At 38.2% G+C, this 263,411-nt stretch overlaps 3 protein-coding genes across 4 annotated transcripts in view; 1 reads left to right on the top strand and 2 right to left on the bottom strand.

Moving 5' to 3' along the window:
* Positions 1–95,736: 95,736 nt before the first annotated feature.
* On the bottom strand, positions 95,737–211,822 carry dntt (deoxynucleotidyltransferase, terminal). Its single transcript, XM_033979790.2, has 11 exons — positions 211,608–211,822; positions 206,024–206,198; positions 198,308–198,412; positions 185,979–186,149; positions 179,417–179,488; positions 177,546–177,669; positions 174,325–174,457; positions 167,239–167,341; positions 154,720–154,956; positions 152,881–152,964; positions 95,737–96,047 (listed from the first exon to the last, which is right to left on the bottom strand). Exons 1-11 carry the CDS (start codon positions 211,820–211,822, stop codon positions 95,961–95,963), a joined length of 1,506 nt encoding a protein of 501 aa, XP_033835681.2. The 3' UTR covers positions 95,737–95,960.
* A 5,176-nt stretch (positions 211,823–216,998) lies between these two features.
* On the top strand, positions 216,999–253,116 carry blnk (B cell linker). Of its 2 annotated transcripts, XM_055227307.1 has the most exons (24): positions 216,999–217,153; positions 217,401–217,463; positions 233,266–233,312; positions 236,527–236,592; positions 239,899–239,945; positions 241,811–241,851; positions 242,431–242,545; positions 243,488–243,597; positions 244,505–244,577; positions 244,673–244,729; positions 245,571–245,596; positions 245,677–245,708; positions 245,820–245,909; positions 245,984–246,008; positions 247,340–247,385; positions 247,921–247,990; positions 248,080–248,107; positions 248,725–248,761; positions 248,842–248,920; positions 249,236–249,264; positions 249,399–249,466; positions 249,778–249,861; positions 250,387–250,542; positions 251,160–253,116. In XM_055227307.1, exons 1-24 carry the CDS (start codon positions 217,085–217,087, stop codon positions 251,274–251,276), a joined length of 1,575 nt encoding a protein of 524 aa, XP_055083282.1. In that variant the 5' UTR covers positions 216,999–217,084; the 3' UTR covers positions 251,277–253,116. The 2 variants fall into 2 exon arrangements, with proteins under 2 accessions (XP_055083282.1, XP_033835687.2); XM_033979796.2 differs by lacking the exons at positions 216,999–217,153; positions 217,401–217,463; positions 233,266–233,312 and adding an exon at positions 235,662–235,777 and having other exon boundaries at positions 251,160–253,115.
* Positions 253,117–254,661: 1,545 nt separating this feature from the next.
* The window catches only part of LOC117382811 (uncharacterized), a 10,077-nt gene continuing 1,327 nt past the window's right edge, over positions 254,662–263,411 (bottom strand). The window contains exons 2-3 of the mRNA XM_033980046.2: positions 260,663–262,554; positions 254,662–258,266 (exon numbers count right to left, since the gene is read on the bottom strand). Of these exons, the coding sequence (XP_033835937.2) occupies positions 257,662–258,266; positions 260,663–262,554 (2,497 nt within the window). The 3' untranslated portion in view covers positions 254,662–257,661. The remainder of the gene's footprint in view (positions 258,267–260,662; positions 262,555–263,411) is intronic.

Below are 263,411 nucleotides of genomic sequence, written 5' to 3'. Positions count from 1 at the left end.
AACTATTAAAAAGATACATCTCTACATAGAAGAAATATCAAATCTGACATAGTAACCACTCTAATAGAGCTGCTAAGTTTGGCCTTAAATCAATCAAGACACATCTGCAGCACCATAAATAATGTTTTTTGGGGTTTTTTTCATTATATATTTCAAAATGTCTTGTTAGATTCCTGTGCTTTACCCAAGGACAGCGCAATGTGAAAGGGGAGGAGTCAGATTTGAACTCACCTTGACCTCAGCTCAATGGCAAACTGTGAACCACCACTGCAGTATTTGGTCAAAATGAGAACTATAATAACCCTAATATGTTTTTACCCTTCATATTTCCAGCCACAAAAAGGGAAATTCACAATATAAACTGACTGCTGGGTCTTAATCCAATAGAGTATAAAGGGTCCAATTTTGCGTTACAGTGTCAGTCATGCCCACAGTCTAGTCCTGCGTCCCCTTTGCTACATCTACTCCCTCTAGGGACTCTTCGCTCTTCTTTCCTCTCCATCTTCACCCATGGCCTTTCCGAACCATCAAGAAAGCCTCATCACTGTGCCTGTTTCACCAGCAAAGGCCCTCCCAGTTATTCCCCCTTGTCTTTCACCCAAACTCCCCCCTGCTTGCCCTCCCCTTTCCTTCCCTCAGAGCTGTTATCCCCAAGAGCTAGGATGGAGCTATATCTGCAGTTACACCACATAGACTGGTTAACAGAAGGACAGTTCTGTTAGGACTGTCCAATCAGAGAAATTGAGTTCACATTCCCTGTAAGAAGATAACGTCCAGTCCTAATGAAACTAATCTGAAACTTGCTGTGCTCAATGTCAGCTCTTTATGTAACAAATAGTTTTATTAATAGATTTTATTTCTTGACTTTATGTTTTTAACCGAAACATGGCTCGACAAAAACACCAGTAATGCAGTTCTAGTGGAATCAGCTCCACCCAACTTCAAATTTGAATCTGAAACACGACAAAAAGGGTGGAGGCGTGTGTACATTTTTAGAGATAATTTGGTCATTCACAGGTTGTCATTTGGGGTGTCTTCATTTTTTGAGTATGTTTCCTTTAAAATGGAGCTAAAACAATCCCCCTCCATACTCTAGTTAGTCATACACAAACCTCCCCAGCACTGTCTGAGTTTTATTGATGATTTTACTGAGAGGTTTTCAGTCGTGTGCACAGACTTTGATGGTTTAGTCATTAAAGGTGATTTTAATGTACATGTGGATAATGTGTTTTTGATAGAAACACTAAAGAGCTCAGTTCTGTCCTTGAAACCTTTGGTCTGACTCAGCATGTCAGCGAGCCCACCCACAACAGAGGACACACTCTGGACATGATCATCACAAAAGAGTAAATATTTCAAATGTCAGTGTGGTGGATGTTGCTCTGTCTGATAGTTTCTGTGTTTTCTTTGACTTGTCTGTTATTCCCAAACCAGCGGCTGGTCCTGCAGTTGTTCGAAGGCGACACAGGTACACTGTTCATGGAAATGATACACTTTTAAAGTGCCTCATGTTCTAATGTTGATGATTTGTTAAACTCTGACTTCGAGTGTTTTGAATGTTCTGGACACCGTTGACCTGATGAAGGTTAAAATGGCTAAAGTAGAAAGCCCGTGGAGGAATGATGACTCGGTCAGAGCACAGAAAAGGGAGTGTGGGAGGGCTGAACAAAAATGGCACAAGTCAAAGCTCCAGGTTCATTATGAGATTTACAGAGAAGAGATGTACAGCTCCACTGCTGTTAGAACTAATTTCCACATCGAAGTGCAATGAATTTGCAGTATTCTTTAATGACAAGGCTCAGGGCATTAAAATGCCATAAATTCCACAACACAGATAACAACCCTGCAGCCACCTAAACAGAGCTGAGTCACTTTGCATCTGTAACTGACAACACCGTCACAGAGATCGTCACCAGTTCATCTACATGCTGCCTTGATGTGTTACCCACAAGATTTATGGTTCAAGTCCTATCTAGAAGACAGGAGGTACTTGAAATTGGAGACTGTGTCTCATGTACATGGCCCTGACGTGTGGGCTGCCCCATTGGTCAATCCTGGGACCCCTTTTGTTCTATCTCTACATGCTGCAGCAATGATGTGTCCTACCACATTTATGCAGATGACACTCAGATCTATATCTCACTGGCAGCAGGTGACTATGGACCAGTGGACTCACTCTGCCACTGCATCCAACAGATCAGTGTGTGGATGCAAAACAACTTTCTTCTGCTAAACTCAGACAAGACTGAGTGGGCCATCTTTGGCCCACAAAAACAGAGCAAGTGTTAGCAGTCCCCTCCAGTCTCTCTCTCTAAAACCTTCAAATCAGGCTAGAAATCTAAGTGTAATAATGGACTCAGACTTGAACTTTGACAGCCACATCAAATCAATATCATCTACAGCTTTTTACCATCTAAAAAACATTGCAAAAATTAAAGGTTTACTATTAGAACTTGAAGAGACTTATCCATGCATTTGTCTCCAGTAGGTTAGATTACTGTAACAGCCTGTTCACTGGCCTCGCCAAACGAGCGTTAAGACAGCTGCAATATATCCAGAATGATGCTGCTCGGGCAACCAGGAAGTACCAAGTACGAGCACATAAGTCCTGTGCTCAGGTCTCTGCACTGGCTCCTGTGGCTCAAAGAGAATAGACTTTAAAGCAGCTCTGCTTGTGAACAAGTCTCTCCATGGCCAAGCACCGAAGTACATCTCAGACATGTTAGTGCCATATGAACCATCTGACACTCTGAGGACTTCAGGGACCGGCCTCCTGCTGGTGCCCAGAGTCAGGACTAAACATGGAGAATCAGCTTCAGTTTTATGCAGCTAAAACCTGTAACAATCTTCCTGAAGATGTGAGACAGGCCTCTACTTTGACAAAGTTTAAATCCAGGCTCAAAACAGTTCTGTTTAGCTGTGCATACGACTGGAAAGATTTTATTCTGCACTCTTCTGTTTTATTATACATTTTTATGATCATTATTTATGTTTTGATGAGTTTGTATTGTGATTTTAATGTCTTTCTTATTCTTTAAAGCAGTTTGAGTCACTTTTTGTACAAATTGTGCTATAGAAATAAACCTGCCTTGCCTTGTCTAGTGGGGAATGGTTGTTGGTTCAGGCTTTTGGACAGTTATTTTAAGAAGAAGAAAAGCATAATAGCATGAGTAATAGTCTGGCAGGAACATTATGTTATTGCATAATTTTTATTTGTATCTCTGTATTGACAGTTACAACATCTTGGCTTATCTGATTTTCTGATTTATTTTTTTTATTTTACAACCTTTCAAACTAAAAAAATCTGTTATTTATTTGCATACTTAAACTTATGTTATTTATCAAAAAAGGGTCTGTTGACTTGACTTATTCTCTGTTAGTGTTCTTAAAAGTGGCACAGCAAGTAAAAATCTTTCATTTAGTTATTTATTACTCAGCACCTGAGCACTCAAGCCTCAAATGCAAGACAATACATGATTTCTAAAACATGCATGAATCACTCAATCTGCTACTTTGATTGAGCTCAAAATGAGGAAGAAACTATTAAAACATGAACAGAACACAACAGTTTGTATATTTTAATGAAGACTTAAAACTTAACAAGCTTGTGCAAAAAAGTCACATTTGCACAGTACAGCCACTTTATTATGTACCAAACAGTACTAGAAGACAAATAACTCAGGAGTTGCCACACCTCAAGTAATTTTCTCACACTTTTGAGGTGAGAGACAAAGAGAGCATCTCAAGCACCACTCAACTTTCAAATATGTGCTGTTACCGCTGTCTGCTGCTCATAATACATCACCTATAGATAAGCACCTCATACATCACAGTACAAATGCATTATTCATTTCATACACTGTAATCAAATCTTCACAAAACAATCCCGCTCAATAGGATTTCTGCCTCACTGCGGACTTCCGGGCCCGGAGCACTGGTACATGGCTGCATTTAAAGTTCATATTTGCATGTTCTCCCTGCTCTCACTCACTTCACTGGATTTCCATGCCAGTGTAGCCTCTATGCCGATGCTTTTGAATGGTTTGTGGTTTGGCAGTTTGAAGTGCTTTGTGTCTAAGAGCAGGTGTGCAGTATGGGGCTGCAGGGCCCGAATGGGGCATGACTGAAACAACAATAGACTCAAGGTGTTTGAGTTTCATTGTCAGTGGCAAAATCCTCAGTGTTTTATTTAACTCTGATGTATTTTCATGTTTTGGACTGAATTTTGTTCCCAAAGCACACCAACCAACTAAATCACTGACCAACTACCAAACTAGCTAGCTAAATAGCTAAGTAACTAAACAACTAAGTATTTGACCAACCAACAAAACAACAAAACAACTAACTAAACCCCTATATAAATCAATCGATTAATCAATCAGTCAGTCAATCAACTGTTCTCCCTCTTTCTCTTTTGTCTATCTATCTATTGACAAATGGTTACTCTTTTCACTCAGAGGGCACCCAAAGTGCTTTATACCAAAAGACCATTGATTACATATAGTTGGCAAACTGGGTGAAGTATTTTGCCCAAGGACATACCAACAGTTTTCACATTTTGAAGTGGAATCAAATGGCAACCTTTGATTTAGGCTTTTATTCTGGACATCTTAGGACTTCATGTTATTTATAACATACTGAAATATAAATATTAGTATTGTAACTCTGCTCTGTGGTTGCCAGCAGAGGTCGCAAAGTAATGACAACACAAAAAGGGAACAATAACATGGCTTAAAGCTACCATCTGTAAATTAATTTCATTATTCTACCAGTAGATGGCAGATGTGAAACCTGCCCTCTTTCCGCTCACCTGGCGTTTGTTCAGACTCACCTGTGCTCTCTGGTCTTCTGTCAAACCAAAGCTGGCACATTACCAGAATGCAGTAACGTAAATAGCAGTGGTGTTTTGTGAGAATGCAACAGGGCCAGACAATCTAATTACAAATAGTATCTCAAGTAAATATATTTGTGTCATGTCATCCCTCGATCCAGGAGTCTTCCGTATTAACAAAGGTGAAAACATGAACTTAAAAATGATACTTTTAAAAACCTTTGTTAATTGGTAGTCACATGACCTTTAAAAAAATTGTCAGTTTTATAATCGCATACCAACTCTAGTGCATAAGGCGAACATCGTATTATAACACTAAGGCAGTGACATTATCCAAGTTCTAATCTGTCATATATCTGTCATAATCTGCCATACCTCGAAATATTACTTTTCACCATTGTCCAAGAAGTGACCTCTGCTACAATCTCCCCATAGACTCACCAAGCCAAGCGGACTTACTGCGTCACGGGCGAGGGCTAAAAAAACACAAGTAGTGCTGTATCTTTCACCACACTCCGGGTTAGATCTGCCTTGAGGTAATCTGCACATCTCACATTCATAATACAAGTGTGTCTCAGGCCGCCCCATTGACTTTGGCTCTTACTCCTGCAGGATAGTGTCTCAGAATACACCCTGGTTTTAGCCTCATGTCTAAAAGAAGGCCAAACACATGCATTTTTCAGCAGCACATTTGGAGGTAGCGCAAAGACACAGAGAGACACAGATCACATTAGAATGCTTAAAATCACAGTGTGTAACTTTCTTTTTGTCGCTGTTGCCAAAAATAGACAAAAATAAAGCTTGTTTTTTGTATTTCGGTTGTGTTTGTTGTACTAAAAACATAGAAAAACATGCATATGGGATGACAGTACCTCAGTTGGTAGAGTGTTTGGCCAATGATCCAAAGGTTGACGGTTCAAATCCTGCTCTCGACATAAACATCATCGGTTGAGTGGACAGATCCACCGACCCACAGGTTGGTATAATTCCAGCTCCCACAGATGAATGCTGTGGTTAAGTGCTTGGGCAAGACACTTAACCCACCTCACCCCAGTGCCTGTGTAGACTGGTGTATGAATGTGCGTATATAAAAATATGACCATTTACTATAGTTGCTCTGAGAAGGCTTGCTTCTCCACAAACCTGACTATTTTTTTTTTCTCGCTTGGATAGAAATGTTGTCCCCCTTTGGCTATAATCATCCACACTATGACCTACATTTTACACATATCTCCATGGATAATGTTTCAAAGCATCATTTTAACTTTCTATTTCCACTGAATCATTTTAATGCCCAATAATCAGGAAGAGTGTTGCCAGCATGCTAGTTTTTGTGTAAAGCACTTACAAACTCATCGCTGTGAATAATTAGGATGCTCAGAACGCATATGGTAAGTGAGGAATAACTTAAAATGAATTAGTTTCTGTAAGGCAGTAAAATCTGGTACAAGCCCTTTAAAAATGCATGTTGTTTGTAAAAAGCATGGAGAATACAGTGACTGAATGTTCTATGCTGACACGGGGACACTGGATGAGCAAAAGTCTAATCAGAGGCAGACAGTGTGACATGGGAATCTAAATCTAGGGGAACAAAGATTAATTGAGTAAAAATTAGAACTTTCAAGTGGTGCCTTAAGAGTTTGGGGAGAGAGGAGGGAAAAAAGCGCTTAATAAAATACATTGTGCTACATAGAAATGGGACCCGTGGGTGCGTGGCCCTGCTTACAGACTACAGAGGGAGAGAGGAAGGAGCGGTCAGTGTGTCGTGTTAGATAATTTATAAAGGGGAGATTTTATCCTGAATATCACCTAAACTGGGGCAGGAAATAACAGGTATGAGAAGAGGAGGATTTTGGTTACTCTACTAAATATTACCATAACAATGTGGCAGTAGGTTTCAGGTTTTCAAGTGGAGTTCAGTGTTTTGATTTGGGTTTTTTTTTCTGTGCTCTTCCTCTGTCAGCCTAATCCTGCACTGATAATAATGTATTGGATTTATAGCGCGCTTTCCAAGACACTTTAACTTGTAAGAAAGATGACAATTGACATGCAAGTTAGTATATTATGGGTGAAGGACTAAAGGACAGGTCAAATGCAGACAATACATTTCTCAATCAGGTGAATATGTTCGATACTGTAGCCTTAACTGTGATCTGTCAGTGTAATCCAGTTTTTAACAAGGGGTCCTTAACAGAGGCAACTGGACTGGGTTTTTAGACAAGCATAAATAACATTGCAATGCCCCTACTTAGTATCTTCTAACCTACTTTTACTATTTTCATAACCGTGAATGGAAATGTGTTTTAGATCTACCAACCCTCCTTGTCAAAGCCTGATCTCAGAAGCTAAGCAGAGCAGGGCCTGGTTTGTACTTGGATGAGAGACTGTTGGGAATATCGGATGCCACAGTGGGTCGCCTGCGGCAAAACTGCTGTCGTGTCCTTAGGCAAGACACTTGAATCCCAATGAGTGTTGATCGGGGGGGGGGAGTCTCACTTCCATCAGTCGGACCCAGGGCAAATGTGGCTATAATAGCATAATAGTATAATGCACGAAACTGTAAAGCACCTTTGAGCGTCTGGAAAAGCTATGCATAATATTAATAATAATAATAATAATAATAATAATAATAATAATAATAATAATAATAATAATAATAATAATAATAATAATAATAATAATAATAACAATAATAATAATAATAATAATAAATAAATAAATGCATATATACATAAACACATACTACATATTGAGGTATAATACATATCCATCATAAACACAATTTGCTTTTTTAAAATTTTATTTACTCTAGCCATTTCTTAGTTTATAAAGCACACTAATACTTGTGTGAGGGGAATTCATATCCCACACTTTCTTCCCTCCCGGACCTCCAGCTGAGCCAGACCCAGGTTTCCCACTGAGCTTAAACTCAGAAGCCCTCACTCCAGTCGGATGTGCCGGGCTATAGGTGTTTGCTTGACACGGACAGAGATGACTGACAGTTTGAGGCTAGCCTTTTTTCTGCATCAGTTTAATAAAATATACACAGCAGGAGGGCGACAAAATATTGACTTTTCAGTATATCGTGATTCTGGCAGCACTACCATTTTGTTTTTGCACCGGAAAAACCCAGTGATGCACTCACGTCTTTTCTCTTACTACCATTGTTTTGCTTATTTGGAGAATGTAAAGTTTTGAGACGATGATTGAAACATCGCTATTTGTTAAAACGTGGAAGTTTTCTTACAAGGCTTCACAAAAGAGACGAAAGAAGTTATAATATCAAACAATGGTTATTTGATAAAAAACAAGGAGGAAGACCAACATTCACAGGAAAGTAGCAAACGCAAAAACTAACTATAAATGGATAAATAAAAACAAACCTCAAAAAAAAAAGGGAAAAAAAGTGGTAAACATTGAATATAAAAAATTTGTCACGATTATAATGACCAAAATAATTGAATATCTCTGCATTTTTTATACAGATTTATATCAGCCTGCTAACCACATCCTCCTCTGCATCTCAATCCCAGTCAAATGTGATGGTGCAATCACAATCAGTGACACATGAAATGAACGGTCACCTATGATTTAGAAACAAAACCAAATTTTCACCTCAGATTAATAGTTTATTAACAGTTTAGCGCCCATTGATTCTACAAAAATCAAACTGCAAAATGTACCACAAACAATGAATGTTGTTTTTTTACTATGACTAGCGATACTAATGTCTACTATCCCACCCTAGCTGAGATTAAATTACTGTGTTTTATCAAATTATGAGCTACCCTGCAATTGTTGTAGCCCTAACACACAGACCACAAGAACAGAGCACAGATTCATAAAAACATACCTTAAAGGCTCTGTACCTGATTGATTCCCATTTTTGAGCAAAGCTTGTCTTGCCCAAGTACAAATGTATTGTATAAGCAGCTCTTGAAATTTAAATATATCTGCTGTGTACTGTCTGCATCTAACTATTTAATGTCCAATAATTAGGAAATGTATAGTTAGCATGCTAGTTATTGTTAGCATCACTGTGATGGAAAAACTCCACTCTGGCCTCTGAACGTTGTGAAAAGCGCTAATAAACTCATCGTGGTGAATAATTAGGCCGCTCAGAATGCATGAGGTGAGTGAGGAATAACTTTCAACCACTGCAAACTGTTTAAAATGAACTAGTTGTGAGTCTTTTACGTTTGTGTTGTTGGATGTTTTCAAATGTTAGTCAATGGAAGCCAGTCTTCTTGGAGCCAATATGTCCCCCACTATCTCTGCTCTGCGTTCTATGTGCGTGTCATTGATCCTGGTTTGATGTCATTGTATTTTGCTTTCCCACATGTAACCAGAGACGCAAGCTGCACCAATGTTGTTCGGTCTTGTCCTATTTCGGCCACGACGTTTCCATTGAGCAGTTGTTTCATAATTCCCTGAAGGGTTGCATCAGCTTGTTCCGATATCGAGACGTATTAGCTGCTACGTGATGCTAAAGGCTAAGGGATCATTATGGATGATGGTTAGCTCTGTAATAGCTTTGAACGGTGTTGTCTTTACCCCAGGTTTCAAGTTTCCTTTGGGGATTTCACTGCCCTCTGCTGTCAATACGAGACTTGTTCATGTTTGATTGGACAAAGTGCTGAACATTATTGACTAGTATGGATCGATCAACTATTTTGTGTTGTGGATTGATTAAGTTAGAGGAATTAAAGACTTTTTCCTATCTAGTTGAATGTGCAGTACAGTACAGATATATTGTATAAGCAGCTCTTGAGGTCAAAATATATCCAATACGTGCTGTTTGATTCGAACTACAAATTGTTTAATTGTTTGATAGTCAGGAAGTGCATGGTCACATAGTAGTTGTTAGCTTTACATTAACAACAAAACTCCGCAAACTCTGCAATGCACAAGGTAAGTGAGGAATAACTCTGGCCTAGTGCAAACTGTTTAAAATGAACAGTTTTTCACATCTTCAGCAAAAAAACAAACAGGTACAGTGCCTTTAATGTACCATCTGTATATTAAAGTCATGAATTGTGTGGTGATCTGGGTAGATAAATCAAATGTTAGTAACAGGTTTATCATTGCTCAGAAAGAAATGTAACACTTGTAACACATACGCTTAATACATTGTACCCTATAATAGTAACCCTTCTACCTAACATCCAGTTGCATTATGGTTTTATTTGGACGTTATAATCAGATAATTCCACTTTTTTTTAACAGAAAATAGGCACAACCAATGACGATGACACACATTCTGTCTAGGTGTCTTGCTCAAGGGCCGAATTACAGAGTGCAAAGCTGGTAGCGGCATTGAACCACTAACATGTGTGAATGTCTCTACTCACTGGACTAATAAAACCCCATACTCTTTGAACACACTTATCTTGTGAGATCTGATTGTTTACTATCGCATCTCGTATCTCCCATTTTTAGATTGCCAATACATTTGTGAAAGTCCACTCTCTCATTGCCTCTGGTTGATATTCAATGCCAACTCAAATGCACTGTCTTCACTCAAGCATTCCCAAAATGCATCTCTAAAATTCTCATTTCAAACATGTCCAGATATTTTCCTAAGAAATTTAATATAATTGACTGTTCCTTTGCTTTGGGCAGTGAAAGTCTTGCCAAGCACTTGCAACTGTGGCATATGCTTCATGTTTATTTAAAAGCTTGGAAGCAGAAGTCCTCTCATTAACACACTGGAATGATATGATGTTTTCAATTAGTTTGTTGACAATAATAATAGTCTACTAAAATCATGCTAATTATTTTTAAAGTCCGATGACAGACAGAACTTGGAGATATGTGTCTTTCATGTTTGTTCATTAGTGATGAAAGAATAAGTTCTTCATCATGATCAAATGCTTATTAAGAGTTTTTATAAATATTTTATGGTGGCTATGGGAACGCCGAGCAATAAAAATGAATGTGTTCAATCGTTACTCCAATCCCAGAGAACCAAATAATGAAATAAACACTTTTATGGCTTTAAATGTGCCAAAGACCTACAGTGGCAAAGGAGTTATTACGAGGAAAACGACTCAAATTGATGACTTGAATTAACAGTTTTGTCAAATTGACCAATGAGATGCAGCAGTGGGTTGAGCCTTTGTCCACTAACCAGGTGGTGGCAGGTTCAAACGTCATTAAAGAGCCCACTGCAGTAATTAGCTGTGGCAGGAAGGACATCTGTTAAAATACTATTGAAGTTACTGTTGAAGCCGCAGCTGACCTGGGGTAGACTGATGGAAATGAGGCTGCCAAACTAGGCACGCTGGGTGGAGTGTCTTGTCTAAGGACACAACAACAGTTTGGACTAGAGTCACTGCTGCACAACGTGGCATTTCTGTGGTCTCCCATCCAAATACTAACCAAGCTTGGCCTTGTCTAGCTTCCGAAATCTGATGCTGTTGGGTGTTGACAAGGTGGTAAGGCTGTTCATACTAAAGCAGTTGTTGTAGCATGTATGGTACAAATGTCATTAAAAAAAAACCTGTATGAGTAAGTAATTAGTTTCTATAATATTGCACTAGTTAGCTGAAATTGTACAATAAAAGGCAAAAGTAGTTATCAACCAGAAGGTGAAAGTGTAGTTCAATACCTCACACAAGATGCCATTTCTGTTCTTCAATTTACAACGTTAAGTCTACGGTTATATTTATTTTGAAACAAACTCCCTACCTTTCTCTGATTGGTTAATCCATCTGTCAATCACACCCATCTGAACTTAGTAAAACAAGACCAAGGCCAATAATACACCTCAGTATAGGAAAATCATGTAGTTTGGCGTCATAAAAACATCGTACTAATGTATAAAATTGCTGACCTCTGAGCCAAAAAGGGCACTGTGTAGTAGAAATAGTGAGACTTACTCTAAAATATTAGCTTTCATGCCATCTGGACGTTGTCTGAAATGACCAAATGCTTCATTGTTGTGCAGTCAAAGTTTTAGTGGAACAGATTTGGACATTTCGGTGTTTTCTCAGTGAAGATGGTCAGTGCATTTGGCTGCCAATGAACAGACACAGAATGTTCTTTTAGTGTTTTCAACTTTACCAACAATGAAATGTGTGTTGTGGGGACTGTTTGCAGAAAATATATGCATTTTTCAAGGAATTGTGCTTAGATGTCAAAATATTTACACAAGAAAGTTATCCAAAAAATGATTAACTGTATGTGTTTGTGTTGAAGAATAAATTGATGCAGCCCAAGAGTTGGAAGAAGAGGCATGAGGCTGGAAGTCTAACACAGGAAAACTTTATTTACCATCAGCAAAGGACACAACACTCAGAGACATGAACCCTCAAGAAAGTGTGATAGTGTTGTCCTTCTCAGTCTAGTACAGTCCGATTTGGCTATATTTCGACTATAGGGAGTATTATAACTTTGATGACATAGGCCAAGATAAGATAACTTGTGATAAACCGCCGTATTTCTAATTATGGCAGCATGTTGAACCCATATGTGTCACAAATCAAATCTATATGCAGTATATGTAACATGTATCTAACAGGAGCCAAAGCATTACATAAACAGACATTAAAATGCAGTGTAGAGGTGCAGAGAAGTGAAACAAATGCAGAAACAGCTGATGATAAACCAGAGGTAGTTTGTACTTATGCTAGCTAGTAAATTGTAAATAAAAGTAAATGTTTTTGGGGGGTTTTATTCACAGAGCCATAGAATAAAACTGTGGGATCCATCTTATTCCACCAACCTACTTTTACTTCTGTCTGCCATTAACCTGCACTTCCATTTGTCATGTGTTTGTGGTTAAACAGGAATCCCATTCATTTCAATGGATGATTAGAGAAATGTTTTGTAGCTAAAATATGATATAAAGTAGATTGATTTGTTTAAAATGTTCAGTGTTCCAGTGCAGCAACAAGTCAACAATACACCCAATCTCTGGGAGGCTTGAAATCATTGTCTGTATAGAGCTTATTTACTATAAAGATTGAAAGGCGACATATGTAAAATCACACAATTGAACGAAGGGCAACTTCTTGGACAAGGTGAATAATACGTATATGTTTTTTTGCATAATATTTTTTGAACAAAAATCTGACATTGAGACATCCTTACAGTTTTGTTTTTGCCAAAATACACCTCCAGATGTACATAATATGAAGCTAACAGAACAGTGTTTTGGCATGAAGCCAGCAGCTCTTGTTTGTGGATGACAGTACAGTGCCCTTTCGTCTGCTCTCGTTGACCCAGTCACGATGATCCAAACGCGGAGATTATTCTGTGAAAGACCAAATCAAGCTCCAGACTCAGAGCTGACCTGTGAGGGGAGAGCCATATATTACACTGTCACTGCAGAGGACAGTGAAAAACATCAAAAACTATGAAAAAACTAAGTACAGTGGATCAAACCCTCCATAAGTTCATGCCTACTTGTCAATGTCCAATCTTGGCAGATCTCAGAAGCTAAGGAAGTCAAGTCAAGTTAGTACATGGACGGGAGACTGGTGGCACTCGCTCTAGGGGAAACTTTTGTTGTGTCCTTAGCCAAGACACTTCATCCAGAGGTCACAGATTGGCAGCCTCACTTCAGTCAGTCTACCCCAGGGCAGCTGTGGCTTCAATAGCAGTTTATCAGCGTCAAGTGTGGCGTGAATGAATAATGCAATGTAATACACTGTGGGTGTCACGAAAGGCACTATATAAATCCAGTGTATTATTGTTATTATTATACCATAGTGATTTTGGGGAAGAGACACATTGCCTTGTAGTTCCATCACAGTATTTGGATGATGGTAACAAAAGCTTGGAGCAGAGCATAAATAGTACATCTTTACCACAAAAAATACACATTTCTAGTCATAAGGTGAATCTGTAGTTATATTTATTGCAAAGCTTCCACTGTTATTTTGGATGATTATCACAGTGCAATTGTTAACAATAAGAATAGAAGCATTTCAACCCAGTTAATATGAATGAAAGGATGTACTTCAATTCTTGTAATTACAACAATGAAATATGCTTCCACCTGCTGCCAAACCACATTTTCAATTATTTCTTTGTATTTCTGAAATCCAATTGTATGGTTTACTCTAGCTGCAGCAAAATGTATTCATGGATTTCAGTTACCATACGCTTTATTTTTGTAAAGAATTGCTGTTATAAATAGCCATTTTTTGCACAAAGGCAGTTTCCTCTCCATTCTTCCCTGTGTGTCCGGTGGAGCAGCTAATCGCGAGGTTGAGCTGAGCTAATTTGGAGCAGGTGATGTGGGGAAGTTATAATTGTGCTTTTGTTCACACGTTCACAGCTGACAATGTACCACCTGCCTCTGTGTGAAGAGCGCTATCAGGCCGCCTGCACACTCGCCAAGCACTGGATTCACTTTATTCACTGTACAAACAGCTACACGCTTCTAAAAGGAGGAAATTTCACAACAGTTTCGTAAAATAGAACAATTTGTAGATTTTCTGGTTATGTTTGTCTGATTGTATGACTGCGTGCTGGTGCCTTTGACAGTGTAGAATGAGATGATGTCATGCTCCCAGATGGCGGCAAGAGACAGTTTTCCATATTGATTAGATTGCATTTAGAAATATCTAAAAGAAAAGGACACAAATCTGATAATTTTAAGTATCCTGGATTTGCTATATCTGTGTGTTATTAATTACTTGCCCCAGTCTTTTTAAATATTATAAAATGCTGTGATGTTCAGCCTCTGCCAGTGGTGGAAGGTAATGAAGTAAAACTAGTAAAGTGCTGTACTTAAGTCAAAATTTTAGGTATCTGTACTTTACTGAAGTAGATTCTTTTACGTCACTACATTTGAGAGCAGTTATCTGTACATTCTACTCCACTACATTTTTTAATTGGACTGAAAAGTAAAAAGTACTTTTCATCTGATTTGGGGGGTTATTTTTACCGTGTTCGTGGTAATATCCTGACTAAAGTTTTTGACTTTAAGCTTCAGCTTTGAGCAAACAAAAATAAATACACAAAATCCATGAGAAAAATTAAGAAATTGATTCATATCGTTACTTCTGACCAAAATATGTATAATTTTTAAATCAGTAATACTACATTTAACACTTTAACAAATGAACAACACTTGTGGGAAATACTTATACTTTTTACTCTTTAAAAGCACTTTTAAACAGTAACTTTAATACTTTTACTTAAGTGGATTTTTTCATGTGATATTTTTACTTATGTAACTTCTTACCTCTGTATCTGTACTTTTACTTAAGTAACAAAATTGAGTACTTCATCTGGCCTTTGCCCACCAACCAGAATAGTAGCTGACTCAAACCTCCCCCTTAAACATTGTGCCACTGTGTTTGTGGGTAAGACACTTCACTTACAAATGCCCGTAGCAATAGTCAAATTGAGGCACAGAAAGAAGGAAAAAAGTATACACAAATGAAAAACAATGGTAAGGAAAAGGTAGAAAGAAAGAAAAGTATCCCGGTGCGCCGTGCATCATTTATGATGGAGGGGCCACTACATGTTTGCCTCTGTGCAGATGTTATTGCTTTGCCTGGAACAGTGTGGCATTAAACCTATTTATTTTGTTTTATTTCATTTCAGTTGTTAAAAATAGCCTCTCCACAGATTTCACCTGTAATATGGCATGGATGTGTCTGATGCCACAAGTAACATTCTAGGAAAAGCAATATAATCAAGCAGGTAAAGTTGACGATGATACTAAATTGTACTGGCATCAAAAAGGACAGTCAGGATCCTCCCCCTTCCTCTGTGTTGCCTGTTTTTCCTCTCACCTGGGCATCAGCTTACCTGATCCGACAGATGGCACGTCTGAATCCAATTGCCATCCTTGTTACCTGCAGTATAAGAAGCCTGATTTTTCATCCATCCCTCGCCAGTTCGTTGTTGATACTACTCCAGTTAGTAGACGCGGTTGGCTCCACAAAACCACTTAACCGAGTTTTTTGTATTACAATCATGGTGTAGGGTGTCTCTTTCTTATTTTTGGACGCTGCCTACCTCCTACCTCCCTGCTTGCCAACCTGCCAACCTGATACTTACCTACATCTGCATCTGGTTCAAAACTCTCCAGAAAGGACTCAGACCAATAGAAGGGCTCACATTATCTCTATTCTCAAAGCTCTTCATTGTTCTTTCAGAGCCTTGCGTGGTCAGGCTCCTTCCTACATCAGCGATCAGATCAGCTCGTTGAGGTGAGGATCAGAACCTGCTGATGGTTCCTCGTGCTTGTTTTCAGACCGCACCTTTCAGGCTGTTGCTTCCACACTCTGGAACGACCTCTCGCTGTCCTTGCGTTCACTGGAGTCTGTTGTAGTAAGTTTAGGGGCTGCTATGATTGCCATATTGTTGTATGGACTCTGTTGTAATTGTGTGTTATTTTTATGAGCATTAACATCTTGTTGTGAAGTACTTTGACTTCCTTGTCTGTGAAAGGTGTTATGTAAAAAAAAACAAAAAACTTTGCTTCTGTGCACCTGTGGACTCACCAGCCCCATACCTACCTGCACTTCTGGACCCCACAGCCTGAAATGTAACAAATTTACCTGATCACTAGCCTGGATGATAAACAGATAAAACTACAGTACTTACCAGTTGTGTGCTCCTTTTGGGTCCTAAGTAAAACCATAACGCAGACAGACTGCAGTAAATCACATCATGAGCCTCATCTGTGCACTGATGGTTAATTTTCCTCTGTTACAAACACACTTGGCCTTCAAAGCAGACTGTGCGCTCCCTGCAGTGTGTGACATGTGAGAGGGGGGCTCTGTGAGTGGGAGACTGTAACATATGGACGTAATGAACAACATGCTGCTTTTCACACATCATCACAACATGGCTATAATATTTCGGGACAGAAGGGGACAGGTAAAATGTCTGCTTTTAATCTTTATTTTTGTACGGTTGGATAAATAGTTATACAATAGGATTCTAATGGCTGACTGACGTGCGTTAATTTTGCATAACGCACAAGACGTCCGACAACAGCTAAATCACATTCTCTTCATGGGTTTCAGACATACAATTCCTTCCTGATTTGATGGACATTGTGAGAACCTGGTGAGGAGCTTTCCCCATTCAAGACATATTTTAATTTGAAATGCTTGATTGCAATGTAAACAAATGCTCAGCTGCAGCACCTCAAGAGTGTATGGATTAGCTTCATATAAAACAGGCTTTTACGTTGTTTTCACACAAGTTAGTGCGAAACTAGATTTATTTCTGTTTACTTCACTTATGGGTCGACCTTGCTCACATGCACTACACATCGTTCAGTCCAAACACGCACCATGAGACTCGTGCAAGTCCATCAGTGGTCGCCGAACTTATTTCTATGACAACGAGCTTCATGTGGACAGAGCCCCGTGAATACGTGTGCTTGAATCCCCTATACATGGTCTTTTCTTTTCTTTCACCTGTGAGGACTAAACGTGCTGATGGTGGAGGAGAAAAAGCTTTCAGAATGACACACACAGAACCTAAGCTCACCTGCGCAGACAGAGGCAGGAGACTGTCACTGATAATAAGTTGATCCAAATTCCCTCGTCAGACAAACGTGTCAAACAGCAGCTACATTCATACAAATATACATGATCCAAGCTTTTTTTTTTTTGCTCAAGACTTTTACTGTCCCCCCTCGGAGCAAATGCTCTTTTACATCGACCAAACTAGTGACAGTGTGAAAACAACCTCAGATTATTATGTGAGACATTTCAGTTTATACATTATGAGAATAGCCACCATCTGAGAAATTTCTAAAAACATTTACAAATGTGTGAGTTTAACAAAAGATGACTTGATGAAAATTATTAAAACAAAGAATGAAAAATCCTAACATCAAAACACTTATTTACAAGAGTCAAGTCTCTCAGATTTAAAAATAAGTAAATTGTTATATTTTCCCTCAAAAAGTATGATGTAACAGCAGCACCTCGTGACATAATCAAACCACTGAATGCTCCTGTCTGCATCTAAGGATAAAATATTTTAATGATCACTGCAGTATGATAGTCCACTCCTTTTTTCACTTTGCTGTGTGAAAAAAAGCTGCACACAGCCATCGAATCTTGCAAGTGATTTTTTATAATGTGCCAAAGGGTTTAGCGAGAAATGAGCCAGATAGATTTAAATATCTACTTCCTCCTTTTGCGATTTGGCTGCAGGATTTGACATGTGAAATGGCGGTGTGATGTGAGTGGGAGAGAATGTCATCTGGTCTAATGTGAATATGACCAGGTCAATGCAGTTCATTCTGATGGTTCTAGGGCCGAGCGATGCACTTATACCAATGTGAACTGCGCCCACCATGCAAACGCCTGCACAAGACTGGAGAACGCATAATTAAAAGCAGAATCATTTATACACAAAAAACAGAAAGTTATGGTGTTATTCAATGTGATTTTTAGGAAATGTTGGTAAGTGAAGCGCTGTCAGGATCAGATTATGAAATAAAAAAAAATATGACAGTTTTGTCCAAACAGATGTTTGTTGAGTATTTATTAATTTATCAGTGTCTCATTTCCATGGCTGAGCAATTAATCAGATTTTAAGATAGATTGAGATTCAGTCATTTCAACTTGTCAATATTCTTGAGTCTTTTATCCAACCAGTGTCTATGAGTAAATATATTTGGTTTAGAGCAGACTTCAGACTTTGAAGGAAGAAATTAGATTTGGGTGTGTGTGTATGTGTATGTGAATTGGACTAAAGGAATGACATCACCCATATCGTTCGACTCCAGCCAAATGAAGCTGGTTGAGGTCTATGAGTTAAAGGGGCGAGTCTGGAGCCGAGTTCTATATTTGTAATTCTGACCGCGAGTATCATAACAACCAAAGAGCCAATCCAAAGTGAGGCTGATGAAGGTAACGCCTCTTTCCGCCCACACTGCTGGTTTAGTACAGAGCAGGCAATTAGCAACGCTGTCAATCAAACCTGTTCCTAACACTAGCGGGAGTGATCTCGGGGAAAGAAGGCGCTGTTATTCAACTAGGACTGTTATTCATGTTAATATCCTGATTTACAAACACAATAGCAAAATAAAAATACCAGGATCATGTAGAGCGGGTTAATACGAACATTTAAGACCAAAATGACGAGGCTCACTGCAGGATTTACAGAGAGAAGGGTGATGATTTTTCAATGTAAGGTGAATTGGAGCCAGAGTTGATAAAGCCGGAATGAGTCTACGTTACTGGAAATTCTTACTGAAAGAAATTTTTTTTATTGTGACCAATACGATATACCAGATTTATTATTATTATATTATTATCAAACTAGTAAATGATTGAGCACTACAAGAAGTAGTGACACAGTTGGTTAAGCCTTCACCCTCCAACCTCACAGAGCACACATTTATAGTCATTTTGTCTTTGAGTAAGACACTTCACCAATATTACAAAAGTCATAAGGTAAGGTCACATTAAATTAAAATGCATCGCCTCGAGTCTGTCCTACTGCCTTTTTTTAACCTTCTTCTGCTATGAACGATCACACAGACATTTTCTCTAACACAGCCTATTTTAGCCACATTTTGAGCAGGAAGGGCATCTGACGTAAAAACCTACCAAATCGCTATTCATTTGGCTGCATTTGCCCTGACGTTGGTTCAAGAGGTTCACCCCATTTACACTTGTGGCTATGTGCTGCTCTGACTGTATTAAAACGCCTACGCACATCTGATGACCGCGATCCAGGAAGTTTAACCACTCATGCTCACTCCCACATGCTTTGAGTGCACAATGTAAAGCTCTGGAGCTCATTTAAAAACAAACAATCCTGGTTGAGGACAAACGAGTTCGAGCAAACTTAAGTATAAGTCTGATGGAGCGAAGAAAATATTACAAAATGAGCTAGTTGATTATTGTGACTCAGTGTATTTGATGTATTTGAGCAAATGTTGTCTTGTCCAGGTATAGATATATTGTATAAGCAACTCTTGAGGTCATAAATGCGCTGTAAACTGTCTGCATCTAATTTTAAAGTGTTTTTATTATCCAGGAATCAGGAAGTGTGCTGTTACCATGCCACGGTATGACGCTGAATATGTAGTATGCTCAGAATGCAAAAGGTAAGTGATGAAACTAGTCTGCTTTTCACAACAGTAAAAATCTGGTACAGAGACTTTACATAAACCAAAAATATAATAAATATGAATCAATACCAAAACTACCACAGAGAAGAATAAAGATGGGATTGGATAGAGCAGGGGTCTCAAACTCAAATTAGCCGGGGGCCGCAGACGGCAGGGTCTGGATGAGGCTGGGTTTATCAGCTATTCCACAAAAACGTCATCGCTGTTTTCAAGATATTTGAGGAAATATCCCAATTCTTGTGTATTTTATGGATATACATTGTTATTTGTTTAATCTTTTGCGACGGAGTACACAGCGCGAGTGACACATGGTAAAGCCACACTAACATTAAACTTTCATATTGTCCTGCAGGCCACAAAATATCCTCTCGTGGGCCGCAATTGGTCCCCGGGCTGCAAGTTTGAGATCCCTGGGATAGAGGCACTCACAGGGCTAAACCAGGACTAAACTGAAAATAAACCATGACTCTTTCTAGTGACGTTACTGGCTTAGTACTTAAGTCATTTGAGGAGCATGTTTTACCACATCCCCACACACTCGCTGTCCTCTTCCTGCACAGATTGACAGGGCCCACTCGACTTGACTGGAGCTATGCTAATGCACGCCTCCTTGACTCCAGTGTCAAACCAAATCTATGCGGAGCTGCGGCTTTTTGCTCATTTAAATATGCAGAGGAAAGTTGTTTTGCAATTTCCAGAGAGGTTACATGCTAGCTTACAAAGTAGCTCAGGTATTCAGTCTTTTGTTGTAATGTTTTCAAACGTGTAATTGTTTAAAAATGGAGAGATCCTTGGTACAGTTAATTGGAATTTAAAACTGTGGAATAACCCACTTAACCCTTCTGCGAAAAAATGTGTTGTTTTTTTAATCTGCACAAATGCATACTATTAAAAGGATGCTTTGTTTTTGTTTTTTAGTTTTTTCCCTGAACAATCAAGTTAAATATTAAAATTAGTTAGCCAAATTCCAGTAATTATTTTATTTTGTATTATCTGTACTTGTAGTTAGAAAGTTGAAGGTGAACTGTCTAACTTTTATAATGAGAGAACCAGGCCTATTACTATAAATTAATAGGAAGAGGGTCCAATTCTGGGCCCTTAAGACTGTGGGGCCCGGGACAACAGATCACTTTGAGTGCTTTCCATCAAGGAACCACTCACCCCCTCACCCATTCACACACACATTCATACACAGACACTTACCGTAAGTATCTTGCTGGAATTGTATCACCAACCTGGGGGTCAAGGACGGGATTTGAACCACCAACCTTCGAATCTCCTCTGAGTATTTGGTGGTCTCTCTCACTCTCTTTCTCTCCATCTTTCCAGGGGTCATCTCTCAACCTGTCCCAGTCCGATGCTCCTCTCTCTGGCCACGCCTTGATGGTTCCCCGCGTCCTGGGGTGGAGAGAAAGCTTAGGTTGAATATAGGCTGTTATTGTTGTTCTCAGTTTGAATTGTCACAAATAGTACATTGCAAGAGCTGGTAATATTTTCCCTGAATTTATTCTCTAGTAGGTCTTATTTGGATATAGCATGCTAACCCTAAACCTCTACACACGTTTTGAAATGCATGTAAATTTAGCAGCTTATATTTCAGTTTTCTCTCAAATGTAAATGCTCCCAGATAAAATGTGGATTGTGAGCTGAATCTATTTAAGGGTCCTGTGCCTGATTTTTTATTTTTTTTTTCCATGTATTTGAGCAAAAGTGATCTTTTTCTGGTACAGATATAGTATTGTATAAGCAGCTTCTTGAGGTCAAAATAAGTCTGCTGTGTACTGTTTGCATTAATTATAAAGCGTTTTCTTGTCTAATAATCAGAAAATATACTGTTTGCATGCTAATTGTTGTCCAATTTGGCCACCTCCTGAAAATATCTCGACAAATTCACATTGAATTTAAATCCTACAAACTTTTTTCCCAAATATAACTTAAGATTTTGAGTCAAACATCTCAACAAAGCAGTGAAATACTTGTACTGGGGACAGTCTAAACAAGCCCTAGATCTACCAAAACAAGTAAATACTAGTTGTACATACCCTTCTGCGTAAATCAGATATAGAGTTTAACTGTTACAGAGTGCTGGGGAAACCTGAAATTATAAAACAGCAAATGGAAATCCAGAGTGTGAATTTCCAAAGAGCCTACAGGGAAACTACAACACAAGTGTGATGACCTGGAAGGCAGGATGCGGAGATGTAATATCCATATCATTGGAATCCCGGAGGGGCCACAGTCAAGTATCTACGCGGCTGTGCCTACGCTATTGAGTGAGCTCCTGAATATGGGTGGAAATGTCATAATCGATCACTCACACAGAACCAACGGACGCAGGAAACTGGGGTAGGAAGCCACGAGGCATCATAGTGAAGCTGCATTACTACCAGGACTACGCTGAAGTGCTGCGTTGCGCCCAAAGCCAAGCACCTCTGCAGTTACCAGCCCAGCCTTTTGCTATTTTCCCCAAATTCACCGCATTTATCTCTCAGGTTCAGAGTGATGCTGATGCCCGGAGACTCCTTTGTGATCAGTAAGGTGTCCGGCTGCAGCTCCGTATTATGCACAATGTAGACGAGAAGGAGTCTGTGGACACCACGGTCACCATGAAGTACATGTGGTTAAAACCTGAGGTCCAGAACAAAATCACTTGTGGGATCAATGTGATTTCATCACTACTTTGATTTGCTATGCCTATGGACTATTATTAACATAGTAATATTTTCAACTTTTTTATATTTTCAGCCTCTTTTTTATGGAAAGAGGACGTTATGCTTGATGCTATGATGAGACTCATTCTGGCAGAGAATATGTTGCAGTATTTTTATTTCTACTGTCAATTGATTTTAGGTTTTATCTCAGATTTTGCTAGAGCTTACTGTGTCCTGGCTTATATTTCATTAAACAAGCATTAGATGTGTGGATATAAACGGTCTAAGAGTTTTTGAGTTCTGAAAGTGGGAGGGTTGGGGATTTGGCAGGCAGGTTTATTTTGTATGAGTGATATTATTATTGTCTTTACCACATTTGTGTTTTTTGGGGTTACATCTTAAAACTTTTACTCTGAAACACTTAAACTAAAGTTACAAAAATGGCTTGTTTAAATAATGGCCGTTCTGTCAATATTGTGAGCTGGAATGTGAAATCTATGAACAATCCAATTAAATGAAGCAAGGATCTTGCTCATTTACATAAACTCAAGGCCGACATAGTGTTTCTTCAGGAAGCACCAATGCACATCTCTGATCACTCTAGAATTATATATATATATATATATATATATATATATATATATATATATATATATATATATAGTCACGACTTTCAATGTTGTTGTTTTTTTATTTCTAAATCCAACTTCATGAAAACACTCTTTGTTCTTTTGTTCATAATTCATCTTCTCAATTCGATTACATTTTTTTAGACAAAAACGTTTACCCTTAGTCAAGGATTGTGACTACAAAGTTATTGTCATTTCTGATCATGCAGATGAGGAATTTATAAATTTTATACAAACTAAAATTCAGGTTTTTGTTGAGGTTCCTCATTCAACTGTCTGGGAGTCACTCAAAGCATATTTGAGAGTTTCATTATATAAAAACAGATTACAATTGCAAACTTAATACAATATTTTATCCAGAAACAAGCTTGATTTCTCCCCTATAAAGCACAAAGCTGTTCATATGAACATGGAGAGAAAACAGACAGGCTCCTAGCACAACAGGACAGAGAACTGCTGATCAAACAACAGCCAAAATTAAAAAATAATCAACAAATTAAGTGTACAGACAACTTAGAAATAAACCATTTTTATTTATTTATGTATTTATTTATTTTACTTTATTTTACCCAACATAAAGTTACCCACAAGTGACTATTTAGACTCCTTTATCAATAGAAGTAATGTCCCTCAGTGTTCCTCGGCTGGAAGCAGACGCTGTAAATAGTTTGGAGGAGCCATTCTCCTGTGCTGAAATTGAAAAGGCCCTGAAGAGTAAGCAATCAGGCAAGTCCCGGGGTCTCGACGGATTCCTGTCAAGAGTTTTAAAAGAAGTTTGCACCTCAAAAGTTTGTGTTTGGAACAATTTCATCTAGTGGGTTAACGTACTATATTCCTCTCTCCTAGCAGCCCAGACTAATAATAATTTATCTTTTGGCTTGAGCGTGGGATGGGACAGGGATGTCCACTGTCACCACTTCTCTTTGCTCTGGCAAACCTCTCGCCACTGCTTTGAGACAGTGTGTTGACATCTCAGGCATACGTCACAGGGATACAGAAGATAAAGTATGGCACTATGCCGATGCTCTTGTTTATTTCAAATCCATCAAAAATTCTCCCAAAAGTCCTAGGTCTGCTTGAAGAAAGCTATATTTGGGTATAAAGTGAACTTTGTTAAAAGTGAAGTGATGCCTATTGGCAGAAAAGCAGGGGACACATCAGCAATTTTATCCCCTTTCAAACTTAGTCACAATAAGTTTAAATGCCGAGGAATATCATAAGGATCTATATAAATCAAACCATCAGGTTTTTCTCTCAAAACTAAAGCAGCATTTTGAGAAATGGTAGTTGCTGCGACTCTCGCTCGGTGGCAGAATATATAACATTAAAATATTTTTTCAAAATGTTTGTATTTTTTCCAATGTCTTTCAATTTTTTTTATGAATCCAATGTGAACAGCCAAACATCCTCTTTCCTTTGGAATAAAAAACTAAAACACTAAAACAAAGCATATTACAAAAACACTGAAGTGCAGGAGGCTTGGCACTCCTAAACTGTTAGTTTTATTATTGGCCACCCAATGTCAGGGCAATGTTATACTGGGCACAGGGTCATGATAATTGACCATCATGGGCCATAGTAGATAAAGTGCCTATTGAATGTGCTAGATTATGATCCTTTCTTTATGCTAGATTACCACGATCAATACCCATCACTAACCTTACCTCAAACCCACTTGTCATTCATTCACCCAAATTGTGATACTAGTTCAGGAGACACTTCTGTCTTCTGAACTTTCTGAACTTAGCAGTCCTCCTCAGAGACACTGCATGTTTCCGGCGTCACTGCCAAATGAGGCGTTCAACATCTGGATGTGGAATAATTTATGTCTATAAACTCTACAGTGACACTGTCTTCAGCTCTTTTGAACAACTTGTGTCAAAATTTGACCTACCTGGGTCACATTTTACAGGTATTTGCATCTTAAGAATGTCATTGCATGTAATACTGATTCTTTACCCTTCTCCGTTAAGTTAAGACCAGATGCCAAACATGTCATCATGTGACCTATGAGTTGGTGAATAAGTATATTAAGTATAATGGGAGGAAGATTTAGGTAAACAGATCTCAGATGAGAAAATGTTCTCTTCATCAACCTGCCTTAGACATGTGGTGATTCAATTTAAAGCGGTGCATCTCCTCCACTGGTCTAAAACCCAGAGCAAGATCAGGGATGGGTTTGATTCTACTTGTGATCGATTTAAGGAGGAACCTGCCTCTTCATTGTGCATGTTTTGGACTTGTTCAAAATTGTATAATTTCAGAAATATATATTTGATGTCCTCTCTAAGATATGCAGTAAAGCACTGGCTCCTTGCTCATTTGTTGCAATCTTTGAAGTGACTACTAGTTTACATTTGACCGAGGCACAGGCTGGAGGCTTTCTGCACACTGTTAGCTCATAGGAGGATCTTACTGAACTGGAAAGAACCACAACTGCCTGTATCTGGGCTCTAGGTACAGGACGTCATGTATTACACTCAGACACAGGACACAGATATGCAGCCAAAGGCTTAGTTGAAAAAAAAATCTGGAATCCTTTTGTTGCTTACTTTCAAACCATGGAAACAAGTGAAATTGCATTGCATTTAATTTCCTTTACCTTCCATCCATCCATCCATCCATCTTCTTCCGCTTATCCGGGGCCGGGTCGCGGGGGCAGCAGTCTAAGCAGGGACTCCCAGACTTTCCTCACCCCGGACACGTCCTCCAGCTCCTCCGGTGGGACCCCAAGGCGTTCCCAGGCCAGCCGAGAGACATAGTCCCTCCAGCGTGTCCTGGGTCTTCCCCGGGGCCTCCTCCCGGTGGGACATGCCCAGAACACCTCCCTAGGGAGGCGTCCAGGAGGCATCCTGAGCAGATGCCCAAGCCACCTCAGCTGGTTCCTCTCAACGTGTAGGAGCAGCGGCTCTACTCCGAGCTCCTCCCGTGTGACCGAGCTCCTCACCCTATCCCTAAGGGTGCGCCCGGCCACTCTGCGGAGGAAGCCCATTTCAGCCGCTTGTATCGGCGATCTTGTCCTTTCGGTCATTACCCAGAGCTCATGACCATAGCTCCTCCATCCTTTACCTTTATTTTTTATTTATTTATTAATTAACCAGAATAATGCACTTCCGAAACAGGACTAAACCCGGGCTGACCTGGGCACCACATGACAGGCCTCTGTATCTTATTTTATTTTCATTGTATGGCAGGCTGATGATAGAAACCATATGTTAAGTCTAAACTTCACTAATTGCTGCTCATTAGTCTTATGGTCTCTTCCTGACAAACTAATGACCAATTAACGTCTGCATTTTGCTAAAGAGACGTTTTGTGCAGGGACTAAAATAATTTTCTTCAATCTCTCCGTGTTGTTGCCAAGTGATCAGTGGGGAGTCGGTCTGGAACTGAACCAGGCCTTCTGCTGTTCGACACCAAAGCTTGTATTTATAAATAAACTTCATTTGACAATTTGATCCAAAGGTTTTATTGACTATTTATTTACTATTTCTACACCAAAGGAAATGCCAAGTTTTATTTTATATATTCGAGTTATTTTCAGAACTTATTGTGAATGTACTGTGCTTGAGTCTGCTGTATAGTTATAATCTATGACACCTGTGGATCATTATGTTATAATCTGCACATAAATTGCAATATTCATCTAAAACAACTTAAATAAAAGAAACAACTGACTTCTGCATTAGAAAACTGCAGTTCCCAATGGGGTCTGACATCTCCATAAACATCATCAAGAGATTTTTTTTTTCATTTGTACCAAATTGACTATATGATACTGCTGAATCCTATGTGTATCTCTGATTAAGAAAATTTAATTGGAGAAACTAAGTAAGTAGCGAACAGTGGGCGTATACCAGTGGTAATGAAAACAGGTGTTGATTGTAAAATGGCACCTTGAAAATATGTGATTTAAAGCTTGCTCAAACATGCACGAATCACTCCAAATACAGCTTTGAGATAGTACATGGTGAGGGGGAAGTAATTATAGCGTGGTTAAAAGCTTTAAAAAGTTGATTTTGCACAAAAGGTTTAAAATGGTCGTTGTGTCAGTTGTAATGTTCCACAGTATGGTGGAAAAAATCTATCTTTCATTTGTTCAACTGTTTCCAAAAATATTTGGTTTGGTAGAGTCACCTGCTTGTCTCCATGGAGATTACTAAATTTTGTGCCATTTTGATGAGTCAATGAGCTATTGCAATAATTATTAAAACCTCCATTGTGTTGAACATTCCAGACAAAACAACAACATCTCCGTGGAGAAAAAAGGTTGAGAGTACTTTTAATAATGGATTTTGAAATTGAGTAAATTGTAGGTTCTATTTGTGGTGTCTGTTGTTTTTTCTGCACATGTTTTGTAGTAAGTCAAAATACCTTCAAACATGGCTGAAGAGCAGCACTCACGCCTCACAGTCAGAAGACTGACTGAATTGTTAAAATATTAAAGGTGCACTGTGTTACTTTTCTGGTGGAGCTGTGCCACCTGCATGTCTCCATGACGATGTTGCTTTGCCTGAGGTATTTCACAGTGTGACGCTGAACTTAAATGCATATATTTACATCAGGGGTGTCCAAAGTGGGGTCCGCAAGCCAAACTTGGCTCTCCAGGTTGTTTAATTTGGGCCACAAGGGGATTCTGAGATTTTAAGAAAAATCTATTTTGATTCATTTTTGTATTGAAAAGACTGTCAGGAGATGGGAAAGAGAGATTTGCAGAGGAACATTTTTTATTCGCACACTGTCATTACGTTTGGCTCGCTAATGTGGATTAATTTGGCCACTGAAAAACACCAGGCAAAGTTATAGGTCCAATCTGTGGAGAGGCAGCCCTGCTTATAGTAACAATGCATGTTTTTCAAGGATTATTTTGAATGAAAACAAGTAAATAATACTTATACTAACACTAAATAGATAAATACATAAATACTCTAAACCAGAAAAGTTACAGTGCATCTTTAAGGACCTAACAAAAATAGCAAGTTGATGTAATATCTGAAATTTAACACAATCATTTTAAAAAATACATCAATGTCCCTTTTATGTTTAGAAATTTCATTTTCTCTTCTTTATATAAACCTCTTACAAATAAATCCAATTATATTTGATATGACATTATAAAGCTATTTATTCAGCTCCATATAATTATAATGTAAGTGACAGCATCTTAGACCCATCAAAGCAAAGCTAATCCTGTACATTGTCACACTGTCACAGACACAGCACTGCTTTGGTCTCTATGTGATTTTACATTCAGTTTGAAGTCTCCCGAAGCTGTCCTAACCTCACTACATTAATAATGATTGTGTTGCCAGTTCTTCAGATAAAACTGGAAAAAAAAATATATACATACACACACATATATATATATATATATATATATATATATATATATATAACAAAGCCTATAAGTGGAAAAATGATGTGTGATGGGTGTGTATGACAGGTTTTCATGTTTTTGTAATACTTGGTTTGGTAGGATAGTAGCTGTGGTAAATATTTATCATCGTTTTACATCAGTGGCAGTTTGTGGAAAAATGTTGAGAAGAAAAAAATACAGGAAGTCGCTGTTAACTCTAAAATGGAATACCTCTACCTGTGACATCTACACTGAAAATCCCATTCAAAAATACAATACAACCATCATTTAACAAAATAGAGGTGCTGTCATTTATTTATTTTTTATTCTAAGATATTTTTTTTTTACATGGAATTACCTCTACGTATGTCACATCTGCAGTGTCCAACTGGGAACTAAAAAAAGACCTATTCTGCAAATCAACTTTTCAGAGCTTTTAACCATGTTATAGTTGAAGTTGTTTGTTTGAGTGATTGGTGCATGTTTGAGCTTTAATCGCTTATTTTCAAGACGTATTGACATGAATCCCCATTTTTACTGCCACTGGTACATGCCCACAGCTCTTTACTTACATCGTTCTTCTGTTTAATATTCTTAATCAGTGATATACATAGGATTTCGCAGCATCATGAAGTCATTTTGGTACAAATGAAAAAAAAAAAATCTGCTGCTTTGCCGGCATGATGCGCAGCTGTCCATAGGAGGAGCCGACAGCTGCACGACTCTTTGTTGCGATAATGTTTACGGCAAAGTTAGCGGACTTGTTTCTTTTATGAAGTCATTTTAGATGAATATTGAGATTGAAAATAAGCACATTATAACAAAGATACATGGGTGTTATAGATTCTAGCCATATAGCAGACACAAGAACAATGTGTCTTCTTTAAAATATAGAACAAAATAAGCAAGATTACTGTACGTTAGCTATGAAATGAGTAACCTAGCTTGCCATATGCACTTTAAATGCATGAAATAGCCGAATAGTCGTGTCTATATGTGCACGTTCATTCATTGTTTATTCCCTCTATAATTATTTAATGCATCTAAATATTTAATACCATGTAAAGGGGGTTTTATGGATATGCCGAGTTTGCATATATACATTTGCTTTTAAGGCTTTCAACAAACAAGACGTGTGTTGATGTCTGGCTGGCGCTAGATTCAATAAAGTGGCGATTATGTGGGTTGTAAGCAGTCTTTATACAGAAATGGACCAGTCTTTCTGCCATCACTCATTTCTTCGGCGTTGGTAATTCTTTTGCTGACTGTAATTTAGCAACACAATGCACAAAGCAGGATGCAAATGCAGACATAAGGGAGCAGAGGTCTTTGATGGATTCGCTGTATAATACGCTCACGACGTCCTAATTATGCCGACTGCAGCTGTAAGTGAGGGCGGACTGGGGACGGCTAAATAAAACAGGTTTTCGTCATGCTGCGGATGCATTGGCCCCGTGTAACTCTCTCATTGGCTCGTATGAACAGGGGAAGAGTTGACAAAAGTTCTACTCAAGTATTGTTGCGGAGAAATAGTGTTATGTCAGGAGAAGGATGAGGTAATCAAAATAAGTAAATAAAAAGGAGTCAAATTAAATTAAAAGGTAAATTTGCTAATCTCAATATCCCATAGAAGAGTGATAGAAAAAGTCATATTGGAATGCATTTTAGTGTTGCATAAATAACAGGGCTGGGTACTTTTTCAGTGCCTGTACTTTTGTAAATGTCAATTAATGGCCAATATTGTTAAGAAAACATTTGTAAATCCTTGAATTACTTTATAACTATGCGCTCCACATTTACTCGGAAATGACGCTTTTACCAGGACTATGAGGAGGTTCATATTATCTGTTTGGCTTCAGCTTTACCTCGAAACTGCAGACTGTGACTATGGATTTATCATTACACATTTTGACTTTGAAACACTGTAAAGGCCCCGCACTGGAGACATGATGTGTTTTCGAGTGGATATGTTTCAACCCCTCACACTGTTTATTGAACTCTTCTGTTTGTTGGTATGATGACAACAGTGCACTCTGTTTGGACACATGTAGGACTATGTCAAATATGAGTGCCGTGTGTGCCATTCGTTTGTACAGAATGCAGTCGTGATTCGTGAGCACCTGTCCTGCTATTAAATCTGTTTGGTGTATGTATTGGCTCACTGATGCTGGCATTTAAAGCCAAGGAACGGAAAATTGGTACTAAACAAATGATGGTTTTTCAGTACCAGTACTACCAAGTACTCAGTTGGTTTCTACTTGGAACTGAGTTTTGGTGCCCAGGCCTAATAACAGATGACTGGATCAGGTGGTACAGTGGTTGTCTTATAACCAGAGAGTCCATCCATCCAGGGACTCCCAGACTCACCCCGAACACGTCCTCCAGCTCCTCCAGCTCCTCCAGTGGGACCACAAGGTGTTCCCAGGCCAGCCGAAAGATGTAGTCCCTCCAGTGTGTCCTGGGTCTCTCCCGGGGCCTCCACCCGGTGGGACATGCCCAGAACACCTCCACAGGGAGGCATTCAGGAGGCATTCTGAACAGATGCCCGAGCCACCTCAGCTGGCTCCTTGTAACGTGGAGGAGCAGCGGCTCTACTCCAAGCTCCTCCCTATCTCTAAGGGAGCGCCCAGCCACCCTGTGGAGGAAGACCATTTCAGCTGCTTGTATCTGCAATCTTGAGATTGAGAGGTAAATTGAGAGCTTTGCCTTTCCAGAGAGTTGGAGGTTTAATTCCAGCTCTAACAAATAAATACAGATGCATATATTAGTTAGAGCTATTATATACATCTGTGTTATTGAGACAATGTGTACTAATATGGTGCATGAGTGCTAAATTGGTTGTAGTTGGAGAGGCAGTAGATACAGATTCACAGTCATGTCTATATCATCCAGCCCCAGGGCGGTCATGGCCACAGACTTATCTTGTTTGATCAGACAGACAAAGCTAAAACATTAAAAATAAGGAAAAAGTGGAAAATATATTGAAACCAGCGCACTGGTGAATAAGAGTAAAACTATGACAAATACCAATTTGTCAAAATGTTATTACCTCTGCAGGCTTCTTCAGACAGCTTTCACAAAGAGCATGCAGTGAAATATATTTCCCACTCTCTCTTTCTTTCTCTCTTTCTATCCTTAATGCTATCTCTCCACCTTTATCGTCCTCCGTGTCTGTTCTTTTATTCCTCTCCCTTTCTCTCCCATTGTCCCTCTATCTCTCCACCTTTCTCTTTTTCCCTCCCTCTCTCTTTACCATCCCCTCTCTCTTTTCCTCCTCCCTCTTTTTCCCCTTTATCTAGTAATCTTGTTTTGCTGTAACTCTCCACCTTTGTCTCTCTCTATCTATCTCTCCCATCATCCCTCTCTTACATTTCCTCTCACACCCGCCCTTTCTCTTTTTCCCTTCGTCTCTTTCCCACCCCCCACCACCCCCCTCCCTCCCTCCCTCCCTTTCTTACTCTCTCTTTTCCCCTCTATCTCTTGCGTTCCTTTGCTCTAACTCTTCACCGTTATGTTTCTTTTTCTCTCTCCCTTTTTCTCCTACCATTCCAGCCTTCCCTCCCTCTCTCACCCTCCTTATCTCTTTTACCCTCCCTCTCTCTCCTTTTCCCATCCTCTCTCTTTTTCCATCCCTCTCTCACTCTTTCATTCGTAGAAGTTACAGTTGCCCATTAAAACGTCTTGGCTCACATTCTGTCTGACAAGTTTTTTTTTGAAGTTTTCCTGTTTCCTGCGGCAAAACAAAAGTTGAGAACGTGCTAACTTGTCTTTCCACTCAAACATTCCAGTTTTGTTCCGTTTCTTTGTCAATATTCCCGCTTGTTTTGATGTTTTGGGAGGCAGAGATAGTAGCAGGGCCCGGGGGACTTACATGGCGTCAGTATGCACAATCGCGCTTGGTGGGGTCCCCGGGTTCGAATGGTGATCAAAGGAACAAAGTGTGAAGTGGAAACTACAGAAGTGCCGTGGAAAAGCGGAGAATCTGCATGTCCCTGTGAAAACGAGCTGTGACGGCGTTGTTTACAGTGAATATTTTCTGGTGCGATCGGTTTTGATTTAGCTCAAAGTGGCGGTGATAAAAACTTCAGGAAATGTGATTGGAGAAAGGGAGCTCAAATCGGTTCTCAACTAAAATGTATTTTCAATTAAGAAAAAACAGATTAGGTTATGATGAAAATAGCTTGGAGGTGGAGTAATATTCGGTGGGCGCTTGCATGTCACAGATATTCCGAAGCTTGAGAAGAAAATTATGTTTTGGTTTAGAAAAATTAGCAAACTTTTTTCTTTAGGCACAAAAACAAGCTCACTATTTGAATATTTCATAGTTCTCAAAATCTGTTATCTGTCATATATAAAATGTGACCAACACCATTATATATAGTTATGTAGTAACTTGGGTGATACGAGTGCTTAAAGGTCCCGTATTACGCAAAATTGACGCTTTCAGCCATGTTGTGATGTTTTGTTTCATTCCCCCATGTTTGAGTAACTCTTTATTATTAGTCTGTCTACATTTCCAAAGCTAAAAATGCTCCGTTCCACATTGTGATGTCATGAAGCGGTAGTTTTCAAGTTTTGTTCAGTAGAGATTGGCAATTCCAAGGCTGACATCCATCATCTATCCATACTTAAATATACAGAACTCATCTTAAATCTGCAGGGTTTGTGTGTTAAACATGTGAATGAAACAAAACGCAACTTCAGGTGTGTTTGTGATGAGGAAACAACTTTATAACACAGAAAATAGTGTAATAAAATTCACCTATTGATAGCTGTGCCCTTCCTTAAGTATCCTTCTTTGCTATGTTGTTCTGGAGTGACCCAAAAAGGTGTTAACCCGGTTCAAAGTGAAGGTGATGTGGAAACTCATTGGCAGCTCATGAAAAAGAATAAAAAGGCATTATCAGAGAGGAGAGACAATATGCAGAGAATTTGGTTGAAAGGAAGGTTGCATAGAGAGTGTAATAACTAAAAAGTCTGTGCAATTGATCCAGTAATTTTCTCACACAACTAACTTCATTTTGCCTATAGTTCTCTTGTCTTTCTCTGGGCCTCCTTGTACTTTGCAGCTCTGGCCTCAGCTTCCTTCTACTCATATTCACTCTCTCTTCTCTGCACATGTTCAAATCATATCACACTCACGTTTTATCAGAGGTTGCGGAAATTTTACCAATCAGGCAATGATGTTTTAATATTGGTGCTTTCCAGTTCCAGCCCGCCAGCGTCACTGATAGTGAATGTGGGGAAATGGACATGATCAGCAGTTTAACGTGATAATTTTGCGCGATTTCAGCCTTCAGAGTGACGCTGCAGAGAGGTTGGTGGTTTAATTTCAGCTTGGACCAGTACATAACGTTATTGGGCCTCATTCACAATCAGGAGCACTTGTAAGCACACAAATATTCTACAGTTTTAGAATATTATTGCCCTGATAATGCCATGAGAAATTTAAATTCTTCCATAATTGTAAGTTATATATTTCCTGCAAAAATATTACTATATGATCCAATAATATTTAGAAGGAGTTTTATGCAGCATGTGGTCTATTTGGTGTAACACTTTACAGGCAGCAGTGACAACCTCAGACTGTCTTAACCCCATTGCTCTCATATGGGACACCGTTACTGTCCTGCTACTGTTACTGTCGCGCTGGACACCCCTCAACACCCCCCGCACACGGTAATGAACCACTTCATTAACAAGAAGCTTTTAGTCTAATGAGCCGACCACATGATTAAACCCACTCTGATTTTTAGTGTCTTAAAAACCTGAAAAAGAGAACTAGCTCATTATAAACGGTTTGCAGTGATCTTATGCATTCCTAGCAATGAATGTGTATGGCGCAGCGGACTCCATTTTCTTCTCTTTTTTGCGTAGTTGCGGTGCATGATGGGATATAGAAGTGCGTGAAGTCTGCACGGATGCACACTTCGGTTACGTCCGATCTCCATGAAAACGGTGGAAAGGGAAGGGCAGGTTTGTCGGGCGCATTCAGTAGGGTGCGTTGAAATGGGACAGCCCTTGTCGCGCCGGAAATCGAATGGTGATCCTAAGGCCAGTTTGGCGAATTGGGACACAGCCTTAGTCGATGTGGCCAACGTGGAGCGAAAACTCGCTAATGATTCTAAGTGCTGTTTAACCCCTTAACGTTCCAACGGCCCGCCCTCGGGCAAAGATCCGCACGTAAAATTAGGTGCGCGTAACTGCGTAATTTTACGCACCGTTTTGCAGCAGTTTTGCATTTTAAACATGACGAAACGGACAAAACAAAGGAAGTACGCGACCAAGGACACTGTGGATGTTTGTACAAGTTAAACTAGAGGCATCTCGGACCTGGAGCGGTTCGTGGAACCGAGTGAAGATCTCATGGTGGACTCAGGAGCAGAGGACCTTATGTTTTGATGAACTGGATGCTGTTCCTGATCGGTAAGCGTGGTTTATTCTCACGCACACACCACTTGGGTGAAGTGTCTTGCCTAAGGACACAATGACAGAAGTTGGTCCGAGTGGGACTCGATCCTCCAACCTCTAACCACTGAGCCACTGTCACAGAATGACTGTCACACTGTACAATCATGTCCAGTGTGTTCTTAGTTTCCAGTGTGTGTTTGTTCACTGTTTGCAGTGTGTGGTTTGTAAATATATATTTATTTTGACCCATACCACTTGTTTTGACAATATTTTATGTACAAATACACATTATATATTGTGTTTTGTTATGTAAATGTACAGTAATAGAGCAGCTGTGCAGATACAGATTCCTCTCAGTGTGTATTGGTCATTGACTGTCACTAGTTTATGAGTTGTAAAAATCAAATGATCGTGTCATATACTGAAAAAGAGTTAACGGACTGTCTCCCAGACACAGTAGGACAATCTCACTCAGTCACAGCAAAAGCTTCACACAATGGCTTATACTCATAATACAAGTCAGAGCTTTATCATAAAAATGTTAAGTGTGTTTTCAACATTGGAGTTTACAGTTGTCTTGGTTTGGTTGGAAGCTCATGTTTTGCCATAGTTAAAATTAAATATTTATACTTCCAATAGCATTAACATACGACACAGGTCATGAGCAAGATTTTTGTCATTTTCATTGTATAAGTGGCTAAAGCACTTAATTAAAAGTCTTATAACAGAAATGTAAATGCGGTAATTTGATTCTTTTAATAAACCATTTAACTTGGATGGATGTGATGCAGCATGACCACAGTGCGCACGTCTGATGTCGCTCACAGTGGTCCATGGGGCCGCTCAGGGAGTTTGTGTGTTTGCTCAGACTCGTGAAAAATTAGAGGGAACATTGCTTTTCACACCAAGAGACAAGAACTAGCATGCAAACTGCGCACATTTTAATTCTCAGAGGATACATCGATTTATCATTAGACGCAAACAGCCGACAGCAATGGTAATCTAGAGTTTGCTTAGAGGCGTAATCCTGTTCAGATTTCAAATATCCCAGTCTGCAGTCACTTGGGTCCGTCTGCATTATTCTCTCCTGATATTCGTGGAGGGTGGACTTAAAGGGCATGAGAGGCGGCTGTTTGTGGACCTGTTTGTCTCTGAGGTTTATGTAGTGTGAAGTCAAATTACCATAACTGTCAAACAAAAACTAAATAAATAAATACAGAATGAGAAATGACCATACTTGTTATAGCAATAAACAAAACAACACAATATGATATCACATCAGCTCTTTGGGTTTTTTATTAAGCTATAATCACCAATTTTAAACAGTTAAGCAAGGAAGTAGATACGTATATTAGTATTGGCTCTCACAAACCCTTTGGAGGATCGCTAATATTCATACGAACGGACCATCTTCTTGCAATTAAATAGCCTCAATGTTGCACCTATTTTTTCTCTGGTAAACAGCAAACTACTACACTACTGTAAAAATAATTACAGATACAATTTGGTTATTTGGTTTCCCGAGCATGAATTCAGACAGGAAGTAATTCAATGAGATATTATAAAGGGTTTCTCTCAGACTGTAATTGTGCAAAATAATTGTGTGTGTTCAGATTTGTACATTTCTGTCCTTTTTGTCCAAAACATGAACAACAGCAGACCTCTATTTGCATAAGAGAGAGGATCAAAGTGGATGTAGCAAAGAAAGCACACAGGCTGATAACGACTTTGAAAATCTGGCTTTGAGAGCGAGCCCTCAAAATCTGAAGAGGAAAAAAAGAAAATAATAATAAGATAATCTGTAAGGCTAAAATGTCCAATATTAAGAGGAAAGTAATACAACTTTTCCATGTATTTGAGCAAAATGTGTGTTGCCCCTGTACAGCTCTTCATGCCAAAGTCCGCTGTGTACTGTCTGCATCTAATTATAAAGTGTTTAACTGTCCAAGAATCAGGAAGAACACAGTTAGAATGCTAGTTGCTTACCGTGGTGGAAAAACTTCACTTTGGTATCTCAAAGTTGGGAAGTCTGCTTATAAACTCATCACTGTGAATAATCAGGATGCTCTGAGTTCATAAGGGATGCGAGGAATAACTTTGGACTACTGCAAACTGCTTATCTAGTTTTGTTTTTCAAGTTTTTAAGATGTAAAAACAGATATAGCGCCTCTAAGGGGAGAGCAATACAACTTAATTAATGGGATTCAAAAATAAAATACATAACTTACTTTATAGTGAGATAAAGTAAGTTATTAAAGTGTTGTGTAGAATAGTGAAGTCCATATTGTGTCCATAGAAGCCCAGTGTTTAGCCTGTGCCTGGGGCGGTGCTGTCTGCCTCTCCCCCGGGACTTGCTCACTGGATGGAGGAGAATTTAAATGAACCTCACAAACTTCAGTAAAGTTGTTTATCGCTTATGATTCCGCTCTGCTCTCAAGAAGTGTCTGCAACAACACTAAATTATCTTCAATCATATCATCACAGAGGAGAAAATACAAATCAAATGCTATTGACATCACAGCACTCTATAGGCCAATAATATTTAATACAGACAGGGCAGCCAAAATAAATGCTGTTAAGATGCAGATTTGTGTTGTAATACAAGAAGTTAATGGGTCTTGTCACTCATAGGAATGATCAGGTTCAACATTTGTGCATTTACGTTTTGGATATTTCATGGCAAGGTGCAATGTTATCTATAGGGAAATCTGTCTCTTGCCCCTGTCTGGAAGAATGACTAAATAATGAATGTTTTGTTGTTTGTTTTTTTTGTTTTTTTTTAAGTATGAATATTGGAAGCAAGCTCAAGTTAACTTATCAAACTAGGTGATTTTTACTGTCTTTAAAAACATGAAAAACATAACAAGCTGATTTTAAATGGTTTGTGGTGGTCCAAAGTTATTCCTGACTGAGAATATGCATTTTGAACATCACCACAATGAGTTTCTAAACACTTTTCACAACTTTCTGAGGTCAGAGCAGTATTTTGCTGTCATGATAATGTTAACAACAACTAGCGTGGTGATAGCACATTTCCTGGTTTACGGAGGATAATAATGCTGTTGATGCAGGCAGCACACAGCAGTCTCATTTTGATCCAAACAACATACAACATTTGCAACATTTGACAATATATCTGTACTGGAGCTAAACAAATTTTTACATTGTTACATAAAATAATTGGGTGCTGTCCCTTAGGTGTGCAGTATGTAACTTTAAGATGGTGGCATGATTCCAAGGAAACATCTTACTTCTGAACATTCTCCATGAAGATAGATCGGTTTTATGCCATACACAGGAATAAGCAGGAGGAGGCCCTGCTAAGAGTCAGGTTTGTGGAGATGCAAGCCCGCTCATAGTAAAGATGAATGTTTTTCCTAAGTTTGCAACAACCAAATGAAAAAAACAAACAAAACAAAACGCTTTTTTCTAGTCTACTCTTGGCTAAAAAGTTACATAGTGTGGCCTTAAGAAATGTAAACAATTAGCCATTACATCTGATAAATCTGTGCACATTACTTGAGCATGTTTAGCTTCAGACTTTAACATTATTTTTTCAGTCATCTTGTGTCTTATGTTCACATTGTCTAAACACTTCTTACAGACTGTAGCAGTGGAGCAGGTGGCTGTATCGTTCTCAGGGCAGAGCCAGCAGAGCAGAGAGGTGCTGAACTCAGAGTGACTCTTCCCCGCGTTCGCTTCAGTGCACCCAGCCACCACTCAGCCACCCACACCCCCTCCTCCAATTACTATACTTCTCCCCCCTCTCTCTTTCCTCTCTTCCCCTTTCCCCGCGTTTCTTTCCCCTCTCCCCTCTCAACCTCTCCTCTCCCCAGCTCGCTCCTCCTTTTTTACCTTTCTCCTCCCTCTTCACTACACATCTTTCCACCTTCCATCCCTCTTTCTCTCTTCTCTCCCCCTCCCTACTTCTACTCCCCCACACCCCCTACACCCCCCACAAATTCCCTTCTCTCACCGGGCCACTCCACTCCTCCATCTCCTCCACTTCACATTGCATGCATCCGTGAGCAGCGCCGTGGAAAGTGAAAATAAAAACAGGGTCCCAGGCAGCGGTTGCGTAACAGATTGGCGGTAAAGACGTGTTTCATAAATGACTAAAGATGTGTTTTATAAATGACAGGGGGAGGGAGGAGGGAGGAGGGGGGAGGGAGGAGGGGGGAGGGGGGTGGGGGGAAGGGGGAGGTTGTGCCCTGGGTGAGTGGCAGAGGCAGTGACACGTGGCCGTCGGTCGCGGTGGAGGCAGATTGGAAAAATGGAACGCTGGACTCACTCTATGGTGTATGCTAAACAAAATGAAGATAATTTAAATCAACACATCAGTACAACCAAAATACAAACTGTAGATATATTTATAACATTACATTATATGACACACAGGATACTATTGTGTGACTGCGAACTCAAGCTCTTAAACACATAACCCACCTCAGTGTCTGTGTACACTGGTGTATGAATGTGTGTGTGAATGGTTGAGTGGTTACTTGATGTATAGCTCTGAGTGCCTGGAAGGTGGAAAAAATGCTATACAAAATGTGACCGACTACCATTAGGCTAATTTCAAAATATGTGAGGTGTGACAAACTAATCTGCTACAGTCCAGGTTTAGTTCTAGTCCAGGTTTAGTTCTAGTCCAGGTTTAGTTCTAGTCCAGGTTTAGTTCTAGTCCAGGTTTAGTTCTAGTCCAGGTTTAGTTCCAGTATAGTGTCAGTTTTGGTGTGGGGTGAGTGCAGCCATAGAGAACTACTTTTTTTTTTTTCAAGCGACGATAAATTCTACACCTAATTGATGGGATTATAAGTGGGCTGTGTAATTATCTTTAGGTGTGACAGACCCTATGACTCCGTACAGCTGAATCTGATCTGGAGTTACAAATAGATGTACGAACTTTGAAATATAAACAATTGTAAGTTTGCCCATTAGGAATGAGGCAGTTATTCAACACAGACGGATGTCCTCCCTGCAGTGAGAGCTGTGTCCTTGCGGATCATTAACTCCTAAATGACATTTTAATTCATTTGGCCCACTGTTGTTGTTGCCTCTCTTTTGTTTGTCAATAACTTTGAATAGAAAGGAAATATACAGTGACTTTCATAGTTAAAGTTCTGCTTAAAGCAAATCCTTTGGAAAGTTTGTTAAATGAATAAATGCATGTGGCTTTAAGGCCAAATCTTTGAAAACATGTTTTGACAACTAGACAAACCTTTGTATTGATTTATTGCCCGGGATCCAGAATACACATTTCTTTAACACTTTACAAAGACTCGAGTCTGGTCACCCACAAATCTCTCTGTTTTCAGATGGGTGTGATTGACTGGTGATTAGCCAAAAAGGGACACGCATGGTCCATCCAAATCAACAATATGGCTACTTACGAGAAAAAAAGAAAGGGAAAAAAATCACAAGGGACCAAAAAACACAGTAGATGAGCTGAACACTAAACTTTGTTAATCTGAGGTGAGATAAATTTGATTTTATTTGGAAAAGATAAGTGACCAATGAGCTCCTTCATTTCACACTGAAAAGAACAAAAATCTGACTGCACAATCACGTTTGGACACACTCGAGGCATGAGGAGGGTGTGGTCACCAGACTCATATCCGTGTGTATAAAAAACACAGAGACATATTCTGAATTTACCAGGCAATTTATTTCATTGATTCTTTGCTAAATATTTGAATCCATATATTATACTAAATTGCATGACTGTAACATTATATTTTTAAGTGTTCTTATCAATCATTTTTAGAGCCCCACTATAATCCTGCAGGACCAATCTCAGTCCTCCATTACCTGCACATCAAACTCATGTAGGATTATTCAGACTGATGCAGCTAAAGGGAACAAGACAGTACATCTAGAGGCATTGTTCCCCCACGCCTCCTCTGGGGTTTACTGCGCTCAGTGGACTGTGGACTGTGGCTGCTATACGTACATATTTGTATTATTTGAGTAGATTTTTTGTTTGTTACCTCTATATGCAAGTTATCTGTTTATGGAAGCAACAAAACTCCTGCTTGAGTAGAATTATTAAGGAAAGGAATTATTAAGAAAGACATTTTTCTTGGATTTTTTTAGCTAAAAAAAAGTATGCTTAGGATTTATTTTTACTAATTTATTTATTTTAATGTTGTTTAATTGTGTTTATTTATTAGGACTGGATAAATTACTTTTTCTTACTGGATATATTCTGCCTCATTGTTATGGTAAGACTAATTGGGAGAGAAAGGGAGAAGTTACCCTTAGAGTTAGATTTTTTTTATGTATTTATTTGAGAAAAAAACAAAAAAAAACAAAACAAATCTGAGAAATTGACTTTAATTAAATTTCATGAATACTGGATATATTCGCCCATCATTACATCATTATTATTTACTGCACCCTCGTTTTGTAGCTCCTCCAGCTCACTCTCTGCTCCCTGCACACCCCCGTCCTGCAGCTGTGCTCTGGCTCCATGATGAAGCACTTTGGCTGCTGAAGCTAACACTGCTGCTAACCCCAGTGTGGGACAATGGTCGTATCATTCAGACACAGGCTCTGCTCACCTGGGCGTTCGGAGCCATCAGCGAACACCATCTGTGGACTCACTCTCTTCCGTCTCTCTCTCTCCACCTCTTTTTATACTCTCTTACTCTTCATTCCCTCCTGCTCTCTTTGCCATTCTCTCCCTCTTTACTCTCTGTCCCTTCCCTTACCGTTTCTCTCCGACCCCCACCTTTGTATCCTCTGAATTGTCTCTCTCTTTTTGTCCTTCTCTTCCTCTGTCTCCCATTCCCTCACTTTCTAGCTCTCTCATTTTCTCTCCTCACTCCCAGCCTCTGCCCTCCTTTTACATCTGTCTCCCTGTTTCTCTCTTTCCGCCTCTATCTCTCTCCGTCTGTTACTCCCTTGCCTCCCCCTCCATCCTCTCTTTCTTTCTATCACTGTCCCCCTCTCATCCCTCTTTCTCCCTCTCCTCACTCTACCTCTACCTCTCTTTATGTCCCTTTGTCTCCATCTCCTCCCATCATTTTCTCTCATCTCTCTTCCTCTCCTCTTCTTCTTTCTCTCATTCTCTCTCCCTCCCTCTGTTTCAGTCCATCTCTCACCTACTTGTCCTCTTTTCTCCCTCTCCTCATCATGTTCTGTCTCTCTCTTTCTCCCCCTCTTCTTATCATACTTCCTCATCCTTTCTCGCTCTCTTTCTCCACAGTCTTGCCTCCTCCCTCTCCTTCCCTCTCGCTCCTTCCCTCTCCCTCCATCCCTCTCTCACATACATCCTCCACAGAGGCTGAGCTGGAGGGAAATGCCCGATCCACAGTCCATTTAGCCCAGTATTAACATAAATCACCGAGCACACTGTTCCAGACCTGTGTGGAGCGCTCGATGGGCTCTTTGAATCCAGCTTAGAAACAAAAGCATTCAGTATTTAGAACTTTAGTCACATTTAACTTTACAAGAAATGAGGTGTAGCGCCGCTTTAGGCAGTTTCTCAGATTCTTCTTACTAAAGTTTCTCATGGAGTTCGCCTTAAGGTTCAGACAGCATCAGTTTTAGACGTCAAAGGTGTCAAACAGTGTAATAAAGAAGCACGCATTTTTAGGACAAAGAAACAACTTTCTTCAAAAACTTTACACTTCATAAAGAGCCTGTGTTTTTGAAGAATAGTTTGCATTATTTCTTGTTACTTCAATCACAAATGTCTCCATGCAAAAACATTACATTTTAAACATAGTAAGTTACATATCTTTCTCAAGTGATAGCACCAGGCCAGTTCAGATCAGATCTGTGGAGAGGCGATAAAGGAGAGGCCAAAAGAGAAAAAAAACACAATATAAAAGGACTGAGAAACAGCTGGTTTCTGCAGAATCAATAATCAAAGCACCAAACTCTTATTTATTGCAGGTAAAAGAAGTTGCAGTTGAAACCAGAAGTTTAGATACACTATGTAAAAAGTGACTGACCTAAAATTTCCAATTTTAGGTCAATTAAGATGACCAAAATTATTTTGAAATGCCAGAATGAGAACCAAGAACAAAAGCAAAAGACCTTGTGAAGATGCTGCCTGAAGCTGGTAAGAGCACATCATTATCCACAGTGAAACAAGTACTGTACCAACATGGGCTGAAAGGCCACTCTGCCACTACTTCAAAAGAAACAGAAAAGAAAATTCATATAGGGATAAAGTCCTTAAATTTTGGAGACATGTCGTGGTCTGGTGAAAAAAATAAATAAATTGAACTGTTTGGCTATAATGAGCTTTGTTAGTTTTGGGGGAAAAAAGGGGAAGCGTGCAAGCCTGAGAACACCATTTCAACTTGTTGTTGTGGAGTTGTTTTGCTGCAGGAGGGACTGGTGCACTTCACAAAATAAATGGCATCATGAGGAAAGAACATTATGTGGAAATACTAGAGCTACATCTCAAGACATCAGCCAAGCATACTGCCAAAACTGGTTACAAAGTGGCTTAAGGATAACAAAGTCAATATTTTGGAGTGGCCATCACAAAGCCCTGAACTCAGTCCTATTGAAAATGTATGAGCAGACCTGAAAAGTCATGTGTGAGCAAGGCAGCCTAATAATTTGGCTCAGTTACACCAGTTCTGTCTGGAGGAATGGGCCAAAATGTATGCCAATTATTGTGAGAAGCTTGTGGAAGGATATCTAAAATGTGTGATCAAAGTCATACAGTTCAAAGGCAATGGTACCAAATGCTAGTGAAATGTATGCAAACTTATGACTCTGAGGAAATGAAAAAAATGTCTAAAAAAATCCTTCTCTCCTTATTCTGTCATCATCCTCTCTCTGTGTGTGCCCCATGAGGGGTGTAGTAGTGTACATATGTGGCATTGTGTACATTCACTATATCCATACCACAGTTTGAGAACCTCTCCTCCAGGCCTTCAGTGCTGAGAACAGCAGTAGTGTTAAAGTTTCTCCTTGATGCTGCCTCCTGGTGCACAGGAGTTCCAGGTTTAATCGCCTCCAACATGTAGTAAACATTACTCTGAGCACATCTGACCAAAGTGGAATGCACCATTCTGCATTAAATATTTAGCAGACTGGCTTCTCACACTGACTACACACAGCAATGTAAAGCAGCTATAACCTAAACATCGACCTTCACTACATCCAAACAAGCATACATTATCATAACTTATGCATGTATAAGTACATGCAGGAAATAACCATAACTCCAATTGTGTAGTACATTCAGCATATATTACTTCATACATGTACTTGTAATGGACTTGTAATATGCAGTAAAGTATATCAATGTTTTACTAAATGGCGTTGTCATAAAATTCCTTTTGGGTAGAGGGGAGGAGGTCTGAATAATGCATGCCGATAGAGGAGCCAGGGTGAGGTACATGCCATATGTGGAGGTTTTTAGTTTTCACTGCTCTGTGGCCATGATCTACAGTAAGAGAAGAGGGATAATGTATTCAAGGACATGGTTTAAGTCTGCATGTGGCATAACAACAAAACAACAAAGAAAATATATGGCTTCAGCACTCAGCTAGTCTTGGTTGACTAGTCCTGTCACGATAACACATTTTGAAGCACGATATATTGCTACAGAGAAATACTGCGATAAACAATAATATTGAAAATACTTCAAGTCACTGACACAAAGCAGGAGAATAGTAGAATGAACATTACTTAGCGATTAGAAGTTATTCATTCTACCTTCTAGAGCTCAAATATTACCTTATAAATGATTGCAAAAATCTGCCCACTTTTGCAAAGAAATTGTAAACATACATATTTAACCCCAAAATATATTATTCCAGCTTTCATATTGTAATGATCTGACGTTTTGAGTTTAGTTCAGTTGTTGTTGTTATTGTAACTGGTTTTGCATGTGACACTTGGTTGCTATGCCGACAAGTTGATGTGAAGGTTCTGTTTGTAGCCCTTGTGCTCTGAAAATAAACAACCTGAATGAAATTTTACTCATTAACTGAGATTCCAGCAGGGAAATAAGAGTTAGTGATGCTTCAATACACAATGAAAGTGAAATTAACATGAGCGTGAAAACAGAAGGACAAATTTTCCAAACCAATGAGACAATGGTTCCCAATAAGCCAAAGGATATATATATAAGAAAGTTACATTTGAAAAAATATATGGAGAAATTTTTACATTAGACTTTAGATTATAGCTTTTGTGAGTGTCTTATTGTAACAAAAACAATACAAGTATCTGATGAAATAAATTAAGTTATTATGGGGGTCTCTCGCCTCCTATTACCCTGATTGGTCGCTCTGTTGCAACATCTTTCTGTTCCCAGAAGCTTTTGAATTCTGGCTCAAATTTTCTGATAAATGCTTTCTTCCTCAGACAGAACCCTTTTATTTTAATTACATAATGATGACTATTCAATTTTGGTCTGAGCCTAGAGCCAGAAAAAATCACCAATTAGTATGTACAAATGTGTAGGTAAAAATTAACTAGTACTACACTACACATAATAATAATAATAATAATAATAATAATAATAATAATAATAATAATAATAATAATAATAATAATTATTATTATTATTATTATTATTATTATTATTATTATTATTATTATTATTATTATTATTATTAAAAAAACAAGTTAAGAAAAAAATGCAAATAATGTTCAAAACTTTATGATTTCAGTCAATGTTTTGGTCTTGGCTTCCTGTTGTTTTGACACGATTTAGACTTGTAAATTAAATTTTAGTTTTTATTCCCTGAAATTAATATGTTTAAAGATGCACTATGTAACTTTATTTCATTTCATAAGTGTTTCTATTGCTCAAAAATACCTTGAAAAAACATGCATGCCTACTGTAAACTATCGACTGTACACAGACATAGCTAACCTGGTAGCCACCACTTTTCAAACAGGAAGTGAGCTTGGGGGGTGCTTCCGGCTCCAATCCACTTTTTATTGAAAAACAAACTTTTATCCCTCTCTCCATAACTGCTGCAGTCAGACTCATCATTTTGGTCGTAAAATGTTTGTATTAACCTGCTCCACATGATCCTGATGTTTTTATTTTACTACTGTGTCTGCTAATCAAAATATGAACATTAATAACAGACAAATTAAGCACCTTCTTTCCCTGAGGTCGCTCCCACGAATGTTAGCAATATGTTTGATTGACAGCATTGCTAAGCACCCACTCCCTGCTGAACTAGTGATGTGGGACGGAAATGACGTTTACCTTTAACATCTTTGCTCCGGATTGGCTCTTTGGTTGCTATGATACTCACAAATTTGGAATTCAACATATAGAATTCGGTTCTAAATTCTATAACTGTTAGCCTCGATGAGCTTCATTTGACTGGAGCCAAACGTTGTGGGTGCCATCACACTCTCTTAGTCCACTTCTTTATATAGTCTATATTGTGAACAGGCTCACCTCTCCACAGATCTGACCTGCTTGTCTCCATGGAAATAGACACGTTTAATTCCATATTGTGCATTGTTAGTTTAGTTTAGCCTTTGTTTGAAGGGACAATGTACAGAGACATTAAGCTAATAAAAAACACAGATTATAGCTAAATAGAAAGTGCTATTCACATTTTATTAATCCTATATAACCATTCTACAGGGAAAGCAATATCATCTCCATGGAGACAAGAAATTGGCATACCCTTCACCAGAAAAGTTACACAGTGCACCTTTAAACATAAGTATCAAGTATTTTCTGATACACTGAAATTAATCATGTATTTTTCCACCATCTTGAGCTCTAGTCTGAGGTTACTGCGTGCACCACACAGAAGCGCTGCAGCTGAAGACTTTGTATAAAAATGAATGGTGTGTGAGTGTATGAAGAGGAGGAGGGCTGCTCTGGGAGATCAGTGAGAGATGCCTCATGTGCCCAGGTTTAATATCACCACACTCTGTTCTCTGAGGCTGAAGGAGTCTACACTTAAACCACTGCACCATTACATAGACACAAATGCTTTTCAACAATCCAATGAAATCTAATATAAACTGTCAGCAGCTCTGGGCCAGATCTAGTGCTTTTTGGACAAGTAGTAGAAGTGCCATACGTAGGATAGTAAGAAATGAGTGAGATAAATTAAGTCACAGTAGGGGATGGTAGAGCTCTCAAGAAAAACACAAACATATTTTAAAAGGGCATTATGTAACTTTTATGGTGGAGATAGACAAGCAGGTGACAGTACCAGGCTAAGTTAAATGTCTAACCATGTCCATGAAGAGCAAGCCCATTGACAGTAAAAATGCACATTTTCAAGGTATTTTTGATGAATAAAAACACCAGTAATTGATTAAATGCAATAGATGTGTTTTAAACCATACTGTAGAACATTCCTGAAATAGCAATATTATCTTCTTTGAGGCGAGCAGTCTATTGATGCTTTATAAACTTAAAACTGTGCAGGTTTTTTTTTAACTCTGACGTAACTATACTGGGATATTTCAAACAGGGTGGTTTGTGGCGGCTCCTGAGGGGTGGTCTTACTGACAACATGCATCAAACAAGCGTGAATGAAGCAGAATACAACTCAAGAAATATTTTTTGATGAGGGAACTACGTTAAAGCGTGATTATAATGGTCATAAAAAAAATCTAAAAAGCTTAAGATTTGAAGCTATTGAGCTTTTCTCGAAAAGAGCAGGGTTTAGCCGGTTGCTTAGAGGCGTAGAGAGCTTAAAGGAGCAGGTTCTTTTGTGTCTGTCTTTTAAAGAGACTGAATAAGCTCTCCATGATCAGACCAGCCTTCAGCAGCCTGCAGGAGCCAAACAAGACATGTTACATAAGGGGTCATTTCAACTTAAAAAGCACTGGGAAGTTTGGGACCTGCCACAAAAACAAATTGAAAAGAGATTTTTTTTTTTTTTTTTTTTTAGCAATTTTACCTCAATTTTAACAGTCGTCAGTGGTGAAAGAAGTACTCAATTTTAGTACTTAAAGCCACAATATGTAACCTTTAAGCCAAACATAGACTAAACTAAAATACTAAACATTCCCTGGGGGTGTGATGCTAACTGAAGGCACTACTCTGTCTGAAGCTCTAAGAGATTAAATCTGAAGGCTCCTGAAAATGTGCTGTTTAAATCCATTTTGTTTGATTTTTTAAAAACGTTTTTGGCAGTGTGTATTAATGTGTTCATTGTGTCTCCATGGTAACTGCTGAACATTCCACCATAGAGGTACATGTAGAACACCCCCAGAACGATGGCACTGCAAAGTATCAGTATTGGTGGTCTCAGTGCCCCAAAATCATTTTCCATATACTCACATAAACATGGTAACAACATGCAGCTATATAACACATTTTTGTGGTTGTGAATAATTCATTATTTGAAGACTTAAGGAGGGGCGTTGTATCGAGCGATGGAGCGTTTCTGTTCAGCCAAGGTCCTGTACACGCGGCTGTTTGCACCGCTGAATGCTAACAAGGCTGGGCGTCCTAGCTGCACTTTCTATGCTTAAATATATGGGTTTTTCTAGCGGGAAAAGTGATGTTTAGATCATAGGGGCCAAGGCAATAGGGCTAAAACATGTTTAATTTTATTGCTTGTTTACCATACGCTCAAAGTGCAAAAGCCTGTGCAGCGCCGACCTTGAGAATAATTACAGCCAGTTGGATTTGATGAAGAGGAAATGGAGGAGGAAAATGGAGAAAAGACTCTTTAATGAGCCCGTGATGTGTGCTTCAAAACCACAGAGATAGGTCCTGGACAAGGCTAATTCCTGACATTTTCAATTGGACAAGCTTAGAATAACTTTAAAGAAGGGCTATTATACTTCTATGGGGTATTAACTGCTAACACATAATATATTTACATCACCATGTTACTTTTATTGTATGTTTATTAATGCTATATTCGCCAAAAACAGCATACTAACATGAACACAATCAGTAGGCATTCTGCTAATGAAACTACTGCACATCGTATCAGGTTTGTGAAGTTGTAGTGTTTTGAAGGGTTTTTGAGGGTTTGAATAGGGCCCAGAAGAGATCACCAGATTACTCAAACATACATGGATGACATATAAAACCTCTTCAAGCTCCGAAAAGTTGATTTAGCAGAATAGCTCCTCTTTAAATTAAAAAAATGGTTTCATAATGGAAATAGTGGAGCCCAGATGTCATTAACCTGAAGTCTACAGTTAATAGGTACATGTTTAGCAGAAAGTAAATACAGCCTGTAATGTTTTTACATTTGCAGATGATGTACTTCTTTAGTATTGAAAAAGTGAAGTATCTTTTAGCACTGAGCCAATTCCACTATTTGTCCTTGGTAAATCTTTACCTCCAGGCAAAGTTTGCTGAGTTTGCAATGCAGCTGGCACTCTGCAAGCATAGCCTTTATTTTTATTTTATTTTCAAGCACTCACAATGAGCTTCATATGGGCAAATTAAACCTTTGTACTATAAAAGACTAAGAACAATTCAAGTCATAAAAAAAAAAGTATCATTGCTGAGCTGTTAATCATGTTATAATATTAGCCTTTCATCACAGATCAAAATCAAAGCTGGAGCATATTTTGCTTCATTTAGGCTTGTTTCATTAGTTTATTTACACGGTTGCTTTTCTCAGAGCACTCAGAAAAAAAAAGTTTTCCTCAGAAGTCACGCCTGCATAGAAATCTGGAGCTCTATCTATGATGCAACTAAACAGGCAAGATGTGAAAGAAGAATTTTTTAATGCTCAGAGAAGACAAGTTTGGATTAATGGATTAATGAAAGAAGCGAGAATGAAGCAAAAATACTACTGTAGGTACGTTTCTGACAGAGGACAACAATGTAACAAGTCAAGAATGTCAATTTTCCTTAATATGCGTTCTTTAAGTCCATAAACCATCACCGACTGGACTCGTTCTTTCATTAGATAAACAGCACACTGGAAATGGGGGTGTTTTTTGTTTTTTAAGAGAATTAAAACCACAAGAATGCATGGTATGTCCACGTGTTCAAATGAAATACTAATGAAATAGAGTATGAGTTAAATTTCCAGAACAAGCATCTCTGCCGGTAATGTGGACTAGTGTCGTGTCTATGAGCAAAGCACTTCACCCACCCTGCCTCCAGTGTCTGCACAACCTCCTTTATCAATGTGTTTCACGTCTTTCACACAGACCGAACAAATCTACACAAAGTTAGATGAATTACAATTTATTTATTTATTAAAAAGGATCTATTTCCTCATGCAAAGCGGTGACGAGAAACCTTGAAGACAGGAAAATTCACAGTAAATTGCTAAACCTCTTATGCGCAGATGGCATCTTGTTATCTCTGCAATTATCACTCACATTGGAAAGCTTTGGCATTTAAGACAATGGAAGTATAGGTAAATATAACCTTCAACAAAATACAAAAAAAAAACACCAAGCAGCGATAATACCCCTTATCTGACAAACAAATATATAACAGAAATAAAATGTGTAAGCTGTGCATCTGTTAGAAATGTGTCCTTCTACTGAAAACATATTATTCACTGTAAATGCCAGTCCATACCGGATTCAGCTAAGAGCGCAGAAATGATCACAAAACTATGCAGGTTTGCTGTCAGGTAGTTTAAAATGTGCGGGGGAAAAATGCCTATGTGAAAATCTACAGGGACCTTGAGACTGTACCATTACAATGCCGCGCCAAAGGAACAGAAATATGTGTCTAAAAGCATGGAGGATTTCTGTCATAGCTTGTCACTATTAAAGGGCCTATACCCGATTTTTTTTTTTATATATATTTGAGCAAAATTTGTCTTGCCCCAGTACAGATATATTGCATAAACAGCTCTTGAGGTCAAAATAAGTCTTCTGTGAATTGCCTGCGTCTGATTATAAAGCATTTTACTGTCAGAGAATCAGGAAGTGTGTGGTTAGCATGCTATTTGTTAGGTTTACTGTGATGGCAAAACTCCGCTCTCGCCTTTGGATTTTAGGGCCATGAAAAACTGTTCATTTTAAACAGTTTGAAGTAATCCAAAGTTATTTCTCACTTACCTGATGTATTCCATTCACAACACTCCAGATCAGAGCAGACGTGATGCTAAAGCTAACAATGACTAGCATGCCATCGCGCACTTGTTGATTCTTGGACGAAATGCTTTATAACTCGATGCAGACCACAGACTGTATATATAAATGGACATAGCTAAACTGCTAGCCACCGTGTTCCAAATAGGAGGTAATCATGGGCGCCCTTCTGGCTCCATCAACTTTTGCTAAGTATCTGCTCCATGCTAAACCACCGGTGCAGGAAGGGGCGTTACTTTCATCAGCCTTGCTCTAGATTGGCACTTTGGTTGCTATAATACTTGCGAAATATGGACTTCCGACTGTGGAAAACACAAAATTTTGGTACTTAAAGCCACAGTGTGTAACGATTTAGCCAAACATAGACTAAACTAAGCTTTTTTTTCATTTTGGTTATGTTAAATGCACTGAAAAACATCTGTACTGTGAGCGGGCTTGCATCTCCACAAACTCGTATTTGGCCTGGAGGAGGGCTTCCACCTGCTTGTTTCCATGGAAATGTTGTTCCTTTGGCTGTAATATTAGGCCCAACCATCAATCTCCAGGGAGAATATTCTAAGGTATAATTTTAACTTTCTTTTTGCTGGTTTGCTTCACAGTGTTGCTAAGTGCCTGCTCCGTGCTAAACCCCTGGTCGTTAGGCACATGTGTTTTGCTAAAATACGTGTGAAAAAAATCAGGTACAATCAGTTAGTGTTATGCATTACAAGTGATTTTAATAATAAAAACCTGTCTTTGAGCAGGTATGAGGGCTGAGGCTTTATTAAAAATGCATTGTAATTTCAATGTGTACATGCGTGTATGACACCTCTGCCTCCTCACGTTGGGTGTTGATTGGCTCTCACCAGGACCACTTAAGTGACATCTCTTTTTTTTTCTTTTTTTTATTTATTTATTTTACGTTTTGTGTGTGTTAGTGTTGATTTTATGCAGAGGAGAAGAGCTGTTGAATCAATGTCTGATTAATGAAATGTTTAAATAATGGAGTTTGGCTCATGGTGAAATCAGTAGATGAAGAAGCCCTGATTGAACCTGAAATAAACGGTAGATCAGGAAACACTTGGTCCATCTCTGTTATTCTTAATTAATAATTGCGTTTCAGGGAAGACATTTTGGAATTCAAACAGTCTGAATCCATTTCTTTTCAGTATTTTGTGAAAAGCCACTTAAGTCAAATTGTAAAACAGGACTAAATAAAAAATAATAACATTAATGTGGTTCATTCCTTCTTGTTTCTTGCTCAAAAATACCCTGAAAAACACACATTCATATTGCTTACATACAGGGTCACCTATCCATAGATTTGACTTGTAACTTGGCCACTTGCTATGGAGATAAATAAGCTGAATGCCATACTGTGGAACATCCCAGACAAATGAATAATATTTCCATGGAGACAAACAGGTACCTTCCACACGAAAAGCTGCATAGTGCACTTTTATGTATAACTAACTGCGGTGTTATATCTATAGATGCATTTATTATTGTTCATAGTAGCTCAGTTGGAGTGTCAGACCCACTGATCCGAAGGTTGGCGGTTCAAATCCAGCTCTTGACATAAAAATCATTGGTTGAGTTCCGACAGATGACTGCTGTCCTTGTGTCCTTGGGCAAGACACCTCACCCATCCAGCCATTTTTTTTCTTCTGCTTATCCAGGGCCGGGTCGCGGGGGCAGCAGTCTAAGCAGGGACTCCCAAACTTTCCTCACCCCAAACATGTACTCCAGCTACTCCAGTGGGATCCCAAGGTATTCCCAGGCCAGCCAAGAGAGAATCATACGGTAGTTATGGCAAATCTGATTAAATGAGTTGAAATCATTGAACACAAATCCACATAATGCGTTAACATGAAGCCCATACGTTACCAATGCTCAATATAACACCTGACTTCATCGGGGCGCAATCTATTACCTTTGGACAGTAATGGGATCCATCAAAGTCCAAAGCAGTTGAATTGAATCACTGAATTCCACTGTCTCAATTATTCCCAATGTACCAACCGTGTACATTAGCGAACATGACATATATCTAACCTTCATTTAGCTCGCCGAGGTTCGCGCTGACATAATGGTTACTGGGGCGGCGTTTCGCTCTTGACACGCAATGACAGAACAGTGCGAGCTTATGTCACAACCAATAACGTCTCCTTTTTTAAGTCTTTTCTGATGCCCGCTGAAAATAACCCAGGAGGATAAGAACGGAGCAGACAAGCCGGAGACTGTTGCCAAATATTGGGTCATTTTTGGGGGATGCGCGAAGCCTGAATGCCACCGCACCATCTGCTCAAATTGCTATTGGCAGCGGTGGGAAAGAAAGAAAGAAAGAAAGAAAAGAAAGAGAGGAATGAAAGAGAGAGAGGAGGGAGGATAATGGGCTAGAGGAAAGACAGTAAGAAAGAAAGAGATAGAGGGAAGAGAGGGGGGAGAATGAGGGGAATGGAGGAAGAGAAAATAGAGAGAGGATGGGGGGTGAAGTCGAGAGAGTGAAAGAAGAGGATGAAGAAGATAGAGAGTGAGGGGTGGAGAAGAGAAAGTGAGAGAAGGATGGAAGGATGAGGAGGAGAAAAAGGGAGAGAAAGAAAAAGAGAGAAATGAAAGAGAGAGAAGGAGAGGGGAGGATAGAGGAATGAGGGAGAGAGGGTGGAACAGAGAAATAGAGAAAGAGGAGGATGGGGATGGAGTAGAGAGAGGGAAAAGGGAGGATGGAGGAGTGAAAGTGAGAGAAACATAGAAGGGGAGGATGAAGGGAGAGAAGGAAAGAAAGAAAAAGAGGGGAGGATAGAGGGATAGAGGGGAGAGAGAAAGAGAGGGATGGAGGGAGAGAAAGGGGTGGAGAAGAGAAACAGAGAGAGAGGAGGATAGTGATATGGAGTGGAGAGAGAAAGAAGAGGATGGAGGAGATAAAGAGTGTGAGAGAGAGGGGTGGAGAAGTGAAAGTGAGAGAAGGATGGAAAGATGAAGAGAGAGGGAAAGAAATAGAAAGAGAGAAATGAAAGAATACAGAGCGATAGCAGGGAAAGAGGAATGAAGCGAGGAGCAAACACTGTGTCTCTAACCAGAATACACAAAAAAATCATATTCTATTGTTGTCTCCACTCCACCAAACTCTGGATCTACACACTCAGCCACTGTGTTATTATTATTTACTCTATTGTATTAATTATAAAGGCTGGTGAATCAAACTTTGAAGGAGTTTTACAAGCGTGGCCACCTCCACCCTACACGTTTCAGGCTCAACTCAGACACAGCCATCCAATAAGGTTTGTTTGTTTCAGTGATGCAGGGTCAATAATCATTTTAAGATGCATTATGTAACTTTTTTGGTGGATGGTGGATGGACTAAGCGTTCGGCTCCAGTCAAATGAAGCTCATCAAGGCTAGCAGTTACAGGGGTGACTTTGGAGCAGAGTTCCATGTTAGGAATTCCGACCACAGGTATCATAGCAACCAAAGAGCCAATCTGGAGTGAAGCTGTTGAAGTTAAGGTCCCTTTCCCGTCCGCACTGCTGGTTTGGCAGTGAGTGGGTGCTTCGCAACACTGTCAATCAAAAGCTAGTGGGAGAGACCTCAGGAGTCAGCTGATTTGTCTCTTATTAATGTTTATATTTTGAGTTACAGACATAGTAGTGAAATGAAAAGACAAAATGACGAGCCTGACAGCAGCAGTTACACAGAGAGGGGCGACAGCGACAGTTTCCTAATGTAAAGTGAATTGGAGTCGATGGAGCTGAAAGCGCGCCCCTGATCACTTCCTATTTGGAGCAGCAGCTAGCAAGTTAGCTATGTCCATTTAAATATAAAGTCTATGGTCGCTACCTGCTTGTGTCCATGGAGATGCACTAGCTTTGCCTTGAAACAGCATAAACAGCAAGACTCTACCAAAATTGCTGCGTTCACAGTTCATAAATGTGAAAAAGCCAGAGGGAAATTATTACGACTAAACAGTTTTTCACAATAACCAAAAATAATAATTCTCCTTAATGATCTCAGTTTTATTATTTTTCCATCAGACAGTTTCATAAGCCCTCTCGAGGAAAACGAATTACATATGAGATTTTAATGACTCCAGATGCAATTTAATCAAGATAAATTCAAAGCAAACATTTGTTTTTTAAGAAATGTGGAGCAGTTCATTCTCACTGTCTGATGAGCAGTGCAGTAAGCGTTTACGAAAGCTTCATCTGAGACAAATTACAAATTATTTTCTCAACAAAATTAAATTAGAGGGGGTCTAATTGACTACGGACTCCTAAACGTCCATCCAATAGTTCGACAAAGATGTAATTATAGCATTTGCTTATCACAGAGGCGTTAAATGAAGCCATAATGCACACTTAGAGCAGTTAAGTCCTCCATGTCACACATTAAGATCAGATAAAGCGCATTGAAAAGGTTAGCAGTTGGCTTTATCTACACAGAGATGATTATATTACAGTGAATCTAACAGCATCAGCCTCCTCCATCACTTAATAATGAATCTTGATAATGGGTTACAGTGTCACTGAGGAGTAGGTCAGGTCTGCGTTTGGTTGTAAAGACAGAAAATGTTAAATAAAACGCAATGACAATGTTATATTAATGTGGCCTATAAATAATTTTGAACTTAATGTCAGCCTGTTATGCAGTTTTTAACCATGTTATAGTTGTTTCTACTTTTTCAATCTTGAATTGCCTATTTTCAAGACACCAGACGGTTGATCAATGCCCATTTTCACCTTCACACGCCCACTGCTCTGCACTTACTTCAATTTTGCTTTCTCAATCGATGATATGTGTAGGGTTCATTAGTGTCGCATAGTCATTTTGATACAAAAAAAAATTGCTATTGTGATCTCCAGCTATCCATAGGAGGGCTTTGTTTTATCTTGAATTAACAACTTGTTTGTTATGTCAATTTAGATGCATATTGTCATTTTAAATGTGCAAATTATAATATAATGATCCATGGGTGTCATAGACTAGAACAATATAGCAGCAGGATAGTTTGAACCCTTTTATGATTTGTATACTAAACAAATACATCACTTTCCCATGTACTTATTGTATTTCATTCATTATTTCATTACTTTTTGATTGAAAGGGAATAATGCAGATTTTAAATTGAACTATCAAAAAAATACATATAGTACATTCATTTCATGGTCTTATAAGCTGAAAGTTAGTGGTTCAAACTGTGATTCAGCGAGTGCAGAATTTTGTTGGTTGCGTCCTTGGGCAAAACACTTTCCCTACAGTGTCTAATGTATAAATGTGATGGTTGGTGATCACAGAGGCTACTGGCACAGATTAGCAGCTGTATACTTCTCATCTCTCCATAGATCAGACCTATAACTTGGTCTAGTGGCATTAGTTTAATGCCATACAACATTTCAGGCATAACATCTCTGGAGAAAAGACCCCACACCATAAAAGTTCCATAGCGCACCTTTAAAATAAATAATAAAATAGGGCAAATTGGTTATAACAATGTTGTTGTTGAAGCAATAGCATGGACAATGATGACACTGTTGTGATATATTTCTTTGCTGTTTGAAATTAATCATTAAACCCCCCATTAATTAATTTAACATCTGGAGCTTTCACTGACACAAAACAAAGTAAGTTTAGAACAGCCGCCCTGAGCAGTGAAGGGAAGCATTACACACCCTTTTGTCGGAATCAATTGATAAAAACTGTCAGAGCAAACCCAGTTCAGGACAGCAAACATATGGAGCCTTAATGGGCTGTGGTTCAACGCAGACAGGAGCAGATAGGAGGAGGCAGGAGCAGACAAGAGCAGGCAGGAGTAGGCAGAAGCAGGCAGGAGCGAGCAGAAACTGACAGGAGTAGGTAGGAGGAGGTAGGAGCAGACAGGAGCAGATAGGAGAGGACAGGAGCAGATAGGAGCAGACAGGAGCAGACAGGAGCAAGCAGGAGAAAGCAGGCACAGGCAGGAGCAGACAAGAGCAGGCTGGAGCAGACAGGACCAAGAAGGAGCAGACGAGAGCAGGCAGGAGCAAGCAGGCAAAAGCAGGGGCAGACAGAAGCAGACAGGAGTGAGCAGGAACAAGCAGGAGCAGGCCAGAGCAGACAGGAGCAAGCAGGACAGAGCATGCGCCAAGCATCTCATAACAAATCCATGAGAAACGGAGCAGAAACAAATTTGGTGAAGCAAATCGGGGAAGATGGTATATAGTCTGATTTAACAATGGCCAAATACAAACACTGCTCCAATGTCCCCTGGTCAGTTTAGTTCAACTGTGACAGTCAACAAAATATTTCAAACATGGGTTGGGGTTAAATTGTACTTCCCGTTTTGGTTGGGGGTAAGTTTATCTTAGTTAGGTGCAGGAAATGGCACACTTACACACACGACATCCAAACTGAACTAATAGGAAATATATTTACTATATCCTATTCCATTTAGCCTTTGGTATTTTTTCTTCCTCTGGCTCATTTTGACACCCTCTGGAAAGACCCGGAAATGCAATCACTGATCTGTCACCAATTCTTACTTTTTATATGGCCTGTTTCATATGAAATGTTTTGTCTGTGGGTGATGTTGATGCCTCTTGGCCAGGACTCCCTTGAAAAAAAGATCTTCAAATTTCTAAATTTCTAAAGATTAAGTTAAAATATATACATTGTAATGCGTGAGCTACTGTGCCAAAGTAATTTCCCATGTTGATCAGTAATGTTTGTCTAAGTCTAAGCTGGCACCAAAATAAAAACTGATGCCGTTTCCGATTAAATGTGACCCCATGTTCATTTCACACACTGTCCTTTAGTGCGATGATCCTTTCTTTCTTGTTGTGTTTGTGTTCGTCTGCCTTGTCCACACACACAGGAGCAGAATCAGGAGGGTACAGGGTAAATATTTGAGCTGTAGCGTTTTAGAGACACTGTTTATGGAGGATTAGGTGAAGGAGACCAAACAGCGACAGTGTCAGAGCTGGCCTTTCCCTCACGCTCCCTCCAGACCATCCATCATGGCGGATCTGTCCTACCCTCTCTGTGGGGGTTCTTTCTATCTATCTTTCTATCTCCATCTCTCCTTCCCTCTCTCTGTTGGAGTCATCTTTCTTTCTTTCTGTTCTTTCTATTCCCTCTTCATCATATCGCTCTCGTCTCTATTCCTCTTTCTCTCCCGTGAATTCTTCTGTCCTCTTTCTTTCTTCCTCTGCCTAACATGTTTCTCCTATCTCTCTCCATCTCCTTGTCTCCCTTTCTTTCCTCTTTCCTCCTTCTCCCTCTTTCTCTCCCTAAAATATCTCTCCAATCTCTCTCCCTCTCTTTCTCTCCCTTTCATTCTTTTCTTTTTCTCCCTAACATGTTTACCCAATCTCTCTCGCTCTCTTTCTCTCTCCTTCCTTTGCTCTTTCTCTCTCCTTTCTTTCGCGCTCTCTGCCTCTCCTCTCCATCCCTCTATTTTTCTGTTGCTCTCCCTTTCCGTTTTCTTTCTCTGTCCCTCACTCCTTTATTGTGCGTAAACAGGTTATAAATAAATACTAACTTGGTGGCTTTGTTACCATGGCGCCCGCTTGTGGGTCACTGCTCAAGTCCAAAAATGTGACTTTTGTGGTTAAAACTGAAGTGTTTACCCATTGTTCTTTTGTGCTTTGTAGATTACACTGAAGGTTGTGGGTTTGATTCCTAGACTGGACTTTCTGCAGAGTTTACTTTGAGTTTAAAACATTTGAATGAACACAATAATTAATATATAAGTCAGTTTAAATTTGTCTACCTGTTTAGCTTTTTGGTGTTTTTTTTTTAAGATTTCTAGAATGTGATTATGTCATACTCATTCTCCCAAAGTCCTAGGGAGGTGTTACAGGCATGTCCCACCGGGAGGAGGCCCTGGAGAAGACCCAGGACACGCTGGAGGGACTATGTCTCTCAGCTGGCCTGGGAACGCCTTGGGGTCCCACCGGAGGAGCTGGAGATCATGTCTGGGGTGAGGGAAGTCTGGGAGTCCCTGCTTAGACTGCTGCCCCCACGACCCGGCCCCAGATAAGCGGAAGAAAATGGATGGATGGAGGGATCATGCTCCCAAACTGGGGGCATGAACCAGGTAAATGGGCAAATTTTGGATTTGATCATTTCTGTTATTGGCTAGAGCGGGGCAGCTGTCCACCCTCTTCCAAGTAGCTTCCCAAGGGATTTAGGAATGATATGTTTTACACCGAATAACTCAAAATGGATTTATTATCTGACTATTGCCATTGTAAATAAATCATTTTGATGGCTAACTTTGTGCACTTATCGTCTTCAGTTATGGTCGTCAAGGCTGAAACTGGAGACAACAGCTGTTTACAGTTTCAGTGTAGTTAGCTCCTCCCTTCAGACAGATATAAGGCAGTGTCCACTAGTAACCTGACCAAAACTGAAGAAGCAGCTTCAATGAGCAGCGAAACGTCTTCATTTGACCGATTCAAACTTCGTCGTTTGCTATGGATCAGACCTGGACGACTGAGGGATTACACAGAGAACTCTACCCCATGTAAAGCTTGCTGTGGCTCTTAGATCAAATCAATTTCTTTTGACCACTCATTTTGCAAAAGTATCTCACCGGAGGAAAAAGTTTGGAGATGCCTGGACTATCGAGAACTCGCTGTATTACAACACAAATCTGCAATTGAATAATACAAATTTTACCTGCCCCCATCACGATATTGTAATGTACTTATTATCTTTCAATATCAATTAATTTCAATTTCAATTAAATTAATTAAAATATCAACTAATTTCATTTTCAAAGCAACACTGTGTAACTTTCACATCACCCGAAAGATTATATGGGAAAAGAAGGTTAAAACCATACTTTGGAACATTCTCCATGAGAATAGTTAAGTTTTACAATGGCAATGTAACTTTGTCTTATTTTATGCCATACTGTGGAATATTACAGCCAAAGGAACAACATTTCCATGGAGACAAGCCGTTTTTGGAGATGCAAGTTAGCTCACAAAAAGTACACTTTGTTTATCAGTGCAATAAAAACACCCAAAATTAACACCCACAAAAAAACCCCTAAAAAAAACACGTTAATTGTGTATTTTTGGGCTAAAAAGTTACAAGGTAGGGATTTAAAATGACATGGTACTGTTAACAGCGCAAATGATGTTATTCAGAAGCTTAAATGTCAAAGGTGAGCGATTTATGGATCAATTAAAACAGCATAAGCATCTATAGTCCGTCCCTGTAACTCATGAAATACAAGATGCTTTTAATCTGTGCTTGTTTTGTGACCTGTTTTATTCACCCCATCATTAACTTATGAACAGGTCAGTAGGTCATCAGTTCAACATGAGGTCTGGGAATAATTAGTGCAGGTGAAGGTTAACAACATGTTTTAAAGTGTGTACAGTTCATTAAAGCTGTCTCGTTAGCAGTGAAGTTATTAAGATGCCCAAGGACACATAGGGTCAGGTATGTTTGGAGACTAACTTTTACAATCTCTCGTCAAATCAGATCGGAATTTGGATTTTCATTTCGTAAGGGCGGAGAATCATGAAGAAAATCAAATTGTTACACGTCATTGATTTATTCAAGGCCACTTTTTTTTTAAGTTTCACAATATCACAAAATCAGGACAAGTATGAGAAGTAGCAGCTCTTGAGGTCAAAATAAGTCTACTGTGTACAGCCTGTATCTATTTATAATGTGTTTTACTGTCCAAGAATCAGGAAGTGTGTGAACTGTGTTCCCATTTTAAGACAGAAAAAGGCACGTACAGCGTCGTTAATCTTTTGGAGCAAATATTACCTAAAGGTTCATGTCAAACTTTTCTCCACGGATGAGTTTAATGCCATACTGTGGAACGCTTCTGGCACCACTATAACACATCCATGGAGACAAGACTTTACTTTCTCTTCAAAGTAGAGTCTTACAAAGTATAGCTTAAAGATGCACTATGTATGTAAATTCATCTTTAAGCTATACCTCTCCATATATTTGTCTTATAACTTGGCCTTGTGGCATTGTCTGCTCGTTTCTATAGAGCTAGGTAACTTTAATGCCATACTTTGGAGCATTTTAGGCAAACGAGATGGAGCAATCCCTCATTCATCCAGGAGTGGTCCAATACATGTTTCAAAGGTAGTCATCTGGACACTGGTTTTGCACTCAAGACGTTCTTGGCTCCCATCCAGAAGCCATTTTCAATTCCAGGCAAAGCTATAAAATGTCCATGAAACAGATGGCAGACCCTAGTAAAGTAAAGTTACATAGTGAACTTTAAACTAATTGAGCTAGACCCACATAAAGCTGACTAAGAACAAACTTCCACTCCACTTCCACAGCACAACAGGAGCTGGTGTGATGGTTGAATACAAAGCGCTGCTCCTCTCTCGGTGGATAAAGTCTTTTAAAACAGACGATTTTTCATTGAAGCTGCTATCGACCGCAGGCCTCCTCCTCACATGATCAATACCCATGTGTAACGTCTCCTCTCCACTCTTAATAATGGGCCTTGTATACAGCCAGACGCTCATTGGCTTTGGCTGTGAAAGAATAACAAGGTTGTTAGTTACAAAGGTTCCATTGATTAATATGGGCCACGCTGCATCGGCCGCTGAGTAATTCTGGGTAATGGAACATGCAGCGCACACGGGATCAATGGGGATTTGTGGTGAAAAATGATCACACTGAAATGAAATAGAGGGAGATCGAACAGGGCCAGGGACACATGTTTAACAGTACTGACATGAGAGTGGTGTAAGGTCTTACTTCTGTCATTTCTATAGGTCACAATTACCATCAGGCTATGGTTGCAACATAATAATTGAATATTGAAAACTACAGCAAATTTTAAGAAACACTGTACACTTGATTTAAAGTGGCTCTGAGAAGTTTTGACAGAATGGATGTATTTAGATTTATAGATATAAGTGATAAGCTTCTTTTTTTTTTAGATTATCCTGTATGGCGCACGTTCAAAGTGGTGCTGCTAGGTTATGTGTATGGAATTTACGAGATGAGAGATGTTTCGTGCTCATATTTGATTGTGTGACATTTGTGTGACTCTGTAGCACTGCTAAGAGCACCGATGGCACTGGACCTTATTGATCCACTTGACCATTAAGACTTGGCACTGTGTTTCAGTGCCCATCCCTACTTTTTCAATGAGCAAGGCTGCTTTCTGATGGTTTGGCAATGGTTTTAGCTTTTTTGATTTTCTCTGATGATGGGGTGTCAGCCAAGTCTCTCTCCTGCCATTTAAGGTATAATAGGTTTTGGTTGTAGGGTATTCAGTTGTCAAAGTCTGTTTAATGTTGATTTTGTTTGTGAGCCAATTCCACACAAAGATCTATATTGTAAAGTGTATACCCTCCCCAGCAAATAAACAGCACAAAAGGAAATACAATTTTCAAAATGTATTAAAATAATAATGTCCAGGATAAAGTGTCCCCAGGTTTAAACAAATATAAACAAAAAATAATAATTTATTTTGTGCACAAAGACCCAAAGATCACATGCAAAGGCAAAGGCCTCCAGGATGTTGTGGCTTCCCAAATAACAGTGTAGGGCACGTCATGTGTAATGACGTCGGCACCGGTGGCCTAGAACTGCACAGTCCACCCAGCACAAGTCAGTTGAGCTGTCAGTCGGTCACTTCCTGGTTTGAGGGAAGGTGAGGAGCATGTGGCAGAGAGGGCCAGAGAGTGGGAATTGAGGAAAAGGACATAAGTCTTCTTTGGTGGAATGATAGACTGTTGTGTGGCTAGAGAGGAGTTTACGGACTCGGACAGTGAACAGAGTTGTGGTGGATGCTCTCGTTGCATTGGGGGCATTGACACTTTGGAGTGGTATGGAAAGGGACAGTTTGAAGATGGTGCAAATGAGTAGGCAGAGGGATGGGCATAGTGTAGTGAGGGGAGGTTATAGTTGTGACCTATAACCTGGCTAAGCTATAGGTCAAAACTGTGGCATTAAATTTCTAAAGGAGACCAGAAAAGTTACACAGAGCATCCTTAAAGATGATATTATAATTCACCTTACTTCTATCATTTTGTTCTGTCCAATCTGTGTTATTTATAAGTCCCATTTTTCCTGTTTTCCTCCCACAGCCTGCACAGAGACACTTCCATCATTCACACATTTCTACATTCACCTGCTCTCCAGATTTGGGCTCTCACAGACCTAACCATATGCTCCTGTTACACTTGTTTTTCTGTCAAACTGAGGTTATTTACACAGCAGTGAAGCAGAGACAGCCAAGGTGGAGGCATAGCAGCACAGAGCATACAGGACAATAGCAAATGTCCCTATTAGATTATCAGCAGCCCTGTTGCTGTACAAATATGTGTGTGGGTGGTTTGGTGTCGCAAAGCACAGCCATTTTTATACTGGGGAAGAAATGTGATTGCTTATTTCAGGAAAATATGAGGGATTTTGTGAATGGGTGTAAAATGCAAACAATGGGCATATAGAATTGTGTAAAGAGAGGAAACATTAAGCAGCTGACTTGGCAATAAAGGAGATCCTGTATGGTCTGTGTGGGGATTACATTGATTTCATTGTTCTCCAAGTGTCCAGATACACACAAATGTTTGAAAATAGACTTGCAAAGTGGTGGTTAATGCATGGACCATAAATCATAAATCCAATCTGTATTTACCACCTTCACTGGTTACTGGATTGTGTTGAAAATCTCAGTGAATTTTCTGTTTCCGCACATGTTTTTAGTGTAAGGGTAAACTGGAGCACCCAGAGGAAACCTACCCAGACACAGGGAGAACATGCAAACTCCACAGAGAAAGACCCCACGCCACCCGAGAGTTAAAGCCATGACCTTGTTGCTCTGAGGCTGAAGCGTTAACCACAAAACCGCAAAAAAAAAACTCCAATACTTTTTCTAAACAACACAAACAAGCAACATAAGGTTAAGGTTAGGATATACTTGATGAATACCTTGTGAGGGTAATAAATTCTCTACCCGTCCTTCAATGCTGCTGGGGCAACCTGTCTGGAGCAGGGATCCATCACAACAACCACAATACAATATCCACAATATCTCACTACACACACACGTCTGGAAGGGGCACGGTTAAGTTTTCTGTAGGAGGGGCCAAAACTTTCCATTTGCCTGGTAATGTTTTTGACTAGAATGTTCCACAAATGTCAGTATCTTGTATGAAAGATGTTTAATACAGAATGTTGTCACCTCCTCAAAAACATACATGGAGTTGTGTTTTGTTTCATCAACTCCAGGTATGTTTTTAATGAGGAAACAACTTTATAACATTGATCAGGTTATAGTGTAATATGTGTGTGTAATATGTGCGTTTTAATGTCATCCCAGAATCAGTATTTGGTCCTGTGAGGAGTACCCTGCTATACTGTCCTTGAGGTTGACTCCTTTGTTTCAAAGAAATGAGACCAAAACACATGTCGGTGTTATCCGCTCACCTCCGCCCCCCTGTGGTCCTCCTGTGGATCCCCCCTTGTGATCCCCCTCTGGCTGTAACGGTGCCTTCTCCTGGTGCTGTGTGGGTGTTTTTACTGCGAAAAAACAAATACAATTGGATGTCTCAATATTAGCTCGGGAACTGGACCATACATCATTTTAACGTCACCTCATGAAGAAGCAGCAGATCAATGGAATGTGTACGCAGGTCGGCCATGACACTTATTGTATGGAGACCGCAAGCTATCTTTAATGTCCCCTATAATGTGTGCAGTACAATAAAGAAGTGTAAGCATTGCATGTTTTGGACAATAACATGCAATGCTACTCTTTAGTGAAGTTGAGATTATTATATATTTAAAAAAAAAAAAACAACAACTCAATAACTTAGCTGTTTGATAAATACTATAAATGTGTAATCATAATATGAATACTTAATTGAGCTACTAATGCAATATACAAATGTAATTCAAACCATGTCTTTTTACGACTGTCTACACTCTATAGCTTTAATAGTTGCATCATGCCATCAGCAATTAGTCCTTTCTTGCAGTCACCAAACCATTTGTTAACAATAACCCACAATCTATTTTTTCTCATATATCCATCCATCCATTTTCTTCCTCTTATCTGAGGCTGGGTTACAGGGTGCAGTCTAAGCAGGGACTCCCAGACTTCCCTCATTTAAGACACTTCCTATAGCTCCTTTGGCCAGACCCCAAGGTGTTCCCAGGTCAGCTGAGAGGAGAGACAGTCCGTCCAGCATGTCCTCTCCAGGGAGGTGTCCAGGAGGCATCCAGAACAGAGGCCTGAGCACCTCAGCTGGCTCCCCTTTCCAATGTATTTGAAAAAAACTGGTGTTGCCCCAGTACAGTACAGATATATAAGAATCTCTTGAGATGAAAATATGTCTACTGCATCCTGTCTGTATCTAATTATAAAGCATTTAATTGTTCGATAATCAAGAAATGCACGTTAGCATGCTAGTTATTGTTAACTTTACTGTGAAGGTAAAACTCCATTGTGGTCTCTGAAAGTTCTGAAAAGTACTAATAATAATAATTTGCTCAGAATGTATAAGGTAAGCGAGGAATAACTTTAGACCACTGTAAACTTTGAACTAGTTCTCTTGTGTAATATGTAACGTTTAAGACAGTAAAAATCAGGTACAGCACCTTTAAATTGGCCCCATTTAACTGTCTTTACCTGCTCCAGATTAAAATATTTACTGTACAAATCCTTATGACTTTTCTTAGACCTCTGTAGCGTGGGAAAAGCAATATGTGAGGTCGAAAGCCTTGTGATATGATTAAAGTCTTCCTTGCTGCTGTTATTGTCCTACGAGCCACTAAAAGCCGGAGAGATGAGGCAAAGTAGATTATCTCCTCTGCCATAATGTCGCCATGGCGCCGAGCGGAGGACCCGAAATGTTCCGCGCTGTTGTTGACGCTGATAATGACAGATGTATAGCACCGGGTACACTGCAGAGTGCTGTGACAATGGAGAAACACAGCCATTATTCTCATTGTTTGCAGTGAGACATAAAGACTTGTATTGCGTGGAGCAGATGACGCACCCGGAGTGAACCTTGGCTGGGTACACTGCGTCTGCAACGTACAGTACAGGGAAGGAACAATGGGAAATAATGGAGCTTTTAGTGAAGGAGAGATGGGAGCACTCAGCTACTGTATAAGGCACATGCACATTCCAATAGGTAAGTGTTTCCTCTATAGGTATATGCAGAGGGGACATGGGTACTTGCAACAGAAAACTAAAGGGAACATATCGTGCAGAAACAACTTTTATGAGCTTTTATCCATGTTATTGCTGGATTTGAGATCACTACATTCTATAGGCCAGTAAAAGCTTATTTATGCTCTACATTCTAGACACAAAGGGATGTGCATGGAGGCTTCTGTCCGTTCTCGTTCTGTCTGTATTTTGGTTTGTCTCTACAGAACATGTGCACTAGAGCTGTACATGAGATAACTGCTGGGGACAGTAGTGAACACAGCCTCATAGTGGAAGCAAAACTTAAAAAGTGACACAGCTGCAAAACAAATAAGTGCTTCTATAACCTCATTTTTCTTGACTCTTTCCAATAGATGTGATCTAAAAACTGCCGTTAGCGCCTCCATGTTTGTTTATTTGTCCAGTTACATCTGTTTTATTCAGCTCTCTAACTGATTATCTGTGCTATCTGTGCTGTTTAAGAGGACACGGCTTTGACATTAGAAACGTTTGGAAATATAAATGCAGTGATGGTTACTAGGGTTGGAACACATGGATCTATTTAAGTATGAAATGGAACATAAATGAGCCTTAATATGGATGTATAGGCTGGTTGTAGGTTGTAATACAAGAACTTAATGGATCTATACCATGATGATTTCTATTAGTAACTAAACATTTGTGTATTGGCTCTATGCACAACAGTGATAGGCAATCAGAGGGACAGTCGGCTCGACCATTTCCGGGATAATGTACTATCTATGAGGTTTTTGCCGAATCACACTAAAAAACAATAAATCCTGACAGATCAGCTGTGGGCAGGGAGCTGTGCATGGATGTCATCAACAACATGTTAAACACTTTACAAATGTGGGGAAAACTACATTTAAGGACAAAAACTTGAAAACATTACATTATGCCGGAAATGGTTGGGCCAACAGTCCATCTGATTGGAACTACTGTTGTGCACAGAGCCACATGACCTTTGGATATTTCATGGCAAACTACAGTGTTTCAATAGGAAAAACAGACTCTTGTCCTCCATCTGGGAGTATGACAGGATCAGATTTGAGAATCTGAAAACCACCAATAATAGTGTTAAATAATAGTTACTTTAAGTCATAGATTTATTTCAATTAATTCATGCATGTTTGAGATATTACCTGTATCTAACTGGAGGCAAAGCATAAAAACATGTAGTTATTTTCCTATCCACATGATACATAAACTGGCACAAAGTTCTCTCTGCCAGTACAATGAAACAAAAGTATATATTTTACAGTAGCCTCAGAAAGTAGTGCCATTCTTAAACTCTAAAGACTTAAACCCATTGATTAATATTACAACTTTGTGGAACCAATCCTGACCAATAATTATAAATTTCAAAATTTGTGGATTATAAATTTGGACATTTCTTTCATAAACAGTTAATCTCTAATATAGAGTTACATAGGCCCCTGCTCTCCATCTTAAACTATGTCATCATCCAATTCAATATCACCACAGCCTATAAACCTGCTTGAATAAAACTAAACAGTGTGAGTGTAACTGCAGCTTGTTCAAAAGTGCTTCTATCTAAACCTGTTCCTGTAATGACAGCTTGTAGACGGCTATATCGGAGTGTATTATTATTATTCTGCACACCACATGAAGGTGTCTGCTCCCCGCACCTCCTACAACGCACTTCATATAGATCAAAAACCCGCTGCAATCAAACACGCAACACTTTCAAACTCATTTCTGTTTAATTGCATTGCCTTATCATCAACGCTTTTGACTTACATACAAAATCCAGGGACCAGCAAATGTGAAAAGCCAAGATTGAGCACGTATTTGATGTCTCTTTTGAAATTAAATTGTATAAAAAGACATTGCGACTGGCTATTAAAGTGGAATTATTGTTTTTGAGGTTTCTTGGTGAGCGCTAATCGGTGGAACATGTTTTCAAATGGGCAGAGATAGAGAGGAGATAATGGAGGAAGAGTGACTCGCTCTGATTCTAGTCTTGTCATCTTATCTGGGCCAGTGCTGTACAAAGATATAGTGACAAAGTAAAGCTCCATTGTGGAATTTATAAGGGGCTTTATAAAGGACAGGAGCCACGTGTGTAAGGCTTATAAATAATGAAGGACGGAGGCAGAAAGGCATAGTTTGTTATTTGTCAAGCAAAAAACAAGCTAGCAACAACCATCACGTTAACACACACTTAGTAAATGGCAAGTGATCACTTTTATGTAGCGCTTTTGTTAGGGCTAGGCAGTTTTGGACCCAAAAATAGACTCATGGCAAAATGCAAAAAGAATAGTGTTTATTGGAGGAGGATTAGAAGGTTTCCAGGAGATGTAGCCACCAGATGAAATACAGGAGTCTTTACCGCAGGATGTAAGTAAGTAAACTGTTTGAACAAAGGTAAGTATCAAAATCACAGCCGACTAAAAAAATCACTGTCTAGTTGATGTAAAATCTTGCAGAGTCTGTCAGGAGAGCTGGTTCTTTGTAGACAGCTTGATTGCAGACTGAGGGCAGGTGAGTGATTCCAGGAGACTCCACCCACGTAGGGGAGCAGGGGAGCAGGGGAGCAGGGGAGCAGGGGAGCACCAGGCAGGGAAGACTGGAGTCACAGCCAGGGCCATGACAGCTTCTCCAACTTCAAGGCACTTAAATACGCCAGTGTACGTAGTGTCCTTGCCCAAGGATACAATAACAACATTCAACTGTGGGAGCTGGAATCACACTGTCAACTTGTGGAACAGTGGATCTAACTGCTCAACCAGTGATGTTTTATGTCAAGAGTGGGACTCGAACTACCAACCTTCAGAACAGTGGACATACTGTTAATTACTGTTACTGTTGCATTTTCTGACCATTTGAATTACACATGTTTAAAATTAGCAGAAAAAGGTGCTAATATTACTGATTATATTTGTTTATACCTATATATATTTTCTCTTCTCATTTTATTTTCAGTGAGCTGCTAATGTAATGCACAGTATAGTACAGATCAGTACATACAGTGATGGGAGAAGCAAAAATGGGCCAATTATACAACAACAGTAAGCACTAGATAAGCACAGGTGACCCTCTCCTAAATATCCTACTCCTTTATCCCTGAATATGTCCGAGCTGCTTCTGATAGATGCTACTATAGATTCAGACGCTGGTTTGGAGTCCCATACCTGCAGTGGTGAAAATGAGGGTTCACTTACACCAGCCTCTTACTTTTGTTCAAAGAAAATGCACCAAATAGTAGAATCCTATGGACTGAAGTGGCTATAATATGTTGGTGTTTATGTTTTCGGCAGTGCTATAGTTTCATGTGTTACATTTAATGAATGAGGACAGGGACATATTTGGAGCCAAAGTGTCAATTAAAGACACTGTGGGATTTATCTAAACTCCAGGAGGATGCTGGGTTATTAAACCAGGGCCGTCATCTGGACTGACAGAATGAGAGCATGTGAAGGGCTCTGACAGAAAATGATCAAAACGTATTAAATAGGCCACACTGGGTAAAGCATCTGCCCAAGATTCACAGGGTCTGTCCAGGGCATTTCATTGTGCTTTTGAGCAAGACACGTCACCCAGGTGCCTTTATATGAACAGTAGGAATGTGCTGTAGCCATGTGTCAGTCTACCCCAGGGCAGCTGTGGCCACAAGTACAGTATATACTACTACCACTGAGGAATGAATGAATAATGCATTGAGTTATAGAGCGAACTTCAGTATCAAACTGATATGACAATAGAGTAGTAGTAGTTGTTGTAATAGTTGTAATAGTAGTAGTAGTAATAGTAATAACACTAGTAATAGTAGTAGTAGTAGTAAGAGTAGTAGTTGTAGGAATAGTAATAGTAGTGGTAATAGTAATAGCAATAATAGTAGTAATAGTAGTAGAAGTAGGGAGAGTAGTAGCAGCAGTTGTAATTGTAATAGTAGTAATAGTACCAGTGATAGTAGTTGTAATAGTAGTAATAATAATAATAATAGTAATAATAATAGTAGTAGTAGTAATAGTGATAGTAGTAGTAGTAATAGTGATAGTAGTAGTGGGGCAACAGTGGCTCAGTGGTTAGAGTGTTGGTCCCCCAACACTCTAACCACTGAGCCGGTGGCGCAGATTGGCGGCCTCGCTTCCGTGTGGAAATGAATGAATAATGACTATAGTGTAGCGCTTTGAGAGGCTTTGGAACAAAGTGCATTACAAGTGTAAGCCATTATTAGTAAAAGTAGCAGCAGTAATAGTAGGAGTAGTAATAGAACAGTAATCTTAGTAGTAGTAGTAGTACTAGGCCAGTCATAGTTTATACCTCTGCCTCATCACCTTTGCTCTCCTGTTTTTCAAAGTACTTTCCATCCTGCAGGAGCTGAACTTCCTGCTGATTTCTGCACCTGGCGGACTATAACGCCACAGTTTATCAATAGGATGTGGTCCCGTTCTGTTTTATTATGTCACAGTTTCAGATGGAGAGCGAGGGCCTATACAGCTCCATGGGAGATTTATGGGCGAAATATCCAAACTTATGATCCACAAATGTTGAACCTTATCATTATTTGTTAGGGACTGGCTCCACAAACTTGCAAGATTAATTTTATGGCTTACAATATTTTCAACTGACAACAATCACGTCTTTAGGGTTGAAAAATGGCACCACTTTCTGAAGCCAGTGTAAAAAAATGTTATGTACTTCTATAGCATTCTGACTTACCCTCCAGCTCAATTTCCCATAAACTATTCATGGCTGCTCAATCATTTGTCAGTTAAAGAGGGGATATTTTTGGAGCTTTCTACCATGTTATAACATTGTTCCCTCATCAGAAACATGCCTGAAGCTGTTTTAGATGTCCTCCATGCATCTTTGAGTACTTTAGCTATGTCAATTGGGTCCTATTTGAACCCTTCCTTAGTAATAATAGTAGTAATCTTAGCAGTAATAGTAGTAGCACCCTCTTTAAAGTATGCATTGATACTTCAGTTCTGGGTTTAGTCTCAGAAGTGGTGATTATGAAGTGTGAACACATCCCAAATATTTCTTTATTTTTGCCTAATTACAATGGGTAAATAGAGCAGGTAGAGTTAAATTATTCATATTACTTCATTAAAAAACCCTCACTAGGGAGTGGAATGTTTTGCTTAATCCTGATGAGATTTTGTTTTAGTTTTTATGCTGCCTGTTGAGGTGTTAATCTAATGTCTTAGGTGTCAGACCGGTTCTGTGGTCCATATGTGCATCCAGACAAAGGCAGGCTGTCATGGAAACAAGCAAAGCAACAACACAGCGTTTTACTGTCACTTTTGTACACCGTATTTTAATCTGAAATACAGCTTTCTAATTCACGATATTACAAGATAGTACTTTTAATACGTGAAATGTATTCCTTTTGACACCATTTTGAATCACTATAAGATATATTAAAGTGGACCTATTGTGTAAAATCGATTTTTTAGAGGTTTTACCCATGTTATAGTTGTTTCCCTTTGTCATTTACCCTCTTGAAGTTGGATTTGGAGTGATTCATGTGTGTTTAAGCAATCCTTATACATCATTGCTCCGATCTACCCCCATTACCCTAATACTGTCACCTGTGCATGCCCACTCCTCTGTACTTACTTTGTTCTCCAATTTTATTTTCTCGATCATAATTCAAAGTAATTTTTAATCAATACTGCAATTTAAAACGTCCAAATTATACTAAGTCATATTATAACTATATATCAGACTCTAACACAATATGTCCTTTTAACTAATGGCAGTTAACTCGAGATATAAAAGCATTAAGACAATAAAACTTCTAAATAGATAGATTATTCTGAACTAGTATTTCCTTTCATTGCATTGTTTATTTGAATAGGGACAGATACTACAAACATAGATTAACAATTCAGCAAATTGATGGGGGTACAACCTTACAACCTAGGATAATTTGCAACACCTGTCCCCAGAAGAGCTTTCAAAACTGTTCAAATTTCACTAAAAAGCTGTGGGGTTATATGTAGAAAAAAACATAAATACAGTGAATGTGTCAAGAGAATCAAATGTCAAAATATTAGACACTTACAAACACATTTCACTCTTTCTCAGCCTCTTCCATTCTCTGTCTTTCACGCACAGTTTACACACAGTGACACGCTGTTGTTGCAGAAGCCAGGACTTAGTCTGTTTTTTAAAGGTGTTCAGTCCGGTGATAGTCTTTATGTGAGCTGGTAAAGGGTTTTTAAGTTTAGCTCCTTTCACTGAGAAGACAACCTGAGCAAAAGACGTCTTACAGAAACTCTACAGTCCCCTGTGCTGTGGTTCGTGTGGACCTTGAGCACAGTCTATTTACAAATTTACAGAGTGGTTCAGGAGCAAGTCCATTCACACATTTAAAGATGAGTTTTACAAAGCTAAAATTAAAGAAAGGATCAAAATTTTTAATTTTATACTTTGACAGAATAGGACAGTGGTGAAATCTGATGGGCTTAATTTTTGTAAGCACGGTTGTAGTCGCTCGAGAGGTTTCAAAGTGGTTGGGTTGGTCTGAGATGAGACAGTGGTGCAGTACAACACCTGAGACAGGATCATGGTATTCACAAAGACACAGGCACTTCCAAAGGACAAGCACTCTCTGATCATCCTGAAGCAGTTAATACCTTCATTTTTGATGTGAGGTTTTCAACAGGACTTTTAAAGTTTAGTTGAGAATCCAGTGTTATTCTTAAATATTTTTTCTTGCCTAACTTGCTCTATGGTTCACCTTTTTTGGTAATATTCAATTTGTCTTCTGTCTAGGTCTTTTTAGTACAAAAACAAGTAGAATTAGTATTTTTTGCATTCAGTGTCAGGCAGGATTCATTGAGCCCAACTCTGTTAATTTAGCACCGATGGCAGCAAGGGTTCTGCCAGACACATAAAGCACAGTGTCATCTGTGTACATCTGGAGGCCCACGTCAGGACACACTTCAGGCAGATTGTTAACATAAAGACAGAAATGAATTGGCCCCAGGATTGTTCCATGGGGAATACCTGTCTTAAGTTTACTTGGGGCAGACTTTTACATTTTCAATGACCACACATTGATCTCTACCATGCAGATATGATTCAAATCAAGAAAGTGCCTGACTTGAGAGATTAAAAGATTAAAGATTTTGAGAGTAATTTATGATATCAAATGCCTTATTTAAGTCCCAGAACACTGCACCCACCAAGTTTCCTTTACCAAGAGGATGAATGATCTTTTCTATCAATGCACAGATGACTGATTCAGTTGAAGTAGTACCCCTGTGGTTCTGAATGAGGGGTTAATTGCATACATTTACTTAAATACCCTTTATTGAGTCACTTTTTAAATGAAATTGTATTTTAAGTACTTTTCTTACACCATATACTTGAGTTATGTATTTTACAATGTAACAGTACTCTTACTTGAGTAAATGTTTAGCGTAATCTTCCTACTGTGAGCAAGTCTACAAGTAAAAAAATTACTATATTAAATAATTTTGATAGTACAAAATCAAATGTAAATGCTAGTTTCTTGCATCACCACTTCACTAGTTTTTACATTTTTTGTGCTCTGTAATTTGAAAATACCAAATTGTATGCATTAGTAGATTCCTCAAATGCAGTTTTATTGTTACTTGAGTACTTCTTGAGGAATATTATTTTGAAGTAACATTACTCTTGAATACAGTTTGTGGTTATTCTACTGTATCTACTTTTGGTCAGAAGCAAATGTCCCTAAAATATAAACTCAAATGTATGCCTTCTTCTTAGTAAGTAGTGTAATTCTGATTAGTTTGCAGATTAAGAAGCACTAATTATCCAAGTTTTCTAACAACAACAACAACGTCTTCATCGTCTTCTTCCTCATTTGTGGCGACATCTGGCACAGCAGTGTATCTCTAATAGTACATGCATTTCAGATGAGAGGAAGCTCCAGAATCTGCGCTTAACCAAACGAAAATGTAAATATAGTAATTAAGCATTTGACTAAAGCAACGTCTCTGTAATTTTTGATGAGAACTAAATGAGCCTTTGTAGAGTTCAGAAACTGAGGATAGGTTGTGGGAATATTAATGGTAATTTTATTCTCCTGTGAAGTCCAAATGAAGGGAGGGAAGCCGCACGAATAATAATGAGTTTTGTATTAAACCGTACCATCAAAGTTTAGGTTGGGTACATGTTTTAACACTTTCCACTCATGCAATTTACACAAAATAGATTCTTGTGAGCTTTAAGTCATGTTATAATGTTGTTATCTCCTCGAAAACACACCTGGAGTTGTGTTTTGTTTCATTCACACATGTCTAAGTATTAAAGTTGCTGACACTTAAAAATGTATATGAAGAATTATAATTTTAGTATTATGAATAGGTTCCATATTTTAAAAACTGTGTATTGTATTTTGTTATAACTGTGTTTTAAGGAAATAAGTCCCATTTTCCATCCCTACACTAGTATCGGTTAATATCAGGTATCAGTGGATGCTAAAAGTCAAAGCATCGATATCGGTATCAGAACTGAAAAGCATATTCTGGTGATATGAGGGCAATTAACTTCATTGGAGATTATCACGATTATATAAAATATCGCAGGAGCGATTACTGTCTACCCTTTTCATCATGATAAACTGTATTTTTGTTTATTGTCCCATCGTGTCACAAAGCTGTATTTTTCAAATTAACAGCTACAATTTACCTTTAGTTCAACAGAGATTCGCAATTCCAGGGCTGAAATTATCCACTTCCTGTATTATCACATGACATCACAAGGTGAACAAGTATTTTCTGCTTGAGAGAAGAACTCAGCCTAAATACGATATGCATGGTTTGTGAGTTAAATAAGAGTGAATGAAAAAAAAAACACAACTCCAGGTGTGTTTGTGATGAGGAAAAAACCATTATAACATAGATCAGAAAATACAGCAATATGGGCCCTTTAAACAGAAAAATGTAGAGCGCCGGAGAAGCCGACAGGGCTAATAGGGGTGTGATATGGAGGTAATTAGTCTTAGGAAATTATTTTAAAATGAACACTTTAACAAAACACAATGTCATAAAGTGTGCCAGGCGTGAGAACATTGCAAATACGGGGCGGTCTTTACTGTGTTAATTGAATGAATGAAGTTGGAAACAGTTCTGTGAAAGATTTTGTTGCTCTATAAGTTTAGCTGTTAATCCTGGAACATTTTGTGTATATTTATTTATCTGAATTAGAAAAAAGTTAATTATAATACATTTTAGGCTACAATATAGATTTACAAAGTGTCCAAATCTTCAATCTGGTTTCTTGGGCAAAGGACTGGCTTGGAGGACAAAATGAAGCTTAAGCCAAGACAAACCAGGCCTTAAAAAGCACTAATAAGTAATGGACATTAGGGGTGAGGTGGATTAAGTGTCTTGCTCAAGGACACAACAACAGCATTCATCTTTGGGAGCTGGAATCGCACTGCCAACTTGCAGGTCAGTGGTTTGTATGGCTCAACCAATGATGTTTACCTTGAGAGCGGGATTCAAACTGCCAACCTTCGGATCACTGGACAAACACTACACCTGTTTTAAGTCCTGATCTGTTACTGTGCTGGTTGATATTATGTGGTCCATGATTATTCTTATTTCCTAAAATGGTTCATTCCCACTGTACCTCTGACCTAGACATCTAAAGGTGCACTATGTAACTTTCCGGGTTCAGAGTTGCCCCATGAAGATATTATCGCTTTGCCTTAAATGTTCCACAGTATGGGATCCTGTGGTGGATGAGGTACTCTCTTACTTAAGCAAAAATACAGATACAGAGGTAAAAAGTTACTCAAGTAAAAGTATCACATGACAAAATGTAAAAGTAAAAGTATTTAAATACCCATTTAAAAATGCCCTTTAAGTAAAAAGTATAAGTATTTCACACAAGTGTTTTTAATTTGTTAAAGTGTTAAATGATGATGATGAACACTGATGAAAAATGATGCATATTTTGGTCGTCAGAGACAATATGACTCAAATTCAATTAATTTTCTTATGAATTTGGTGTCATTATTTTTGTTATTATTTTTATTTAGTGAGGATGTTGCCATACACGGTCAAAATAAACTCTAAAATCACATGAAAAGTACTTTTTACTTCAGTTCAGTTAAAAAAATATATAGTGGAGAAGAAAGTACACAGACCTGCTCTCAAATTTAGTGAAGTAAAAGTAAAAAGGATGCACTGTAAAATGTGCTTAAGTAAAGTATAGATACCTCAAAATTCTACTTAAGTAGAGTACTTTACTACTTGTACTTCATTACCTTCCACTGATGGGATCTGTAGCCATGGAGACAAGCAGGTGCCACCACCAAGCCAATTTATAAGTCACATCTGCTGAAAAACGAGTCTAGTCACAGTAAGAATACATACTCTTCAAAGTACGTTTTAGCAATTAAAACCATAACTGAATAAATGCAAGATAGATACATACAATGCTATACTGTGGAACATTTCTGACAAAGCAATGACATCTCCATGGTGACAGACGGACCGACCCCCAATTTTAAAGTATCAGAATAGAATCAGAAGTTCATTATTTATTCACTGTAAACGGCAATATTGTCTAAAATTATTGAATAGAAATGGGTCAGCTTCAAAACCGTAGAGCTGATTCCTAAATGTTGGCTAATACAGTCTGCTCAAAATATGCTTCCTCAATGCTTTTTTTTAGGGAAATTCCTGTTTGGTGCAGTAATTATCAGAGTATGGCCAACCTTCACCTTAGAAATTTCAAGTCACAGCTGTTTTTCTGTTTGAACCAAAAGGAAAATGAGTGCGTGACCCCCAGAGCAGCCAGCCGTGCATGTTTATTTAGCATGAAATGAGGTAAAGCTAAAAATACATGAGGTTGGATTGGTGGACGGGGTGGGGTTAACTGGTTGGACCCCCATCACAGAGAGGAGAGTGGAGTTTCATTTGGAGTTCAGGGGAGGAGGGGGAGGGACTTAGAACAGACTGGACGGGATAGTACAGGGTGGGCAGTGTAGAGGAGGTCTAAAGAATCAAATATAAATAAATCAACACAGGTAAGGACAAGGCTGAAATGTGTATTTTTAATTTTTATTCATTTTTTATCAAGTGTATTGGAGTCAAAAAGCAGTACTGGTTTTCAAAATGAGGGACTAGGTATCAATCTATCTTGTTCTTAGCTTTTAGAAATCCTTTGGGCACTCTGATAATATTCACATGCATGTATTTTTGGGCACTTTCTATAGACTGTATATAGAAGTGGACTATGTGAGTGTGACGTCACCCATGTTGCTAACACTAGTGGGTGCGACCTCAAGGAAAGAAGGTGCCTTATTTGTCTGTTACTAATGTTTATATCTTGAGTTATGGACACAATAGCAAAATAAAAACATCAGGATCATGTAGAGTGGGTTAAAACCAACATTTAAGACCAAAATAACGGGCCTGACAACAGCAGTTACGGAGAGAGAGGTGACAGTTTTGTGAATTGGAGCCAGATTTGATGGAGCCAAAAATGCAGCCATGGTCACTTCCAATTTTGAAAGTGGCAGCTCGCAGGTTAGATATGTTGATTTATTTATACAGTGTGTGGGGCTTTAGTGTATAGAACAACTTTTTTTCGTAAGTAAAACCAGCCATAAAGTCAATCCAGCTATTAGGACTGACTGTGCTATTAGACGAGGACAGTGCCTGGAATGTTGTGCAGTCTGGCAGCAAATATATAACTTTTTATTTTCATATTCATTATTGCTCAAAAACATGCATTCATAGACTGGCCTCTCTACAGATCTGACCTGTAACTTGACCAGGCAACATATACTCAGATAGATACGTTTAATGTCGTATCGTGGAAGATATATAGACAGAGCAATAACATCTCCATGGAGACTACAACTTTCAAAAGAAAAGTTACATTGTGCAGCTGACCCAAAATATGTATATGATTTTCCAACAAAGACGTAACTGTTTATGCAAAGTGTTCGAACAAAACTTTGACTTGTTTCTAAGAGATAAAACTTGGCTCCGGGCTGTTGTCAACCTTTTCACAACACCTTGGGCTTCTAACCTTGTTCCTCTATTGTACTAAAGTAAAGTTGGAAAAACATTCTATAACGTGACATAAAATATTCACTGATGTCTGACTGTTTTAACTAGGTAAGAGGTGTGGTGCATGACCATAAGGGGGAAGAGGAGAAGATGGAGAGGCTGGGGAGGCTGATGGTTCTTTGGTCTTGAAATGTTCGTATTAACCCGCTCTACATGATCATGGTATTTTTATTTTGTTATTGTGTCCGTAAATCATGAGATGAACATTAATCAGGCGCCCTCTTTCCCTGAGGTGGCTTCTGCTAGCATTAAGAACAGCTTTGATTGGCCGTGTTGCTAAGCGTCCACTTTATACAGTCTTTATACAGTGTGTGATTTAGGTGAATGTCCAGAGAGCTGATTGATTGAGAGGTAAAGGTAGCAGAATGAAAAAGGCTTATGGCAAAGGGTAGAAAAAAAAAAAAAACATTTGGTTGATTGAACAGTTAAATTTCAAGCCAAATATCCAGCAAAAGAACTAGCTAACATATACAAGTTTTAGTGCTTCAGATTTGTCTAATAGGTCACATTCACATTAGGATTTTATGTTGTCATAATTTCAGATGGAGGCCAGGAGCCTATATAACTTTATGAGAGATTCACTATTTTTGGATGAAATATCCAAACTTATGAACTACAAAGAGAAAGTGTCAGCGGTCGCCTCCAGTCTCTTTCTCTAACACTTTCAAATTAGGCTAGAAATCTAGGAGTGATAATGGACTCAGACTTCAATTTTAACAGCCACATCAAATCAATAGCATCTGCAACTTTTTACTACATATCTTAAAAAAAAAAAAACATTGCAAAAATCAAAGGTATACTGTCTAAACCAGACTTCGAGAGACTCACTCATGCATTTGTCTCCAGTAGGTTAGACTAATGTAAGACAGCTGCAGTACATCCAGAACGCTGCTGCTCAGGTCCTGACTAGAACCAGGAAGTACGAGCACATAAGTCCTGTGCTCAGGTCTCTGCACTGGCTCCTGTGGCTCAGAGAATAGATTTTAAAGCAGCTCTGCTTGTGAACAAGTCTCTCCATGGCCTAGCACTGAAGTACATCCACGAAATGTTAGTTCCATATGAACCATCTCACACACAGGACTTCAGGGACTGGCCTCCTGCTGGTGCCCAGAGTCAGGACTAAACATGGGGAATCAGCGTTTACGTTTTATGCAGCTAAAACTTGGAACAGTCTTTCTGAAGATGTGAGACAGGCCTCTACTTTGACAATGTTTAAATCCAGGCTCAAAACAGCTCAGTTTAGTTGACCATATGACTGAAAAGTTTTTATTTTGCACTCTTCTCTTTTAACGTTAGTTTTATGATGATTATTTACGTTTTGATTTGTTTGTATTGCGATTTTAGTGTCTTTCTTATTCTATAAAGTGCTATACCAATACACTTGCCTTGCTTTACAAATGTTAAACCATTATTTGTTAGGGATTGGCTCCACAAACCTGCCATATTAATCTCCAAATTTAAAGACTTTTTTCCAACTGAAAACAATCACGTCTTTTGAGAAAAAAATAATTCTGCCAGTTTTTGTTTCATGTGGTCAGGTCCAGTAATTACAGAGATATTAACCATGAACCAGGTCAACAAGTTTGGACAGCAAATTTTACCAGAGAATTCTGACCTGTCCTTCAGCTCAATTTTTAACTAAAGGCAACCTATTGTAATTTAATCCAATACCCAAACACTAATTTTGACCTGCCCTTTTATAGAATGGTTTTAAGGCAGTTTTAATTAAATCTCATTTGTTTAATTTCTTCCGCCTGGCCAAAGCTGTGTCCTGTTTTAATTGCTGTGTCAGAAGTGAGTGGCTTCGGGACGCTGGACCAGACTCAAGAGAAAGTGTGTCTGTAACAGCTTTTATTCTCTTAATTAACTTTAAATTCAACTCAGAAAAACACTTAACGATGAAAGTGAAATCCTGTGCGTTTCTGTGCTGCATTTAAACTGATAAGAAACACATAAAACCTTTTTCTCTTAAACCTACAGCGATGAATCAGTTATGAGTTATGGATGGTTGGAAAATAATATAAACATTGAAAGGGCTGAAATAAATGAGTGATGTCATGAAAATAAGTCAAAGTAAAAAAAAAATGAATTAAATACATCTTAAATTTAACAAATTCACAGTAAATTTTTCACTTTTTGAAACCCTGAAAAGTAAATATTAAATTTGATTTTTGTTTTGTTTTTTTCTTTTCTTATAAAAAACCTGGTCCCAATCATAGACTGTAAATAATATATAAATGGATAGCCAACCTGCTAGCCATCGTCTTTCAAATAGGAAGTGATTACGACTCCATCGACTCTACAATTCACTGTAGAAAACTGTCGCCCCTCTCTCCATAAATGCTGCTGTCAGGCTCCTCAGTTTGATCTTGAAATGTTCGTATTAACCTTCTCTACATGATCCTGATATTTTTATTTTGCTATTGTGTCCATAACTCAGGATATGAACATTAATAAGAGACAAATCAGCTGCCTTCTTTACCCAACAGGTTTGATTGACAGCGTTGCTAAGTGCCCGCCCCCTGCCACCCCCCCTGCTATCCCCCTGCCCCAGATTGGCTCTTTCATATCATGGTCAGAATTCCGAATATGGAACTTGGCTCCAACTTCGCCCTATAACTGCTAGCTTCGATCAGCTTCATTTGACTGAGCGCTATGGGTGACGTCCCACTCCCTTAGTCCACTTCTTTATACAGTCTATGGTCCCAATACATTCACTTTTTAGCACTTTCTAAAGAAACTACCAATAATTTCATATGTTTTAGAAGCCATAGACGCTATATGCATCACATCTGCCATCTGGTCAAATCAAATAAACTTGCAGATGTAGTAGTAGTTTTAAAGGTGCAGTGTACTATCATCTATTACTTTGGCCTGAATGTTGCACAGTGTTACATTAAACATATTCATCTGAATGGAGAAGGAGGCCAAGTTACAAGACAGACCTGTGAAAAGGCGCTTTAATACCACAGAGTTGAACATTTCATACAGACAAATATGTGTCCGACCCTCCACCAGAAAAATGATATAACTTTGGGAAAGTACTAACGCCTTGGTGTCAGTCTGTATTCTAATTGTTTCCAGCTCGATATTTGTGACGTCGCGGGGTCGTCGCTGTTTACTTAGTTTAAAAGACAGTATTATTAGAATATGTTTGTAAATAGCTGTTTAATTCCTGTCTCCTCGCTGTGTGTGTAAGGTTAGCAGGCAGACGTTTGAGACGAGAGTGAAAATATCCTGACAGTTTGTGCGTGAGACCCAGATGTCGGTTTGAAGCCACATCACCGCAGCGCGAGACCTCAGCTGTCATGCTCCACACTCACATTAGGAGGTGTAAATAACAGAAAAAAAAATATGTGTTTTTACAAATGAGACATGTTTCAACCCATTTAGAGCCAGGACTGAGAGCTGCGGTAGACTGCCACGGTAAGAATGGAGAATTAAAGCAAATAGACATAGCTCTCAGTCTGATTAATAAACTATTTCGAAATCTTAAAAGTGTCAGGAACTTATAATTTGAGGAAAGTTGTTAGAATTGAAATCTTTTAAAGTGGAACTAAACACTAAACTGACTTTTTTCACTACTACACTGTTCATATGATGTTTTAATGGCGTTGTCTACTGTTCCTGTGTGCTGCGTCTGCTATTTCAAGCAGTTGGTGACATTACATAGGACTGCCCTAATTAAATCCAGGTGTTTCTGATTACAAACACCTGCCTGCAAAGACGGAGTTTGAAGTGTGGATACCTGTTAGACCAATCACACTGTTCCCCATATGTCCAGACACATTAATGAAAAAGAAAATGAGCCAATATATCTGTCCTTTCTATATAGTTTACTTTTTTTTGAGTCATGCATGCTGCTATACTGGGATGTGTGTGTCTTTGCTTTAAACTAATGTGTCAGGCAAAGCGATAAGGTGGCGGACTTCCTCATCAAAAAAGTTACAAAGGGAACAGAACGATCGGTAGGAAGTGGCAAAGCTTGTGGTTATTTACATAATCTGTCTCTATACCTTTCAATCTTAAACCCAGGGTCATTTCTCATGCTGAGAGGAGGGAGGGGGAGGGGGTGGTCACTCCACACGCAGGGCCCCAGACATCAGATGAAATGGCCCCAGGTGTCAGCGGCTGCGGCACATCTGTCTGGAGCTGCGGGTTTTTGAAAGTCAAACTGATCGAGAAGATTTGGACTCGGGGAAATGACTGTCCCTGAGATGTCATTACAGTCACAGTTCTGACCAGACGTACTTTTTAACATTTTAACAAGAGAAGTTTGTGAATCTAGTGATTAGAATAAATAAAAAAAAGACCCTAACCCTAAGACCTTATCAAATGGGTCCTTGGATTGTGTCAATTATGTAATGATGTTGACCATATAATTTAAAGTGCATGGGTTTGGGTTTAAAGTGGGACTGGAGTTTGGGGGAATAGAGTTGGGGTTGCAAGACAATTGAGAGGTTAAATTAAAATGTATAAACAAAATTGGTAGGTAGAATAAGTTTACAGTAAAAACACAAAGGTTAAATAACAAAATATTACATTGGCGATACATAGATGAGTATGGGTGAGAGCTCTGATTGGCTGTGGATGGAGTGGACCCAGCCTTCTAGATCTGCGCATTTACATTGACCATTTTTTGACCTTAGTATACAATTTAAGACTGGCAAGATCGGGTTCGCTGTTAAGTTATGTACTTAGCCGTGATTTTAGACTAGCCCGATTTGTTTCATGAACTCCTTCACAAACAAACTGTCAAAACTACGACATTAAATCTGAACTTTTGTCTGCCCCTAAGCTTCGTAAAGACCGTTTTCATTTGCACTTGACACTGACATTTCCCATCTCTCTTTCCATTCCTCCCTCCTTTGTCTGTCTCTCGTGTCTCCTCTCGCTACTCTCTCTCCTCTTTTCCCTCCCTTACCCTCCTCTCTCCATTTCTATCCCTTTCCTTCCCCCGTATTTCCCCTAACTCTATCCCTCCTTCCTCTACCCCCACCCTCCTTCTTTGTTCTCCCCCTTTCTCTCCCTCTCTTGTGTTCTCTCTCCCTCTCTTTCTCTTTTTTCGTGTCTCCCCTCTCTTCTCTGTAGGTTTCTCCCTTTCTCTCCCCTTTTCCTCCCTCCCATATCTCCTCTCTCCCTCCATCCCTCTAGTTCTCCTCTCCAAATCCCCCCTTTTCTTCTTTCCTCCCTTACTCTCATCTCTCCACATCTCTCCTCCTTTCCTCCCTCTGTCCCTCTATTCCTCCTCTCCATATCCTCCCTTTCCTCCTTCCCTCCCTTACTCTTGTCTCTCCACATCTCTCCCCATTTCCTCCTCCAATATCTCCTCTCTTCGTCCCTCTGTCCCTTTCTCTCTCTCTCTCTCTACTGCTCTCTTACCCTTTTCCCTTCCTCCCTCTGTCTCCTCTCTCCCTCTCTTCCCCCTCTCCATACCCCCCTCTCTCTCCCTGTCTCCCTTATAGTTTGTTATCCCCGTCCTCCTCCTCTTGTCTGTAGCTCCCTGTATGTTTTGACAGGTTTGGGGCTTTTCGTATACTCCCTCTCTGTCCTTATTGTGTCACCTTCCCCCAAACCACTGCAGCCAGGCCTCTCCAACACAGCCAATATATCACTGTCTGCCATCATCACAATAGCACAAAGTTAGCGTTAGCGTAAGCAGCTATAGGCATCTCCCCGTTAAATGTTAGCGAGCGGTTTGATGTGCAGCTGAAAAGGACGGAGCAGACAGCGGCTGTAGCGATGATCAAAAATGCGATATGTTTTTGCTGACTGGATTAAACTGTCTAAGCATTTATACAGTCGGTGATGTATTAGGTGGGGAGAGTGTGAATGTGAATGATTTCAGAGTGAGCAAAACATTACTTTAAAGCACATTTTCTACTATTTCTTGATTTTATATTCAGTGCAGAGTTGTATTAGCCCACTTTACTTCTGATGGGTACTAACACGCTTTCAGTTTGGTTCAGGGTGACAATAGCTTAGTGGTTAAAGCAGTATCCCCAAACCAGAAAGTCGAGCCCAGTTCTCTCGTTGAGTTAAAAAAACTTCACCCACCTTGCCTTGTATGAACTTGGTGTGTGTGTGTGTGTGTGAGTGTTGGTGGTGGTCAAAGGGCCCGATGCCGAGTGTGGAATAAATTAATAATGCATTGTAAAGCACTTTGAGTGGTCTTGAAAGGCGCTATAAAAATCCAATTCATTATTATTATTATTATTAAGTACAAATTCCATGTAAACTGACTGGCCAAAAAAAAAAAAAAAGGTCATACGCTAATATTTAGTTCGCTGTGGCATTGTTTCGATCTGCTTCTGCAATGTCACAAGATTTATTTCCATCCAGTGTTACATTAATTTTGCACCAAGATCTTGCATTGATGATGGTAGAGTCTGACGCTGCACAAATCTTTCTCCAGCTCATCCCAAAGATTCTCAATAGGGTTAAGGTCTGGACTCTGTGGTGGACAATCCATGTGTGAAAATTATGTCTCATGCTCCTGAACCACTCTTTCACAATTTGAGCCCGATGAATCCTGGCATTGTCATCTTGGAATATGCCCGTGCCATCAGGGAAGAAGAAATCCATTGATGGAATAACCTGGTCATTCAGTATATTCAGGTGTCAGCTGAGCACAGACTGTTACTGAACCTAGACCTGACCAACTGCAGCAACCCCGACCTATTTGTTTAGTTAAATCCTGGTGGTGACTTTTTGTTTGGCCAGGCAGTGTATTTAAATAGAAAACTACAGAAAAGTCTTGTCGCTAAATTATTAGATGATGAAGGTTGTTTTGTGTAAAATGTACAAAGTTTATGTGCATTAGTGATGGGACATTCGGCTCTATTATGGGCTCCCAATCTTTTGGATCCATTCATTTCAAAGATCGGCATTTCTTTTTTTTTTGTATTTATTTATATGACAGAAGCCAATGTGAGAACTCAATTTAACAATAAACTAATCACAGAAAGAAATGACCAAGGCTTAAATGTGTTTAAAATAGAGAGTGCCGATTCTTGTGTTCAGCATTAATCAGTATAAAAATACATAAAAACTTAAAAGAAAAAGATTCAGCTCTTTTAAAAAATGAGATCCGGTTACAATCGTTCACGCTAAGGAACCGTTTAGAAGAGCTGACTCGCACATAAATGTCATAAATGTTTTCTTTTTTTCAATCAATATTTCCCACCCCTATGAAGATGTATGAATATTTTAAAATTTATGAACTATTATTTCACAATATATGCCTTACCTGAAGGAAGAAGCATTTACGTAAACAGCCTAGGACAAAACCAGGCATGTGGGAGAACATGTTTTGTTGCTATCTGCTTTGCCATCGTGACATCCAAATTCATCAATCACATCCTCTGTCGTCCTTTAACTATTTTCCTGATACAACTGTGACTCTTCCCTGACACCTCCTCACGACTAACTCTCTCTAGGGACCTTACCCGTGTCTCCTAGGCCCTTGTGTCTTCGTCATCCATCTCCTACACTTCAATACAAACTGTCCTTGTACTAACGCTGCTCCATCAAGCCCATAACAGCTACACTGACAGATGAACACACACCTGAAGAACTGGAATCACCATGGATCAAAACTCAGACTCGTTACAGGGTCATCAGAGCAGCTACTGTCAACATGAAGGTGACTGAAATCTTTAAAGGGAACTACAACGAAGGAGGGGGGAGACGTCGCAATTGAACCATGGTTAGACTGTTGGTACTTCAAAATTACTTAAAGCTCCTGTACCGTTTTTTTTCCCCCATGTATTTGAGTAATTTGCCTTAACCCGGTACAAATATAAGGTACAAGCAGCTCTTGAGGTCAAAATAAGTCTGCTGTTTACTGTTTGCATCTAATTATAATGTGTTTTTTTTCTTTTTTTTACTGTCAGATAATTAGGAAGTGTGTTGTTAGCATGCTAATTGTGGATAGCTTTGCCATCATAGCAAAATTCCACTTTAGTCTCTGAAAGTTGTTAAAAACGCTCATCGGAGGGAATAACTTTGGACCACTGCAAACCGTTTAAAATGAAATAGAAAAAATCAGTTAAAAAAATTATGAAATCTGTTTACAAAAAAAACGATATTAATTTGTTTATATCAAATCAATTGTGTATAAATTGTATAGCTTGATCACTGTAACAATAATACTCAAATACTCAAGTAACAGATATAATATTACTAAAACCTTTACTAAAGTAGAAAGTAGAATTTAATCACAAAGTTACTTCAGTAATTGTCTGGCTGGAGCAAAGTTGATTTGAAATGGCAGGACAAACGAGAATGAAAGTGATGGGAAGGCAGAATACCATTTTGTCGACAAATCAAGCACTTTTATGCAAATTCTCCAAGCAATTTTTCAAACATTCACACATCTGTCATCTCAGGGAGAAAGAGGAGTGTTAAAGCCAGACAGTTACAGAGAAAGGCCTATATGTGATTTAGGCAGAAATTATGAATATAGAAATGAGAGGGAGGCAAGGACTCGGAAATGGATTCTCAGATTATTTGAAAATCAAACTAATATAACTAATTATAGATTTGCTTGTACTTGAATTAACAGTAGGAGTAGTTGTTGGTGTACTCGGGTAAACAAGATATACATAGGTTTCATGTTTCTGTTGTAGGCGACATTTTGAGGACTTTTCCCCATTAAAAGATCGGATGTTGTTTTAAACTGTTATGGCAATGGCTCTACGTTTTCATCATCCTGAAACCCACGGATAGCCAAGATTGAAGTTATTGATGTGTAAAGAATTGTACAACCATGAAAGTAATATAATAATAGAGAAAATGGCTTATACTTTAAGTGAACAGTAATATCTAGGAATAGAATAAGATCTGCCTCAAGATCTTGCAAGACAGTCGTCACACATGAGAAAATGATCTTGTGACATTTTTTTTCTCCATCTATTTACATTACTCATCTTGCCTTGTGGAAATTGTGTCTGAGCTCAGAGGCTAAGCAGGGCTGGGCCTGGTTAGTACCTGAATGGGAGAGCGCTGGGAATACCAGACGCCACAGGGGAGTGCCAGAGGCTAAAACTGTTGTTGTGTCCTTAGGCAAGACACTTCATCCACATTGTAGGTTTCACATCTGCCATCTACTGCTAAAAATATCAAATAAACATAAGGATGGTGGTTTTAATGCTATAAAAAATAAAGAAAACACCAAAACATTTCTCCTGCATCCTGGTTTGAGTCCAGTTTAGTTCAGATGTCGACTTTGTTGGTTCTAGTCCTGGTTTAGTCCGGTTCTAGTCCAGGATTACTTCTGAATTTAGCCCCAAGTTTAGTTCCAGTTTTGATGTGGTTAATGTGCGAGTGCAAACGCAAAATACAATTGGTATATTTGTCATTCTGCATAAAGCATTCGATCCTTTTCACCATAATTTGCTTTTACAGAAGTGTGATTGTTATGGGATTATGTTATGGTTAAAAAGCTACTTTAACAATAGACTTAGATATGAAGAAATTAATGGTACAATATCACGTCATAAAACATTATCCTGCGTAATTCCCAAAGATTCTGTTTTTAGCCCAAAATTATTCATTCTTTATTTGAATGGCATTTGTAAAGTATCTAAAATATTGAAGTCGGTTATTTTTGCAGATGATACAAATTTATATTGTTCAGGACATGGACAATATAAATCAGTTAATTTACCAAGCTGAAATAGAGCTGATACAATTTTTAAAAAATGGTTTGATTTAAATAAGTTATCGTTGAATGAGAAGAAGATCCAGTAAAGCAAATTTAAATATAAATTAGTTTGGGGTGGAATCGAAATAGAACGGGTTTATGAGACAAGGTTCTTGGGAGTGATCATAGATCACATATACAGTACATCAGGACTAAAACATAGAAAACTGTTTGTATACTTTATAAAACTCAATCTGTATCGAATAAGAAATGCTTGCATATATTATATTCATCACGTGTGCTTCCAAGTCTATCTTTTTGCTTGGAAATTTGGGTAAATTCCTGAAAATCCTATAATTAAACTACAAAAAAGGGCAATAAGAATAATTAATAAAGCAGGATTCTATGATCCTACTAATCAAATCAAACTTTATTTATAGAGCACTTTTCATACAAAAAAAAGTAACACAAAGTGCTTTACAAAGCATTAAAATCAGTCCCACCCACCAAACCCACCCAACCACCCGACAGCCCAACAACCCAACCCCAACACATCAATAAACATAACCAAACAACCCCCCACCCCAACGCACACTCCCACCCCCCACTCCAACACATGTTAAAATACCTTGGTTTCATTTAAAATATGTTTAAGTGGAACAGGCTGGATAAAGATGAACCAGATGAGAGAGCGCCACCAGAGGAACCATCTACACCAGGAACAGGGTCACCCACAGCCACAGGACACCAGCCCAGGGCCCAGAGAAGAGGATAATGAACTATTTATTAAATTGAATATATTATTTTTGGACATAGTTAAGTTAAAAAAAAAAAATGACAATTCTGTTTTGCATTGTGAGCAAGGATATTCCCAGAGGCATCCAGTCTTTCTTTAAATGAAACAATAGTCATTATATCTTTAGAGGTTTATTTCGGTTAATTACAGATGTGTGTCTGTTTTAGGAACAAGACTTTGGAATGATCTTGATGATGAATTTAAGTGAATTAAAACTATGTCCTAATACAAAAAACTTTAAAACATGAATTAATTCATACATATACATTGTTGTAGGTTCATATGAGTCAAGACGTCAGTGTCCAAGACATTGATTAAAGTAAATTGATTTTGTTATGTGACTGTATTGTTGAGTTGCCATGGTCAGAATGGGCTTACATAAGCAAGTCACTTCAACCCAATCTATTTTTGGTTGCAACCAATACAAATAGAAAATATATTATTTTGTTGTTTTTTTGTTTTTGTTTTTTTCAAAAAATGTGAACAACTAAAATAAACTTCATTCATTCATTCAATGCAGCCTGACACACTGCATACAGGGCTAGGGGCTAGAGTAAGGATTAATGACATTACCTATCAACCCAAAACATGCACATCAAGCTAATGTTCAGGCTGTTCTCCTGACCAAGCCTAGCCAAACATCTGGTGACAATAAAATCTACAAAATATGAATAAGGATTATCTCTAGTCAATGGACTGCTTTTTAGTCAAAATCTGATATAAATCATTTTGGATAGACTTTTAAAACTTGAGACAAATATGAATTATATCTTAAGTAACTTAAAAACAAATCATTAAGCTAACTGTGCATTTTCTTTGAAGTCCAGCAAAACAGTTTAAGCTTCTTTAAGATCAAAACAACACAGCGTGGATTTAAACTGAAAAGCTACAATCTTTTTAATCCCTCATTTGTTCATTTGTGAATATTTTATGTTGACTCTGCAAAGACACATTTTCTCTCACTTCACAATTAAGATAAGGAACTCACTTTATTGAGGTCTGTTTAGCCTCTAGTTAGACCAGAGTTTGCTACTTACAAGTGCAACAGACCTTTAACCGTTCAAACTAAGAAGAAAGAATTAAAGGGTCTGTGCCCATTTCAGCCGTACAGATATACTGTGCATGCAGCTCTGGGGGTCAAAATAAGTCTGCTGTGTGCTCTCTGCACTGAATTATAATAAAGTTTTGTCTACAAAAAGGGAGTACGTGTTAGCATACTAGTTGTTTTTAGCATTGCCATGATAGCAAAACTCTGCTCTGGCCTCTGAAAAATTGGGAAAATTGCTTATAAACTCACTGCGTTTGTGGTGAATAATTAGGATGCTCAGAATGCAAAAGGTAAGTGAGGAATCATTTTGGAGCACTGTTATAATTGTAGTGTTTTTCACATTTTTAAGACAGTAAAACTCAGGTACAGGACCTTTTATGCTCGGTCTCAGGTTCATTTGTTCAACCTTGCCTGCTCTTTCTGTGTGGCTTTGTCATGTTTTAGAGATGATCCATGGGTGCTGCCACTGCACCACCTGTAAGGGCTTAGAGACTGGAAAAATGCAGAAACAAAAAAGTCACGCTTTTCAGAGAATTGTCAACCTAAAATAGAAAAGAAAAAGAATTTATGTCATGAAACACTAATTAGCCCATTTCATGTAGAAGTTGATGTAAGGTTAATTTGTTTTTTGTTGTTATTTTTACTCAAAAATCTAATTAATTTGATCCCTCAGTTTCTAGGTAAAATTAATGATACTGTATAGTAGTTATATTGTTAATTATATTATTATTAATCTCAGTCAAACATAAAATAATTTCCAACAAATGTATGCTTTTGAAATATAGGTCAAGCAAGATCGACAACTTCAATTAATTAATTATTCTACAACAAAAACTTTTAATAATGAATTTGTCTTTGCCTTTTTAACTTAACTGAATTATTCCCAAAAATAGTTATTATTACAACAGAGAAAATGTTACTCACTACCTTTGCTCATATCCGTGGCTCTGGGGCTGCTAAATAGTCTCTGATGGACACAGTGCGCTCATAGGGGCTTAATAGTACCGCTCCACTCTCAAACTCATTACCGCTGTGCAAATTCCCATAAGGCCTTGCTCAGCTCCACGCCAAGCACTTCCCTGGCAGCGGGACGTGATCATTTAGCTCCACAAATCTGCCTCAAATATCCAGTCTCTGTCCTCTCTCATCACCTTTCATACAACACAAGTCTTTCAAAACTGAGAGATTTTCCTTTGTCAACTATATAGGATTACACAATATATATGGTAAGAGAAGGGAGTAGAGTGGTATTGATCATAAAGTAGAAAAGTAAATGTGATGCTAGTAAGAAAGCCCAGAAGCAAATCTACAAGTCTGGGAGGAAAGGAGTACATGTATTCTGTTCACTGCTGATCAAGAACAAATATTGATATACGTGAACTGACTGAAGTATCAAAAAGCAATTCTCATGCAAAAAATTTAGAAACTTTAGTACATTTTTCAAATGCATTGTTTATATTTTAGTTTCAAGATCAAGCAAAACTGTGGTGTCACAATCACTATTAATGATCTGGTAAAGAACTTTTATACACACCTGCAGCTGTTGTTCATTTTTTATATAGACTAATGTCGGGGCGGGTCCTAGCCTTTAGGGGCCCTAAGCTAAATTTGCCTTCAGGGGCCATCTCCACTTCAGTGCCACATTTTCATATTTGACAACATTAAGACATCAACACAACCAGTTGTTAAAAGACTGAAAATTCTAGATGCTCACAACAGCAATATCCACAAGTAAAACAGTATAAAGACGTGTAAGGAAGGGGGGTCTGCCAGAGAAACTTAATTCTGGTGCATTTTAACATGTTCCACTTGACTAAAGTGGGCTTATATTTCTCAATTCTTTATGTCATAAAATGCAGAATTGGATAGAGCCAAACAATGTACTTAAGTAAAGGGTACAGAGTTGCATAAGAAAAACCGCCTGGACATAACAGATTTATAATCATCAGACCATTTGGAAGAACTGAACATAAAATAAAAGAGGATTTTAGGCTCACATCATTTTTTTTATGTTTATTGTCAGGTTTGGATGCGAGATTTCGCCTAAATGCGCATATTACATAGATACTGATACCAATATCAGGTGCCAGTACTCGTACTCATCAATGGGCTGTCGATACCAAGAGCCGATACCACTGTATCTGTGCCTCTTGTTTGACTCACAGCTCATCTCTCCACAGAGCAGTGAGCTCTGGACATAAAGCTGCACATTAAGCACAGCTGTAATCACATGTGACTGTCACATGAAATACACAAATATGTTGCTAAGTGGCGCTGGTGATTATTTGCTTGTGCTGCATTGGAACTTATTATAATTCACGAACACATTTAGAGACAGAATAGAGCGGGGTCAGAGCTTTTAAAAGTACAGCATGAACATGTGTGTAAAAGTGTGGCCCTGGTAAAAGTAACACAATAGTCACTGTTATGCTAACAGTGGCGCGTTAGCAGTTAGCGCGTTAGCAGTTAGCGCGTTAGCAGTTAGCGCGGAGCTAGTCTACTTAACGACAATGATTTCAGTAGATAAGTATTCTAAGATGAGCATTCACAGCACATTCAGGAGTCGTTCACAGGTCGTTCTTTCGTCCAGCACATATAACAGAGGTTTCTGCCATAATCAACGTTGTTAATCTGACTCAGGAGCAGTGAGGCTTTAACTAAACTCACAACATCTGATGTTTAGAGACAAAAGAATCAGACACAACCACAAACAGCCAGTATAATAAAAGGACTCACCTGCTGTCCTCTGAGGTGTGTCCTCTGTCTCTCTGAGGTGTGTCCTGTCTGTACAATTAAACACGTTCAGCTTCAGTGTTTTATCTGCAGGTCCAATGGTATAAAGTGGGACATATTTGGAGTCCTCTCTGAAAAGTCCTGCCCCCCAAAAGATCCTCCTCTTCATACATTGTCCCATACTTCAGATAAACTTAACTTCACTGACTAAAGTATTTTAGTCTCTAAAACATCCACTCAATTGTCCCTCTGCTGCCTCAGTGCACTCAGAGCACACCTGGAGGGGAGGGGTCCTTCACACTGGTGTAAACATGTACCTGTCCACACACTGCCCGACTCAAAAACAAATGTAGGCAGCACATATTTAGCTACTGGAAATAAAACACATCTAACCGTTTAAGAAGGATATTTAAACTAGTATAAACATCCGAGCGCCGTTTAGTTTTCAGAAGAAAAAAAAACTTCTTAATTATTATTTTCAATATAAATGTGTGGGCTCTTGGGGGCCCTCTGGTGGCCGTGGGGCCTAAGCAGCTGCTTAGTCTGTTTATAGGCTGGGCCAGCCCTGACTAATTTTTGGTAAGTTTTGTTTGTTTTTTGAATTTTTAAATTGTATTGTGTTATTTTGAACAGGGCACCCGTGAAATGAGAGTCTGCATGCTCTCACTGGGTTCCCCTGTATAAATAAAGATAAAGAGGAAGTTTCATATACATTTAATTTTTAGCTAGCTTCTCCCTTCAGAAAGATATAAGGCAGTGTACACCAGTATGAGCAGCTTCACTCCTACAACATTTTGTCCAGTTGACAGATTTTTTTTACTATTTAATTTTTAGATCAATTCAATTTGGGGTGGAGAAAAGATAATGACACCAAAGTAAAAACATGCATACTTCAAAGCATTTTAATACAAAACTCATTGCCATTGGTATTGGATCGATATCACAGTACTTGCCATAACGTTACTTACTATCAGAACGAAACAAAAATCACCAGTTTTGCCCATTACTAACTGCCATGGCTTGTCGTTCTTTTGTTCCACACTGAATGCTTTTACTGCAAAAGCTTCACTAAATTAGAGGCAATCAGGCGCACTGGACAATCAGGGGCATTCAGAGCGAGCTAAGCGATGCTGTAAATGGCAAAATGATCCGGAAACAGTGTGGACCTCTCCAGCTTCTTCCTCCGCTGCGTATTTGTGTGACTCATGTATGTGTGCGACGCAGTAGACCGGGATACATCTGATTTTTCATTCTCCATGTGAAGCTTGGTCAAAGAGCAGGACAATGAAGCTCCAATAAAAGGAAGTTGATTGGGATAGTTGCAATAGCTGAGTGAATGTACAGATGGAAGTGAGTGCTGTACAAATATGAATTGGTATTACACTTAAATGCAATTGCTCTTGCTATAAAGGAAAGGTTTGATACTAACTGAGGGTGGTAACGTGTAAAACTGTAATACTGAAGCAAATAATCCCATAATAGCCATAGTTGAATGTGAACATTTGAAAATACAATATCACATTTTCTTTGGTTAAAGGTTCACTATGTAATTTTTTCTGGTGGTGGAATGAAACTATTTTTAATATATCTCACATTTATTAAGTTACAAGTGTTTGTATTGCTAGTGAATACCTTGAACATATATTGTTATTGTGTGTGTGTGTGTGTGTGTGTGTGTATGTATGTATATATATATATATATATATATATATATATATATATATATATATATATATATATATATATATACATACACACACACACACACATATATATACATATATATATATATATATATATATATATATATATATATATATATATATATATATATATATATATATATATATACACATATACATATATAAATAATAATATATATATAAATAAATCAAGGACAATGTCTGATAGTTTTATCAACTTTATCTTGAAAAGTCAGACTACAACAATGGCTGCTACTATTGAACAAGATTTGGACATTTGAATGAGTTTGGTGAAGGTACATGAACTTTAAAAACATGGAGGAGACATTTTGTTTTAGCACCTTTTGAAGTAGCACCTGAAAACGTTATGCAAAGACGCCAAGGATTTTGAACTCCCAAGAGAGCCTAAATATGCAGTACTAAAATATGCATGAATGAAACGACATAAAACGACATTGTATAAAAGTTAGAAGTTTAACAAAAATATTTTTTTAATTGTTGCAACTTAGCCCTGCAGAGTAAACATACAAACTCCACACTTGTACCTTGAGTAATTACCTTTAAGCAGAGGTATGACATGACCTATACTGTCCACTCCACAACCCACTTTCTCCTGATGTCCAGTGCCAGCAATTTCCCATGATGCTTTGGTGAAGACAGGTGAGAACAAAGCATCCTGTGATCCACCCTATTTAAAGATCTTTAAGTAGAACAGGACTTGACCTGGCCCTAAACCCCAGCCCACTATATCTTCTCTGCTTACTTCTTACTTTTACAATAAAACTCTTGCAAGTTGCTAATACCAATATTCATTTCTTCACTTAAAAAACGTAACCGCCTAAAACCATTCAAAAAATCTTGGTGTAAACCAGGTCTAAACCAGGTCTATGAGAGCATGTTAAGAATGTGTTCCAGAGAGCTGAGCAGAAGGGATAAGCAAGGCAGAAGAGAGCAAAGCAGGACTAAACTTATATTAAATCAGCTTTAATGAAAGTTCTACACTAAGACTAAACCAGGTTTAAACAAAGACTAAACCGGGACTATAAGCCAAGTTTTTTCTTAAAGATCCTATATTACACAAAATTGTCTCTTGTGAGTTTTTGGCCATGTTATAATGCTGTTACCACAATAAAAACATACCCAGAGTTGTGTTTGAGTAATCCTTTGTTGTTATTAGTCAGTCTATATCTCCAAAAGCTCAAAATGCTCTGTTTTTCAACAGCTACTTTTACCTTTAGTTCAGTACAGACGGGCAATTCCAGGACTGAAATTACAGAAATGATTCTAGTGAAGGTTTATGGAGTTTAAAAACACAGTGGAGCACTTCCTGTATTACCGCATAATATCACAAGATGAAACAGTGTTTTTTTGTCTGAGAGAAGAACACAAACTTAATATGCAGGTTTGTGTGTGAAACATGTGACAAACAAAATACAACTCCAGGTATGTTTTTGATGAGGAAACAACATTATAACAGATTATAAAATATGGGCCCTTTAAACCTCTCACACAGATCTAAAGAGCAGGTTACATATTTTTAGAGAGTTGAGCAGATGGGATGACCAGCGAAGAGGAAAGAAGAAGCAGAACAGTACGAAGCTAAAACTTAAACATGTCTAAACCAGAATTAAACCAGCTCTAAACCAGCTCTAAACCAGGATTTTGTGAGCGTGCTACATATTTCACACAGAGAGCTGAGCAGATGGGATGACCAGTAAAGAGGAGAGGACTACAACGGTACTAAACCAAAACTTAACCATGTCTAAGCCAGGTCTAAACCAGGACTAAACCAGGTTTAAACCAGGACTAAACCAGGACTTTGAGAGCATGTTACACATTTCTCTCAGAGAGTTGAGCAGATGGGATGAGCAGGGCAGGAGAGGAGAGCAGGACTACGCATTCCGGTGCCAGGGCTCCATGTACTCCAGACCCAGATGGGCAAAGATGTCCTTTTCGGTCAGAGCTGCCAAGAACTGATTCTGAGGGAGGACAAACAAACAGGACGCCACGTGAGCTAAATGATAAAGAAAGTTTAGCTATAGTCAGACAATGTCAACAAGAGACAGGGTGTAGCTATTATGCATTATCAGAGGAATATCAGAATGTTTCAGGATCAGAGTGTTTCAGTAGTTGTGGCCTAATCCAGCTATTTAGGATTTAAAGAACTTATATTACGGCAGTTTCAGCTCTAAGTTACAATGTTTCCTCATCAAAAACATACCTGGATGTTTGGAGATATAGACAGTCTAATCATAAAGGATTACATAAACATGAGTGAAATAAACAAAACACAAATCCAGGTATGTTTTTGAGGAGGTAAAAATATTCTAACATGGCCAGTTCAGTAGCACTGAGCACATTTTAAATTATATCCAGCACTTTGAGATTGGAGATTGAAAAATGAACTGCTAAACTAATTGCAAGGTTAACTGCTAAAGTACACTTTACTGTTCCTGTAGTGAAATTTCTTCTCTGCTTTTGACCCATCCTCCAATGCCGCTGGGGCAACGTGTTGGGAGCAGGGGACCCAGGACTCCAGACCTTGAGCTAGGCTTGGCCAGGACTACCTTAACTGGAAGACTTAACCTACAGTGCATGTTTTGGGTTGACAAGAATCCCATGCATTTAAGAACATGATTATAAAAGTCTAAAGTACACAATTACCAAGTTTTTAAAACCTATTTTATTACAGTTAACATGCACAGTAATTTAATGCCAAAATCTAAATCAGGAATAAGAATCAGGGCTAACCAAGGACTAACCCAGAACTAAACCCAGTCTAGACCAGAACACTTCAGAACAATTCAAATTTGAAAATAAAATACCGGACTACCCCCATGTGACATCCACACTGGAAGGGGTACATTTTGTGGAACAGTACTTATTGGCAGCATTACATAACATAACGTGTACAGAGAATGAGCTATCTATTCCTGAGAGGCCCATTGACCCACTTTACAGGTTTGTGTGGACAGTAGCAGGTTATACAGTGGGGCAAAAAAGTATTTAGTCAGCCACCAATTGTGCAAGTTCTCCCACTTCAAAAGATAAGAGAGGGCTGCAATTTTCATCACAGGTACACTCCAACTATGAGAGACAAAATGAGAAAAAAAATTCAGAAAATCACATTGTTTGATTTTTAAATCATTTATTTGCAAATTATGGTGGAAAATGAGTATTTGGTCAATAACAAAAGTTCATACTTTGTTTACCCGTTGTTGGTTATGACAGAGGTCAAATGTTTTCTGTAAGTCTCCACAAGGTTTTCACACACTTGCTGGTAGTTTGGCCTATTCCTCCTGCAGATCTCCTCTAGAGCAGTTATGTTTTGGGGCTCTCGCTGGGCAACACGGACTTTCAACTCCCTCCAAAGATTTTCTATGGGGTTGACATCTGGAGACTGGTTAGGCCACTCCAAGACCTTGAAATGTATCTTACAAAGCTACTCCTTCATTGTCCAGGCAGTGTGTTTGGGATCATTGTCATGCTGAAAGACCCAGCCCCGTTTCATCTTCAATGCCCTTGCTGATGGAAGGAGTTTTTCACTCAAAAGGTCATGATACATGGCTCCATTCATTCTTTCCTTTACACGGATCAGTTGTCCTGGTCCCTTTGCAGAAAAACAGCCCCAAAGCATGATGTTTCCACCCCCATTATTCACAGTAGGTATGGCGTTCTTTGGATGCAACTCAGCATTCTTTCTCCTCCAAACACGACAAGTTGATTTTTTACCAAAAAGTTCTATTTTGGTTTCAGCTGACCACATGACATTCTCCCAATCCTCTTCTGGATCATCCAAATTCTGTCTAGCAAACTTCAGACGGGCCTGGACATGTCCTGGCTTAAGCAGGGGGACACATCTGGCACTGCAGGGTTTGAATCCCTGGCAGTGTGGTGTGTTACTGATGGTAGCCTTTGTTACTTTGGTCCCAGCTCTCTGCAAGTCATTCATTAGGTCCCCCCGTGTGGTTCTGGGATTTTTGCTCACCATTTTTGAGATAATTTTGACCCCACAAGGTCTTGCGTGGAGCCCCAGATCGAGGGAGAATATCAGTCGTCTTGTATGTCTTATATTTTCTAATAAATGCTTCTACACTTGATTTCTTCACACCAAGCTGCTTACCTATTGCAGGTTCAATCTTCTCAGCCTGGTGCAGGTCTACAATTTTGTTTCTGGTGTCGTTTGACAGCTCTTTGGTCTTGGCCATAGTGGAATTTGGAGTCTGACTGAGGTTCTGGACACGTGTCTTTTAAACTGATAATGAGTTCAAACAGGTGTCACTAATACAAGTAAAGAGTAGAGGACAGAGAAGCCTCTTAAAGAAGAAGTTACAAGTCTGTGAGAGCCAGAAATCTTGCTTGTTTATAGGTGACCAAATACTTTAGGAATTTACCAATTAATTCATTAAAAATCCTACAATGTGATTTCCTGGATTCTTTCCCCCCATTCTATCTCTTACAGTTGAAGTGTACCTATGGTGAAAATTACAGGCATCTCTCATCTTTTTAAGCGGGAGAACTTGCACAATTGGTGGTTGACTAAATACTTTTTTGCCCCACTGTATTAGCAAAGGACTGAGATATTAATAAAATCAAATATAGTGTGGTTCAAAATAGAGCACATGTGGTTTCTAGCATCTAACACTACTGCCTCACATCACGGTCTACGGTTTAATTTCTGGACTGTTTGTGTCTAAGCTACTTTATTGGACCTGTTACTCACTATATTGTCAACTAGGACTGGAAATCACAGGGTCCCTCACAATTCGATGGACAATACGTAGCTCACAGCACGATGATAATCTATAAATATATAAGGTACATTACACAAAATTGACTCTTGTGAGCTTTAAACCATGTTAAAATGATATTACCAACTGAAAAACATACCTGGAGCTGTGTTTTGTTTCATTCACACGTGTTTGTGTAACCCTTTCTTATTGGTCTGTCTACATCTTCAAAGCTCAAAATGCTGTGTTCTACCTTGTGATATCATGTAGTTGTAGTTTTGAAGTTAACAGCTACCCTTTACCTTCAGTTAAGTACAGAAATCATCTGAGGCATCCAGGGCTGAAATCATCCAAATGATTCTAGTGAAGGTGTATGGAGTTTAAAAACACAGTTCAGGACTTCCTGTATCACCACATGACATCACAAGGTAGAACAGAGTGTTTTCTCTTTGAAAGCAGAACTCAGCTTAAATATGCAGTTTGTGTGTTAAACATGTGTAATTGAAACAAAGCACAACTCTAGGGATGTTTTGATGAGGAAACTACATTATAACATAGATGAGAAAATAGCGTAATATGGTCCCTTTAAAAGACTACATGCACATTCTGCTTGTAAAATACACTTAGTTTAATACCTAATCAAAACAGTGAATATGCTGATTGCCTAACATAAATAGCTTATGTTTAAAATCTCTGAATAAGCAACAAAATTATAGAGCTGCCACAAGTTCTTTTGATATAGAATAGTTTTGGCACACCCCTATTGTCAGTTGCTATTTCAACGTACATATATCTGCAGCATCTTACTATATAAAGCCTGTCTTTAAAATGATAAGATAACCTTTATTTGTCCCTCAATTGGGAAATTATAGTGTTGCATTGTAAATGAAAATTCAAATTCTTCAAAATCTTTTTGGCTCACTGAGTATTACTTTGAAAAAGTTTTTCCAAAAGAGAGAATTTGAACTAATTAAACTAAACTAAACTAGGTTGCTAACTAATCCAAACTTTGTCCCGAGTCCTGGCCCTGCTCTGCCTCGTACAGTAGCTCAGGCCTGGGGCTACATTTGGCCGCACCATCTTGAGCTGCTGAAGCCAGAAAGACATCTTGGATCATCATGAGTCTTGGACAGAACAATGGGCGACAGTTGCTCAGATGAATTCTGAGATTTAATTTCTCCAAAGTGCTAAATATTAACATGAGCTAACACGGGGAGAGGAGCTTCACTAAATGAAAGATTCATTTTATATTAGAACTTTTTATATAGTTTTTGGTTTTTCAATGACAAATTAGTTGATAGTGTGGGTGACAGGAGCCCTAGATATAAAAACATCATTGGTAGAGCAGTCAGATCCACTAACCCACAGGTTGGCAGTGCAATTCTAGCTTCCACAAATTTATACTATTGCTGTGTCCTTGGGCAAGACACTTAACCCACCTTGCCCCCAGTGTCTGTGTACCCTGGTGTATGAATGTGTGTGTGAATGTGTGAGTGGTTCCTTCATGTAAAGTGCTTTGAGTGCCTTGAAGGTGGGAAAGTGCTATATAAAAATGTTTACCATTTACCCTTTGTTGTTTGTCAATGAAAGGGATTAAAGCAAAATTGCTGTATCTTCTGTGTTACCTGCCTAGTGACAAAAAGTGATATGGAAATTAGCACCTTTGCTATGCTCTGGCATATTTACACTGTAATTGAGATGCTCCATTATTTGAAAGGGGGCAATTTACAAATGTTGCAAGTATTAAGTATGATCTCTAAAGTCAGTCTTTGTGTGGTCTTGCTAATACTGTTAAAGTTGGCACTAGCCTCCCCTAGAATAGCTTCCCCATAGCTCCCCCGCAGATTTTTGCCCCACTTTCATAGCTCATCCAATCTTGACTAAAAATGTTGTTCAAAATGATACTCCAACTCCAAAATTCCAACTTAGCTTTTAAACTTTTTTAATCTTTTCACTACAGGGTGCTAACTACTTTTAAACTGGTTTAAAACAGCAAAGAAAACATTGTAGGGGGCTGTTAAAAGGCTCTAAAATAACATGTTATGTGAGCACCCACATACCTTTGTGTGTCCATAGCTTTAGCTTTAGCACAATTCAACTCTCCAAGCTGTCGATAACCTTCAGTTCTGCCAATGCGACGTTGTTAACTGTCCACCTTCTTTTCTGCGATAAACCCTTTGAACTCTGCTCTGAGTGATTGCTGCTTTGGCTGATCAGTGTTTTCCTGGACACATCACGACAGCCCCATTAGTGCCTGGCCCTGCTGGTGCTGTGTCTGTCTATGAAGCTCGCACTGACTCATCTACTGAAGTCTTCCAGACATAAATGCGAAACTCAACCTCATGTGGTGCAAAGAAGAAAAGTATATGAGCTGTAGCGATTTCTGTATGAAGTGTGCTATACAAATAAACTTGCCTTGCCTAGAGATTTCCATACAGTGGACCGATAAGTCAATGTAGTCAGAAAACAAGGGATGTTGGTAGGGCTATATAATTTGTGAAAAATATCTAATTATGACATTTCTTTATGTTTGGATAATGTATTGTATATATAAATGGACACATCTAACCTGCAAGCTCCTGCCAGGCTTGTCATTTCGGATTTAAAATGTTTGTATTAACCCACTTTACATGATCCTTGTGTTTTTCGCTATTACGTCCGTCCATAACTGAAGATATGAACATTAATAACAAACAAATCAGGCGCCTTTCCCCAGGGTTGCTCGCGTTAGCAACAGGTTTGATTGACAGTGTTGCGAAGTGCCCACTTCTTTCTAAACTAGCGGTGCAGGCGGGAAGGGGTGTTATCTTTACCCACCTTGCTCTGGATTGGTTCTTCGGTTGCTATGATACTCACGGAATTCCTAATATGCAACTCGGGTCCAAATTCACCCTATGACTGCAAGCCTCGATGAGCTTCATTTGACTGGGGCCGAATGCTATGGATGACGTCACACTCCCTTAGTCCACTTCTTTATACAGTCTACGGTTTGGATAAAAGGATTCTGTTCAAAGTTCACATTTTAAGAAGAATAAAATGTAAATATATGAAGTGACAAGAATCAGATTTCAGAACATGTTTGTACAGATCTAAACAGGGCTCGCAGTTTTTATGTAGAATAAGAACTGCCTGTGGAAGAAATTGTGATGGTGAGAAATTGCAGCCTTTCAATTTGCTTATTGCATGCATTCTAATTGTGTTTTCAATTCTATTTGATTAATCTGCAGCCCTAGAGGTTGGGTACAATGGAAGTAACTAGCAGACTCCAGAATTAGGAGATGGCACTAGGGGTAGGGATGGTAATTCTTGTACTTTGTGAACTTAAACATACTAATAGTGCTGCAGAATGAGGAATGATTTTTGGATACAAATTAAGATACCACTGCATCACACAGGGATCCTTCTCCAAAAGACCAGGATGCTGAAGAAGTAGCTAAAACTGAGGACTACAACTACAACAGTTTTAGAGGAAACCAAAGCATGCAAGTGTTCACTATTAGGAATTAGCTACTAGAATATTGGTGACATTTGAGCATTCAGTATGTGGTGTGTGTCTTTACTTTTCCAATGTTTGTGGATAGTCTTTATTGAGATTGAAAAACTCAGTAGAGTGTAGTGCCCAAATATAATAATTGTAAGCTAATATTTGGTGCTAAATGGCTAAGAAAAAGGACTAAAAATAAAACATACCCGTGAGACTTTTAGCGTATTACAACAAGCATCAGAAAATCCAACAGATACTAATTGGTTGTGAGGCTGAAAATTCTTCCTAGGGGCAAAACAGCAGCTACTGTATGCTATCTCAGGCTTACCTAGACTTAGATAAATATTATTGATCCACAAGGAAGATAACCTGGACACAGTGGCTCAAACACCACCACAAAAGCAAGAAAAAAGGCAATAAAATTCAAATTTCAAAATAATCAAAGTAAAATAGCAACAACAAAAAACATACATTATTTTTGTCTCTTGCACCATGACCCAACAGACGGATAACAGGAATATACAGCCTTGTATGGTTTTAATGTGATTTGAGGTAACATTGCTCATTTTGTCTTCCTTATGTTTGGCCAGGGGGCACAGCTCTCCGTAGCAGATACATGACTTCTATATAGGCTCATATCTTTAAAGGGCCTTACGGTGCAGGTAAGTAAATAAAGCTATGTTCCCTGGAAGCCTGTGGGGATTGTGGGATGAGAAGAGACCGTGCGAGGATTTTGTTTTCTGGACAATGGCTAAAACTGAAAGTCCCCTCCTCTCTCTGTATGTCCTCCTTTAGTTGGATCTCTGAGCAATAAAGCTTGTCATTCTGTGTTACAAATGAACCTTTACGACCATCTACAGCTGTCCACAACCTCCGACCACCAATATATCTCTTTTCTAATATTTTTTATCACCCTTGTGTTGCTCGATACGGTGCAGTTTCCCGTCTATATTTTATTTTTTAAAGCAATAGCAATAAAAGGAAAAGAAGTTATGGGAGCATTCAGAAATACAGCCAGTGCTAGTGGTTATAATGGGTCTTATGTTGCCCTCACTCAAGAGCAATGCTGTTCAATATAAAAGTATGTTACAGTATTTCTGTGGACAGCGCTGATTTAGGCATTAGCTGTTTGTGTTCATATGAAAGCAGGATTGTATAGGCCATAAAGGGGATTGCAACACTGGTATCTTTGATGGTTGTAACATTAAAAGACAATCCCGAGTGTTATTGCTATAAAACTGGCAAAAGATGAACTTGTGGTGGAATGAATTTGAACTTGCCTGGCAAATCCTGAATGATACCTCTCTCCACTCCATCAGGTGCATCTCAAGTCAGAATCAAACACGATCGTGGAATCAGATTTGTTGCAGATGAAACAAAGGAGCCCATTGGTAATCTATCATTTACAAGCAAAATCACATTTCCCTTGACTCAGATTAACAATTTAGCGCTTCACTCAGTCCCCTTTGATTTTCTCCATTTTCTTGTAAGCAGCCAGATTGTTTTCATACAGACAAACAATGCGTGTCTCTGATTGGCTAGTCCATCTGTCACTCACACTCATCTAAACTTGGAGAGATTCATCAGTGACCAGACACACACCTTTGCTAAAGCAGCTAAACAGGCACACTTTTACAAAACTTTACTAATAGTCTGGCACCATATCTTAATTTCCAATGGGCATGACTAAAAGCGGATTAAAGGTAAATGATGTTATTTTTCTAGTGTCCTTGTTTCCAAGATGATTTTGCTTTACCTGGAATGTTCCACTTCTGCATTCAAAAAAAAAGGATGGTCTCAACAGGACAATAAATGTATAAGATGTATTCTACCAGGATGATTATATTTCCTAGCTCTTATTACCTGTCTGATATTCTCAACCAATGACAACCTTTTACTCTTGAATCTAAACCAATCACCTTTCAAGCCATTCATATAAATGCACTCTCTCTCCTTCATCATCCAGCCATTCCAGACACAGGCCACAACTTCATTATAGCCTACATTAGTGGAAAATAAGGACTGTTACCATATCAGGCACTTAGCTTCAAAATAATATTGTGCTTAATGTGGGAAGTAATGCTGGTGCGCCGTTAGCATGCTAGTTGTTGTTTGTATTACTGTGACAACAAAACTTTGAATCTGGTCTCTGACAGTTGTGAAAAGTCCTTATAAAATCATTGAACTGAATAATTAACATGCTTGAAGCGCAATCGAAAATTAGCTTGGACCACTGCAAATTTAAAATTAACTGATTCTATTATCCACATTTTTAAGACCTCGATTAATATTTGATAGAAAATACGGGTTGTTCCCATATCACTTAACTATTTAACTTTTTTCCCCTTCTGAATGGTCCAAAGTCCTTAAAATGGCATCCAAAGCAGGAAAAATACATGTGACTGAACTCCATGAATAGGTCATGATTTGACAGTCTGCTCCCTGCTCTCAGTCTGAGCCAGTGTCCTTGACTTAATGACCCACTAATCAGTTATGTCTTTCTGTGTGCGCCTCGTAATGACGTCCCCTCTGAACACAAACACTCACATCGGTTCCCCCAAACATCTGCCCCCTCTCTGCTTCATGTCAGCTCTTCTCTGCCCCGGGCCTGGGCAGACACAGTGATGAATGGAGCGTAAAAAAACATGGCCGCTTGCCCAATCACCCGACCCAAACATCAAAGCAGGGAGGCGGAGGGGGGCACCTACCCTATCCCCCACAGAGGAGTGCCAAGCTGCAGTTCAAAGCAGCACAGGCCCACAATCACGCCAAATATGCATAAAACTAAGATATAAAACAGTAATGATGACTGGACATTTGCACTATAAAACAGCAGCCTACTAAATATTTAAATTGAATTAATCAGACATAAAAATAGAAAACAGAAATGGAGGCAATACTGAAAGGCTTTCTCCACTGCTTCCACTTAAACCATTTGAAAGCAATACTATGTTTAAAGGTGCACTTTGTAACTTTTCTGGTGGATGGTCTGCCACCTGCTTGTTTCCATGGAGATGTTATGGCTTTTCTTAATAATAAAATTTCTCAATGGAGACAAACAGCTGACACCACTAGATCAATGGAGAGGCGACACTACTGACAGCAAGAATGTATTATTTTTTTAGATAGTAAATAGTTTAATGCCATACTGTGGAACACTCCAAACAAAGTGGAGACATCTCCATGGAGACAAGCAGGAGTTGTACAACCCTATAGATCTTCTTTTTTTTCAGTAGATTTTTTGCAAAAGTAGCTCTTATGTTTTGTTTTTTGTTTTTTTAAGGTCAAAATGAGACTGCTGTGTGCTTTCTTAATCTAATGTTTCGCATTTTTATTGGCCGTAAAATAAGGAAGAAAGGCTAGTGCTAGTAATGCTAGTTTCTCATTACTGTGACAGCAAAACTCCACTCTGGCCTATGAATGTGAAAAGCATTTATAAATTAATTGCAGTTAAAAATTAGGATGCTAGGAATGTGTTAGGGAAGTGAGGAATAAGACTGGATCAGTGCAAAAAGTTTAAAACAAACTAGATCTATTTTCCCTGTTCATAAGCCAGTAAAAATCAGGTACAGAGCATTTAAAATGTTCTCAATGTCTGCTTGGCCTGTCTGGTGCTGCTGTCTCGAGGTCAAATTGAACGCAGCAGGCATTACACTGCATCGGTCTGAACTCGCCTCATTCAAAGGGGTATTCAAATCACAGGGTTCATATTTAAAGGCATTTACAGACAGAACTCAAGGTCCAGAGCAGTGCTAAGTGATCACAGGCTACAAGAGCTGCTTAGAAACTTTTAAAAAGGGGGTTTTATACTTCTATGCTATTGCTAACACATAACATATTTAGATTGCACATGAACATACGATTCATTGACTGATTGAACATGTTATATTCTCCAAAAACAAGCTGTAGTGTGTTGTTTTGTATCATGCTTTTGAATATTTATGAAAAATGGACATGCCTTGTGGGGTGGATTCTTAGCTTTCTAACGAACAGTAAAAGAAAAATTTAATTCTGTCAACTGGACAAAAAGTTATTTGAGTGAAGACATTTCACTGCTTATCCGCTTCTTCAGTTCTGCTTAGACTGTGAGAATGTACCAACACCGCTGTGAGAGTTCCTTGGGACCCCAATCTGCCGTACATCTCCATCTCAAAGCCACTAACCACTCCTTTGAAGATAATAAGGTACAGGTCTTAGCCAAAGAAAAGAAATGGTTTGAGAGGGCAGTTAAAGAGGCAATGTTTGTTACGAAAGGCAATCCTTCTTTGAGCAGGAATGGGGCTTTAGATATCATTTATCTCCTATTTATAACTCCATCCTCTATCCTAAATCAAAACAAGGTAAAGAAGTGCTAGCCAATATGCTAAAAGGTGAGAGCACCCATTAGGGGCCTGAATGGTTATGCAAAATATGACCTCACCAACAAATAGAAACTGTATGCAAACAGCTGTTAGTTTCAGTGTAGTTAGTTCCTCCCTTCAGACTCATGACTGAGAGATTACACAGACATCCTTTCTAACAAACAGAACACAGACAACAAAGGTCAGTCGAGTGCTGTCTGACCCCGTCTGTAGTTTTACTGGTTCACCACAAGGCTGTGTTCTTTCACCGTTGTTATTCATTCTGTTCACAAACATGCTGCAGAGCCATTATGAAAACAGTTTCATTCTGAAATATGCAGATGATTCTGCTATTGTAAGCTTGTTCAAGGCGGGGAGACCAGCCATTGGCCAATTGTACAGGATTTTGTAGAATGGTGTGAGGAGCCTTTCCTGCTGCTAAATAGAAAATGAAAGCTCTGGTGATTGATTTTAGAAAAGGCACCCACAGTCATGACACAGTTAAAATTAAAGGTCAAATCGTGGAGCAGGTCACTCAGCATAAGTATCTGTGCAAAACTATTAACTCTGCTCTAAACTCTGATGCCAACTGTGAGGCAGTGTACAAGAAGGGGCACAAGCACCTGCACTGCCTCAGGAAACATCTGCTTTTAATGTGGAGAAGACTCTAATGTCACTGTTTTATTCTGCTTTTATTGAATCTATTTTAGCCTTCTGCTTGTCATACTGGTTTGGAAGTGTGTCGGTTAAGAACAAAAATCCACTTTTGCAGATTGTGAAACGGGTGGGCAAGCTGATTGAACAGTCACAGCACAGTATGGAGTCTTTGTACACCAGCCAGCAGCGGAGACTAAGCTCCAGAATTATGCGGGACTGGAGCCACCCCCTGAACTGTCTGTTTGAGTACCTGCCATCGGGTCAAAGACCGGCTGAGCCAAAGTTCAGAACCAAAAGATACAGAGACCGTTTCATGCCTGCAGCCATTGGATTTTTAGAGAAAGGTAACTCAACGTAACTGAACTGATGTTTTTATCCATTTTATCTGTTGATTGTGTGCATGTGCAGATGTATGGCTAATGCCTTTTAATCACTGCAAACCAAATTTACCCAAGGGCTCAAATAAAGACAGTTTAACCATTAGCGCATGGATGACATAGACTTGTGAGCTGAGCATTGGACAAAATCTTAGAATCAGTTAACCATAAAGACAGTTTGACTAGGGCACAGGAGAGCTTGCTAAATTACTCAAACATGCATAGATGACACAGAAAACCTCTTCAAGTATTTTTTTGATGAGGGAACAACATTATACCATGGTCAGAAGCTTCAAAAATGAATGATTATTGTATTGATGGCCTTTTCCGGTGAGTTTGAATACCATAAAATAAGTCAATTTGAAGTATGTTTCTTATTTTTCACTTTTACTATGAAGCTATCCAAGAGGGTGTATCCAAATCTTTTGTCCCAGTACAGATCAATTGTAAACTCTTAGAATTTAACTAAGACCACTTTGTCCTTAACCCTAACCCTAACCTCTGTATCTCATAATAATAAAAGGATTGTATCGTAGAAGAAACAGGAGGCGTCCTATTAGCATGCTAGTTATTGTTAGCTTTACAGTGACTGCAAAACTCATAGAAACAAACCGACCCTTTGAAAAAAAATAAAAATAAAAGTAATTAATAAATAAAGAACAATCAAAAGCGTATGTCTTTTGCATGGACAAAGGTGCTCAATATGGCACCATTAAACAGGAAGCTGACACCCAACTCAGCTCTAAGTAAATTAATCTTTATTATAGCAGTGCAGAGGGCAGACAGGAGCAGATACACTTGATTATACCCTCGTGTTCCCCCCCACACACACCCTCCACACCCCTCCCTCCCCCAGCGCTCCACTCGGGACGTCCCAGGACAGACAGGGCGCCGGCTCCACACTAATCACTGCAGCAATTACCCCAAGCCCCATAAAGCAGCAGGTCCATATAACTCCATTGGGTTTAGTGCCATGTCCAGCACAGCCCACTGAATCTGAGCCAGTGCAATGAGGCAGGTCCTGATGTCCCCGTGCTTCTGCGGAGGGATAAATATTGGTACATTTAACTTATTTAGTTGGTTAGGCGGTTCAAAAGGGGGGGGCGAAGAAAGCGAGAAACTGGAATATGAAATTGAAATGCTTTAAAGGTGAACTATGTAAGATTTCAGATGGCGAGGGACGGACCGGCTTGTCTCGAAGGTTCCAGAGTATGGTATTAAACATATAAGGGGTCCTGCATTTTTAATTTCAGCATGTTCTTATCTCCATAGTTTGAGTTGTAATTTGGCCTGATGTTGTCTCCACTAGAAAAGTTATATAGTGTAGCTTTAAAACTGATAAAGCAAAGTAGTTGAGGAGGTGAGTTTCACTTCTGACCTGAGACACAGAGACCTGGTCTAGTTTGAATAAAAATGTCCAAAATTACAGCACAGCATGTTCTTTTTGGCCGCTCTCTTTTCTCTAAAGTTACTACAGATTATTATTTTTATACCAGATGTGTTTTGAATGTGATTATTTCAGTGGCTTATCCAGAAAAAAAGCTTTTATATTATTCTAAAAAGTTACACCGTGGGTCTTTAAGTTCTAAACACATTTTATTGGTCTGTTGTTCACTTACCCTGCCCCTTAGCCCTTATTTAAATAAGGAAATAATGAAGCACCACTGATAATATCTGAGTGTGCCACTACTTGTTGCAGTCACATGATATTGAACTTTTTTGTCACATTGCAGTTTTTATATTGTAGTTTTGGTACAGCTCATTCATTCATAATGTTACTCAAAATGTTATGTAATATTAAATAGATTTTTTTTTAAGTAAACTTAAGTAGATCCCTTCATTCTGGTGCTTTTTGGCACCATTGTACTGCTTAATATTCTCATATCATTTGTTTCTAATGATCCCTAATTTCTCGGTCACAAACAGATCATCTGTAAATGATGTAGAGAAGATATATTTGATATTATTATTATTATTATTACATTCCATTTGTAGTTCATAGCTCATATTGTCAGATTCAGGGTCAGGTGATCTTGCAGCTCATCTAAGCCGCTTCTTCAGTTCTGAACTGAAGAATATACAGTGTCATAAGTACATGGCACTTTACACACGCGAGTCATGATAAAAGAACAAAGAGAAACACTCAACAGTGGAGCTACACACGGCAGCGCGTGAACACAAGAGGCACCTCCTCTGCGCTCCTGCCTCCAAACTGCGCTTGGTTCCGATGTGCGCACACGCAAACCGGGGGAAAAGCCCCCAAAGCCGTGGTGGCCAGTGAGCGGGAAGAGGTTGAATGAGTGCGGGCAGAGTCGTTACAGAACCTGTCAATCACCTCTGAGCCGTGGCATTGAGCACACGGGAGATATGACACATCCATGAGCGCAGCAAGACAGATTTTTTTTTTTTTAAGATTTTGCTGCCCGTGCCCCTTAAAATTCCTCCACGTGCTCTCTGTGGCATGCGTGGTTTACAAAAAGATCTTAAATTGTAATCTTTAATGTCTCCTGTTGAGTTCAAGAAAATTGTAAAAAGTGTGGAGACAGAGATGTGAAAAAGTTTTATTGAGAAATACAAAGTTTTCTGTATCATATTTTGTGATTATACTGTACTGTGTTGATTGTGTTGGGTGCTACCTTGGCCAGGTCTCTTGTTAAAAAGATTCAACATGTCAAAGGCAAAATAAAAAAGTATTCTCATCCTGTTCCACAAAGTTGTGGTTTGCTCAATGGCGTGATGACTGATGCTGTGAAACGCCCAGCTTGTTTCAGCTGAAAACAGCCCTAACAAAAGCTCATATTTTGCCAATGCTTCGTTTTAATTGAGCCTGAACCAGAAGCGCTGAGACTGTAACATCTGATCACTCTGTCTGCAACAACCAGCAAATTGGACATGCAAAACCAGCCCCTCTCTACAAAACAATTAATTATTTATGGGCTTGGGGCGAGCAGAGAAAGTTAATTTATTATTATCATTAGAAGCGTGTTGTGTTTGGGTGTGTGTGGAGGCGTGGGGCTACGATTACAGCCAGGAGACCGCGCACAAGGCCTTCAACAGTTCACAAAACGCTCCTGGCTCCAGACATTCAGACCAGGGCATTCAAGAGAGACGAGGAAGGCTGAGTAAGCTCACACGTGCTTAAGTATTAAACAGAGCAGAGTGAATAAGGTTCCTGATATCAGCACTAAATGCCTGTCTGACCATGGACAATACCTCACTCACCACACTCATATTAGAATGGTCTTGCTCAAGGGCACAATGACAAAATGGCGACCACTCTACCACCTGAGCCAGTGTAAAGACAATGCGTGTAAGAAGGATGGCTCTCAATGAATCACAGACAGACTTTAGTCCTGGTTTAATCCTAGTTTAGTCCTGGTTTAAGAGAGCATATAACATTTCTATTGGGTTGCATAAGTCCCCATTCCGATCGCTATCACAACAGAATCAGCATGCATCCCGCTAATGAAACTACAAAACATCGCATCAGGTTTGTGAAGTTGTATGGTACAGTTTTGTATCATGTTTTTGTGTATTTATGGAAAATTGTTGTGAATGGGTGACGTAAGGTCGTACTGCTAATTGTAAAGAGGGTTCAAATAGTTCTCAGGGTAGATCGAAATATTACTGAAACATGCACAGATGCCAAAAAGAAAAGGTCACGCACTCTAATATTTCATTGGACCACCTTTACCTTTGATTACGGCTGTGGCATTGTTTCGATTTTGCTTCTGCAATGTCACAAGATTTATTTCTTGATGATGGTAAAGTCTGACTGCTTCACAAAGCCTTTTCCAGCGCATCCCAAAGATTCTCAATGGGGTTAAGGTCTGGACTCTGTGGTGGACAATCTATACGTGAAAATGATGTCTCATGCTCCCTGGACCACTCTTTCACAATTTGAGCCCGAAGGATCCTGGCATTGTCATCTTGGAATATGCCCGTGCCATCAAGAAAGAAGAAATCCGTTGATGGAATAACCTGGTCATTCAGTATATTCAGGTGTCAGCTGACCTCATTCTTTGAGCACAGACTGTTGCTGAACCTAGACTGGACCAACTGGAGGCGGCTCGTACCTATTTGCTTAGTTAAATCCACGTGGTGACTTTTTTGGCCAGGCAGTGTATGAAAGCTCCAATAATAATAATAATAATAATAATAATAATAATAATAATAATAATAATAATAATAATAATAATAATAATAATAATAATAATAATAATAATAATAATACTGCCTCTTTAAATCCTGGAATCACTGCTGGGCCAGAAACAACACAAAGTTACCTACATCAATATCCATCACTATATTACAGGTGTGACTCTAAATAGTGGGCAGTGCATTTCATAAAATCACTTTCTATATTTGACAATATCTGATGCAACAGGCCAAATGGTCAGTCTCCACCTACACGTTCCTAATGGAGCCACCATACACTTATCATCCATTAAAGGTACATTGGTTTGAATTGTCCTTTGACAGAGGGTGGACACATGAAGCGGCCAGGGCTAAGAGGTCTGGAACAAGTGCTGTGCTGTGGTGACTCAGACAGAGCTGATTAATACATTAGTGCTAAGCTCACAGTGTCCAGAGAGAAGGAGGGAGAGGGAGGGCCGGAAGAAAGATAGGTGAAGGAGGGAGAAAGGGAAAGAGGGAAGAGAGGTAGAGAGGGGGAGAGACAAAGGAAGAGTGTGGGCAGGGAGGGTAAAAGAGAAAGACAGGGGAGGTGAGAGAGCAAGAGACGAAAGGAGGGAAAGACAGAGCAGAGAGATGGAGAGAAAGAGACAGAGGGAGGGGAAAGCAAGCAAGGGAAGGAGAGATATAGAGAGTGAGGGAAGGAGTGGGAGAGTCTGAGAGTACAAGACAGGAAAAGGAGAAGAAGATAGAGAGAATAGACAATGAGAAGGAAAGAGAGATAAAGAGAGGAAAGAGAAAGGGAGACCGGAGGAGAGGAGAGAAAGAGGGATGGAGAGGGCAAGAGAGGGAGGGAGAGAAAGAGGTGAGAGGAACAGACCAAAATAGAGCTGTCAAAGAGGCCCACGCTGCAGCTGGAGTCAGGATCAGGGAGCAGAAAAACAAGGGCACATTTAGAACTGGCCTCAACAACAAACACTGACTGATTGGACATTTATAACGCCAATAAAAGTCAGACATTTTTATTCAACTTATAGAGACAGAGCCATCTGCCATTACCTCTCAAGTGAATGACTTAAAGATGCACTATGTAATGATTTGATGTAAGCTCTGGTGAGGACCATTGCAGGTTGAAATATGTTGGCTTTGGCCATGTAATTATATTTAAATACCGTATTTTCTGGACTATAAGTTGCACTTTTTTCATAGTTTGGCCGGAGATGCGATTTATATGTGAAATTATTAAAATATATAATTTCACATCTTCGTTATTGTCACACTGACAACCGCGTGAGGGCACTCTAGGCTTGTGTACCAATATCTACTACTCCTGTACCATTGAAAATGTAAAATTTCAACATTACGGTAATTTAAAGGCATCTGAGAAAGACTGAACACAAATGACCTCGAAAAGAAAATCGTATTCTGCTGAGTCTGATCACAGCTACACAGAAGAGGAATCGGAGCTTCATCTACTTCCGGAGCAGGCGGAGTTGTTCAGAAGTGACACCGAGGATGAAGAATTCAATGGATTTATTGATTTGGAGTGAGATCAAGAGTAAACTTGTTAGCTTGTTTTTTATGCTTTAGTTATCTGATTATCTGTTAATATCTTACGTTAACATATCAGACACATATTCAGTTCTGTCTATGCTGTAGCTAAATAAATATAAATGTGTTACGTTAGCATGCTGTACTGTTATTTAGCCTGTGATTCTCTATTTTACTGTTAATATTAAAACTTGTCTTTAAAGATAAAATTCTCAAAGGTCATTTTGGGTTTCATTCTTATTTTTATTATCCTTTATTTTTTTCTCCATAGACTTAAAAATATAAATACTAGTAATAGTTTTTCAGTTTGCACCATCACATATTCCACTAAACAGGTTTAGTATTGAGGTCCTCAGTACTAATGGATATACAGTGATGACATGTGGGTGGGAATGTACACAAACTAAAGTAGCAATTATTTTCACTATAATTGCGTGCATCATACAAGGCCTGGACATTATGTTAAACAGGACAAAAGCTCAGAGTGCATCGTCATAGAAACACATGCCATTAGCCACAACAACTAACATGTGTATTATGGCTTTAGACTGCAGGTATGGCAGAGGTCATGGTAAAAGCAATGAGGAATAATGAGAAAACAATCATCCAGGACTATTTGAGCTTTCAATATGGAACCAGCATTTGTGCATAAAACATGGAGGCAAATTACTTACTCCATTATGATGCTTCAGTAATGGCATGTCTGGTGTTACCTCTAATGTACAGCCTTTGGGAATGATGTGTTATATATTAAAGGTCCACTATGTAACTTGTCTGAAAGAGGGTCTGCCACATGCTTGTCTCAATGGAAATGTTATTTATATGTCAGGATTCCTCCACAGTATGGCTTTAAAGGCCCTGTATTATGCAAACTAGATTCTTGTGAGCTTTAAGCCTTGTTATAAAGTTGTTACTTTCTCAAAAACATACCTGGAGTTGTGTTTTGTTTCATTCACACATGTTTGAGTAATCCTGGTTTATTAGTCTGTCTATATCTCCAAAGCTCAAATTGCTCTGTTCCACCTTGTGATGTCATGAAGTGGTAGTTTTGAAGTTAACAGCTCCTTTTACCTTTAGTTTGATACAGATTGGCAATTCCAGGGCTGAAATTACTTAAATGATTCTAGTTAAGGTGTATGAAGTTTAAAAACACAGAGGAGCACTACCTGTATTACCACATGACATCACAAGGTGGAACAGTGTTTTCTATTTGCAAGAAGAACTCAGCCTAAATATGAAGGGTGTGAATGAAACAAAATACAACTCCGGGTTTGTTTGTGATGAGGAAAAAACATGATAACAGATCAGAAAATAGTGTAATATGCGCTTAATTAATTATTTTAGTGGCCTACTAGTAACAAATACATTTTTCGATTATTCAGCTGATTATTTTTATTGCACATTATGCCTTTTAAATCTTTTTCTCTCTTTTTTTGACGTTTTGTTTAAATAATGTCACTGTGTTTCTTAAAACAAGATCTTTTCATATGTGTTTTAGTGTCTGTACAGTTGACTAGTCCCGACTTGTAGATTCATCACTGCCGCCCTATTTAACTCATCTTTTTTGCATTATTCAGTTACAAGTGTTTTATTGCTTAAACCAACTAATTGAAAAACATTAATTCTAACTTGGCCTAATGCCACCAGCGAAATAGCTTTAATGCCATACTGTGGAAAATTCCAAGCAAACCATCAATAACATCTCCTTGGTGTCAAGCAGGTGGTGGAACATGCACCAGATAAGTTACATAGAGCACCTTTAAGAATACATTTGCTCCTTTTGGGTATCGAGCCATGTTACTGAACACATTCTTAAATATATATTGTTTTGTTTTAATTTATTTGTATCCTTCATTATCCCATGTGGGGAAGCTTGTACTCTGCATTTGACCCATCAAATTTTAGTCAAGAGAAACTAGGTCAAAGTATTGACCTCGAGAGTTTTCTTAAGGATCATTGGGGTAACAGGAGTATACCCCAAAACCTATGACGCAGGAAGGACGTGCAAACCCCAGAAAACCACCATGTGATCTGAAATGTGAAGAGTGATGGAAGAAGTATGTTTTGTTACTTAAGTAAAAGTACAGATATAGGGGCAAAAAAAACAACAACATAAAAGTATCTATTTAAAAATGTATCTAAAGAGCAAAAAATAAAAGTACTTTGCATAAAGTTTGAGGTCTTATAAGGCTTAAAATGTACTGATTTTGACAAAGATTTGTGCTGAATTTTGTTCAACAGAAACAATACATTTTTTATTTGCTACAAATGTGTTAGAAGTAAACCCCTCAGTAATAATAAAAAATACTTTTACTTTTCAGTCCTGTTAAAAAATGTAGTGGAGTAGAAAGTACAGATATCTGCTCTGAAATGCACAAATGCAGTTAAGTAAAAGTAAAAAGTATCCATTAAAATATACTTAAGTACAGATACCTACATTTTTACTTAAGTACAGTACTTTACTAAGTTTACTTCAGTATCCACCACAGTATCACTGTTCAGACATGTGATGGTACCCTGACTTCTTAAAAAAAAAACCTGCACAGGGCCAGACGCACTATTATAATCAATCTGTTCCAAACTAATTTCACCACCATTCAAAAACACAAATAGCAGGTTTTGTACATTTGAAGGACCACTTTCCTGAAAATTCAAAATGATTCAATCAAAACACAATTCAATTTCTAAATATCTCTTTTTAAATTGAGTGGGCGGCTGCGCAATGGGTGACTAGCAACTGAAGTACAAAATTTTCACACAGGCAATTATCTTCAATGCTTTTCCGCTCAAAATATCACTGTACCCCTGGCTGGGTCCATCACAATCCGTGCTCGGTTAATTCCCCTTGATTTCATTCATTTTTCCAACATGGCCGACGTCCCTGTCCTGTCGTTAGCTGTCAATATGATTTAGAGTTGACGCTAAGTGATGGGGCGTTCCCACTGTGAAGCATGATTAGATGTCTGCCCCGCTGATAAAGCCACACCAGGGGCTAAACGGTGGAGAAGGAGCAGTTTTAAGACTGTTTTGCATTTAAATGATTCCCCGACCGTGTTGAATGAATGATGTTTGTTCCTTAAAATTAGATACAAGTTTAGGAAATAATAGTAATTGATTGAGGAAATGAAAATTAATGTTCTCCTTCACTGCTGTAGTGAAGTAGCTCAAATGGGGAGCCTTTTGTTTATTTTAATAGATCCTTTTTCCAGACCAAGGTTTAGTTTGTTTTCATACCTGACAGTTTTGACTGCTCACTCGTGTCTTCCTCAGAGTGGTCACATGATGATGCTCTGATGTCTCTGTTCAGGTGATTTAAACAGGTTTTGGCGCTGTCTTCCTGCCAGTGGAGGCAGGACGACAGCGCCATCTGCAGTCTGACATCTTCAGGTCAGTATCTCAGATGTGCAGGAGTAATTCGTATTAACACCCTCTAGATCAGAGGTGCCCAAACTTTTTTTTATCAAGGGCCACATCTCAAAACATATTCGAAGCGGAGGGCCACAGACCAGTGATCAATGCAGCACGGTGCTTTAAGCGCAGCTTTGACGGAGCCACTGTATAGTAATAAGGCTTGAAACACATTCATTTTAGGTCTCTATCACAATGCAATGTGATGTTTGAGGATATAGTGGTAGAAATAGTTTAATTTGCTTATGATCGATTGGGCCAGTTCAGCAGTCTGAAAATTGGTCTGAGGGCCGCATTTGGCCCTCGGCCTTAGTTTGGACACCCCTGCTCTAGATGGTCCTAGTGTTTTTATTTTCCTATTTTGTCCATAATTCAAGATATGAACATTAATAAAATCAGGCACCTTCTTTCCCCCGAGGTCACTCCTCCCACTAGCATTAGGAACAGGTTTAATTGACAGACGGGTGGGAAGGGAACAGCCTCACTCCGGATTGGCTCTTTGGTTGCTATGGTACTCGTGGTTGGAATTCCAAATATGGAACTCTGCTCCAAATTCACCCCTATAACTGTAGGCCTCAATGAGCTTCATTTGACTGGAGCTGAAGGCTGTGGGTGGCGTCACACTCACTTAGTGCACATCCTGATGCAGTCTATGGATGAATAAGCCTTTTTGTTTGTTCTTCAGAATCAGAATCAGAATCCTTTTATTGGCATCGTTTGTGAACACAGTTCACAAACTAGGAACTTATTTTGGTGAAAAGGTGCAACATAAAACATAAAAAACACTGAATAAATACAAATACAAATAAGGGCATGCACGAAGTTAAAAAAGAGATATGCTTAAAAATAAAATGAAATACTTAAAGGTAGAAAAAATATATACAACAGCAGCATCAGAACAACAGTGCAAACATGACTTATTAAAGTGTCCGGTGTTATAAAGTGTCCAGTTTTGTGCAAATATTATAAAGTGTTCATGAGACAAACGGCAGAGGGGAAGAAACTGTTCTTATGACGAGAGGTTCTGGTCCCAATGGACCGTAGCCTCCTGCCAGAGGGAAGTGGCTCAAATAGTCCATGTCCAGGGTGAGATGTGTCAGCTGCTATACGGCCTGCTCGCCCCCGAGTCCTGGAGACGTACAGGTCCTGTAGAGATGGAAGGCTGCAGCCAATCACCTCCTCAGCAGAGCGCACAATGTGCTGCAGTCTCTGTCTGTCCCTGGCAGTGGCCCCAGTGAACCACACAGTGATGGAGGAGGTGAGGATGGACTCAATGATGGCCGTGTAAAACTGCACCATCATCTGGACTGGCAGCTTGCGTTTCTTCAGCTGCCGCAGGTGGAACATCCTGTGATGGGCTTTCTTGATGAGGGAGCTGATGGTCGGCTCCCACTTGAGATCCTGGGTGATGCAGGTGCCCAGGAAGCGGAAAGAGTCCACAGTGGTGATGGGGGAGTCCGTCAGGTTGAGGGGAGGCAGGGGGGTTGTGACTTTCCTGAAGTCCACAATCATCTCCACTGTCTTCTGGGCGTTGAGCTCCAGGTTGTTGCTGCTGCACCAGGACACCAGCCGGTCCACCTCCCTCCTGTAGGCAGATTCATCGCCGTCCGAGATGAGTCCAATGAGGGTGGTGTCATCTGCAAACTTAACCAGTTTGACGGAGTCGTGGCTGGAGGTGCAGCAGTTGGTGTACAGGGAGAAGAGCAGGGGAGAAAGTACACAGCCCTGTGGAGATCCTATGCTGATAGTCCGAGTGTCCGAGACATTCTTCCCCAGCCGTACGCGCTGCCTCCTGTCCGTCAGGAAGTCAGTGATCCACCTGCAGGTGGAGTCAGGCACATTGAGCTGAGCGAGCTTGTCCTCACAGCAGGTTTGGAGAGTTTCAGCCGTTCTTTGTAAGCAGGGATGAGGTGAACCATGACGTGATCAGAGAATCCCAGAGCAGCACGGGACACGTCTCTGTAGGCTCCACTGACCGTTGTGTAACAATGATCCAGCGTCTTCTGCTCTCTCGTTGGGCATTTAATAAACTGTTTGTACTTGGAAAGTTCCTGGCTCAGATTTCCTTTATTAAAATTCCCCAAGATGATCAGTAATGAGTCTGGGAAGGTTCGCTCCACATTCAGAATCTGCTCCACGAGCACGCGCTGGGCCTCGTGCGTGTCCGCGCACGGAGGGATGTAAACAGTGGCCAGAATGAATGAAGTGAACTCACATGGAGAGTAGAAAGGCCTACAGTTAATGAAAAGATATTCCATGGCGGGAGAGCAGTGTTGGGAGATCACAGTCACATCCGTACACCAGGCGTTGTTCATGTAGAAACAGACACCTCCACCTTTCGTCTTTCCCCCGGAGAGTCCCTGTTGTCTGTCCGCGCGGAGGAGCTGGAATCCCTCCAGATGAAGCGCGCAGTCCGGGATAAGCTCATTGAGCCATATCTCCGTGAAGCATAAGACGCAAGAAGAGGAAAAGTCCTTGTTTCTCCTCATCAGCAGCGCTAGTTCGTCCGTCTTGTTGCTGAGTGAGCGAACGTTAGAGAGGAAAATTCCAGGTAGGGGCGTGCGAGCGCCGCATCTCCGAAGGCACACCAAGGCCCCTGCCCGCTTTCCTCGTCTTTGGCGTCTCACTCTTTTGGCCAAAGAGTGAACAAAAACTACTGCAGGTACTAAAAAGACTGGCAGAAGATCAACAGGAGTGGTAGTTCTGATGGATAAGAGCTCTTCACAGGTGTAAGAGCACGCGAACACAGGACAAACACACAAAACCAAAAAACACACAGCGCACCAAATCACCAGGGCGACCGTACATGGCACCATCTTGGTTTATTGTCTGTGATTTCAGAGATAATACATTTGTCCAAGGAAAATGTATTTAATTTCTTAAACTTGATTTTGGTTATTAAATATTAAAAATATATATCATAAAAAGAAGAGGAAATTCACAAGAATAAAATCAACTGGAAAACAAAGAAATAGGCATTAAAAATAAGATAATAATACGCAATTCCTAAAACTTTAGTTAACAGATTTACACAAAGAGAATATTTGTTTAGCATAATCAAAATATTCACTAAAAGTTGAACTATATAGTCTAGAGGAGGGTCCATTACATGTTTGTCTTTGCCTGAATTGTTTCACTGTTTGGTATTAGACATTAGACATAACTATCATGGAGACAAGCAGGTGATGCTCTCAGGTCATGTTACAGTTCAGATCTGGGAAGAGGCACGCCTGCTCACATTGAATGAAAGTTTTTCAAGGTACTGTTTTAGTCATAAAAACACATGTAATTAAATAAATCCAAGATAGATAAGTTTAAAGCCATATCCATATTCAGGCAAAGCAATAACATCTCATAGTTACATAGTGCACATTTAATAACCTTAATAAACCCTTATGCCCTTATCCCTTATGCTCTAACAAATCAGATACTGTCTCATTTCATTTTTTTCTCATAAAAATAATACAAGCTGCAGTACCGATATCATGACAGAAGGACAATATGTAATTACCTTTAAACATGTCCTTAGATTACATAGCACTAATATTTTATGGACAAGTTCTGACCTATCTATTTTCAAGCTTCAGTTCCAGCTTCATTTTGCACATCACAGCGATTCCACAAAACCTAACCCACAATAGCCTTTTGAAGACCACGCTGAAATTCGAGCTGACATATTGGAAACCCTTATTCTTCTTCATATACAGACCTCCTCATCCTCTTTACTGTGGTGTCAGGCATGAAGATAGGCTCTCACAGAGATGCATTGGAAACAGGCCTGTTGTGTTGTGGTTTTGTCGTTATGTTTTGATCATAATCGGTGGAAAGGCTCACGTCGGCAGTTTGCTTTCTATAGAATGATACCTGAGATTTCATCCTCTGCCAACACAGACTTAAGGGTTTAAAATAGATACTGTTGTTTTCAGATTGTACGATGCGCTGGTGTTACCGATTGGAGCAGGTGCCATTCTTGTCATTCTTGATAGATTTTTAAGTATTACCATGCCAAATATCTAGAAGAAAAATCCACATGTGCTGGAATATTTACGATGTGACAATTTTGGAGCCATTTTGCATCTATACTTGGATAAATGCAAATTGACAAATGTAATGCCACAGTGGAACCTTCAAGGCAAAACAATGACACCTCCATGGAGGCAAGAAGGTATAAAAGACCAATTCCAGTTATTTGTTTATCCAATAAGGGACAGTTAAAAGATAAAAAGGAAATGTAGTAGTAGTGTAAAAGTAGTGTGCTCGTGGCCACACATAGTATATAACATAACATAACATCACCAAAGCACTAATTGTTTGTCAATGTTCACACCTTCATCTGTTAATTTGAAATATAGAAATGTGTAAATAGGACTTTTTGTTTTATTGGGTCCTATAAACTGGCTATAGTTTACACTGAGCTGTGGGACTGGTCAGAATCTTATGGAAGAATCTGCTCTTTGATTGATAGTTTAAGTTTAATATCTCTGTAATTGCTGGCCACATGAAACAAAAACTGACACAAAGTTCAGCAAAAGATAAATACATTTTTTCCATAATAGCATCATTATTCACCACTAAAGATGTGATTGTTTTCGGCGGAAAGGACATTAAGCCTTAAGATTAATATGGCAGGTTTGTGGGGCTAATTTAAGATTCAACATGTGTGAATCCTATTTTCGTACTCCATTTTGCACTCCATTTGAAAATATAATACAAATTTCTAGAATGCTGTAAACAGTGGCAGAGTGATTTCCTGGTCAGCCGGCAGCCTATGTGGGCTGATGTCAGAGCTTGTTTGATACCAGACGGGAGAGCTGCGAGAGGGGTGTGTGGCCTAAGGAGCGGAGTGGTTGCGGCTGCACTCTCCGGCAACCGTGCTCAGTGGCAGACCCTTCTAGTGCGGAGCATCGTTTCTCTCTGCCTTGTTTCATTGCAGCCCACAGAGCGCTGTCAAGTCGTGTGTTAATCCTGTGTATCCCAAAACCTCGGAGTAGTTCCTCCAGCGCATACTGCTATATCAGCACTGCAAACTTCATCTAACTTCAACTTTTAGATGTAAATTCTGCATTGAATTGAACACTTTACTTGAAATAAAGTATTTAACATAATCTATGAAAGAATAGTATAGGCCTATTGTTTTATACATACGTATAAGCATAGATGAGCTTTCACCATGTTATTGTAATAAGCCCAAAGTCAATGGAAAAATAAATAAATAAAATGCAGCAGAATAAAGGAATTAATGTGATTCTTCACAAAAATCAACCCCCCCTACACATTTGGAAGATTTTTTTTTTGTTTATGAGGAGAAGTACGAGCACATGCGTCCTGTGCTCTGCACCGGCTCCTGTGGCTCAGAGAATAGACTTTAAAGCAGCTCTGCTTGTGTATAAGTCTCTCCATGGCCTAGGTCCAAAGTACATCTCTGACATGTTAGTGCCATATGAACTATCTCACACTCTTCAGGGACCGGCCTCCTGCTGGTGCCCAGAGTCAGGATGTCATGATGCCTGCATTATCTGTCCTCCTGTGCTCTCTCCCCCTCCCCTACCTGTCTGCTTGGAGCTGGGCGGAGTTCCTGACTCCTCCCGCGCACACCTGGAGCGCAATTACCTCCACCTACTGCCGAGTATTTGAGGGCTCGGCAGAAGACACTCGGGGCCAGACCGTCCGCGTGTCAACGTGAATGCTCCAGCTTAGTTTTTGCATTTTGTTACCTGTCTGCCTGTTACTCATTGGATTTTTGCCACCTTCCAGATTCCTGCTCTCGCTCGTTCCTGCTCTTGCCTCTGCGCTCCAGCTCCGGTATCGTCCACCCTTCTGCCTTGCCTCCTGTCCCGTCTTGGTCTCCGGCTTGCTTCCCGTCTCCGGCCCTGGCTCCCGCTCTCTGGATTACTCCTGCTGGGTCTTCCCTGGTCCTGTTCCTGGTCCCGTCGTGCTCCGGCCCTGGCTGTCTCCGTGCCCGCTCCGGACAACCCCTGCTTGGCTTGCCCTGGTCTCGTCCTGATCCTGTCCTCGTTCCGGTCCTGGTTTTCCCGTTCCTGCTCTGCACTACGCCCGTCTGGTCTGCCTCCCGCTCCCTGCTCCCCGTGTGTGTTAAACGAACTATTAAACTGTTTTAGCACAAACTGTAAATAAACACTGTCAACTTGCCCCGAGTCTGCACTCCTTGGTCGGCACCCGCACTAGCCGTTACGACACAGGACTAAACATGGAGTATCCGCGTTTTAGTTTTATGCAGCTAAAACTTGGAACAATCTTCCTGAAGATGTGAGACAGGCCTCTACTTTGACAATGTTTAAACCCAGACTCAAAAAAAGTTTTTATTCCATTTTTTTATTTTATGATGATCATTTATGTTTTCAGTTGTATTGTGATTTTAATATCTTCCTTATTCTGTAAAGCACTTTGAATTACTTTGTGTACAAATTGTACTATAAGAATAAACTTGCCTTGCTGAGGGGCCGCTGCATTGCAAACGCTCCCAGTAGATTTTAGAGCCCCACCCTGCCCCTGGCTGTAAACACAACTTATTAAACCAACTCCCTTAAATAATCTTACTTATCACATTACCTAGAGTATCCCTAGTTTGAAATCTGTTCCCATGTCTATCAAACTACTTCATTGCGACCTCTGCTTTTCCCAGCAGCGCAGAGGACTTAACCTGTCAGTGCTCCTCTCTGCAGTCTGAGCCCAAACACTGAAACACAAGTCAAAGTACAACCCAAAGAAAGTCCAGGATCTCAGCTGAACCGAGCCAAGTGAAACTGAACTATAAGTATGGCTTTCAGTGTCACCGGGGATTACTGCAGCTGGAATTCTACTTCTGACTTCTCAGTTATTCCCATTGATGGTACATAATTGTTTCACCAAACTGCGAAACAAAAATACTGGAATTATAGTCATATTTGTTTTATTTCTTAGCATGTTCCACAGTATGTCATTCATAGCGTTGTACCTGATTTTGTCTTATAAATGTGAAAAGAAATCATTTGGTTTGCAGTGGTTTTAAGTTATTCCTCACTTTCCTTGTGCATTTTAAGCAGCCTAATTATCAGTTTATAAGCGTGTTTCACAACAAGTGGAGTTTTGTCGTCATGTAATGCTAACAACAACAACTAGCATGCTAACGCTAGATCAGGGGTGTCCAAACTTTTTTCACCGAGGGCCGCATACTGAAACCTATTTGAAGCGGAGGGCGACAGACCAGTGTCGATACAGCAAGTCAAATGGTGCATTTAACACAGGTTTGAGACATTGTACCTTTAATAAAACTTGGAAGATTATTTTTATGTCTGTGTCACAATGCAGTGTGATGTTATTCAGGTTATAGAGGTAGAATCTCTTCAGTTAAAATACTTCCTTATCAATTCAGAAGGCATGAGGGCCAACAGAAATTGGTCTGAGGCTGTAGTTTGGACAGCCCTGTGCTAGATGCTCAAATACATGAAAAACTTATCTATATTTCAGTTATTCCATTGCTGGTGTTTTCATTGCTAAAATACCCTGAAACACGTTAATTCTTGTGCTGGTGAGTGAGCTTACTTCTCTACAGATCTGACCTGTATCTTGACCTGATAGTATCATCTTAATATCACAGTGAAGTAGAAAGTTAAGTGCATCATTTCTCAATTTCGTCACTTTTCAGACAATATTATTTTCATGCTTGAGTAAAAACAATTTGACACAACTCCGTAAAAAGAGATATTCCCCTCTAAAAGATGTTTAGTGGCAAAGCAAAGTTTAGCTCAGTGTTAATAAAGGGCTCATTAAAAGTCCCCGTTAACAGCTGTTACAGAGACAAGGCATCAGATTCACCGCAGGAGGCTGAGTTCTATGTTTGTAAATGTGTTTCTGTGATTAGAAAGAGCAAGACACAAGATGCAGCAATTTTACCTGGAGAACAACTATATGGCACTACTGAGCAAACAGGAAGACCTCAGCAACCAACCACTGTGATAAGGGCAATATAGTCAATGATTCATGTTAGTGTATATAATGCCGCAGCAAAATGATGAAAAGCTTTGGATGAAACGTTAAAAGCAACATTTATTGGCAAAAGAAACCACCTATTTTTCTGGCCACAGAGTAAAAAGTCCATCAGCGAAACAATGTTAAGAAGTAAACACAAGAGACAAGCTGTCACTGGTAGTAAATAGATTTATCACTATGCAACGTCAAAGCACTTCGTTTAGTATTTAATATCTTAAAATCTGCATTGACTGAGTGAGGCGTAACTGCAGATTCTGACAACACAATCCATTATAACTGCAGGGTTGGTGGTTGTATCCTAGCTCCAAAAAGTGAATGGTTTTTGAGCAATTGGTGGTGTTGACGAGACTGACAACTGCGCAACTAATGTTTCTCATATCAATCTTTAGCCAATATATAAGTTAGATAGTGGTAACAGTGCTAGCTCGAATCTAACTAGTACCTTCGGCTCCTGACAAGTTGCACCAGTGACATTGAAGGATGGAACATTTCTCTAGAACAATAACGTCCACCGTAACCTTATAAACCTCACCTCTTTCCCCTCCAACCATTTCCCTGTGACATTTTGCTGGCCCTGTTCCTCCAGGTCCTACACTGTCATCACATATAGGGAAGATGTGCATGCTGGCGACATTTAGGAACACCAATTTCACCTAATCCTGTTTACAAATCCCAATGACACTTGTAATCTGCAATTTCCTGCTCCTATCTCTCAGCTTATGAGTTCTACCCCTGCTGACGTTAAGACAAGGTTTGGCCCTGACATCTTTAGTAGGAAGTCTGTAAATATGAGATATGTTATACCTGATGCAGCTTAAGAGTCTAGCTACTTCTGCCAGCTATTCAAAATGTCTTCACTGGGCATTCTGTGACAAAAATAAGCTCAAATTTTGTGAATTCGAAATATAAATCTTTCTTTGAGAAGATTTGACCAGAGGTGGGTAGAGTAGCCACATGCTCAAAATCATTAAATATTGTCAACATAAAGCTTTTGTCACTTGTAGATTTACTCTAAGTAAGAGTAACTACAAAAAATATTACATGAGTAGGAGTAAAAGTGATGACTGAAAACTATTTTGAGAAGTACAATTTCTTAATACTGACCTCTGGATATAAATGGAAGCTACATTGAGTTACCATTAAATTGTATAATTACTGTATTATGCCCATTATTACCATAGACTGTATATATAAATGGACATAGCTAACACACTCGCCACCACGTTCCAAAATAAAAAAAGTTTTAAAAAAGAAAGTGCTAATGGATGCTCTTCCAGCTCCATAGACTAATCACTTTACGCTGAAAAATTGTCACCCCTCTCTCTGTTACTGTTGCAGTGAGCCTCGTCATTTTCATTTTAAAATGTTCATTTTATCCCGCTCTATGTGATCTCGGCGTTTTTATATTCGCTATTTTGTCCAAGAATCAAGATATGAACATTAAGAACAGACAAATCAGGCACCTTCTTTCCCCCCAGGTCGCTTCAGCTATCGTTAGCAAAAGGTTTGATTGACAGTGTTGCTAAGTGCTCGTTTTCTGCTAAATCAGCGGTGCAGGAGGGAAGGGGCGTTACATTCAACAGCATCGCTCCGAATTGGCTTGCTATGATACTTGTGGTTGTAATTTCAAATGTGGAACTCTGCTCCAGAATCGCCCGTCTAACTGCTAGCCTCGATGAGCTTCACTGGACTGGAGTCGAACGCTATGGGTGACGTCACTTTCGCTTAGTCCACTTCTGTATGCAGTCTATGATTATTACACAGTATGATGTTTTAATCTGATTTCTTCAAGATAGGACTACTGTTACTAAAGAAGGATTGCACTTTAAATACTGCAGGACCAGCTCTAACAGATAAAGTATAATATATTTTAAAATAGAAAGAATGAATGAATGAAGTCTTAATGTGTGAGTAGTCATTTTCCAATCTTTACATACAACAAATTTTACAACAACATGGCTCAACGGTACACTGTCACTTTTCTGGTGGAGGGTTTGCCATGCACTAACTTATGTCTCCATGGAAACGCTACCAGGCCAAGTTACAGGTCAGATCTGTGGAGAGATGACCCCACTCATTGTAAAAATGCATCTTTCAAAGGCAATAAAAGCACCTGTAACTGAATGACTGCAAGATAGATAGACAAGTTTAATACCATACTGTGGAACATTCCAGGGAGAGCAATACACATGGAGACAAGCAGCTGGCAAGCCCTCCCCAAAAAGTTACATCATGAACCTTTGAAGTGATATTAAACAAAACATAACTCCAATATTTAATTGTCTAGTGCTAAATTAGGTTCTGCAGGTATTTTCTATTTGCAGAGGTGATCCCGTCTGCCTCAAATCTCTAGCAGGAAGGCTGTAAACATGAGATTTGTTCTAGCTTAGCTCCAACCTCCAACCAGCTGCTTCAAATGTCATGGTATTACGGCTCTATTTTCTCTCCTTGACAGTCACTTTTGAGCTTTTGTTTGTTCACTCGAGGAAAATGTCCATGTGTGTTATGAAATGTGACAGGTAAACTGGGCCAATGGTGAGGCAGATGCAGTTTCTACCTGTGGAGATGACATTGAGACCAGCCGAGCAGACTTTTGTAACTACAGCTCCAAGCGAAAATGGCATTATTGCTCTCTCTCCCATGGATAAGATGTGCAGGATACAGCGAGGAACACAAAATCACAGTGGCAGTTTAGATACAGAGTAATACATTGGTTTATAATGGGAGGCAGTGACAGCCAGTACTGTCATGATGATGTGCTTATCTCCTGTGTAGAATATAAGCCTTTAAAAACAACTTTGAATATTTGTAATAATCCATCGAAGACTAAATCTGCATTGCAAAATTTCAGATTTCAGATCATTTATAGAGCAGAACAGAGTCACAGTTATGCCTTTATACTTCAAGAAGATGGCAAAATATTTGTGACTAGTAAACAGCATGACTTCTTTTATGTGTGTGTGTGTGTGTGTGTTTGAGATCTTTTACTTCTTAAGGATTTATAGATTATAAATTACAACTTCTATAAAAACAAATACAATAATTGACTATATCCCAAAATAGACATGTATAGTCATTATAAATAATAGTAATAATACTCCTCATACGCTCTTAACCCAGTGTGCTATAGCGACACATGCCACTCTTTCAGGTTGGTGACTGGTAGATCCAGACAGGGCATCAGTGACAGTGGTCTAATTGTGACATACGCACATACTCATCTTTTAGCTCTTAGAAGATAAAAGCTGGATGTCATGCTTCATCTTAAAACATAAACCATGGATGAATACCCATGTTGAGTGGATGTAATTGTATTAGATCAGGGGTCTACAACCACTATAAGGAGCCACGTGTGGCACTTTAAAGCCTCTTTGCACTTTGGTTGAGGAAAACAAAATGTAGGTATACTTTATTACTTTATGTTTGCATTTGACAGTGTTGTAGTATATATACCAAAGATTCTACTGAAACCATTTTTATTTTTTTACTATTCGTCTGAGCAAATCCTGTGCATAAAATCAGAAATAATGATAATTTTGTAGTAAAGTAAATAGAGTAAATATTACACATAAAAAGCACCAGAATGCATTAAATTACGTATAATTTCTCAAAACCCCACAGAGTCCACAAACTTCATAAATATGTCTCTGTAGTGTATTAATAGCTGTAAACAGTTGACTAACTTCTTTTAAATTAATCTATTAAACACTTCATCCCATTACTTGTAAAACACGTATGGCTCTTTCTGAATTTCATTTTGTTCGAAATGGGCCAATGTGGCTCTTTTGCTCTGTATTAGAAGAACTACTTGTGTGTGTGAGTGTGTATTGATGATATTGCTTACATTTTATATTGTATTGTATTATATTGCTTACATTTAATATTGTATTGTATTGTATTATATTGCTTAAATTTTATTGTATTTCTCACCTGCTCAGAGACTACAGATGGAAACTAGCTTCGGCTATAATCTGGTGCAGGGCATCTTTAAAGTTTCTTGCAAATTGTCCCTTTCAAATAAACGAATAAATAAATAAATAAACTTAATAACTTTTCTGCTAGAGGGTCCACCACCTGCTTTTATCCATTGACATTTTATTGCATTACTGGGAATATTCTATGGTATATTTATTTCTTTACAGCTGTTTTGCTAAAAAAAAAAAAAACATTAAAAAAACATGCATTCAAACTATGAGTGGGATCACCTCTCCACAGAATTGACTTGTAACTGGTGGAACAACTTGCTTTTGTCTCCGTGGACACTGATTTTATGCTATATTGTGGAACATTCTGGGTAAAGCAAAAACATCTCCACAGAAACATGCAGAAAATTTACACATTGCACATAAAAAAAAACTGTTATCCAATAAAGACAACGCAATTAGACATTAGGGAGATGAAGTTAAAAACATTACACTATTGCTAGTTTATTGTACTGTTTCAAATTCCATTACAATCCCACAGTTGCTGCTATGCTCCAACTACTAATGTAACACCGCGCAATCCTATTCTCCGGCATGAGCACAATTAGTAGTAATGATCTTCCTCTTATGTCTCTGCTGCTATTTCTGCTTAAACATGTTTTTTCTTCTCCAATGAACAGATTGGATTTCTCAACAGGGATCACAAAAGGTTGATTCCCTGATTGCATAGCCTTCTTAATGCCCCCACCTTAATAGCTCGTAATGAGTTGAGTTTTGTCCATAATCTCACCAAATGGGGGTTAACAGCTAAGGACAATCATCCAATATGGCCAACGAAATTAGCTCAACATTGATGTAATAGCGCAGAGGATCTACATTGGAAGCCCACAGTGAACAGGAACTTAGAAATCGATTTAGTGGAAGAAAGGAGCATTTGCTAGTGCAGTGTTGTGAAAAGCAACAATTAAACAGTCAACATGCCTCCACTTCAGATCCTCTCGTGATTAATGAAAAGTGGATTTCTTGATTTGCGTAAAGAGGGAAAAAAAAGAAACACTTGTTGCATATCTGAGCAATGTTTGTGTTAATTAAAGCACAAATATCATGAAAATTTAACTTTTTGAACTTTTAACCATGTTTTAAGAATGGTCCCTTATTAAACACCTGTCCTGAGTTGTATTTAGGACAGGTGTTTAATCCCAGGATTGTTGCCTCATAGGTAAAAAAGTAGTTAGTTTTCAAGTTCATAAATCATCTTAAACTTGTTTTAAGCCTTTTAAATTGTGTTCATTACAAATGCTTAACATGTCAGAGTATCTTTCTTTTTTCCTTCATGGTAATTCCCTCTATTACCAGTACATGGAGATTTCACCAGATTTCAAAATGAGGACAACCTAAGATAGAAGATAAGGTCTAGTTTTATACGTTGTGATTATTTTAGGCTCTAAAACATGAGATGCCTTAAATTCATAAATGCATTATTTTTTAACCAAATTAATTTTGGAGATACTATCTGCTTCAAAGGGGACATATCGTATCACCTTAGCATTCAATTCAATTTGTGTTTTGCCCAAAAACCAGTCATCTCACAAGACTTCACAATTGATTTAACCAACTGAAACAGTGAGAATATCAATCAAAAACACTGACCAGTCAATAAAGGACATGATTATTAGTGTGACAGAACTTAAAATAATGCCTATGATTATAAAACATGATTTAAGATTCCATTTGCAGGCAAGTAGATTTATGTTATAAATCCCCCTGTTGACCACACACACAAAAAAATAAATAAATAAATAAATTAAGCCTTTTAGAAATAATTTAGCACCCAACTATCATGCTAAATGCTCAGAACGAGTCCGGTGATAGTTTATAGGAATAAAAACTACACACAAAACATTTTGATCGATTATGTAAAAATCTGAGAACAGTCTGTTTTTTATGAAGAAATGTTGTACCACAGCTAAAAGTTGATTCCATTTAAGCCAAAGCCAAATTCAATGTTTTGATTGAGTCATTGTACAGTACAGCTATGTAAAGTGTCATCTTAAAAATAAGTGTGCACAGTAGACTAATAGGATAGAAAGGGCATGGAACAAAAACATATAACAATGGCTATTACACGGTAAAGACTAAAACACTTAAGTATTTAAGTTAATCTGATAGGGACAAGTATGTTTCTTGAACTCAAGTCACGCACGACAACATTTTGAACAAGACTGATTCTCTCTGATGCCTCTCCTTAGTTGGGCTTTTACTTAAAACATAACACAACAACATAAAAGACAAATACAAGCACAATATGCATCATTGAAACAGGTCATGTCATAGATGGTCACCTCTGATTAAAAAGTCTTTGAGTTCTTGTTTTAAAAAGTTTGTCTCTTCCTTCAGTTTTAAGGGCAAATTGTTCCATTATTATCCATTGTGTGATACAGATACTCTACTAGAAGTACAATTTGTTCAATAGGTTAAACAAGAAATCCCTCTCTGACCACCACTGTGCACTGGTCAAAAGCAGAAACACATTTCCCTACAGGGCCAAAACAGTCTAGTTTAACGTCCCAGTACATGGCGCTTACATTATGTCCATGTGAATGAACCAAGGACAGTGACACATCACTTCCGTCTCTGCCCAGCTTCACCCTGAAGCTGTGAGCAGGTTCTTTCACCACTGTTTGTCCAGACACCATAAGAATCTCAACCTTGAGCTGAGGATCTTTACCGTCAACTAACAAAAACTCTACTTCACTGAACATACAAGTACATAAAGGCTCTACCACCTCCTCATGTCACTGACCAGGCATACTAATACAGTAACGGGGTTTGTCCATAGCAGTGAATACACAGTCTATAGGGATGGACTCTGCCAATGACAAATACAAGACAAATGACAAAAATGTATTAAATTATTTGATGCAAGTGATGATATAATCTAAGGTAAACATGGTCTCAGTTATAATCTTCCTGTTAAGAAAAAATAGGCTAGACACAACTCATCTCCACATCATGAGTTATAGTTATATGGAGGAATTTACTTGCTGTACATGTTTTGGGTTAGTGGGTAAACCAGGATGCCAAAAAGACACTCAGAGGCAATGAAAGACAGAGAGGCCCCATATTATGTAGAAATCAAATTTGGGACCTACCAAATTAGTATTATTAGTAAAAAATGCTTTTCCTAGACAACACCCTTCAAACAAGCACCATTCAAACTGAACATAGACAAGGTGGGTGAAGTGTCTTGCCCATGTACAGAGATGAGCAGGGTTTGAACTGCGAACTATCAGGTTGGTGAATTACTACTCCTACTACTTACCATGGCCATCTGTGGATTGTGAGAAGTTGCCTTGTATAGTGTAAAATGTTTATTATTGCAACTTGGGATTATTGTCATCGTGATTATATTGGCTAGTCTTGTTCCTTGGGTGACAATAGCTCAGTTGGTAGAGCATTTGTCCACTGATTCAAAGGTTTGCAGTTTGAATCCCGTTAAGCAGTTGAGTGGTCAGATTCGCCCCTAGTGTCTGCGTACATTGATGTATGAATAGGTAAGTGGTGCCTTGATGGTGGAAAAATTTGACCATTTACCACTGAGGTGAGTATAAACCAATGAGTAGTTTTTGAATTCTGAACTTTAAGTTTCTAGAGAATCTTGAGGTGAGGTAGGGCGTTTGCTTTGGTAAAGATCTGTACTGTAATTTATTTATCTCTCCCAATTCGACTTGTTAAAACATTTCCTGCTACTTTTGCCACTAGCGGAGTCATTTTGTTGAGGTCAGACTGAATAATACATGTCACAGTGCTCTTTGTAGGCTGTATCTTTACCATTTTATGATTTTACGTCTAATGAATGCCCCCGATGAATCATCACTTGAAATAAGATAGTTCAATAATTGTCAGAGTGTGCGCTATATAAATCAATAAAAAGGAATGGAAAGGTAATAGCTGCAAACTGAGACTTAAAAAGGAGAAGGGGGGAGACATTTTGACCTTGTGGTGTGATCAGGGCTCATCCCTCTATTTCAAACACAGGTCTATTCAACCTCAGTGTTAATTAAAATTTATATGAGCACCAGTGCCATCAAGGTCAGGAAGAAAAAATCTGGAAATGAAACTGACAGAAGGTGAATAGACCTCAAAAACTGTGCTTGAGTAAAAAAAACTGTACTATTGGATTTTGCTTACTACCTGCAAGTGATGTCACAGTACAAAAAATTCAAATACTATTTCGATACTAAGGAAAAAGCTCGACCAATTTCGATATGACATGGATGAAAAAAAAAAACACTTCTGCACAAAATAATAGGTTCCCTTTATGTTACCATGCGCTTCTATACTGGTGTTGATAAAGTTCAAGATTATTTTAAACCTGTTCAAGAAAGGTCAAATTTGGTCAAGTTTATGACATTATTTCAGTATCGACACTTGTTAAATTGTGTCTCTATTTTCGATACTGCTTTTAGTATGAATTAGTATCTGATTTTCTATACTTTCGACAACCCTGCAACCTGCCCTTCATTGTGAATTTAAAGGTACACTATGTAACTCCTCCAGACCAGTGTCCACCACCTACTTGCCTCTATGGACATTGCTTTACCTGGAATGTTCCACAGTATGACATTAGACAGTTACAGTGTTTTCTATTGTCATTTCTTGTTTGTCTCCATGGAGATAGATAAGTAAAATGCCATATTGGGGACATTACAAAGCTATAACCATGGAGACAGCAGGTGGCAGACCAGAAAAGTAAAGTGCTCCATTAAAAACTGCTACAAGTGAATTTCTCCATTATAAAAGTGTTTTGTGTTTTGTTTTGCTTTGTTATTGTTGGAATAAATACTATAAGTAGTTAGATTTATTTAATTAGACAAAGAACATAAAGCCATAAGCATAAGAAAAATATGAGATACATTTTTTTATTGTATATATTTACTTCAATTTAAATGTGTCCAAAATACTTTCAAGCATACATGTTTAATTTCTTTTGCAATTCATCACATAAATGGTGGTAGAGTATAAAAACTGGTGTGTGATAAAATGTTAAATTAGTAGGCCTAATAGAGCCTGCATAAAAAATCTACCAAATAAAGTACTAGATCACAGTGGCTCATGACTGGCAGTAGTGCACCTGTCTCATATTGTGTAGTATTGGAGCAGCTGTATGGAGCATTATAGAGGACAGGGACCACACCCACCTCTGTCTCTGTCTGTCAGGCGACGCCCAGAGCTCCATGTGCTGCCATCCGCTAAATTAAACCTCTCCTCCCCTTCACGTGGAATCAGAGGCCATGTGCACTGTAAAAACACTTTATATGTGCTAAGCGTGACCATGCACTGCAAAAACAAAAATACTGACATGAGTTTTGTTCACTGACGATGCCAAAACCTGTTATGATTCTGATTCTGAGAGGGGATCTGTGCTCTGTAAAAAATACTTCACATGGTATCAGAGACCATGTGATGAGAGGGCCCATACCTTCAATAGTATTTTTTTTTACAGTGCAATTCCCGTGTTTTTAACAGCACACAGACTGGTCCAGTTTGCAGAGTCCCCAAAGCCCAGTGCAATTGTCCCGTTACTGTCCACTCATCCACTCTTCACTGGCACCTGCTCATGAGGCCAGAGAGGCCGGATCACACATACTTTAATCTTATGAAAGAGGAGAGACGTTTAAATGCGTGGTTAAAGACACCATGTGCTTGTCTTCATGGAGATGTTATTGCTTTGCCTAGAAGGTTCCACAGTATGGTATTAAACACACAGGCTGTATTGCATTTTTTAATTGCAACTGTTACTGCTAAATATCCCTTGAAAAACATGTATTGTTACTGTAAACATGTTTTTATCTCCATAGGTCTGACCTGTAATTTGGTCTGGTGTTGACTCTTGCTTGTTGCCATGGAAATGCATATATTGAAATGTCTTACTGAGAAGAGGACTATGAACTAGATTTTACATAAGAAAATTACACATAATACAATTTGACATCAATATTTCAAACCCAATATTTTGACCAGGCAATAAGCAAAAATTATTATTATTATTATTATTATTATTATTATTATCATCATTATTATTATTATTATTATTATTATTATTGAATAGCATGTGAGTCATTCTTTGTGTCCATTAGTGCAACTGTGTTATATTGCAAAGGACATTTTACACATTTTAGTCACCATCTGCCACTTAATCATAGCTTTGATATTTTAAATAAATAATATTTTAAAAGGCCAAAAAGGATTTATAGAGACATAATGGTGGATTAAAAGTGGCTGTTATTTTGTTAATACACTGCTGTTTATTGATCGCTGTAAAAGCTGGTTTCAGACTTGATTTATTTCTAAAATAAGTTTGTAGACTGTAAAATGATATTCATAACAAGGGTTACTACAGCTAGTTGTTCAAGATGTCACACTCCAATTCCTGCCATTATATCTACAACTACTAATACTCCAACTACCGTACTAATCCTGTTAATTATTTAGAGATGGCTCGAGGATGGGCACCACAGTTGGCCATGCTCCTGGCGAATCGAAGGATGGGGAAAATAAAAAGGCATATTTCCAAACAAGAATAAGTAATAATGCCTTAACTTTTAAGCTTTACACACTCAAAACTACACTGGGCTATACAGACGAAATAAAATAAATCTTTGTTTATAGTTTATTTGACAGAGACCATGTACATTCATTAATTTTACCAAAGAAAAGATGATTTGTACCAGGTTTGGCTACTGCTACTTTCTATCTGCAGTCCCTGGGCAGGTAAACACACATTCTGAGCCATTGACCCTTAAAGACCATCACCAATTTCTCACTCACGCACGCACATACGAAGACAATGTGGGTGAAGTGTCTTACCCAAAGACACAACAATATAAAAAAGTGAATCTAAGCAACTAGGATCACTGTATAGTCCCCTAATGCTTGACATATCTGGCAAAGTAAAATACATTATAACTTGGCGCCTATAAGTACAGTCACTGATGTACACTGACAACTGTGAAGGGTCCATTCAACACATTTAGTTCCACTGCTTGTTCTGCGTGTTCCACTTATTTGATGATAAAATGAGTTGAACAAATTAAAGATAATAAATGTGTGTGCGTGCTTTAAATAGTCCTTTAATAATGTCATGTTCTCTGATGACAGAACTGGAGCAGGGCTGATTTCGGTGGTTTGTGGAGCATTTCCCATAACCTGGCAGCTCATTGCGTTCTGCATTTAGCTGCGCAGCGATCGGCGTGCACTAATTGGATGTTATATTTTGGATATTAGCGGTTATGGGCCCACTGAGCAGCACGGTATGGGGTAAACTTTGTCACAGCAGTGAATATGCAAGTTCTAGCTTTTGCAACTTCCCCCATAACCTCGCGTCACCTTTTAAAAATGCAAAATTGTCATATAAAGGTAACGGAAGCATAGCACTAACTTTTACAATGGGTCGTTAAGAGCTTGTGGGAGCTAAGTTTTCTTTCTTTACTAGCACTAAAGTATTAACAGCTATCCCCAAAAAGACATTTATTAAAAGTACATAAAGCTTTCAAGACAGTATTTACAGTTTTGCGTATGAATTTTTAAGGATCTTAGTTCATCCCTGTGGGAAAATGAGGTAGGACGGTAATACTCTCAGAAGTATAATTGAAGCGAATGGTCCTTAAGATTGTTGTTTATTTTTATTAGGTAAAAACTTTTCGTTCTGTGCTTTTTATGATGCGATATTATCACTGCAGTGGGGCTGTTAAACTGTTCCAATGCCACCTGCTCTGCTCAGCCCAGATTAAAGATCATTCTTCTTGTACCATTTATGGAATAATTTCAAATAATGGCCTAGATATATTTTGGGCTTTACATCACAGGTCTCTCATAGACTTTATTGATTCACGCCTCAGTATGCGGTCTTAAATATGTGTAATTCCTCAGTCGTCCAGGTAGTTTTCATAGTGTTCCATGGGCGTATACTAGTCTGTGAGCTCTTATGCATGTTCTGATACGGCTCAAGATTCTGAACATTCTAAAGCTATCCAGGAAACATCAGTTTTTGTCAGGTGAATGTGACTTTTTTAGCACCAACTTTCAAAAATTTGACAATCCTAATCACTACTTCTAGTCAGTCACAGCTGCCCTGATAATGCTTCATGACAACAGACCTGACAGACTAATCAGAAATCTCGCTGCTTCTGAAGCCGTGTTTTGGACGTACTGTATATACACATGGTCCATGAAGGCACTTTGCTTCAAATTGTAAGTTAGGGTTGTCTGGTATTGAAAATCAGACCCTAATCAATACTGAAACTATAATTTTAGGTTGAAAATCACATTCTATTGTCTAAATAAAGAGTTTTTTTTAAGTTAATTTTTTATTATTATCATTTTTGTATTGCAATCGGTATTGCGTATCGAGTCTACTCCTTATCATCAAAAATCACGTTTGAAATTGTAGTATGGTAAAAACACAAATCCAAGTGCTGTGACTGGCTGATCCGTAATGGCTCTAAAGACTGCAGATGGAAGTTGGCTTGGAAACGGTGGTCTGGTACAAACATCAGTGACCACAGGTTGAATGTAATAGCATATCATCATAAAAAATATGAAACCCACAGGTTGAATGTAATAGCTTATAATCATTAAAAATATGAAACTTAATGTTCAGAACTTTCTGTGGTGCACCCGACCATTTCAGGATCGACCACAGCTTGAAACTGTAAAGAATAAAGCAGGCGTGACGGAGAAGTAACTGCATTGCTAACAGAAAATGTGCAATCACTGTAGCACAAAAGCGTTAAAAATGAAACTGAACCTGATCAAACATTTTAAACATGATTAAACATTATAGAACATTGTTTCCTGCAAATATAGCACGTTCAAAACAAAAAAAGAAATCTAGAAATATGACGTGCTAACAATAGAGGTGTAATACCCTCTCTTGAAGCTATCTCTAGTTGCCCAACAGTTCAGAAAGTGCTTAATTCAAATTCTAAAAACATTTTCAGGTATTCCCCACTCTATCCATAACTGATTGTAGAGTTGACTTTACTTACTTTGTTCCTCTCCTTCCCTTTTTCTCTCTCTCTGTCTGTCTCTCTCTCCCCCTTCTGCCCCTCTCTATCTCACACATCTCCATATCTCCATCATCCCCCTCTCTCTTCCTTCCCACGCTCTTCTCTGTCTCTTTTCCTCCCTCTGTCTCTCTCTACCCCTCCTTCTCTCTGTCAGGTTCATCTGTTCATGTGAATGGAGCTTTCATATCAGTAGCGGTGCAGCCGGCCTAGAGCCAGGACATCTCTTGAGCTTTCTGACCACAGCCTCATAAATCACACACACAGACACAGAGTAATCACCTCAAACGCACACACACACACACACACACACACTCTCTCTGTGACACACGTAATGAACCTGAGGCATAAAAACAACCACAAAGACTGCATTTCCCATAAGGCTATTGGTGATTTTCAGATTCTAAAATGCAACTTTCTACTCCCAGATGGAGGGTAAGATTCAGTTTGTATTACATTGTATTTTTCCACAAAATATCTCAACGGTAAATGCACAAATCTTGAACCGGATCATTGTTACAAGACCAAAAAACTCACTGTATTTTTAGCTGTATTTATCACTCAAATTATACATTTTTTCAAATTATAAGACTATCATTTTGATTTATGTACCTAACTTTTTTTTAACTTCTCTTTTTAAATATTAATTATCCACTAACCTCACAATTTGTGAGTTCACAAGCTCATGAGAATCCATCTTCCCAATCACTTACGGCAAAAGCCATTCCAGATCGACATGTAGAGCACAATTCAGAGTGCTGCACATAAAACGCACATAAATCTGGAGTGAGCCAGGTTAATTATTGTCTGTAACTTTCCCCCCAAAACTGCCAAGAAATTTGAACTCAGATAATTTTGATTTAAAGGTGCACTATGTACCTTTTTGGTGGATAGTCCAGCAGTTGTTTGACTCCAGGGAGGTGTTTTTGCTTTGCCTGGAATATTGTATAAATATATGTGTGCTACATGCTGCCTAAATGCATCTTTTCTTTTCCATTTTGGAGCAGTTAAAATGCCTCAGCAAGCTAGATATGTTTATTGCCATATTGTGATCTACATATGTCAACACCAGCCAAAGATTTTTTGAAACTTTGAATCACATAATGGAGTTACACAGAAGTAAAAAAATACAAGATGAAGATTGGACAATGCAATAGATATACTAAAGATTATAGACTATAGAAATTATTATACTTAGTTTTAACACGTCTCTAAACATGATTAATATTCAGATTTTAACTTCATTCTTTTTCAGTGTTGGAGGCGTGGGAGGCAGGTCGTGGGAGCCTGTAGCCCACAGAGGAGTCAGTCTGTCTGGGTGAGCTGAATCCTCCACCTGTCCTCATTCATCACGTCCTCTGCTCATATTAAACATATTAATTATGAGGAACCTTCAGAAGAACAGCAGAGGACACAGGAGCACCCTGACACACGAAGCACTCCTCAGCTCCACTCGTATGACTCCCCCAGAGGCTGCACACTCCCACTTCAAATCATGACCATAATTAGCATTCCCTAAACTACTGATACAGCGCTGAGGAGAGCAGCTGTTACCATGTTGTCTTTTGATAGTAAATTTGTGTATATTTTATAATTGTAATATTTGGTATTTTTAATATACAGTTAGGAAGTCTGTACCATGCATCAAGTATATTTAAAAAAAGGACTATGGCATAAGTTATTTATTTGTTTATTTTAATTAGGACAGTGCATATTAATCAACATGTCAACAAACAGCATCTAATGTTTCGCACAACTAAGCTCTGAGCAGCTTTACATATAAATGGGCATAGCTAACCTGCTAACTGCCACATTCCAAGTAGGAAGTGAGCAAGGGTGTGCTTCTAGCTCCATCAATTCTGGCTTCAATTCACTTTCCATTGAAAAACTGTCGCCTCTTTCTCCGTAACTGCTGTTGTCGGGCTCATTATTTTGCTCTTAAAATGTTCATATTGACTCACTCGATGATCTTGGTATTTATTTTTTCGTTATTTTGTCCGTAAATTGAGATATAAAAATGAATAACAGACAAATCAGGCGCCTTCTTTCCTAAAGTTGATCCCACTAGCAACATTTTTGATGGACAGCGTTGCTAAACCAGCAATGTGGGCGGGAAGAAGCGTCACCTTTAACATAATTAGCATTCACTAATACAGCGCTGAGGTGAGCAGCTGTTATCATGCTGTCATTTGATATTAAATTTACCAAAGTATCAATGTATATTTTGTGAGTGTGGTATCTGGTATTTTTAACATGCCTTTTCAAACTCTCATGAGCGTTGTGATCAGTAAAGCTTCAGGAAAGATGAGATGAAATTATGTTTACATTGCACAACGGACCTTTTATCGAAAAACTTTTCAGTCTCACTATTTTTATTTGCACTACTGCTTTGCATATTACTACTGGCATTGGAGTACCATGATACGTTAAGATTAGATTTATTTGTCAGACAAGAGGGAAATTTCAGTGTTGCAAGGCTAAGTTAATGAACAGCAGGATAATAGAGATATGCAATTAGAAGTCAAAGCTAGCTAATCTAACTAGAATATTTCAAATGCCCTTCTGACATTTTTTTTAATTTCTTTTTATTTATACAGATGCTCAATGAGAGCCCAATGACAGCAGTTAGACTCTCCTTTTCATGGGTGCCTTCTTCAAAAATAGAAAAACATATATGAATCCAGTAGTTCGTTTCAGATTGTGAGACATTTGACCCCAATTATCTAATGATCAATACTCGGTAGACTTTATTTGTGTGTTTTCTATTGATCTCCTCTGTAGCTTTACAGAAGTGATGTGTTGTGTTTTTGAGTGTTGTCAAAGCTCATCTCTTGAGGCGGTCCTAAACTGGGAGACATCATTAGCTCCAGCAAGTCCGGTGATCTTTTTTTAAACATTTGATAATAAGACAGAAACTGGCGTACATCCACTGAGAGACAACACAATATTAAAGTCTGCTAAATGGCATCTGCTGCAGTTTTTTTCTGGACTTTTTCCCTTTGTTTAATCAGTGCAGTGTGAGCCCTCCTCTCCACATGCAGTCCCTCTGATACCACGCTTAACACGCCTGGAAACTGCACCGAGACCAGCAGCCAATTAGACGACACAGAGGAGGTGACAGGAGAATTATCACACTTTAACCAACACATATGACCTTACATTCAGCCAATTAGTGGAAAATGCTTTGATCGCTTATATCTCTAATGGCAAAAGTCACCCGCAGTTTTAATGTGTTTTAAGTATAAGTCATTTAAATGTAATGTGACGTTGATAATATACAAATACACTGTTAGCTTTATCTTATAATGTAATGTACCATAGTAAAGACAAATTTCAATTCTGTCAACTGTAGAAAAAAAATTTGGAGCGAAGACATTTCGACAAGGAAGGAGCTAACTGTGCCTGAGTCATATTTTGCATAATCGTTTAGGCCCCTAATGGGTGGTCTCACACCTATTAGCATACTGGCTACTACTACTGTTTTCTTTGGTTTGATTTAGGTCTGAGGATGGCATTATAAGTAATAATACAAGATGACACAAGATTGTGTACAAAATAAAACTCTTCATTGATTCTTAGTCACCATTGTTTATCAGACTTCTCTTTTACAATTCAAAATAACTTTAAGAGAATAATAATGGAAAAACAACAGTAAGGAGAGTTTTGTGATACTTAGAATAATAATTGCTGTATTAGTTTTATAGATGAATGTCCATTATCATGCTATAATTGGAAATAAGTGTAAGCACAAAAAGCACAATAAGCTTCAGCTTCTGCCCACACCTGGTCATAGTTTTTGATTTGAGTGTTAAGTATATAGTAGTGAATGTTTTATTTTATGGGTGTCATACTGAATATAATGTATATAGACTGTACTGAGATATACAATGAACAAACAAAATAATTTATTATGTATATTTTTGGATAAAACATAACAGGGGACTTTAAACAATATGGATTTGATCTAATTTTTGAAGCTTATGAAGGGAAAAATCTGCAGTTCCAAAGATGTTCAATAATACTAGGAATACAAGCATCACTCTGGACCATACGTCTGCACTAAATATATTTATCTATCATTAATGGGCTAATAACAGGCAGGTGGCTGTAATGTTTTGCTTGTTTGGTCTGTACTCCTCTGCAGCTTCAGGCTAGACTTCAGACAGAGACAGAGGAGGAGCTGTGTGCTGTGACGGCCTGACAGAGCAGACACGGGCTCTTAATTGATCTTCATTAGGTTAATTATGTTGCGATGTGGAGCGAGGATGAAATACGGGTAACTCTTCTCAACTCTCCCCTCTCATTTATTTATTTATTTCTTCTGACCTTCAAACTACAGCTCTCAGGAAGTCACGCTACTGTTTAACTAAGCAGCCCTTTGCATACATAATGTGGACAAACACCCGTGCCACCCAAAGGCCAAATAGAGCAGCACTGGACAACACTGACCCCATCGGAGTATTGTAAATCATTCCAGTGAAATGTTTGAGGTTAAAAATAAGACGTGATGTCGCTTCTGGGAGTGATTGACAGATGTGATTGACAGCTACACGCCTTTGTGTTCAAGTTGATTTCTGAAATGCTTGGCTGAAGTGCAGAGGTAGTTTAGAGTCATGACTGCAGTCTGATTTCGGAGCTAAATAAAATATAAAATCAAGTTATGGGTTATGGGACAATCTCTCAAATATAGGTCTTAGGTAGCCTTAGGTGGCCAGTTAGGAGGAGATACAGTGAGATGGCGGCTGTGACGCTTTGCTAGACTTTGAACTAGGGGTGGGTATGTCTGGCTTTTTAAAAAATTATGATTACGGATATTTTGGCAATCCAACAGAACTTTGCTGAATGTGTATTTAAGTGTATTAGTTCAGCTCTGAGTTTAAGTAAAATTATATTGCCACCTCTACCACAAACCCAAAAGTTGATGGTTAGATCCCAGTTCCAACCAGTGAATGCTAATGTTGAGTCTTTGTGTCACAGTATCACAGACTTTCGGCTAAATTTCTGTGAGTCAGACCCCGACCTGGGACAGCTGCACCTACAAGAACAGCTTCACAGCATCAAGTGTGACAAAGGCGTGAGTGAATAATCCAGTGTAAAGTGTTTTGAGTATCTGCTACTGTGCAACACTGCAACCCACTGCCATCAAAAGGCTGACATTTTGAGGATTTTTGACATTGACGTTGGAAAAAAAAATGTTTTGAATTGTTAATTACTATGAAACCCATGGAACATTACAATGCCATATCAAAATTGCATGTCTCTCAAACATGATACCAATATACAGTACCAGTCAAAAGTTTGGACGCACCTTCTCACGTGTGTTGTTTTTCTTTGTGTTTACTACTTTGTACATTTTAAATATGTATAGCAGACATCAAATATATGAAGCAAGATATATGTAATTACACACGTGGTCAGAATTGTTGGTACCCTTCGGTTAATGAAAGAAAAACTCACAATGGTCACAGAAATAACTTGAATCTGACAGAAGGAATAATACATAAAAATTCTATGAAATTTAATGAATGAAAGTCAGACATTGCTTTTCAACCATACTTTAAAAGAATTATTAAAAAATAAATAAACTCATGAAACAGGCCTGGACAAAAATGATGATACTCCTAGAAAAGACTGAAAATAATGTGACCAAAAAGTTACTCCAAGATGTGTCCACTAATTAGCATCACAGGTGTCTACAATCTTGTGATCAGTCAGTGGGCCTATATACAGGGCTAGAGGTCGTCACTGTGCTGTTTGGTGACATGGTGTGTACCTCACTCAACATGGACCACAGGAAGCAAAGGAAAGAGTTGTCTCAGGAGATTAGAAAGAAAATTATAGGCAAACATGTTAAAGGTAAAGGCTATAAGACCAGCTCCGAGCAGCTTGATGTTCCTGTGACTACAGTTGCACATATTATTCAGAAATTTAATATCCATGGGACTGTAGCCAACCTCCCTGTACGTGGCCGCAGGAGGAAAATTGATGACAAATCAAAGAGACGGGCAATACGAATGGTAACAAAAGAGCCCAAAAAAACTTCTAAAGAGATTAAAAGTGAACTTCAAGTTCAAGGAACATCAGTGTCAGATCACACCATCCGTTGTTGTTTGAGCCAAAGTGGACTTAATGGGAGACGACCAAGAAAAGAACACTGTCCCTACTGTGAAACATGGAGGAGGCTCTGTTATGTTCTGGGGCTGCTTTGCTGTATCTGGCACAGAGTGTCTTGAATCTGAGCAGGGTACAATGAAATCTCAAGACTATCAAGTAATTCTAGAGAGAAATGTGCTGGCCAGTGTCAGAAAGCTTCGTCTCAGTCACAGGTCATGGGTCTTGCAACAGGACAATGACCCAAAACACACAGCTAATAACACCCAAGAATGGCCAAGAGGAAAACATTGGACTATTCTAAAGTGGCCTTCTATGAGCCCTGACCTAAATCCTATTGAGCATCTTTGGAAGGAGCTGAAACATGTCGTCTGGAAAAGGCACCCTTCAAACCTGAGACAACTGGAGCAGTTTGCTCATGAGAAATGGGCCAAAATACCTGCTGAGGTGCAGAAGTCTCATTGACAGTTACAGGAATCGTTTGATTGCACTGAAGGTTTTGCAACAAAATATTAAGGTAACGGTACCATCATTTTTGTCCAGGCCTGTTTCATGACTTTATTTTTTAAATAATTCTGTTGAAACATGGTTGAAAAGCAACGTCTGACTTTCACTGGTTAAATTTCATAGAATTTTTATTTATTATTACTTTAGTCAAATTCAAGTTATTTCTGTGACCATTGTGAGTTTTTCTTTCATAAAGCGTGTGTATGTAGCAAAGAAAAAAAGACCCTGCTTTGCCAATAGTGCTGCAAACTCTTGGCCTTCTTTCAATAAGCTTTACAATAAAGTAACCTGAAATGGTTTGCTATGTCAGGATCAAGGAATCCCAATTGTCAAAAGCAGTGATAAAAACAAGGGTGGCTAATTTTTTGGAGTTATTATTCAGTAAGAATCTACAATGTAAATAAAATTAAAATGAAGAAGAAACAAAAATGAAAGTGTGTCCAAACTTTTGACCGGTAATATGGATTCTTTTTTTTATCCATTGGATTTAGCACGCTGTTTAAAGGCAACATTTTGAGGACTTTTGACCACTGAATAGATTATTTTGTCTGGAATTGTTGATAACTATGACCACAGTGCTCATTTCATAACAATCTAAAATCCATAATAATTACAATGATACATAACAATTAGCAAGCATGTCTCTCAAACATGATACCACAGATGATTTTTCTGTAGTTTCTTTCACCCCGTCTTTCCCTTGTCTCCTGTCTTCTCCTCTACACCCGGGCCTCTTGTTACCCATCTGCCCGTGTCCACCACATGCAGTAACTTCTCTTCTGTCCATGTTTTTTGTGATCCGGCCTGTCCAGTGCAGGTCACGGCTGGATGCTCCGTCAGCTCTGCCCTTCATCTGAATAAACAGCTTCTGAATCAGCTGCAGTGCTGTATAAAATGTGCCAAAGACATGCCACACTCCCAGGACACTGACCTCTGCCCCCCGTCTATGCCCCTCCTGCCCCCTCCTGCTCCCTTACCTTTTACTGTCCTTCATTTTTAGCGAGATAAAGTCTCATGGTTTGTGTAGTGAATGACAGCTACAGGGGAAAAAGTACGACTTAAGTTTTTAGGAATTTGGTATAAAATGTCCGCTCAATCCCTCAGTAGTCCAGGTAGGATCCATAGCAAACGACAGATCAGTTCAGTGTTATGTTATTATTTATATATTTGATCAATTTTTTTCTTAATGTTTCATGATGTAGGCTACTAGAACAGGACTATGTTACTTATGAACTTTTTATAAAGGTCATGTTTAATGTTAGAATGTGTGTCCACATACAGACTAATGGGGAACAAATAAATTCTATCAAATGGATGATTTTTTTAGCATATGTCATTTAGCAGACTTTAATATTGTGTTATCTCTCAGTGGATGTAGACCAGCTTCTGTCTTATTATCAAATGCTTGAAAAAGATCACCGGACCTGTTGGAGCTAATGATGTCTCTGCCCAATTTAGGACAGCCTCAGGGAATGAGCTTTGACAACACTGTTTCAAAAACACATCACATCTGTGAAGGTGCAGGGGGAATCAATAAAAAACACAAAAATAAAGTTTACTGAGTATTTACCCCATTAGGGAATTGGACTCAAATGTCTCTCAATTTGCAAACAACAAAATATCAGTAGTTTATCTGGTCTCATCAACCAGATCAGCAACTCTAAAACTATTCAGGAAAGGTCAAAATGTTGCCTATTTGTGAAATTTTTTCAGGTTTAGTTTAATTTTGTATCTTGTAAGACAAAATTTTCTTTTGTCTTACAAGACAATGTGCACACATGGAAAAAAAAGATCTTTGATTGTTTTCTTTTTGTGCATTAGGTTTGCACAAAAAAGGGTTCATGCTGGTGAGTTACCCCTTTTGAGAAGCTGTAGTTTCAAAAAACAGAGCTACAATGAGAACAAAAATATAAGTACATTTATATGAACTATGTTGAACTCTTCCTCGTACGAAACTGTGCCTGTTTCATCCATCACCTCGTCTTTCACCCAAACTCCTCTATGCCTCCTCAGTCCTCATCTGGTCCTTCACCCATTCCCAAAACAGCAGCTGGCCTTGCAGTTGTTCGAAAGAGAAATCATGGAAATGATACACTTTGAAAATGCCTCATGTTCTAATGTTGATGATTTGTTAAAATCTTTGACTTTTGAATCTTTAAGTTTTTTGAATGTTCTAGACACCATTCCCCTGATGAAGGTTAAAATGGTTAAAGATGCCATGGAGGAATGATGATTCTGTCAGAGCATAGAAAAGGCAGTGCCAGAGGGCCAAGCAGAAATGGCTCCAGGTTCATTATGAGATTTACAAAGAAAAGATGTACAACCTCAGTTTATATAGAATAAGGTAGGGGTATTTTTGTGTGTGCAGCAGTAAACAGATTAACAAATCCTCCAGCTCCGCTGCTGTTAGAACTAATTTCCACATCTAAGTGCAATGTGTTTGTAGTATTTAATGGCAAGGTTGAAGGCATTAAAAATGCCATAAATTGCAGCTACCTAGACACTAAGAGCTGACTCACTTTGCACCTATAACTGACAAAACTGTCACAGAGATCATGAACAGTCTGCTGCCTCGATCTGTTATCCACTAGATTCCTAAAGTCTGTGCACAACAGTTTGCTGTCACCACTCACTTGCTTAGTTAACATGTCACTTCAATCTGGAATATTCCCAAGAGCTTTGAAAACAGAGTTTATCAAGGCTCTCCTAAAGACGAGCAATCTTGATGCCACAGTACTGAACAATTACTGACCTATCTCAAATCTGCCTTTTTTAGGCAAAGTCCTTGAAAAAATTGTTTGCCAACAACTGATTAACTTCCTCCAAATGTTTTCCAGTCAGGTTTTAGACCTCACCACAGCACTGAGTCTGCTCTTATCAAGCTGACAAATTACATCCGCCTGAACACTAATGCAGGAAAAGTCTCAAGGTGCATTCAGACTGGGACATCAAAAACACATTGGACGCCTTTGCATTTGAGGAAAAACGCCTACAGCGCGCATCATGGACGCTGTAGACGCCGTGCGCACATGTCAGAGAAAAATACTTGGACGCATATGCAGGGCGTCCGTTGTGGTCTGCGAGTGCCTTTGGATGTTTTGTTTTCCCCGTGTCTTTGTGAACAATGATCAGTTAAGAGTGTATTTATTTTAGGGTATTTCAGTGTACTTTAGTGTATTTATTACATAAAACTCATCAACGGAGGCAAGTGGCTCGATGGCGACGTGTCTGGGTCTGTAACTAGCCATTTGTAGCTGATGTCTTTCTACTTCTTCCGGATAACGACATCACTAAATCACTGCAGTGTAGTCTTTGATTGGTTGACACTGTGCATCAAATGCCAAAAGTTCAGCTTTTTCAACTCTGGCACCAGACGCTTTGGACACGTGAACAGAACGCCCAGCGCGTCAACGCTCAAGACGCTCTGCGTCAATGCTGAAGATGCTCTGCGTCAATGACAGATTTGCGCCGCTCTGACACTTGGATGCATGTCCACCATAGACTTTTCATGTAAACTCAACGCCCCTGACACCCCGGTGTGAAAGCATCAATCCTTTTAGATCTAAGTGCTGTTTTTCACAGTATCAAGTGTGATCATTGCCGATCATGGGATCCTTTTACTGACAACAGAGAACTGGGTGGGCATCTCTAGTACTACCTAAAACTGGCTCAAGCCCTATATAGAAGACAGGAAGAAATTGGAAACTCAGACCACATCGCCCTGACATGTGGAGTGCCCCAGGGGTTAATCCTGGGACCCCTTTTGTTTAATCTCTACATGCTGCCATTAGGCCACATCAAATCAATAATATCGGCAGCTTTTTATCATCTAAAACATAGTCAAATCAAAAGTATACTGTCTAAAGCAGACTTGGACAGACTTATCCATGCGTTTGTCTCCAGTAGGTTAGACTACTGTAATGGGCTGCGGTCCTGTGCTCAGGTCTCTGCACTGGCTCTTGTGGCTCAGAGAATACACTTTAAAGCAGCTTTGCTCGTGTACATCTCTGACATGTTACTGTCCTATAAACCATCTGTGTCTTGTTTTAACACTATGGATTAGTACTTGGATATTGTTTGTTTTTTTTCTTTTTGTGACAAATCTCTACAGATGGTTACAGTGCTTCCAGTGCTGAATAAAATCAACCAATGACTTGTGACCCGCTTGTCTGACCTCCACTCCCCTCTCCTCTCTCTCTCTGTCCCTGCTCCTCTCTCTCTTTCCCCCCTTCCATTTTCCTGTCCTACTGACAGGGTGTCCCCCATTGATCAGCCCCTGTCCCCCTGCAGCACTATAGGAGCCCCATGCATCAGAAATGAGACAGGCGTCATACAGGGAGAGGATAAACAAGGGTTTCCCAGACTCCTGACACTAGGATTGATGCGTCTCTGGGTTTTTTGTTGTCGTCTTGTCAGAGCGATAAAGTTTCTTCCCCTGAAAATACGAGCATTTGAGAGGGGAAGACATGTCAATCTAATTTTAAGCTACACTTGAGGCATATGTTGTTTCTAGTGAGGAGATGTCTGGGAAATAAATAAGAAATAAGACTCCTGTAGGCAAAATACAAAGAGAAAGGAGTATTTTGAAGCATAATTTCAACCAACCTATTTCCTGTCACCTGTCTGTTCCTGTCAACCAATCACAGCCTGCTTTCTTTGTCACTCAACAAATCGTGTCTCATAGTACTTCATATAAATGCACTCTCTGAACCATCCACCATCTCAATCGCTGCAGGAGAGCCATCAGCCTCCTCAACCTATCCATCTCTGCCCTTACAACAACCACTATCCAAAAGTCATGGTAGAAATTTCCATCAAAAGTCTCATTCTCACATTATTAAAGTTAAAGGTGCACTATGTAAGTTTTTTGGTGGGGTTTACGCCACATTTTTCTGTCCATGGAGCGCAATAAACTTGTATCATTGGGCCCATGCTCAGCACTAATTACAGTATATCTTTGCAGTATTCAAGCTTATGGATACCCAGCAGTGGTATATCACTTTTGAATAACAGGGAGAGCCCAATGAGAGTACTCACACCCTCTTTTTCATGATTGACCCGTTAAAATACAGAACATTATTAAAAAAACAACAACAAAAAAAAAAAGATAAGTACATAGATCCATCCAGGTGCAGGTGTGACTATAAATGTTTATCACCAGATTAATAAAGTGCATTTATGGCACCGATGTATCCAATTTTGCACGTCCTTGAAATGTATTCCATTTCTGGGACCCTCAGTTCTAGTGCAGCCAGTTTTTTAGATATAGACAATCATGGGATCTTGTATTAAAAGTTTCTCATATCAAAGTTCAACAAACAAGTGAAATATTCAGGCAGTCTATCAAACAGTCCCTTATAAAATAGATTTTATACAGTGTTGTTCCCTTCTGACAGGTAGCGATGGCCAACCTATTTTTTGCACACTCTAGTTCCTTGCTTCCAAGAGTAAACAGCTGTCACAGTGAGGCACGCCGGTGAGCGACGCCATACTGTAAAGGAAGTTAAACTCCACCAGTGAAAAGATCAGATTTAAAGAATGGTTTTATGATCTCTAAACGGATGTGATCACGTCTGCTTTAAAACTTCAAAACTTACACACAAGGGCCCCGACTTGAGACAGATCGACAGAGGATCGACACATTCCACATTTCGCCAGGAGGCATGTGTTTGGCACATAATGTAGAAATCCTCGCTTAATATTGCAGTAGCATCAAAACATAAGAATATTTACGCCAGCTCTATATTTCTCGAACTTGCAACTTTGATTTACTGTTACTGATCGAAGGATTTCTGAGTAAAAATGCCCTATAGTGTTGGACGGTTTCATCATCATGCTTGGAATGCGCAAGTATATCCAAATTTAAAATAATGCTGGGTATGTTTTTGATGGGTAAAGCTTACATTCTGTCTTATTTATACTTAACATTGTACCCAGGGATCATTCCTGTCTCTTAAGTTTAGTCTGTATTCTTCAATCAATTTACAACATGTAACTTTAGCTGAAAAAATGATTAATATGAGACGTTTTAGCCACCTAATCTTTCTATTGTAAAAGTGTAAATTGACAATACTGTAGTGCTATCTCTCAGGTCTGCTAAAAGCTTCAGATTACTCTTTGACACATTAAAATGTTAATTTTCTTTACTTTCGATATTTTTAAAACTGATGAGCATATCACCTCTGCCTGTAGATTCACACTAATTATAGGCGTAAAGTTAAACTTCCACTATACTTTTTTATTATAAAGTATGCTATATCCACCCACTGTGTGAATTAACAGTATAAAACCTAATTAGCTTTAGCTTCGTAGGCTATGAAAGTGTTAACAGAATATTCAGTGTCACCCATTTCTATGCAAATTCTCTCTATATTTACCATAGCTACAGTATATGTAAAGCTGATTAAAGTTACAGCAATGCTTTTTATTTCATTTGGAAATGTGCAAATGAACCCAGGGACCACAACGCAATTAAACAAGCCTAGCATAAACCTAGCATTAAGATAGATTTTGCTCACTTAACTTGTAGTGATATAATTACGCACCTTATATAGGTGTATATGGGCGAACAGGAGAGACGTTTTTGTCAAGTCCCACTAAGCAACATAATTAAAAATATTCCCACAGCTGTGAACTTTTGCTGTGTATATAGAGCAATAATAGCAGATCATTTGGAGAAAGTTGAAGCAAAATCTTCTGCTCCTATCTCCAGGGATGACTGCTCTGTCTCTAATTCCCTCCCTGTATTCATGAGCACACACAGAGCTCCATGTTGCACAAATCCCTGGGATAGCTCCAAATCAACACCAGAGGCATTTTGGATGGCCTTTCAGTATTGCTTTATGTTGGTCAATTTACGTCATGCTGTGCATATCTCTGTTTAGATCATCAGGTACATTATAATAGGCTTACAATGTGCAGAGATTAGAAACAGTTTTGAATAGACTTGGGGCATCTACCTGGATCAAAGTAAACATTTAATTGTGTTGATATGTCACAACTAAAATCAAAGTCTTACTTTAAAGAAACTGCATGTAAGATTCTGATTGTAAATTTGATTGTAAGACTTGACGTATGTGTGGCCCCAAATACAAGTTAAATATGTTCAAATCAAATATAACTTTTACTGATAACAATTCTAAGGCTTATTTATTTTTAATTACAAAAACATTGGACATAATGACCATGTCAGTTATGTTATGATTTGGTGTTTTGGCTCCCAAGATGATTATCCAATCAGAAAGCAGAATGAACAAACATTTAGTGTTCTGAATTGCATAAGTTTCTTGTATAATGTACATATCACAAATGCTAAAGCCACTACAAAATCATGAATCAACACAATGCTTATTCAAAAATGTTATGTTAACAAATGAATCACATTCATGTTTACAAGAGTCCATATAGCTTTTCGACACTGAATGTTTAAACTAAAGTATAAGTCTTATTTGTTCACTCACCTCAATCTGCACCTTTATTATAACCATAAACATTTTTTAAGATATTTAATTGTCAACCTTAGAGGCTCAATCCACTGAACTGCTGCCTCATTAAAAGTTACAAAGTCAGCCATATTCCACACAAAATATTCACCAATTCCAAAACCACTTTAATAGGTAATCTTACTAGTTCTGTGTTAATTCAGTTTGATGATGGTATAATCTATAACTAATATAACTACTCAAGATGCTACATGGTTAAAATAGCAAACCCATGAACATTAAAAAGGTATTGTCACGACAGTATAACCTTTACTGTTACTGCTGAAGGCTGCTGTGTGTCTCGAAGTCTGTTCCTTCACTCCCTCCTATCACTATGACAACTCATGTCAGCCAGAGGTCAAAGGTCAGGACATTCTGGAACATCAGCTGTTTATATCTGATCTTCTCTCCTGTCACTCAAACTGTGCTCAGCAAGCCATGTCAGACCTTGATATATATATATTATATATATATATATATATATATATATATATATATATATATATATATATATATATATATATATATATATATATATATATATATATATATATATATATATATATACACACACACACACATATACACACATATATATATATGTATGAAAACTGATTGTACGGGAGCATGGGTGACGTACACTTACAGTTTGAACCCTCCTTGCTAACACAAGGAGGGTTTAAATTGTTCCATTTCAAAAATGCATGAATGACATCTCAACCAACTTCAGGTATATTTTTGATGAGGGAACATTATAACATATCTCCAATCTATTCCTAAAGTGTACTTATGCAAAACATACAAATACAAATATTTAAACTACCTCCTTAAAGCACTTTGTCACATCCCTTCAATGCTTTTCAGTGGGCATAACACACTGAAATATTTCTCCATTCCCAACTATAACAAATTGATTTTTTTTTTTTTTTTACTTTTGTCAATGACCTCACCCTGCCTAAAACAATACATATTGACATTGGCTCAAATGTATCACATCTAAAGACTTTTCTAAAGCTTAAATTCCAGTGTGCCTTGTATAGATTGGTGCATACCTTGGTTTTGTCATACAGGGCATGGTTGTCCAAAATCATGTTTCTTTCGGTGCGGGCGAACCTCCGGAGGTCTCTCTCAAACTGCTGCAAAGGCACAAAGAATCAATGGAGCGAAATCAAATACGCCTGATTTATTTGACTTTTATGGCCTTGAAAGGAAATGGTGAAGCTTAAAAGCATTTCCTGTGGAGAACTACCACTATTTATGTCAAGGTTGCAAAGTTTTTCACGAGACATTACTGATATTTTATTATATGAGTCTTCGTTGTGACTTTCAGGCCTGGCTCAAGGTGCTCCAGTTGTTACTTTGGGGAAGCACTATTTTTTGATACAATAATAACCCACTTTGAGTGATTTTAGTCATGTCCAAATCATTTGTTTAAGCCACACATGCTGTTTATTGCATTTGAAAATCACTGTGAAAATCATGAACAAAACAATTGAATTTGAAAGGTTCTATTTCATTCAAAATTACAGGTAGGTACAAGTAGGGTTGTCAATAGTAATTGGTTAATTCATTATTGTAATTATGCAGGTCAGAATAGAACTAAAAACTATATAAGTTTCAGAATTTTAAGTTAAAATTCATGCAAAAATGTGTTTTGTTTTTTGTGACTTTTTTTTTGCCATATTACCATTGGTTTATCATTCAGAAACTATGCTTTTATAAAACAGGTTACATAAAACTAAATGAAGGATTTCACTGTTATTTTGCTGTGGTGTCAGTACCTGCAAATAATCGAATAACAGCAACAATTGTTTGATTTGATATTGTGATTTGTCATTGTGGCATCAGTACTCACATGTCAATTGATTTGAATAAAAGATTAAATCATCTACTCTATCTGCTAAAAGTAATAATTTGAAATTGTGCCACTCAAACATGACATCCAAAGGTGTGAACAGTAAAGAGAACACATTAGACTGGGCAGAAAGATGAGCTGAATGTGCAGTCAGGTTTACTTTCATTTTCACGTTTCACTGTTAAAAGCTTTCACTCAGTGCTGAGAGGTGAATGTCATGTGACAGCACAGACACTTGGTATCAGTTTCTACTACTGCCATCATGGCCACATTTATGAATGATACAACATCAAGTATAGAGCTGACTAGCCCTGTTATACTAAATAATCAACTTATCATTCAATATATCTTTATGTATATTTTCGGGAGTCAATTTGGGTACTTTTTCTTAGTACTAGTCCGGAAGTTTTGCTGTTCTTCCTGTTCCATGATTAGATTTGAGCTTTAGAGAGCTGAATAAATAACTTCTAGGACTCATTATGGATACAAATAAACTACTTAAATGGTATTTATTTATTGCCATTTGTGTTTTTTAACCATATCGTACATTAAAAATATTTTTGGGGGGATAATTTTACTACAAAGTAATATATGGTGGCGACTCACAGTGCTTTATGAATCTATGAAATGTCTGGTTGGGATTCTGCTTCTTGTGTGTCTCTATGAAGGTTACTGGTTTGTCTGAAATGTTCCATGGTATGGCATTAAACTTATCTATATTGTATTTATTCAATTACATGCATTTGTATTGCTAAAAAATGCATCCTTCCTGTGAGCTGACAAGCCTCTTTCCAGATCTGACCTGGTGGCAGACCCAGTTAAGTAAATGCACTTTTAGGGGAAATTACAAGTAAATGACAATCCACGGGTTGCTACATTGCAAAGCCACTATGAAGAGGTGGGGCCGATCAGTTCTATTCTATGGCGTTATATAATTACCAAAAGGTAAAATTATGATCTACTCATGCAATAGTTTTAATATATTAAGTATTTGGCAGAGTGTCATCATATGTCATCTTTAATTAGAGTCTCTTACCCGTGAGCCAGTCCAACCCAGCTGAGTGAAGGCAAAGTGTTCAATTGGAGGAGCCACCAGGTCCACTCGCACTGCCCTCCATCCTCTATCCCCCTGCACTCCCCCCTGCACTCTGCTGCCCTCTAGCTTCAGGATCAGGAAGCACTTGGCGAAAAAGTCCATGGCTTCGTACCGGCGACAGGGGACCTTCTGCAGGTCGAATGTGGAGGGGTTGTAGGCCTGAAACAGCAGCAGACCCTGGGGGGAGATTAAAAAGACAGTTGATAGCGGTGTTTTCTGTGGCTTTTAATATCAGAGGCATGATTTATTCATAATCTGTGCCTTTCCAGGAAAAGAGGCCAGAGCTGTCAGAGAGAGAAGAGTGGGGTTTTGACAGGCAGAAAAAAACAAGCCGTCATTTTGTGAGGGAGACTGATCTGTAGCATACACAAACAGGCAGTGCACTGAAGGATCAGGTTCAAACACAGTATCAATGTAATGTAGCTAGGGGAGTATGTATCCTGTGTTCTTACTTGTATAAAAAGGTATTGCAATCTAGAGTTGTCCAAAGTAGCAAAAATTAGATGCTAATTGATACTAAAACTAGTATCAAAACTACATGCCCTGTTGAACAAGTACCTATACTTAAGAGTGTGAAATGTTTGTGTTGCGACATCACTACTAGAATCATAACTGGACCTGGGTTGCCAACTTGTCATTGCTTTAATTTTTCAAATTGAGGACATGTTTTCTCACTGTCAATAATGGACGGGCCATGTCTCATATGAAAGTTCAGAACCTCCAGAATTCACTGACTGAGCTGCAGAAGCTGCATTAGCACTGTTTACTCCTTTGAGGTTTTAACCAACTGGATTTAGTTGTAGGATTGGGAAAAACAAATGGCAGACCAATGCGAAGCACATTCTAGATATTCATCTTGAGAACCAAAATAGCAAATTAAAAAACTTGGTCATCACAATGTGTTTGTAACTAAGAATAAACATTTTAATGTAGTCACACCATCGCAATATGGAAAATATAAGATAAGATAAACCTTTATTTGTCCCACAATGGTAAATTACAGAGAAGGCCTAATGGTAAGATTATAATTGTATTACATTTCCAGTCAAACGTGAAACTGCATATTGACTGCCCACCCTGCTTTACTTCTGTCTGAAGCTGTTGTAAAGCTGTGCACATGTCTGAAAATCCATGCCTGTGAGTACTAGGAATGTGCCAAAGGGTTTGTGAGAGCTAGGGACAAGCTACATTCTTCTTTAACAGTTAGAAAATCACGTAATGCAGTGATATAAGAGGAGCTTTTGTGTGGTACATGTATTGATCTAGAGCAGCCCTATCACACCCATCTGTGATCCACTCTCCCTTGGACACAGACAGACACAGACAGACAGGCTCACAGCTGCCGTGTTCTCCCAACACATGTTTAACAAGTGGCACCCCCTCCGACTGATTTCTGCACTACTTGAAACCGTGTCAGACTAATTACTTTTACATTTGAGGTTCTTTGCTGCTAACACTGGAAAAGAAGAAAGTATCTTTCACAATAGAAACACGTATGTTTCTACAAGTTTAATTCTTTAAAATATAATTACTCTCAAGTTAGTGCACATTGAGCTCCTCACTTTGAGTTGTCAGATCCTACAATTAAAATTAGTTTGAAATAAATCCAAAATGGCTCCCTAGTCTCTATGATATATTATGTTCCAAATAAGTAACAGGTTAACTTTTCATTGTTATTGTTAAACTAGGCGATTACATTTAAAGTGAAACATGGCTTTTAAACATGATTTTAGAGCTTAAAATAATGCCAACATTTGGCAAACATACACCGCAAGCAATTAGATTTGCATTAGAGCTTCCTCTGCTGACAGCAATAGCAGTGAATCATGAAAAACAAGTCTTTTAGCAATGGGCTCATGCTAATATACCCATGTGTTGTGGTGAGCTAAATTTGAATAAAGAAATGCTCTGAACTAGTCCAGTGGAGGTTTATGGACTTAAAAACAGTGCTGGAGACTGAATGGATTTCCGGTGGAATACGTAACAACAAGAAGAGTGATTTCTGAGTGCTAAGACAAAAACAACCTTGCAAACAGAATTAATGAAAGCATGAATGAAAATAAAATACAACTCCATGTATGTTTTTGTTGAAGAAACATGGACGAAAGCTCACAAAAGCAATTTTGCATGATATGTCTCCTTTAAGTGACCAGTACTAGGTGGGGGGCGGTCGATATAGCAAAAAAGAAGAAAGAAAATCATGAATTTCTTGGAGCCAGATCATAATTTGGATTTGATCATGGTTCCTGTATTTTTCTTTTTTTTAAATTATTTATACTTTGTATTTTTCTATTGCCTCGACACGATCCAATTTCTATCACCATATTGAGCAGCCCTGTAGGCTTTGTGTTTTCACCCTACAGCTATGGCCTGTTCAAATGTCAATTGAAATTTTCCAAAATAATACTATGAAAGATGTCTGAAGATATGTATGTTATGTCAATACAGGAACTTATAAACTGTTTAAATCAATGACTACATTTTCGATCGACCAAAGTGAATGTCTACTCTTGACTGGATGGTGGCTACCTAAAGCTGAGTGTGAAAAACTGCTACACTTCAGGCACATGTACTCGCATTAAAACTTCTACTGTCGTGGCTGAGCCTGGTAAAAGCACTCGCACCTATCTTAGAAGCCAACTTGTCACCGTTCCCATTTCAACACACTGAAAACAGCTTGACAAAGTGTACTTTTCAATAGAGACTTGTCCACAGCTCCAAAGCCTGTTACTGGTAAATGGCAGCACTTCTTAGGTAATGAAAATCGGAGCCAAAACGCCACAGGGCTGTTGAAGAGAGCAGGAGATAGAAGTGTAGAGAGCTGCGAAACTAAGTGAGCGAGTGACTACACAAAGTACAGCCTTCTTACAGAAATAAACTGTGAGTGGTTTCATAAAGAAATGGAGCATTATAAACTGAACAGTGTTAGTAGAATTCACCATATATGTTAGCTATCAAAATGTCCATAGGGATGCGTTAGCCAAAACAATATATAAAAGTGTACAAAATGGCTGGGAAAAAACTCTTAAAGGTTTTATATTACGCAAAATTGCTTCTGAGCTTTAAGCCATGTTAGAATGTTGTTACCTCATCAACAAACATACCTGGAGTTGTGTTTTATTTCATTCATTTCACACATGTTTGAGAAACCCTTTATTATTAGTATGTCTACATCTCCAAATAAAATCAGAAAATGGCATAATATGGGCCCTTTAACTGCTATATACTTTTCCAGTACAGCATACACAGAGAAGCAGGTGAGAAAACTCGTGGTAATAGCAAAAGTAGTATTCATATATTCTTGTTTGGGAATAACAGAATAGTCACTAATGTTATTGGGTCACTATACGCTACATTAATACGGTGTTCTAGCTTGACCGTACCAATTAGGAGAGTTTGTAAACTTCAGAAGTCATCATTAAAAGGTGGACTACATCTCTTTTGCGCTAGGTGTTTGCTTGTCTCTTGAAGATGCTGTTGCTGTGCCTAAAATGTTCCATGGTATGTGTCATACTGACTCAAAAATGCCTTGGAACAATATGTAATTTAGCCCGGTAGCACTTCCTGCTCACTCCATGGAGATATATAAGTTTAATGTTATACTGTGGGATATTTTAGGCAAAGCAAGACCGATGAAGATGGTAATACTTGGGGAAGGAGAAAAGGGGGGCAGCTCCTTCCCAAAGGGCCCCAGGAAAGTAGAGGTGGGAGAAAGTTTGACTGACAAACTGCAGAAGGCTCAAACTAATCACCAGCCCACTACCATTAATTATAGTCATAGGTGGAGGCCATTTTGGGAGAGAGTAGCACATTCCTCTCATGCACCACACTGGATACTTTGCTAATTATTATTGTTGATCATTGTAAGCACATTAGTTGGTTTTTTTGTATCGCCGAATAACACTGATAAAAACACCAGGGCTCTTTTGGCGACTGACAACCACGCAACCACAGTTAGTAACACCATAGCCTCATTAAAAAACATTACCATGTGTAGAAGCATTTTGAATAGTTTACTGACGTAGCAGTTAGCACCAACATTAGCATAAGTAATAAGTCTTAAATCTTTAGTTATTCTGGCACCAAAAATATAGTGGGCAACAAAACAATGACATTTTTGGTTTAATTCATCAAACATAACATCTGTTCATGTTTTGCCAGTTTTGTTGCATCATAGCTAAAAATACTTTTTAAACCAATAATACATCACTGGACTCATTCTGCAGTCAAATTAAGATCACGATACTTATGACAAGGTGGCCAAAAGCATGTTCAGAAGGGGATTTAAGCCTCAATAATGCATAAATTAATGTTTTTAAAGCATAATCACCATTTCTGTAGTGTAAAAAAAACCTTTGCTGAATATTGTAGGTTGTTATACAGTGTCTGGAATATTTATAAAACCAAGAAATGCTCACTGTGAAATGTTTTTACTCTGAGTCTTCAGGTAATGCAAGTTTAATTACAGTCAGTAGTAGTAGCTCATATTTGGAAATCACATGCAAAAGTTCCCCGCTCTGCCCGGCACTAGGCCCCTGCTCTGCCAGATAAGCGCTAACCTCCTCGTAATAAGGTAAGTTGGAGGGGAGATCCTTGAGTCAGCTTATGAGCTTAGCTGGAGGCAGTGACAGTGCCCACTCCGATAATGAGGCCAGAGTGACGCCATAAAAGCACTTAAAGACTGTCTAATCTCAAATGAAAATTCCCCAGAGCATGGCGCGGGTGAGAGTATGTGGGTCAGGAAGGATAGTGTTATTTAGGCCCGTGTGGACATATTCTAAACTAATGCCACGGGAGAAAATATTAATAAGCCAGAGCCACAGATGCACAGGCCATTACCTGAAATGAAGAGGGGATGGGGTTGTACATGGAGGTCTGCAGTGGCCATGCTCTAGGACTAGAATTTTTGTTTTAGTGTGGTGGAATGAAAGTTTAAAGTACTGTCCACTAGCATGATTATGAACAACATCCATCTGAGGATCTAATATTAGCATGAAATACTGATCAAAGTTAAGGTATACTTTACTGCCCCCATTGGGAAATTAGCTCTCTGCAAGTCTAAATGCTTCCTTCCTTCCTTCCTCATGACTCATTTAAGGTTAAAGGTACCCTCTGTAATTAGATTGTCCCCTGTTGTATTCTCAAATACCACCACTAGATGCTATCTATATGACTGCTGTCTGACCAGGTGAGCATGAACAAAGGCCAGGTGAGGGGAGGAGGAACAGTTTTCACATCTGCCATCTACTGGTAAAAGAGGGGAATCTCACCTAGACACAAGGAGAAACATGCAATCTCATTTTCTTTATATCCATCCATGTAACCACATTATCTGATACTATTCATATGAGCTTTGTGGTTTATATTTGTGATTCTTTCTGAATGCAATAAAACCCAGCGCTGGTCTACAGGTTCAGTCTGACTCATCTTATTCAAGTAAGGGAAATCTCCGGTATCCCTAACCACATTGACAGGACAATAATGCTCAAATCAATCTCATTATAACGAAGCCCATGCACACCGGGTTTTGCAGTCACTTATACACTACTTAGACCACGTGTGATGGATGGGCTGCCACCTTTCTGCTACAACATCAGATTTGAACTTTTTCAATGCTGAAAATGTTGAACTTGATAGATCTTTAACTTTTCAGGTAGGTGATCATTTTAATGCCATACTTTGAAACGTTTCAGGCAAAGCAGGTGGCATAAACATCAACCAGAAATTTTACATACTGTACTTTTAAAGGTGCATTATGTAACTTTCTAGAGGAGGCACATCACCAGTATGATGCCACAGAAATATGAATACTTTGGAACATTCTCTGGAGATGGTTACATTTTATGCCGTACTGTGGAATATTATAGCCAGAGGAACAACATTTCCATGGAAATAAACAGGAGGTCCTCCTCTAGGCCAAGTATAAGCCAGGTTTTTGGAACTGCCTTCAGGTTTTTATTTGTTTTTGAGCGCAATAAACACATTTTAGTATATTTTTATTATTATTACTGTAGCTTTTTTATTATTACTATAGCTTTTTTATATCTGATTCCTCTAATGAAAACTAAAGCACAAAATATACAAATTTGACTACATTTTGAGTAAAAGTAAAAAGACTGAGACTACAAGTTCATAAAGAGAGTTCCTCATACACTCAAAATGAGCTTAGTCCATAGCAGATGATTGATGTAGTGGAGCTTGTCTGTTACTATTACCAGGGCCTATCCGTCTGCCTGTGTAGCTTGAGCCTGACCTTCCCTTTGCCCTGCAGTTATGCTTTCAGACTGTGAGCAGTGTGGAGAGGGAGGAGGAGAAATCATCATTTTTACAAGGACGTTGTGAGATAGATGTATTTTTAACTCCCTGCCGGCTCTATAAAAGAGGTGTGCTTGTGATATTAGGCTTGAGTGAAGACACAAAAGCCCATGGGAAGCCCGGGCAGATGACAAGGTTACAACATTTAGCTCTCTGCGGTTAATCACTGAGGCCTTGTGTGTCCCCCATAAGAGTAATGTATATGCCAGTGTTTGGTCTGTGTTGTGTAATGCATCTTCTGTCCACTTTTTATCATCACTATAATTGTAATAATAATGCGTTTGATATATAAACAGCGCTTTTTCCCAGATCTATATCTTTAAGGGGCTCCCATATAAAAAGTACACACCTGAAACACACTGCTTCTTTGTGTAACATCATGGGAAAGTCAAAAGAAATCAGGAATGTGTCAGGAAACTGACGAATATGTTTGGACCACTGCAAAAAAATGTAAATTAACTAGTTTTTCATGTTTTAAGGACAATAGAAATCTGGTTTAAAATCAAGGAAAAAACTGGTGATAGGTCAGTATTGTTAAGGTAGATTGAAGCTTGATTTTAAAGGTCCTTTACCTGATTTTTACTGTCCTTAAAATGTGAAAAACTAGTTCATTTATATTTAAAATCATGGGGGAAAAAAGGTAGATTGAATTTTGATTTTAAACAACCAAATGCAAAAAATTAAGAAACAGAAGCAAGTCAAAAAACATTTAAAACAGCCATTTTTTCCCTGAATTCCAACAGATTTTTTTACTCAGCCCTAAATGGAACTGCAAATTTGACCAAGTGAAAAAAATATACAAGAAAAATCATGGTGGTACAGCAGATGTCTTAAAAGTTGACAGTTTGAATCTTTCTCGTGCCTGCTTGGTGTACCTTTAAGCAAGACACCTCAGTCAACTTTAGTTAGTTTAACAGAAAGTACTTCATGTAGTTCAACAGCTCTGTAACACAAAAGCATAAAATAGTGATGAAAATACTTACTATGAGGCATCAATGCTTTCAAAAAATGATGTACTCCAAAAAAAAAAAAAAGAAAAAAGTAATGAAACTAAAATGAAACTGCTTTTAGTAACTACAACTATTCAAACTGTGACCCCTTTCTTTCCTCCTTCCTTTACCAAAGATAACCACCAAACCCAGAGGGACGCCCCGGCAGATGACAAGGTTACAACATTTGGATCCGACCTCAGCTCCGTACATTTAATCACTCCTGTGCGGTCTCCTGTCCCAGAGGAGTATAGGCCTGTTCTGTCCCTGTCCTGAAGAAAGAGGATGTCCTAAAACCTGTTTAACACCTGCCCCAAAGCCTTAATGCACCGTCTGACAGCTATTACCACCCCTTATAGTCTACATTCACACACGGCACTGGTACTTTAAATAATCCCTCATTCAAATGGAAGGACAAAGGTGAGACATATGTGAAAATTAGTTCTAAGGTCTTATCAGGCCATGTGCTTATGCAGGTACCACTCATGACTGTAATCTGTTTGAATTTTTTAACCATTCAGAAAAGGCTTCCAATATAAAAAACTATGCAATGCCAATGTTGAAATCTATCGACCTTATTCCACCCAGTTTTATTTCTGACTGCTACGTTTTGTAGTCACTTTCAGTTAAGTGGGAATCCCATTCATTTCAATGGAGATCTAGAGAAAAGCCTTAGTCTGAAAAGTCTGCTAAAATATGATATAGATTAGATTAATTTGTGTAAACTGTTCAATGCACCATGAAGTCAACAATGCACCTTTTCTCTGTGAGGCTTTAAAATGGCTTTGTATTTTGTATTTAACTTATTTTACTGTTGAGATTGGTAACTCTATGTCAGAACGTACAACCGGAAAGAGGGTTTATGGCAGCACCTCTAGCAACTTACTGAATAAGGTGAATAGTGCTATTCATGGGTTTCTGTTATATTACTTTTCCTATTTAAGTTGTTATCTGAGGGCTTGTTGTGGTAATGGTCCAAATTTTCTATTGCACTGAAACCCAGGATCTCATGATTGCTGCACTAGAACTGAAAGGAGAAAAAAGGTTTTGGTTATTTTGCTTCCCAAAAATAGAATACATTTCAAGGACAAAACTGGATACATTGTTGCCACAAATGCACTTTTATAATCTGCTGATAAACATGTATAATCACACCTACACCTTTTTTTAATGTTTTTAAATGGACCTATGCAGCTATTTGTTGGGCGCTCACGAAAAAGCCTGTATAAATAAAAACAAATTAAATGAAAAAAATGAAATGCTTCTTAGGTTGTTTAACTATATTACATGATTAGTATAATTCATAGTAACAATCCTGTCCTGATTTTTGAATACAGAAAACACAAGCAGAGGATGCAACAACATAAATTAAAGTGTGGACTATATGTTTTTATTTGGAAACAAATCTGGTTAAAAGTAAAACAACAATTGCAACTTCAAATAGTAACAAAGTAATTGTAACTACAATGTATTTATGTAGTGCCCTTTCATGAACTTATTTAAAGTAAATGTGAACATTGTACTCTCTCTTAAGTTCCTCAGGTTAAGAGTTACAAGATGCTTGAAAGACTATCGACAAGGCTACAGAGTCTTGTGTTTTTTAATGCATCTATTTAGTTGCCAACAATAGCACTTTGTCATTTGTTAAAGCACAACTCCAAATAAATCCTCTGAGCTTAAAGAAGCAAAGCGAGAACAAATAGATCAGTCATTAAGGAGCGACTGTTGTTGTGACTAATTAAATGTTTACGTTCTATTTTAATTAGACACTTCTCTGGAGCGTTGATATTTATATTACTGTGATATTAGCTTCAAATAACTGTCAACATTTGAGTAGCACTAGTAATTAAGCCACGTACAACAAAGCACTGTGCATTTAATTTGAATACATCTTATATGTTGAATACATCTGTGGATGTTTTATTGCTGTGTGTACTGGTCAGTACATGGCATTTAAAGGTGCACTATGCCGTGTTTCCTCTGGGCCCTGGCTAGGCATGGTTGCGCTGATATTTTAATGATTATGAACTAACTGCCAGTTCATAATTATTCATATGAGAATCAGTCATCATCTAAGACCAATTCATGTCATATTGCAGGGATTAAACTTAAATATATTTGTCTAAGTTAGCCACAATATTTTGTAATTAATTTAAATAGCTATTTACGATGAAAGAGGCCCTTTACCTCTGACAAGTTGTGACTGTAGTTACTGTATCAGATTTCCTTCATAAAAAAACCCAATGACTGTTTAGATTTTACTTTTTTTAATGTTTTATTGTTTTGAAAATGCTATATTCACCAAAAACAACGTGTAAACGTGTAAGTTTCAGTTTCTGATGCTCTGAGTCTCCCTTACTTTTGCTCCCCATGCTAAGTCACTCCCTTTTCACAACACAATCAGGATGTATCCCACTAAACTACTGGAACATCTGCATCTGCACATCGCATCAGGTTTGTGAAGTGTATTGTTTTGTATCCTGTGTATGTATATATATGTAAAATTGTTGGCAGTATGGATGAGTCGGCTTGTGGCTGAGTCTTGGACAGATTCAGCGAACTGTAAGGACGGTTTGAATAGGACCCGAAAGAAATTGCCACATTACTGAGTTACAGAGGTCCAAGTCTGGCATATAAACCCTCTTCAGACATGTTTGAGGGAACTACATTATAACATGTTAGAAAGCTAAAAAAAAGTCCATTTGCATAATACTCCCTGTTTAATGCTTTTGGTGAAGGCACTGGCCCTTGAAAGCCATACTAAAAGTCTAAGTAAGTCTTTGAATTGTGGTCTTTTTTCCAAATCTTTCCCTTTAGAGTGGTATAAATCAGAGGTAGCAGCCCTGTGTGCTGTATTCAGGCTCTGAAGATACGGCTGTGAGCGATGCCAGCGGGACCCACTCACCAAAGCTCCATTATCTAAATATAGTCCCTGTGGATAACAATGGGGTTTATCAGGATTCTGGCCCACACTTTGTAAATGGAGTCGTGTAGATTAGGTTTTGTGTTAAAGGGCATGTTATCATGTGCAGAGAAGTCCATGGATAGTATCAGCAAGTAGTACAGATACACAGATATGAGTACAAATGCAATGTTTATGCGATTATAGAAGCTGTTGAATATAGACAGATAGACCATTAGATTCATAGACCTTTACTTACTTACATATGAGCAGAAATGTTGAGTATGTTAAGTACGGCAGAAAGATTAACCCACGATCAAATCAAAATCGCAATTTAAATGGGCACAACTGGCTATTTGACAGTACTCAAACATAGCAAAGGCTGCAAAATACCATAGCTTTGTAGTTTAGAGCTGTATAAACATGTTCTGAAATGTGATTCTTGTGTGTCAGTTCATTTTTCAGTTTTTTTGTCCATTCTCCTGGACGTGAAATGTGAACTTTCTTTATCAAAGCATAAATTGTAAATGGTCACATTTTTATATAGTGCTTTTCCACTGTCAAGGAACTCAAAGTGCTTTACATCAAGAAACCCATCCACACACACACAAACACGCATTCAAATACCAGTGTATGCTGGGGGCAGGGTGGGTTAAGTGTCTGGTCCAAGGACACAACAACACTTCATCTGTGGGAGCTGGAATTGCACCGCCAACCAAATGGTGCAACCTTAATGTTAAGTAATATATTGCATTTGGCCTAGCCCAGCTTTGGACTTACCTTAGATCCATCCTAGCCCCCCTCAGCCTGATGAGAACAGAAATCGGTGCAGGCTGCATGGTCTATCATCATACAGTCGAGGAGGGTCTATGTAGCATTGAACCCAGGACATTGTAACAGAGCCAATATAATAAACAGTATTGCATTGCAGTGCACATAAAAAATACAGGCTTTGTCTCCTTTTCAACAGAGCCAATGTAACTTATTATGAACCCCTACTGGTTGATTTTTTAAACTGATGACTAATACATTTTTGTCCTGCATGTAAATAATAAAGTGAGCTGAGGTGAGAGTGTCTGAAAAGTTTCTGACCTCTGTAACTCTTGTGGAGCACTTATAATAAATAACAGACCTGTACCTGCAACTGCAGAACCATTTCGTTGAGGAGTACATTTAAATCTATGTTTGGCTCCCACAGGTTCACAGGAGTCTCAATCTCTTGCCCCAGGAGTGAAGCCAGGTTTTAAGTCTGAAATATTCACTCATAAATAGAGAAGGAGATGCTTTTATTTGGACGCATTGCATCAGGGGCCACAGTGCAGCACTAGCTACCATTCTCCATATGTTGAGCACTTGGATTGAAAATACATAGAAAACACATCTTTGTATACGTCACTGATGCCGTTTTGAATTATCTGAACGATTACTGGGCCAGAAGGATTGCACATTTGTAGCTAAAAATAAAAATAATAAAAACAATATTCGATGTGTTATTTATTGTTATTTAGAACTAGTAGTCAGTAAGTATACACTCACATTACATTTTGAACAGACTAATGAAACACACAGAGCAAGTGCTGCCCTTTTGTCCAGCTTGAGCTGCATCAGTCGGGATGGGGCGAGACATAATTTCCAAAAGACAAGACGAGTTACGAGACTGGGTACATGAGAACGAGACAAGATTTTAACATTATTTTTTAATGTTTGTATAATCCTTCAGTCGTCGAGGTATGATGAGCTCCATTAGAGGCCTGAACAATTATGTAAGAAATGACGCTGGCACAGTTCACACGTACAGTTTAACAGGCTTAGCTAGCAGAAATAGGTGTGTTAGTTTCAGTGTAGTTAGCTCCTCCCATCAGATAGTCCAGCAGCAATCTAACCAGAACTTTTTTCAATTTTGGCCTCTTATTTTTTTATTTTATATTTTTGTTACCATTCTAGTACTGTCTTTTTTTGGAACTATTAAAGATGTAAGTCACACTAAACCCTTTTTGTCCAATCCAAATGCCAAAGTAATAAAATAATTTCTTCTAATATATGTACAATCCTATGATAATTTTGTTTGTGAGATACTGTGACACGCGATCTTGTCCCACAGCTATTAATCAGAAAATGTTTGCAATTAAAAACACAAACATTCCCTATTTTCTGTTGCTAATACCGTCCGTACTTGTTGCAGCAGATGTGATAAAAGATTCGGTTGTGAGATGTGAGGCTCCCTGAGTGTTAAAGCATTAGCAGCTCCCTCACCTGCTCCTGTAATCTCTCCATTATCAGAGGCAGAAGAAGGCTCTCTCCACCCGCCTCCGCTGTTGTCACAATAAAGTCCACATCGTGCCCAAACTCTTTCCCCCTAGAGATAAAAACACATTATCAGCCACCGCTTTCAAAAAATATGAAAATTATCTTCTTGTACTCGCCGCGTTTAACTGATGAAGAAACAAAGATGCAGACAGAGCTATTAAAAACGCAGCGCAGGGGAATAACATTTGAGACTATTCCTTTTTTTTCCAGTTAACTGAACCATAATTATCAGGAAAACAAGATATGTGATATTCAAGATGTTGTATTATGTTATTCTTATTATTTGTATGAATCAATATTTCATTATCGTTTGTGTTTATACTGTCTTTGTGTTTTTGGGCAAGACACTCCACCCACTTTACCTGAGTGATTGGTAATAGTTGGTAATGGTAAAGGAAAGAAGTGCAAAAAAAAACATATACCCACTTTGAGTATAAGGAAAAGTGTTGCATAAGACCAGTGCATTATTATTATTTTGCCATATGTTAGCAATGAAATAACATCAGTAAAGAATAAATGCAAGATATATAGGTTTAATGCTATACTGTGGAACATTTCAGGTAAAGCAATATCATTTCCGTGGAGTTATTGAGCACCCTTAATGAGCTGTACAAAACTAAATCATACTGGTCATTACAAAAAAAATGGTTGGCGATTTTTCCTCGTATAAAAATTGGACAATACGAGATCAGAGAAGCCTCAACCACAGTTCGAGCTGTTTGATGTCTCCCTGCTGTACCTAACATGTGAATGACAGCCAACATGAAAGGAGGAAGGAGCCGAGGCAGAAATGGATTGTGGGTAATCTTCAAAGGTCAGAAAGCTATGACATACTATTAGAGAAAAGCCATTAGCGCTCCTAATGGGAACCAGGAGAGGAGGCGCAGAACTTATACTTGTGCAGAAACGCTTAGAACATCCAGAAGCAGCCTGCACTTTTCGCTATTTCAACAAAGAAGGATGCAATTAGAAGTTTAGTGGTTATATAAACTTTGGTACTAGCAGATAGGCGAGCTAGTGATGAAGGGAGAGATAGATACAAGCGGAGATGTTGACAGATTTCCCTTAGCGCCTAGACACAAGAGGTGGTGAAGGAGAGCAGATGGAGAGGCTGAGGAGGCTGGTGGTTCTGCTTCTGTGGTGGAGATAGTGAGGTGGAGGGCTGAGGCGCATACAGAAGCAGCAGGAGAGGAGAGAGAGTGACTTGAATGGACTGAGTATAGCATGTTCGGGTATGTTGTGGCTTAATGAAATAGACAAGAAATCATTTGTGCGGTGAAGTTTATCAAGGATATCACACTTTAATCAATTTTGCAGACACTTTCCGCTATACATTTTAAGTAAACGTCACAAAACGTACAGCTGTGCAGTCAAATTTGAACTGAATCGAGATTAAAATGTTTTGATCGACGGTCTTTTCAATCAAAAGGTTTAGTGCCAATCCTCTGTCACTGAAAGCATGTGGTTTGGAAAACAGTTCAGACTTAATGGTAAATTAGACAATTTTGGATCTCAAAATGCTCATCAAAGATTAACAGAGCTTTATAGTGAAATGAAGAATTTTTTCCTGGACTAGAGAACGTTTCTTGATGTACAAATCTTAATACTGCAATTCCATTATATTGTTGCATTCTCTCATACTTATATGTGAGATATAAGTGTGATATAAGTTTCTCTCTGAGTAAGCTTCCGTTAGTGCACTTATGAGCATTTTGATCAAATACTGTAGTGGAGCTGTTTACATATGCCTCACAGTCCTCCATTTGCTGAACGAGCGCTTTGGACTTTTAATCTGAGAATTCCACATTCACCACAACCAGCTCTGAACCGTTGGCTCGAGTCTGATCTCCTGATGCTTCTCTGCGGGAAATCACTGAGGTGCGGTGTAAAGCGTGCCTTGAATGGACAAACAGGAAATATTGGTTTATTACTGCAAAGTCAACTGATAAATGCCGCAACTTTGTAGGAGATTAGCATTTACATTTAAAAACAACCACAGCTGACCAACAGCAAACCCCATTACACAGAAAAGACAACAAAGAAAGCAAGATTATGATAAACTTTGGTTAAAAATATAATTTGACCTGGGCAGTACTTGATATAATGAAGTAAAGTTAGCCCCATATTGTTAAAGCAGCTCTTAAAGTCAAAATTAGACAGTTGTGTACTAATTATGAAACGCTTTTATCATCCGCAAATCAAGAAGTAAGGTTGGTGAGTTGTTAGCATGCTAGTTGTTGTTGTTATCATTTTTACATAACGCTTTTCCCCCTTCGAGGCACTTAAAACACTTTACATCAAGGAACCACTCACCCATTCGCACACACATTCATACAACAGTGTACGCAGACACTACGGGCGGTGGATTAAGTGTGTTGCCCAAGGACACAAAAACAGCACTCATTTGTGGAAGCTGGAATCGCACCGCCAACCTGTGGGTCAGCGGATCTGACCACTAAACCAATTCTGTAGTAAAGGTGAGTCTCTGAAAGTTGTGAAAAGTACTTTGAACATATTGAGACCAATCAGTAGGATGCTAGGAATGTGTTAGCAAAGGGAGGAGTAAATTTGGATCTGTCAACTATTTAAAATGAAGTAGTTAGTAGTAGCCTTTTTTTTTTAGCAGATACAGCGCCATTAATCTGACAATCAAAAGTAAAATTTAGATAAGAGTATAAGAGTGTTTCTGTTAGTAGTGTCATATTTTGAGTAGTATTATGTATCACTAAAATATTGCACCCATTCCAGTGCACACACCAGAGCTTGAGAATCACAGCACTTGTAAACCCACGCTGTCAGGCATTTGAAAGAAGAGGAGTCGTAGCAGGATTTGTCGATACCGTTGACATTAGCCGCTCTGAAAGGACAGTTGTGCCAGAAGAAGGGTGACAAGTCTTAATGCCGCGTTCACGAGAGGGATTAAAAATAGATTAGGAAATGCTGCTTCTATCGGCCTCTCGCTCTCGGGGTGTCAGGACGTGCGAGGCGTTTATGTTGGTGCTATAGAACTGTATTTAACCTTAGGAATAACAGGAGGAGGATACAGGAGTGACAGATGTGGAGCAATGGCGTCTGGCACTGTTATAAAAAGAGGAGGGTCCTGTCAAGATTAGCTACAAGAAGGATAAGTAGACAGGGTGTTATTTGTGGTGTTACTTTTTTCTAACAAGTTCTGTTAAAAATATGTAGAGGTCTGCTGTAAATAAATCATGTCACCTTGTACTTTTGTTCATCCATAGCAAATGATTTGGATTTTAAGATAATCGGTTTCAGAAGGAAAATTTGCCTTTTTAAAGATGCTGTGCTAGATTTTTTATGTTCTTAAAAACGTGAAAACCTAGTTCATTTTAAATGGTTTGTAGTGGTCCAAACTCCAACGTTACCCTTCACTTACCCTGTGCATTCCAAGCATCCTCATTATTCACTGCAATAAGTGATTTTCACAACTCTCAGAGACCAGTGTCCAGTTTTGCTGTGACCGTAAAGCTAACAACAACTAGCACGCTAACACATTCCTGATTATTGGACAATAAAATGCTTTCTAATTGGACAGACAGCACACAACGGACATATTTTGACCTCAAGAGCTGCTTATTGCTGGGTTTCAGATGGCATCACAACATTCTATAGGCCAATAATATTTAATACAAAAATGGGGGGCAAATAAAATTAATATTGTTTAAATGTAGATTCTTGTTGTAATGCAGTGAGTTCTTTGATCTTGTCAATAATAGAAATGAGCAGGTTCAACATTTGTGAATTTACCTTTTGGATATTTCATGGCAAAGTACAATGTTATCAACAGAGAAAAGTTGTGGTTGAGAGTATGACATCATCACAATCTGGTAGCCAGGGCCGGCCCAGCCTATAAACAGACTAAGCAGCTGCTTAGGGCCCCGAGGCCAGCAGAGGGCCCCCAAGAGCCCATACATTTAGAAAATAATATAATATATCAAGTTTTATTGGACACAGGGCTTGTATATTTACAGCAGCCTAACTATCCCTCTCAAATGATTACATTTGTTTTATATCTATAGTAGCAAAAATATCTGGAGGCTTAAATGCATGTTTGTGTACTGTTCTTGTGAATATTGTAGTTGTGACATTCTGGATGTTTTCAGTCTGATGTTGGTCATATAAATGCAAATACAATTGGTCAAGGTGATGAGAGCAGAGTCATAATGTTGTCAAATGTGAGTCACCAATAGCTGAGCCAGGAGCCACCATTTAAGAACCATTGGCTGATGGAACACAAAAATATACATGATTTTACAAGTTTTGAGATAATACAAGCACATTCACATATTCACAGGATTCTTGTTTGGGTCGTTGCTTTGACGGTTCACTTTGAGCCCACACTTTGCCTCCCTTTTTCTGAACACAAAACCCATTATTAGAAGTGCGTACTTGCAGCCACTCTTCGCACCTCTGTATTATTTATCCCTGTCGCCGGTCGCCCACACGTTTGTAAATAAGCTGCATATTTCATGGGCTTTGTGCAGCTCCAGTGAATAATTGAACGGTTCTCGGCACGCACACTCCAAGTTCACACCAGTTGTTTACATGTCGTGGTTTTACTTCTGCACTTAATTTAAAGAAGGGATGAAAAGAGAGAGAGAGTGGGGGGAGAGCAAGCGAGACGGGTGCACACTGAAAGAGAAAAACTTAATTTAAAGGTGTACTATGTAACTTTTTTCCTAGTGAAGAGTCCACCATGTGTTTATATGGTGGACTCTTCACTAGGTGGACCATATATATATTTATCACAGTAATACAGGTACTGCATCACCATAGAGACAACGAGGTAATATGAATTAAGAATATTTATCTTAATTTCAGCACCAAATCAAGGAAATACACAAAATCCTAATTAAGGCCTAATTTATTCAACAAAAAACAGCATTTTTCCATTTTAATAATTTAATTAAATTTCTATAAGATTAAAGACCTAAGTGAATGGGAGATGGTTGGTGCTAGACAGTCTGATCCGAAGGGACGAAAGTAATCACGTAGCTCTGGTTGTCACGGTAACATGCTAGCTCCTGTTGCTATGAACAAGCCTACAGTTATATATTTTTGGCTGTTTAGGTTTTATTTTATTGTGTAAGTTGACATAAAGTTGTAGGTGACAAATTTTCTTTTTTTTTTGCTACTGCTAACATAATCCCAAAAAAATTCCTGACCCTAATCTTAACTATTTTCCTGAATGTAACATGACACTGCTCCTAAACTTACCCAAAACCTAACCTTAACCATTTATATATTCCGATCCTTCACCATTAAAAAATAACTCTGTCCCTAAACCCAACACTCAAGAGATTTCTTTAGCTACAATATCAATACTGCATGTTAGCCAATATTGCAACGTTAATATGTTTTGCAATTTAGCTCCTTGTTTAGTTTTAACTTAGTGGCAGTTTTCACTATACTTTACCCCCCTGCACTAGAAGACTGGAGGACTTTCTAGCCTTCTTACATGGATAAAGTTTCCAGATTTTCCTCCCACATTTTTTGGTCTATTTAAAGATACTTCACAAGCTTTTGAGAGGGACTATCTGAGAGCAACATCAAGCTAATAAGTGATTATTAAATTCCACTTTTGATGGGACTTCCTTGAGAGGATCTTGTCTCTGTGAAGAGCATTAGCGGTTTATTAGCGCTGCTGCTGGCATCTTAGCATAAGCATATCAAGTTATTTTAGTCTAATAGCCCATCAAATGCTCCCCGCTGGGCTAAAACCATGCCTGGAGGATTCCCTTTTTCCAGCACATAAAGGTAAATGGCATGCTTACAGATAATGGACTCCTTCAATTATAGCTCTGCATGAGTCCAATTAAGATGTCTGATCATTTTGATTATGTAATGTGCAAAATAAGTGCTCCATAGCGGACCATTAAGAGATACAACAGCTCTCAAAGGGGATTGGGCACTTTGGAATCGCTGATAAATCATACGTTTTACCATGTTAATGTCTAAATCCTTCTCCATGGTCTAATTGCAGTTCTAATTGCGATTAATGCATATCTGCCCATAGGAGTACATATTTACATAGCATAGCATATACATTAAACTGTTGAGTGTTCATATGAATTACTAAGGAAATGTCACTATTAAATATAAAGTTGAACCAATATTGAGGTTACACTGTACAAAGTTGGCTTTTAATTATGTTTCCTATAAAAATATAAATAAATACATATAAACCACTACAGTGTTGTTGTTTTTTTCTTGCAATACCTTAAAACATGCATTCTTACTGTAAGCGGGATTGCCTCTTCTCAGATCTTACCTTATCAGCCTGGTGAAGCATCGGGGTTGTTTCCATGGAGATGGTTATTTTAATTACCCTACTGTGAAACAATCTTGGCAATCTAATAACATCTCTATGAAGACAAGCAGGTAGAGGGACCATTCATCAGAAAAGTTTTCACAGTACATCCTGACCCACTGTAACTTACTGTATATAATGTGTCTTATCTCCCTTTACGGATCATAATCATAATCACATAAAGGACATGTAAACATACAGGGAACAACAGCCAGCCATCGTCCTGTGTCATTTCAAATTATGCAGTTAAATTGAAATGCCCGAGGATGCACTCAGCTTCACTAATACACCTGCCCACACAGTTACTTATTGTATATTATAATCATTTCCCCTATAGAGTCGATATAGAGCTATATTGTTCTGTTGTTTGTGTCAGTTATGCAGTTTTATGTCTATCTGAAATAAATATGTTTATTTCAATATTTATTTTCTTGATTTTACTGTTGATTTTACTCAAGGCAACATAAATGCAACAAGTAATTGCATCCCAAACATAAGTGAGATTCAAACATGCTACCTTCTGGTTTGTGGGAGAACATTACACACATTGCAAAACATGCCAAGTATCGCTTATATTGTTGGATTTCCCTAAATGGCTTAATGTAAGACACTAGAGGCATTTTTTTTTTCAAATGTGACGTAATTCCAGAGTCTGTTTTACTTTTAGTGAGCAGTGTATTTGCTGCATAGCCATAGACCTGTACCTGCGGAAGCCTCCTGACAGAGTGACCACAGCATCCGGGGCCACACTTTGGACGGTCTCCACTATCAAAGCCTCCACAGCTCGGGCTTCATCAGCTCTCACCCCCCTGGAGAGGTCTGAATGATGAAGGAAACCTGGAGAAGAGCAGACAGCTACACCAGAGGAATAGAAGTACAGAAAGAATAATAAAATCAAACCTAACACTTACAATTTAATATAATGTGTGTGATGGTTCAGGCTCATTATAAAGAGTGCAAAAAAAAAAAAGAAAAAAAGAGCTGAACAGATATTGCAATTATGTTTTTACTTAAAGGACACATATTAAGCAAAACATACTTTTTTAAACATATATAATGGTTCTCCTTCATCACTGGGTTACTCAGAGCAATAAAATTTTCAGAAATGTTACTTGGAAGGGCGACCACTGGGAAAACTAGGTGCCACAGTGGGGCGCAACCGGTGCTGTGTCCTCACTTCACCCACACTGCCTAGCACAAATGCGATGTGTGTGAGTGTTGAGTGAAGAGCTGAGCCTTGCTTTTGTCAGTTTGTCTCAGGGCAGCTGTGGCTACAATATTATAATAACAATAATAATTACAGTTTTCACCACATAACAGATAATATGTCGTCTTCAGATAGATAGATAGAAGCATAGATATACTTTATTAATCTCGAAAGAAATTCAGTTTTTCAAGGACCATAACTCTAATTCTGAAAGGAAAGAGGGAAAGACATAGCTCTTTGATTGAAAGCGCTTTGAGAGCAGAACAGCGGTGAACAAAACTAACCATTTATCAAATTTATTTCCATCCAAATATATAGTAACAAAGAGTCATCACTTTAAACTCAACCATAAAAATCTGTTTAGTCTGACGCCACTGGTCCAGCTCCTGTAGGCTAAACTATGATGGATGGATTGACAGGCCCATTTCAAACGTCTCCCTTTGCCTCCTTCTCACAGGCGACCAAAAGCTCCAAACTCCCCCAATTAATCACGGTAAACCTAATGACAAGTCTGTCCGTTTCGATAAAACAAATGAGAGGAGAGAGTTACAACATGCCGACAAGAGATCAGGGTTCAAAAACATTTTCTCAGTCAAATCGCTCATAAATTCTGGGCACAGCGGCGCATTGAGCAGATCCCGGAGTGATGGATTATAAGGGCTTTTGATGAAGATGTCTGTCACTTGAAGCATTATCAGATAGAGTTACAAAATAAATGGAGACCTGTGCGTAATGCTTTGGGATTACGGAGTTTTGCCGCGTCGTAAGCAAGCAGAAAAATGATACGCGTGAATATATCCAGAGAGTATTTGAGATTTATGTGCTAATGTTGTTTGTGGGGAATTTATCATTGTAGTGTCTGATATGGGCCTGTTGGATAGCACAAAGCAGTGTACGCGCTTGGATCGGAGGATAATCAGATGAATGTGATTTAAAACTGCTTAAAAAGAACCACTGGTTTATAGTGACAGGGAGACATTTGAAAAAAAGACATTTGTATCATTTATTTTCAGCTGTTGTGTAAAGGTTATTCATGTTTTATGGACAGACTTACAGTAAATAGACAATTTTAATGGATAATTGTTAAGGTAGTATGTAGTGTTTTAGTTTAAAGTGAACATGTTCAAAAATAACTAGTGAACTTCATGGTAACTAACATTTTTTGCATGACAGAATGAGCTCTGCACTTTGGGTTCATATGACTACAACCAAAAAAAAAAAAAATCAGGAGTCTTTATAAAATGATTTGTGTAATATGATAATGTAATGGTATTAAGGGTATTACCACATAACACAGCTATTATGTTTAAATTAGACCAAGAATACGTGACTTCTTTTCTGACCAATTCAGAATGTTATATCTGTATTTTTTATACAGAGAGATATCAGTCTGGTCCCCACGCCCTCCGTCGTGTCTCGAGCCAGAACCAAACATGATCATCCAATCAGATTTGTTTTTTTTCAGTGATGCATGAGAAATGAAGGAGCTAACTGATCACCCATCATTTCAAATAACATCTAATTTAAATCACCTGAGATTATCCGCTTCGCTCAGCTTTTTCCTTTCTTTTTTCCTTGCAGCCATATTTGTTTTGATACAGACAGACCATGCATGTCCCTGATTGGCTAATCCATCTGTCAGTCAAGTCCATCTGAACTTGAAGATATCATAAAGTATTGAAGAAGTGTGGAGGCAACCTAACGTCTTGTTCTTACCTCTCTTTTCCTCTTCAACTACATGTCCCGTTTCCACCACAGCAGCAAAACCACCAGCCTCTTCAACCTCTCCATCTCCTCCTCTTCACCTATACCATTGGTCTAGCTCTAGATGAAATATTGCGCCTGTGTTTTTAATTCTGTCCTCATTTTTTTTCCAAGTAACTCATTTATTATTCATTACATTTACACTATCAATCTGTGTCATTTGAAAACATGTTGTTGCCAGCAGACTAAATATACTGACATGTTACACGAAGAAACTCCATCCTCTCCTGCACCAATACCTCCAGTATGACAAACCAGTCGCTCCCCAGTGTATTTCTATGACCTTCAATGGTACAAGATTGATGGTCTGTTCTGTCTCCTGATTGATGAAAGATCTCTCTATCTATTGATTTTTATTAAAACCACAACTGCATTCAGCTTATGTTTTTGTATTGTAACTCCCTGCTGTGTACATGTCATTTTATTAACATTTAAAGGTCTTATATTAGGTATTATTCAGGTTTTGCAAAATTGTTGGTTATTTTAGCTTTGGTATTTCATTCAATATATCTAATGTGTGTGTATGAAAACAACTTAAAGGGGGAATATTATGTCAAACTGACTTTTAACTTGAACTTTTTAAAAAGTTTTATGCCTGTTCGAGTAATCATGTATTGTTTGGCATTTGGGGCTTGAGCGCTCTGAAAAACTCCGATCTCCCCATCTTTGCTTGGAATCTTCCACAGTATGGCATTAAACTCATCTGTGTTGCATTTATTTCACTGCATACATTTCTATTTCTCAAGAGCATTCCGGGTAAATCAATAGCATCTCCATGGAGACAAGCAGATGGCAGACCCTCCACCAGAAAAGTTATATAGTGTACGTTTAAGATCAACTTCAGCACCAAAACCACTTGCAGAGTCCCTGTAGAGAACACTAATGATTTGACAGAACGTTTCGGGTCTTATAATATCTGAAGTGGTGCAAATTGCTTTGAAGTATTTTTCTTACCATTTTGCTGCATCCGGTTGAGCTGAATATCAGGATGAGCGAGGATTTGGGAGAGGGAGCGGAGTCCTTGGCGGTACCACTTGTCTGCAGTCTTAGGTCCGACTCCGAACACACTCATGAACAGCTGCGAGGAAACCAAAAGGGGGAGGAGGTAATCATCAGGAGCACTTCGGCATGAGAGGTAAATGCTAACTCTGTGAGATCCTGTGCTTCAAAAGAGGCCATATGTAAATGAGCTTTGGAAGGAAGAGGAAAAAATCGAGTCCAAAACTTTATCTAGTGCCATAGTAGTTATTAGTGTTATCATTTGTGTGTTTAACAGTACTGTCTGTGTTTAACTGTGCTATAGAAATACATTTTTACCTTGACCTTCACCTATTATTGCTATCTACAAGCAAAGTTTACATTACAGTATAGCTATTCATGGGTTTCAGCTTCCTGGTATTTGCAACAACATTCAAAAGATATCATATTTAGTTTAAAATTGTTAATTGCTATGACAACAGTTCTTATTTGTCTTCACTCTGAAACTATAGATATGATTGTTTATATATCATTATAGGTGTTTATTTCACTTCAAAGGTGCAATATGTAACTTTTCTGGTTAGATGCTCCACAGTAGATTGATACATTTAGATATAGATAGATACATGTAATTGCACACTGTGGAACTTTCCCACAAAGCAATACCACCTCCATGGAGACAAGCAGGTGGCAAACCCTCCAACCAAGTTACACAGTTAAGGCAAATCCTAAATAAAAAGCCAAATGGATAAATATGACAGTGACAGTGGTGATTTGATGTATTAGCAGCAGTATCATTACCATTATATTTTATTATCATTGTTGTATTGTCATATTCCCAGATCAGCATATTTCCCTTTCATCATTCATTCTGTCTTAAGCAGCCCTGAGTCTGCCTTACAGATATAATGTATTCTGTTTGACAAAGAAGCTGTTATGTTCCTCTGAGGGGGTTGTCCAAAAGGGTTTGTGCATAATGTGATCAATAGTATTTTGTTTTTCCTTGAAACGATGCCTGAATATCTTAAGGAGAGGTATTAAGTGTGTGTTTTTAGCTTTCTACCATTTCTACCATTTCTGTTATTATTCTTTATTATAATATTACAATACTAAGAGTAATCTACAAGGCTCTGATGACTTTTTTCAAATGGCACCGTTTTGAAAATTAACGCTTCATTTCTAAAAATCACAGGCTGTAGAAAAGACTTAAAAGCAACTGAATATCCTAACCATCCTAACCAATATCCTACCATGTTGTAGCGTTGTTCCCTCAACAAAAACATGACAGAGGAGATTTTAAATGCCATTCATGCGTGCTTCAGTAATTTAGAGATCTCTCCCGGGCCAAGCTGTAAGAATCTGTGCAATGCTCAACCCACAATCCTATGTCACCTATGCTCCCACATGACAATTCCCCTTAAGTATACAAAAACATGATGACAACCCTACACAACAACTTCTCAAACCAGACGTGATGTGCAAAAGTTTCAGTGGCGGGATGTGTGCTGATTGTGTTGTGATAGTGCTCTGAAGTGGGAGTGACTTAGCACAGAAGGACGCCCTTAAGGGAGAGGAGGCTCAGAGCGCCAAAAACTAAAGTGAAACTTATAATACTAAACTTAATAAATTTTTTTCAGCAGATATAGCATTTTCAAAAGAATATAAGGTAACATGGTGATCTAAACATGTTATGTGTTAGCAGCTAATACCCCACAGAAGTAAAATTGATGTGTTATCAATCTTTTGTCACACTCCTACAGACAGCCATCACTTTGAGCACAGCGGTAACGGTCACTCGGCTCAAGTGTTATACAGTGAAATAAGGTTGAAGTGTTTTTTCTATTCACCTTCAGCGTCTGGTACCTCTCGTCTGCCAGTATTCTCTCCACTTCAAATGAGCGGCCATACTGAAGTATCTCCTGTGAATAGTACAAGTACAAGATGATTGTACATAAGTGCACCTTTCTGGCATATTCTGGAACCTTATTTAACATCAAACATAAGTCAGTTAAAGTCTGAGTTCAGCCTGTTTTTTCGTAGTTTTTTTCTTGCTAATGTTCAACCATGGACACGTGGACACTGAATTCTCACAGCTTTAAAGGTGCACTATGTAACTTTTCTGATAGAGGACCTTCCACCTGTTTGTCTCCAAGGAAATGTTATTGCTTTGCCTGGATTGTTCCACAGTATGCAATTAAACCTATCTACTGTATCTCCATGGAGATACAGATCAGATCTGTTTAGAGGCTACCATGGTCATGATAAAAAATACATGTTTTTCAAGTTTTTTTTAGCTCTCAAAAATACAAATAATTGAATAGCTGCAATATAAATTGAATACTATAGTGTGGAACTTTCAAGGTAAAACAATAATTTCTAGTGCGTCTCTAAATTTAAACCTTTATACTCTAGACTGAAATTCAAGTCAAGTCTGGAGTTTTTTCGTGACTGGAGTGATATATCTCTGTGTCAGACATTCCCCTGTACACAAAAGCTCTAAGGCAGTGTTCACACAGCAGACACACACACACAGATACACACACAAAGACACACACACACACCGACACACCAACACACACACCTACATGTACACACACACACATTTCAGTCCTTTTCAGGGACATTATATTGACTTACATTCACTTCTTGGGGACTGACCCTTAACCATAATTAATTAACCTATTTTAACCCATAACTGAACTTGTTGATCTAATAATATTTATTAAGGATTAAGGATTTACTTCATGGGGACTTGATTTTTGTCCCCATACAGAAAACTGGTCCTCATGTATTTAGTCTGTACAGATTTTAGTTTTCACAATGTGATCACCATGTAAAAAATAGGACTAAACATGTACTAAAACTTCATCTGGACTAGATCTTTACCAAACTAACACTAGAATCTGTGGAGTGTAATGTTTTTAAATGAAAGAATAGGAGAATGCATGGTTTGATTGTAAATGGATGGATACTTGGATGTATTTTAATTGTTTGTTACCTGCCTGGGGACTGCAGATGGAAACTAGCTTTAGCTAAATCTGGTGTAAAGCATCCCTCATCTTTTATGAGATTAATGTGTTTGCACATGGTCCGTGTTAAAATAAACCAATAAACTAAACTAAACTAGGACCAAACCAAGTCTACAACAGGACTAAAGTGGGATCAAACCAGGGAAAGTGTGAACTAGCAGTCAAAGAATAAATTATGATGTAAATATTATTAGAAAGTAATGTTATCATATTGAGTACATCATTTATAATAAAAAAGCGCAAAAAGAAAACATTAAAATAATGTCTGATATATAAACATTAACTTTTTGAATATTGTCATTGCAAAACTAAATAAATAAATGAGGGATACATTTTTCTCAATATTGCCCAAGCCATTGTCGGGATCCAGAACAGACATTTCCTCAGTACTTTACAAAGTTGTGAGTCATCAGTGAATCTCCCCATTTTCAAATGGGTGTGATTTACAAGAAATAATAATGGAGAAAAAAAATCACAGGGATTTCTACAGAATCAATGGGCAAAACACTAAATTCTGTTAATCTGAGGTCAGATAGATTTTATTTGTAAATCATAGCTGGCCAACGACCGCCTTAGTTTCACATATGTCATTGAAAAAAATGATCTGATTGCACAATTACATCTGACTGGGCCTGAGACACAACAGTGGACGTGGGGACCAGCCTGATGTCAATATGTATAAAAAATACAGAAACATATCATTCTGGATTTGCCAGGCAACTCAACCCTAGTATGAACGCAGCCTCACTTGTAACTTGTACCAGGGCATTTTGGATGTTCATGGCTGTTCAATGATGCAGGATTTTCTCCTTTTAAACCAGCCTTAGATGTGCATTACATTTCCCCACTCTCCCCTTTTAGTATAACACATTTTTACTCCTTCCTATCTCCCTGATCCTGATCTTTTGTGTCACTAGTTTCACATCTCTCTCAGTGCTCTGCCACTCTGATGTTCACTCACACATTTTGGTTTTATGATTCGTTTTCTTGTTCTGACTTGAGGATTTTGATCGGTTCAAAGAGACAAGTGTCGAGTTAGACAAACGAAAAATAAAACACACTTTGGGTGAGTTTTGGGGCTAAATTCAAATTGTTTCAGTTACATCTGTTACATCTTCCTGTATATTTGAAAAGGTCAATTGAAATAACAATTATTGCCGTTTTGAAAAATTGCCAAATAATTGTTGTTGTTTTTTTTCTTTTTGTTACCATAGTCTAGAGATATTATCAATGACAATAATGTATAGTGGATTTATCAAGGGAAGGAATCATATTTTGATAGCTGTAAAATAATTCTTTTTTTTTAAACTATTACTATACTAAGAGTAAACTACAAGCCTCTGATGACTTTTTCAAATAGCACTTATCTGTTTTTGCAAATGAACTTCATTTCTAAAAAGCTATAGAAAAAACTTTAAAGTAACTCAGAAGAGGATGCAAGGAGTCCTTCAGCTAGTACACCATAAGAACTGAGGTATTTTACAGGGGCACTTAGTACAATACAGCGTGTAATATACATTCTACCTGATGCAAAGAAATTAGAAGTTTTAAATTGTTTGATAATACTTTAATAAGCCTTAATGAAGCCTGAACAAAAACTTAATTCATAATTCCAGCTAAATACTTATCCTAACTCCTAACCCCTTAGAAAGAGAGAACCGACTTTAAAGCAGCTCTGCTTGTGAACAAGTCTCTCCATGGCCTAGCACCAAAGTACATCTCCAACATGTTAGTGCCATATGAACCATATTACACTCAGGGACGGGCCTCCTGCTGGTGCCTAGAGTCAAGACTATACTTTGACAATGTTTAAATCCAGACTCAAAATGGTTCTGTTTAGATATATGCATATGACTGAAAGGTTTTTATTCTGCACTCTTCTCCTTTAATGTTTTGATTTGTTTGTATTGTGATTTTAATGTCTTTTTTATTCTGTAACAGACTTTGAATTATGAATTGTGCTATACCAATAAACTTGCCTTGCCTTCCCTTTAATTAAGTAATTAAAGGTTTGAGTTAATAAACCATTTGTTCATTATAAATTAAGTGTTTGTTCATGCTTTACTTAGGCAGATTAAAATGTAGTTATTATAAAGTGATAGTTTTATTAAATATAATTGTCATTCTTATAGTTTTTATAATACCTGGGCATCAAGAAAAAAATACCATTAAATCTAAAATGTCAGAAAGTCCAGCGCTGCTCACCTCCTCCTCCTCCAAAAGTCAAAACATTTTCTGGACATTTCTTGACACCTGTCCTGAACCACTGCTCCGAGTAAGTCTCCATGATTGACCCCCGCTCCCACTATTTTTGTATTTGTATCTTCTCTGAGTGAGACGAGGTTTGGAGATGCTGTCTGCTGTGTACCCATGTGTGAGTGAAGAGTGCTCATCTCTTCTGCAAAGGTTTACTTCAAAACTTTCAACTGGTGAGTGCAGTTTGGTGAGAATAAATTTAACTTTGGTAAACAAGCATATTTTTAAACCAAATTTACATTTCCTAGTTCAGAATTCTTTGGTGACAAAACAAATTTCCTTTTGCAGAAACTGAAGGAAATAAGCAATGAAGTAAAGGAGGTTTTTCATTTTTAGTTGTTGATGCTTAGAATAGCTATTTCTAGGAGGAAAGAAACAAAACTGTATTATTTGGGTCAACTTTAAAGGATTGTTCATTTTAAAGTGCATTCTGTCCTTGTGTCTTTGAGCAAAACGTTATCCACTTTGTATATTTCAGTCACATTTGGTAGTGACAGAAATTTCCACATCAAAATTTTGACTAAACCTGGAACTAAACTTGGACCAAACAATATCAGAGCCATAGACATACCTGGGTATATGAGAAGGCACCCGTAGTCTGCAAAACTGATCTCTGCATTTGACCCACTCTTTATCAATATGACAATCGGGCTTCTAGATTTTAAGCTACGATCTTGGGTAAGAAGTTGGTTAAACGTACATATTTTAGCTAACCAGAAGTGCGTGAGTGCAGTCTATAGAGGATAAGCTTAAATTCTTTGATTCCAGTACATTTTCTTGACATGTTATATGTGAAACTACATTTTAATGAAGTCTAGATAATGCACTTGCATAATACACTTCGCCAAAAGAATGCCAGAATCACAACTGTACTTTATAATAGAGAACTTTGTCTACTCCTGCCTCAGTGTGATTTATGAGAGCGATTCTTCATGTTTTTGATAACAATAAAAATCTATGGGGAAATAAAATAAGTGGCATCAGCTTTTCTCATGAGGTCCCATTGTTGTCTGTTTGCAGAATCCAGACAGTGACACAAGAACTCCAAAGGACTGCAAAGGATTTTAATATTGACCAGGCTGATTTTTTCTTTCCTTTGAATCAGCAAAAAATAAAGCAGATGAATAACCTCTATTTGAAAAAGAAATTTATGACATCTCAGCTATTTCTCGCATCTCAAATAAGTCTATATTTGGCCTTATGTGCACTTTGAGATCATGGATTCTAGGCAGTCTGAAAGTAAATGAAAAGCAAGTAGGCAGGGCAGTAGTGGCACAGTAATTCGAGCATTTGCCTATCAACATGATGATCAGCATTTCCATCCTAACTTCATCTTGTTGTGCCGTCAGGTAAGACACTTCACTCATCTTGCCTAAGAATGAATGAGTAAATAATGACTACAGTGTGGCGTTTCGAGAGGCTTGTCCAGCTTGTAAAGTGAAATACAAATATACAAATGTAAACCATTACTTTAAGAAGGTCACAGTGCCACCTTCAAGTCCCAGACTGTACCGCAACTTTTTATGTGGAGTTGTACTGTCTGTGTTTCTGGATGGGTGCTCCATTTTCCCCCATCAACCTAAACACGTACAGAAAACAGGTTGCCGCAGCAGCTTTGAAGGACTTGCCAAATGCAGAGAACAAACTTCTACAGCTGCCATTGTTATCCAAGTACATTTTCATCATACAGTTTGCCCCTCAAGGATTTGAAAATGCAAATATTAGTTGAGTGATTAACTCCAGAGTGATCCGTGAAGCATAAGTTCAACACATTATCAATCTGGAATGACTCCCATCAGTATCGTTTGGGAAAAGGAGGGACTCCCTGTGAAGTTTTAGCCAATCACAGCAGCCAATAGCCATCCTTCGATATTAAAACAACATGGTTTTTGGCTAAATGAATGTGTAGCACTATACTGCTTCTAACTGCTTGGTACCATGTTAGCAAGCATTAATAAAATGTTTTTTCTCTACTGCGCACCAAAACTTTGAGGACTTGAATAAATCAGCAAGAGGTGTATAAGATGGATTCTCATGAGTTTGAAAACTCAAACATAGTGACAAAACCAGCTTACAGCACAAGGTTATTGACAGATTGTTTGCAGCCAATGTTTAACTCCTCTAAAGAATGTCTGATGAAAATGGGATGCAGTTACACCTCCCTACAGGCTGAATCAGGTTTGTTTCAGTTGGAGATATGATCCATGGAGATCTTAAAAGACTTGTAATGAGCAATCATTGACTATGTAAAGACACAAAGCATCTCCACAGTCTCCATTAGAGGCACAGGCTGCAGCACAGCGCTCTGAAGAACATGTGATTACTCTAAACATCAGGCTCATAGAGCAGATGGAGCAGTGTTTGAAAATATAGAAACATTTATTTTATGGTTTATAACATCATGTTGTTGTTGCAGAAATGTGAAGTAAATTTTAACCAATTCTGTTAAAAATATGTAGCTCATATTTAGATTTTACTTGAAAAGTTAAAGGGCTGATTCCGCTGAGTTGGGGCCATCACAGCAAAAGGTCTGTGCACAATGGCACACAGCATCTCCTGATCAGAGGGTGAAAACCGGAGGAATCTTCTGCTTTATAAAGGTGTGTCTTTGTCACTCAATGTTAAGGCTAAATAACATAAAATCATAATTAAATTTGGCATTAGCACCAACACACAAAGACGTATCTTTCTAAAAAAAAAACAGATTCACTACAACACTCCTTGTAGTGAATGAGAGCTGTTACACAAAACACATGGAAATTGATGTGACATGAGCAATCTCATTTAACACAGTAGTTATCTGCACTGTTGCTTTAGAATAAATAGTTATTTTGGTCTTAAATGTGGACTTTTATTCCACAAAGTCAGGCCTGCACATGGGCTCGCAGCCCTGCGCAGCGAACTCAAGCAGAGTTAGTGGGGCAAGGGGTTTGCACCATCTGTCAGAGTCAGGCTGCAGCACAACAGAGCTGCATGATGTGGAATCAGCCCATTAGAGAATAGTGACGTTTTTGACCAAAGAAAGATTTGCTTTTACAAATAAACTGTACATTTTTGAGTGTACTTCTTCTGGACTCATGCCGTGCATTGACATTGTTTTTGTTCATGTGTACTTTATAATCACCTGTATAACAGTCCTGCTGCTGTCTCCCACATAGGGTAGTCCCTCTATGCTCCTCACACTCTCTATGCTCCAGGACAAACTCTTCAGCACCGACGCTGCTCTCCTAAAGGCCACACACGGACCCTCGATCTCAGACTGTTCATAGCGCTCCACCAGGACCTCCAGAGCGTCCTACAAGAGGAGAGAGAGGGAAGGAGAGAGGGGGTGAGAGAAGGAGCGAGAGGGGGGAGGGCAGTAGGGAGGAAAAGCATGAATAACAGCTCAAGGACAGTCCAAACCAATCCACTTAATTTATATAGCACATTTCGTAAACAGACAGTTGTGCTGCACAAATACACAGTAACAACAGTGACAATAACAATATAATAATAAAATATACTAGTACGATTAAAATTACAGTTAATCATACTAGTCTTAAAACAATAAAACCAGCAAAACTAAGTAAGGGGAGCTGTTCAGATGTGGGGGGCAAAGTGTCCCAGAGCTTAGGGACGGCCACAGAGAAGGCCCTGCACTTCCTGGTTTTAAGTCTCATCTTAGGCACCCTGAGCTGGAGCTGACCCTTGAACCTCAGAGCACATGCAGGCAGGTAAATTTAGATGACGTTTGAGATACACTGTTGGGCCAGTCCATTCAAAGCTTTAAAAACAAACAATAACATCTTAAAATCAATCAATCTACAGGAAGCCAGTGTAAAGATGCAAGGAAGAGTGGGTGATGTGTCTTCACGTTTTTTGGTTCCTGTTAAAGATTCTGGACTAACTGTAGTGGGTAAAGTGCATTTTGTGAAATGCAAGCATAACATGTGTCACACTGGTCCAGGCGTGACAAAATAAAAGCATGCACCACTTATTCAAAAAGTTTCAAAGATAAAAAAGGTTTCACTTTGGATAAAAGCCATAGATGATAAAACTCGATTTTAAAGTGGCATTGATCTGCTTGTAAAATTTAAATCGCTGTCTATGGTGATGCCAAGGTTGGTGACTGTGGACATAATTTTTGAGAGGTACCACATCAGTGAGGGTACCGTCAGTTCTGAACAGTATCACCTCAGTCTTTGCATGAATCAATTTTTAAAAGTTTTGGGCCAACCAAGCGTCGGTAGACAGTCGAGTTTTTTATAAATATCTGTACACATGATACTTTTCCACCTTCATGGGTGTCAATAATTTGATATAGCCGCAGTTGTTAAAGCAATAATGCAATTCAAATTAAAATATTATATCTTTTGAGTGGGGAAATGTCCTCATAAAATCTCAGAAAAAAGGATGGAATTATTTCCCTGAAACCCACAAATATCTAACTCCACGCTTGTTGTATTTACTTTATTTACTCATTATTTCCCTGAGTTTAGATGAGCATAAATGACAAGAAAATTAGTCAATCAGAAAAGTGCATGGTCAAAACAAACAGCTCCTTAAATTTAACAAAGATATAGACAAAAATAACTCAGATGGGGTGTCTTCTGTCCAATCAATACACAAAACTCTATTAATCTGAAGTAAGAGAAGCTTGATTTCGTTCCAAATGATGACGAGCAATGAGCTCCTCCATTTTCCATGTGAAATCACCTGAAATATAGCACTTTGTTAGCAACATTGTTTTGACTGTATACTAAATGTTACAAGCAAATTACCAACTGCTTAACAAAAGTAAGCAACATATTGATATAAAAACTGCACCACTTGACGCAATCCGACTCAGATACAGGGAGAACACAAACTCCACACAGGAAGTTCTTATGCCTTTTGGTAATTGAATTTAAATACAAAACTGATTTCTATTTTATTAATAAGATATTTTACTTTGTTTAACTTGGTAAATGTCTTTACTTACACATTTCCATTGCATCCTAAGAAAAGATGAACATATACCGTCTTCCATTTCTTTCTCATCTTATCTTGTGGTCTCACATTCTAGCCATGACTTTAAGATCTCATGCATAAAACAGTTCACTGTCCCACAGACAGAAGAGAAGCAGACAGAGCAGAGTCACACGTATCAGGAGAATACTGACTGTAGAGGCATTGACCTGTATTAAAGTGGACAGGAGGAGAGTCCCTGGAGCCCTGTGCCCCCCAAACACCCCCCACCCCATCAATGCCTATCTCTGGTTCAATCTCCTCTGTTCTCTGGTCACATCAAAACTACTGTGTCTCAAACTACTCATGGTTTAGTCCGGGTCTGATCCAGATTTAGACCTGATGTAGACTTGGATTGGTCCTGTTTAAGACCTGGTTTGGTCCCAGTTTAGTTCCAATATTGATGTGGTGTATGTGCAAGGGTGAATGGAGGAGGTCATTTTCCACCCGAAGACAACAGCCTCTAGAGACGTTCCCTTTGACATGTACAATGTATCCACCAGGAGAAACCAGGACAGAACAAGTACTGAACCAGAACTATACATGAAGTACACCAGGACTAAACCAGAACTGATCTAAGACTAAACCAGGACAGAACAAGGACTGAACCAGGACTAAACATGAACTAAGCCAGGACTAAACAAGACCTAAACCAGGACTAAACCGGAACAAAACAACAACTAAACCAGGATTAAACTAGGACTAAGAAAGAACTGAATGAATGAACAAGAAGTGAGCCATTTAAACTTACAGAAATGTGAAAAAGATTTGACCAGAGTTCACTAAAACCACTTAAACCAGATTTAAAATGAACTGAAATAATAATACATTAGTCTCATACATTGCTTTTCAAATAGTTGCTCTAAAATCATGTGCGCTGTGGTCACGACTGCCCTGGAGTAGACCAACAAATGTGTGGCTGCCCATCTGTGCCTTCAGCCATCAGCCTCTCCATCCACCACCCATCACCCATTCACATATAAGCAAGGCGTGTGAAGTGTCTTGCTCAAGGACAAAACCACAACACGTGCTCATATCTGGCATCTACCCACTGACCTTTAAGTTGGTGGGTAAATGCTCTTACTACTGAGCCACTGCCAAGCAATCCTGATTCACAACAAAAGTGAATCAGAACAAGAACTAAACCAGGACTAAGAAAGGTCTCAAGTCGAGCTCAAAGTAGACTTATGAGTCAATGATAAATAATGATATGTTGGACGCAAATGTAAACCCCCAGACACTTGTGCTTTAACACATTATCACATGTTCCTGATATAGATAAAGGCATCACACTAAATCCCCACGTGTTACACTGTGAAATGAAGTGATGATTGTCGAAATTGTTACCAACTGTGACTTAGATCAGCAAGAAAAATGCATTTACCCTTTTCATTTGCACTAACTTTAGAATTTCAGAAACAATAACGATAATGACTTTGTATGAACTTCATTTGTGCTTGCAGATGCTACTAAAATGGAGAAAGATGACATGATTTCCAATATGTAATTTTTTTTTCTGCCACCAGCTTGTTTCCATGAAGATGATATTGTTTTGCTTGGAATGTTCCACAGTATGGCATTCCACAGGCCAAATCACAGGTCATATCTGTGGAGAGGGAAGCCGACTCACAACGTACTTTCTAAGCAATATAAACATCTGTGAGTGAATTAATGACCAGTTTAATGCTATGCTGCGAAGATTTCAGGCAAAGCAATGTGATCTTCATGGAGACAAGCAGGTGGCAGACCCTCCACCAGTAAAGTAACATAATGCACCTTTAAAGAAAGAACAGTAACAGTTAGTTGTGGACATATTTGTGATAATTTTAATGTGAATTCTTGTACATTAAGGGAACAAACTGCCCCACAATTTCTACATTCAAGATATAGTTCTAACTGTAGAAAGTTCCTCCGGGATTTTGTGCAACTTCCCAGATTTTGTTTCCAAAAAGCTTCCAACCAAAGAAATTGTCAAAGTGAAACAACTCCTCGAAAATACTAATTCCGCAGAGACAAATTCTCAAAACACAGAGCGAATAAGATCCGTTCACAGTCTCTTGGGATGTGCTGCCTGGATTTACCACATTTGTCAAAGCTTAAGTTTCAGTGATGTCTTCTGTTTCTGCACACAGCCCTCAGGTCCAGACCCAGTCCACAGAAAATCCCAGACTTGGACTTGGACTGTGGTGTCTCCTCCTCGAAGCCTCGGGCCAAATGTTGAACCAGCCATGAGCAGATTGCTTCCCACTGGCTCTAGTGTACTGTTCTGTGAATGTACTGCAGAAAACTCTCTCACGCCAACAATGTGAGTCCATGTGCTTGAAAATACAGGTCTATATCTGAACCAAAGCCTAAAATCAAAACCTGAGGGCTGCTCCACAAAAGTGCCTTAGCTCAAAAGCCAGGCATGTGAATAAATTTGTTTTGTATTGCTATATTTTTAGCTCCAGGCTAAGCTCATGTATCAGTACTCATCATATTTCCATAGTTAATGAGCCACACACATGAACCTGGTTTACAGATCCAAAATTATTTCAAGTCCCCATTAGTGTTGTTGCAATATAACAGTTTGAAACTTATTTTGATACTAAGGAATTGCCTCAATACTCAATACTTGATTCGATACAAAGATGATAATTTAAAAAAACTTTTTTTGGACAATAGAATGTAATTTTCAACATAAAATAAAAATGACCATGTGGTCCCGTTATAGTTTTGATAAAACTAGTTTCCACAGTTTATAGTACTGTATTATCTCATCCAGATCCAGAGACATAGTTAGACTCTCTAGGCCTGTACAGAGGTACAGTCTGTTTGGTCAGTGAGCCGAGTCCTACTCCAATCATCACTGCTCCCCATGGAGAGGCTGTGACCCCCATAGGTCGCATACACACACAGGATGGATCAAAGGTCATCAGTCAGAGCAGGGAGACGAGGGAGGAGAGAGATAATTAGAGATGGGACAGATTCATGAAGGTGGCATAAGGTTTTAACATTCTCTCTCTATGCAAGTGATGGTTTGTTGTTTTTGATAACAGAACATTTAAACCACATGCGCTAGAAAAGCCTACATAAAGATGATGAATGCAACTTAAAACAAGAAAATATATTGCTTTAGCAGTCCTCCGTTTGAATATCAATATTTTTTCACATTTTGTAAAGCACTGGAGGACATACAATTTTAACAATTTTTTCCCCTCAAAATCTAATTTAGCCTGTGGTTTAGGTTTTGTTCAGTTTTGCCAAAGTTTGTATAGGTATGGCATTTATATGCTAATTTCAATAAATGTACTTCTGTGTTTATTAATAATATTGTACTGGCAAAATAAGTTTAGCACATTTTCATTTAAAAAGAAATATTGCTGAAATATGTTCAATGCAAGACAATGCAAGTCCAATGCCACAGATCACCTGACCTCAAGGTTGGATCAGTGTGGAGCAATCATATTTATTTTTAATTAATCATTATCTTGGTAATTGAGTAGGTGTGGAGTAAACACACATCCAATAAGCAAAACCATTAGTTAAGGTTAATTTAAGGAAGACTTCACAGCTGTCAGCCGTTTGGAAACTGAATAGTGCAAGTTGTGCCAGGGTAGATAAACAGATGTGATTAGTTTTGTGATTTAGTTTTGTCTGATTTCATGTCAGACAGTGAAAGAAAAAAGCACCTGTGTCTTTTTATATGGTGTATGTAAATGGTTTCAACTGTAAGTATAAATGTGGTATCAGCCTTAACTGTTGGGTCGCTGTGGTGAATATATTTATCTCACTAGTGTACGAATACTTTTGAATGAACCCTAACTCAAATATTTAACATATTAAAATCTCTATTAGTTTAAAGTTAGGCTAACTGGGAAGTTACGTGAGGCATGCTGACAATCCAGCTCTACTGCAGTGGTTTGAATCAGCAAATGTTTTCAGGGGATCCCTAGATAATATGGGGAAAATTTGAAAATGCAATAGCCTTAAACAAGGCTTGCCTGTTTTTTATGTTTGGGGGTTGAAGGGTTCAGAGCCACTGCTCTATAGGATATAAATTAGTTTAATCCTAAACAAATGATAACTTTCTATTGTCTTCTGAATACACAGATGATCCATTAAAGCCGTAAATGTCAGAAATCTAATTAATGACTGTTTAGAGTTTATAAGCCAGCTCTTTAAAAGGCCATTTTCTCCCTCCTGAATCAAACACATTTAGTACAAAGACACTGCTCTCCATAGACGCTCTGATGTTCTGTTAACTCCCTGCAGTGCCTAAACTACATTTGTCTCTGTAATGAGAATTTCAGCCTGGCATGGGGGATAGAGGGAGATGAGGGGGGAGAAATTGGGAGAGAGGGAAGGGAGAGGGAGAGGAGGGGTCCTGAACAGTGATGTAAGGAGCAGATTTACCCCCCACCTCCAAACCTCATGGACAGAGAGGATAGGCGTGTTCTGTCAGCAGTGGTAACAAAGGCAACCGCAGAGGAGGTCAAATTCACACAGAGTTAATGTCTCTCAATTTATCTGTACAATTGATCTAATACAAGGATCATTTGTGTTATTCATTTGAGAGGGCTTATGGGTAGGTTATGTGTCAAAAATATATAAATCTCAGCGTATATTAAACTTTATTCATGGTTTTGAAAACTACTGTTGGACAATGCCTTGTTTATTTGCTGGGGTGCCATGAAATGTATGCATTTTTAGTGCATCGGTTATCGACCTCCACCAGAGGCCGATATTTGGTTTGCTCACCAACTGCCTAAAAATATGTATAAAGCTTCATCTGCACCCTTTAGTCCAAAGAGGAGACTGATCCAGTTTGTATTGAAACAGAATAGTGGGTGAGTTTGTAATAAATTAAAATCATAAAGTTTGGGGGAGATAATCCAAATCTGCTCAAAATATCAACCAGAAGAATATCGGCAGAGCATATCGGTATCAGCACTGGCCATGAAAAAAACTGTCAATCTCTACTTAACAGCAATAGCTGTTTTCTTATCTCTGATGCTCATTTAGACACGTGAACGTTGTATTCCCTTTTTTCCCCCCTTATGCTACTTAATAAGAAAAGACATCTCTGCCCAGACTATAATTGCATCTATCAGAGTGTTTATTTACAATATCATTAGACCGAGCACTCATTACCTGCTGCTTACGTGATGCATCTCCAGTTTATAGACTTTTTTTATTGATCCATTCATCCTCCGGTAACTTTTAAGACTCAATAAAGAATGACAAATTGGTTTGGACAAAGTTATGGTGCACAATTATCTGCTCCGGCGTCTGCTAATTTTTCTTTCATTTCCGCTATAAAGTAAACACTGTGCAGGGCTATGTGTATCACTGTGTAAAACATATTAAACTAAATAATTAAAAATGAGAATTCACATATGACAAAGAGGTTATGTGTTATTATGTTATTCTTTCCATCACTGAGCTCCACAATCTTAATCCAGTCTTGTTGCGTGGGTGGATCTGATTGTAACAAACTCTTTGTAATTCCCTTCTTAGACGCAGCTAGACTCATTTTTAGCAGATACATGTTGTCTTTCCTTACTACATCTGAGCCCAAAATAAAAGTTAAGATAAAATATACCCTTATTTTTAGGCAAATTCAAAATATACGCGTGTGATCAGCATCCGTTTCTCCATAAAACATTCAGCACTCCTACAGTATCACCTAAATGATTACCTAGAAATAGAAAGTTAAAATCATACTCTGGAATGTAGTCTTCATGGGGGTAGGTTTGTGCCCTGATGTAGAAAAGAACAAGATTTCCATGGAAACAAGCAACAAGAGGACGCATTCATCCAGGTCAAGAAATAGTCAGGTTTGTGGAGATGCATGGAGACCCGCTCACTCACTGTAAAGATACATGTTTTTGCAAGTTTTTCAGTACAATAAACACAACCAACAAGAAAATATACCTTTGTTTTAGTCTATTTATGGCAAAAAAGTTTCATACTGTGGGTTTAGTAATGTACAAAACCTGCTGCTTTTAAAGAATTCTTACTCAGATGGAGTAAAAAGTAAATAGTGCGTGTTTTGCATGAATCTCTCACTCTCTGTTTATGATTGACACCTCACTAGGGCGCTGCTCTCAAACTGATGCTGTTTTCACTGCTCTTTCTGATCCAATCAACAGCCTCTCAACTTATCACTCTTTCTATCACTCTGTCTCTGCCTTCCTCCATCTCTCATTTTCTCTCTCTCTCCAGCCCCTCCCTCCCCTCTGAATCTGTCTAACCCCCATCTCCCTCTCTGTCTCTCCCTGTCTTTCTCTCTCACTGCCCCACCAACCTTTTTCTCTCTTTCTCTCACCTTTCTTTCGCTCACACCTCTCTCCACATTCCTCCTCACTCTCACCTCTCTGTACACCTCGCCTCATTTCTCTCTCCCTTCCCCTTTCAACCTTCTCTCTTTCCCTCGCTCTGTTTCTCCCTCGCTCCTCTCTCTCACCCTGTCTCCCTTTATCTCTTTCTCACCCACTCTTTTCCCCCACCTCTCTTCCAACTGCCCCTTTCCTCCTTCTTTCTCTCTCGCTTTGTGTCCCTTCCTCTTTTACATGCTCTCTTTATCTGCCCCCGCCCCCTTTCAGTTCTCCCCCCTCCCAGAGTCCATGGTCCAAATATGGACCATGGACTCTGGCTCCAATTCACTTTACACTGAAAAGCTGCGGCCCCTCTCTCCGTAACTGCTGCAGTGAGCGTCATCATTTTGGTCTTAAAATGTTCGTATTAACCTGCTCTACATGATCCTGGTATTTTTATTTCACTATTTTGTCTGTAAATCAAGATATGAATATTAATAACAGGCAAATTAGGTGCCTTCTTTCCCACTAGCATTAGCAACAGGTTTGATTGACTGCACTGCTAAACACCCGCTCCTGCTAAACCAACAGCCTCGCTCCAGATTGGCACTTTGGTTACTATGATACTCGCAGTCAGAATCAAAATCCAAATATGTAATTTGTAATTTTATTTTTCGCTAGTGTGATCTGCAGCTACACATGGCAGAGGCCGATATCTCCACGGCTCTTTGTTGTGATTACGTTTGCGCCGATGTCAGCTCCCACTGAGCACTATAGTTTTCTAAGAAGTCAGCAGACTTGTTTCTTTTATTAAGTTGTTTTAGATGAATAATGCGATTTAAAATGTGCAAATTATAATTATATGTGATTTAGTGTTATATCTCTTAATTGTATTATTATTGTATTGTGAACCATATTGTGTATCGTATCGAATTTGGAGAAACCTTGCAATTCCCAGGCCCAAATAATACAATGTAAACCAACTCTGAGTTTCAGGCAGCATTGTATGAGTCTAATGCATTAATAATATTCCGCACTCAACAATCCACAATGGCATTAACATCAGCTACACAACTCCATCATTTCTATCAAATAATTCAATGCTGCAAACTGCTTCTTTTCTTTCCAGGGAAATTAGCAAAACGTCTTGGAAAATAAGTTTTACAAAGCAGATGTCTTGAGTCGTCATTAACATTTCATATACAATCCCTCCCACAGTTTTACATATGGACGGAAGCCATAACTCACATCTATGACTTTGGATTCTTTATTCTCTGCCAAACACATTATCCAGGGAGTGCTTCATGGAGATATACTGGAGATGTTTTATAGATGTAGGCCTACGCTTGAGTGCTGCTCTTTCTGTGCAGGGACTACTCTTAAAACTAATGATATTCAATAAGGGAGATTTATTGGATGTTTAATTGGCCCCAGGAGCGGATAAATGCAAACTTAGCACGCACAGATCCACCCACTATTCATTAAGTTACAATATATGTCTCTCCAACCTGGAAGTCTAAAGCCACTTGGGTCAATGCATAATCTGGATATTAAGAATTAAGGAGGTGTTCTAGGGCGACATATTCATTAGTAGGTCTTTATGTAACGATTTAATCATTTATATGTAATTTTCATATCTGGATATATAGTAGTTTGATTATAATTAAAGTATGTATTGAGACATTTTCAGCAGGAATGAATCTTGAGGGTTTTTTTTTTAATCAAAACTCTCAGAAACTTGACAAAATGTAAAAAAGTAGGATGGGGGTAGAAGAAAACAGACATTTTTAGGATTATTCGAACATACATGAATCAATCTAACTTTTAGTACACTATCATTGAGGGAACACTGTTATGATGTTGTTTTTTTTACTCATAAAAGTGTGTTTTCCCTTAAAAACACAGATGAGCAATTCTGGATCCACCACCAGATGATGTCAAGAGGTGGCATTACGTGTTTTGAACTTACGGGGATGGTCTAATTATGCAAGATCAGAACTAAAATGTGTGACTGGAACAAAACACAATAATAACAGGGAATAGAGTCAAACATGTCTCTATTAAAACTTGTCCTACTTGACCCTCTCAAACACAGCCCTCAGTCTGGCTCCAATCGGGCTCAGTTTAATTGGTGTTTTAATTATGAATTACTGTCAAAGGCTTTATGACCAATTACTCTGCTCTTGATTCCTTTATCAAAGTGTCATAAAAGTGGAGAACATCGCTAACTGTTCCAGACACAAGATGGCGTCTCTAAATTGACTTTGCTCTGGTGACCGAGACAATATGAAAAACAATTAGTAAGAAAAGATTCGGAAAGTGCTTGATGGATGACCTCAATTAGGAACAAGGTAACTTCATTTTTTAATAGGCTAATAGACTTTTTTAACAGGTCACTGAACAAAAATAAAAATCATGTGTCATTTTTAAACTACAAACAGAATATTGCACTATAAAAATTGGGCCATTCGCTAATATACTATTTGATATATTTATTAGGAAAATTTCATAAAAGCAGAACATGTAAAGTCAACACGTAAATGACCTGTCCAGTAGAAGGCATGTCCTAACTCTAATTAATTTACTTTTTTCTGACAAGCATTGTGATTAGATGTATGTTTATTAGTTGGAATCAGTTCAATGTTTTTATATCGAACATGTCTAGAGGTTTTTGAAAGAATATCTGTCAAAACTGTTAAAATAATACATGAATCCAATGCAATTAAAACATGTTTGTAGAGGCCTTAACTAGGATTAGAAGTTTTTGCACATAGTTTGTTATGTTTTCAGAGGAAATTATGTAACTCAAATCATTGGAGTTTTGACCATTTGCTTATTGCGACAATTCAATATGGGATTTCAGTTATGTTGCAATATATCTTGCAGCCCTCCCACCCTGCCAGAGAATCAAAACCACAACCTCCTTCACAGCAGGAGTGCTAACCACAATCAGTACTGCATTATATATTAAATGTATACTATCGCTGCATTCTTCCAATTTTTTTCTCTACAAATATGTTTTTCCCCATTTCTCAACTCCCCTATTTGAAGCCACATTTATCTAACTGCTGCCCCGCCTCTCCCTGACCACCAGATGGCGACCCCACAGCCCCCTGCGGTTCGTGGAGCAGAGCACATGGTGGGGCGGTTCTGGGGGAATGGTTTGGAGCCTGGGGGAGTCTGGACAGGACGGAGCCAGGATCAGCCTCTCGTCTGCTGCTGTCCCTCTGAACCTATAAGGCTGTGCACAAGGTGGTAATCTGCAGGTTAATGTGATTTGGGACAGGGGCGAGAGCAAGAGGCGTCCAATTAGACCAGAACAGATGAGAGAATGTCTGAAAATAGGGATGAGCTCAACAGAAGCTAAAGGGCTTCTATACTGCAAACTTTTTCATGTCCATTTGAAGATATTAAAGGGCACATATGCGTTATTTTCTGACGTTTCCTCATCAAAAACATAACTGAAGTTATGTTTTGTTTCATTCACACATGTTTAACACACAAATCCTGCATATTTAGACTGAGTTCTCCCAAACAGAAAACATTTTTGTTCCACCTTGTGATGTCATGTGGTAATACAGGAAGTTCTCCACTGTGTTTTTAAACTCCACACACCTTCACTAGAATCTTTTGGATAATTTCAGCCCTGTAATTCCCAATCTCTATTGAACAAAAGGTAAAAGGTGGCTATTAACTTGAAAACTATCATTTCATGACATCGTAAGGTGGAACAGAGCATTTTGAGCTTTGGAGATGCAGATAGCCTAATAATCCAGGATTAATCAAACATGAATAAGACGTGAATGAAACAAAACACAACTGAGGTATGTTTTTCAGGAGAAACAGCATTAAAGCTCACTTGAGTCAGTTTTGCGCAAAAATGTTCTATTTTAATGATAAAGTTTGTAATTTTCTGGAGTTGGCACATCACATTATAAAAATTGTATTTATTTTGCATGTGACAAATGTGTTTTTTATGTATTTCTTTATAATGTGAATGAATGAAAAGAGAAATGTGGGACCAGCATTCTCAAACTGCAAAACAAATTTGCCTACGGGTACTAATAAAGCAGCTTAACCTAACCTAACATGTTCCCATATCCAAACAGACAGAGCATTTGGAGGATTTTTTAAATGAATCTTATGTGTGAGTAAAATTCTTCCTCACCGTGAATATCTTGTTTTTGTTTTCTATTGTGGTCCGTCTCTGGCAGGCGTATGGAGACACAGGGGACTCAGGAGAGGATTGTGGACAAGTCTTCATCTCAATGTCCTTTAAACAGACAACAAATAATAAATGCATTATTTTGATATAAATTCACACAGATTCCTTCAGTATTTTTGACACATTAAAGTTTACAAATGTGTAACAAAAATGCATAGCAGAAGAAAATATGCATTAGTTAAAATGGTATAAAACTGTTTATTTATTACCAACCCTACACAGTCCTTACATTCCCCTTTCCGTTCCTTTTTTTTGTTTGTTTTTTTGTTGTTTTTTTTAAACAAATTTTAAAGGTGCACTTTGTAATTTTTTTAGTGGAAGGTCTGCTACCTGCTTGTCTCCATAGAGGTGTTGGTGCTTTGGCTGGCAGATTTCACAGTATGGCTTTAAACATATCTGTCACCGTACAGACATGCAGGGGCCTGACCCTAAAGCAGAAAAGTTACATAGTGCACCTTTAAAATCAAAATTATGGTCTGAATTGAAGTAATTTCACACCTAATCTTAGTGTATGACTTTTCTCAGACTGGATTACCTAATAAGCAGAAGTTATTTTGATGATGGCAGTGCCCAGGGCTAACAGGCTAACAACCCTCTCCTTAAAGCATGTTCCATCTGTAGCTGTTACACTGTCTGCTCCACAGCTTTACAAATCTACTGCTATCATCCAATTTACTGTGCCTCAAATAACCCTTATTGTGAAGAAACATAATAGACATAGAGTCAAAAGCATTACCATAATGGCTGTTTCTGAAATTGAAATGAAAAATGTATCCAAAATAAACTGTATTTGAAAAAGTCTGTGTAGACCCTCAGTCGTCCAGGTCTGATCCATAGCAAACAACGAAGTTGAATCTGTCAACTGGACAAATCTTGTAGGAGTGAAGACGTTTCACTGCTCATCTAAGCCACTTCTTCAGTTCTGGTCAGAATGCTGGTGGCCACTTCCTTTTAAATCTAACTGAGGGGAGGGGCTAACTACACTGAAACTGTAAACAGCTATTGTCTCCAGTTTCAGCTGAAACTACCCTATTCAGCCCTTAACGACCCTGCTATTGTTCTCTTTGTTCTGGGTCTGAGGTTGGAGTTGTAGATGGGGGAGAGATTATGTCTCAGGCCCCCATTTCTGTTTAAGGAAGGATTCTCTTTCCTAACAAAAATTGCTTCTTTAACTCCCATCTCAAACCATTTCTTTTCTCTGGCTAAGATCTGAACTTCACTATCTTCAAAGGAGTGGTTAGTGGCTTTAAGATGGAGATGCACGGTGGACTGGGGTCCAGAAGAACTCTCCCGCCGGTGTTGGTACATCCTCTTATGGAGCAGCTGTTTAGTTTCTCCAATGTAATGCTCACTGCACTCTTCACTACACTGAATGGAGTAGACTACATTACTTTGTTTATGGCTGAGTTTTGTCCTCAGGGTGAACCAATTTTTGCCTTAAAGTGTTTGTGGGTTTGAAAAAGACAGGAATCTCATATTGTCTGAAGATTCTCTGAAGCTTTTCAGACACACCCGCAGTGTAAGGGATGGTAACACCTCTCCTTCTAGGTTCAGATTCCCTGTTGTCCTGTTTTTTAGCTCTCTTAGATCTATTGAAGGCCCATTTTGGATATCCACAAGCAGAGAGATCCACATGTTGCTCCTCCTTTACTTTTCCCTCTGTGTTTGTAGGCACCACTTGAGCTCTGTGGTGTAGTGTCCGGAGCACTCCGAGTTTGTGCTGCAGTGGATGGTGTGAATCAAACAGCAGGTATTGGTCCGTATGTGTAGGCTTCCTGTAAACTTCTACCTGGAGTCGCCTGTCCTCTCCTATTGTTACTGCACAATCTAAAAAGGCCAGTTTGTTCTCCTTGGCTTCTTCTCCTGTGAACTTGATGTTAGGATCCACAGCATTAATATGTGCAGTAAAAGGCTCCAGATCCTGAATTTTGATTTTGGTCCAGTTGTCATCCACATATCGAAACCAATGTGTGGGGGGCGTACCTGGAAATGAGGCCAAAGCCTCCTGTTCAAATTGTTCCATGTATAAAATGGCCATGATAGGAGAGACAGGTGAGCCCATGGCATAGCCGTGGATTTGCCTGTAGAAGTTTCCTCTAAACTGGAAATATGTGGTACTGAGACAAATTTCCAGCATTTTGCAGATTTGGTCCGGTGTGAGTTTAGTTCTCTCTTCTAGTTTAGTATCCTGCAGTAGCCTCCTCTTTGCTGCCTCCACCGCTACTGATGTGGGGATACAAGTGAAAAGAGAGGTCACATCAAATGAAACCATGGTCTCATCTGAATCAAATTGAAGATGCTTGATTTTGCTGACAAATTCAGCTGTGTTTTCAATATGGTGCTCCATGTCGCCCACCAGAGGAGTCAGGATGGTCTTCAGATGTTTGGCCACATTGTATGTGATAGAATCAACATTACATATAATGGGTCTGAGGGGTACTCCTTCTTTGATTGGAAGTTACAGAGAAGTTCAGTCCTTTGGAAAGTATCTCTCTCTCTGACTGGGTAAGGTCACGGTCTGACAAATTCTTCACGCAGTATTCCCTGTTTCCAGGATGGCTGAGTCCATCCCTTTTCCTCCTGTCGCTCTGATTCCTTTGGTCCTGTAGTAGCCTAAACTAAAAATCATAGACTGCTTGCAGAAGTTGGAGAAGGAGGAAGCCATTGATAGACAGCTGTATTACAGACTCTATCCTGGTGATTCCATTCCTTGTATCTATGGCCTCCCTAAGATCCACAAAGAAGTTCTAGTGGCCATCATTCATCTTTATATCTTCACTTTCATGTGTAGTAATGTTTTTAGCCACATCTTCTGTTTCCTTCTAGGAGTGTAGTGCTTCTGAAAATGAAAAAAAGACTTCATGGCTCATTAGTATATGAACGAAATGCCTCTGCACACTTACTGTTGTCTTTATTAACATCACAAATTTATCCAAAATATAATTCTAAAATATATTTAAAGTTATTGAGCTCACACAGCACCTACCTGAAAAGAGCAGGAGGAAAGAGGGCTGGACAGGGAAAGACTTAGCTTGCCCCGGCTCTTACGTGTTAATTATTGGTACTCTGTCTCCTTACCCACTAGCGTAAAGTCTACTACATTGAATTAAATTACCATACAATAAAAAAGAATTATACATCGCCTATGAGGCTAAAATTTGAAGACTTACTTGCTGACACAAATGTCTGTGGTAGAGTTGACTACTATCTTCTTACAGGAGAAACTTGCTGAAATCCAGGTAAAAAAGATAATTTTGCCTGGGTTTTCTTTAAACATGTGTCTGCTTTAAATTTTATACTTGTGTGGTTTGAGTTTTACTATAAATTTTTTTTTAATTTTTTTCTCTAGAGGAAACAGCTGTTGACACATATCAGCTCAGCATGTAAAGCTGCATGGAAATACAGCATCAAGTCAGTGTTTGGTGAAATATTACTTTATGTTTATATCTGCTTTTTGTCATCTTAGTTCTCTCTTGTCCAATAATCTCATTTCTTGTGTAGCCACGCCTTAGCTAAAGCGATCTGTATCACACTGGCTCCCTCTGGGAGCTAGTACCCTTCAGGGACTACTTCGGACCCCTCAAATGGAGCGGGACGGTTCACTTCAGACATTGGAGACATTCCGATCTGCTCAAAAGCAATGGAAACGGGGCTAATGTGGTCCACCTCACTCCTCTCTCTCTGTCCCTTTCTCACTTTATCTTTCCTTTCTTTCTTTCTCCCCCCCTGTCTCTTTGTCCCTCTCTTTCTTCTATAACCTTTTAGTTCCTTCACATACTCTGTACATTCAGTGCCTGTAAGTGTCTGTCCTGAGCCAGTCCATTTAGACCCAGTAATGAAGTCCACAGCCCACAGAACAGGGAGGTCAAAGGTTACAAAGAGCAAGGCTGCGGTGGAGACGGCTCACTTACTTTCACTTAACACTGACAGCATCTCAGGCACTTGTCAGAAGTATTTATCTGCAAAACCTATTTCCACAAAAACGAATACAGTTATATTTCTAAAGGATTTCTCAGTTAGGTTTACCAATCAGTCTTTCATATTTCACATTCACACAAGCAAGGTGGATGAAGTGTCTAATGCAGGACACATGCAGTGAGCTGGTATTGAACATCGATTTTTGACTTACCCAGCCGCTGTCATCCTAGGCCGAAAATACACTGGCTAATGACTATCTTAAGCTACATTTAATTGTAATTTTGCCACCTGCGAGTCTCCATGAAATATTACACGGTACATGTTACAGCAATACCTATGGTGCATTTGTTAAATTGCAGGTTTGTTTATTGCTCAGGGCAGTTCAGTTAAACCAATAACATCAAGCAGGTGATGAACTCCTTCAGAAAAATTACACAGTGCACTTTTAAAATTTATTATAATACTAGGTGCAAATTGCCATAAAACAGTGTATTTTTGAACTGGGATTGACAATATTAAGTGACAATTTTCTGGTTACTAAGTGTCAGTTCAAACCAGCAAACCTCCAGTTATTGAGCAAGCACTTACCCACTACTCCACTGCCACCTCAACGAAACAGAATATTCCAAAACATTATTAAAATCTATTGGTCTCCTCACTTCTTTTTCATGCAATAGTGAAAGACTTTGCTTTAACCTTTTCAAAACAGTCTAAAAGCATTGTGCCCCTGCGCCAGACTAATGGAAAATATTACATTCCACTGCCTTTAATACTTTCTTAGAATATTTATGACTCTAAAACGCATTTCTTTTCCATGTTATTGAGGAAAGCTTGAGGCGGATGCATAGACAGAGCGGACTGATCGGGAATGCTTTATCTCCACATGGGAGCGCTTTGAATGGATTTATCAGTCATAAAAAACAATTGTCAGGAATTGAGGAAGGGAGCGGCGTGTGCAGAAATGAAAGAGCGTGTTGCCAGATTGGATCAAAAACAGCACAAACAGAGCAGAGGTGGGCTGCTGGTTTCTCGGGGGGATGGGTCAATATAAGTCAGCAGGCTGTCATTAGACTATGGAGTATAGGAGAGCGTGGTGAAGATGCATTTTAAGACATGAGAAAGGGCTAAGGGTGGTCCGACTAACAATATTTTAAATACCAGTACAAAAGACTACTGAAGCATGCAAAAATAAAAGGCTTTAGATAAATACACTTTTTCCATGAGTTCTTATATTTTTTATGGTATACGATTAAGGAGTAATTTGTAACATTTGTGATAGAGTCTGTAACCCACTTGTCTCCATGGAGATTTTATTTCTGTACCTGGAAACTCCCACAGACATAAATTTATCTTTATGGGAACAGGCAGATATGGCATTAGCGGGGCAACTTACAGGTCAGATCCATGGAGAGGTGACCAAGTTTTTTTGTTTTGTTTTTTTTTAGCAATAAAGCACTTATATTTGAACGCACGCAAGCTAGACAAGTTTAATGATACACTGTGGAACATCTCCAGGCAAAGCAGTAACAATGCACTGGAGACAAGAAAGTTATGGAGCCCTTATCAGAAAAGTTACAGTGTATCTTTAAATATAAATTGTGAGGAGTCCAAAAGTGCTTTGAGTTTACCTTGCTGTTTGTACAAATAAGGAGAAGTCAAGGTTCTATGCAGAAAAGTCATATTGAATGTTTTATTTTGTTTTAGTTTCTTCTGCATTGATACCTGCTCAAATTAATATCTAGTTTCAATAGTTTTAGGATCGATTAGGGTCAGATTTTTTATACTTTTGACAACCCTACAGCATATAGGAGAAAATAAACAAGAAAAGCCCTATTCCCATTCAGAGTTAAAGTCACGGTCACAGTCTGTCAGTCTGAATACTGAAGCCTTCCCTCTATCTCTACATTTCCATCAGAGGGAGCAGAAACCAGAGACAGTCCATTTAAACCAGCAGACATATTTATTTGTTTTGGATCCAGAGGGTGAAGAGAGTTGACAGAGTAATCCACCACACAGAGTACATATATGTGGCTTTGAGCGCACGTTGATGCCTTTATTTCATGCTCCTGTGCTGTGTGTATATGGGGGGTATAGGGGAAAAACGCATTTTCTCCTCTGGATAGATGTATAAGTCATCACGCCTGACTGCAACCATTTCTTTTACAATATAGCGTGTTTGGAGATGACGTTTCTATAGTGGGGGAAATGTCACTCTATTAAAGGACTTTCCCCCAAAAAATAAGTATAAAATAAATTACTTGGATTTGTTGTATCTTATGTGATTAAATGTAATATTAATCAGAGCAAATACACATCAAATTAAAGGTGCACTATGTAGTTTTCTGGTGAAGGCTCTGAAACCTGCTTATCTCCAAGGAGATGTTATTGTTTGGCCTGGAATGTTCTACAGTACTGCATTAAACTTATCTTCATCAGGACAGGCATGTAACTCTACCAAGCCAAGTTACAAATAAAAACACTTGAATAAGAATAACTGAATAAAAGCAAGATAGATCAGTTTAATGCAATATTGTGTAACAGTTCAGCTCCTATACCAGAAAAGTTAAATGCATGCAATGCAACTTTTGTGACAGAGATAGTTGTCTCTGTCTGAGTTGGCAGCTCTGTCCTATTTGACTTGGGCAATATCCTTCAAAAAGTAATATCCATGTTGGCAACTATAAATAAGACCTACTTCACAGCCAAAGACAAGTTGGGCTAAAAAAGTTTCTGGACTCACCTCCTTGAGCTCACCTGCCTTAGGATGGGCCACTCTGGGGCCTCACGCTCCTAGGTCAGCACTTGCTAAAAGGCTGCCACCCACATGCTTTGACCTGGTAGCAAAGTATGTGGGTGGAAAGATTTTGAAGATTTATTTCAAAACCAAGTAACTTAACCTTATTAGATTAGTGTAGGTTGCAGGGATTTACCTCACCACATGCAAACCCCAACTATGATTTAAACCTAGTAAACCCAACAGCACAGATATCAGAACATAACAAATGTGCATGCTACATGACAGTGCTTATACACTTGTAAAACCAGAGGTGAACTGCAAGATATTAAATTAGCTGCACTTTCATTAAGTAGCAGAGGGATGTGTCCATTATCGCATCACTGAAGTCTTTTTAGCGATCTGTCAAACACATGTGTCTCTCCCACTGTAGACGTCTGTTTGAGTCGCCAAACAACGATGTAATGAAATCCACAAGAATCGGCATATTTGTGCTTAAACAGCATGTATTCGACCACGTGTCAGCACTAAACCATTGAAATGTCAGGACAGTCTTTACAGCCGCGTAACACTGCTTCTGACAACTTTACAGTTGATGTCTTTTAGTCAGTCATTGTCTCTAATCCCTCCTCTCTTGCTTTCTTACTTCCCAAAACAAAGAAAACTTTGCAGCTCCTCTGAATGAGACGAGAGAACTGAGTCTGATCTGTGACTGCTGCTGAGACTCAGTAAATTAACGAGCCGAACACTGACAGTAACTATAACAGCATTACAGCAGAGGAATTACTCATTACTGGTAAAAATAACGCCATTGTACTTAAACACACTACACTTCACCGAACTGGCCATATCTCTATCAGAAAGCCTCAGGGTAAGTATGGCTACAATAAAATAGCTTACCACAACAAGTTAATAATCTAATGTAGTGTCCCAAAATATAACCTGAATGTATTATAATTATTAAAATATACACACAATATTTGACTTAATAACAGTGTGTATCAAACCTGGATGAGGTGTCTAGTCTCCATGGCGACAGGTTGGCCCTCCTTCATGCTCTCCGTGAACCAGCTGATGTCCACCACGTGCATCATGGGTAAATTCTTCAGGCCCTGCCCCTTTAACCACACCCACAAGGAGGCAGCATCGTTGTTCTCAGAGATCACGTGGGTTACTTCATCACTGCATGAACACAAGAAATATATAAATACAATTATACATTTATTCATTCATTTTAAACTTAAAGACATAGTATGTAACAGCTTTGCAATTTTGGCCACTAACCACTAAAACCAGAACTTTCTCAAATGTTTTTTTCAATCTGTATTCACTTTCAAGTTTAAAAACAATTACAACAGTCAATCAATTTCAATTACTTCAGATCACATTCACAATCACATTCAGAGAAAACAACAGAGGCAGATTTTCAGCTTCAGAAAGCAGCAACAAATTGAACAGAAAATGAGAATTTGTCATTTTAGGCACACAAATTTAATAGAAATCCATTTAACAGAGCAAATGCATTTTAAACTGGAGGATGAGCAGAATGACTTGTCTTTTACTGGACATAAATTGGCCAAAGGTCCTAAGGCTTTTTTGGAAAAGAGGAAAAGCTCTATTAAATCGGTTACTTTTTCTTATAGCACATGGTCACCCAAGATTAACTAATTAGAATATTGTATATTTATTTCCTTTCAAAATTGTGTAAATGTATAAAAAATGTGGATAGTAATACATTTTTGTTAGATTTACAAATTTCAAATGTGGGACAATACAATACAAGACTCATAAATCAATACAAATACTTAGTAAGCTGGAAGAGACACATGGTTTGCAGCTCATAATGCTTACAGTCTAATTACTAGAGCTTGTGACCGAATATTTTTATTTTTTTTTATTAAAAAAAAAAAATAATAAAAAATCTTGTTGATTAATTCACAATTGAAATTGTGTTATTATTTTTATTATATGATAATTGACAGTTAAAGTCTGCACTGCTTGTTTTTTTGTTTTTTTTTACGTTTTTGAAGGACATCCAACATTTCCAGTTTCCTTTAAGGCCTCCATATTGTGATCCTGCTTTGGGACCATCTCTGGCACATTCCTCATGTTTTCACAGTGAAACCATTCAACCACAGCGCCTCCTAGTGCTCCACCGGGACATAGTAAACTCCACACTCCTTCTAGCCAATGCTCCCAAACCCAATCTGAGTGTCCAGGCGTGGATAATCACCCTGGGCTCTCCTCCCGCCCTTTTCCCTCTATCCCTCTCTCCTCTCTCTCCTTTCTCACATCACTCTCTTTTCCCTCTATCCCTCTCCTCTCTGTCCGTTCTCACATCCCTCTTTTCCCTCTATCCCTCTCTCCATTTTCACATACCTCTTTTCCCTCTATCCCTCTCTATCCACTCTCTCTCGGTTCTCACGTCCCTCTTTCCCTCAATCCCTCTCTTCATTCTCTCTCTCTGTTCTCACGTCCCTCTCTTGTTTTCTATTACCCCATTTCTCTTTACCCCTCTGCTCCTTTTCATCCCCGTCTTCATTTAATCCTCTCCCTTTCATTTCTTTCCCTTCCCTTTCTTCATTTCTCTTCTTCCTCATTCACCCTTGTTCTCTCTGCCTCATCCTGCCCTTTATTATCTTTCTCTTCTTCTCCCCTCTCAACCCCCTCTTTCTTTTACTGTCCCTCTCTCTCTCTCTCTCTCTTCAGCTTTCTCTATCTCTCTCCCTTCCTCTGCCCCCATCCAAAGTATATCCTCTATCTCTCTCCTTGCTCCTCTCTTTTTCTCCTTAGCCACCCCTGCCTATGCCCTTGCTCATCCCTCTTTCATTCCGATCCTGCTATTTCTCCTTCTCTCTCCCCTCTTCTGCCCCTCTCCCATCTCTCTCCCTTCCCTGCCACTCTCTCTCCTCTCTCTTCTCTCTCCTCTCCTGTTGATGGTAAATGGATGGAACGACTGCTTAAAGGATGTCCTCGCTCAGAGCCAGGTTAGAACTAATTGGCCAAATCACTGGTGAAACTGATCCAACTCTGCACAGTGGACATGGTCAGACAAATGCTCCCAACAGCTGTGCCTGTGTTTTCAGGTGTGAGAAGAAGGAAAAGTAATGAATATTCAAGATGGCAACTATTAATCAGTCAAATACATTAATACGTCATCATTGTATCTTGGTTTCACTAACAAGGAACATGCCAGAACAATAGAATACCATCCATCAATTTTTTTCCGCTTTATCCGGGGCCAAATCGTGGAGGCAGCAGTTTCAGCAGGGAGGCCCAGACTTCCCGCTCCACGCACACTTCCTCCAGCTTTTCCAGGAGGATCCAGAGGCATTCCCAGGCCAGCTGAGAGACATAGTCCATCCAACATGTCCTGGGTCGTCCTCGGGGCCTCCTCCATAGGGAGGCGTCCAGGAGGAACAGATGCCCCAGACACCTCAGCTGGCTTCTCTCGATGTGGAGGAGCAGCGGCTCTACTCCAAACTCCTCCTGTGTGACTGAGCTCCTCACCCTCTCTCTAAGGGAGCGCCCACCCACCCTGCGGAGGAAACTCATTTCGACCGGCTGTATCCGTGATCTTGTCCTTTCGTTCATTACCCAGAGCTCATGACCATAGGTGAGGGTAGGAACATAGATTGACTGGTAAATCGAGAGCTTTGCCTTTTGACTCAGCTCCTTCTTTACCATGAATACAATAAAGATATTTAATGATGATATGAAAAGATGTGGAGGCTGAGTAGGGAATCAAGATGGGGGCTCTCTCTCAGGCGATTAGCCCAGCCGATGCAGGACCACCCCCCTTCTCTGTAGATGGTGAGGTCTTCAGGCTGAACAAGAGACACGGGGTGGGAGTAAGGGGTGAGCTGTAGTTTGTTGGAAAGGAGCAGGAGGAGGTTGAGGCGTGGTCCTGCTCCTGAATCTCAGTCATATTAACTCAATTTGTTTCATCAATGTAACTTTCTGCCTGCTTGTCTCCATGAAGATGTTATTGCTTGCCTCAAATGTTCCACTGTACACTATTAGACCTATCTTTTAAATAGTCAACAGGTGCTTTTTTAATGGAAAATACCCTTAAAGTGAGGTTGCTGTGCCACAGATATGACCTGTAACTAGGGATGGGACGATAAACATTATTTTATCGTGATAAAAAGGGTTGACAGTAATCGCACATTTTATATAATCATGTTAATCGCCAATAAAGATACTTGCTATTATTTCACCAGAATGTGCAGAAAAAACTTACTTCTCCCTGATAATCTCTTCTAGATCATTGTTATCTTCACTGATAACAAAGTACAGTACTATAAAAGTTAAAATATGGAACCTATTCAGAATATAATAATTATATTTATTCATATCCATAACATTTTTAAACCGTCAGCAACTTTAATAATTATCGTGATATAATCATTAATTGTAATTATTTTAGCCATGGTAATCGTGAGAGCAAATTTCAATATCGTCTCATGCCCACATGTGACTAGGCCTGGCAACACCTGTTCATGAAGATAGAGAAGTTTAAAGTTGAATGAAAGTCAAATCTCTCCTTTTGTGTTTGTACATGTATTTTAATCTTACCCAACATAGACTTTTGTTCAGTTCAGTTAAGTTCAGGTTACTTTTTGAAACTCTGGGAGCAAAGATCATGGACTTGAAGTAAACTTGTGACTGTTTAATTAGTCTAGTTTCTATTTGAGCATGGAGAGGTTTTACAGAGCTGATGTTAATGTTGAAATATGTAAAATAAGGTTATTAAATTATGATTAAATTGACCTGAGGAGATTGGCTTCTTCGCCTCGCCAAACAGGCTGTCAGTCCGCACTCAGCCGCAGACTCTGGGCGGACGCTTTTACTGTAAATTACACTTAAATTATGATCACAGTAAAAGTCTGAACGCTCTGACAGCATTTGGGAGAGAGGGTAATCCATCAGACGAGTAAACATGTCGATGTGTGGATCCATGCATGGTCAATGAAAGCGAGGAGAGTTTTTCTTTAAAACAGCTCAGAGACAGCACAAAGTTGGTTATTTGCATTGACAGCTGAGGTTTGAGTTTATTTCAAGCAATGTTACGTTGTAGTTAGGCAAGACATTTCACTCAATTTTCCTTTGTGCCACGAGATTGATGGAAAAATTAGTCCTCCTCATTTGACCCATCCTTCAATGCAACTGGGACAACGTGTCAAGAGCAGTGGGCAGGTGGACCCATCTCGAGAGCTTGATCTAGACTTGGTCAGGACTACCTTAGCTGGAGAAGTACCTCACAAAACTCACTTAAAAACCAAAATAACATGCAAAATCCTTGAGTTGAAACTGAGTGCTAGCTAACATGCTGCCTTTAGATATATAAGTGCAATATATCATCCCTTAGCTTGGTTTTATTAAGTCCAGTCCATATTTCCAGGTGTATCAATAACTCACTTCTTTTCACAAATTGCTGCATTAACAATATCATTTTGGGGAGCTTTAACAAATTTTTTTTACTGGCAACACCCTGCTGAGCATACACATAGCATATGAGAACTCTAAGGCCCTATACGGTCTGGGATTTGAACCTGGGACCATCTTGTTGTGAGGTGTCAGTGCTCCACATTATGCCACTTTACAGTCCCGAGGTTGTATTTCAAACATGAGACTTAGCCGTATCCACCCTTGTTTCCTCCTCGCTTTACTTTTGGTTAGGTCCTTGGCAAGCTCCACTTCCTCTGGCTGGTTCAGACTTTTGTATCAGACAAGTGTAACGACAGGAGCTCAAGCTGTGTTTCTGGGAATGCTGCCATCTTTGAGCAAGCACGTTTAGACACTTAGACAAACTCTGACAGGGCCTCATACACGGGCACGGGCTGGAGGAGTGTGCTCTGAAGATCTCAAGGTTATAACTTCAAAAATGGACTAAAACTATTTGCATTTATAATACTTAAAAGCAAAGAATGTCGTTTTTAGTTGAGTACAATAGTTTAGAGTTTTTAGAGAGTTCAGGATATACTGATGAAAAATGCAGGAAACGAAGAATATTACTATAACATTATGGGTTTATCTCGTAATTGGTATACAGTATACTTCAGTATCACTATCAGTAACTACCTACAACTCACAAGAGCATCTTATAACATTTTGGAGTGATTACTAAAATATTGTCTCATTAACAGCATAGTGATAAAAAAAAAAAAAAACAAGATCTCTATATTCATAATCATTTTTGCCCCCCTTACTGGGCACTTGAGCTCTTTACATCAAGCAACCATCCACCTATCCACACACAGTGAATGTATCTATGCAAAGCGGGCAAGGTGTCTCCACCAAATTAGCTACTGCTGCCTGTTTTTTGTTTTGTTTGTTTGTTTGTTTGTTTTGTATCTAGAAAATCAAATTTTCACAAAAATTCAACATTCACAAACAGGACTATTAAACATCATCTAATTTTATCATTTAGAGAAAAGGTAATTTGCTAATTTATTCAACAACGTCACAAAACCAGAACAACTTTTTGCCTGCCGTATAGACTATTGATATCTTAATACAAGCAAGCTTTTGAATGTTCAACAATAACATTATTAACTATTGGATAGGAAAAACATCGTTTTTTCTCACCAGAGTACTTCTTCCACTATGAAGCCCTTTGTCACTGCCAGTTTGGTCAGAAAACTCCTCCTGCTCCTTCCCATCTTCTTCTCCACTAAATAAAGTCTGATATCTCCAAACTTCATATTTTTACTACCACTACTCGTACTACTACTACATCCATTCGGAAATAACTCCACTGGTCTGGGGCGTTTTCTCCCACGAAATCCAAGAGTGGACAGCATTTTAGGTGTCTAGATGCAGTTTTCTAGTCTGCCACCAATACCCTCTTATAAAACAATGCTTGTTCATTAGCTCTCAATATTTTGCCTGGCGGTGGTAAATTTGTCAGTTATAAAGTTGGTATAATTTGGCAGACTGGTGGAAACAGGTGCTGTAGATTTGGTGTTTACCAAAATGGCACCTGGCAGGACTCAATGATTAAAGATGGTGGGATAAATTCTCACAGTTGGTCTGGTATTAGTCATTTCCAGTAAAATAACAATAGCATGACTGAGGTAAACAACAGCTGAATATTAATGACAGGAGACAGGAAGAATGGATTGGACAAGATTTGGCTAATTAAGTGTGGTAATTAATTATCAGGTGTATAAAGTTTTGGAGTTTCTGAATCAGGGTTGTATTCATTCTTGCTTTCATCATTGCTCTTTTATGACATGTCCCAGGCATCATATCACACTAATATAATGGGGTGGGCATTATTAGTTTTGTCTATGGAGCTACAACAGGGGAAAACTAAACATATTTTCTACTTTTTTGCATGTTCTGTTGCTTCACCAAAAACGTATCAAAACAGTTGTATTGTTTCTTGAGTCATCCTGCAAATTGAGTGTGTCTCTTTCACATGATCTCATAACACGCAGTTCCACCTGCTGATGTCATGAGTTGGTGTTCCTCAATTTTCAAGGCGGCATTTTACGCAAAATTGACTTAGCTTAGTTTCATTGATTTTCCCTAAGCTTCCTCAGAGTTGTATTTTGTTTTCACCTTCTCTTATTTTCATGCACTGCGTACATACTTCTATAAAAAAAAAAAAAAAAAAAGACTCTGAATCATACACACAAGACTTAAAAATGTAACAAAGCTATTTTTCAAAAAGCGGAAGAATCTGAACAGAACAGATTCATTTTAGATCAATAATGTAGACCACTGAAAACTTAAGTATAATATGTCTTATTTAAGATGTTGTGTAAGGTTTTAAAAGCCTGAGATAACTTTCTAGAATAATGTCATTAACTTTATTGTACTTAATTATGACAGAGTCCAGGCCAAATCCAGACCAGGTTGAGTTCTTAAACCGTGGACAGCCGGTGGACCTCTGGAGACTGCACGCACACGCTCTGTTTGGACCAAGAGTCTAATTACAGAGGAGCAGATGGTTTAGACTCTAATGAGACAGTGGACAGAGGGACAGCTGTGACGGGACAGTCCCACAGAGAGGACAGGCTCCGGACAGGTGAGAGAAGTAGGACACGCAACACAGAGAAGTTTACGGCTAATTTCATAATATGGGATGCACAGTAAAATGATATGTAACAGCTAAAGGGCTTGAAACAGATCTAGGACCATTATAAAGCTCAATTCATTTAAGAATAACTTTAAAAGTCAAAATGTTTGACACTTTCTGCTCTTCTATTAATTAACTGTTTCATATTTTGTTGTTTCTTTCAACACTGAAAAGGTGAAAAATAAAAAGCTATTTGAACAACCTTTGTATTGTGATATCACGGCACAATGAAATCTCAGTGAGCCTAATAGTAAACCAGTGAAGATTATAAAATGCTATAGCTACTCTCATTTTTGGTTTAGTTTTTTTGCCTGCTTACAACAAACTTTTGCCAAAACATTTGATTTATAAAGTTGGATGATTAATAGAATTCAGTCTTGTTTTAAAGTGAGAGTAAGCACCTAAAACCAAATTTCAAGTAGAGCTGATAATTGGGCAGTATCTGGAGGACTAAAGAAGGGGGAGGAGGGGCGGGGTCTGAAGGTATAAGGAACAATATGATTGGTCTAACAGGTATGCACATTTCAAACTCTGCCCCTGCATCCAGGTGTTTGTAATCAAAAACACCTGGCTGTAATCAGGGTAGTCCTGTGTGATGTCACCAAGTACTTGAAATTGCAGTGGCCACTGGAGCCAAGGCATAAAGGCTACCAAATATAGTTAATGTGCACTAAAATTGCCAAAAAGAATTTTTAATAACTATAAAATAGAGTAACTAGTATTGTTTTATAATGATGTTGACATTTCTCTTTTATAATAGACCAAATTACTCTTTCATTCGCCTATAATGTTGTCTCATTGTCTCACCACAGCTCTCTCTAACACAGTCCACCGAGCAGAGCCTCCTATTAAAGCTATTATAAATGTTGAAATCAATGGTCAACGGAGCATCAAACCCAGCTTATACCACAGGCCAGAGGAGGGCCTTGTTATCCTGCCTTTGTGCTGAAGTCCTGTCTTTTTATTTCATCAATATTTCACAGTTTGATCCGCTCCTAACAACATAACAGCAATTAACAACCCTCCAAATGCAACAAGATGTAACGTCTCCTTTGTTTTTGACACCCACTTTTTATCGATTTGAAAGCGGAAGGCGGATATTGAACTTGGGGAGTTGGATCTTTCCTAAGTTGAAGTGAGTAGCTAAATAGTTATAGAACATTCTATAGGAAATAGGATTTTTTGCATTCAAAGCATAAACTTCAGTGAGTGGCAAAGCAAAAGGTTATGTCTTTGGAATTCTTAAATTAGAAGCAGGTTTAACATGAACCTTACAGTTAAGTGTATTTCTAACTAATGAGACAATTGGCATTGTGTGGGCCTGGTTCCTCAGCAGATTGCAATAGCAGCCACCTTTTTCAGTGATTCTTTTTTTGTGAGTTAATGAGGGCAAAATCTTACCCAAATGATTGTTTCATGTAGTGGTAGATTTTTTTATTATTATTATTATTTCCGGTATCATAGCAACAATCCCCCAGAAATTATAGCAATATTAGTTTTGGTTAATACTACATTGCCCTTCAAAAAGTATGACTAGAGAGTATTAAAAATACAAGCCGTATGTTTGTATTATTTATTTATTTATTTATTCGTTTGTCTGACTATTAAGGCTGACCCAGTAACCGCAATACTGTAAGTCCACGGTATGATCAATCATAGGATATAAGGGCTTAAGTGACCACGGTAACCTCATTTCGCATTTTAATGAGGCTACACGCACATGCCTGGTGTAATTCTACAATTCAGCTATGAACCAATTCATGTTTACGCGGCTCTAAGCTGCAGAGATACTGGGCATATGTATCAGAGTACAGTGGGAGAGGAAAGGGTGCCTCTGCACCTCTAAGAAAAGTCATGTCGGTGTCAGTTCGAAGGTAAAGGCTAGCATGTTCATCCAGTCAGGGGGGTCAATTCTCGAGCAGACATAGGTTTACCATGGGTGTATGGGCTTTATGTGTTACTTACTGGTGGAGCGGCAGACTTGAATGTAAATCCACTCATCGAGCAGTGCTAAATACACGTGAAGTTTAGCCTACCACTCCATGACCTGTTCTCTGCCTGTACAGCCGACAAGTGTCCACAAGAGCTCCGTCCCACATGAGTTTAGTTCAGGACAGCAATCTCTAAAACTATATTTAGTGAATAGAAATGGCTTTTTCTGATGCTCGCACCCGCGCATGTCTGTCACTCATGCCTGGCTGTTGTTTTATATAGCTATTTTCAAGTACAACCCAATGTACATGTATTATTGTGTGATATACCAGTGGTCCCCAAACTTTTTATCACCGTGGACCGGCCAACGCTTGAAAATTTTACCGCTTACCGGGGGGGGGCTAATGCTAATGCTAATGATTACACATGATACACATTTGACCCACAATTAAGTTAATAGCAGAATAAGCCACGCTTACCGATCAGGAACAGCATCCAGTCCATCAAAACATAAGGTCCTCTGCTCCTGAGTCCACCATGAGATCTTCACTCGGTTCCACGAACCGCTCCGGGTCCGAGATGACTCTAGTTTAACTTGTACAAACATCCACAGTGTCCTCGGTCGCGTACTTCCTTTGTTTTGTCCGTTTCGTCATGTTTAAATCGCAAAACTGCTGCGTAAAATTACGCAATACGCGCGCATAATTTTACGCGCGGATCTTTATATCCAGTCTCGTGTTTTTACGCGGAGAAGTGACGGAACAGATTTCACTTTCCTGCAGCAGATTGGACATGGAGGCTCTAACTTCCTTTGTGGACATAATTTCTTGACTGGATTATATTCTCTGGACCTTTACGGAACGAATGAGACCAACTTTGTGTGAATATGTTGATGTTTGACAGAACCAGAGCGCTCAATGGTAAGTGAAGTCCAGATTCACATTTCTGACTTCTCTGTAAAAACGGCATTTGATGTGTAGATTGTTTGTGTGGGTGACGCAGAAATACACGTACATTGCTGTAAAGTTGCAACGTGTAACGCGGGCGGGCCGTCGGAACGCTAAGTTGTCGGCGCTCAAGTGACGGAAATGTAACCGGGAGAATCCGGTCATTTTTCAAAATAAAAGATTTTTCAAAATAAACGATTGTTCAGACTCAGATAATAAATACAACAGAAATAATTAACCGGCCCGGTGGTTGGGGACCACTGTGCATTACCACATACAGTGTGTACTGCAGTGCTGAGACATTTAAATGTCATTTGCAGTAAATTTACTGCAAAGGAAATTCTTTAAGGCAAGGCAAGTTTATCTGTGTAGCACAATTCATACACAAAATAATTCAATGTGCTTTACAGAATAAGAACCTTTCTCCAGGCGTTAGGGTTTTCTAAGTGATTACCATTTTTATAATAATTTTTTTAGCCGATATTTAGTGATATGAACTTCTGGATCTTACTGTAGATTCTGTGGCTATAAGGTTGCCACATCCTCCCATTTTTCATGCACGGTTAAAGATGGTCTCCCCAAGTCTAAAAAAAGCCACAAATACAGTAAATCACAACTTGTGCAAATTATGTTGTGGTCTTTTTGGGAAGTCAGTCACTTCATTTTAGCTTAATTTGCTTTGACTTTGTTTAAGGAAGTTGGGGCTTCCTTCATGTTTCAACACTGTAGCTCTATGTAAAAATCTCTATTTGAATGGTGAAACACATTTCACCATTCAAATAGAGACACAGCATAGGATATTAGCTAACATTACTGACACCGGGCTGTAGTTCATTCTTTTACTAGACCAGCTAAGGTCTTGGTCAAATTGCTTGTGGATTTTCGGAAGTCTTGGTTTTGATCTTAAAGGACTTGGATCTCACACTTGAGTTTTGAAATTGGTTGTTGATCATTGGTATACACTGAGTATTTGGGAACATCAATCTTGGGTCTTGGACTGGGACTTGGGATTTTCCATCTTGGATTTCACTTTGAATTTTAGACTCAAACCTGGACAAAGGAGCTTGGATTTGAACCAGATTTAGACTCTTGGTACCAGGATGAACTTGCCGACATGGGAGGAGGTGGAGGGCTGGGACCAGGGATATGTGGCTGCCTTCATGCACCAGGTAAGGAGGAACTGAGAGTTTAAGTGTTAAAAGTCGGTATCAGTATGGGATCCAGTATTGTCCGAAAATCAGTACAATATGAAGAGATTTCAGTGAACTAGTCTGAATGTGATAGTCTTGGTTTGGTCCATGAATGCGAGAGGAACATTATTTTGAATTTTTCATCAATTTGCCAGACTGTTGCATTTTTTACATAGTGTCAGCCATTTTTGTTTTAGTAATCACATTTTCTTTGCTTTCTCCTCAGATGAAAATGTATGAATGTGCTGTTATTGTCAACCGATATCAAATCAATGGACACAGATTTTTGGTAAGGTTCTCTGTTTTGTTTAGTTTTTTCTAAATTAATTTGTGTCTTTCTCCTACTGACACTCATCTGACTCATTTATTTTGCATATTCTATTTATAATTTGATATTTAATTTTATTTCCCGAGAGTTTATGACTATGTCAATTCATTCATTGCACCAGCTCGTACATAACTTAGAGGTGAGTTAAGTGAGTAAAAAGTGATATTTATCTCTTACATCACTTCCTGTTCTGTTCTTTTGAAGATGACTAAATCGGTTGAACTTCCCCTTTAACCTTGGGTCATGTAAAAATAATGTTACTATAGGAACTGTGCAATCTGTAGTGGACTGTGTGTAACGGACTGGGTTGAGGGTTTGATTCGATGCATGCTAACTCACCCTATCTTCCTGGTGTTACTGGTGTCCATGTTGTTCCCCCATCCAAGTGAAATAATTACTGCAATAGATGGATCTGGTAGGGACAATCTAAGGAGAAAATAATAATATTATATATTACAAAATGTTATTCTGGTTACATACAATTTCCAAATCCAGCGCTGGAAATACCTTTATGTGAAATGCAAGCAATGCCACTAAAACTCCACATATTATGCAAAATGTCCTTTTTTGAGACGTTAACCATGTTATCATGTTCCCAAATCAAAGTTGCAATCCATATATTCGCCGAGCTTTGATGAATCATAGTAGGCGATGTTGCGTATTTGTAGGCTTTGAAAAGAGACAGCTATGGACTTGGGGCAGGGATAGCACTCAGGAACACCTCAGATTTTAAATGTAATGCATTTTATTTATCTTTATACAAGAAAAGGCCCAAAGAGAGTACCAGACTCTTTTTCATGAGCGCCCTGTTAATACACAGTACAATACAAACAAAAACAAACAAAACAAATGACTGCATGTATCCATTTGTTGTGTTTACACAGTGTTGTTCTTTTCTGACAGACAGTATCATCTGCGTATAAATGTATGACGTTTTCTCTTAAATTGCAACCAATGAAATTAATAAATATAGTTAAAAACAGCGGGCCCAAAATGTAGCCTTTTGGTACTCGTTTACTTCAAGTTAAAAAATTGTATTTCAATCCAACAGCTACTACTGCCTGGGTTCTGTCTGAAACATAATTTTGGGACCAATTACATGTTGCCATGTCGTTAAATCCATAATCTACTGACTCAAAAGCTTTAGTTAATTCAATAAACAGAGCTACACAATCTTGTCTGTCATCAAGGGCTGTGAAAATGTCATTTAAAACATTTGTTGTTTCAGTTTTTTATCAGTCATTTACATAGCTAACACACAAAGACAGATACTAAAAAGATGTAGGCTTTGAGCAGAAGAATAAAAGGTCCACAGACAGGTGATCTTTGACATAAATGGCAACACCACCTCCTTTAGTTTGCCTGTCACAACAAAAAACTTTGTAACTTCAATATTGATTTCCTCGTCACTTATTTTATTTAACAGACAGGTTTCAGAAATTATAAATATATCTGGATCAACTTTAATGTACAACTTGAATGTAATGTAATTTAGATATGATACTACATACATTCATAGGTATAATTCCCAGGCTCTTCCATGTCTTGAAGTTTTGCATATCAGATAGGTGTAACTCTTTAGGGAAATCTGTTGGAGATTGTCCGGGATCGCTTTGACGCCTGGGAATTAGGTTTGTTACTAATACTCATATCAACCAAGCTACACAACCTCTGATAAATTCTCTCATGTCTACAGGATATTCTATGTGAAATCTGCACATTAATTTGTTTTAATGCGGCGTCTAATCCAGTGGGCGCTGATTTTGTCAAAGAGTCATGTTTATTGCTGTTTATCCTATGCATAAGGAGTCACTCAGTATTAGGTACAGACTCCAGCGTTAGTGTGATACCGTGACTCTGAAGTTTTGCATTTTAAATGAATGCCATCACGGGCAAATTAGATTATTCCTCTTCCAGAATCCACAAAAATGCACAAAAGGAATTCCTAGAGCACTGCAATAACCCTTCAGCCAGATGTGAAGTTGGCGGATCTGAGTAAACTGAAAACTTGGAAATGGAATTGGATCAGACATTACGCCTTGTTTTCCTAAATTTAGCACTGTGTCTATAAGCAATTTGAAGTCACTTTCCAACACCTCGGACTGTTGTAGTTTAATGTCATTGGAGCACTATCACAGTGGTAACTTCTTGTGACTCTGTAGACATGGAAAATCGTTCAGGTCAAGAATGTTAAATCTATTTGAAAGCTCCAATGGCTGCCTCTGATGAGGACTTGCATGATGATGTGAGCACTTTACCTTTTATTTACTATTTATAACAAGGGACCAGTTGTGTGAGGGAGTAGAAGAAGTTGGACCCTTTGGTTTAGCTGCACCAGGACAACCCCATGTATCACGCCGAATAGTTGTACTACAGGGAATACTGCAGGCTAAAGATAGGCTAAAGCATAATATAAAACTTTCCCATGGTCTATAAATAAACACCTCCATCTCTTTATAAAGTAATCTACTTCTCCGTTCATTCACCACTGACCCACATCCTGTTCATTTTCAGACAGACACTGCATCACTGAGCACTCTGCTTATGTTATACCAGCTTTATTTTCTCCAAAATGATAAATGAGTTAGTGCTAGGCTTTTGACGTCAAAGAAAAATACTCCTCTTGGACATTCTTGGTGTGTAACATGCTAGGTCGGTATGGTTGTTGTTAGTCTACAACAAACATAGCTTAAAGGAGACGTGCAAAATTATGCAAAATTAACTTTAATGAGCTTTTAACTTTGTTAGAACAGTTACCTCATCATTAGCTTACACAAAATTGTATTTTGTAATGTAAAATGATAATCTACTCATGTCATAGTTTAACAAAGTAAAATTAGTTTTGCCCCGGTACAGATATATTTTAAAACCAGGCTTTATTGTTATAATGAGACCACTGTGTGCTGTCTGCATCTAATTAAAATGCTTCTATCCTCTGCGAACTAGGAAGTAGAGCTGGTGCGCTGTTAGCATGCTACTTGCAATAAATCATTTGGATGGAAATTGTTTTGCCCCAGTACAGATAGAATGTAAAATAAGCTCTGATGGGCAGAATGAGATCACTGTGTGCTGTCTGCATCTAATTATAAAATGTTTTCATCCTCATCCAATGAGCCACAAGTAGAGCTGATGCGCTGTTTGCATGCTAGTTGCTATGAATAATTAAGAAAGGAATAACTTTGGACCTTTGCAAACCAATGTTCTGTTTTTCACCTTTTTAAGAAAACAAAAATTAGAAACAATCATAATTTCTTGGTGAAAGAAATTATGATTGCAGCCTCCAGGGCCTTAAAATTTAGTTTTTGTGGATTACGGATGTCATTGTGAGATAGGACAAATCAATAATTTATATACAACTCAAAATAATTTCCAAATAAATTAAAATATTTCCAAATAAACAGTTGTTCTGTTTTTAATATTTTAAAGATTTTTAAATAAAAATCAAACACAATCCTGATTTCTCGGTGGGAACTTATTAAAAGTCTCTAGGAGCAAAAAAAAAAGAAAAAAAACCTTTTTGTGGATTGCAGCTGTCATTATGAGATAGAGGGCAGTTAAACTGTGTACAACTCAAAAAAGATTCTGTTGGAAGTTTTAAGTTTTAATCATAGTATGATTTAAATTTTGAGCAACGTTGTGAAAATAATTGAGAGCCGTGTTAAATTAGCAAGTTTTTGAATTATTAAGTTCTATGGCCTTGAATGTGAATGAAAAATACTCTTTGTCAATCAAAACCCCATTTTCTATGTCTGAATATATATTTCCAGTTCAGGTGAAAGCAGGACACTATTGACTATTACTATACTATTGAATCATGTTTGGGCAGGTTCAAGGTTCTGATAAACATTCCAAAATAACCAGGGAATTTTCAACTGCTATTCTATACATTTCTGGGTTGCGCTTTGAATAATGAAATGAACACATTTGACCAGAGATTGTCCAGTACTGACTGCCTGAAATCTGTTTAAGGTTATAAAAAGTTAAACTTTAGATAAAGAAATAAAAAGTTGGAAAGTTAGGTCAGGATTAAAACAGGTAAAGACTGCACTGAAACTGGTGGTGATGAAGAAGAGGAGAAGGAAAGGCATCTTTGATATATGGCTGAAATGTATGTTTTGTTTTATGTTTTCTTTTTTTTAGGATAAAGTTTCCATGTGTATTCATCCAGAGAGATGGATGAAAATAGATTTGATTATATTAGATTCATATTATTAGAATTATTAATTTGTCAAGAAAATGTGTGCGTTTGTGAATAACTTATTTCTATTAAAAACATGTATTAGGTTAACATAAACTTTAACAAACTGTTTAAATACATTTGGTTAATGGGTAGGACATGCAGTTTCCCAGCATGAGTTCCCTCTTACAACAGAAAGTGGTTATTCTGAATAGTTATTTGTTTGAGGTTTTGGTTAGAGAATACAATCTAATATAAGAATTGCCTTTGCAAACAAAGCAAGTTGTAATAACACAGCTTTAAACATTGCTTTAATGTTCCCTCATGTGACTGTATTTTTACCTCATTCAAACCTGTTTTCGTTAATCCTACGCACAAGGTCCTCTCCTTCTAAACACTCAGAAATCACTCTGTTTCAATTTTCCCCAGGTTGTTACGTCACAAGTAGAAATTTGAAATCATCGTCAGGCTCCTTTTGAGAACTACTGCACTGAAATTGGGCACAAATTGGTCAATTTAAAGTCTGTTTTCCAAATGTAAACATTATATTACGTTCTAAAACATAAAATACAAGTGCAAAGGTGACAGAAACATATTAAGGCACCAATAAAGACCAAAATTAAAACCAATATGTCTAATTTAGAGACATACCAACTTTGTAACTGCTCTTCTTCACACACCTTAAACAAATCGTCACGTTTCTTCTTCACACGTGTTTGTTCTGACTGCCAAATAGTTCTGATCCACTTGTGCTTCTTCTTGACTTGTTTCATTCATTTCCATGTTTTCACTGTGAGATGTGAGACACAGTTCACAGGTTTTCATCGCTCCTCACTTCACATCAGCTGCAGTGTCTGAATCAATAGACCATATTTTACCTTCATGTCACATGGATGTGGGCGTTTGGAAAGATGAAGCTAATCTTGTTCATTCTGATGCTCTCACAGGTATAGACATTAGACATTTCAAAACGGTATGTACAGATTAAAGCACTGTCAGGTGTAAAGCAAGTCATTTCAAACCCAATTCAAATACAGGACAGGCAAAGCATGAACAGCTATACTTTACATGGGGATATGGCGTCATCGGGAAATATGGAAGAAGATGAGACATACACTGTACAGCTCAAGTATATGACGATATGATGACACATTCGGTTCACACTCTGGGTGATATTTGAACCCCAACCGAGGCTTTACAGACACGTTTTAGCAAATGCCATAACATCTGATCTGATTATTGTCATCAGGATCCAAAAATATATGTTTAAAAATATCCGTCAATAACAATATCTATCTTAAATCCACAGTTCACGAGGTCAAAAAACGGTTTGGTCAAAGGTCAAAATGGCCACAACATCACTTCAGCAAGGTTAATTTTAGTCTTCCAAGATCGGCATTTCAAGATTATTCTTAAATAAATGTTCTTTTAAACAGACCTGTGCAATGGTTTGTTTGTTTTTTTCTTACTTTGACATATTACGAAACATCTCTGTTTAAAAGCACATTTGTTTAATTACTTCACCATATTCAATTGGAGATTTAGTTCTCTGTTTAAAAGCACATGTATTTAATTACTTCACCTTATTCATTTGCAGATTTAATTGGAAATAAATAAAAAAATAAATAGTTGGCCTGCTATTGTGGTGCTTTGAGAGAGCTGCACAGAAGTGTCAAATTACCAAAGTTCACTGCAAACCACTCCGCCAAAACATAGCCCGCTGCTTGTTCGAGTAAAACATAAACCTTATGTGACCTAAAACCATCAAATGAACCCATAATCAGCATCGGTTAAGTTATTCTACTTACCAAAGCCATCAAAACTGAGAAATGCCCTCTGCGCACGACCATAACAACAACATAGAGTAAGATAAACTAAAATGGTCCATTTACCAAACACATGACAGCACTTGTTCACCCCACGACAGTAAAGACACCACCAGGGAAAGTCCAGACGTTCGGATTTGAGGGAAGTGGTGTGAAAGCAAAAGTCCAGGAAAAAAGGAATATGATAGAACACTTTGTTCTAAGTCCAGACCTTGGTGTGGACTTTCAGAACTTTCTGACGTTCAGAATCAGCCCTTATGCTTAGTTTTGGAATCAGTTCTACTTTAGTCACAGTTGTAGTCATAGTTTAGTGCTAGCTTGGATTTAGTCAGATACAAAATATCCATGGGTTTCAAAATTATGAAAATTAAGACTGCTGCCATGGCAGCTAGCAACAAAATATTTTAACTTTTGAATGGCTATAAAATGTCTGACAGCTCGAGTAAATTTAACATCAACCTGAGGACTACCGGTGAGGCAGCGCCATGTAAAGTCGTGTCTCGTCGAGCTCCACACAGGGACATTCTCTTTTAACAAATATTTCGCTTGGAAAATAGCACAACGGGGCTTTGCTTGTTAATCTAAAATTGTGGTAATATCGGTAATATAAAGCAACTGAGACACAAGTGGAACTACGCAATGCAATTGGGAAAGTTAATACAAGGCTGGATGCCATTGAGAGTCGCACGACTGACTTGTAAGCGGGAGTCAGTGACCATTCAGACGCTATCACTGCCTTGGAGTCTGATGTGTCAAGTATGAAGAAAGAGCTAGGTGTACTGAAGGCCAAATGTGAGGACTTGGAGGCATGATCACGACATTGCAATGTCCGCATCACCGGGGTGAAAGAGGGACGAGAGGATGGTAAACACCCTTCCCAGTATATAGCTAGCATGCTGAAAGAATCACTTGGTTTAGACAAGCTGCCGTGTTTGGACAGAGCGCACAGGACCTCCCGTACTAGACCGACACATGACGTACCGCCACGAGCATTTGTAGTGAAATGCCACTATTTCACTGAAAAAGAAATGCTTATGAAGAAGGCTGCCACAGCTGGCTTGATAACGACCTCAGATGGAGACCGCATCCGTGTCCTATCCGACTTCACCCAGGCTGTGAGCAAACAGCGCGCAGCATTCATGGAGGTGAGGAATCTGCTTCGCGGCTACGAGGGGGTTTGCTACGGGCTGACGTACCCGGCCACGCTGAGGATCACGACATCGGATGGACGTGAGAGTAGATTCAAAGACCCCAAGACTGCCAAGGAGTTTGTTCTGAAGGAAATAAAGAGTGCATGACTGTGGCAAAACTACTTTTCTTGCAGCATTTAAGACTGTTCCAGTGCACCTTATCTTTTCTCCTCACAGCTAGATATCGCGGTCTGACCAGGTAATATTTTACTTTTCATCTCTGCGCCTTCTAGCTGTGGAAACAATGCTACCCTTACCTTTAGTAGCCCAGCTGAACATCTCCTAAATTTTCTTAGTTCTTTGTAATTGTTGCCTAGTCTTAAGTCAAATGACTAAGTGAAGTTTTGTTGTTGCTAAAATTATAATTAACATTATATATATATATAATATGTATCTTTAAAAGTAACCTACATAGGTTCCTGTGTGGGATGACATGGTAAGCATTTTAGATGGAGTGTGAGGTGAGCTTTAGAAACCAGAAGTTTGACGGTCTCCTCGCGAGACTAGTTTTGATTTACTATTGTTCATTTTGTTTTCCTGGGGTGTGGTTTTCCCCCATTGTGCATTATTGGATAGCAGGCTCAGGTCCTTTTTCTTCTTGTGTTACTTTTCTCTTTATTTTATTTATTTTTTCTTCTCTACCCATTACTACCCATTACCCATTACTGTTATGTCATCCCTTATAAGGCCTTAACCCCTACCACAATGGTCTGCTGGAATGTTCGTGGGCTCAATCACCCTATCAAACGTAACACATTTTTTTCACACTTGAATAAACTACATAGCAGCATTGTTTACCTACAAGAGACAAATCTGCTTAACAAAGACTATTCAACACTCCTCAGAGGGGGGTTCACGCAGTGTTTTCACTCAGATTTTAACAGTAAGAGTAAAGGAGTGGCCATTTTAATACACAGGGATGTACAATATGTGGAAACTAAAACCTTAAAGGACAAAAATGGCCATTATGTCATCACTCAAGGCAAATTATTTAATAGGTCTGTTATTCTGGCTAATGTCTATGCCCCTAACTGGGACAATGCCAATTTTTTCACAAGTCTCTTCTCCCTCTTACCAGACCTCGATTCACATTATCTAATATTGGCTGGGGACCTGAACTGCACCTTGAACCCAGCCCTGGACCGTTCTAGCCCTAAAGTTATGATACAAAGCAAATCAGCCCAATGTATTAATGAATTTCTTGAAGTCTACGGCATGTTGGACCCGTGGCGAAACACCCAACATCCAAACAATTCTCTTTCTTTTCTCCAGTGCACCAAAGCTATTCAAGAATTGATTACTTTTTAATTGACCAAAAACTATTACCCTTAGTTACCCACATAGAATATGACAGCATTGCAATTGTAATATCTGACCATGCACCAGTGATTCTAAAACTGACCTTTCCAGAGAATGTGGCCTCACCCTTTTCCTGGAGGTTAAACTCCAGATTATTATCTGATCAAAAGTTTGTTGAATTCATTAACACACAAATAGATTTTTTCATGGATCTTAATGAATCTCCTGAGATAAGTTTTTCTACACTCTGGGAAACATTAAAAGCTTATTTAAGGGGGCAGGTGATCTCTTTTGTTGCAGGGGAAAATCTGAAACAGACAAAACAAGCTTCAGCGATATTTGACCGTATCAAAGAAATAGATCGACTACACTCAGCTTCGCCCTCTGATGATTTGTACAAGGAGAGAATCTTGCTCCAAGCTGAATTTGATGAGGCCACTAATGCCAAGGCCATAGACCTCCACCTGCGGTCCCGCCAAACATACTATGAACATGGTGACCGGGCTAGCAAATTGCTGTCACATCAATTAAAACAATCAGCAGCTACTGGTTTTGTGGCTGCAGTCAAGGATGAGCATGGGCATGTTCTTACAGACCAGAAGGACATTAATAAAGAATTCAAATCATTCTATGAGAAATTATACACCTCTGAAGCCAGTGATGCAACCCAGGTAGAGAAATTCTTCAGTGACCTGACACTTCCCATTTTAGAGGACTCAGATAAAATGATTTTGGAGTCAGACATGTCTCTGACTGAAATAGACAATGCCATCAGGAAGATGAAACCTGGTAAAGCACCTGGCCCAAATGGGTATCCAACAGAATTCTTTAAAAACATTCTCTTTTAAATTGGTCCCACAACTGTTGAAAGTTTTTAGGGAAACTTTAGACAAGCGTTGCCCGCAACAATGACCCAAGCTACAATTTCACTGTTGTTGAAAAAATCAAAAGATCCAGTCCTTTGTGAAGCATATCACCCTATTAGCCTCCTTAACTGTGATTACAAGATCCTGGCAAAAGTATTGACAGGACGACTTGAAACTGTCCTTCCAAAATTGGTACACTCAGACCAGATGGGGTTTGTTGCGGGTAGGCAAATATCTAACAATCTTCGGCAAGTCTTTAATGTTATCTATCAATGTAATGATATCGTGCCCGAAGTGGTGATCTCCCTTGATGCGCAAAAAGCGTTTGATAGAATTGAATACAACTTTTTATTCACTACACTTAAAAAGATGGGATTTGGCCCTATTTTCTGTTCTTGGATCAATATTCTATATGCGGCACCTCAAGCAGCAATTAGAACAAATAAGATTGTGTCTAGCTTTTTTCCCCTTGCCCGTGGGACAAGGCAGGGCTGCCTATTAAGCCCAATCTTATTTGATATTGCTATTGAACCCCTAGCAATTATGATAAGGGAATCTGTCCAATTGGCTGGAATACAAAGAGCAGGACAAATTCATAAATTAGCCCTCTACGAGGATGACCTTCTTCTTTTTATTTCCGATCCACATACCACTATCCCTATTGCCCTCAATCTTATAAACAAATTTGGACAGGTGTCTGGATATAAATTAAATATGTCTAAAAGCATACTTTTCCCAATAAACAAAAAGGCTCAACAATTAAATTTCCAGACTTTCCCCTTCACAATCAACAAGGACAATTTTAATTATTTGGGTGTATGTGTCACCTACAATTATGATCTCCTTTTTAAAAATAATTTCACAAAAGCACTAGAAAAAGCCAAACAAGATATGGACAGGTGGTCAAAACTCCCCCTATCATTGGTTGGAAAAGTTAACTCTGTGAAAATGATAATCATGCCTAGGCTTCTATACCTGTTTCAGACAGTGCCAGTCTTCATCCCTAAAGCCTTTTTCAGTAAACTGAATGGACACATGTCCATGTACATCTGGAATAAAAACATCCCTCGAATCAGAAGAGAGTTTTTGGAAAGACAGGAGGATGGTGGCTTATCCTTGCCTAACTTTCTTTATTACTACTGGGCAACAAACATCCATCCCATTTCAAATTCAAACGTTCTCTAATTTCAGCTCCTATTCAGCGTAATGTCCATTTTGCCCCATCTGTAATAGACCCATGCATTGGCATAGGAGAGGACTAAGATGCATAAAGGATCTTTTTAAAAATGATAAATTTATCTCCTTTGAACAACTAAAGAATGACTTTGATATCCCACAATCTCATTTTTTCAGGTATCTCCAAATACCTAGTTTTGTTAAAACTGCTTTCTCCTTAACCTTACCCCCAAAAACATGGCTCGAAGAGTGTTTAGACTTAAACCCACTTGACAAAGGCTTGGTGTCAGTCATCTACAATAGAATTCGGGATGCAGCATCCCCATCCTTGGGCCATTTAAAAATTCAGTGGGAAGAGGAACTGGGTGACCATATCACTGATAACATTTGGCAAAAAGCAATTACGAGAATCCATTCGACATCTATTTGCATAAGACATGGCTTGTTACAGTTTAAGGTGCTGCACAGGTTGCATTTGTCACCAAGTAAAATAGCCAGACTATACCCTGGTGCAGATCCTTCTTCTATGAGGTGTGGTCATGACCCAGCCAACCTAAGCCACATGTTCTGGTTATGTCCCCGGTTGAATTACCGGGTTGAATTACCGGTACTTCTGGGAGAAAATATTTAAAACTATTTCTTTTATATGCAAAAGGAATTTTGTGGCAAATTCCACTACAGCCTTGTTTGGGGTTTTGCTTTCGAATATTACAGTGACCCGTCACCAAGCAAATGCAGTAGCTTTCATTACGCTGATTGCAAGACGCCTAATACTGTTTAATTGTAAAAAAGAAGCCCCACCATCCTTTAAGGTCGTATTCACACTAGCATTGGTTAGTACGCTTTAATCGAACTCTAGTTCTTTTGGCCACAAAGTTCGGTTCGTTTGGTCAGGCGTGAATGCGCAATCGAACTCTGATACGGTCCAAAAAAGCTAACTCTGGTCCGCCAAAAAACCTAGGTCTCAGTCCGGTTGAAGTGACCTCTGGTACGGTTCGAATGCATATGTGAATGCCAAGCGGACCACAGGCCGCTCCAAAGACAGGGAGGGATTACATGCAGAGCATTCTGGGTAAATAAACCCAAAACAAACACGGGTGCAAAGCTAGCGGAGCGGAGAAATGGCTCGTGGTCAGACGTGGAGTGAAGAGGAGGTAAAAGCCCTCATAGAAATATGGTCTGACGAAAATATATGTCAGTTACTCGTGACCACGCACAAAAACAATGAGGTTTATAAATTAAAAAGTGAAAAAATTAAAGCAGTAGGATTCCCCCGCACTGTAGCGCAGTGTCGGACAAAAGTCACAAAAAAGTTACATTTCCCTGCGGAAAAGAAGTTGCGTTGTATTGACCAATAGACGAGCGGCGTTTCTTCTTCATGGTTTTTTGTCTCGTTTCCTTCCATGGTTTTTGGTACAGCGCCACCACATGTGAAGGATTAGACAAGCTTCTCAAAAGGTTTGGTTCGTTTGACAAAAAGCAGTGTGAAAGCAAACCGCTCCAGTTGAAAATGTTAACAATGTTTCAATTTTGGTCCCGAATCGAACCAAGTCTACTGGACTATTAGGTGTGAAAACGACCTAAGAGGTGGGTGGAAGAAGTCATGTCCCACTTAAAGCTCGAACACCTGAGATACACTGTAAATGGATCAGTCCAAGATTATCATAAAACCTGGCAGCCATTCCTCTTATATTTTGAATCTGAGCTAAGGGCATAGCCCACCTATTTCACCTTTTATTTCACCTTGTAATTTTGTATTACATTTCTCATGACTTATTTATCTTTTTTCTTTATTTATTTTATGTTATTTTACCGTGCCATTATTATTGAATTATTTACTTATTTTAACTGTAGTAGTATTCGTTTTTTTGTGTGTTTGTGTGTATTATATCCTATTAAGCATTTATGCAACCACTGTATTCATCCCTTTGTATCTGATCTTGAAATTGATTTTGTAATTGTTGTTTTCTCATCAAACTGATCAGTATATCCAATTCCAGCCTGCATATTTGTACATGTGGGTGCATGTCTGTGTATGTTTATATATGTATATACATGTATATATTTGTATCTATGTATATATACTTTTCCTTCTCTCTTCGTTTGAAAGTGCCTGCTCTCTTAATGTGTTTTTGTGTAGTGTTTATATATGTTCTGAACTGCTTAAAAATCAATAAAAAGAATTGAATAATAAATTTAACATCAACCTTTTAAAAATACTGGTAAATTACAAAGGATATGGGGCCTGCTTGTATTCACCACTGTGATAAATAATTCAGAATGGTTGCAGTTTCATAGGGGCTCCTGGTTTGATATTTTATTCAGAGTCAAAAGGCTAAGTCTGACTTGATAGCAGTGCTTTGTCTCGTGAGAAGCCGCAGGGATGAGGAAAAGTGAATGAAGGGGTCAAAGTTCATGCCTTTGAAGAAGTATTTTCAAATGAAGAGATTGTTTTTCACTGTATTAATGATTTAGTCACTTCCTACATAATGTAGTTATGAGACCCATTTACATACATAGTGTGAATTTGGTGTTTCAAAATAAGTGATTTTGAATTAATTATCCAAGCAGAAAATCTACACTTATTATCACTTCTGTGATAATGTCTTTCAGCCTAAAGATGAATTCACTTCAGTTCATTTGTGTTGGTAGAGAAGACATTGAACTTTATGTCAGTTTTTTTTTTTGTATCATGTATAGATGAGCTTGAGGAAGTGTGCGTGGAGAGGGAAGTCTGGGCCTCCCTGCTGAAACTGCTGCCTCTGTGATTCGGCCCCGGATAAAGTGGAAGAAAATGGATGGATGAATGTAAATTAAAAAGCCCCAAGATTCTCATTGATGAGTAGAAATGATTTCAATTAATTAATTGCACAGCCCTACCACAAACCTACCATCTGCGTATTATATGCTGCATCAGGGAATCCAGCCACAAGAGGGAACAAGTCGGTATTAGTATTTAATGAATAACTGATTATTCAGAAATCTATTTTACACAAAGGATTTGTTGGATTATGTCTTAAAATCTCAGAGCACCATTGTTCCTACTCTAGCGTTTATTCAGGATCTGATTTCAAAAGAATGAAATTTTAGCAAATCACTTCTCTTGTGTTTGAGCCTTTCATCTAACCCCAAAGTGCTCCTCAATTCATATGCACTAGACTTGCTGGGGCTGCGCTGACCATTTCTGCTAAAAAAAAAAAAAAAAAAAAGGACAAGCGACAGCAGTTCTTGCATCCTCTGCTAAAATTCTGTCTACACAACATAAGATAGAAATGTAATGAACTCACTATAGAGGATTTAAGGTAGCTCCAAATAATAAAGTGCATTGTAATAATAGTATGCGTGCAGTACAAATCAAGGAAGGAATAAAGGTATTACAGGTGCACTAATTCTTCTCATGGAGTGCATCAACTTTTGTCTCCATGGAGATATTATTGCTGTGCCTTTAATGTTTCGCAGTGTCACTTTTTAGATATCTGTCTCCATGGAGAGGCAACAGTTACATGCAGTTGAATAAATGCAGGACAGATAGGTTTAATGCAATACTGCGAAACATTCCCAGCAAAACAATTCATGGGTTTCAAGCTATGGCCACTGTTCTCCGTGATCATAGCAATTAAGCAACTCAAATCAAAATATTGTATATTTTGAATTTGGAAAGGTCCTCACAAAGTCCTTCAAATCAGGATGGAATTGTTTGTCTCATGACATGAATAACACCTTGATGGAGATAAGAAGGTTGCAGGTAAAAAGATTAATAATAATTGAAAATAACTGGAAACAATATATTTAAAAATGTACAAAACTGTTTAGAAAATATAAATGACAAAAAACAGGGCAAAATCACAATGCAAAATTGTATTCAAGGGTCTCAACTAAACATGGAGAATCAGTGTTTCAGTTTTATGCAGCTAAAACCTGGAACAGTCTCCCTGAAGATGTGAGACAGGCCTCTACTTTGACAATGTTTAAATCCAGGCTCAAAATGGTTCTGTTTAGCTGTGCATATCCCTGAAAGTTTTTTATTCTGCACTCTTCTATGTTTGTAATGTGATTTTAATGTCTTTCTAATTCTGTAAAGCACTTTGAATAACTGTGTGAAAATTGTGCCACACAAATACACTTTCCTTGCCTTGCCTCAACTTCCTGCTAAGGGTGATATTTTCAGGATGTTTTATCATTCTAAAGATATATTTTGTTTTAAATGCACCATGGCAACGATCCTGATTTGTCATCATTTTGAATCTCATTTTCCATCTTGATAAATTATAAAGATTAAGTTTAACAAGGTGAAAGAGCAAGACTAGTGTGTGCAAAAGTTGTTTTTTTTAAATGCTTGAAAAATTTTACAATATGGATGTTAAATTTATCCTGAACTTCACACACAATTAGTTTTATTTGCCGTATTCATTTGAACTTGTGCTGGTGGCTATTTGAATGTACATGTTTTATTTGTTTACTCACCAGCACAATGCTTTTATAACTTTATGCTGGAGTCATTTGAAGTTTTATGACCCAAATAATGTCCACATTTGTCCTCTGCACCTTTAGATAAACTGCAGTCATAAACTCAAGTCGATGTTAAAGTAATAAGTGTGAACTACTGTGTTAATACATGCACTTTTATACCTGCAGGCTGGAATAATTTATGTTTAGGAGTTTGTATTGCAGTGGAAATAGAAGCCAGCACTGACTCTTGTGCTTTGCTGCCATCTGCTGGTTGTTTGTTTGTACTGTGCAATATTATAGACACGTTAAGCACATTATGACAAATTAATTAGGACAAATTAAATATTTTTCAGCCTAATAATAAGTCTGTTCTTGTAAAATTGGTCAGCTGCATTTGACCCATCCTTCAATACCTCTGTGATAAACTGTCAAGAGCAGTGAAGCCATCTCCTGATCTTGAGCTAGTCTTGGTCAGCTGGAGGATTTGACGTGTTGTGCATGTGCTGGGTTGATGGGGAAAACCAGAGTGCCTGGAGGAAACCCACCCAGACACAGGAAGAACATGCAAACACAAAGAAAGAGCCAGGCCAATTAAGAGTATATCTGTATATAAGTAGGCCAGATTCCCACCTAATGTGTGTATTTTATGTTTCTTTGTTTGCTCTGTTTCTTGTAAATTAATGGTTTAAAATTCAAAGTGGTTAGCCTTTCAGTTTTTTTATTACAGCTCGATAATGATGTTACTTGAATATAATTGAATATATTTTTTCTTTTTCACAGAACATGACTGAAAACGACCTGAGGAAGTTTAGCCCCATTCTTCAGCCGTGAGTATGAGTGTTTTCACTATGAACTATTCTGAACAATCTTTCAAAGAGATGTTAATATGATTTTTTTTTTTTTTTTTATTGCCTTAGTGTGCAATATTTACAATATGAAAAATGTATTACTGAAAAAAGCAAATGGTTGAAAGAGTTTGTCAGAAACTTTGAATAAAACACATGAGCAATAACTTAAAGTCAGTAGACCTAAAAGCAGCACCTTGTGACAAAATCAGTCCAAAACCAGGTACTAGGTAAAGTCATAGAAAACAATGTATTAATATAAAGCCATATCAAACTTGTAAATCATGAGTTTAATCTGCCTTTTTACAATTGAATACCACACAATATCCAATCTTCTGCGAACACACACACTCACTAATTTCTCCTTTTCCTGTTGTCCCAGATAAATCCTTATAATCAAAATAAAATGATTAGTCAACTAATGTCAATTTTGACATCATCGTCTGATTAACTGACTCAGCAGCTTAAGACATATAGCTCTGGTAATCACTACTAGGTGGATTGAATGAGCATTAGTGATCCATCCTGTTTCACTTTGTTGCTCCTGTTTTAAGCGCTACATAAAAATTCATGCATACACCAATTTGCTACCATAGACTGTATAATAGAAGTGGACCAAGGGAGTGTGACGTCACCCACAGCATTTGACTCCACTCAAATGCAGTTATAGGGGCAAATTTGGAGCCGAGTTCCATATTTGGAATTTTGACTGTGAGTATCATAGCAACCAAAGAGCCCATCCAGAGTGAGGCTTTTGAAGGTTAGGGTTAGGCTATTAATCAAACTTGTTTGTTGATAACACTAGCGGATGCGGCCTTGGTAAAAGAAGTGCCTGATTTGGCTGTTGTTAATGCTCATATCCTGTTTTACAGACACAATAGTGAAATAAAAACACCAGGATCATGTAGAGCGGGTTAATACAAACATTTTAAGACCAAAATGATGAGGCTCACTGCAGCAGATAGAGAGACTGGTGACAATTTTTCAATGTAAAATTAATTAGAGCCAGAGTTGATGGAGCTGGAAGCGCCGGTGTCTTCCACTTCCTATTTGGAAGACACTAGCTAGCGCATTAGCTATGTCCATTTATACAGTCTATGGCTGCTTAAGTACTTTCTCTTTGAATATATTGACCACAGTTTAAAAATGAGTTAAGGCAGTGTTAAATATCATTGAATAATCTTATGTTATTTAAAAACATGCAATGAATGGTTTACTGGTAGAACTCAACAGTAGATGGTATAATCCCTCAGTTTCAGGTATTGGGGCAAATTTGAAATGTATTACTGGAATGCCCCTAGTGAGGTCCAAAAAGGACATACAGACAGCAGTCAAAACTCTCGTTTTCAAAAATATTGTCCACATGACCTTTGAAAAGCTACGTCATCTGCACTGCACATAAGATGGAAAAAACATGGACAGCAAGTTCCCTTTAGCAGTTTCACAATGTTTTTGTGTCTGTACGGGTAACTATGTTGTGGTAAATAGACATAAATTGTCTATTTTTATGTATAGGTGGTGGAAGTGAAACTGTGGAAATTACTAGGCCAAAATAAACAGGTACAAGGTATCAAAAAAATAAAAAAATAAAAACTCACAGAAAACACTGCAATGTCATGTGGCAATGCTCCACTGTATTTTTAAACTCCAGACACCTTCACTAGAAACATTTGGATGATTTCAGTCATGGAATTGCCAATCTGTACTTGGAGGAACAGAGCATTTTGAGCTTCAGAGCTGTAGTCAGACTAATAATAAAGGATTCCTGAAACGTGTGAATGAAACAAAACAAGTATGTTTTTGAAGGGGTAACTGTATTTTAAGCTCACAAGAATACATTTTGTGTAATATAAGACCTTTAAGAGTAGTTTTTTGGACATAATATTTTTAATACTCTTCCAGTAAAGGTTTTGGCTACTGTTCCAGCTATGAGTAATTTTACAAGTGACAGATGCTTGATGTTGACAATTAGCAATTCACCCAATTCCACCAACTTCTAGTTATAAATCAGTTACTATTAGTTGAGTGCTAGTTTCCCAAAGTTGTTTTCTTTGCACCACTACTTTGTACTTGAGCAGTGTACCTTTAATGTAACGTAACTCTTGTTTGAGTGCAATTCTTTGCTACTCTACACATCTCTGCTAGAAATATTAGAGTATCTATAATAGTCTTGGAACAATACCACCTATTTAGTGAAACCTGCTTTAGTGTCTAGGCAAAAAGCAGAAGTAGACTTTTTTTTTTTCTCGAAGATGTACCTCCCTCCAATGACACACCAGAGACAGAAGAGACAAGCCATTTCCCAACATTCTCTTCATTTACCACTCAAGCCTCAGACTCTCAGTACTATAATGTATGAAGCTATGATCCAAAATGCAAATACTTGCTCACAAATTTAACATGGATACATTGAATAGACTGACAAGTCCAGCCACTGCTAAGTTTCGGTAAGCTTACACTCCAAAACTTTTCTAGAGCCAAAAAGTACTTCATCTGTTTCTATTGTGGTGTTACTTGCTTTGCCTGCAGTATAGTCCTGTCAATCTACATTTTATTTAATTGCGTTTTTAGTCTTGCTATGAAGGGGCTCACCTCTCCACAGATTTATTTCAGCTTAGTGGTGCCACCTGCTTGTCTACATGGAAATAGCTACAATTTAATGCAGCAGTGTGGAACATTGTAGGCAAAGTAACAGGTATATGCAGGTGACATGACTTCTTCCAGAAAGGTTATGCAGTGCCGATATAAAAATAAAATAAGAAAGTCACTATATTTTACAACTAGTATCAGTGAATCTAAAGTAGATTTGATAAAAAAAATAATTAATTAATTAAAAAACAGAGGAAATCTTAATATCTGTTTACTGTTTCACAATTCGATTGCCTTTGTCAGAGTAACTTCCAAGAAGCTAGTGAAATGTAAATTGTTCTAACTCCTTTTATCCTAAATGTTTATATTTTTTGTAAGATTTGGGCTGTAAACCAATATTTAATTAATTAGGCATTTGGTTACAAAATGTACAGAACACGTGTATGCGTAGGCCCACACACTCATTTGTTCTGATGAATTCTGCATGGAGGTTTTGCATTTTTGTTTTGCATGTACATGATCTGAAAACATCCAATATATTAAATATAAAATATAATATTAAATGTTCAAAATTGCACTTTTTAAATGTATTTCCAATCTCTTGCAGGCAGCTTCAGAAAATTGTCCAAGACATAAAGAAGAATGACGGCAGCATATTGGACAAACTAAGGAGGCGAGTCTGTTTTGCTTGTTGTTTCTATGATTATGTAATGTGTCTTTTAATATATACTGAAAGTAGTACTCAATGTCTAAACTCAGGTAAAAGTTATATAAAAAAAACAATGTTGCTCTGCCCAAAATTCAACTACAACAAAATCTATTTAATAGTAGTATCACTTCTGCTACTACTTGTAAATACTTGATGACAATAAATACAGCAAACAGGTTTAAACCGTTTTCACATTTCACAAAACAATATCCGATTTATTCTTAACTTAATATAATATTATTTCTAATGCATGTTTAGGCCAGTAGGTTATGTTATACACGCGTTAGTACTGTGTATCAGATTTTGTCATGGTTCAATTTCAGTTCCTGTATTAATCTGTGCTGGGGTTTGGACAGATTTCAGTCAAAATGGAAATATCACTTTCAACAGTTTTAACACACAATATTATGCACTATTACTATCACCAGGAGATTAGCATTTTATTTCTTTAGCAGTTATCAATCTGATAAGGCTCTTGCATAACGTGCACACTATGAAACAAAATGTGACCAATTGCCAGGAACTTTGGGCCTTTTAAAATAGAGTTTTCATTTTTTCCCTCAAGTTCCCTTATCAATCCAAAACATGCACAATCCTCCAGCTAGGTACTCCTGACCAAGCCTAGTTTAAAATCCAGTACTACTGATAGGCCTGTCATGATAACACATTTTGAAGCACAATAAATCACTAGAGATGTATAACGATAAACAATAATATTGAAACAGTTTTTTGCCACTGTCACAATAACAATAATGCAGGATAATCCCAGTAAACCATATTCTTGAAATAGACAGTCTCATTAAAAGGCCTGAGCTGCAACAAATAAATAACAGAATGAAGCAGTAATTTTATTATATTATTTCTGTTTATAAACAGAAATGTTATTGTATTACACCTAAAATAACAAAAATCTCACCACTTTTGCAAAGAATTTGTACATACAATAAATACTGAGTGCCAAAAAATATTGTTCCAGCTTTCACATATTAGATAATTTAAGTCGATATAGTATTTACTTACTCTTTCACTCTGCCCTTCGTTTTATTACAGGGGATGGATTTGAAACCCATCACTGTTGGGTTTGCCATCACTGTCTGTTACAAGAGAACAGCACTGTATGAAATTTATTTATAAGGGACTACTTCAAAAACTGCCAGAATACCTCACCTGCTCTGAATCTTTGATACCGAAACATTTATTACCAGATCACATGACTGCATAAGGCTAAGGACTAGCTACACCAAAACTGAGATGGGAAAGAGGCTTTTAGCTGTTATACTACACAAAAATGGAATGCACTTCAATGAAAAGATAAACTGGAAAAGGAAACGTTGATGACACAGTCACAATTTAATAATCTGATGAGTAATTTGCCTTTGCATTTTGCATGGAATACATAGACTATTTCCTGTATTTCTGTACTTTTCTTCAGAATTTTTTCCCCACAAATTGCCAATTAACTGATGTAAAACTATGATAATGGGGTAATATCCCACCAAGCCAAGTAATAATTAAAAATAATGATAGGCCAATATATCGATTGGCCAATATATCAGGCCGATATTTGTACTTTTAGTATATTGGCTATTGGCTTTAAAAGTTGTGGCCCGATATGTTGTTTCAGTTGGCGACTTGACTAAAGGAGCGACCTTTAGCTTAATTTGAACATTTTAACGTGAAGATGGTACTGCTCAAAATGTGACAAAACTACTCTCTGATGGGTTTGCAGTGAAATAAGGTGGTGGATAATTTTGTTGCCATTTCAAATTATATAACTTGGGTAGAACTGATCAAAACTGCCCCTAAATTGGGCCAAAAATATCGGGGGAGCTTATCGGCTATCCGTTGCTCTAGTTACTAAATAATCGGTATCCACATTGGCCATGAAAAACCCCATATCAGTCGATTTCTAATTAGAAAAAACATGAAAAGACACACATTTTACAATACACATATTTTACTCCATCTGTGCAGGTTAGGTTCATACATGCCTTGGTCCTGGTTTAATCACAGTTAAGTCCTGTTCTAGACCTGGTTAAGTCCAGGTTTAGATGTGTTCAATCACAGTTTAGGTCATATTTTGAAGTATGTGTAGGTGTGAATTGAGTGTCATACCATCAGATGACAAGCAAATTTAAATAATAATTCTAATATTATTAACAGATTAATCAGTCAACAGATTTATATATATATTCTTAATCACGCCTCCAGTACTGTTCCATAAGTCATCTATACTTTGCTCATCAGCTAAATTTGCAACATTTCTCAGAGTTTAAACCCGATTCCTCTTTCACAATCATAATAAGCCATTAAAAATACTTTGGTCAGACAGCTGCACTCTGACTTTCTTTTCCTTTGAAATAGCGACATAAGCTACCTCTATATACTAACACTCTTCTGACATCCTATACGATTTGATGTTTTTTAATGGTCTAAAGTCCTCAAAATGGAGCCTATAAAGTAGAAGCTGAAACTCATGAAAAGATAATTAAATTATGAGATTTCCATGGTCCTACTTTAGACCCATTTTAGACCTGGTTTAGACCCAGTTTAAACCTGCCTTAGTCCCTGTTTAGACATTCAATGGTAACACTTGAACAGACTTTTGGTTTAACACAAAAACAGGCAAGTTTCTTCCTTCTAAATTTGAACTCTGCTCCAAACTACATGCTTTTAATGATGAAGAATCAGCTGTAGACACAAGCTGACCATTGACGGTTAGAAATGATATATTTATCTTTACTCAAATTCTATTAATTGCTCAGCCCTATTTCAAAATCTTCTATGACACTAAAGATACATATTTCACACGCATTCCCTCAGAGTGAATCACCAAGGGTAGATACTCAGTGAATTGGTCAAACTTGTGTCTGGTCTCAAGTGTGGTAAACTGTGTGACCGGGTTGTGAAATCACTGCAGACAAGACAGAGAAGTACTCAACAATATGTGAAATATTTGCTCAAGTAAAACCATTGAACAATGTTTCAGCTTTAGTAAAAGAAGATATACAATGTATATACTATTGGTACAACTACTACTACTGCACTATTAGATCTACTATTTCAACTATTACTTACAACCACTACCTTTAACGCTGCTGCTACAACAAATACACAATTTCAACTATTAGTCTTCCAACTACTACCATTGGCACTACAACAAATAGTACTAGCACTACCATTACTGCTACAATTCCTATCACGAAAAACAAAAATAAAAGTTCAGTATTTCAAGTATTAAAAATAATGTATTGCTCTTTTTTGTGGCAGACTCAAGAGTAAATCAGTGCCCAGACTCCCAGCCAGAGACTACAGAGGTAAGAACAGCCAAAACACACAGAGGCCATTTGCCACAATCAGTCACACGTGCAACACTCTCTATCGGTCTGGTGACTGTAGCTCGCTTATCCATCCATCCACTTTCCTCCGCTTATCCGGGGCTGGGTCGCGGGGGCAGCAGTCTAAGCAGGGACTCCCAGACTTCCCTCACCCCAGACACGTCCTCCAGCTCCTTCAGTGAGAGCCCAAGGTGTTCCCAGGCCAACCAGGAGACATAGTCCCTTCAGCATGTCCTGGGTCTTTCTCAGGGCCTCTTCCCGGTGGGACATGCCCAGAACAATTCCCTAGAGCAGCGGACCTACTCTGAGCTCCTCCTTCCTCACTAATGAAATTGTTAATGGAAAACTCTTACTGCAATATGTGAAAGTAACAAAGTAAAAGCAGTAAAGTAATGTACTTAAGTATAAATTTGAGGTATCTGTAATTTATTTAAGTAGATTTTAAGTGGATACTTTTTACTTTTACTCCATTACATTATTTGAGAGCAGGTAACTGTATTTTCTACTCCACTACATTTTTGAATTGGACTGAAAAGTAAAAGTATTTTTATTTTTGTTTGAGACCTGTTGAAAAGGCTGAGGAGTTTATTTTTTGAGCTTCATAGTTTGAGCAAACAAAAATATACAAATAAAAACAGCTTAAAAAAAAACCCAGACTGATCAATAGGTTCTGTTGAACAAAATTCAGCACAAATCTTTGTCAAAATCACTACATTTGAAGCTTTATAAGACCTCAAACTCTGCACAAAATAGTACTTATATACTTTTTACTCTTTACGGGGTACTTTAACACTTTTACTTAAGTAGATTTTTTTCATGTGATACTTTACTTAAGTATTTTTTTGTACTTTTACTTAAGCAACAAAATTGAGTACTTCTTCCACCAATGTTTAGTCTTTTGAATAAAATTTCTTTTAGTTTTAGTCAAGATGTATTTAAAATATTCATTTTAGTTTTATTTCACAGAAATGTCATGCTCATTTAGTCAAGTCTATTATGCATTTAGTAAACCCGATGTATATAATATATAAAAATTCTAATTACAATTCTTTGTCATTGTTTTATGCTAAACTGACAGATGTGACACTTTATTGTCCTTGTTGTATTGTTTGTGAATGACTCTGTGTGTGTTTTTATGATCTAATTCTGATTCATGGGACTTGCACAGACATGTTACTTAGACGCTGAATTTGTTTATGGACTTGTTCAGGGCTGTGTGATTAAGTAATGGATCTTATATAGGGTACTTTCATACTTAAACATTCATATAGATAATAAATATAATAACATAAACATGAACAGGAGGTATTGTGAAAGCACACTAAGTCTCCATTGGTCCCTTTCATTACTTATTCTTTTGTTTTTAGTCCACAAAAATGTCTATCATTTTAGTCACATTGTCAGAACTTTTTATTTAGTTTAGCAAAAATGTGACAATGACAAAAAGCGTCTTTGAGTGTCCGAAAAAGAGCTATTTAAATCTGATGCATTATTATTTTTTATTAATATGATAAATTTTAGGTGATAAAATTAGAACAGGTTAAAAGATAAGATAAAATTGATTTTACCACAATAAACAATAAATGACATAGAAACTTAAAGTCACATTGAGATACTTTGTTTTCTCATGCAGCACCAAATAGTAGCTGCTAATGCACGTTAACATGTTAAACCTGTATTGTTGATTGAACCACGCGGTCTCACTTCTCATTAGTAGTAAAAGGAGTTACACATGACTGCCTCTCAACAGAAAGAAAGATAAAACTGAATCTGTGCTTATGCTTTGGGCTAGGGGTAAATTATGAACTTAAATACACTTTTGTTTTGTTATTTTCTGATTGCAGGTGAAGATAGAGACGAGAGTGAAGGCTCTGACCCTGAATATGTGAGTCCAGATCACTACTTTAATGGCGCTCTACCTGATTTTTACAGAACTACCAGTACTTCATTTTATACAGTTTAAAAAGTAGTATACATACATTTGTCACTTATCTTATGCATTCTGAGCATCCTAATTATTCACCACAATGAGTTTATAAGCACTTTTCACAACTCTCAGACAAGTGCGGCATTGCTATGACGGTAAAGCTAACAATAACTAGCATGCTATCGCACATTTCCTGATTACCGGACAATAAAATGTTTAATGATCAGACAGCACACAGCTGACTTCTTTTGACCTCTAGAGCTGCTTAATCAATGTATGTGTAGTAGGGCAAAACACGTTTTGCTACAATAAATGGGAAAAAAGAGTGTACAGGGCCTTTAAATCTTCATGTTTTCACTACAAATATTGTCTGTTCATAAGTTTTAAGTAGCAAAATGTTATTGCTTTAACAGTCATAAGCTCTAACTACTCTAGTAGTAGTAGTACTTTTTCTGTGTGTTGTTTATTCAGTATTTTCTGTTTAGTGTTAATGTGTCAGAAGATGGAGATTGATTTGAAGGTGCCTTGTGATTCCAGGACAATGAAACGTATGAAGCTCCACAAGGGGACCATGACGACAGCTACGAGCCTCCTCCCTCTCACCAACACCGAGTGTTCACCTCCGGAGCTGTGCCGCGGGGGGAGTATCTCGGTCAGTATCATATAATTAGATACAATTTAATTTCGAAATTAAGGAACAAACTCAATACTCAATACTGATTCTGGTTCTGATAATAAAAAGAACTCTTTAGACAACAGAATGATATTTCAACATTAAGTCATAGTACTTTCTTTTTTATTACCACGTGGCCTTATAACTGTGTCCCTCAGTCATCCAGATCATTCTAAAGCTATTCAGAAAATGTTCATTTCTGTCCTGTTAATGTGACTTTTTAATTATAAATACCTGCTCAAAACAGTATCTAGTTTCGATACTAGTAACATGTAACCTACGAAAATATATACCAGTACTTTTATTTATTTATTTATTTTTATTAAAGGTGCATCAGCATTATACATTTTTACCTCAGTGGCAGATATTTAAGTGTCGCAAAAGCAACAATGTGCTGAAATGAATCGAATAAAGTTGGTTCTTAAATAAATAAATACAGAAGAAGGAATGTAGATTTTGTATTCCCAAATATGAAGTTAACATAAATCAAATATTGCTTCTACTGATAAAATTGGGTGACTTTATTCTTGGTTTTAAAGGCAATGTACCAAATTTTTATTGTCTTAAAAACATGAAAAACAGAACTACGTCATTACACACTACTACAACGGTTTGCAGAAAAGTTATTCTTCACTATACAGGTATGATGCAGCCAGAACGCAGTGGACTTATTTTGACGATAGATGATAATCAAATCAAAAAGCAGAATGGCCTTGTATGAGTCTATCATTTGGGTTCCCAGCTCCAACAACTAAACCCAGTTGGTTTAAACCTTAAAAGGATCTGAATCTTCACATCTTCATTAATAAAAATATAAAATACTCAAGAGATTGTTTTGGACACATTAAAGACTAAAAAGTTTGTGGTTGTGTTGTTTTGATGCAAATGCTTACGTCGTGCTTCACTTCCCGTTTCCAACAGACAGCTGCCGAGGCCGACCAGAGCGCCCCCCGAATAAGCCCCAGCGCCTGGGGAGAGCGGGCAAACGGCTGCCCCCTCCGCCCATATCCAAGCACCAGGACAATGATGAGGTGAAGACACACACTGTAAAAAACTAAAAAAATTCAGTATCTACGTGAGAAAATTTGACTTAGGGGGGCACATTATGACAAGATATTTCGCCTGAAATAAGGAATTCTTGGTAACACTTTACATTAAATAGACTTTTAATAGCCTTAATAAAGCTTGAATAATTCAGCCTTCATTGTGAATTAAGTCTTTGTTCATGCTGTATTAAGACAAATTAAGTTTAGTACCGGTAGTTATTATAAAGTGGTACCAAATTCATAGTAGTCTTAATAACTAAGTGTAATGATTTGTAATGTAATCCTACTAATCCAAAAATGTTAATTAATACATCTCCTACTGCATTGCCTTAAAAGAACAGGAAAGAAGTTGTCAATATAATCTTATTAATTCATAAAACATGCTATTTTAACATGTTAGTTATTGCAGTTATGGAAAGACACAGTTATGTAGTTTTGTGCGTCTATGGATTATGTTCCAACATATTTTGACCACTTCCTCTTTTATAACAGACTGACACAGCTGACAGTTGCATATTTCACATGACAAAATTTCAGACACAGGGCAACTAAAGGTGTACTGTGTAACTTTTCGAGTGTAGGCCTGCCAGCCTGCCATCTGCTTGTCTCCATGGAGATGATATTGCTGTGCCTTGAATATTCCACCATATGGTATTAAACCTATCTCCATGTGGAGAGACAATCCTGCTAACAGTAGTGCATGTTTTTAAGATATTTTTGAGCAATAAAAACACCTGTAATTGGCAACATGGATAACTTTAATGCTATACTCATGGAATATTCTAGGCAAGCTAATTAGACTGTACTATACTAGTACATGTTTCACCCACATTTCACTCTGTTTTGCACAAGAGTGGGTCAAATAATCATTAAAAATGTTTTGTAATGACAGGAGGACTACATAAACCCAGATGGCAACAATGATGACGACAATTACATCGAACCAGATGAGAATCCACCTCATAGTAAGAAACATAATACTTTTTTAATATACAGTAAATTTATAATGTGATTACAAGAAAAAAATGTATTATTATATTAAACTTACTCTTTCTTTCAGGAGGCAGAGCAGTAAGAAATCTACCCAGAGTCTCCCCACAGCGCCCCTCTAGTCCTGGTGAGATAAGTGTGTTCCTATAAAGTCCATATACAATGTTCTAGTAAATTGCAGAGGTGTGTAGTAGTAGTAGTACTAGGTGAGTAGTTACATTTATTCGCGAGCATTTCCTTGAATAACTAATTCTTTCATTGCAGGTTTTGGTCAATGTGTGACCGCTCCTTTAGATATAATTTAGTTTTTCACATTTTCATCATCATTATTTAAAGCCTTGTCCTTCCTATTAGATTAACTCAAAATTATAAATAACATGTTACTCTTAGTTGATTAATTTCTTGGACTAATACTTTCCCTTGAGTTGTTTTATTCTGAAGTATGTCTTAATTGAATACAATTTTTAGCGACTCTATCCACCCGGTCAGTTAATATGGAACAAAATTTAATTCTCTATGTCCTATTATGAATGACATAAACCAGATGAATGTACTGGCCCATTGAGGAGTGTAATAGTTAAAAGAAGGCTTAAAGCAATAGATGAAGTTAATGTAGTCCCATAAATAGTCAGTTTTACAAACACTGTACCTTTAAAGAAGTACTGTGTAACTCTTTGATGACCTCTTGTGGTGACATTGTCAATTGCCAATGACTCAGTAAAGTTTGCGTGATAGACTTTATGGTTGTTTTAAATATCTGTAGATATAACCTGCACTGCAAAAGTTGTCAATTATGCATATTAGCCAATTCAACATGCTAGTAAGTAATCCAAGAATTTTATGCACAGTTAGAGCCCCAGTTCATCAAATTATAGCTAATTAAATAATGAGACAGTGTTCCAGAGGAGTAAATAGTGTGTGAAGCCATAATTAAAAACCAAAGACCTAACTATTACTTTGCTTTTCAGACTGTTATGAAGTCCCAGACACTGAGGTAACTGCATCTTACAATATTTTCTTACTCATAAAATGAGTAGTACAGATTAGTTAAAATATGTTTGATACTTGATACAGGTGAAGCCTCAGCCTCCTCCAGTTGTAAACAGGTAAGATTACACTGTGTTCGCTTAAAAAAAACAAAAAAAAAACAGTTAATACATTTCTTTTTTTCTTCAACTTCAACTTCACTTTATTTGTGCCCCCCATGGGGCAATTAGTTTTACAGCAGAGAGAATACAAAAAAGAGATAGACTCCAGTGTCCAAAACCCTCACAACCACATCCTTTACCTCCCACACCAAGCCCAAGGTAATATATTTACAGAGATTTTATATTATATTATTATTAAATATTTACCTCATTGACTTTATCTCTCTTTTCAGGCTACCTCCAAGATCTACTACTCCTGTAAGTAAAGAAAAATTGTATTGATTTCCCACCATTTACTGTCTGCTGCAAAATGAGTAGTTTTGGATTTTGGGGGGAAGCAACATGGCATAATTGTTGTTGGAACTCTCACCTCACTGCAAAATGTTTCCAGGTTCAATTCTCCATTCTGCCTTTCTGAGATTGCGTTTTCTCTTTATGTCTGGGAGGAAGCCTCTTTGGTTTCACCATTCAGTCTAAAAACATGACAAATACAAATGTAATCATAAGTACTCCTGACCAAGAGCCCGTCTCTGATCTCAGAGTCATTTCCTGGAATTGAAAGATGGCTCAGATGTAGATAACAATAAGATAAAGAAAAGTGTTTCCCATAAATTATGGGGAGAATATGGTTGCAAGATTCGAATCATTTCAGCTTATACAATTAGTTTAAATGTTACGTATTGTATATATTTGATATTAAATATGAATTAATATTAAAGCAGTCCTTTAAATGTTTATGATAAGACAATGAGCAACAATGTGGTTTTGTGATGTCAGTCTATAGTACAGGTTGTTTTTAGACTATGGGAGGCCACCATAGTCTCCTCTACCAATGGGAAACACTAAAGAAATTACATGTCTTTGCCGAGTTACAAATACATTTGCAATTGGAATCTTTAGCTGATGTAGTTGCTTCTAGGTAGCTTAATATTTCAGTAATTACGCAGTTATTTATACATCACTTCTGTTATAGATAGGCTATTTTAGAAAAACAGCTTCATGAAAAGAAACGTGAACTTGGCTATAGGCCAACGAATGTTCCTGTATGGCTCTACTTACTTGTACCACTTGACTGGACCAGTACTTTAAATTGCATATCCATACGTAGTATACACTTTAGTAACATAATTATGAACAGTAAAAATGCCTAAGACCTTTGTACAACGCCATCAGCTGCAGGGAAATGCTAAAGGGAGTTAGCATGTAGGCTAGCGCCAGTTAGCATAAACGTTGGAATAAACAGACTGATCTAAAAATGCAACTTGAATGAATAAAATATTGTCTTACAGTTAAATGTCTTTCTTATATTGTAAATTATCGAATGCTTTGAGGAGGAGTAATAACTTAACTGTACTGACTGAAGTGTCCTTTCACTGCGCATGCGCCATTACTACATCTACTGGCCTAACATGGTATTACATCTGTAACTGAATCAAATATATACAGTCTATGTGCCACAATGAACCAAAATATAAACAGCAGAGCTTTACAAAATTAGATGTTGTCGGGGGTGCTTTTTTTTAAATTGTCCAGGGTACCACATCAGTATGCAAAAAAGAATATTAATTTATTTTTTTGTCTCAATGCAGGAGCCAACAGGGGATGATGAGTACGAAGTGTGTGATGCAGATGACAGTAAGTCTTATGCGCAGTTATCTTATTTATTTATTTATTTATTTGTGAGCAGATTTTGTCCATTCATTCTTTTTCTAAGTATTCTACTGATGTTTGAATTGTGTCAAAGAATACACATATATTATCTACGTCATCATAGATTTATATCAGAATATTGATTTATTCTCACTGTTGTGTGCAAGTACCTGCCTTTTAAGTTGTACTATGTAACTTTTCTGGTGGAGATTTGCTTGTCTCCATGGCTTTGCCTAAGATGTTTCACAGTATGGCATTATCATCTTGTATTTATTAATTCTATGCCAGGTTGTATTCTGGCTAAAGAAATGCCTTGCATGCAACAGCTGCTTGTCTGGAGATAGATAAGTTTAATGCTCCATTGTGGAACATTCCAGGACAAGCACTAACATTTACATGGAGACAAGCAGGTAATGTACCCTCCACCAGAAAAGTTACATTGTGTAGTTTTAACAAATAATTTTTGCTACTGTAAAATAATTTAAATTTACTATATAACAATTATTTTTTTTATTTTTAGTTCCAGAGTGCAGCAGCGATAAACTAAGAGAACCTCGTCCTCTTCCTCATCCCAAGCCACTGCCCAGAGAGTGAGACACATTTGAACTCTGCCATGTTCACTTTAATGATTTAATATGATTCTGTCTCTCATATATTTGTGTTTTTATTTTAATCTCAGGAGATCACCAAAGCCTCTCATGAAACCAGTAAACCAGTTTTCTTCTACTAATTTATCTACTTAAGATCTGATATTGGATCAAAGTACATCCCATTTCAAATTTTACAACTTTAGATAATTCAATAGGACTTGGCCTCTGCTTGTTGATTTAGCATAAGTTTAAATGTTATGATTTGGTCCTGATTTGATTCCAGTTTAGTCCTGATGTCGTTTGGTCTGACATTAGTTTTGGTCTAGTCCAGGTTTAGTTTCGGGTTTAGTCCCAGTTTTGATGTGTTGTATGTCAAAATGTGAAAGCAACCCTATAGATTCCAATTTCAAGTATAATAATAAAAAGTCCAACAGTCTGCAGCCTAATATTTTCTGCCACTACTTTTCTTGCCAGACATAGCTGTTGGATTAATCCAGATTAAGAGCTACTTTGGACTGGTTTAATTCTTGATAATCCAATTTCAGTTTAGTGCCAATTCACAGTCTTTTGTGCTGCAATTTTGAGGACATTTTTCTTCTGAATACTTACTGCTTAAGACACTTAATGACCGTTTTAATAGTTTTTATTATCTTGAGTTGAGTTGTAGAATTGTTGTCAGTCCTCATCAATAAGCAGAAAAAAAAACATCTTTCAACTTTTTGCATTTTTTGCAGAAACTACCAGTCAAACCATCCTTCCGAGAGTTTGAGAGTAAGATATAAAGTTTTACATCTTATATCTGATCATATCAACTTATGTATATAGTAATATGCCATTTGTGTATGATTTAGACCGAACTTTGCCATTGACACCAAGTGAACCAGCTCCACTTCCTTCAAAAGCCTTCTCCCTGGACCTAAAACGACCAAAGTAACAAAACCAATGTTATTAATACATAAGGAATTAAAGTTGCACTTGCCTGCAATGTTCCACAGTCTGGCTTTAAATCTATCTATCTTGCCTTAAACCAATTACAGGATTTTTTGTTGCTGAAAAAAATACCTAAAAAGACATGTTGTTTTTTTTGTTTTTTTATCCAGAGTTGTCTCTCCATAGATCTGACCTATAATATGGTCTAGTGGCATCACAAACTTGTCTCTATAGAGAGATGTGGAACATTGCAGCCAAATCAATGTCCACTTGACAATTGATAGAAAATAAGCTTAATGTTCTGTTCATTTGCAGGATTCCTATTCCACATTTCCTGTCTCACAGTAAGTAATAAGACAAATTTAACTTAGAAATTTGTTATAAAGATGCCATATCATTCATACAAACACATCTAACTGTTGTTTCCTGCCATATTGATCTTTATAATGGTGAATATATGTAAACTGCTGTATTCTAGGACAAACTGACCAGCATGATGTTCCAGACAAAGGCTGTGTGGAAGAAAATAAGGCAGAGATCAAATCTGTGAGTTATGAGTTGCTTTTTCAAACAATTGTACTATGAGTGAACCTTAATTAATGATACTGAAGCAGCTATAAAAAAAGCAATATTACAATTTGTGACTACTATAGGCACCAAAAGAACATTTGTATGCTGATTGCAAAAAACAATGGGCGAAGATTTCATTAACTTATCCCTTATTATTTTCAAGAAGTTTTAATTTCTTATTTTCATTATTATAAAAGTTAGGTTTTATTACCTTTGTCTGTTGTTTGGGCTACCTCAGCTTATAAATTACTTCTACTGCAATCGTCCTTGTTTTAATATTTTTCCAGGAAGAAGAACTACATAGTAAGCCATGGTTTGCTCAGTTTTGCGATCGCAAAACAGCTGATGAAGCCCTGCTCGAATGCTATCAGGTTATATTATTTTTGTTCGATCACACTATGAGCACTTGCCTAATATGCAGCTGCAGTACAACAGACTGTTAATAATGTCTCCAGTTCACTATCAGAACTGAATCAGGACTAAACCAGGTTTAACCCAGGACAAAATTAGGTCCAACACAAGACTAAGCCAAGTTCTAAGCAGTTCTAAGTTCTCTTCTAAGTTCCTAACACTCTACAAAAGCTGCACATTCACCATGCTCAATGGTAGTAAGATATTTCTGTAGCTGTAGTTGCCCTGGGTTAGACTGGCAGAAATGTGACTACCTAGAGCCTCACCAAGTATCACATATCACTCACACACTGCGCATACATACATGGAAGTGGCTGAAGTGGCTTGGACACAAAAACAGTACTAGTCCGAACAAGGAAGCCCATATGGTTATTCATTACACTTCAAGTTTTTGCTAATAATTTAATCTGATAGTAAGTACATGTTTAATATCGTTTAATATTTATTGTGTCTGAAAATTGCCTTATGTTTCTTTTTTTTTTTAGGACGGAGCGTTTTTGGTGAGAAAGAGTTCGGGCCACGATGCACAGCAGCCCTACACTTTAGTGGTGCTTTATAATAATAGAGTCTACAACATCCCCATCCGATTCATACAGAGCAGTCAGCAGTTCGCCCTGGGCCGGGAGAAGAGGGGAGAGGAGGTCAGTGCGGAGGTCACGCTGGTGCAGGCAAAATAAGGCTTATATAAAGATACAGCTAATACTTTGAGCTTGTATAATACTACCACAACTTAAAGAATCGCCCAAAATCCAAGAAAAAAAATGTAAAAGTGTATTTGTTGTTGAGCATCTTGATAGCCACTTTTGACACCTTTATTATTATCTATTACTCTATTACTATTGAACAAATAAAAATGTATGTCTAGAATATAGTTATACTACATATGTTTAAGTAGTGAAATTCAAAAATATTTAAAGGTCCATCAAGAGTGCTGCTACGAGCTTGTCTCCATGGAGATTCTGTTGCTTTGCCAGGAATGTCATTGAAATTGCCTTACATTTATTCAGTTACAGGTCTTTGTATTGTTTGTATGTTTGTATTGCTCAGAGATACCTTAGTAAACATGCATTCTTAGTGTGAGTTCACGCTCCACAGATCTGACCAGTCCCTTCATTCTAGGCAAAGCAAAAATATCTTCCTGGAGACAGACAGTTGACAAGCCCTTAAAGTAAAAATAAGGCATTAAAAACTAAGCAAGGTGAATAATAAATGTTTGCTTATTCAGTATATATACTTACATAGATGATTTTTGTTTCAGTATTTCAGCAGCTTGACCCACATCATCGAGCACCATGAGAGGACTCCACTGGTTTTGATCGACAGCCAGAGCAACAGCAAAGACGCCACCAGACTCACCTTCCCTGTCAAACCATAGACACAGAACATGGGAGCACAAGTAGCAGAATTGTTTTTGGTGGTTTTCAACTGGTTTCACGAATAACTAATTGTATTTCTCAAGTTACATGTAATATAGTATTGGTGGTTTTCAGATTAGAATGTGAGGATGTCATATTCCCAGGTGGGTTGGATAGACTTTCCTATTTATTACATTGTACTTTACCCTGAAATATCCAAAATGTGAATGCAGAAATGCCAAACCTGGTCATTTCTGACCCTCACCGTATTCCAACAAAAACCTGCATTTTAATATCCCAGACCACCTCAACACAAAATTGTTCTACGTCCAACATGTTGAACTAACAAATGGGTTATATTTGGGGGGAAAAATACACTGCTAAACTGGTATTCAGAATTGTGAAAGAATAATTTGTCCTTTTTACCACAAAGTTGCATAAATGATGTACAGTGAACATACAATAATGTTTTTGTTTAAATCTTTTCATATAAAACAAAGGGAAAGCAGGAATGGTCAATAGTGCATATTTAAAGCTGCACTGTGTAACACTCTGTGAGGGGTTTCCACCTCATAGGAGTTACAATAGTTTACAATGTGGTTAAATACTGTACCTTGCAGCCTTTTCATTGGGCTAGTACTTCCACTTCCAATATTGTTTTGTCTGGTATTTTTTCACAAAATAACATAAAGCTTATCTAGTATTTGACACCACCAAACCAAGTATTTTTGGCAAGCACCTGTAATCAATGACTTCAATTGAACAATTGAAAGACAAATAAATTTATACCAGACAATCCTTCTTTGAACATGCATGAATGCATTAGACATCACCTACCTTCCATTTATTACTCCATCCTCAGACCTAAGACTAAACAATGAAACCAGTAGGGCTAGCCAGTATGCTAATAGGTGTTAGAGCACCCATTAGGGACTTGAATGCTTATGCTAAGTATTACTCAGGCATAGTTCACTCTTAGTGTAGCATATAGGTGTGTTAGCTTCACTGTAGTTATCTCCTCCCTGCAGATAGATACAGGGTGGCCCAAAGGTCACTGACACTTTTAAATCTTCAGTAGCTCCTATAATTCTTAAGTTATACTCACCAAATTTTAGCAGTAGGTAAACTAAACCTTCCGAGATTTTTGCCAATATATACGGTTATAATTGTTCACTTACACTTGAACTTATAACTACTTAAACTAGAGGAAGTAAAAATGACCAAATTTTTTTTAAATAATGTTTTTAAGTGCCCACTATTTTCGGTTTTGCACTGAATATCCTGATCCAACACACTTTGCATAACATCTGAAAGCAGTTCCGGGCTTTTGGCTCTTATTTGATCCTTGAAATTACGTTTTAAGTAATTTATTGTCTGATGTTTATTCACAAACACCTTTTCTTTAAGCTCGCCCCACAGGAAGAAATCAGGATTAGTCAGGTCTGGGGAGATCACATTCTGCACTCTGTCTTTGAAAACCACTTATTATTCCTTTAATGGCATTTACACTTGGGGCATCTCTGGTATTAAAATATCGACTGTAACATCTCTGGGTTTCTGAATTTGACCCATGTGACTCAAAGTACCACTGTACAATGAGGGTTCATTCCTCTGTGCTATATTTGCTCATATCAATTTCGAAAGGGTAGTTCTAAATGCTTTGAAAAAAATAAAATACAAATATTTAGAAAAAAAATATATATTTTTTTAACTGTCAGTGACTTTTGGGGTCCACCAGCAATCTAACCCAAATCTAACTAAAACTGAAGCAGCTTGGATGAGCAGTGAAACATGTTCACTGCAACAACTTTTTGTCCAGTTGGCAGATTAGAATTTATCTTTTACTATGGATCATACGTGAATAACTGAGGGATTACACACATTTATGCCATACTGTGGAACATAGGCAAGGTGGTAACATTTTCATGAGACAAGCAGGTGGGGTTGTCAAAAGTTTCGAAAATCATATACTAATCAATATGAAAAAGTAGTATCAAAACTAGATACTAATTTGAGCAGGTATTGATACTAAAAAGGTCACTTTCACAGGACAGAAATTAACCTTTCCTGAATATCTTTAGAATGATCTTGAGCTGTATCAGAACAAGTATAAGACACATTGACTAAGAAAAACTCACAATGGTTACTAATAAAAGTAATAATAAATAAGTGTATGAAATTTAAGTCTATGAAAGTCAGACATTGCTTTTCAACCATGCTTCCAACAGAATTATAAAAAAAAATAAACTCATGAAATAGGCCTGGGCAAAAATGATGGTACCCTTAATATTTTGTTGTTCTTGTAACTGTCAATGAGACTTCTGTACCTCTCAGGAGGTATTTTAACCCACTCCTCATGAGCAAACTGCTCCAGTTGTCTCAGGTTTGAAGGGTGCCTTTTCCAGACGACATGTTTCAGCTCCTTCCAAAGATGCTCAATAGGATTTAGGTCAGGGCTCATAGAAGGCCACTTTAGAATAGTCTAATGTTTTCCTCTTAGCCATTCTTGGGTGTTTTAGCTGTGTGTTTTGGGTCATTGTCCTGTTGCAAGACCCATGACCGGCGACTTTCTGACACTGGCCAACACATTTCTCTCTAGAATTGCTTGATAGTCTTGAGATTTCATTGTACCCTGCACAGATTCAAGAACATAACAGAGCCTCCTCCATGTTTCACAGTAGGGACCGTGTTCTTTTCTTGATATGCTTCATTTTTCCATCTGTGAACAGAGCTGATGTGCCTTGGCAAAAGGTTCCATTTTTGTGTCATCTGTCCATAGGACATTCTCCCAGAAGCTTTGTGGCTTGTCAACACTTGTTAACACGCTCTATAACTTTTCTTTTCTCCTGAGACAACTCTTTCCTTTGCTTCCTGTGGTCCATGTTGAGTGAGGTACACACCATGTCACCAAACAGCACAGTGACGACCTGTAGCCCTGTATATAGGCCCACTGACTGATTGTAGACACCTGTGATGCTAATTAGTGGACACATCTTGGATTAACCTTTTGGTCACATTATTTTCAGTCTTTTCTAGGGATACCATCATTTTTGTCCAGGCCTGTTTCATGAATTTTTTTTTTTTTTTAAATAATTGTCTTGAAGCATGGTTGAAAAGCAATGTCTGAATTTCATTGTTTAAATTTGATAGAATTTTTATTTATTATTCCTTCTGTCAGATTCAAGTTATTTCTGTGACCATTGTGAGTTTTTCTTTCATTAACCAAAGGGTACCAACAATTTTGTCCACCTGTGCATCTAAAGAAAGAGTGTCTTTTATTATCATTGTAGTATCAGTCTATTCCTTAGTATCAAAATTGAGTTGACAACACTACAAGCAGGTGACAGATCTTCCAGAAAAAGTTACATGATGCAGCTTTAAGCCAATACAGATTCACATCCCAAATGTTATTTTACCCATGTTTTATTGAGATGCTTCAGGTGAACAATTGAAATATTGTAAGGAATGACACGGTATCAAATCTACACAGACATATGATGTACAGTTTGTTTAAAATAAAATAATTTTCTAGATCAAGTCTGTCTAATTTCAGTCAAAACCCAAATTGTAATGCGTTTTGTTGCATATCACAAACCTATAGGCACTTAGTGGGAATTCTCAGGTAATACTTTATACAGTACCTCTATTGCTACTTCTATAAAATTATAAATCATTTAATCTCAAAATATAAGTAGGAAATTACAGAAAAATACAATCTATTTACAAAATTACAAGCTATGTTTCCCTTGTGTTGAATACTGAGGGGAGAGTGGCCAAAGTTAGCCATAGAAAGATATTTGATTGTCAAGGCTTGGAAAAAAGAAAAGTTAATCATGAAAATATGCATCCAGGTTTCATAGTGCAATTAAAAGATAAGATTATTTTCAAGTCAAAGGCGAGGAGACGCTTTGAGGGGAAAATGGTCAAATAAACTTGAAATTTTGACGTTTTAAATAAAAGATTTCAGAGGTTTCGTTTAAGAATGGCTTCACATTGAGATTAAAGCACTATTAAAGGACTTTTAAGCAAAGTTGTGTGCCGCATCAGGCATAGATATTATTACGGTGTATTTAAAGAAGACATCTTGTGCTTTTGTCTGCTACATAGTTATAATTTATGACACTTGTGGATCATCATGTTATTTTTTGGGCATTCGCATTATTGATCTAAAACAACTTAAAGAAAACATGCTCGCTGATTTCTAGGCTAGAAAATTATGGTGACCAATGAGGTATTAAGAGCCGATTCCCGCCTGCCCCTTTACGGTACAATGCTGAAAACATCACAACAAAGCGCCGCATGCTGTCGGCCCCTCCTTTGGATAGCTGCAGATCACACTAGCGAGTAGCAGATTTTTAAAAAATTTGTACCAGAATGACTCCGCACTGCTGCCGAACCCTATATGTATTTGCGATTAAGAAAGTGCAGTGGGCGTGTACCGTGGCCGTAAAAATGGGGTTGATAGGAGCATGAATTACTCGAAATACAACTTTGAGTGGATAAATTAGAAGGGAAACAATTATAGCATGTTTCAAAGCTCTGAAAAGTCGATTTTGCACAATATATCGCCTCTAAGTGCTTCCTCCTCCCCAGACACCATTTCTAGCTTTCATGCCTACTTCAAAATCCCAATATAAAAGAACAAATCAGATGGTAGAAAAAGGCCTGTCACAATAATTACTATACAGACTTATCGATGTATGATATATATATGACATACATATGATATATATACACATACATGTATAAATATATTTTGGGTGCAATTTTTGTTGCAATACAATAAGATGCTGCCATTTATTTGTTGCAGCTCAAGTCTTTTAATGAAACAGTCCATTTAAAAAAGCTTTACTGGTATCATCTTGTATTATTTAAATCATATTTAGTGGAATGAAGTAGTTTCAATATTATAATTTATTGCAGTATATCTCTGTAGCAATATAACGTGCTTCAGAGTTTCGTATCGTGACAAGCCTAGGTATAAATAAAAGAATATAGAAAGCAGGATACATTTTAACACGATCGTGAACAGAATTGACCACTTTGCGGTAATAAAGAAACAAAGGGTAAACTCATAAATAAAAACAGCTTATTGTCCATCTCTTACACAGTTTTGGTTAAGTAACTTCTGGGCACCCACACAAGTATAAATATGTTACGCTAGCTCACTGCGTAGCCTACCCGTACTGCCTCCTCCGATTTATATGGCAAAATTCTGTACATTTAACAGTGTCTTATAAAATATCATAACAACAGTGTACGTCCAATTAAATAAAGCTATAATATGTAGTAAAAAGTACAAAGGACTAAATTAATTCCACCAGTTATGTGTGGCTTTACAAATAATTATATTAAATGATCAAACTATCCCAGATTGTTGATATAGGGAGCTTAGGGTCCTGAGAATGGAAACAGTCCAGGTAAGTTTGATTTAAGACTTATGAAAAAAAAAAAAGTTTCTCCATTGAGTTATATTGCAAAATTCCTCTTCCAGATATTTCCCAGTGTTGTGACATTGAAGGGTTATACAGTTGCACTATGTAACTTTTCTGGTGGGCAGTCTCCATGGAGACATTACTTTGCCGGAAATGTTCCACAGTAAACTTATCTACAGTTATTGAGAAGTTGTTCCAGATCAGATCTGGGGACAGGTGACCTTGCTCACAGTATTATGTATGATTTTCAATGTATTTTTAGCAATGACAAAACAAAACAAACAAAATTATATAGATTTAATGCTATACTTTGGAACATTCTGGGGCAAAGCAATAAAATCACAGGTAGAAAAAGTTACATAATGTACTTTTAAGTCTAGGGGTGGGCGATACGGCAAACATGTATAAACCAATTCATATCACACATTTATAAGTTTTATATTAAAAGCTTTGTCACAAAACAAAAACAACTTAATTTATATAATCTTATCGCCCATCTCTAAAGGTACATATGGATGGGTAATGCATTATCAACAGTTGGACCAGTCCTAGTTTGGAAAAGCAGATAGGAGCAATGACATAAATTGAAATGTACAGAGATTGCAATTTGTTGTTAATTGCCCATTGTGCTTTGTCAATGTGGATTTGAACCCAGTTGTTTAGTCATGTTTGTTTATTTTTGAATAGCTGAAACATACTGTTTAGGGAATATAGAAAAATTTAAATAGAGTAAAGGAAATTGTAAACTTTTCAACAAAATAAGAAGAAAATATTTGAGTTATTCTTAAAAAAAAATCTGTCAGAATAAAACATAAAAAATTTGCATAGTCATGTCTGAAAAATGTCTTTACAGTTTATTATTAAGCGCATCTGTCTGCTTCCCCAAAACTAAATGAAATCGTTTACTATTGAAAATACATTATACACCACCCGTTTTAGACTTAATTTGACCAAACACAGTACTGTCCCTTTAAGAGTTTTCACAGTTTGGACTCTTCCACTCCATGAGGTGGCGCTGTCTGTGAATGAGCCATGTTTCTCGACTTCCAAATGCCCTGCCACAAAACCAACAACGAAACGTTTTCTCTTCTTCACCGGCGTGAACCTGAGACATTTCGTCATCCACTACTTCAAACTTTTTCTTACTCAACCTTCTTAGTTTTAATTTCAACAAAAACCTCTCGCGAACAAGGTTTTTCTGCTCAGTATTGTCCCTCTGTACGTTTACCGAGGCTCTATTGATGTCAGATAGTGCGTTTATTGTCTGTTTTGATAGTACAACTTTATGGACTTCTCCTTTGTATCTGTTCACAACTTCCATGATTTTGGATACTTCGGGAATATCAACGTCCGGATGATTTAGCACCACGACTGGTTGTTCTCCCACCGGTCGCTTCACGAGCTGGTTGGGGTTGATGGCGACGAGATGTAGAGTCCGCTCTGTGTTTTTAGGAATGGGGGTCCAGGAAGCAGAGAGTGAGGGGGACGGGGAAGGGTCTGGACAGGAGGTAATGTGGGACTCGGAGAGGTTTGTGTCTGTGGGTGGAGGAGGGAGAGCTGATTGAGAAGATTCACCTGTTAAAAAGAATAGGGTTTTGAATAAAAAGATTAAGCAGAAAAGCAAATGCATCTTTGCTTATATTCCATTATGTTTAAAAATGTTAAACACCAAGTCATTTTATATGTTAAAATAGAACTGGGCAATTAATTGAAAGTTTGAGAGATTCAGTCATATCTAATCATCAACGATATGGTTGGGGTTTCTGAACAGAGACGGCCACAGTCAATCCTCTGTTCTAAAACTCATGCATTTACTGACAGAGGAAGAATTTTGATAATTATTTTTGTGAAATAGCATAAATTAAAAGCTTGGATTGGTTTTGTTTTCGTCTTTGTTTTTTTTTTTCCATACTGCCCAGCCCTGTGTTCACATTATTTATCAAATGTGTAAGGCTGTCCTTTAGTCTTTCAGTCAATTAATAGGGCAATTTTGACTTTTTTACTGTTGAGTAATTATTTGGTTAAGATTTCAAGAATTTTTGCACAACACAGAAGAAAGGAGTGATGGCTAGAGCTTTGGGAGTGACTGGACAGTTTAATCTGCCTTTTCAGTTATGAAGATACTAGCACTTCTTTGTAAACAAAGTTGTTGGGTTTTTTTGAGAGAAAGATTTTGCCAGTGCTATGCAAAAGCTCCTTTTAGTCAATTAATCAATGCACAGAACATGTCTAGTTGAACAAGAATTTCCTCTGAAAAAAAGTGCGAATTATAGTCAGATTTATAGTGCTGTAGACAACATAGTTTGGCTGGGGGTACGACTTATACTCAGACGCGACTTATATGTGAAATTATTCAAATATATAATTTCACATCTTCGTTATTGTCACACTGACAACTGTGCGAGGTCACTCTAGGTTTGTGTACAGTATGGCAGCCACACAGAAGCAATGCTTCATCTACTTCCGGAGCAGGTGGAGTTGTTCAGGAGCGACACCGAGGATGAAGAATTCAGTGGATTTAGTGATTTGGAGTGAAATCAAGAGTAAACTTGTTAGCTTGTTTGTTCGCTATGCTCGTCTATGCTTATAAATTTGTGTTATGAAACGGTAGATTATACATGTTACAGTTCACTAGTTCGACCAATAGATGGCACTGGTGTGTTTGTAATACCTGTAAGAAAATTTACTGACTCGTTTTCTTTTATACACTTCATATATAATTTCCCCTTATTTATTTCGCCTTCATTTATAAGACCATAAATGTGATCATTTTTCATTTGGAACAATGTTGTAAATTGTTGTAAAAATTTAGTTTAGCATAAGTCTAGTTTAAGGTAGCAAAAACTACTTCCTTTTCTGGTTTCTACAGACAGTTTCTGGTTCAGCCTTTTATGCTAATGCGATGTCTTACCCGACAGAGCACTATTTAAGAAACAACTGAGAAGTAAAATGTAAAGTTTTTGATTCACTGGTTTGTTTACTAGCAGGCTAAAGTGGTATGTATATTTTCCATCTGTTCATATGCAGTTTTGTGTGTATATGTAATATGAACCAGAGCTTATGTTATATTTGATGTGTTTGCTAGTTCTATGGCGTGAACTGTGATGAAGAAGTAAGACCACAGTAAACATCAGTGAAAAGAACTCTCTTCTCGTGTTTGTGGACAAGCCGACATATGTTACGTTTGCATAGCGTATCTGATTAACTGTTAATATCGTACGCATTCAGTTTGCCGTCTATGCTTTATGTAGCTGAATAAATATAAATGTGTTACGTTACTGTGCTGTACTGCTATTCAGCCTGTTCTCCATTTTATTGTTATTATTATAACTTGCCTTTAAAGATAAAAATGTCTGTTTTCTTCGTCTCGGATTTTGTAAAATAAATTTCCCCCAAAAAATGCGACTTATAGTACAGTGTGACTTATATTTTTTCCTTCATTATTACGCATTTTTTTGCTGGTGCAACTTAAACTCCGGAGCGACACATAGTCCGGAAAATACGGTCACACATACACTATAAATAATGTCATATAGCTCTTAATACCCAAAATCTGTGTTTCTCATATTTTTCACTATGTACCTAGTACCCACGTGTACTTTTAATAACAGGACTCAAGTTTATGACTGCTAAATACAATTACACTGCATTAATGTGGCAAATAGGAAAAAGGAGGGAAAACTGATATTCTATAGTTACAATAGTATTCAAAAAGGTAGAGGGCTCAGAAGAAGGTCTATCATTTAAGTTATTCCTATAGTAATTTGGATTTTTGCCACAGTAGACATCACACAATGTTATTAAAAAATCCAAATTGAGAATCTAATTTTAGATTGGGAGAAACACCATCATTTGTTTCATATTTGATTAAAGTGCAAATGTATCTGATTTTAGGGCTGGGTCACATAAACACTACACAATTAAATTCACTTCTTCTATTACACCATGTAAAAACTGTAATTAGCTCTTACTTTGAGGAGTAATGACAGACTCCAACAGAGGAGACGCCTTCATGAAACAATCAAGGCGAGTTTTTAGTCCATCCGATCCTACAACATCTGTACAAACTTCACTTTTCTCATGGTCCATCTTCTTCATCCCATTCACCAAAACACTGGCTTCTTCTTCCACCGAACATCCACCATCTTGAATTTCTCGTTTTTGTTTTACAGCCATATTTGTAGTCCCACAATCTCCAGCCTCCTGCTTGTCTTTTACGGTCCCATCTCCTTTGCATACATTATTTTTAACATTGGGTTTAGTACATGTCTTAAACTCATCTATCTTTGAATTACATTTCACTGGCACCAATGCAGTTTGCGTGACCCACTGTTTTCCTTTTTTGGGATTTTTCCTTAAAACTATTTTCAAAGCCAGCCCCGTTTTAAGTTTGTCTGCATTTTTTGCCTTTTTCTTTGTATTTCGCCATCGCATATTTTTCCGCTTCTTTTTTGGGAGAGATTTACGCACCACTTTCCTCTCCTCTGCTTTCAGTTCATTCGCAATACCTCCATCTTGGATCCTCTCTTCACCGTTGCATTCATTTAAGTCAATTTTTAGTCTTTGATTCTCCCTGTTTTCTTCCATTTGAGGGCTTTCTGTTGATTCTGCCATGGTCACATCACTACTTAGCTTAGTTTCTTGATTTTGTAAACAATCACTCAAGCTAGCATCACTAACAATTTTTCCACACGAGTCCGCGTTAGCATTCTCAACTTCCTTTTCCGTAATCAGTTTGAATCTTTTGGCAAAACTGGCACCATTTTGATTAATTTTATTTTTTACTGTCAGAACATCTTGGCTGCTATCCGGAAAGACGGAAGCTATCCCATTTTCCAATTTAGACTGGAGATTCATCTCTTGTGGGACGTTTGATAGCACATTTTTCAACGCTTTGCTCCACTTTTGTTTTCCAGATTTCATTAAAAACTGTTGAGTTTCTTCTAGCGTTGTTTGTGCATCCGATAAGTGACAATACTTATCCAAAAACTCCCGTCCTGGAAGTGAGAGGCAGTCTTCTGTCAACCAGCTTATGTCTTTAACCGCACTTCTAGTCATTCTGGGCTTCGTTTTTGTCTCATTCATTGTAAAAACATCCTTATTTTTCTGACAACTCACGCCTCCATGTGCAGTCTTCAAATGCTTTGTAAGAATGACTTTTTGTGATGCTTCGTAGCCACAATATTGACAGCTGTAAGATCTTTTGCTAATAGTTTGGTCATTTTTTCTGTCCAAACCTAGATTATGAAGTAGCACATGTTCTAAAAATTCCTTATCATTTGACGTTGAGAATATCTTACAAATATCACACAAGTATTTACCATCTTGTGTGTGAACTAATGTCAAATGTGCGCTAAACTCCGCCCACGTGCGTTGTACATTGTCCTTACAGAGACTGCAACAGGAAAACGTATCTTTGTGGCTTAAAACGTGAACCTGCAGATAGGAGAATTCATGTGTGGTGAATTTACACATATGACATGAAAACACGGGAGGGCATCCCTTGTGCGTTTCCTCAAAATGCTTCAACAAGTCTTTGGGAGCGTGTTCAATATTGTCCATGCATTGTGAGCATTTAAACCTGAGCATATTCTTTCCACTGTTAATTGTCCTCTGCGGAGCCTCTTGGGTTCGTATTTTCTTTGAAGAAGGCCATATTGTGCTAGCATGCTTCTCTGCGGCTACTATCTTCTTTGGTCCGGGCTTATCAGGAGTTTGCATAGCGGGGGGCTGTAGCGCGGCCTTCCTGAGGTGGAGACGTTTGAGCCAATCTCTGTTCTTGTTATGGCCGCGGCGTTTGCCGTTATCTGCCGTAGAGGTGGCAGTGCAAACGTCCACTGTATCCATGACTTTGTGAGAGAATCTACAATACAGCAAAAAGATATGATTTAGAGACGAGATAATGCAAATGTATACGGACAATGCAACTGAAAAGATTATAGTTTTTTTATCTATTGTTTTCCTTACATTTTTGAAAATCATAACTAGTTAAGTTTGCACTTTTTTTTATCTAAGAAAACTAAGCCTACATTTTCATTCTCTGTGATCACCATTTCTTAGGGCCTGTACCCATTTTTTTCCCCGTAGTATTTGTCGAAAGTGTGTCTTGCAGTACAGAGATATTGTGCAAGCAGCTGTGTCCTGTTTGCATCCAATTATGAAGTTTTTATTGTCCAATAATCAAGAAGTGTATAGTTGTTGTTAGCATAATTGTGACTGCCAAACTTTACTCTGTGATCTAAAAGTTGTGCAAGGCACTTATAATCTCATTGCAGTGAATAATTGGGATGCTTGGAATGCATAAGGTAAGTGAAGAATAACTTTGGACTACTGCAAGTCATTTTAAATGAACTGTTTCATTTTTGAAGACAGTAAAAATAAAACATTTTCTATTGCAACTTGCATCATGGCAGTTTACCACTGTGAGATGTAAAAGTCTTATCTTATAGTTGAAGTAGTAGTAAACCATCAACAAACCATGCATAGCTTTTGGCCCCTCGTTAGTTTACTACTCAGTACTAGTTTTTAGTAGTATGACTAGTAGTAATTTGAATATGCTGAGAGCTATATTTGTCAAAACACACACAGATGTAGTGCCAAAAAATTGTAAAAGGCAACATCACATGCAAATGGTTGACAGAACTAGAATTTGAAACATTTTAAACACAAATTACCAGCGCTGGTACTGCTTATGTTTTGCTCATGACATAAAGATAATAA

Source organism: Periophthalmus magnuspinnatus, chromosome 15, assembly GCF_009829125.3.
Source record: "Periophthalmus magnuspinnatus isolate fPerMag1 chromosome 15, fPerMag1.2.pri, whole genome shotgun sequence".
In the NCBI taxonomy this organism is placed as follows: Eukaryota; Metazoa; Chordata; class Actinopteri; order Gobiiformes; family Gobiidae; genus Periophthalmus; species Periophthalmus magnuspinnatus.
The sequence above is the reverse complement of the archived record's forward strand: the minus strand, read 5'-3'. Positions and strand labels throughout refer to the sequence as shown.

What these genes read in the sequence shown, in the direction of transcription:
- dntt (XM_033979790.2), bottom strand. Translation starts at nt 211,822, where the DNA reads ATGCTGTCCACTCTTGGATTTCGTGGGAGAAAACGCCCCAGACCAGTG. An exon ending in ACAAAAACAAGATATTCACG is followed by an intron (nt 186,150 to 198,307) that starts GTGAGGAAGAAT and finishes CTCCTCTTGTAG; the next exon opens with GACGCTCTGGAGGTCCTGGT. An exon ending in CCCTGTATGACAAAACCAAG is followed by an intron (nt 96,048 to 152,880) that starts GTATGCACCAAT and finishes GTCCTCCCTCAG; the next exon opens with AATCAGTTCTTGGCAGCTCT.
- blnk (XM_055227307.1), top strand. Translation starts at nt 217,085, where the DNA reads ATGAACTTGCCGACATGGGAGGAGGTGGAGGGCTGGGACCAGGGATAT. An exon ending in AAGGCTCTGACCCTGAATAT is followed by an intron (nt 241,852 to 242,430) that starts GTGAGTCCAGAT and finishes TTGTGATTCCAG; the next exon opens with GACAATGAAACGTATGAAGC. An exon ending in GGGAGAAGAGGGGAGAGGAG is followed by an intron (nt 250,543 to 251,159) that starts GTCAGTGCGGAG and finishes TTTTTGTTTCAG; the next exon opens with TATTTCAGCAGCTTGACCCA.